Below are 288358 nucleotides of genomic sequence, written 5' to 3' on the forward strand. Positions count from 1 at the left end.
TGGACACATTTTCATATACTTGTTGGCCATTTTTATGTCAATACAATCCCCATCAAAATTCCAGTGGCATTTTCACAGAAGTAGAAAAAAAATGCATAAAATTTGTATGGAACCACAAAAGACCTCAAATATTCAAAGCAATCTTGAGAAAGAAACACAAAGTTGGATGCACTGTGCTCCCTTATTTCAAACAATATTTCAAAGCTGTAGTAATCAAAACAGCATAGTGTTGTCACTGAAACAGACACATAGACCAATGGGGGACAGAATAGAGTACAGGAAAAAAAAAAAAAAAAACTATGCATGTATGGTCAAGGAGTCTTTGACAAGAGCATTACAAATACACAATGAGAAAGGAAAATGTCTTTAATAAATAGTGTTAGGAAAACAATATCTCATGCTTTTGTACCTTTGTCTTACACCATATTCAAAAATTAACTCAACATAGATTAAAGAAAAACATAAGACCTGACATTGTAAAAGTTTCAGAAGAAAACCTAGGGAAAAAGCCCCTTGACATTGATCTTGGCAATTTTTTTTTTTTTTTTGGAATATTACATCAAAAGCACAGGCAACAGAAGTAAAATTGAGTAAGAGATACCTACATAAAACTGAAAAGCTTTTGCACAGCAAAGAAACAATCAATTACATGAAAAGGCAACCTGTGGAATAAGAGAAAATAATTGCAAACTATATATCTGTTAAGGGGTTACTATAGAAAATCTTTGAGGAACTTGCATAATTTAATGGCAAAAAAAATCTCAAATAGTAAAAAATGGTCAAAGGACCTGAATAGGCATTTTTCTAAAGAAAGCATACAAATAGCTGGTGGATTTACAAAAAGTTGCTTGTGTGTTTTTGTTTTTTTGTTTTCTTTTTTTGAGATGGAGTCTCGCTCTATAGCCCAGGCTGGAGTGCGGTGGCATGATTTTGGCTCACTGCAAGCTCTGCCTCCCGGGTTCATGCCATTCTCCTGCCTCACACTCCCAAGTAGTTGGGACTACAGGCACCCGCTACCACACCTGGCTGATTTTTTGTATTTTTACTAGAGACAGGGTTTCACTGTGTTATGCTTATGTGGATTCTTAAGACCCACTGCTGCCCTCCAGCAGGAGAGATTTCTCACTGACTATTTCTTGATGTAAGTGATGTTTTGACCTATGGTTCTCTTTTTTTTTTTTTTTTTTTTTTTTTTTTTTGTAGTCTCTAGAAATCCAGGGTGGCTTTTAACTTCTCTCTGCTGTAACCAGTTCACTCTTTAGGTAGCCTTCATGGGATGGACCCTAATATAACTAAACACACTGAGTCACCCCTACCTGTGGCCCACATCTGGTCCATAGAAACCTTTAAGTTTGTTTTGCTTTATTGAATTCTGGGAATACAGGCTCATTCCAACTCAGCTCCCGCCCTTTGCTTCACCATAAGAGCCATTCGCCTATTGTTTATTGTCTGAACACTTCCCAGATGTGAGGCATGGCAACTTCCAACTTTAAGGTGCACATACCAAGTTCTCTGAGGAGACTCCTTGAAGCTTCTGTAATTAAGTTTGAAGTTAGAGGCAGATACCCATCCTCAGCTATTTCCCCTGAAAAAGTAGAAGAATTCACAACCCACCAATTTTCTACTTCTGACCCCTTTCTGCTCTGGAAGGGAGGAATTTACTGGTTGTTTAGCTGGTTTTTATGTAAATCTCCTTTGAAAATACTTACTTTTGTCTAGCACCTCTCCTTGATTTCTGAATCTGCCATTTTAAGGTATTGGATAAAACTCCTACTTTATCATCTTTTTATATGTAGTCAGTTGTTTATTATTTGCTTCTTCCTTAGAAGAATAAAGGTACTTCCATGAAACCGAGATATTTTACTTCTAACAAATGGATTCCTGGTACCATCTTAAATGCCTAACTTATGGTAAGACAATAAAGTATGTATTCAATGAATGTGTAAATGAATGATAAAATTACAAAAGAAACACATTTCCTAGGTACTGAATTTTAAAAGAAAAATTCATGTGATGCTTGTATAGAAGTTTATGTAGAGATGAACAATGTTCTCAGCGTCAGTGTTATAGATGTACTAAAGTAATATGGCTTATATTATACTTTATCCCTAAAATCAAATTTTCCCAAGGGGTGTATTAATGGCATGCTCATTAAGTTACCTTTTCTAAGTAACTTGTATTCTAAGCTCACGTTAAAGAAAGCCATAAAACAGGTTTTTGTATTTATTTTATTTGATGAATATAAACATGTTAATATCTATGAGACTGATTTATGACAGGTTCATAATCTGTAGAAAGTGGATTATCAGGTGATATTGTTTAACATTTCATTATACATATTGAGATATTAATATTAATCATTTTTCTAAATCAAAGGATATCTTAGGTAAAGAAACTACTAGTGCTGTATAACAAATTACTCTCTGCTATGGTTTGAATGTGTTTATTGCCTCCAAAATTCATGTTGAAAACTTAATCTCCATTGTGGTGGTATAAAGACGTGGGGCCTTGGGAGAAGTGATGAGCTTATGAATGGATTAATGTCTTATAAAAGGGCCTGAGAGAACTAAGTTAGACCTTTTTTGCCCTTCTTTGTTCTGCCACGTGAGGAAATAATATGTCCCTTCTGCCATGTTAAGTACTCAGCAAGAAGGCCCTCACCAGACACAGACTGCTGGCATCTTGATCTTCAACTTCCCAGTTTCCAGAACTATAAGAAATAAATATCTGCTCTTTATAAATGACTCAATCTCAGGTGTTTTGTTATAGCAGCAAAATAGACTAAGGCATCCCTATACATAGAAGGTGAAAGCAATGAACATTTATCGTTTTACATTTTCTGTGCATTAAGAATCTGGTGACAACATAAATAGATACCTCTGGCTTAAGGTCTCTTTTGAGACTGTGGTTAAGTCGTTGAATGTAGCTGTGGTATCCTCTGATGGTTTCATGGGGGTGGGTGGGTGGAGGGATTTGCTTCCAAGTTTATTCATGTGGCTTTTGGCAGGCCTCAGATCTGCTTCAAAGCTCATGCATGTCATTGCTAGTAGGCCTTAGTTCCTCACCATGTGGGCCTCTTCAGAGGCTCTCTGAAAGTCTCCACCACAGGACAGCTGGTGATCCAAGAGACAGAAAACCTGAGAGCGAGAAAGAGGGGGCACTCAAGTTGGAAGTTAGTCATTTTATAATCTAATAGTAGAAGTAACATTCCATTACTTCTTATATATTGTATTCATTAGAAGCAGTCAATAAGTTCAGCCCACACTTCAGGGGAGGGGATTATACTAGGGCAGGAGGACCAGGGGCCATTTTAGAGGCTGCCATTGTCTGTATCAGTACCTAAACCAAAATATTTTCTTGAGGTATTCAGTTTTACACTAAAGAACATATGAATATTCTTGAACAGTTTTGAAGACATTCTTACTATTTGGCTACTGGCACCATGGAAACTTTTTTAATGATTGTTTCAAGCAATATTTGAGAGTATTAATAGTGGTGACTATTAGGATAGTTGTTATTGAAATATCTTTGTAAATATTACACTGAGAGAAAGACACCGTTTAAGAGAAACCTGCCATGTATTGAAAAGATAGATATCCAACTCTCATTTTTATATTTCTTTCTCTATCTTTTTGCAATACATATGGGTACATTTCCCAGATCTATCTTCATTAATTTTTTCCCTTCAGCTATGTGAAATCTGTTTGACCATATGTTGATTGATTTTTTAAAAAATTGGTGTTCATAGTTTTATTTCTATTAGATTTTTATTAGTTTTCAAACCCTCCTGTTCTTTTCTCAGTATCCTCCTTTAAAAACTTATGATTTCTGTTTCTTCTGTTGTGTCTTTACCATTCTAAGCATAGTTTTAAAAGTTTACTTTGGATGGTTTTTTTCCCTTCAGCTTGGGGATGTGCAATACTTCCTGCTGTCTTACGTGACAGCTTCTGCTCAGGTTAGATTGCTTCCTTATATGGTTTGTAGTTTTTGGTTTTAAACTTTTCTTTAATAAGTATTTTCTCCCTGTGCAGAATACTGTGGAATCTAGGTACTTAAAGTGAAGCTATTAATATGTATCTATGCTATGTTTGTTCTGTTGTTTTAAAACAAGTTTTTAATATTGAGGCTTGGGAATTCTACCACTATCCTTAAGGACAACATAGTGCCGTGAACTATTTTGTTTATTTTATTTATTTTATTTTAATTTTTTGAGACAGAGTCTTGCTGTGTCACCCAGGCTGGAATGCAGTGGCACAATCTCAGCTCACTGCAACCTCTGCCTCCTGGGTGCAAGCAATTCTCTGCCTCAGCCTCCTGAGTAATTGGGATTACAGGTGCCCGTCATCCCGCTCAGCTAATTTTTGTACGTTTAGTAGGGATGGTTTCACCGTCTTGTGTAGGCTGGTCTTGAACTCCTGACCTCATGATTCACCTGCCTCAGCCTCCCAAAGTGCTGGGATTACAGTTGTGAGCCACCACGCCCGGCCTTGTTTTAATTTTTAAAGGAGAATTTTATTTTATTTTTTCACTTAGATCCTTAGGCCAAATCAAATATCACTTCCCTAGGGGTTATTATTTTCTCTCTCTCTTCAATTGCTCAGAGGTCCCCCTTTTATTTTCCTAGCTGTCTATAAGGATCTCAGGTTCAGCATCTATCCTCATGTAAGTCCAAAGTAATATTCATGTCTCTATATGGACAGTTAATCTGCATGCCCTAGAAAAGTGGCTTTTCCTGAGCCTGATAAGCCCCCTTAAACATCTATTGAGCCATTTTGCAAATTATCTGGTTTTACATTTCTTCTTTGTTGTTGGTGCCTAGGAATTTCTCTTATTTTCCTTTAAGCTCATCTGTATATTTCACTTCATTATTTTGATTACATGTTATTTACTGTTTGCTTATGTAGCAAGAGGTGTGCTTTGTTGCTACAGTCGGGTTGTAAGAAATGTACTGAAAAACAATAATATAATTTGTTGTTGAACCAATTCCTTTATTTTCTGTATATTTCAATGTTTATCTTCCTTCCCATTCTTGATTTCCTTTATTTTGCATTGACCCCATATAGAGACAACCTCATAATTTCAGATCCTGTCCTAAGTGAAATCTATGTCTATGTAGAGTCTTTCATTTCTTTTCACCCACCAAATTAGTCTCTAGATGTGCCTAGGTACTTACTGTATAATTTGTTACCCTATAATTTAAAACTGTATACATAAAATACTTATGGGGTGAGAAGGTATAAATTCTTCTAGCTGAAAGAAATGTAATTAGTGTTTTGGCAAATTTGAGTGTGTCATTGCAAAATTCTGTTCTGTAGGTTAGTGGTGTGGTTTGGTATAAAGAGAAGTAGTAGAAATGTTCACAACAGAGACCCAGGATATAAAAGTCTCTTTGTGTTTTTCATTACAAGGTCATTACTTGCCATTCTTTAGAAAATAAACTTGAAGAATTGTTTCCAGGTTCTAAAGTTCAAGAGTTTTTGGACAAGCTTAGCAAAATGGTAAGTGAAATACTTAAAAAACCGGTAACTGAAAAGCAAAAATTTAAAGATGTATATTTTCATAGCAATAGAGATAGGATTATTATTTCTAAAAGCTTAAAATGTGTCTAAACATTTCTATTCAAAAAGGCTACATTAAATTTCTGCAACTTTACAATTTATATAACCAAGAGGTGGCAGTATTCCATTTAGTTTTCTTTGGAAACTCATTCTCTAGGGGTAAAATTTTCAGATATATTCTAATTAACTTTTAAAACAAGTATTAATAAATACTACTATTATCACATGTACTTAAAATAATTATAATTGAGTAGCACTTTTTGAGAATAAGAACATTAAACCATTACTGTATAGAATAGTTTGATCTGAACAGCCAAAAATTAGACATTTTAAACATCAGCATATGGGTGTTTTACATCTAAAATGCTTTGTTACCAGATTGTCTCTTTGGTGTTCTACTCTGTCTTAAATATTGATTAATTTATTTTATAACACTATGAAAACAGTGATTTATCTTCAGGCCTAACTAGTTAATAAGGGGAATAGTTTGGATTGAGAGTTCATAACAGACAATATAATTTCATCATTATCCTTCAACATTTTCTTCAAGAAAATAATAAACGTTTATGAACATTTTCATCTATTGAAAATACGTTCAAATACAATCTTCCGCTATTAGTATTACAATGAAAACAGCTAACATAAATAATTGAAACAGATTTCAATCCCAAATTCTAAATCTGTTCCAAAAAATCTTAAATGAAAGCTTACTGGAGGCACAAATTCTCTTTTACAAGTATATCCTGGCAAGAATTGACTTAACGGTCAATTATTACAAACAAAATCCAGGTTTCTTAATTAAAATACAAAATATTGGCTGTCCTACTTAGCCTGAAATAAGTGATGGAGGAGGCTGCAATTATGGTGGCGCCTTCTAATGCCACTGATGGTCAGAGCTTGTCACTGTTTGTATAAAAACCAGTTTCTTTAGAGCTTTGCAACAGTGCTATGGATTGTTACTTCCTTAGCAAAAGCTTGGCATCAAAATTCTAAAACAGAAGTTTAGGGATTTTTTTTGAGTTTGGTCTGAACACCAAAAGACTTTCATTTTTACTCTCATTAACGTGGAAAAAGTAAATTCTACCATTTATTATAATTAAGTTTTCGAACTTGATAATTTTATATTTAAATATGTATATAAAATTTATGAAATGGGTATATTTGGCAAATAATACTAAATATAGGTTAATGAACCACTCATAGCAATTTTGAAACAAGTTTTAAACAAAATCTTTATATACTTGAACGATAGTTATTTTTATTTGGTAAGCCCAAGTAAGTTTTTATAATTGATTTTATCAAAATGAATAAAATGCATTTATTTTTCAGTTATCAATGTTAGTGGCAAAGTATTTTTAAATGACTTATTTATTCATGTAAGGCTCCTTAACCAACCAACTTAAGAAAGACTTCTAGGACAGAATAGGTTACACTAGTTGTAATTTTATCTGTCTTCTACTCACTTGCTTCTCAATTGGAAGGAATGGAAATGACAGTCAAATTGTCTACGGCTGGTCAGTGAGACTTGGGAAGAGAGAGCAAAAACCATGAGCTGATTGTTATACCTTGGATTCATACTATGTTTGCTTACTTCTATGTAGTTTTTCTCAAGGAATTTAGTGTTGTTATAGGTCTTATTGGCATAAGAAAATATCCTTTAGGAGATAATCTTTTTGACTGCTATGTATTAAACTGGAGAATGCATTTTTTTGAGCTGCATTATCATATAAACTATGTAAAAGCTTATATGGACCATTCACAATTGTGACATACATTTCTTAAACTTTGATACAGTTATTAGGGAAGTAATAAACAACATGAATAATTATTAATGTTAATTTAATAGTTGTCATTGCTTATAGATGGTTTGTAAATCTTTTTAAGCAAATTTGTAAATTTCACTCTATGAATATTCATTCTATTGGACATCTATATGTCAAACACTGTTTCTACAACACTGAGCTACAATAATGCATAGGAAGAAATTTCTATCCTTCAAGAAGTAGTAAAATATTATAACACTTAACACTTATTATTTATTTTGTGTTAGGCCCCATGCCAAGTCTTTTTATGTTTATTAACTTATTTAAACTTCATAAAACCCTAAGTGATAGCACCTGCCATTATCTCCATTTGACAGATCAGGAAACTGAGGCAGAAAGTGGTTACACAATTATGAAATGGTAGAATCGGAATACAAATTTAGTCTAGTTCCTGAGCAGAGGCTTTTAATTGTTGTGTTATTTTGCTTCTCCTTTTATAACAAGACAGATGTACTCTTTTCCAGATGTTCTGGTTGAAAATCAGTCTTATGATATGTTTTGCATGATGGCAATCAGCTCCTTAGATAATCACCTTCTTAGCTCCTTAGATAATGTGATTCCATAGTAAAATTTGTTTGGAAAATGCTATATACTACACCTCCCTTTCACTACCATGTTTTTTAAAATCTAAATGTGCAAGTAGCATGCTATATGCTTTGGGCTATCTCTTCGTAAAGGTATGAAAATTATACACTTCTCCACTGTGATCTGAATAATACATGTGACAAATGCTATGATAATGATTACTTTACATTTATGAAAGAATATTCACATGCTGCATCCTTTGACGATTATAAAAATCTTCGGAAATATATATTATTAATATCCCTTTTTAAGGTGAAGAAACTGAGGCAGAGGTGTTAAGTGACATTTCTTACATGTAACAAAGCAGGCAGTAGCAAAGCCAGTGCTTGAAGGCCTATAGGCAATTATCTATATGTTTTAGATGATTCTTTTACCAAGCTATTAGTTCATTGTGTAGTGCTTACTTCAAAGATGAACAAGCTAACTTTTTCTCTTTTCACTCATCATATTGAGAAGTTGACAGCCTCCCTTAACACTAATGGAAAACCTCAGGGTAGATGTGCATTTTAATTTTATTTCCTTGTGCAGTGGAAGAACAGTTAGTAAATCAAGCCTATTTTTCTCTATTGCTGCTGCACTGGGATACCATAGGAAAAGATTTGAGATGTGCTGTTAAAACAATGAGGAAATATCACTAAGGAGAGATATTCTATATGTCCTCCAGGATATTAGGAGATTGTACAGAACGATAACAGCCTGAAATCCCTGGCTTTGTCTAACTTGATCTATCCATAGACACAACAATTTTATTTGGGGAAATGATCTTTTCATAGTAATTCTTAAGTCTTTTTCTCTTCATCAAGTGATGAAACAGAAATACAAACTTTGAGTCCCAGGTTGTCAGTGTGAAGTAACCAATGGAAAAGCTCACAAGAATCTCAGTTGTACTGGGTGAAGTGCCCATGATAATAAGTTATGAAACATGTTGACTTTTATGAAGCATTTTCTCATACATGTTCTCATTTAATGTGTTCAACAGCCTCATGATAAGGTGCTCTTTTTTTCTCCATTTCACAGATGAAGAAACTTAGATTCAGAAAAGTGACTCTTTGCTGTTACTCTGTAGTTGTGTGATTCCATTGTGACTTTTCCAAGGTCATTCAGGCAGTAAGTGACAAAACCAAGATATAAATCTTGTTTCCTGGCTTTAAGCCCTATGCACTTTCCTTAGCAAGCACCATGCTTCTTAAATATCCCTGGCATCAGTCATAGAAGTGGAAGAACTATAAGCAATGAGAACTGAAGAATTTTTACAACATTCTTTGATCACATGATAAGTGATAAGGAATAGAAACTTTCTACTAAAAGTTTCAAGCATCCAAATGACATTTGGATAGTTGCAAAGATAGAGTACTCGTATCATAGAATAATGAGTTGTAAGCTTATGCCCTGTAGTTATTGATTTTATCCTTCCAAGAGATTGTGATTTTATCATATATGGATGATTTATATTTCAATTTGGTAGGAAGATCATGCTAGCCTGTTCTTGGACTTGTAAATTGTAGAGGCAAGCACCCATTGAAATCTGTATATGTAGATTTATAGAGAAAGCTGAGAGTATTTGAACTGCTCTAGATTTCCATGGAAATAACTTTGGGCATCTAGAGAGCTCTTGAAAAGCTTGACTAGTTGTGAGTGTTGACACTTGTCTGACTCTGTTTAAGAGATGTTATTAGATTGATCTTTTTCTAATGTGCCTTTATCACTGATTTAAGAAGCATGCTTAAAATATATATATAGGTGTGTAGTATATTTACATATGTGGAGTGTCTGGATTATTGTAGAAATTGTAGACAATTTGGCTTAACTTTATTTCCCTAGAAGTGGTTGGAGGAAAACATACAAATCTTAGAAGACTTTTTAGAAGACACAGTATTAAGTGGGACTGCATATTGGATTAGAGCCTACTATTAAAAGAAAATATCTCATGCCAGAATATAAAATTATTGGATGGTAAGAAGGTAATTTCTTAGACTCAAAGATAATTATTCATTATAAGTGTGAACTGACAGGATATAATTTCAACAGCTACTTAGGTTATTTTCTTGTATTTTTACTATAAGGCTGCATATCTCATTAAAATTCAGAGTTATTGCTGGATTCAGTGGCACATGCTTATAAGTGTTAGCTACTCAAGAGGAAAAGGTAGGAGCATTGCCTGAGCCTAGGAGTTATAGTTTATAGTCTGCTGTGATCACGCCTGTGAATAACCGTTGCACTCCAGGATGGGACACATAGTGAGACACGTCTCTAAAAAACAAATTTGGAGTTATTATTACTGTTATTGTTATTATTATTATCATGGTTTTGGCCAGAAATAGTGAAAAAGTTGTGAATATTTCAAAAGAATTTCTATCTACATCTGAAAACACTGAGCTTCTCGGGTTGGGTAAATAGGGTACAATATATGCATCTGTTTCCACAAAAGCAGTTTAAAAGTAAAATGAAGTTGTAAGATGGGGAGAATATTATTATATTGCAGACTGATGTCATCACTGCCTTGCTGATGAATGTGCAGCTATAAAAATACAATTGTTCTAGAAGAAAGAAGAACTGGAGATTAGGAGAAGAGATGGTAGGATTAACTCCCTCTCTGTAGGAAGAAAGGGGTGGTGAAAGGTGAGAGATAAAGAAAACAGTTACACACTTGAAAGAGAGTTCTAGATAAGAAAACTAGGAGGGATAAGCCTTTTAAAAATGGAGACACAAGATAAAGAGTTTCTTGTAAAATAGAGAAACAAAAGATATAAACAGAATGCAAAGTATAAGAAAATAAAATCAATACATTTTAAATGTAGGAAGTAACTGGGAAATGAAGATGGAAAGGAGATCCAGTGTAAGAGGAAACTTCAGAAACAAACATTCGCCTCTGAGGAAGATGCATGTGCATGCATACGCATGCACGTGGCTCTCTCTAAAAACCAAGAAAATGGGAAAACTTCAGAACTGAACATATCCAGTATAGATAAGAAGGCTCTTTTTATGTGTGTTCAAATAATGACTGAATTTTTTAAAATTAGATTTTAAAGCTTTGTAGTGGAAGAGGCTTTATGATTCAAATTACATGATGTTATAATCTAAGAAAAAAACTGTAAATAAGAGCAGAGGACTATGTAACAATTAGATACCATTTTGAAAAATATATTCTTATTCCCTCTGTGAAACAGTAGCACTTTGTGTCTAAGAAACTGCATTTTAAGCTCAGTATTCGAAAGACAAACACTTAAGGAAGTTGTTCTAGAAACAGCTGACCTCTAATTTGGGGAAGAGTAGGAACTGTTTTAATTACTGCTATAGTAGGTACAGAATAGCCTAGTATTTAGTCTGTAAATGGATGGAAAAGGTTTTCTTGATGCAAGCAAGCATGTATCTGTTTAAAGAATAATTTATTACATATCATAGAAACTTAGCAGCAATCAGGGAAAAAATAAAAAATCTTTCTCTAATTTGAAGTTGTCATGTCACTGAAATATATAGCTTATTATATGTGATTTATATGTTGCCAAGATTATTTGTCAGGCGTTCTCAACTTTGGCTACATATTATTCAGTATTGGAAAATACTAATGCTTGGGATCATTCTCAAGAGTTGTGGTATAATTGGTCTTGGGTGTAGTCCCACCCTTAGTATTTCTTAAAATGTCCTCCTGTCCCCATTTGTGATTCTAATGTGCAGCCTGGTTTGAGAACCTTTGTGTTAGAGGGATATTTACACGTACAGCTTGGATATTAATAATTATTGTTATGTTCCCCACTATTATATTTCTTTAGTGTATTATATCTTAGGAAGCAGATAGTCCATATCCTCTCATATCACAGAATATTAATGGATCTTGGATGATGTACACACAAGTTCTTTATATTCCTGATGGACGATTTCTGTCATGTATCTTGGGCCAATTTGTTAGGCTGTAAATTTATCTTAAAGGTTTTGAAGAAGACCCTATAAAATATTGTCTGCTTCCTAGAAAAAAAGAATGCTATGGAATAGTAGGGCCATTTAATTAAAACATTACAGATAATAGTAAGTCTGCCATCAAGGCCGTCTTGCATTAGGTAATTTTTAAGTTTTCTTCAAATTGTCTCATTGTGAACATAACATGACTAGTGACATTTATAGATTTTACTTTCTACTCAGGATCAAGGTGCTGTTAATGGGAATTTTGGGGTAAATTGGCAGCTGTGTCTTTCATAAACTGTCACACTACTACAGGTTTTGAATTGGTCAATTTACTGGTAAGATACTTGTAGTTAGAGTCAGCCATCTAGAAAAGTATAAATAGTGTGGGCTTATAAGCAGTTACTTTGATACTCACAAACATGCCTTTAGTGCATTCTTCCGTGCTCCAGACCCCACTTCATCTCAGGTCTACTGTGTGTTTCATGTCTGCATGTATCTACTGAGCTTTAGCAGGTGTGCTCTTAATTGCTTATGTTCCTTAAACAAAAATGGTCATTTTCAGGGCTTCTTGCATTGTAATATGGGTCATAAAAACAGCACCAGCAAAACAAAACAAAACACATACAATAAGCAATTACAGTGCAAAGGAATGAGGTGTTAATTGACAGGAATAGAAGTTGCTCATTTGGGTCAAGGGCTACTTCAATTCAGTAGGCTGTCCTTGTGATGATAGACCAAGGTATTTTGCAAGTTCTAATGTAATTCTTTACATAATGCTTTCACTTCTGAGTTATTACAATTGCCTAGTATTGACAGAAGTTTGTAGTTAGATTCATAACTGGGGTAAGATGTGTAATTGGCAAGTTTCTTTATGAAAGGAAACTTCAGAATGTTAGGGGAGCCTACGTACTAAGTGATGCAGCAGTTCATCAACTCATCCGCTTAATGAATCTTCATAACTATTACTTCAGCGAGAACTGCCCTTAAAAAATTCCCTGGAATATTCATCTTTGTTAAGAAAATGGACTGTTACGCAAATATTAACTGAACCACTAATATGTACTGCTTTATACCAGTGACCAAAATAAACTCAGCCCTTCTTTTCATGCAGTTTGCTTTACAGTTAAAGTCTCAAGAAAAAACTAGAAATCTCCCTTGATTAATAACTACATTGAAATAATAATTTTATGTCCTTAAATATATTCGTAGGATAACATTTACTCTCAAGAAATAATATAAAATCAATCTTAGGAACATGTAATAATACAAAGCATACTGAAAAATCTTCTGTTCATTTAAAACTATTCAGTAATGTCACCATCCATGAAAAATAATACCCAACATTTCAAAAGTTTTTGGTGACTGTATTTTATTATGCATTTCCAAGTCTTCCTTAACAACTAGTAATCAAGATGGACAAAAAGCCTATGCTGCCCATGATTACAATCCCTTTCAGGTTATAACAAGCAAATCTAAGTCAGATGGTGGTGGTGTGGCACTGCTCTGCCTTCCTTTGGACCACACCATATTCTCTACTTATATGTTTTTCACTCAAAGAGAGTGAACTGAAGTAATTTAATACCATAGATGCTGCTTTGTTATGCATTTGTGCATGTAGTCACCAAAAAGAGTCTAGAAGGTGATACCTTCCCTAAATTCCCCCACTGCTTCCAACCTCTTCAACATTCTAAGTGGCCTTATCTCCACCCTTTCCCCTTACTCCCTCCAACACAATCTAAGATAGCTTTTGCTTAAGATTTTATAATCACATTCAAAGGATTTTGAATTTTGTTTTAATTTGAGAGACAATTTAGAAAGCAGATGACATTTACATTGGGTATTTGTCTTTCACTGCAGTCATATCTTTGTATTAAGAGGTTTTTCTCCTAATGGAGAGAAAGGAAAAATGTTTTCAAGGAGAAAACAACACAAAACAAAAAGCCAAAAGTGAAAAAGAAACGTCCTTCTAGAGCAACACAGACTTAAATGCTTCAAATTTTTTTTGGAACAAGTTTCTTTTAAAACTCTAAAAAAAAAAATTGGTTGATTGGACATAGTTGGTTTATATATCAATAGATGAAATGTGTCAGATTTTAATGAGAGAAAGTGAAAAATGAACAGAAAGAATGACAGTGGAGAAATACTTCTCACATGAATTCCATTGTCTCTGTTCCTCACCAGAAATTTCCTAACATTAGGATATATCTGGGAAAATACTACATTGTGAAAGGTAGATTTTTACAAGGCTCCTGTTTTTTTTTTTTTTTTTTTTTTTGAAATGTGCTTATCTTTAGACACCCTGGGTGTTTTTACTGTCCCCATGTCTTCTTTCTCAGCATATGCTTATTCCGTATGTTCAATGCCTTATACAACTTTAAATACATACTCTGAAATTTGGAATGTTTATACTTTGCAGTTGCAAAACACTTTATCCTTCAAATTGCTCTCACTACAAGTCTACCTGAGAATTCAAGTAATGGAGTAAAATACATGTACTTTTAATTGAAAATGAATCTGACTTTTTGTTTGGTGGTTACTATTTCCTCTTTATTCCTGGAAGGCTTTTTCTTTACTTTCTTTCCCTCACTGCACAAGTTGATCGTTTTGAAAAATAAGTGTTTGCCAAATCTAATCTGAGTTGGAAGGGAAGGTCGGCGGGGAGGGTGATTACTTAATATTCTGACTAAGAATACTAGCAACTGATTTCCAATATAGAGGTAGGCTATATGTCTGGTGAAACAATTAAATTATAATTACACTGATTGATATTATAAATCATGCTTTGGGAAAATGAGTTTTAAGACTTGTGATGCCTAGTCTCATTTTTGTTTTTTGCATGTATCTTAGAAAAAAATTCAGCACATATGGAAGATAATAAGAGTTGTTTCTTCCTCTAGTGTGGTAAATTTTTACTTTGTAATTCTGTGCTGTGCTCTAGAGACAAATGAAGCAAATTCATAACTTTGATGATTTATTTTAAAATATTGAGAACTGTAGCCTACTTTAGGATGTTTTATAAATGCAGAGAAACTTTTTGTCTTAAAGTAATTGATTTGACTTTGTTTCTTAGTTTGGTTTGGATATTAAATAAGCACTGTCAAGAATTTTAGCCATTTAAACTATTTCTTTTTGAAGTGGTGTTTCTTAACTTACTTTCAACCTGCTCTATTGGTATTCTTTGTGATACCTATTTTACAAGGGTGTTCCATGTATGTCAGTATTTGGGTGTGCTACTGTGTCATCCTACATGACTATTCATAATTAAATTTCAGTAAAGCAAATATTAAATAGCAACATCAAGTTTTCCTGCAACACCTTTGTATAAAAAAAAAGATGCATACAATAAGATTCTGCAAGCCCTTTCAGTATTCTGCATTCACCAATAACTGAAGACTTCTGAGAAATATGACTTTTCTTTATACACTCAAAGGAAATATGTAAAAAGAAATTAAACAAGAAACCAGGCGCCGGTAGGTAGAGTAAAGGAAAAACATTAAAATTTCATAACAGCTCTAGAATTTGCTCGATAAATTTACGTTGGTATCAGAATACTATCCCAGACAATGAAAGTACTGTGAGCCCTAAGGTTAAGTGAGAGCCTGTAAGGAAAATTAGAGCTGCACAAAAACATTGTAGACTTCCAAATTTTAAAGGCATTAAACATTAAGGATAAACACATACTTTGCTCATTTCCTTGGATTAAGTATGGTATTTTAGAAAGGTGTGCACTTTCCCCATTTTACCCATCAAATTTTAAAAACTCAAATTTCAGTCTGCATGTAGTCATGAAGATTTGATTTGTGTTTATTTGCATGGGTTAAAACAAATCAAAGTATTGAGTACAATTTATGGGAAATGTCTAGTTTGTAGGTCTGTGTATATTTCAACTGAAATAACTTAAAAGTTATGAATCATGACACTACATTGTAGGATATTTGTATTTCAACTTTCTGCTTAAAATTTTAATACTTAAAGACACTTAAAGCTAGGTTATCTAATCACTGTTATTGAATTATTACAACTACCATTTTGGCAGCTAGAATATATTTATTAGTGATTAATTCTCTGCTGTATTTTATTTTAAAAGGCTTTTCTGTCATTAAGAAAACAGTGAATTAACCTCAATTTACAACTCATCCTTTTATTTTTTAAGAAGTGCAATTTAATGACACACAAAAGCTAGAAATAATCTCAAATATAGAACTGAGATTCATCAAGCTAACTTAGGCACAACCTGAGACTTAATACAGAAGTGTATTAAGTACATGCCATTGAAAAAAAAGATCTAAAGAAGTACTACGTAAAATGGATGGCAAAATTTTCAGTGTACTACTTGAAAACTGCCTTTTATTTCCCCTAGAATTTGTATGCCCCATGCATCACCGTTCTATGTTAGATGCATGGTTATAAAATTGTGAAAATGGAGACTTTTCTGGTAGCAAAAGGGTTAAGTTCTTTTTGCTTTACCAGTTTCAAATTACAATGAGAAGCCTCTTCTTTCCCAGCAGGGTTGTGCTTACATTACTCTTTAGATCTCTCTTGAAGAGGGCTGGTATATTTGTGCCTGCTGGAGGTGGAATTAACAGTAAGAAGGAGAAAGGGATTGAATGGACTTACAGGAAGGATTTCAAGTAAATTCAGGGAAACACATTTACTTGAATAGTACAACCTAGAGTATTATTTTACACTAAGACGACACAAAAGATGTTAAAGTTATCACCAAGCTGCCGGACAGATATATATTCCAACACCAAGGTGCAGATCAGCATAGATCTGTGATTCAGAAATCAGGATTTGTTTTGGAAAGAGCTCAAGGGTTGAGAAGAACTCAAGAGCAAGTGAAGATTACTTTGGGAACTACAGTTTATCAGAAGATCAACTTTTGTTAATTCAAATACCAAAGGCCTGATTATCATAAATTCATATAGGAATGCATAGGTCATCTGATCAAATAATATTAGCCGTCTTCTGCTACATCAATGCAGCAAAAACTCTTAACAACTGTGGATAATTGGAAATCTGAGTTTCAGCTTTCTTAGAAATAACTACTCTTGACACTTTCCAAAATATTTAAAATAGGACAGGAAAATCAGTGAGGATGTTGTGCTCAGAAATGTCACTGTCATGAAAAATAGGTAAATTTGTTTTCAGCTACTGGGAAAGTGTACCTCCTAGAAACTTAGATTTTTTTTTTTTTTTTTAAGAGGACAAGAAGGACTAAAAATATCAACTTTTGCTTTTGGACAAAAATGCATCTGACTGTATTTTTACTTAAGGGTATTGTGGGTTTCCTCTGGAGCTGCTGGGTTCTAGTGGGTTATGCAAAAGGAGGTTTGGGAGACAATCATGTTCACTCCAGTTTTATTTATAGAAGACTACGGAACCACGAAAGACGGGAAATACAAAGGGAAATTCTCTCTATCTTGGGTTTGCCTCACAGACCCAGACCATTTTCTCCTGGAAAACAAGCGTCCTCTGCACCTCTCTTTATGCTGGACCTCTACAATGCCATGACCAATGAAGAAAATCCTGAAGAGTCGGAGTACTCAGTAAGGGCATCCTTGGCAGAAGAGACCAGAGGGGCAAGAAAGGGATACCCAGCCTCTCCCAATGGGTATCCTCGTCGCATACAGTTGTCTCGGACGACTCCTCTGACCACCCAGAGTCCTCCTCTAGCCAGCCTCCATGATACCAACTTTCTGAATGATGCTGACATGGTCATGAGCTTTGTCAACTTAGGTATGTTGTTCATTTGTTTGTTAATCTATGTTATTACAAAGTGGAAGTTTTTCCTAATAGTAAAGGAGCTGCTTGGTAGGTGGTCATGTTTATATAAAGTCATTTTCTCTAACTCTCCTCTTTAGCTTCTGTTTTGTTTCTTTCATTCATGCTATGTAAGATTTTGCCTTAGGCAAAAAGTCATATATATATATATATTTAATATGAATAGTTAAATTTAAACACTGATAGTGTGGGTCTTTTCAGATCTTGTTAAAATTTCAACCTCACTTAAATATATGAATGCAAAGGCAATAGTCTAAAAACAGGGACATTTATGAGGATAGCTATGCTATGGGCAAAAATAAAAAAAAGAAACGAGCACTTACAGATGGGAAAGTAAAAGTGACATTCTGAACCACTTTTTTTAAAGCGATTTAAAGCACATATAAGTATATATTCACATACTACTTAAAAATCTCTCATCTAGGGGAAGCAACTACTGTAAACATATAGATGTAAAATTAACCAAGATCGAATAGCACCATAAAAGATTACTATCAAGGAATCAAGGAAGGGATTCTGAAATTCTATAATAAATATTTCAGAAATAAAGTTTCAATCTAACAGTTCTTAACTGTAATGTGTAAAGTATGTTCTACCTACTTGATTTTTTTCACAGGCAAGAACAATGTAAAACATGATTTAGGGGTCTTTATCTATACAAAATTTTCCTTCTACATGACATAAAATATTTAATTGTAATTTTCTGTAAACCACAACAATATCAGTGAGAACATTTTAAAATTATGTCTTAGTCATAGCTGCTATTTCATGATGGTTTTTAAATACTGATAATGTCAAATGATAATTTAGTTCCCAGTATTCCCTCTCACAATAATATTATGGATTACCAATTTCAAATTATTTTATAAGGGCTGTTGTTTTCTTTAAATGTTTTAGTAAAAATTGAAGGTGAAATTTACTATCTTCTGGCAGGCAAAGGAAAATAACATCGAATGTGTTTTATTTTTGAAGATTAAAAATTCTATCAACAAACTTAATCCACTGGGAAGAATTGAGAACTTTATGATGTAATAGCTTTTAGAACTTTGTTTTACAAATGCAATCTGCTTTGACTTAAAATTAACATGTTTTATAAAACACTTAATTAAAAACTTCCTCATGTAACATCTCAAAGGAAATATTCTTTGAAAAGTCAGATTATCAACAAATCTTAATAACGTATGAATGCTTTTATAATATATGTTGCTTAATATACTCTGCTCATTTGCTCTTAGCAATCCTAGCATGAAGGATAAGGTACTTAATATATCATATGTTTTATGTTACTAGAGACAAAGCTCTCATTATTAAGTGAATAAGTCATCATTTGTTGCACTAATCAGGTGTCCTGGAGGCCTTTTCTTCTACATATAATTAACAGACTTCACATGGAACTTTTTAGCCTTTAAAATATAGCTTAATGTCAAATTAATTTGATTGCTTTTACCTAGTATAAGGGACATGCAAACGTAGCTTGTGGTACATTTTGCTTTGTAACATTTCTAAAGTATTATTCAAGAATTTAAAGTAGTATAAATATTTTAATAGAAAAATTTCGATCTAGCAAAATTTATATATTCATAAACCATTGAGAAAATCAGGTCATATCATCTAAAATCTGACAAAGAAGCATATATATGTTACATATTTTAATAAACAATAGCTTAGTCATGAATGTCATATTTTATTAGAATTGTTCTGATCATTTACAAGATAAGTGTAAGCATGATTTTTTAATTTATGTGTTTCTTTACGTAGAGTAAGAAAGTCAAAACAAGTAATAGTTTTATTCGTTGATTCCTAGAACATTTTTATTATTGAGAAACACATTTAAAAATAGATGACATTTTAGTTACACTGTTCAGATTATAATAACATAACAGTTTATTAGCTTATTGCCTATATGAAGAAATACAATTATTCATTAGACTCTAGAGAAACAATGTTAGTTATAAGCTTTAGAGAAATTGTGTATTTATTTTTATCATGCTTGAACTGCTGAGTAGTACTTTATACTCAATAACAAGCTGTGTTGTTTCTTCTTTATTTAATAATTCCAAACTGTCTTACATGAAATTACTGACAAACTCTGACACTAGGTGAGTTTTTCTTGGTAGACTTTAAGGAAAATTAAACCACAGTTTAATTATCCTTTGATCATGCCTTCTAATAAATCCAAAACTTATAGTTGATCACTACTTAGTAAAAAGCTTTAACTTTTGCATTTCTTTTATAATCAAATAAGTAAGCATACTCAGAAAAGGTGAAAGTGTAATAACATTATTAGCTGCAATAAGAGTGTCAGTGCTTTTTAAATGTAATATCCATTAGCAAATATTACCTGTAGTTTATTTCATGTTCTTATAAGACTAAAAAGGATTAGATTTTATTTTTTCACTATCTTAAAATATATGCATATAGCTGAGACTAAGTGCAAATGAGTCACGTTAGTAATAGTCAAGGGATTTGTATTGAGGAAGTCACCTGGATATTTAAATATGTGAAAAGAATCTGTTGACATTTCCCATAATTAGAAGAATTATATGAAAAGGATCTTGTAGCATCCTTTTCAAAAATGCTTGTGTGTTGTCCTTCTCAAGTCAAATAACGGATTTTCTACGGTTACCTTGTCATTCAGAAATTCTTTTTTCAACATAGTTTTGGTCATGAAGAACAATTAAACTTAACCCAAACTCAGAATCATGTTTAACAAAATACCCACTGTATAAAATTCAGATGAGATTAGCTTTATGTTCATAAGTAAAAAATAGATTTGAATTTACTAAAAGAAAAATAAAATGTAAATAAATTGCCTGGGGCATGCAAACATCTAAATGTGAAACCAAAAGCATCATTTTAACCTTTATTTTAGTGACTTGTTTATTTTGAAGAAATGAATATGAATTATTAATTATGTGAAGAGAAATATTCCTTCTATCATATTAATTATTCTTAGGCCACTTTTATCAGTCTCATAGTATTAAATTTTACAGGTTGAATTATTTGCTTTTTCCCTAAAACTGTTGAATATCAGTGGAATTTTTGCTTAGTCAATATAACATTATTTTGTTAATAATAATGTCTTTCTGTTTAGTTTTCTTTTTTAACCATCTCTTTGTCAAAAGTGCTAAGTGTTAGTATATGTATTAAATACCAATACAAGTTAAAGACATGATTAGATAATTTGCTTACAATATTTATCTCTTGTTTACACAAAGAAAACATGTAGTGTATTTCTAAGATCTTTTAGTTAGAAGCCAATTTTGATTACTTGATGACATTGTCCCCACAATGACATAACACTAGATATTTTAGAGGAAGTAAAAAACAGTAAAAACAGGAAAATTACTGTTATATTATTCTTTGTATCTACATATTCCTCTGGAAAAAGTTGAACTTTGAGTTTATTAATGGTTTTTCTCTTAGATATATTTCAAGAATATGTTTTAATTCCAAGCATAAAAGTATTTAAATGTGCTGTTAAATTTTTTAAATATGAGAACATACTTAGTATATTATCATGAAAGAAAAAATGCTTTCAAAAACTTTAAACCTTTTTTGCCTACTTACCCTAATCATTAAGTTCTCTTGGTACTGGAAGGAAAAAATGCTTATGTTCTCAGTTGACAGATTTGAAAGGCATCATTGATAATTTATTGTTGTTTTTGGCTGAATGAAGTGCCCAGTGGAAAGGAATTTATATACACATCTGCCTAAAGATGCCTATCGATGTAGTCTCTCCAATAGTTATTAACACTTGTGCAACATAAACACACCCATAAACACATGGAAGATTTTTTTTGAAGGCGGATGGGTTGGAAGGAAAGATAATCTAAAGCCATTATAGTACATATTCATAAATTATGCCTGGAGTAACTAATGCTAATAATGGGTAAAGCAACAATCATTCTGTAAAAGTTTTAACTTTTGAAGAGAAAAATATTGCTGAATGTGGAGACCTTTTTCTCTCTTCTTCAACAACCCTTCACATTCATAATCGTGACCAACAGGATTCTTTTTCTGCTTTAAAGATGATTGATTATCAAGTGACTGGCATGACAGACACACGCAGGGTTGCCAGAGATAGTTATAATCATAGTTTAATTAAATGCCTTTCTTTTTCTTGCAAATTTTAATGGTTACTTACAAATATCAAATTTTAAAGATTAATGAGACGTATTAGCTGGAACTAAGGAGGACTTGGGACTGCCTCAGCCGCCACCTCTGACTCCTTCCCTTTCATTCTTCCATTTTCTGTAATATCACCACTCTCCCTCCTCCCTTCTTACAGCAATTTTTGGCCTTTCCTCCTTGTTCTGTGTCTCTGTAGCCCCAGGCACTCTTGGCACCCCTCTCCTTACCACTCCCACCCTTCCTGGGGTCTGCCTTTGGTCCTGGTTTGCTAGAGGCTTAAATTAGTTGAAAATCAATTAGTTACAGTTTGAGAATTGAGGTACACTCTCCTGTTTTCTCTCCAGTTGAGGAGGAAAGGGTTATGACGTGCCAATTGCGGCCTCCACCCATTGGGAGAAAAGCTCCCCAGGGCACCAGAGCTGCCCTGGCTCTTGCCATCCCCTGTAATTGTTTCTCCATCATCCCATTCTTCTTTGCCTCCTCATCTCTCCCTAAGGATCCCATTGACAGAATTTAATTGTGTTTTGCCTTTATTTTATAAAATAACATTTAAAAGGGAAAATTTCAAGAAAAGTAAAAGAAGGAAAAAGAAATCAACATTGAACAAAAATAACACTCATCAAACATGCCAGTCCTATTTAGTTTATAAAAAACTTTTGCTTATATTATCCTTAATATTCTGTCACTTCCATGAAGGAATTAATTTTGTTTTGAGGAGAGATAATGAGAAAGAATAAAGACAAACAGTAGGATTTAGAGGCATACAGGAATAAGGATGAGACAGAGAAAGAAATAAAATATTTTGGAAAAAGAGCCTGAAAGAAAGAAAAGGAATGAAATGAGTCATTAAAGGCTGGTTTTTGAGTTGTACAGGTGGAGGAGTGCTGGGAAATCCTCAGTCTACCCCATACTGAACAGCAGCTAATTCAACATCCCTAACCACATCAGCTCGAGGGGAAAACCCTTTCATCCTTACACACTAAAATACCGAAGTGGGGAAGGAGGGGGGTTGTCTCACTATGTGTGTACAAGGAGCATACAGACAGGCTACTCACATTTACAGTCATAAATAATGTAGTAGCTCAGCTTTAAAAAACCACAGGTTAAAAGAAGAGGCTTCCCTGACGCACAGGAGAGGGGCTGAGATCAGAGGAACCACTGAAAGGGTTGGAGAGAAACAATGAATCCCTTGTTCTAAGTAATATTTATGAGTGCTTCTTTGCACCTTAAGTTCGTATTTTATTGGCTGGGCTGTGGGGTTTCCCATTTGCTCATCTCTTAAAATAATACCCTTGGCTAAGATATCCTTTAAAACACACTAGTCAGCCCTGACAAACAGCTCATTTATTTAGGGGGAAAAGGGATCTGTTTTGATTTTGATGTCAGATTGGGATGTTTAAGATTCAGCTCACAAAGTCTAAGAGTAAGATAAAAATAATGGTGGAGTATTCACCTGACTTTTTCAGAGATGTTTAAAACAATCTGCACAACCAAGTAGTAGTAACCCCTAGTTTGTATGAGTCTTGCCCAAGAAGTTGTGGATAAATGATAATTTTAAAAGGCGGAAACAAAATATATTAAAATATACAGTGTTTAAAAAGAGAAAAAAAAGACTATTTGTAGATTAGTAAGAAAGGTCTTTAGTGGTTTGGGGAGAAAAACAACAACAACAATAACAAAACAAAAACCCATAAATCAAAAAGAATGCATTAACCTCAGCTTGGAAGGCAGTGAATTAAATACATATTATATAACTCTTAGAAACCAAAACCTTGTATAATTCTGAATATTTGGATGTTGAAATTAAACTGGAGATTGTGCTGTTTTATGACTTCTAAGACAATGAAGATCCTTGTCTTCGATATTGTGTTTGTTCAATTTCTTTCTAGAAAATAATTTTAGCAACTTTTATTGTTCTTGTTAAACAGGTTTCCTGGAGTTGTTAGGAATAAAGAAAATAGTTTTAAAAAGTCAGGATCAACAGATGTAAATCCTGCTTAGATTTTATGCAGGACTATTAGACATGTCTAAACCAAGAAAAGATTTATTAACATGTACACAATCCTTCAGCTATTTTAATGCTCTAATGATATGAGAAGTTCCGTGTTATTTGTTGGGCAGATTTTCTGTCTCTGTTCTGACTCTGTGATTACCCTTTTTATATAGGAGACACAGCCATCTCCAGAATCTTAAGTTTATGGCATATTACTGCTCACATGACTTTAAAGTTTAATTATAAATTAAATTTAATTGCTTTCTTTTCTTTGATTCCATCGCAGAAGTAGAGTAGTATACAGGAAGCCAGAATGCTTGGATTGGAATTCCATATTACATGCTTACTAGCAGCATGAACTTGAGCAAGTTATTTAAATTATTTGTGCCTCTGGTTCCTTATCTAAAGATAAAGTGTAGATAATAAGATAATAAGTGCAAATCTCAATTCGGTGAATGTTGAGAGAATTTACAGGGGCAGCTGCATAATCTGTGGACCCTGATGAAAATGAAAATGCAAGCCCCTTGTTCAAAAATTATTAAGAATTTCAAGATGGTGGCAGCAGAGCATTATACCAAGAGCAGGGACCTTCTAAGCCCAGGGCCCTGTGCAGCTGCACCGGTCACTTGCCCGTGAGGCTAGTCCTACATGTTTGATTACATGTTGTGGCAACAGAAACCATGTCCCATTCATCACTCCCCGCCTGCCCCACCCACTGAGATGTATCAGCGTTCCCAGAAGAAAAGAGACAGAATGTGCAAACTGCATCATTTAGGAGAGTTTAAGTAATGTTATAATGTTTATAGTGTTGTGGGCAGAGGTTTTGTTTTGTTTTGTTGTGGCAAAACAAGGGATCATATAGTATCTTGGGATGGCAGGGTAGCCTTCACTACTCCTGGGTAGGGGGCATAGTTACCAGAAAGCTCAGAGGAGAGATATGTGGGGAAGGTGCCCTGATAGAAACTGTGGCATTGGGAGAAAGATGCCATACATCTAATCCCTAGATACTCAGCAGGGAGGGGTACAGATTCCAGGGGATAAATACCCAGACCATATGTTTTGGTCTTCCCTTGGTTCACCCTCACTGAAAGCCAGAGAGCCACAGAACCCATTGGTGCGGTTCCTAAAAGTTAGTCTCTTGGTGAGAATAGCAGAATAGGGAAATGTGAAGAGTGGATCTTGAAGTACAAATGGAAGATATTTAGCACAGGTAGATAAATAAACATTGGTTGTTTAGTCAGCAAAGGTTCTAGAATTACTTCAATTTCAGTGCAAGTTACTGATATATATATGTTAATCTTTGTCTTGGTTAATTTATAATAAAATTCAAGAGAATAATAATTTAGTGTGAGAGATAACTACTTCAGGAGTTGATGAAATAAAGTGGTAAATATAAGCATGGCATGCTGAAAAAAAATCCTTCAATTGTGTTTGGGTCAATAATTTCAGCTGATATATTAAAACCATTTTAGAGAAAATTGAAATTAAAAAACAAAAATTACCCAGAGAACAGAACCCCCTAAAACAAGGAAAAGTAGCGCTTTCAGATCACAATATGAACTGTGGACTGCAATTGCCAATGAAAAAATTCAGTAGGGGAACGAGCAGAATATATGCAAGTATGTAGAGCAAAATGAAGAGCAATATATTTTTCAAATCCCTGTTTATTCTCAATTGTATGTTATACCTCCTGAAATGATCCATGACTGTGTGTTAGAGCTTTTTTGAATTCTGAGTGGAATCATATGATATTCTCACATGCAGTGTTCGCATTCCATAGTTAATGTTGCAGGCAAAAATAATGTTAGAATGAGGTAGATAGGGATTATTGTCTTTCTTCTTTGCTACCTTTATTCTCCTCTGGCAGAGCTCCTGTAACTCAGAGAGGCAGAATTTAGTTAGTAGAGCAGGTATGTCAGCTATTTAGTTCTCATAGATAATCAAGCACTAAACCTTGAGGCCAGAGCCACTCCCTGCCCTTCAATCGCAGAGGAATACTGAATAGAACAACTCCTTTCCAGTGCCAGTTTGTGTTTTCCATCAAATTTGCTACAGTTGGCAATTTCACTTATGTAATTATTAAAAGAGGAAGAGAGGGTGCAGCTTGGAAATTGTGTGGCCTCTTCTGCAAATAACCTTGATGCAAACACAAAATACTTATCTAGTGGGGAAGAAATGAAGGTTATTAATTAAATATGCTTTATATCAAAATTTGTGTAGATGTATTCTTTGCTCTGGGTGAAGGAGGGTCACTTGGTTCTCCCTTAACTGTTTTAGTAGGATTTCAGTGTTAGGGCTTTGGAGCCAGACTGGTTTGAATTCCAGCTGTGTATCCTTGAGCAAACCATTTCATTTTGTTGAAACTATTTCTGCATCTAAGTGGAGCTCATAATACAGAATTGGAGTTAAGATTGTGTAAGGTGAGGTCCTAGACCTTTGAGTCTATATGAGACAAATAATTAATGGTCTCACCTGCTATTACAACTATTTCTACTAGGATATACTATGGAGATCTAATATTAGAGGAAATCTATATTCAGCCTACCAGACTTCATCAAATAAATGCCTTGCTGAAATTCTGAAACATTATGCACATAATTTTTCCTCTGTCTGAAAGAGAAACCTTGAATTTCATTGACTCTTTCTTCAAGTTGGACAGCTGATGGACTCTGTTCCCCCACCAGGGTGCTTTGGAAAAGGTCAGTCTGTGGCAGAGCCTTCATGAGACGGATTGTGGTGCTTTCCTCTGAGGACCCAAAAGCAACATTTTCTGTGATTAGCTGCTGAAAGGTGCTTTTCATATTACCTTTGGTCAGAGTCCTAGAACTACTCCATGGTTTTACTTTAATTTTAGATATTACCTGTTCCATTTCCTTGCTTGTTAAGGAGAAGGGGAAACTGATTAGAAGCCAAGGCAGTAATATACAATAAGAAGATATTTGGTTGTAAAGACATGGACACTCTACAAAGAACCCTTTGAAATAATGTTAAAAAAAATTTTTAATGCTTATTTTCATAAGTCAACTCATTTTGAGGGTTTTAATTTTTAAGAAGTTGATTCATGATGAAAATTTAGGTGTATAAACTTTTAAACTCTAAGCAGGAAGGTCACTCTGTTCAAATAATCTTTCAATCTTGGAGCTTTTAGTATTGTCTGTAACTCAAATCATGTCTGAATTTATGATTTATAACTTGCAGCTATTCTCATTACTATTTAAATCATTATTATAATTTTGTTTCTACTTAATAACATTCAGCCTTAAGTGTCGTGACTTTCCTCGACTATTTGGGTTTTTTTTTTTTTTTTTTTTTTTCAGATGAGGCTGTTAAATATTTTTGTTAATTTTCTTGAGTTATTATAATATAATAACTTACAATGTTTTAAACGTGATAAAAATGTATTTGTTTGGTCTCCAAAGTCACACAAAAGGCCATACATAAACTGTGGACATCTTCTATTACAGGATGCATATTGTAAAATCATCACATTGATTTTTGATATTTCATAATATATTGAGTGGGAAAACATAGGTTTATTGTTTTCTCATTATTTAATAAAATGCTGAAAGATAAGCCATTAATATGTCTCGGTCTGTTTGTGTTGATGTAACACAATACCTGAGACTGAGTAATTTATAAGGAAAAGTTTGTTTGGCTCATGATTCAGGAGGCTGAGGAATCTAAGATCAGGCAGCCCATCCAATGAGGGTCTCGTGCTGCTTCAACTCTTGGTGGAAAGTGGAAGGGAATGTGAGTATGTGCAGAGACACGCAGGAGAGGCTGGGCTTATAACAACCTGCTCTCAAGGGAACTAATCCATTCCCAGGTGAGCAAAAACTCACTCCCTCCCACAAGATGACATTTATCTATTCATAATGGCAGTGCCTTCATAATCCAAGCACCTTTCATGAGGTTCTAGTTTCCAACACTACCGTGTTGGGAATCAGCTTTCAACGTGAGCTTAGGAGAGGACATACTCAAATCGTACTGATAATTACTGCTAGATTTTTAATTGTGATGGGTAAAGTTATTAAAATAAGTACACATTCCAACTACGTATTTATTGATATATTCAAATCACCATTTAAGGTTTTTCTCTTTACACTTTACATTAAAAGTTATCATTCTTCAGTAATTTATGTTGAGGAATAATTTTATTTATCAGAATAAGAGAGCCTTTTTTTTGTATGTGTGATGCATTTACAGTTATGCATCATTTAAAAATGGGGATGTACATTCTGAGAAACGTTTCTTTAGATGATTTCATCACTGTACCAATATCACAGAGTGTACTTACACAGACCTAGATGGCATAGCCTACTACACACCCCAGCTAGATGGTAAAGCCTATTGCTCCTAGGCTACACACCTCTGTAGCATGTTACTGCACAGAATACTGTAGGACGTTATAACACCATGGTAAGCATTTATGGAAACATATCTGAAAAAACGTAATTGGTTGTGCTACATTATGATGGCTATGATGTCACTAGATGATAGGAATTTTTCAGCTCCATTATAATCTTATGAGACCAGTGTCGTATATACGATCTGTGTTGATCTAAACATTGTCATTATGTGGCTCCTTATAGTATATAAAATTTCGTAGTATAATTGTAGCAGTGATAATTAAAGGAACAATAACAACAATAAATGTAGTTCCCATGACAGAGACTGGACTCTGTGATTTTTATGCATTATTTCAGTGTATCCACATCTTAATTCCATGGGTAAATATTTTTCTGTCAATGTATTGATGTAAAAATTGAGGGTATTCAGAGGGTAAATAACTTACAAAAGTCACCCAGCTAGTGAATGGCGGAATCATTACTGGAGCCATGCTCTGGTGACAGATTTTATATTCTTTGCCATTATTCTTTGCTTTGTAACCAACTTTTGGAGAAATTAAAAAGTATACAATTTTTAACAACAATAGTAATAATGGCTTACATTTTTTAAAAGCGCCTTTATGTACATTATGTGGTTTGATCTAAATTACTGCAGTATATAGCACTCAAGGAAGTAGATATGATCCCACAACACACATCTATGGAAACTGGAGTTCTGAAAAGTCATTCATTCAGTCATTTAACAAATAAAAGCTGATTACCTACTATTGGGCGAGACACTGTGCGAAAGACTGTGCCTGTTTTACTGCCAAGATCACAGGGCAAAGGAGCCAGGTCCAGGCCCAAAATCCTTCATTCTTGTGCCAGGATTTTTTTTTTTTTCTTTGCTCAATGTCACATACTTTAAATAAATCACACCAAAAATCTAGCACCAAGTAAAATTAAAAACACTAACAAAAATCCCTTTAAAGAATTTTTTTTTTTTTTTAAAGCCTGTTACCAGCTGACAGAACCTATGGAAGCCTTTTAGTCCAAAAAGACTGGAGCAAAGGTAAAACCAAAAGTAAAACTTGTAGAGTCTGTTAAAAGCCTGTTTGTATAGCTCTGGGAAATTATTAGTATGGAGGCTGCAATGACTTTTAAGGAAATATCCAAAAAGAAGGTTTTATGTTTTACACTGGATGCTAATTGTATATTCCAAAATATAAGTGTGGCTCAAACATTCATTATTTGTGTTGTATTCAGGAAATAAGGATACAAGAGCATACAATTTTTCAAAATTAAGTTGTTGGAGCTGTCTGAATCTTGACCTCTAGCCCTATCTTACTTCTTCAATTGTGATGGATAAAGATTTTCCTCCAGGTTTTACTGCTAACAAGAGTGTATAAAGTGTTTAACTTTGTTACTTTATACATTGAACATAATGTAGTTTCAGGATATAGTGAGAGTCAATGGAGATACAATTATACATTGAAATAAAAGGGGATTCTGAGAATTGGTATAAGGACCACTTTCATCCATTTCCTTGAATCTGCTTACAGTATTGGGGATTGGGCAATGATTACTTCAAGTTGATTGTCGAGAAAAATTGACCAATATTCTATGACTTCCTTACTCTTTCCTGACAGTTTACTGTGATTGTGAAGTAAAAATTACATCAAAATATGGATGTAAGTGTACTGGTACACCATCACAGTTGTTAGTGTTCATCTATTAGTTCACATCAACAAAGCATTCTATCATAAAAGTGAAATAATAGAAGTGGAAGAAGTTAAGACTGTAATGATTTCTTCTAGTGGATATTCTGTTTGCTGCAGCTAGCATAGTGCTTATGATGTGCAAGAGAGCATGAAAATAGCATTTCAAGTGCTAACATTTTAAATTTTCATAAAGTCCCTCAATTTTATAGATGAGGAAATAGAGACCCTGAAGTCCTTTGTCCAAAGTCCTACTTCCTGTAAGAGGAGGAACTGGATTCAGAGCTCAAGCTATTCACTGATATGCTATGCTGCCTTTGTCAATGCTATTGAGAAGACTGCTGTTGTGGGGATATTGCTTGAATTCTTTGTAAAGTTCTATATATTTTCCAACATATTATATATTGAATTTGCACTGTTTTCACTTCATCAGTAATGGACATAAAATGTCACAAAATGAAATAAAAATATTTTAGAAAAAAGTCTCTAATAATGACTTTACCAAGAGTCTTCTCCCTAGAGTTCAACTGTTACGGGTTTTTGATAGATGAGTTGTGTTGCTGGCCTTCCACAGGAGGCAAATACTCATGAAACAGGAAAAGAAGCACTTTGCAGACACCAAGGATACTGACTTTTGTGACATGCAGTCTAACTGGTCAGTACTAAGGAGTGGAAAGGTTGATCTGTGTTATTGATTCCCACTTTTAAAAGACAGATTTGGCATAAACAAGATTAACATTTGGCAAAATAGAAAAGAGGTAAAATATCAAAGTTGCAAACAGTAATAGGCCTTAAAAGAAGTGGTTGGAGATTGGAATAAAGTAATAGTGAGTTTATTTGGATGCTGGATGATTTCCAACCTGCTGGCCAGTCTAGAACGCCATATAAGCAGGGCTGCCATGCCTCTAAGTATGCCTTGCCTCAGCTTCTCTGACCCCACTTGGGATTGACCAGCGAATTAGTAGAAATCTACTAAAGTGGAAGTTTGGGCTTCAGGAACATCTACAGCTTACAAATTAGGAATCTCCTACTGCTTGTTGCAACTAGAAACTGACAGATAACTTCTGCTTCATCCTGCTAGTCATGACTGAAACTCCTCTGTGTTATAGATAATATTTAATGACATCCCGTATTTAATACACATCCTTTGATTTGTAGCAGTTACAGCCCTAATCTCTTGCATGTGTGAAGTGAGTTTCTTTCCATAGCTCACTCATTGCCCCTGTATCACACAAAAGCTAAATATATTATTTCTGCTCCTTTTGTATCTTATGAATTAAAGGGTGAGGACTTGGGATTCTTTTTTTTTCAAAAGAAAATATTTCTGGAGCTACAAAATTTCTCAAAGCAAAATGCGAAGTACATGAGGACATTCAGACACGTCTATCCTCAGCTCTCAATACCAAACAGAGGGAACCACACAACAAATTATAAAAAGCAGCTACAGTTGTTAACATACTGATTTTTAGTTATAACACTGAAAACCTATCTCTGCTTTGAAAAGCAAGACAAGAGGTAGCTAAGAGTAAAAATGAGCATTTAAGACATCACCTGCTGCTTCTTAAAAATTCTATTTTATCTCTCTCTCTCTACCTTTAGCCACTCGTACCCAATCTACCAATGGCCCTATTGTAATGCTAGAAGTGTGAAGGATCTTAATATCTGATTTCTAATTATTTAGTCTGAGTCATACTTAGGAAGTCAGATGAACTTATGAATAGGTCAAACATTTTATTTAATTTATATTAGACTAATTTCATTGACATATGATAAAGCAGGTGCTTAACTATAATTATATTCCAATCTCTTGTCCACTTTCAATCATTTACTCTTTTTAATCGGAGTTCTTTGTCAGGGTTTCCTAAAATGAATTTCATTGAAAACATTACTTAAAATAATTTTTTTTTTTTTGAGATAGGATCTTCCTCTGTTACCCAGACTGGAGTTCAGTGGTGTGATCTTGGCTCACTGCAGCCTCCACCTCCTGGACTCAAGCAATCCTCCCACCTCATTCTCCCAAGCACCTGGGACTACAGGTCTATGCTACCACTCCTGGCTAATTTTTAAAATTTTTTTAGAGATGAAGTCTCCCTATATTGCCCAGACTGGTCTCAAATCCTGTGCTTATGTGATTTGCCTAACTCAGCTGCCCAAAGTGCTGGGATTATAGGCATGAGCCACCAAAACATTTCTCTGTCCTTTTAAGAGGGGTTGTCTGAAATTTTGTGGCCAAATAAATTTGAACTATGTAAAGAAACTAATTCAATAGGTTTTTATGTTTTCAGGACAGGATTCTTCAGTGTGTTTATTATGCTAATAAGCATTATGAATCTCTGCAAGGAGGATATAGGTTGTAGGGTTTCACATGATTGATCGTTGGTATTTGGGAGAAACATTTCTTTATGGAGAAACACTGTTTATAAAAGCTATTCTGGCAATAGAGCAAACAGAAAGTTATTATACTTTAATTTGTTGACATTGTAGTCACTTTTATGTCAAAAAGGATATCTAGGGCCAATTATTGTTGATGTTTTGTACATTTCCTTTTATACTTTAAAAATATACCTTTTTGTAAAGTTGACCTGTTTATGTAAGGTTGTACCCTTACTTAATTCTTGATTTTTAAGCTTTTGGGTTTTCTCATTTGTTCATTTTCTCCTTATGAATATATTTTTGATGACTGAATAACATCAGCCAGATAATTCATTGTCATTTGCATAAACAGTATTTTATTATTGGGCATGCAATCTTTTTAGCTTTTACTACTGTTTGCTGTGTTGCAATAGATATCTTTACTAATGTGTTTATAAACATTCCTGACCAGTTTTTTAGAGTCTGTTCTTAGAAAACAAATTATTAGAGCAAAAGGTGTGATTTTTTTAATGCAATTACACAGAATTACATTGAGGAGTTCCTGAGGAAAATGAACCCAGAAACACTGATTATTGAAACTAACCAATGTTTCAGTATCACTGCTAAATCACTTGCCATCCTATACCTTTAAATTTTTTTTTTTTTTAATTTTACTTTAAGTTGTGGGATACATGTGCAGAACGTGCAGGTTTGTTACGTAGATATACATGTGCCACGGTGGTTTGCTGCACCCATCAACTCATCATCTAGGTTTTAAGCCCCGCATGCATTAGGCATTTGTCCTAATGCTCTCCCTCCCTTTGCCCCCCACCCCCTGACAGGCCCCAGTGTGTGATGTGCCCCTCCCTGTGTCCATGTGTTCTCATTATTCAGTTCCTACTTATGAGTGAGAACATGCAGTGTTTAGTTTTCTATTCCTGTGTTAGTTTCCAGCTTCATCCATGTCCCTGCAAAGGACATGAACTCATTCTTTTTTATGGCTTTATAGTATTCCATGGTGTACATGTGCCACATTTTCTTTATCGAGTCCTTCAGTGATGGGCATTTGGGTTGGTTCCAAGTCTTTGCTATTGTAAATAGTGCTGCAATAAGTACACATTTAAGCCTCCTGAAAAATACACTAAATTGCTTTTCAGTAAATTTGTTTCAATTTCTATTTGTACCAGTGGAAACGTTAATACTATTTTACCAGAATGAAACCTGAATTAATATTATATATTTACGTTATTGATAGTCTAAAACACATCTCTTTTATTTGCATTTCTTCCGAGATTTGTTAATCTTTTATATTTTCTCTTTGGGGAGTTTTAAGTTTACAGCTTATGCTTAGAAATTCCTCCTGTTACTAGGTATTAATAATTATTTACTTTTATCCCTTTTTTTTTTTTGCCTTGATCTCTTTTCAGTCAACTCATTTTTTGTAAATAGCAATTATGTGAAGACATTTCCAGATATTTAAGAATTTTAAAAACATACCATCAACATTCTATTTTGAAAATAATTGCTCAAAGTCATCCTATAGGTAATTGCCGGAAAAAAAATGGAGAAGAATGAGGTGTTTATAATATTCAATGAGTTAGAATTTTAGAATTAAAATGAGGTAAGCAAATAGATTTGGTTTAAATAACTTTATGTTCAAATAACCTTCTATAATTATAAAATGCTCAAGTATACATGAGCAAAGAATAATTTGGATGGCAGAGATGTAATACCTCATTTATAACATTATTTAAAGGTATTGGCCAAGTGTGGTGGCTCAGGCCTGTAATCCCAGCACTTTGGGAGGCTGACGCAGGTGGATCACCTGAGGTCAGTAGTTCAAAACCAGCCTGGCCAACATGGTGAAACCCCGTCTCTACTGAAAATACAAAAATTAGCCAGGAGTGGTGGCACATGCCTGTAATCCCAGCTCTTGGGAAGCTGAGGCAGGAGAATCGCTTGAGCCTGGGAGGTGGAGGTTGCAGTGAGCCAAGATTGCACCACTGTACTCCAGCCTGGACAAGAAAAGTGAAACTCTGTCTCAAAATAAATAAATAAATAAATAAATAAATAAATAAATAAATAAAGTTGTCATTTTGGGATTGCAGAATACTACTAAATAAATGTATACATTATTTTTTAATTGAGTTGTAATTGCATGCATTTACCCACAAATTATATACTTTATAGTTTAGTATCAAGTTTGACTTTTGAGCCAAAGCATTTCTTTTCACAGAATCTCAAGGTGTTTTGAAATTTTTTGCCATCAGCAATTATTTAAATGATCACAGTGATATAGGATATTCATAACCCACTTTTAGCACCTTGACCTCTTTAGTATCTTCTAGATTGATAGTTACTTCTAAGGGATATGAAAGAGTGCCAAAGTATGGCTGCATTTTTGTTTTAGCTAAACCTGGTCTCTAAATGATAGGTTTTCATTATACATGTTTATCATCTTACCAACCTTTCTTAGCTTTAAGCATTTTATAATCATACATAATAACTTTTTGAGTCTCAATACTGTATAATAGCATAGTTTTTAAAATGTCATTTAAGCAACAATTAGTAATGTAAATTCAAATAACATACTGTGTTAACTGCAAAAATAATGCAACGTAAGCAGCAGTTGAGTGATTTGATAAACTGAATCAGAGAAGGTATATCAGAACTGCATGAGCAGAAGAAAACAGGGTTCAAAATTTTATATTAGTAAGTATAGGATTCAAAAATTGCATGACGTTGAACAAAACAAGTCACTATGATCATGAACTACATAAAACGTTACAAAGCTCCAGCAGTGCCAACTCTGTATATGGAAAGTAATAAATTAAAATATATAAGGCAAATATGGTTATAAATGTAAGTAAAAATTGGTAGAAGCAAAATTGTAGTATGAAATCTTTCCATAAAGTTAATACTGCATAATAGCGCGCACACACACACACACACAAATGTAAAAATGTAAAATAATGCTGTACTTAAATAATACAATTGATAAGATTAAATTAAATGGTACATAATGAGGATTATACTTTGAAGTATATTGATATGTATGAAATCATGTAGAGAATATGATTTTTGAGATTCCATGGAACAGTTAAATCATCACTAATCAGATGGTATATAAGCTTAAAAGTATAAAAAGTGTAGATAATAAACATGTAAGAAAATGTTCAACACTATCAATTATTAGATAATTGCTCATTAAAACTGAGATATACCACTACACATCATAAAAATAGCTAAAATAGAAAAAGAAATAAAAAACTCCGAACTCAGAAAACCAAGTGCGTCAATGATGCAGACCAACTAAAATGCATATAAATTGCTGGTAGGTATGCAAAATAATACAACCACGTAGTAACATCTTACAATTTTTTAAATAGTATTAAACATATGCTTGCCGTTATGACACAAATCTCACTTCTAGGTATTTACCTAGAGAAATGGAACCTTGGGTTCACACAAAAACCTGTACATAAATGTTTATAGTGATTGTATTAATAATTATCTCAAACTGGAAACAACTTAAACATCCTTCAGTGGCTGAATAAACAGTGACACATCCATTGAATTAGATTCTTGGCAACAATAAAAGGAGAGAACTATTGATAATGCTAAAACATAAACCTACAATACATCTAGCTAAGTGAAAAATACCAGGCCCAAAGGGCTACATATTGTATAATTTCATTTGTATGAAATTGTGGAATAAGCAAAATTGTAGATATAGGAACAGATCAGTTTTTGCCAGGGATTAAAAGTAGGGTTAAAGATTGACTATAAAAGAGCCATGAACAGGTAATAGAACTATTCTGTATCTTGACTGTGGTGGTGATCACCAATTCTGCATTTGTCAAAGGCATAGAGCTAATGGTAGATTTCACTGGTAAAAGCAAATTACAGAGGCAGATATATGCCATATTTACAATCAAATATTCATAAACTATATAAAATAGCTATTTAAAATAAATAGCTATATTAAGAGAGGAAATTAAATGTTTAAGGAATAACATTTTAAAAATACATAAAAATTTATCAAAACATAAAAGTAGCAGCCAGGGCAGAACTGTATGATAAATTAATGTGTTTGGAAGTTTGGCACCAAAAGAAAAAGATTAGAATAAATGTATATTGATCAATTAAGCATCTGATTAAACATACTCCATGAAATCCTAGAAGGACTACATGCAGGAGTGAAAGCAAAATGTATTGAGTTAGAAAACAAAAAGAATGGGATTAATTCGTCTAAGGGTTGTTAATTTGCAAGATCAAGTAATCAACAAACTTCTGGTAAGCTCAATAAAAATAGAAAAATCCCAAACAAATGAAAAGAGAAATAACATATTATAAATATTCTCTAGTACTTTAATGATTACTACATTAATGCTATGCTAATATTTAATATATTAAAAATCTGCCTTTTTTTTTTTTTTTCCTTTTGAGAGAGGGTCTCACTCTGACACCTAGGCTGGAATGCAGTGGCACCATCCTAGCTCACTGCAGCCTTGACTGCCTGGGCTCAAGTGATGCTTCTACCTTGACCTTCCACATTCTCACCCAAAATAAATAAATACAAACAAATAAATGAATACAAATAAAAATAATAAAAAGTGATGAAATTACAGGTATGAGCCAGCACGCCCCACCCAGCTTATTAAAAATCTTTTTGAGATGTCCCAGGTATGAGAAACATAAATAGGTACACAATATTGGTAGTTGCTGAAAATTTGATCAAAAGTTTTTTCTGTTTTCTAAAGGAGATGAGGAAATTTGTCATTTTAGGGGAGAGAGAATAAAAGAAACACATCAAATGCTACATCAATTGGTCCAGAATATTTTTAAAATATGAAAAATTGCATAGTAATTTTTAATAAATTAGCATAACATGCATACGAAAATATAAAAAAGAGTCTTTTTGCATGGCAGAAATCTTAAAATTATTTGCAAATCAAAAATCAAAAGTACCGTGGAAAAATCTTAATTAAAATACTTGCAAATTGAAATTGAGTGCTTTTAAAAGAGTCATTTACCTTTACCAATTGATTTTAATTCTAGAAATGAAAGGATGATTTAATTTTAAGGAATCTGTCAATTCAGTGAAGCATATAAGGTAAAATTAGGAAACTGGTCTGAATTTATGGCATACCTAAAACATTTGGCATTTAGAGCCAATCATTTCAACACCTTGTTCCTCTATGTGACAAAATTATCTTCAACAATAATTGTGAAATGAATTAGTAAAATAAGGCTAAATTAAATTATTTTTATTGAATGATAAATATATATGCATATATACACACATATACATATATGTGTACGAATGCCAATAAAATAAGAAAAAAATGCAGCATAAAAAAGAGACATTAGATTAACACTTAAATTGCATTAATTTTTTTGAAATGAAAAAATATTGATCAGTATCAACATCTTGGTCAATTATATAAGAAATAGTTTTCATTTCCAAGGTTTCTGCAAGTTTGTCAATGACTTTATCAAAATTATCTTTATATATTTGTGTTTAGTATCAGAATGTCCAGATTTGCCTAATCTGTCTTCATTCCTACTTGATAAAATAATAATTTATATAAATCTTATTTTTGAGGTTTTTCTCATGAATACAACAGCATATATAAAAGTAGAAAATGTCTTAAACAAAGAAATTTGTTAGAAATTCATAAAAACCTTTTTGTCCATCAATTTCAGAAATTATAATGCAATCTGTCATTGTTTCTTTGGATTTGTTATGGTTTTCTAGTTTTCACATTTGGAAATGTTTGCTAAAATTTCGTTACAAAAAATTAAAGGCATATTACATTTGGTAAAAACTTCTGAAGTATATAGTGGTTTTGAAATTGATTGAACTTACTTAGGGTGCTATTTGTGTCTCTGAGTCATGTGGTACTACATATTCCTGCAAGCAAACAGTAGATTTGATATAAACAGTGATAGCCCAGTGATCGTAAATAAAAAATATAACCATACTTCAATTCTTACCCCATGTGTATTAGGTTTGACTGTATAACCAACAGTTCTCTACATTAGCTTCCATAGAATACAGTGTTTATTAAAGGATAAATAATAAAAATGTGCTAATTGGAAACTTACATACATATTATGAAAATACAGCAGTTACAACAGCATTTTTTTACAACTTTGCTCAACACATATTTTTTTCTGGGAGGAGTATTTTGACACTCTTTAGAATTGCTGGAGGCATGGTGATAATAAAAAGCAGAATGACTAATAGTTGGTTATATTATTGTTTTCAAATCCTCTACAGAAAGTGAATCTTCTTCTTTCCTTAACCCAGAGTGGCTTGCTCTAACCACCTAATCTTGGTACACCAATGATGTTAATAGGAGATTAATGGCATATAATAAAACTTGATTCTGTTTCCCATTAAAGAAAGTCAGAGAGAGAGAGAGAGAAGGGGTCGGGTGAGAGAGAGAGAGAGAGCGCGCGCTAGGAATAGAAAGATAATTTACTCATAAATAATATCTATCACAAATTAACAACAAATTAATTTAATTTAATTTAATTTATTTATTTACTTATTTATTTAAGATGTAGTCTCCATCCGTAAGCCAGGCTGGAGTACAGTAGTGCGATCTTGGCTCACTGCAACCTCCACTTCCCAGGTTCAAGTGATTCTCCTGCCTCAGCCTCCTGAGTAGCTGGGACTACAGGCGGGCATCACCACGCCTCGCTAATTTTTGTATTTTTAGTAGAGACGGGGCTTCACCATGTAAGCCAGGATGGTCTCAATCTCTTGACCTCGTAATCCGCCTGCCTCGGCCTCCCAAAATGCTGGAATTCCGAGCCACCGCGCCTGGCCAGCAACACATATTTTAATAATAAAATTATGTCTAATGAAATTCCACATTAAGGCAAAACAAACTAGTGGCTGGTTATCACTATCAATAATTAACATAGGTCTGGAGGTTTGAAAAATGCTTCAAGTTTTCACAGTATACAGTTGATAATATTGCTTTCTTTAGGAATCAACTGAAAAGATACTAAAATTAATTGGTATGACTAAGAGAGCAGAAGTAAGACTAAAAATAAGCAGTGGATTTCTTCTATATAAAGACCACTCAGTTAGAGACTATGATGAAAATATTACATAACGATGACAGTAGAAGTAGAAAAAAACACCAAAATTATAATGTGAAAAGTTTAATTGGAACCCTTAACAAGAACATGTAAGATTGTCATGACTAAATTTTATATAAACAAAACAAAAAAAAATAGTGACACAATTTTCTGAATGAGAAAAGAGAGATGAAATATTGTCTATCTGCATATAGATTTACTGTCAATCTAAAACTCTTAACTGAATCTTTTCTGGATCTTGACAGAAATATACAAAAAAAAAAAAAAAACCCTCATCTTAAAATAAAAATCAACTAAGAACTAGTGGGACAGCAAGTTTAGTAATCTTTCTACCAAATTTTAATGTACATTGTAAAGCCCTACTAAATATTTTAATATCTTATATATTGCTGTAATAGAAGCAGTATAGTATTTGTATACAACAAATTATATGTAGCATGCTTCCTGAATTGAATGGATTTTAATATCATGAGAGTAGATAGATATATTAACAGAAATAAATTAAATTCATTTTACTAGTAAGTGCTTGGCATATAAAAATATTTCGGGGGGATAGAATGGGAGGCATGAAAATTTGAGCTAATACAATTTCCTTCTGAATTTACTGAAAAATTATTAGAATCTTCAACTTTCTTGCAGAGTCACTCACTCAAGATACCTTTGCAATAAAATAAACTTCCTAACATCTGACATGGCCCATACTTAAAAGGAGGCTTTTCATACCTTTTAAGTAATCTTTTCTGTGATTTACTAGAGGGAATGTAGATTTTTTTATTATCAGATGCTTTCTATGACATCTAATCATATTATTAACACTGTGTCCATGATAAGTGTTTAAAATTTAAAAGTACTTTTGTAATACTTAATCTTCTTAAGTTGATTTTTATGTTTACCAAAGTTATACTTGCACGTGGTCTAAATCATGCTATGAAGTTTTGTTAAGAAAACAGAAGTTCACTTTGTTTTCCAAGTCCACAGATTCCTTTGCAGTTGAGTGGTTCTACTGCCTATTCCTCTCTCCAGAAATGTTCTAGTAATATTCCCTGGGGTGGAAGCCAGCTTTCCACGCTTCTTCCAGAGGTGCTACCACCTGCCTCCATGGGAGAACTGGCTCTGGACACCCGCTCTAGTCCTGCTTTGTCTACTGCTCCTGCCTATCTCCCTTAAAAGCATTAGTGTCTCTCCCTTCTCCTGTGACATACATAACATATTCCTCACTCCATGACATTGTCATAGGACTGAAAGAAGCCAGTAAGGGCAGTTGTGTACAAGTAAGCTGTTTTTTGTTTTAAAGCACAATCATCCACTGTAAGAAAAAGTAGCACAGAGACCTGTCTAGCTGCTTAGAATGGGGAGAAGAGAATTAAGAGGAAAAAAAAAGATAAATAGCTTTTCTTTTCCTTATTCTATTAAAGTAACAACAACAACAAAAAAGCAAAAAACAAAAACAAAAAAAAAACAAAACAAAAAACAAAAAAAAACCCACAACACTAATGTTTTGTGCCACTATACTGTTTGCTCTAAGGAATATAAAGAAGGATACACAAAACTACTTTTAAGAAATTCAGTCTGTTAGATCAAAGCAATAACTTTGGTAATAGCTATCTTACCATTCAACTGCTATGCAGTGCAGAAAATGCTAGATAGTGTACAAACATTTCATCATTTAAAACATTCTACATCTTGTAAGATAAACTGTTTATTATCTCCTGTTTTCAATGAGGAAATTGAGGTTTGGAGAGGCCCACATTTACACAACTAATGAGTTAAGAAGATGGGACTGGAACCTACTTTCCTAATCACTATGCTAAACAGCCTCCAGATATACATTTACTGGATACTAAATAAATATTTGATGAAAGAATTTGTAATATAAGACACACATGGCTTATGATGAATGACAGTGCCTTTATCAAATAAGCATTACTGTGAATGCTTTGTCAGAAGAGGAAACGATTACTGTGAGGAGACATAAGGTAGAAAATGTGCACAAAATAAGGCTTACACTGGATAAAATTTGGGACAGAGAAACTTTGTGGGATAAAGTAATAACTTGAGCAGTGGTGTGAATATATATGAAGTCTGTATATGTCACTGGGGACCAGCATCACTGATTAGGGATATTAAATATATTCTGGGTAGGGATCTATCTACCTGTTTATCTATCTATCTATCTATCTGTCTATCTATCTATCAATCATCTACTTACCTATCTACCTACCTACTTACTTACCTAACTACATATCTATAAATACACACATAAGCTTTTCTATCAGGTAAATATTTACGTTCTACTTGACATTTGCCAGGTATGTCTAAGCAATTTATATGTATTAGCTCATAGAATCCTCAAGAACAAAATTATAATATAAATACTATGATTAATCCCCATTTTACAGATGAATAAAAGCTAAAAGTCAAGTAACTTGGTAAAGGTTGTGCAACTTGTAGATGACACCTGAGATTTGAATCCTGATTATTCAAGGAAAGGTTATGTATTAGAGATAAACTTGAAGTGCTGTTCTTGGTCAAAAACTAAAAATGTATGGCACTGACAGCCCTTGACAAATACTGTGTATGCAAAGGACTTCAAAATGTTGTTTAACGACAAGTTTCAGAGGAAACAAATTGATAGGTTCACCAGAAAATGTACTGTAAGTTTAGGTCTTATTAGTAGAATAGATGATCAAGGGTAGGATGGAAATAGTCTTTGTCTACATGTTGATCGGAGAAATCTAGGATGATTTTCATTCACTTGTGGTCTCTGTGATTTAATAAATATACAGAGAAAGTTTAACATGTTCATAGGAGATGAATGCAGGGTATGAGGGTGTTCTAAATCATATATTAGGAATGCTTGAAGGAAATCTTTTAAACGCTTTTCTTCTTACACAGGATAAAATTCAGACTCCTTATTCTGTTCTACATATCCCTAAATAATATCTATTTTGACTCTCCCTTTTGCATTTTTCCTAACTCTTCCTGCAGCTCACTCAGCTTTAGTCTTCTCCTCTTGCTCTTCCTTAAGTAAGACAGTGTCCTTCCACAGGGCCTTTGCAGCTGCCATTCACACTGCCTAAATATTCCTCTCCAATCTATGTATGTTGCTTATTCTTATGTTAGTAAATTTCCAGTTTTTCAGAGATTTCTTCCTCACTTATCTAAAATAGCATTCATATTAATCTCTATTCACTTATCCTGGTATATATGTGCACATGTCTGTGTATATGTATGTTCATGTGTAGGTATACACATAAGGCCTTTATCAGCACTTGATATTATTTATATATTCATCGATTCTTAGCTTTTGCTATTACAGTTTTCTCCAGTAGAATATGAACTCTATAAGGACATGGACTTTGCCACTTTTCTTCACTCCTGTAGCCCCAGACCCCAGCAGTGTGCCTGAAACACAGAAGTGTCACAACAAATATTGACTGAAAGAATAAATGATGGACCATGTAGCTTCAAGAAGAAAAAAATGCAATGAGGCTGATTGTTATCTTCAAATATTTGAATTGCTTTTGCATAGAAGTGTGATTACACATAATCTAAAATAGAGCTAAATTAATGGCAATCCCATTTTTTATAACAATCACAGTGATTCCAAAATGAAGTGTGTTTATTCTCTGTTACTGAAGATGTTCAAGCAATGATAGTCTAATTTCTTAGGTAAGATTTAGAGAGGATCATATTTGGACATAATGAATTGTAAGAGCTGGTCTAATCCTGCAGTCTTTGATTTTATGACTGGAGATAAAGGAGAAATGATTCCTGCTGCATCCTTTGTCCCACCTGATACCTGGCTCATATTTAGAATCGTAGCATTTTAGGGCTGACAGAGATTAAAGTCACATAGAGAAGGAAGTTAAAAACCAGGAGATGATATTAGCTTTCTTCAACAAAACCAACTATGATCATCCACGGACCACAGCATAAACTCCCAACTCCTCAGTCATCAATAAATATTTATTAACCTCTAACTACTTGCTAGGCAATGTTTTCAACCCTGAGGTTACTGCAACAAATGAGATAAACAACTTTATTTTCATTGTGATACCATTTATCATATTGTAGCTAGACTTACATGGATATGCATAAATGTATGTATATATTGAATATATGGACAATATGAATATATTGAATTATAAGTAATGTATCACTCATCTAAATTTTATGTGTTATTACTAAATGGAAAAGATAGAGAATCAAGTGTAGTGACTGAGATACAGTGTTCTCTTTGTTTACAAATTTGCATTCTTTTGGCTTTTGAATGATTATACCAAAGTGACAGCTGTTGGTCAACCAGAAACCAGGAGTCGACTGAATTTTTGCAGGATATTTATTCGTACATTAGGGTGGTCTTCCAGGAAACAGAACAACAAACAGAATATTTTACAAGCAGTGATATAGAAATATACACAAAGCGGCATTCTGGTTGAAAATAGAAACTTTTGACCTCACACAGGGAAGTCTAAATGTAAGTTAGGCTACACCAGCAGTTTTGACTAGGAAAGTAAATACAAGTTTTAAAAAAGTTGTTTTAAAATAATGGATTAAAAGATTAACTGTACAAATTAAAATCCAATTAATTATCCTTCTAAGGAAAATTAACAAGTAGAATTAAAAGCATCCTTAACAATATTGGTGATCTGTATGAAAAAGCTATAGGAGTAGATGTGATGCTATTTTCCCTGGGAGTCCTTTTAAAATTTTTAGAGTGCAATTTTTACTTTTACAATATTGAGATATATCACTGATATTTTGATGGCTGAGATATGCTACAGTAATGGATATTCTACACAGTGAAGAATTGACTGCATTTTATAAAATTTCTGATCTCCTTCTGGACATTCCTGTAGATTAAAAAATCAAAATCTAGATTCTAAACTCACTTAACATAAAAGTAAAAAATATTACTGCATTTTTGTATACATTGATTTTTTCCCATTAATATATTTGTCTTTGAAGTCAATGAATAATAGCATGTTTTTTGGGCCTAAGAATTTAATAAGCATCATTTTCAGTTTTGATAAATAATATGACTAATGGTAATGCAATGGTATAAGTCTGCTTTTAAGGCTGTTGCATTCCTGATGATGTAAACCTATCATCACTTCTGTTGTATGCCCACGTTACTTTGTAAGATTCATTTTGTATTGATGTTTTCAAGACAATGAGGGTAAATAGGACACATTATGTAAAAGTTTTGTCTCAGGATAGAAAAGGACACATTACAAACAGCATAAAATGAAGTACTGGGACAGCCCAGGTTGAGAATGACAGGACAAGATGAGAAGTCATGGATATTTATCCTGGGTCTGGCAAAGATGACCACAGGGGCTCTAATGTATTATGGAATGCAATTACTTTGAATTTCAGTTCCACCACTTTCTAAGCTGTGCTACGTTGGGCAAGCAAATCTTTTGGAATATTATATTTTACATTGATAAAATAGGAATTGCAATGTCTAGTCTATGAGATAATGGAATAGAGGGTAAACAATGTTTGGGACTGGTCTCAGCCCCTTGCGGGTTACCCTTGCTGGTTATTTTCTTTTTTAAAAAATTTTAGAGCACTAATTTCATATTGAAGTTACTTTTTAATTAGAAATATTTACTTCCCTGAAATGAAAATCATTGAAAAATATAATTTACCTACATATGATTATAAAATATCAGCTGAGGCATATACATAAAAATAAAAAGAATAAAAAATTATTAAATATTATATATTTGAATATATAAACACTTGGGTATTACTTTGGTAGATAAAACAATAAAAATGTCAGATGTTTGCACCTACCAGTAATGAAGATATTCAAATTTAAGAGACATGATGTTAGAACCCGTTCCATTCAAGAAATACATTAAAATGAAAGAGCAGATATTCAGTGAGATTTGAGCATATGAATTAGTGTCTGGATAAATAAGAAACTGGGTCTGTTGCACATGAAAGAGGATACTAATTTGTGTGTAAATATGAGTGCAAGTTTAATTGAAGAAGAAATACATGACAAGAGAAATGATCTACTATAGAAGTTGAGAAAATGAGAGACTATTATAGTTTTTCAAATGAGGGTATAAGTGATGTTACCATGAACACTTCAGGTTGCCATCTTTTCTAAACTACTTTGGGTGACATTTCTCTCTAATAATGTAAGTGAGAACCACTCTGAACAACTACCATGTGTCTTCAATAACACCAAATAAAATATTAACCAAATGAAAATTATCAAATCAATATATTTCCCTTTTTATTTTATTTCTTATCTGGATGTAGTATTTGAGTTGTACATTTCAAGGCAGTGTCTTGGCTCTACTTACGCTTTGCTCTCCAAGTTGAACATTCACTGAATTACTGGTATTTTCATGTACATTCTTGTAAAAACTCTTCATTATTAGCAACTAAAGAATGAACAATTTATATTCATGGGAGTTTAGTCTAGTGGGCCATTCAAAGACTGTGTGGGGTCCAAGAAAATAAATTTTTCCCTATGAGGAACTTGTGTTAGAAAATAGCACTTGCTCTTCCAGCTAAATTCCAAGTCTCTACATAGTTCCAAACTCTAGGAGACAGCATTGCTGCCTCCAAGATTTTTTGTGCCTTAGAGAAAGGAGCAGGGGTAGGAGTAGCATCAGGAGGGACCAGAAATTGGATTTGGTGTTCTTATTCCCAAATACCTCCTTCTATAAAAGTATGAGAATAACGAGTTAAGAATAGCTGCCTAATTGGCCAATGTATGTTTTTCAAGAAGACTGACATGAAGGAATTTGGTAAACTTGAGTCCAGGGGGTTCATGGTGTAACCTCTAAATCATAGAAGGGGAGAAGCATCACAACCTCTCTCCCTGTGTAAGAGGAACCAATTCTCGATTCACTGTGTTTTCCTTCAGAGGCTTCTTGCAGTGCTTTTATGGTGGTTCAACTTCATATTTTAATCAAGGTGCATATATTGGATATTAAAGTAATTTTAAAGTGTCAGTACAATATTGCTATCACCCAGAGATCTGCATGGTAATTAAGAAACATCTTAAGGTAGTAGGAGACACTTAAGTGAAGTGTTACATATTCACACAATCCATGGAAATCCCATCACCTTCTGGTTATGTCACTACATCAAAGCATCCAGATCATTTTTTTTTTTTTCAAGAGTTACTCCACAGACTCATTGTAGGTTCCAGGTGAATTTGCTGCAGAGTGATTTAGTTCCTTCAGGTGGCAAGTAATTTGTGTGGTAAAATCGTATCTCAGGATAATTCAGAATAAAGTTCCATGTTTATATTTCATTGTCTCAGCATAACTGATTAGTTGTGAAACTGAAACTTTTTGACAAAAAATATAAATCTCTTTATAAATGTCCATTGAAGTAAATATGACAGCTCTGTTTCTTATTATGCACATGTGCCACGTAAAGATACTAGCCATAAAATTTGCTGAATGCCCTTTAGGGGATTTCAAATTTTAATATGTTTCAAGTAACTTGAAGAACAGCATTTGTTTACGGTTCTTCATATTTATAGACAATAATAAATATAACTGATAAGTCATGTACATGAATTAAACTAAAACTATATGATATAAACAGGGTGTCTTGTTTTTAAAATGAACTTAAAATGAATTAAACATGTCAAAGTCAATATTTCAAAATATAAATTTTTAGCCAGACACTTAGGTCTTTTGGAAAACATTTTGGTTGGTTCTAAAAACCATTATTACTTTTTTTCTAGATGTTTTATTTATTGTATATTTCATTTATATGAAATTATAAGTGTTCCTTAGAATTTCAAAACTACTTATGGCAAGAGTTAAACTGTATACTTACTATATTTTAAAGGTCAAGAAAAAAATTTTCAGAAGATAATGTAATTTATAAAAATTTTAATAAAAAAGCATTGATATTCCTATTAATGAATTCACATTGAATTTTAACAATCAGCTGTGAACTATTTTGGCATCTCAAGTTTGGAAAAGAAAGTAATCCGTTAATTTGTAGAACTCATAAAATCACTCTCAAGAAAAAAATCCATTATAAAAAAGGAAATTACTTCTAAGTTAAATATATATCATTAAAAATGAGTTCACAAATATGCATAATCTGTTGTAGCTATAAAATTGTATAGCTTTATGATACTATATCTTCCCTATATTGATAGTTTTTGGTTTTAATTTTAAAAGCTTGCTATCTTTAGATCGATGTGTTAGGAAAGAGAATCTGCCAGTGTTTTTATTTGACTATCCAAATCAAAATTAGATTAATGAGGCATGATGACAGCCGCACAATTTAAATAATAGATAAATCATCAGTGGACCAGCTTCAGACTTTACTTGCTTTTGCTCTTCTGAATATGAAATCTTAGCAGGGAAAGTGGCTTAATCTAGAAGACAGAATAATCAACTCTTAGGCTCATGCTGTGTTAGGATAAATAATATCATAGTTTGTTGAAAGGGTGGGTGGAAAATTTATTAAACCGAAAACAACCCTTCCTGTATTATAAATACAGATTCATATTGAAGCTTCTCTCTAGTTCATTTACCCTTAGTGTACATGTTTATAGAGATGTGAATTGAGCTAAGTTTGACTTTTCATGAAAAACCATGACTGATACCTAGTAAAATTTCAGGACAATTTCTGTTTGAAAAAACAAGAAAGTCATAATTTGTATTTTAAAATTGTTTAGATAAATTGTCTTTCTTTCTTCAAGGCTGGATAATAAAAGTATGAATTTTGAAGTCAGGCAAACCTGCATTTAAATCTTGGCTCAGGCATTATTAAAAAACCTTGTTTACTTATTCAGCAGAAATTTATTAATTCAATACTGTGTGTCAAAGATTGCATTTGATATGATATTATACCGGATAAAAGTTTCTCCTATTTCAGATTAATTTTCCCCCTTAACCTCAGATTACTCCACTGTAAAACTGGAATAATAATAGATCTATAGTTGATTTTTTATATTCCTAAATGAATGTGCTTATAGAAAAACCATTTGGTTCTTTAGAGAGAAAGGCTGCTTAATCTATATGAAACACAGCCTCAATGTGTTACATTACAGCAGAAAACAACATAACTATGAATTTGAGAAAAAAGTACTACAATAAGTATGACCAAATGGCTAAGACAGTATGCAAGTATTTGAAAATTGAGACCCCAAATGACATTATGGAGATGTATTCTTAATCTTAAATTAGTTTTTATTGACTTCAGAAATGTCTTAATTATCTAGTTTATAAAATGCTTAAATATTTAAAGGAAACTTTAAAAATTGTATGCCTCTATGAAACAATTTAATGAAATAGCCAGGCTGCTTTAACAGCTAATTACTTATCAGTAAGTCTACAAATATATATATCCTAACTTATGATATTAGAGAAAAAGGTGTTTTACATGGTGTGATAATAGCCATGAAAATTACTGTTATAAAAAAATTAGGCAAACTAGAAAAAAATCTTAATGTTTTATTTTATTTACTTTTTTTTTGCTTTAAAGTTTTCATAAAAATCTGTTTCAATTATAAGGAGAAGATTTAATGATGTTTATACTTAGGAGGCTGCATCTGGTGTAAACAAGCAATCAGATTCTTTTCAGTCTCACGGCAAAGATGAAGCAATTAAATGGGTGAAGCGAAATAAGATTTTACAGTTGATATATGTAATTTTAGCTAAACTAAGAAATGTATAAATGTGATTTGCTCTTTTGCCTATGGTAGATTAATTTTAGACTTGTACCTTCAAAACTAAGAAATATAACACAACAAAACAAATAATTCCAGTGAAATTGTGAAAAAGAATATATAAGGCAACTTTTTTAGGTATCAGACAGCAGACAATGGAGGATTATAATCTTCAACAGAATGGGTACTCAGAAAAGAAGCCCCAAATTTGCTCAGGTTTTCTGTGTTGGGGCATTTTTTTTTTTGAGGGGCTGGTGTAATGCAAGAAGGTGAAACCTTAGCTGAGAGCAGCAGCCAGTGAATTGAGGAGGCAGTGATTGGAGTCTGGGGTTCCTGAGGCAGTTGGAATTTTCTAGGAAAGACACTATAAATAAAGGTATTATGTGGAGGCACTGAGCTTTCCTTGTACACCTGGGGAGAATGTTGCATTCTGCATGTGTAGGCTGAGACTCTGCAGGGCCTAGCAGAGAGTAGCTGCTACAGAGATGACTTGAACAGGCACACCAGAAGCCAAGTCACTTAAACATGGACGTTCTTGTCCAATCAGGGTGGAGAGAACTTGCTGACTTCTTGGACATTCGGTTAGGACCCCAGAAAGGCTACATCTTAGGAGTAAAGATACCAAGATAGGGTCATGCCATAGAACTAAGAACAAACTGAAATAGATCCACTCTAAGAAATCACAAAATGAATTTTGACAGGACCAAGAGGATTCACCGGACAACTAAATGTCTGGTGAATCCAGACAACAAACCTCAACAGACTAGAAAATGAAAACATACAAACTCTCTGCAACATATGATTCATAATGTCCAACTAAAATTTTAAAAAGTGTTGTAAACTCACGATCAGTAGCAGTTAATAGAAATGGAGTGCAAGATGATACAGATATTTGAATTGGCAGACAAGGATTTGGAAATGTATAAATATGCTTAAGTATGGAAAAATCTCTCTCTCTCTTTCTCTCTCTGTTTTTCTCTCTGTTATGGGCTGAACTTTGTTCTCTCCAAATTCATATATTGAAACTGTAACTCCCAGTACCTCAGGATGTGACTATATTTGGATATAAGGGCATTTAAGATGAGATTAAGTTAACACAAAGCCTTTAGGATGAAACATAATTCAACTGAGCTAATGTCAATATAGAAAGAGGACATTTGGACCCACAGAAAGACACCAGGGGGTGTGTGTGCACAGAGAGACAGCCATGTGAAGAGGCAGCCAAGAGGGTGACCATCTGCATGCTAAGAAAATGCCTGTAAACAAACAACACCGCCAGACTTGCAACAACTTGAGTTTGGTCTTGTAGCCTTCAGTACTATGAAAAAATACATTTTTGTGGTTTAAGCTAACCAGTCTATGGCACTTTGTTGTGGCAGCCTTAGCAAAGTAACACAATATATAGGGACTCTGGGCCATTATACTTGAAGACAAATCAATAGAAACAATTTAAACTGAAGAAAAGAGAATCTAAGTTTTTTGGAGAAAAACGTTGCTTCAGTGACCAGTGAGATTCTGTTGAGCATATTAAAATAACTTTTAAGAAGTTCTGGAAGGAGAGGAGAGAAAATAAATGAGTAGAAAAAAATAACTGAAAATTTGGTGAAAAACATCAACACCAACCTAATGATCTAAAACAGCATCCCCCAACCTTTTTGGCACCAGGGATTGGTTTTGAGGAAGATAATTTTTCCATGGATGCAGGGTGGGGGATGATTTCACAATGAAACTGTTGTTCCATCTCAGACCATCAGCCATTAGATTCTCATAAGGAACATGCAGCCAAGATCCCTTGCATGTGCAGTTGACAATAGAATTCACACTCATGTGATAATCTAATGGCTCTGCTGATCTGACAGGAGGCAGGACTCAGGCCATAATGCTCCCTCACCCACTACTTACCTCCTCCTGCTGTGCGGCCCGGTTCCTACAGACCACCAGCCAGTACAAGTCTGTGGCCTGGGGGTTGGATACCCCGATCTAAAAAGCTTTAGTGAAGCCTAAGGAGAACTATACTATGAAATGTACAGCTAGTTACATAATCTTTAAGCAGCTGAAAATCAGGAAAAAAAACTTAAATGCAGCCAGAGGAAGAAAGACACATTACAAGGAGTAAATCAATGATACAAATGATGTCTCATTTCTCATTTGAAACATTGGAAATCAGATGACAAAGCAATAATACTTTAAAAAGATAAAAATCCATACTTTTACAGGAAAACATGACCAAAGTAGGTAAAGATGTATTTTAAATGAATGAAAGTACAAATATTTCAAAGCAACACAATCTACATTATAACAAATGCTGGAAGAAAAATGTCAGAGTACCAGACAAATAGTATCAGTATCGTAAAGGAAATCTATACAAAATTTACAGCTAACATGATATTGCAAAGTAAAATACTGAGTGGATTCCCTCTCAGATAAAGAATAAAGTAAGATTATCTATGCTCACTATGTCTATTCAACATTGAATTGGAGGTCTTCACCAGGAAAATAAATCAGTAGAAATAGAAGGCATAAAGATTTAAAAAGAAGAAATAAAATCCTCTTTATTTATTGATAGTATATTTTTAAAGTCCTAAGAAAAACCTACACAGTTAATAAAATAAAAAAAACTTAGTGGATTCAGCAAGGTCACAGAATACAAAGTTAGTATAAAATATTATATTTCTGTATACTGACATCAAACAATTAGAAAATAAAATTAAGAAATATTTACTATAGCATCAAAATAAATTTAACAAAAGATGTGTAAGATTTCTATATTAAAAACTGTAAAACACAGCTGAAATAGACAAACTGATTTTATCAAAATAAAAAAATTTCTGTTTATAAGACACCATTAAGAAAAGGAAAGTCAGAGCTTCAGACAAAATATTATCAATATACATACTGAACCAAGGACATGTGTCTAAATTATATATTGATTTCTACAAATAAGTAATTACAAGATAAATAACCTAATAGTATATAGACAAAAAATTGAACAGACACTTAGCAGGAGGCAGACCTCCTGTTATAGGTATATGAATGGCAAAAAAAGTCTGAAAAGATATTTAATTATTCACTAGGGAAATGTAAGTTAAAATACTGTCTACAATAGCAAAATTTAAAAAGGATGACAGCAACAATATTGGTAAGGAAAATGTACATATAGCCTAGGGCACAACAATTGTGTTCATATGTATTAATGTATTCAAGAGACATTAAACACCTTTGTTCACAGACCAAGCATGGTGGCTCATGCCTATAATTCCAGCACTTTGGGAAGCCAAGGTGGGAGGATAGTTTCAGACCAGGAGTTCAAGACTAGCCTGGGCAACATATTGAGACCTTGTCTTTACAAAAAATTTAACAATTAGCCTGGTGGTGGTGCATGCCTATAGTCCTCCCTGCTTGGGAGGCTGAGGTGAGATTATTCCTTGAGCTCAGGAGGCTGCAGTGAGCTATGATTGTACCACTGTACTCCAGCCTGCGTGACAGAGTGAGAGCCTGCCTCAAAATAAAATAATAAATAAATGATGAATAAATAAAAACAAAAATCTTATAAATAAAAGTAAATAAATAAAACCTCTAAATAAATGAAAATGAAATAAATAAGTAGAATATTTATTGCAGATATATTCATATATAACTAAATTTGAAGTGACAAAATAATTCATCAATAGATTTATGCAATCTAGATATGTTATGGCATACTCACAAGATGATATAATATTAATACTTAACACTAAAAAGAAAATGAACATTGATAGATCTGAGAATATGAATGAATCTCCAAAATATTTTCTAGGGGGATGCAAATTATATCTTGATTATGAATTCAGTTAGGTCAATGTATTCATTTGTTCAAACTCATCAAATTATACAGTTGTACCCTTAAGATCTGTGCCTTTCACTATGTCTCAAGAAAGAGTTCTATTAAAAAACTTAGATATATGAATTTGAGCAATTACTTCACATTTTCTTTAACATGAATGTGAAAATAACTCTAATGCAAAAAGATTTAGCATAGACAAAATATGACAGAATACTTTGTGTGTATTGTGTGGGTGTTTGTATATATCATGTGCATGTATACATATATGAACATACACACACGAATGCATATATACAGGTAGTCTATGCTTTTTGGACCAATGCTTTGTTAAATTGGTCCATATCAGAATGATGTCCTTGCTTTGCATGGTCCATGGCAACTGCAATCACCACAGAGTAGTGCAAAAGGAGGACACAATTTCCTTATACAAAAGTTTAAGTTAACATTGTACCATGCAAAGTGAGCCTGCATGTTTGTGTGTGACTGTGCATGTGTGTGTGTGTGTGGAGATTTTGTGACTGTGAACGGCCTATAGTAGCTTCTGTTGGGTTGTCATTTTGCTATATTCTGATTTTTTTATTTCAAAAAGCCTAATATAACAGCGCTGTAATTGAAGTGAAGAATTTATTCAGTTGTTTAAAATATACGGTTAAAAGACTTGTTGTCTCTGCAATTTCTGTACAACTGTTTGTTCAAGCTGTTTTTGAGGTGGATTAAATCCCAAACCAGAATTAGAATGAAAAAAACATGTGGAACATGTTATTTACATTTATAATTGTTCTAGATAAGCATGGCAGCAAAAGCATCAAGAAAATAAATGATTATATAAATGATTCCAAGAGAGAATAATAGGATAGATTTTTTTAATGATAAAGATTTTTTTAAATGATGTGAATAACCTGGAGAAGGTCCAGATCTCAGAAACATCCCCAGGGGTTTGGGATCACATCAAATTAAAAAGCTTCTGCACAGTAAAGGAAAAAATCAACAAAGTGAAGAGACATCACTTGGAGTGGGAGAAAATATTTGCAAACTACCCACCTGGCAAGGGATTAAGGAGCTCAAACAACTCTACAGGAAAAAAAAATCTAATAATTTAATCAAAAAGTAGCCAAAAGATTTGGATAGATATTTCTCAAAAGAAGACATACAAATGGCAAACAGGCATATGAAAAGGTGCTCAACATCATTGATCATCAGAGAAGTGCAAATCAAAACTACGATGAGATATCAGCTCACCTCAGTTAATATGGCTAATATCCAAAAGACAGGCAATAACAAATGCTGGTGAGGATATGGAGAAAAGGGAACCCTTGTACACTGTTGCTGGAGATCTAAATTAGTATTGCAACTATGGAGAACAGTTTGGAGGTTCCTTGAAAAACTTCAAATTGAGCTACCCAGTGATTTGGCAATCCAATTGCTGGGTATATACAAAAAAAAAAAAAAAAAAAAGGAAATCAGTACGTCAAAGAGATATCTGCACTCCTGTGTTCGTTAAAGCACTGTTTACAATAGCTAAGATTTGGAAGCAGCCTAAGTGTCCACCATCAATAGATGAATGGATGAAGAAATTGTGAAACATGTACACAATGGAGTATTATATAGTCACGAAAAAGAATGAGACCCAGTCATTTGCAACAACATGAATGAAACTAGATATCATTAGGTTAAGTAAAATGAGCCAGGCACAGAAAGGCAAACAACTCATGTTTTCACATTTGTGGGATCTAAAATTCAGAACAATTGAGCTCATGGATATAGAGAGTTGAAAGATGGTTACCAGAGACTGGGAAGAGTAGTGGGAGGCTGGCAGGGAGATGGGGATGGTTTGGTTAATGGGTACAAAAAAAAAAAAAAATAGAATGAATAAAACCTACTCTTTGGTAGCACAACAAAATGACTATAGTCGATAATAATTGTACATTTTTAAATAACTGACAGAGTAAAATTGGACTACTTGTAACTCGGATAAATGCTTGAGGGGATGGATACCTTATTCTTCATGATGTACTTATTTCACATTGCCTGTCTGTATTGAAACATCTCATGTATCCCATAAGTATATACACCTACTATGTATCCACAAAACTTCAAACTAAAAATATTTAAAAAATAAAGGAGTACTTAATGAAACACATTTAAAACACTTGGCTGATTTAGCCCGAAGTAAACCAATGTAAATTCCTTCCATCCATCCATCTGTCTGTCTGTCTATCTATCTATCTATCTAAATTAGTTATATTTTATAAGGTTATAAAGAGTCATTTTAATTAGTAGTTCCAGCTACTCAGGAGGCTGAGCGGGAAGGATGGCTTGAACCCTTGAACCCAGGAGGCAGAAGTTGCAGTGGACAGTGATTGCGCCACTGCACTCCAGCCTAAAACACAGAAGCAGACTCTTTCTCAAAAAAAAAAAAAAAAAGTTATTTTGAAACTTTTTCTAGTTACGTAATTTTTAGCAATTCTTCCCATACTTTCAATACCAAAAAACACATTTGACAGCATTACTTCTTACAAATTTGAAGAGTTTTGCTTACAATTATTTAATTTTTCTACATATTTTGCCTGATTTTACATTTTTATATCCCTGTAGTTCAGTTTAAGAAGTGTTTTAGGTTTTAGTATGAAACAACATTTGAGATAGATTCAAGGAACTTCCTAACACTGATTCTTTGCACTGGAATAAAAAATCACAAAAGTACAGCTGTGTGAACATAGAGTTGACAGCACTTTCTGGATTATGTTAGTTGGCACCGGTCTAAAGGCTGGGAGGGTAAACAAGATAACCTGGGAGGTCTTCCAGTAATGCCTACGTGCGTGTGTGTGTTGGTAGGGTGAGGTTAGGCAGTTAAGATCTTTACAGCCTAGATATTGTCAACTGGTAATCTACAAAGTCAGTAGACAAAAATCTCATTCTGAGTACTGATGTATCACGTAACTCGGCTAACCAAGTCTTGTCGATTTAGATTTTTCATGCTAGACTTCTAGATTTAAACCTCTCTAGAGTAATAGAAAAAGGTTTCTGTTTGTTTTTACTTTTAAAATATGCTCTCTAGTCTTTGCAAAATAGTTACATACGTACATATTATATAATTTGGTTAATATTTGCTACTTAATGTTAACAGTTTTGTTGCAAAAATTCAATAATAATCACTTTCAAGATTAGTTTGAACTGTAGTTATTGATTTTTATATAGTACTTAATAAAACAATGTGTTTTTAGTCCTCAATTTATTTCATGAAATACTTTAAGCACTCAATAAACATCATCTATAATTGAAAGAATTGTTCATCCTCTGATATTTTGTGAGTCTTTTGGATATCTTAATCAACTTTACAAATTTGTTGTTTTGTTTTGGTTGGGAAAATTGAGCCAGACAGCCTACATTTACATAAAACTATAGATGATGTTATAATTTTATTTAATATTTAAGAAAGAGATAAAATACTGTATTGTGTTAAATCAAAATGTATTGCAAACATACCTTCAGTGGTATAGATTACATCCCTGTTCTTTAGTTCCAGTCTAATGCTGTTTAAATTCATCTCTTACTTTAGTTTCACGTTTAAATTGAAAACTGTTTGTAACTCTTTTCCCCAAATTGTTTCTGACAGAAAATTATTTTGTTAGTCTCTTGCCACTGAAGCGATTTTCAAGTGTTGCAAATTTGCTCTATTGTCTTTCCCTCTTGAACACAATGTAGGCTATAGTTGGCATTCTAGAAAGGAAAAATGGATTTCTAGAAATTGGACATAATCCAAGCCTCAGACAGAGGGCGAAGGAGAAGTAGGACCATATACTCCTGAGCAATGAACGACGTAGCGTTAAACACAAAAGTACTGTCTGTAATATGCTATAATATGCACTGTTAACAATGAAAGCTACTTTTCATTCACAGCTTCAAGCTGAGCAGCTTGTACCTAGTAGTTGCTCAGTAAATATGAATAGAGCTAGATTTGCAGTTTGAGTTGATTTGCAAGTTAGTATGTAATGCTAAATGTTAAACAGTATTGTTTAACCAACTCAGAGTTTTCCTGTACTTATGCATTTGAAATCCCAGAAATAATTTCTGCTCAGGAAGTTTTGCCCCACCCATGTTACACATTTGCATTTGTTTTCATATGCTTTTGATGTAATCTTGGGTTTTCTTATTTTTTCATTGTTGAGAATTTGGTGGGAAAAATTAGGGACAAGGTCTTGGTTCTCATGAAAGTATTTTTAGAAAGTATCTTGAAAAATAATGTAAATATTTTTCTGCTAATGAGGTTGTGTCAAAAGACCAATTAAGAGTTGCTATTCACAATGAATTTTTCTCAAACTGACTCCACATAGAATTTTTTTTTTTTAGATTGAGTTTCACTGTTGTTGCTCAGGCTGGAGTGTAATTTCACAACCTTGGCTCTCTTCAACTTCCGCCTCCTGGGTTCAGACGATTCTCCTGCCTCAGCCTCCCAACTAGGTGGGATTACAGGCACCCGCCACCAGGCCCAGCTAATTTTTTTTTTTTTTTTTAATTTTTAGTAGAGATATGGATTCGCCGTGTTGGCCAGGCTGGTCTCAAACCCCCGACCTCAGGGGTCTACCCGCCTCAGCTTCCCAAAGTGCTGGAATTACAGGTGTGAGCCACTACACCTGGCCTCCATATGGGATTTTATGTTGTTTGTTATGTAAACACATATAGAATCTGTTTCTGTCCATTTAAACATGTTATTTTATTTATTTTTATAAATAAGTCAATGAGGATTTGTAAATTATGAGTTTTACTTTTTTGGGGAAAAGGATGGTATGTATTCCCTTGACAGCCAGTATAGTATCTGCCATATGAAAAAGTTTAATAAAATGATAGTTAAATTTTTATAGCCATAATCTAAGTGAATGTATATTGGCCTGAAAAAAAACAAAACAAAACAAAACATGAAAGCAGCTGAGTGCAAGGTTCCCTTTGAGGCAGTTCAGAATTCTCAAAAACAATGAAGATGGCCTTCTGTGTCAGAGATAAGAAGCAAGGCACGTTACATACACGAATATCTAGTTTTACTTATCAATTGAATGCAGATAATATTAGTAATATTTACTTTTATTTTTGAATTCTTTTTTCAGAATATAACTAAGGATAATGAAAAGCAGGATTAAAGGAGCAAGGAAAGGAAGTTTCTGTTAGTAAAGTCTACCCTAAAGTGACTTCAATAGAACAAGACAATTTAACATTTCAGCAAGCAATACATTAATCACAGATGAAAAAAATGCTCAATTACCTAACGCTAATTCCATGACCTATATTTCATCTAGAATCAAGTCACCTCAGAGGATAATTAGATGATTGCTTGCAGGAAGATACCCTTTGTTCCCCAATCATGTGCCCAAAATAATAATCATTCAATAGATGAGAAAACTGTTTTCTTCTTTTTTCTTTTACGAAATCCATATTGTATTAAATGAAATTATAGATTTTTGCATAATGTCTCATAACTGTATTAAAATTTTCATAGTCGTCATCATTATTGTTAGTGGTTCTGTCTGGACGTTGTGGGAATTCTGAATATATACCAAAGCTTTATAAATTCATTAGGATTCCATGATTGAATATGGGATATCCTGCATGATTTTGGGTAAGAAGAACAGAGACACTATATCCTTTAGTTTCTGTGCCATTATTAACATAGTTAATGACACAGACTTTTATCCTTCAGAGATTGCTGTCCTGTTAACATATTGCTTGAATTTACTAGGTAATAAATATTAATGAACTTTTTTAGCCCCTCATTCTTTCAGATGCATTCAGTTTCTCTTTCAAATGAATTCACCTAATCCTTTCCATTACCCTTGTCAGGTCAGCTCTGTTCTGTGTAATGATTATTTACATGGCTTCCTGGAGTTATTTTAAGTTTTGCTGGTTTCCTTCAAAAGCAGAAAAAGAATAAAGCCTGTTATAACTGGAAATATGTAAAGCAAGACTTAGGTTAGAGATAATTTTTGTTTTCACTATGTATTAAAACCAATGTGGCATAGGCTGATTAGTGATGTTGATATGTTTTCAAAGTCATGCCTTATTTGAGGCTGTGAACACACATCAAGGGGCGAGAAAATGAAGCAGAACTTTCAGTACATTTGCCGTTTCTATACAAGAGCAATTTTTGTTGTACTTAGATGTGATTGTAGGAATGACACTTGCATTTTGCAGAGTCTAAACATCCTGTACTGTGGTCAATGCCATGCAGATTACTGAAAATGCTCCCTAGTGTTAGATATTCCTAATATCTCTGATTTATTTATTTTTTATTTCTTAGAGACAGGATCTTGCTCTGTTGCACAGGCTGGAGTGCAGTGGCTTGATCATAGCTCACTTTAACCTTGAACTCCTGGGCTCAAGTCATCTTCCTGCTTGAGTCTCCTGAGTAGCTAGAACTACAGGCATGTGCCACCATGCCCAACTAATTGTTTCTTTTAATTTTTGTAAAGACAGGGTCTTGCTGTGTTGCACAAGCTGGTCTCAAACTCCTGGCCTCAAGCGATCCTCTTGCCTTAGTCTCTGAAAGGCATGAACCACTGCACCTGGATTATGAATTATTTTTAAAGGAACAAAACCCAAATGAAAAGTGAGACACAGAATTTTGGAATTTGCATTAACATTGTGACAGAGCAAAAAGATAAAACTCAACAAGAAATTTAGTAACCTTCTGTAATGTTTCATAGGAGGCATTGGTGTGGTCAGGTACAGATTTGAATGCATGCTCCATAGATTACTACACATATGAACTTGGATAAGTTAATTTTTCTTCAATTAGATGTGTCATGTTTTATGAAATATATTTCACATATAAGTACATGTAAAACCAATTACTATTAAAACAGATGAGAAGCACAAAACTAGATATTTAAATAAAAGTGCTTAGTGAATTCTTTCAGAAGACGAGATAAACACAGCCTCTGAGTAAAATCCTGGCTTAATTTGCTTAACAGTTTTTAAAGACTCTTTTCTGGGGAGCTATTGTCCTTGGGATTTGGGGGATCTGCCACGTGGCAAGTCCAGATACAGTCCAGCCAACTGAAACATGGTGAGAGGAGGTGAGCTTTTCTGCATTCTCAGTTTCCAGGCTCATTGTGATCAACAGACAGATCTCAGTAGTAGGGAAAAAAAGAAAACAAAAATTCACTAGGGAGAAATGAGTGTTCTCAAATGACCCAAGAGGCAGCCTGTCTTTGAGGGGAGAGCAAGAACTTCATGAAGACATGTCAGGAGAACTACTTGTGGGTACAGTTCAAGTCTTGACTCACCTAGACTTTGTCAGGTCCAAAAGATGGTACAAATGGTTAATGGAATCTTTGTGATGTTAGCCCTTAATGTATCTTTCTGTTGAATCACACTATTCCAATATGGACTATTTGCCTCCTATACCTGGAGCACAGCTATTGTCCTGAGATCTCCCTTCATAAGCACTATTTTTGTCTCTCTCTGTGTTAGACCTTCTCTTTCCTGTAACCCATGTCGTCGTCTTTTTTCTTATATGCATGTGATTTGTATTTTGTTTCTGGAAGCCTGTAAAATCTTCTGTTTGCCTCCAGTGTTCTAGATGTTCACAATGATGTGCGTCCACTGAACTGGGAACACTGGTTTTAAATCTTGAAATTTTTTGTACTTCAGATAAGTGAATTGAACTATTTCTTTGATGATTTTCTTTTTCTTTTTTTTCTTCATCTCTCTTTCCAGAAACTATTAATTGGCTAATTCTTTACTTTTAAAAAAAATTTTTTAAGTCTTTTCTAATTTTCCACTTCTAATTGCTCTCTTTTTTTGAGAATTTCCTTGATTCAATCTTTCAAAGCAGAAAATAACTTTCTGCTTTACTTCCAAGAGATGTTTTAGTGTTGACTATTTCTATTTCTATGTTACAGGATTTATATTAATACTTGTTCCATGGATGCAACAGTTTCATTTTAGCCCTCAAAGGATAATATGGTAGTTTTTTAGTAGGTTCCTTCAAGTTCCTTTCCTTAAAAAAATCAGTTTTTACATTTATATCTCATGGTGGAGAATTTTCTCAGCTATCTGGTAATCATTGGTTGTCTGTGAGATATTAAAATGCTGATTGGAAACTTAGCATATGGGTAGAACCTGTCAGTATTATTTTCCCTTTAGGATACTGTTTCTTTGCTATTTTGTGGTAACTTAGTCTTTTCCCTTTGGATTCATCAGATTTCAAAAAGAGGATTCTCATTCTCTTGCCTGTAAGGTATAACCCTGGCTGTCGACATCCTGGCAACCAAGTGGGGAAAGAAGCCTGGGAATTTAGCATTCAGGGTGAATGTTCTTGTCTAGTTCCTCTGTCTTGAGTATGCTAACACACTCTAACTGTGCCTGGTGTTGCCAGTCAAGAACCCTCCGCTTTCCCCTCTTTAGGAAAAAGGAAATGTCTAAACTTCTCATGTAGGAAAGAACAGTCACTTAAAAGCACAGAATGTGAAGAGAGACCTGAGAATCTACCTGCTTTGTAAACATCTAATACTCAAACATGCTTATTTTAACCTCAAACTTAATATCTGCCTTACACGATCATTTCTGGAAGTAGTAGATATCATCAATTCCTGACCATTTTGGAGACTATGTGGCTTACATTGTTTTAGTTCAGCGTTTTCTATTGTAAATTTAGGTTTTATGTAACAGTACATATGAGTTAGTTAGATGGATTACTAAATAACATTAAGAACAAGTCAGACTTAAGAGCATCAGACCATCTGATAACTAACATAACACTGGATTGGAGACTCAGGAAATTATTAAATTTGAACCTAAAATAAGATGGTCTAACATAAATCTCAAAAGACTTATTGTTGTTTCCAGGTGTGCATCTTAAGAAACTTGAAGGGTTTGTATATTTGAACTCAAAACCAGATACTGCTCAAAGATATGTAGCTGAATTTTGTTCTGAGTTTTGTGGTTGACCTGAAATCCCAATACAAAAGTAAAGCCCAAGAGTGTGAAACCAGATCAACCCAAATATGAGACTGTTCATTTGAATACTCTGTGAACTGAGACCACTAAGGATCCCTTGACTCTAATTACAGTGTGGTCTCATTCAATAAAATGTAGGAAGATAATGTGATTTCTTTATTGATTCTGGCACCTGTTACATCTTTATTAAATACACATATGTTCTGAAGTAACTCTCCAATTATACAATACATCTTTAAATACAATAAATTGATTCATATAATTCACAATTTTAATAATGTGCTATAAAGAGATGTTAAGCAAGTCATGTATTATGTATTCCAGTTTCTAACTGTAAACGTAAAGACTGATAAAATAAAGTTTAATTTGTAAGGATGATGTTAGGTAAACTTAATGACATATAATAGCAGTTGTAACAACCAAATATAAAAGAAACGCACAAAACAACCATACTTTTGAAGGGACCAAATGTTCGTAATACCTTAAAAATAAGCTTAAAAATTATAAATATTTTACCAAAGATTTGATTATATTACATATACACAGTTTGGTGGAATATTTTTATATGCATAAGCAAAAAATCAATGAGAATATAAAAATTATGTTCAAAAACATCATATATTGTCTTTTGCAATGCATAATTCATTCTGTGGATTACTTTAATACAATTCTGATAATAACTGTAAGATAAATGTTTGTTTTGTTTGCACTGTTATGTATTTTTTGAATTACCTTTTTTCTTTCTCAAGAGTAATATATTCATTAAAGAATTATAGAGATTCTATTACATTAGCATATGTTTTTAAGTACCAACACAGGTAGCGTGAAACTGAAAATAAATGTGTGACATTAGGATTCTGTCTAGCTATCACTATTTTTTTTAATTTCTTTTGAAGAAGAAAGTAAAAAATATATATTATTAGAACTAGCATTAATACTATTTTGTGGCATGGCAGGGCTGTGCCACAGCAGATGATTGAGGGGTTCTGCTTTTGAATTCACTGGAATGGCAAAGTCTGGATTTAACCTCCTTTATGAAACAGTAAAACAAAAAACAAAACAAAAGCTGAAAAAAAAAACAAGAAAACCAGCATATATTCCTATATTTATTTATTATACATGTATGTGAATACCTACTGTGTGCTAGGGATTGAGATAAGGAAGAGTGTACTACCGTACACTCTTTTTTTGTTTGTAAGCCAAACAAAAGTGCTGCTGTTATCAAGCTTACAATCTACTGGGGGAGACAGAAAGCAAATAATCACTTCTTAGGAAGCAAACATGGGCCACTTGCAGTTCTTGCCTAAACAGATACATCAGCTACTCCTATATTAATTTTAGAGTGTATAGGTAATATATTCTTACAGTTTTATTCCTAATCTTAGAAACCTGTAAAATTAAATAATTTGTCTCTATTAATTTTATATTATTCAATATGATAATCACATTTCTTTGTGATTATACCTCCATGTACCAAACTTCACTGATGCAATCCATTTGGCAGAAAAATGTATAGTTTGTCTTTTTGCAAAATGACGGATTGAACCACAAATTGAACTTGAGTGAACTCTGTGAAAGTTATCATACCAATTTAAAATTTAAAGTGGTTGATTTGAGATATTTGTTCAGCTACAAAAATCCTCATATATCCTTTAAAGTATACAAACCATGTCTTAAACCCACTCCATTTCCCCGTAGAGAAGTATTTGAGCAAATGTAATATACTTGTCACCTTCTTTATTTTTTCAAGTATTCTTTTCATTGAGTATAATTATTTTTTTCTAAATAAAATGTTCCTAAAATATACCAAGATGAACATTGAATACACCAAAAATGTGATTTTTAAAAAAATCTTTCTTTATTATGTAAATAAAATATGCAAACTCCAACTATTGATATACTTAGGGTGAGTGGCTTCACTTTGACATCATATGTAAAATGACATGGAGATTACTTCTATATTAAAACCTAAGGAAGTGAGAATGGATTTCAGGCTAGGCTAAGAGCTACTAAAGGGGATAATAGACTTTTGATGTCTGTCTTTTCACAGTAGCACAATAGCTAATTCATGTGACTTCTGACCTTTTAGTGTCTTGTAACCAAGTATTGGCATTAATCTACTACTTATCTGTCACCCACCACATTTGATAGTCCCAATCTCTGTTTTCAATTATCAGTCATTAGAGAAGGCACTGAGCAATTTCAGAAGAAAACTCACAAAACCTTTGACCTGTTTTTGTCATGTAACCACAAATATTCACTGTAGATAAACTATCAACTCATTGATTTCAAGATGTAAAGAAAGTCTTTTCTGTACATGGACTTACTGTAACCTCTATCACCTAAAGGTGGTTAAAAACTGTTTTATTTTACTGATAGAGCAGAAGAATTCACAAGATCATTTAGTGAAATCTGGTGAGATTAGAATGGTTGACCTCTAGCTGCCAGACACTCTATAAAAGGAACAGATTTTTCCACTAAAGAAAATGTAAGAGCTAAATATTGACCAAAAGATGACTATCACACCGTTATGCCTTTATCTTAACTCCTTACAGGTAAACACAAAACATTCTCAAATATTTGTACACAGTGTCATTGAGATACATTATTTGTGTAGTAAATATACTCATTCATCATTAACCATTTTTCATTATACCAAATGAATCAGTCAAGTACCACCCTTTGTGGGTATTCTAATTTTTGACATTTAATATTAACGTTTCACCCACAAAAGATGCGTATTTGCTTCTAACGTTCAATTAATAATTTTTCCTTTCTAAAATGCTTAATAAAAAGCAATGGTAAACTGTGTGTGTACTTCGGAATGTATTGTTATTCTCAGTGATAAAAATAACTAAATGACTTTAAGACTTTAAAAAAACTGTAAGAACCAGTAAATTTGATTAGACTGATATTTCTTGGCAATTTGTGAATGTTCAAATATGTGTTATGTGTTCCACCAATATATAAACAAGATGTCAAGTAAATACAATTATTTTTATCTATCCACAGTTGTAGAAACCTAGCCTGCAGTTTTTTTTAACTCCACAATAACAAACTTTTTTTTTTTCAACCACAATGGCATCTACCTTCTAGAAAATTTTATTAAGATACCAAATGATTAATTTACCTCTGCTTCCTAAGAGCATTCCGGCCAGAGGAAAACCCTTCCTCTTAGAACTTTCTACTATATTACTTAACACAATTCTAATGAATCCTTTCTAACAGCCTTTTACTGAGATTTGCTGTGACATCCATCCCATAACACAAGTTGAAACAAGTCAATACACTCAGCTTTGTTCATCTGCAAGTGTGTTCCCAGTGTTCTGTTGTCTCCACAACACTGACTTAAGGTAGAGGAAAAAGGAAGAAACTATATGGACAGGAGGAGAGAGCATGCTAAGAATGAGCATAGCATAGGAGCTTGGGAGTAAGGCTCAAGCAGAAACATTGTTCTGGAATGGAATAGGAAAACTTCGCCCTGAGACAGAAGTGGCAGTTATTATTAGTTGAAACTTTCATGCAAAGAATATTAGGAGTAATAAGATCTAGATATTGTCTCTGGCTTTGTGATAACTAACTCTGTGACAGTGAGGAAGTTAATATTGTTTATCTGTACCATGAGGGAGATAATGGAAGCTCCACTTTGTTGGATCCAATTGGGGGAAGAAACAAAAAATTAAAATTTATTAATTTTATTAACTCCATAATTAATTTATTGCTACCATTGTTTATTTGTTATTAATTTAATTATTAAATATATAATTTTCATACCAATGCTTGGTATGTATAGCTTTTGTCATTATGGTATTCTAAATAATCACTGGAAGGTCATTGCTAGGCCTAATTTAAAGAAAACAGGAATACCTTGAGACCAACTTCATTCTAATTTTAGAACTTCCTTTATGTAAGACTTAATTCTTTCTGTTTCTAAACTATTATATTTTTAAAGTATAATATATAACTATTTCATCAACAATTAAATTTCTTAAATTTCAAAATATATGCATATTTTAAATTGATTTTGAAAATCAATTTAGAGTATTAAAATTATTTAACTATCTAATAATTCTTTGAGATTCTACTTCTTTATAAAACTGTATTCATGAAGTGTTTATGAGTATGAGGATCATAATCATAGAAAATTTGAAAGTCAATTGAAATTATTCTTTGAAACAAAACATTCGGGGGACAGTTTTCTTTCATTCAGGTCACATATTACTATGTATTAAGAGGCTCTTAAGACTTCTGGAATCTAGAGTTTGCCACACTCTCTGGAATGGTTATCCATTCATGGAAAATATGTACATATTCTTTCACTGACCAATAAATAAGTTGTTATAGAACCAGGTTTATGTTTTTTGATGGACTAGTTAGTGAAGGATATCGTGGAAAGTGATGCATCTTGGTAGTCACATGATATCTTTGCTTTTTTTTTTCACTTTTACAATGCAACACAGATTAGTAATAATTCTATGAGTAATCTCTTAATGATTTTTTGCACTCAGCAGCAAACAATGATCTGTATTCTTTCAACAGCTGGCTAGGCCCCTGGGAGAATGCTATCTTTGCCTTACAGCTACTGCTGCTATTTGTGTCTTCCAAGTTACAGCTCTTGTGTGGGAGATTAAGACTGATTGCCCATGAATGCATCTCCTTAAAACTGCAGATAAATCACTACAGAGATAAAACTGTAATCCTCTGTTAATTAATTCTACTCTTCAGATAATGTAGACATGAAAATATTTAGCCCAGGACAATTTCCTCCAGTTTCTATTAGTGATAAAGTCATTCAGAGAGATATCTGCTTGGGAGAAAGAAAAAAAACAACTTCTATCAGTCATTAACTTCTGTAAGTTATATCTCAACAATAAAAGTCTTCAGTGTGTTTCTTAAACAGAGTTTAACCTTTGCAGAACTTTGACAATTCAGAGCACTTAGGACATAGTTTGGTGCTTATATAAAGGCAATTCTGCTGCTTTTCACTATCAGTCCATTAATCATGGGATGTGAATGATTTGATTCATATTTTACATCTTGTATGCTTTGATGTTACCACTTTTTAAACCAAAATATAATAATAAATTATTTCTCTTCTTCTACTAGTGTAGTTGAGTTCTGTTTCTCTAGATAGCTCTGTAGTTTCACATAGTTTGGAGTAGACACCAAAAAACCTGCTTCCTAGAAGCAGAAGGAAGTGTATTCACCATCATTGTTGTGTTTGTGATTTGTGTGATAAAATGTATAAGTTTTGCTGAAGTTTTAATGGTTTATTTTCTGTGAGTTTGTGTGTGTGTATAGGAAAGCAACTTATTTTAATTTTTTTTAGAGAGGACTGTTGGCAACCATCAGCTCAAGTAAATACCCTGTGTTGATGGACTTATTTGAATGGAATAATTTTACATGATATTATTTGGGATGATCTACACCTCCATCCATAAAGTGTATCGTTGTAAAGTTTCCTTTTTTCATTTTTATGGTGATAGTAAATGGCTTACACCTGGAAATCTTCAAAACTTCTGTGTATCATAAATGACAATGAGAGAAGAGTCTGGGATTAGTGAAGTCTATGTACGGCTGTTTGGCAAAATGCACACCCTCTTGATCTTGTCAGCACATAGAAGAATTTGGACAGGCTGCTGTGGTCTTTTAAATACAATTATTAGAAGCAAATTCATTGACGAAAGTGTTTGTTGCTAAACACTCGTTCTATTCTCACATGAGACAAATGTCATTTTTCGTCTTGATAAGGGGAGGGTACTAGGGAAAAAAGCATTAACCCCTGATCTCAGTATGTCTTTACTCTGTTTCCTTCTATACCCTTTAACAAGTTTGGGTCTGGCTTAAATGAGCGAAACCTTCTGCTTTTTTGTCTTACTTGTTTTTATATGGTAATTAAGAGATGCTTTTTTCACCACCAAAGAGGGAATGTGTTTAGGGCTGTTATGGAGTCTTGCATGTCTATATCTGATAAAACAGATTTTGCTAGAAATACTGGTTCCAGAAAGATTCTGGAAATTCATGGTATTTGGTTGATGTAAAATGTACATTAAAGAGTGAATTAAAAGGGCCAAATACATTAATCTCAAAGGCAATAATAATATACACTTCTGTGCTGTTTTTCTTCTCATTTACTTGTGTATCTTTTAACCTTCCCAAGTCATTCACCACTGCAGTAGGTTATAGCATACTGTAATATACAGAAAAACAGAATGCTTAATATTTACCAAATTTGTCACAATGTGAATAAGACAACGATCTTTCCAATAAAAAGCTGACATTTAAGGAGTGTTAAATGTGTGTGTTTGTTCTTTTTCATCTACTTTGGGAGTTTTGATTTTGGTAGCAGCTCCAGTGAATAAAAGGTATGAAGGAATTCTGCCGGTGAATCACAATTATGTCAAAATTAAAAGCTATAATTACATTTCAACATATGGTTGTAGTAAAAGTATGTTGTTACATTAACATATATAGTATATAATATTCAAATTATATAATCCTTTATTTATAAAAAATCCTTAGATAAGAAATGTAATCAATATTAAATAAGTGAATAAAACACATTTGCTAAGATAAAGATAGGAGGAGGTGTGTTCTAAAAGAATGAACTCAGTCCAGAAAGAATGGCATGTCTATGTTAATAGGATCCATCGTAAAGGGAGGGGGAAGGGTTCCTTAAAGAGAGGATAATGAAAGCACTGAAACAAGGTCAACTTTCTCAAGAAATAATTAGATTGAAAACGTAACAAAACAATATTCAGAAAAACACACTCAGGCTGTGTTCATGAGGGCTTGGAAATTGAAATCCTGGGATGAAATCTGTTATCTTCCAATTACAAGTTTTGGGCTCTTTGACAAGTTATAAAACTGATAGACATAAGTAGGGTCACAGGGATTAAATGAAACATGTACCATGCAAATGATACTTAAATAAGTTACCATGGCTTCAGCCAAGGGGAATGCAGCAGGAGTTGCTGAGTGGAAAGAGATGACTAGATTTTGAGCCATTCATGCAATTTTTCATTCAATTAGTATTTATTAGAAGACTTACCTGGATTATGTATTGTGTTGTGTTAGATGCTACATACCTTTTGGTGATCAAATCCCTTCTTCTATAACCTGTTCTTCACTTTTTTTGTGAACTACTGAAAGACATTGTTTAAACAAACTAACAATGAACTAGCCTCTAAGTGCAGAACAGTAGGATGTCATTATGTAGGTGGTATAGGTATTGAACGAAGATTTATAATAAACTTTAGGAGACAGACATCTGTTACCATGTAGCTGTCATCACCCAATTTCTTATTCTTAAGTCAGGGATATTAATATTTGCCACCTTCCTAGCGTTACTGTTTGAGGTAACTGAGATTACCTTGTTGAATATTTGTGGGTATCATTAGGCTGTAAGTCTTATTCCATTACTCACTCCAACATGTCCCATGGAATTTATTGTTGCAATTATGATTCAAAGCAGTAGGATATAAGAATTTGAGTCAGCAGACAAGTCTGCAATGCAACTTCTTTCTGTGTGGTATATTTAATACAAAATTTTATTAAACTCTTTGAAAATGAGTCCCCTTAAGGGTTTAAGTTAAATAGCCTGGATTAGAAAACTGAAATTTTATAATAATGGCTGAAATTCTAGCTTTCTACTTTATTACACTAACATCTCCCAGGGGATTCCAGAACGGTAGATGACTTTACATAACATGAATTCAATACTCACCTGCATTAAGCAGGTGCACACTTTAGATTGGATCCTAACAAACTCATGTCTTAGCCTTTATTTTTAGGACTATACTTGTTGCTTTTTGGCTAAAATTTTAAATATACAACTTAGTGTTAATGAAAAAATGAATAATGGTTGTTATTTATCACTTAGAATTATGAATATTGTCTTTCAGAATGGAGAAAATATATTTTTACATGGCTGGTTGGTACATATATCATGAAATATAGTATTTGTCATGCAAGGTCTGGGACAGTGCCACCTAGGCAAACACATGACAATTTCGACAGCAAAGCAATAAATATAGAAACTGGGATAGGCCAGGCGCGGTGGCTCAAGCCTGTAATCCCAGCACTTTGGGAGGCCGAGACGGGCGGATCACGAGGTCAGGAGATCAAGACCATCCTGGCTAACATGGTGAAACCCCGTCTCTACTAAAAAATACAAAAAACTAGCCGGGCGAAGTGGCGGGCGCCTGTAGTCCCAGCTACTCGGGAGGCTGAGGCAGGAGAATGGCATAAACCCGGGAGGTAGAGCTTGCAGTGAGCTGAGATCCGGCCACTACACTCCAGCCTGGGCGACAGAGCGAGACTCTGTCTCAAAAAAAAAAAAAAAAAAAAAAAAAGAAAGAAAGAAACTGGGATAAGAAGAGACTTTAAATCACTTCATATCAGTTAACTTCTGGTTCTTCTGTCAAAGGAGCTTGAAAACAAACTCGTAGTTTTCAGAATGTTTTGGATTTGGGACTTGTAAATATGAAGTTTTAGATCCATGTTAATAAAATAGGACAAAGCAATAGTGTGTAAGCAGACACAGCATATCCTGACATTTAACAACCATGGATTGGAAAGAGATGACTAGATTTTGAGCCATTCATGCAATTTTTCATTCACCAAATGCCTGGGTTCAAAGATTTTGGTAAGGTATTTATTTCCTATGCTTCCACAGTTGCTTCATTTCTAAAATGAGGATAATAAGAGCACCTACCTTGTAGACTGTTATGAGGCAGAATATGTTAATGTTAATAAGACGATAAAATACTGAGAATATAGTCTGGCATATAAATGCTATTTAGATATGGTCACATGATGTCATCTACTTCATTTAAATTTAGGATAAGAAAATAATAATACAGTGAGTTAGATTTAGTTCTCTGAAAGCAAAAGTTGTTGCCAGTTTTAGCATTCTTACATGCACATCAGTTACTAGCTACTTAGTTAGTAGGCATTTCTCCCCCTAGACTTCCACTCTCACACAGCCCAGTCAAATGGACAAAAGGGAGAGGAAGGAGGTGTGTGCAGTCTGCACTATCATGGCTGTCTGCACTATCACCAGAGAAGAGATTTAAATTATGGACCAAAATAACATCTTACAAATGGGTTTTTTGTCCTTATTTAGGAAAAGTTGATTCATAATCTCTCTAGAAATGGACCTCTCTTAGGACCAAGATAATGATATTTTAAGAAAACAATTTTATGAATCATGTGAGGTGGTGTTAGTGTAGTCAGACAGCCAAAGAGCATCTTCCCTGCCAAGCTCCACAGGACAAAAATTCTTCCACCTGGGTGCGGTGGGGAACACCTATAGTAGTCCCAGTTACTCTGGAGGCTGAGGCAGGAGGATGGCTTGAGTCCAGGGTTTGAGTCTAGCCTAGCTAACATAGAAAGACCTCATCTGTAAAATAAAATTTAAAAAAATATGCCCCCAAATGTAGCTACATTTTTCTGTATGTCTGCTTTAGAGTCTGCGATGGAGGTGAGGATCAGCTTCTTGCTCTCTCCTGAACCACCTTCTACTCTTCTGGGGAAAATAAACCAGAGATTATTTTGGAGGATGAAGACAAAGAATTGTGGGTTCCCTTGTCAGGAGCTTCCGATGTGGCCACCCACCTGGCCTTGGAACATGATGGTCTAGTAGCCTGGGCTCCACAGTGTCGTTCCTGATGGTCATTATCATCTTCTCGCTTCCATAATCTTAATGCTTCTAACTTAGGATCCTAAGTTTCATATATGTATAGCAGTGTTGTAAATTTATTTAATCTTCTAAAGATTTCCAATTTTTGAGCTTTGTGAATCAATTTATACCACTTGTACAATACACTATCTTACACAGTCAGGTTATGTAATAATATGTCTGACACTGTCCTAAATTCTTCAGCATTTCTTAATATTCCCAAAAGGAACAGTTCTTTAACTTCATTTGTTTGGAAGGTTACTAAAGAGGGAAAATACGTTCCCGTCTCAATTCTGAATAATGACCTCTGTCATTATTCAGAATTTGGGAGACTTTATACTGTACCAGGGGTAAGAATTTATAAAAAATGCTTTAAAAACAGACAACACAAGGCAGGGTAGCTCATGCAAGTAATCCCAGCACTTTGGGATGCCAAATTGGGAGGATTGCTTGAGCCCAGGATTTTGAGACCAGTCTAGGTAACATAGTGAGACCCTGCCTCTACAAAAAATAAAAAAAAAAAAAGCTGGGTGTGGTGGTGCACACCTGTAGTCCTAGCTATTCTAGAGGCTGAGGTGGGAGGATCACTTGAGCCTGGGAGGGCAAGGCGTCAGTGAGCAATGATCACACCACTGCACTCCGGTTTGGGAACAGAATGAGACCTTTTCTCAAGGAAAAAAAAAAAGTTTTTAAGAAAAAGAATATTTTATTTACTGAAGAGAGAAAATCTTTTCCGGGGAAGACATTTTAGAAACAATTTTTCTTGTAAAAATTAGTTTGCTTTATTTACTTGAACTCTGAAAGGTCATGAACACAGTCCTTGTATACTTGGAACTCCTTAGTCCTCTTTCCCATTTCCCTCCCATGGCTGTGCTCTCTCCCCACTCATTTCACCTGGAACTCTAAAGGTTACCATAACATTCAGAATTTCTGTGTAAAATTTTCTGTGTTCTGATGCTTGATACATACTAGCAATCATTTTACAACCTTCACTTTTAAAAACATTTTTGGATAACCTTTCCATTTAGGACCCAGGAATTCATATAAAATCATAGAGATTATATTGCTTTGAACTAAAGGCTGTTGGTTTGTGGAATTTCCTTTAACTGGAAACACATTTCAGTTTGTGGTTTAGTGATTTTCCAGTTTTATACTATCCTGCTTATTTGTTTTCATTTTCAAAGCTGGAGAATTTATCATTAATTTCCATATTTTATAAAGGACTAACTTTTTTCCTCCCCCACCCCCCCCCCCCCCCTTTTTTTTTTTTTTTTAAAAAAGACTTATTTTTTTCCCCCCCCCCCCCCCCCCCTTTTTTTTTTCAGTTGAAAGAGACAAGGATTTTTCTCACCAGCGAAGACATTACAAAGAATTTCGATTTGATCTTACCCAAATTCCTCATGGAGAGGCAGTGACAGCAGCTGAATTCCGGATATACAAGGACCGGAGCAACAACCGATTTGAAAATGAAACAATTAAGATTAGCATATATCAAATCATCAAGGAATACACAAATAGGTATAATCTTTTTATTTAACTTATTATCCTGGCAAATATTTGTAAAATTTTAGTAAAAGCTATTGATAATTCATGTGATGTAGCAAACAAATTGTCTGTTTTTGTGCAGTTTATTAACGTTTATAGTAAGTGTAGTAACATTTAGAGCCAGGTAGAGATATTGAAAGGTAACAGTAATCGATCTGAAAATTTTATCCTACATTCCATAGCTGCTACCTATCCCTGATACCAATTCGTATACTAAATAGTCTCATGCTTCTCAAAATGTGCTTTCTAGGTCTGTTGTCTCATTTTGTAAAGTTGTCCTTCATCCCAGAAAACTTCCACTTTGTTCTACCCACATGAAATTTATAATTAAGATAATGAAATTACTTGGTGTTCTGGAAGTTAGAGAAGCACTGCTTTACTTTTTATTGACATGAGTGTAAAAATCGTATGTTCATTTTTACGTGTATTTTGATGTCCTCTGTCTGTAAGATAGTTAATTCAGAATGGTACAAAAATGGACAGATAGTCTGAAATACTAAATGCATAAAAACTTCAGTTGATAATGACTGCAAATGAACCATTGAAAATAAATGTTAAAAAGGGACCTTAGTCATTTTCTCTGATATTTAACACAATGCAGAAATCACTTGGATAACCCATTTTTTCGGGTGATGAATCACCTTTGTCGGACAGCTCAGATCTGTCTGTCTATCTATCTATCTATCTATCTATCTATCTATCTATCTATCTATCTATTTCAGACACACCCATCTGTCTATCAATTTCAAACAGATCCATCTGTCAGTCTATTTCAAAAAGATCCATCTATCTTTATCTATGTATCTATGTATCTATGTATCTATGTATCTATCTATCTATCTATCTATCTATCTATCAATCAATCAATCATGTATCTACATCTGTTTGAAATCCTATGTTGAGGTGATATATCTCTCTCAGTAGCTTTCATTCCTCAGATCTAGATCTTCCTTTTGATGAAATAATATGTCCTTTTTTGATGAGACAAATATTTAAAGATTGTTATCCTGTCCGCTGTAAGGCCTTGTTCTCTCCTTGTTGACTATTTGTAGTTCTTGATGTTTAGATTTGTCTTGGTCTTCCAGTTTGGCAGAAATTCGTAATAGTGCCTTGCAATACTCAATGAAGAAAAAAATCAAAAAGCTTCTGAGGTCACGTATATTGGTAAAGCCTTCCTGTTAGACTATTCTCTAGGAGATTCACATTGCATATCAGAATATTAAAGTCTTAAAAAGGCTTTACAGTGACAACACACACACACACACACACACACGTACACATGCCCTATCAATTTTATTTTAGCTAGTCTTCCTCAAAATTATCTGACTATGGATTCATTGAGTGTGTAGTACTTACTAATATCCTGTGGAACACTAGTTCAGCAGAACTCACTTTAATACATACCAACTGATATGTATTGTTATTTTTAACTGCCGTAATTTCAAGGCAGAAATACCTACATTTGTTTCTCAGCTTTAACACTGGCTAGCTATTTGTCTGTGGATAAGTTATGTTGTTAAAAAATCTCAATCCAATGGTTTCATTTATAAAATTAAGATACTAATATTATTTTCTCATAGGGCCAGGCATATATGGTGAATACTATAATAGGTTATTTTTATGTTAAATAATAATATCTTTCAAAATTAGTGAGAAGAGTTGAAAATAATATTCTGAATTTTAGTTAATAATATTGCCAAAACTAACAAATTGTTTTATTATAGTTATCTTTTTCTATGTGTGTTTTCACACTTGGATTATGAGTTTTTTAAAGAAGAGATAAGGATAAGTCATTTATTTTTATCCTCAGCACTACCATTTTCCTCACATGATTCAATGCTTTGACATCATTATTACTCAAAATTGGAATACTACTTCCATATACATATCCTAAAATGTTTGAATTATGTTTATTTTCGGTCAGTTATATATATTTTTATGTATGTTGAGTTTGTAGTTGGTTATTTATATCCTAAGTATTTTTTTCGGGAATGATTGGTATGCCAGTTTTCCATCCCCTAGAATATATTTATTAGTTGTATCTAATTGCAGAATTTTACATTGGTCACAATTAAAATTCCTGTCTTTTCTGTATACCCACTGTTCTGTCTGCTCAGTATATTTCTGAATGTCATGTAATGAAGCTCCCTTTGAGCTTACTTTTACCTTTCTATTTTCTAAGGATGTGATGGTATAATTTAACACACGACAAAAATGATAAAAATGAAGAACTAAGAGTATTAATAATTTATAGTTTATTTCTAGATAAACTCGAGCTTATTTTTATTAACAGTCCATTTTGGAATAGTTATGGATATTGATGCTTAGTTCACCTGACTTTATAATTTTGGAAAATTTTAATTCTCTTTTAAGAAATGAGAAGTTTGTTTATCTTGCACCTCTGGTATTTTTCTAATTATACCTAATTTTAAAAATATTACTCTTAATGTTTCTGCTACTATAGCTACATGTTCTTTCAATATTCTTTGGTATAATTTGGCTAAGACTTTATTGTAACGTGTTTAAATCTACTCTCAGACTTAGGATTTCACTGATATTTTTCCTAATTCCTTTGACTTAATTTGTAAAATCTAAAGTACATGTATATCTTTGCCTGGCATTCTCTTCCATCGCCATTTGAAACTCTGGAATGATATGGATTGGATAGGTTTCTATTTAATTTACCAAATAGTATTTTTAAAAATTCATTTCAATCTTAATTCCATTCTACCAAGTTCACATTTTTGAACATCTATTGAATAGTGTTACTGAATTATGATTGTTACTTTATCTTCTAGGGTTATGGTGTATTTATTGTCTTCTGTGATATTTGTTTTTGCTAATGTATTTGGAAATTTTTACTAATTATTTCAATCCTGAAATATTCACACTCAGAGACTCATACTTCATATTTCAATTTTTTTTTCTTTTGTTTTGAGATGGAGTTTCACTCTTGTTGCCAAACTGGAGGGCAATGGCACTATCTTGGCCCATTGCAACCTCTGCCTTCCGGGTTCAAGCAATTCTCCCGCCTCAGCTTCCCAAGTAGCTGGGACTGCCGGCACCCACCACCACGGCTGGCTAATTTTTGTGTTTTTAGTATAGAGGGGGTTTCACCATGTTGATCAGGCTGGTGGTCTTGAACTCCTGACCTCAGGTGATCCCCCCGCCTCAACCTCCCGAAGTGTTGAGATTACAGGTATGAGCCACTGCACCTGGCCATATTTCACTTTTATATACAGTTGATAAGGTAGGACAATCTCTAGCAAAACACTTTTTTTTTTTATTTTAAAACAAGCATTTGTTCACTGCCAGGAGTTCATTATTCTGCATTGTAAGAACATGCAATCCTGTGACTTGTTATTACCTATAGATGCAGGATTCACTTTTTGTACTCCCCCTTCTCTTCCAAAGAAAGATGTTTAAGGGAAAGAACATATAGAAATAGCAATATGTCTTATAGAATATTTCAGGTTTCTATGAAGGACTTCAAAGTCACCATAGAAAATAATAATATAGTGCCATAAGAGCATAGACTTTGAAATTCCCAAATAGGGAAATGTCTGTATTTCTTGGAGTCTCAGTTTACAAATCTGAAAAGATAAAAAACAAATGAAAAAGTATTTCAGATCAAGAAAAATAATTTCAGATGATATGGGAAGGGCTAATGCATATCCCAAAGCAAAGACCATAGTTGATAATAAATACATTGGTCAGTATATTTTCATATAACTTCATGTGAGTGTCTATTTTAGTTTACAGAACTATATACATAATGGGAAAAAATTGGTTTTTATTATAATAACAGTTGGTACTGTTTTCTGACACCTACCTTTATGTAAAGATAAGGTAAGTAAAAAAAAGTTCTAGGTGTCTTTAATAAATAATTGGTGTTATTACATAATTTAATATATGCAAAATAAATAGGTAGGTTTTGCAGTGTAATAATAAATGCCACCCACTTTAATAGCACTATCATTGAATCCTTCTGTGAACTTAATAGCTAAAAACGCAAGTTTTAGATAAATAGTAAAACTCTTTGAAATACATTTGAAGAAGAATGGGGATAGGGTAGTGTGGGATGAGAGAGCTCTTATTTATGAATTTATCTTACAGGAACATTGCAGATATAGACAGATGTAGATAGGGATTCATTTAAAAGTGTTTATCGCTGTATTATTGTTTACAATTCACAAATTGAACATAATTAAAAAAGAAAAATGTTAAGGTATAATTTTTGGAAGAATAGTACAGAGCAAATACAAATTACATTTTTGAAAACTATTTACTAATGCTGAAAAATACTCAAATAATAATGTTAATTGACCAAAATCAAGAAACATTATTATATACTTTATTATACTATTTTAAATACATTTATATACAAAACAGATTGAAGGAACCCATCAAATATTCATTGCAAGATGTGGATAATTTACATTTTAATTCTTCATCACTTTCAGTGTTTTTTTAAATTTTTATGATGAACATTATTTGTATAAACAGAAATGTGAATAATTATAGTTGAGAGAAAAAAGGTAATGAAACAATTTTATACTACACACATCTTTACAAAATAGCATTCCCAACTTCTGTCAGGTAGAGAGTAAAAAATCAAAACAAAAAACACTTTTATGATTTAAAAATTAGTTGCTCTCATTTTTCTTAAGCTATGGAAGGTATTGTTTTCCCATAGGACATGAAGATAAATAGTATCTTTTTTATTTTTTGAAAAAATTTACCACTACTTTGGAACTTTGACTTTAATTCTCTGAGGATTCTCTGAGAAGAGTTAATATTTTGTGAAAAAATTTACTACTCCTTTGGAATTTTGACTTTAATTCTCTAAAAAAAAAAATTGTATTAAAAATACTTTATTTACATATCATGTGATCACAGTTAAAATGTAAAGAATTTCAATTTGAAAAGTAATTTTAAAATCCTATTAATTTTTTGAAGTATTGACTGTTTGTGGCTTCATATACTTCTTAAAGAACTAAAATAGAAGTAGAAAAAGGAACTAGTACTTCTGGCTATTTTTAAAGCACAGTCACCTCTCAAAACTTCTATGTCAAAGTTGTGGATTTTATCTACTTCATATTTTCAGTTAAATTCAGAAACAATTGAAAAGTCAGGGCAGACGGTACTCTTTAATGTAATTTATTTGACAATGCATATGTTTTCAGGTACGTAAAGTTTCCTTTCCCTAAGGTACTGCCTAGGAGTGGCTGGGTGAGGGAAATCTGTACAGTAATTTTGACTGATGTTTTATGGATATGTTTTATATTCAAGACACAGTCTGACCTATTAACCATCTAGTCTGTGAATTACTTGACAGTGTTATGCATTCAAATTTAAAATATGGCAGATCCATTATGTCACCTCTTATTTATTTTAGTGAGACGTATAGCTCTTAAAATTATATATTTTATTCCTACCATTTCTCCCACCTTCCCAGTTTATCCCTACTCATATTTAAATGTGTGTAATTTAAAGGAGTGTTCTGATATTTATCCAAATCTATATTTTACTTGGTTAAAAAGTTAACACACTTTGCATCATTTCATTTATTTAATCTTTTCATATAAGGCTGACAGCCCCAAATTCTATATAGAAGGCATTGCTCTTCGGTCACACCTCATATATCTGGCATTATTGGGAAAAGAGGTTTCCACATGATTGAATTTTCCAGATAATTCAGCTGAGTTTGGCATGCTTTTGTTGAGCGCCTACCATGTGGCAAGCACAGAGGACATAAAGCCGAGTAAATAAGTCCTCAAAAGCTCATAGCCTGGAGGCCAGGGACTGTGGTGGGGCTGCCACACACAGATTTTAATAACTATAATACAATGTGCTAAGAACGATGATGTAAATATGCACTAAGTGTTGTGGAAATAGAAATGAAGAGAAAGTTAATTTTTTACTTGGAAGAGTAAGGGACCTTAGGGAAAGCCTCTGAGAGAAGTTCACTTTTGAGTTGAACTTTTCAAAAAGAGTAGGAATTTTCTACAGGCAAAACAACAAATAGGGAAAGAACAGGGAGAGAGAGAGAGAAAGAGGGAGACAGAGAGGGAGGGAGGGAGAGAGGGACGGAGGGAGGGGAAAGAGAGAGAGAACGAACAGAGGTGTATCCCAAAAGAAATGTTCCTAAGCACTAAAATGTTTAAGTGTATAATGAATTAAATTAATACAATAAAATGATCAATGCCAGTGTTACTACTAATAAGAATAGCAGCCAGCACTTATGCATTTAATGGACACTCACCATGTGTCTGGCACTGTGCTAAGTGCTTTACTTGAATTAATTTTTTCACAGATATATATATTTATGTACTCCCTAAAGAAAATGTGCTATGTAGAATCAACCTTTTTCTAACGCTCTGCTGTGAATATAAATTTCTGTACTCCATTGTGAAAACATTTTAAGCTAGCCTGCTCGATGTCATTAGCCACCTTCAGTACTTGGATATATTTAGTTAAGCTGTCATCATTCCAGTTCACAGTCAGCTTCATATTTACATCATCTCCCCCCGCCTCCTTCTTCTCTAAGATTTGTGATTCTTCTGTGGACATACTTCAGAAGGTACTCTGGCATTTTCCACTCAGGAAGATTTGCTGGGTTCTTGAGAGCAGGGTGCCAGAGCAGGACACTCAGATGGGAGATGATGTTGTCTCTAAAGTGTCTAGAACGGTACACAAGCATAGCTTGAGTATCTTCAGTGTGCAGGGATTATGCTCTATTTTACAGGTTCTTACCTGGGGTGATTTTGGTCCCTAGGAGACATTTAGCAATGTATGGAAACACTTTTTTTGTCATCCACAATTTATAGGGGACAGGTATGTGTGTGTATTATTACTAGCATTTAGTGAGTAGATATGCTGGGGTAGTAATGTGGATAGGAATGCTGCTAAACCTTCTAAAATGGACAGGACAGCTCCTCTACCTCACAAAGAGTGGTTCAATCCAAAATGTCCTCAGTACCAAGGTTGAGAAATCTTGCTCCATTTGGAGATTTAAGATATAAACCTACAGTGGAAATAGTTTGTGCCATAAACTAATATATCAGTGAATTTTGCTTTGACTATGTAATATTTTGGATCATAAGATTCATAAGATGAAAGAGCTCTTAGGAGTTTGTACTGGGTACATTGCTCATTCACTGCATGAAAAACGGTTGGACTGTCTGTGTAATAGTCTCTTGTCTTTTTTGCTTGTTGAATGAGGAGACCTCCTGGGTGTATACCTGGTAACACGTGTTTAAATTTCTCTGCAGGGGAAAATCAGGGGATGATGTAATGCCAGGAAATCTGCTAAATATTAAAAATGTCTTGGTAATTTAAAAAATTCTGCTCAGTGAAAAGTGATTGAATTTTCTTAGTGACAATCCAACTTGTTTTTTTCATTTCTGCCATGCTTTTCATTCAGTCGCATCTAATATTACTATTTTACCAGTTTTCATCTGTACCTTTTAAATGCAGCATGGAATCGGATATTCTGAAAAGTAATGATTAGCAGCATGGAATCAGATATTCTGAAAATTAATGATTAGTAAGATTTATATAATTGTATAATTCCACATTTATTTTGGGGGAAACAAATGATTTACCATTTGAAAACATCAGACCCAATTCAAATTCTAGTCCATATAAGCTAAAAGCTGCTCATGAGAGAACCTTTGAACCTTTATATAAACTCTAGAATTTACCATTAATTTGTAGTCTCTTGAATAATATGATGGTATTTATGACAAATACCCAGAGAGAGATGTATGCTTTCTCTTTGGGTGGCCATCATTATATTTTTACTGGACTTAATAAGCTATTCAAGGAAAAAAGGAGGTGGAAGCAAGTGAAATAGTTATAATAACAGAAGCTTTGGGAAAAGTGGAGATGTCATTGTGATTACAAGGTTCATACTTTATGAAAATAAAGTAGTGTGGCATCCTTTCCTCTAAAATGTGTCTGTGTAGCTTCTAGATAATTTCTTAAAGCTTTTCTGGACCAGGTATAATGGCTTCATGATTAGATAGTAGAGTGGCTATCCTATTGGTTTCTCCTTTTTTTTCCTCTTTGTGTATAAAAAAAAATGTGGCTATCCTCTTGGTTAAGGATAACCTTAACCTTTTTCTTTCTCTCTCTCCATATATATATGGATATAATATATGCATGCATACACACATCTACATGTATTCAAATAATTGAAACCACAACCAGGGTTAATATTTCGTTTCTTATCTCTTCTTCTTGATTATATAAATGATTTTCCTTCTTTTTGATAAGTTTTGAACGCATTTTTTCTCAAGTAGAACTGAGGGGTGAAGTTTTTTTTTATGGATTATGTATTAAAAATGTTCCTAAAGTTACAGAAAATGAATAAATTTCTACTTCCAAAGTTTACAAGTACAGGTTGTTAAATAACTTTTACATTGGTAATTGTACAAATCACTTCTGACTATAACGAATTGGATGCAGATATTTTGTTAAGAAAGTAGCAATTATAGTAATTTGTATATCATTTTTATTTGTGTATTCTTTTATCCTTGCAATAGATTTATGAGGTAGAAATTAATTTTCATTTAGAGAATATTCATTTAATCTTCTTTTAATCTTCATTTAAAGAAGAAGAAAGATAACTTTAGAAAGGTAACTTTAAGAACATAATTATTTTTTTCTAATATTAAGCAAAGCCTGAGTATAGCAAGTCAGTGTTGAAATTAAGCAGGCACCAATTCCATCTATGATCGCGGTTCCTGGATTCATGAAGGTACATGGATAGTGTGGCTCTTTAAAGTATCTGTGGGGCGGGTCAAGATGGTTGACTAGAAGCAGTAGCGATAGGAGGCTCCCACTGAGAAGAATGATAACAGCGTGCGAATCCTACACCAGCAACTGAGGTATCCAGGTTCTGTCATCAGAACCAACTGCGCAGCTGGCATGACCCATGGAGAGGAAGGAAGAGAAATGTGGTGCAGTGGTCCACCTGAGGGCCTCATGGGGCAGAGGGGCTGCCACCCCCCAGCCAAGCGAGGCGATGAGTGAGCGTGCTATCCAGCCTGGGAAAACATGCTTTTTCCACGGAACTGTGCAACCCACAGATTGGAAGATCCCACGTGTGAACCCATGCCACCAGTGCCTAGGGTCCCAACCATGGAACTGCACAGGTTGTCAACAGCCAGTAAGCTAGAATCCACTTAAGCCTGCTGAGCTCACAGAGGGAAGAGCTGTGAACCAAAGCTGTGGCTGATTGCTGTCTAAGCCATTTGAACTCCTTGGAGAGCCAACACCAGGACGGATAACTGCCTAACACATTAACCTCCCAGGGCAGGAGAAGGGCAGCAGCCGTCTCTATAGCTCCAGGTTGTGTTTTTCCTTGGCTGGACCCAGGGAGGCTGGATGGCTTGATCCCAAGAAGTATCCCTCATAGCCCAACACATCGGCTGTGACATACTGCGGACAGAGTGCCTCTTCAGGCCTGACCTTGACCCATCCCTCCTCACTGGGCAGGGCCTTCCTGCAGGAGTTTCTAAAACTCCAATCAGGTGCTCAGGGACAGAACTCTGATCTCCCTGGGCCTGAGCCCCTAGTGGGAGGAGTTGTCACAGTCTCCGAAGACCAGCAGACTTAGTCTTTCCTCCTGCTAGTTCTGAGGAAGCCAGGCAGCCCAGATGAGTGGGTCCCCTGCAGCGAAGTACACCTCCTCCATCAAGGGACAGTCAAAGTGCTTTGTTAAACTGGTCCTGCTCCCTGTTCCACCCAACTGGGTGAAACCCTCCAACAGGGATCGTCAGACACCCTATATAGGAGTATTCCTACTGGCATCATATCGGTGCCCCTTGAGGTCAGAAGTTCCAGAAGAAGGAGCAGGCACCCATCTTTGCTATTCTCCAGCCTCTTTGAGTGGCATCTCCAGTGGGTGATGGAGAGAACCAGATAAATAGGGCCTGAAGTGAACTCCCAGCAAACCACAGCAGCCCCACAGAAGAGGGACCTGACCATTGCAAGAAAAACAAATGAACAGAAAGCTACAATAGCATCAACAACAAAAAAAGTCCCCACAAGAACCCCATCAGAAGGTCAGAAGCCTCAAATATCGATACTAGACAAATTCATGAAGATGAGAAATAAACAACCAAAAATCACTGAAAACCCAAAAGGCCAGAGTGCCTCTTCACCTCCAAATGATTGCAGTGCCTTTCCAGCAAGGGTGCAGAACTGGACGGAGGATGAGATGGACAAATTGACGGAAGTAGGCTTCAGAAGAAGGTGGCTAGTAACAAACACCACTGAGCTAAAGGAGCATGTTGTAACCCAATGCAAAGAGGTTAAGAACCTTGATAAAAGGTTACAGGAGCTGCTAACTAGAATAACCAGTTTAGAGAGAAACATAAAGGACCTGATGGAACTAAAAGCACAGCACAAGAACTTCATGAAGCACATACAAGTATCGATAGGCAAATTAACCAAGCGAAAGGAAGGATATCAGAGTTCAAAGACCATCTTGCTGAAATAAGGCATGCAAACAAGATTAGAGAAAAAAGAATGAAAATGAATGAACACAACCTCTGAGAAATAGGGGACTATGTAAAAAGACTAAACCTAGGACTGATTGGAGTACCTAAAAGAGATGGGGAGAACGGAACCAAGTTGGAAAACATGCTTCAGGATATTATCCAGAACTTCCTCAACCTAGCAAGACAGACCAACATTCAAATTTAGGAAATACAGAGACCACCACTAAGATACACCATGAAAAGGTCGACCCCAAGACATAATAATCAGAATAGCCAAGGTTGAAATGGAGGAATAAATGATAAGGACAGCCAGAGAAAGGCCAGGTAACCTACAAAGGGAAGCCCATCAGACTAACAGTGAACCTCTCAGTAGAAACCTTACAAGCTAGAAGAGAGTAGGGGCCAATATTCAACATTCTTAAAGAAAAGAATTTTCAACCCAGAATTTCATGTCAAATCAAACTAAGCTTCATAAGTCAGGGGAAATAAAATCTTTTCCAGACAAGCAAATGCTGAGGCATTTCATCATCACCAGGCCTATCTCATGAAGGAAGCACTAAATATGGAAAGGAGAAACCGGTACTGGCTACCGCAAAAACAATCCAAAATATAAAGACCAATGACACTATGAAGAAACTGCATCAACTAGTGTGCAAAATAACCAGATAGCATCATGATGACAGTATCAAATTCACACATAACAATATTGACCTTTAAATGTAAATGGGTTAAATGCCCCAATTAAAAGACACAGACTGGCAAATTGGATAAAGAGTCAAGACCCATTGGTGTGCTATATTCAGGAGACCCATCTTATGTGCAAAGACACATAGGCTCAAAATAAAGGGATGGAGGAAAATTTACCAAGCAAATGGAAAAAAAAAAAAAAATGCAAGGGTTGCAATCCTAGTCTCTGACAAAACAGATTTTGAACCAACAAAGATAAAAAAAGACAAAGGATGGTATTACATAATGATAAAGGAATCAATTCAACAAGAAGAGTTAACTATCCTAAATATATATACACCCAATACAGGAGCATTCCAATTTATAAAACAAGTTCTTAGACACCTACAAAGAGACTTAGACTCCCACACAATAATAGTGACCCCACTGTCAATATTAGGCAGATCAGCAAGTCAGAAAATTAACAAGGATATTCAGAACTTAAACTCAGCTCTGGATCAAGTGGACCAAATAGACATTTACAGAACTCTCCACACCAAATCAACAGAATATACATTCTTCTCAGTGCCACATGGCACTTATTCTAAAATCAACCACATAATTGGAAGTAAAACACTCCTCAGCAGCAAATGCAAAAAAAAAAAAACTGAAATCATAATAAACAGTCTCTCAGAACACAGTGCAATCAAATTAGAACTCAGGATTAAGAAACTCACTCAAAACCACACAACTACATGGAAATTGAACAACCTTCTCCTGAATGTCTCCTAGGTAAATAATGAAATTAAGGCAGAATTCAAGAAATTCCTTGAAATCATTGAGAAAATATTAGACAATGTACCAGAATCTTGGGGAACACAGCTGAAGCAGTGTTGAGAGAAATTTATAGCACTGAATGCCTATGTCAGAAAGCTAGAAAGATCTCACATTGACACCCTAATACCAAATTTAAAAGCTAGAGAAGCAAGAGCAAACAACCAAAAAACTAGCAGAATACAAAAAATAACTAAGATCAGAGCAGAAATGAAGGAGATGGAGACACGAAAAACCTTTCAAAAAATCAATCCAGGATCTGGTTTATTGAAAAAATTAACAAACCAGATAGACAATTAGCTAGACAAAGAAGAAAAAAGAAGACTCAAATAGACACAATAAAAAATGATAAAGAGGATATCACCACTGGACCACAGAAATACAAACCACCATCAGAAAATACTATAAACACTTCTATGCAAATAAACTGTAAAATCTAGAAGAAATGGATAAATTCCTAGACACATACACCCTCCCAAGACTTAATCAGGAAGAAGTCGAATCCTTGAATAGACCAATAACAAGTTCTGAAATTGAGCCAGTGATAAATAGCCTACCAACCAAAAAATAAATAAATAAATAAATAAATAGATAAATAAATAAATAAATAAATAAATAAATAAATAAATAAATAAAAATAAACAGGACCTGATGCATTCACAGCCAAATTCTACCAGAGGTACAAAGAGGAGCTGGTACCATTCCTTTAGATAACTATTTCAAACAATTAATAAGGAAGGACTCCTCCCTAACTCATTTTATGAGGCCAGCATCATCCTGATACCAAAACCTGCCAGAGACACAACAAAAAAGAAAACTTCAGGCCAGTATCCCTGATGAACATCGATGTGAAAATCCTCAATAAAATACTGGCAAACCGAATCCAGCAGCACATCAAAAAGCTTATCCACTACGATCAAGTTGGCTTCATCCCTGGGATGCAAGGCTGGTTCACCATACACAAATCAGTAAATGTAATCCATCACATAAACAGAACCAATGACAAAAATCACATGGGCATCTCAATAGATGGAGGCCTTTGATAAAGTTCAACATCCCTTCATGTTAAAAACTCTCAATAAACTAGGTATTGATGAAAAATATCTGTAAATAATAAGAACTATTTATGACAGACCCACAGACAATATCATACTGAATGGGCAAAAGCTAGAAGCATTCCCTTTAAAACCCGACACAAGACAAGGATGCCCCCTATCACCACTCCTATTCAACATAGTATTGGAAGTTCTGGCCAGGGCAATCAGAGAAAGAAATAAAGGGTATTCAAATAGGAAGAGAGGAAGTCAAATTGTCTCTGTTTGCAGATGGCATGATTCTACATTTAAAAAACCCATCGTCTCAGCCCCCAAACTCCTTAAGCTGATAAGCAGCTTCCACAAAGTCTCAGAATAGAAAATCAATGTGCAAAAATCAAATCACAAGCATTTCTATACGCCAACAATAGACAAGCAGAGAGCCAAATCATGAATGAACTCCCATTCACAATTGCTACAAATAGAGTAAAATACCTAGGAATAAAACTAACAAGGGATGTGAAGGACCTCTTCAAGCAAAACTACAAATCACTACTCAAGGAAATACGACAGAACACAAACAAATGGAAAAACATTCTATTCTTGTGGATAGGAAGAATCAGTATCATGAAAATGGCCATACTGCCCAAAGTAACTTATAGATTCGGTGCTATTCCCATCAAACTACCATTGACATTCTTCACAGAACTAGAAAAAACTACTTTAAATTTCATATGGAATCAAAAAGGAGCCTGTATAGCCAAGACATTCCTAAGCAAAAAGAATAAAGCTGGATGCATCATGCTACCTAACTTCAAACTATACATCAAGGATACAGTAACCAAAACAGCATGGTACTGGTACCAAAACAGACAGATAGACCAATGAAACAGAACAGAGACCTCAGAAATGACACCACACATTTACAACCATCTGATCATCAACAAACTGTACAAAAACAAGCAATGGGGAAAGGATTCCCTATTTAATAAATAGTGTTGGGAAAACTGGCTAGCCATACACAGAAAGCTGAAACTGGACCCCTTCCTTACACCTTATACAAACATTAACTCAAGATGGACTAAAGACTTAAATGTAAAACCCTAAAAACCTAGGCATCGTAAAAATCGTAAAAACCCTAGAAGAAAACCTAGGCAACACCATTCAGGACATAGGCATGGGCAAATTGTGATGAAAATGCCAAAAGCAATTGCAACAGAAGCCAGAATTAATAAATGGGATCTAATTAAACTAAAGAACTTCTGCACAGCAAAAGAAACTACCATCAGAGTTAACAGACAACCTACAGAAAGGGGGAAATGTTTGTATTCTACTCATCTGATGACGGTCTGATACCCAGAATCTACAAGGAACTTAAACAAGTTTATAAGAAAAAAAAAAAAAAAAAACATCAAAAAGTGGGCAAAGGATATGAGTAGACACTTCTCAAAAGAAGATATTTATGCAGCCAACAAACATATGAAAAAAAGCTCAACATCACTGATGGTTAGAGAAATGCAAATCAAAACCACGATGAGCTACCATCTCACACCAGTCAGAATGGCGATTATTAAAAAGTCAAGAAACAATAGATGCTGGCAAGGATGTGGAGAAATAGGAACACTTTTGCACTGTTGGTGGGAATGTAAATTAGTTCAACCATTGTGGAAGACAATGTGGCGATTCCTCAAGGATCTAGAACCAGGTATACCACCTGACCCTGCAATCCCATTACTGGACATATACCCAAGGGACTATAAGTCATTCTACTATAAAGCAAAGACATGGAACTAACCCAAATGCCCATCAATGATAGACTGGTTAAATAAAATGTGCTACATACACACCATGGAATACTATACAGTCATGAAAAGGAATGAGATCATGTCCTTTGCAGGGACATGGATGGATCTGGTCAAGGGAAGGGAGAGCATAAGAACAAATAGCTAATCATGTGGGACTTAAAACTATGATGACGGGTTGATAGGTGCAGCAAACTACCATGCCACATGTATACCTATGTAACAAACCTATATGTTATGCACTTGTATCCCAGAACATAAAGTAAAATAAATAAATAAATAAAATCAAGTATCTGTGAGTCTTACAGCTTATTGGCACATGATACCAATGAGAAATGTTCAATTATATTTTTAAAACAAACAAATATTTTTGTCATGTGTCTATAATATAGTACTCTTGATAAAAGAGATTTCAGCAAAAGATGAATGGGCATCCCGCCCCAGTGCATATTAGTTTACCCAATGACTCTTGCTAAGAGGCGATTTCATTTATAATGAAAATTTGCATTTGAACTCTAAGGATAGTGTTGTAGAAAGGTAAATAAGCATTTGCTGATTCCAGAAGATTTTCTGCACTGTCTACATACATCTCTTCTTACATTGAAATAGTGCGAGATGTTCTATCTTCCACATACAAACTTAAATGCATCCTATAAGTAGCCTCATGATTCTCACATTAAAAATTCCTTTACATGACTATTTGCACCTATTCCCCCAAATTCCACGCTAATTGTCCTATCCACATCATAACCATATTCACAGATATAAAACTTTACTTTCAATTCCTTCTCATTCTTGTATTTAATTGACCCCTCAATGCACTGTAATTTGATTTTCATAACTCCACTCAACTAGTCATCTACCAACAGCCTCTCCTTTACCAGATCTTATGGATACTTTGTCTTTCTTCTTATTCTCCTCAGTATTTGATATTGTTGATCATTCCCTATTTAATATGTGAAATATCCTAACCAGGGGAATATATTAGTTTCCTAGAATTGCCATAACAGATGACTGAAAATTCTGATGGCTTAATACAACAGGAAGTTGTTTTCTTACAGTTCTGAAGTCTAGGTTTCTCAAATTAAGGTATTGGTAAGGCCATGCACCCTTCAAAACCTCTAGAGGATGATGCTTCCTTGCCTTTTTCAGCTTCTGGTAGCCCCAGAAGTTCCTTGGCTGTGTGAAGATACTGTAAATCCAATCTCCTCCTCTATCTTCATATGGCCCTCTTCCTTCTGTGTGTCTCTATCTTTGTGTTTCTCCTCTTCTTATAAGGAGATTGTATTGTAATATGGCTTACCTCATATTAACTTTGATTACATTTGTAAGAGATATTTCCAAATAAGATAACATTTACAAGTACGAGGGACTAGTACTTCAACATATGTTTTTGAAAGACACAATGTAACCCATAACAGGGAATAAGCTAGATAGTGATTGATAAGATAAATAAAATCATTGTGAGTCATAAGGAATAAGAGATTTATTGTAGGGATTTGACTTTCTGCAATCATGGGACCTGGTTAAATAGTTCATGTAAGGCTGTTGCTTCTCCATCTTGTGATGGGTCTAAAGTTTGCTTCCCATAGGCAGCTGGGAAGAAAAACAGATACAGAATTAGAGAGAACAAGGAGAACTAGAACTTTCCAGGATATGCTGGAGTCCCAGGGACAAATTGGAACCCATGTCTTTCTCATGCCTTTGGAGTTCTAACTTTAATGATGTGCGTGGCCTGCAGGGGAGATTGGTATGCTTCACCATGAATTCCACAAACTCCTTTGCTTAGGATGTAGAGAAGCTGAAGGAGGTGATCTTGCAGAAGGAATTGTGGGCCAGAATTTGGAGAAGCTGATGGAGCTGTTATTCAGTGGAAGCTAAAAGAGCCCAGGTGCTCCCATCAGTAAGGTGAGCTAGCAGATCAGCGACAATGTATGCGAGCAGCAGAAAAGCCTGGCAGTTTACCAATTATCCAATCATAAACTTGGGTGCTGCTTCCGTTCCACTACCCAACTCTTGTTCAGATTTCTCTGACGGCTACCTTCAAAGCAGCCCCAAGCAAATTCCTGAGGGAATTCTGGGATTTGTCACCTCTGTTTAGGTAATATGACAATGTACATAGCCACAACAGTCCATCCTTGTCAATTTGGCACTAATATGCATCTTTTATAACCATTCATAACTTCCTTTTTTTTTTTTTTTGAGGCGGAGATTCGCTCTTGTCACATAGGCTGGATTGCAACGGCGCGATCTCAGTTCACTGCAACCTCTGCCTCCTGGGTTCAAGTGATTCTCCTGCCTCAGCCTCCCAAGTAGCTGGGATTACAGGTGCCTGCCACCATCCCCAGCTAATTTTTGCATTTTTAGTGGAGACAGGGTTTTGCCATGTTAGCCAGGCTGGTCTCGAACTCCTGACCTCGGGTAATCGACTCACCTCGGCCTCCCAAAGTGCTGGGATTACAGGCGTGAGCCACTGCACCGAGCACCATTCATAACTTATAAAAAATGTAATAGCAAAGTAATTCTGCCTTTTAATCCATCTTTGGATGTTGTTCGTTCCTTTTTTAGCTGAGCCATGCTCCCCCTTTGAAGTATTGTAACTTTAATACTAAAATATGTGATTAGCTACTATCAACACTACTTAGATGGGAGATAGATATTAAAAAGAATTGTTTAATATATATTAGGTAGGTGCAAAAGTACTTGTGGTTTTTGCTGTTAAAAGTACTGGCAAAGATACACATATATTTAATACAAAAAACAAATACATTAATTTCAAAATAAGGAAGAAATACCATAATATTACAATACTCATTTCTGCAGCTCGTCACATGGTTGCAGTTGGTATTTATAATTTCCTTCTTTTACTATGCAATCAATTTTCTGTTTATTTTGACAAGCACCATGACTGGTCACTTTTCCTTACCTAGTAGGTAAATCACACATTTATTGTTGAAGTGTCTGGGCCATTAGCAATAATGCCTGCAATGAACCGTGATTTTCCATTGACTTTTGTCATATGACAAGGGAGTACTAAGTGGTGTTCCAGGTGATCTCTTGTACTCAATGCATACTCCTTATTACCCATATTGTGGTAGTAGTAGTCCAATTTCCCTTTGATATTTAGAATAATTAATTCACATGATATAGTAACCTCTTACTGGCTTCTTGATTCACTGGCATGAGGAGTCAAAGTGGCCAGGTAGCTGTTTCAAGTTCCAGTTTAATAGAACCATTGCTACAGACACTAGTTAGCATTGTACCATTGGGAATTAAGAACTCTGGACCAGCATAGCCCAATGTCTTGGGAGTCAGAAGCACAGATTTTGCTAGTTGAATCATGTATAGTGAGTTGAGAGGAACCACTTCCATTTCCACCCATGAGACATCCAGCTATGAGAGAAACAGTCATCCTAGCTATATTAGTTACTGATTTAGATCATATAAAATTTCCCTGAAGGATATCAGTTCATTCTTGTAAAATATTGGTACTCAACTGGTGGCATAACTGAGTCTTCAAAAGACCATCCTTTTGATGGGCAGCATGGGAAGACTGGTGACTTCCATAAGCATGAGCCCATTTTTTTTTTTTTTTTTTATCAGAAGCGATGCAATATGGAATTCCATGAATAAGTGAATAAGGCATTCTGGAAGTTCATGTGTGTTAATTTTGGGGAGAAGCATCATGGACAAAGAAAGCAGATTCATGTCCAGAGCACCCTTTCCAGAGACAACAAAGTAGTGCCCTTCCAGTACTGAAGTAAGTGTTCCAGTATAATTAGCCAAGCGCAAAGTGGAGATTTATCCCCCTGGGAAATGCTTCTGCAAGGATTTATGGTAGAGATTTGATCTTATGCATTCCTAGAGCTAACCAGTCTATTTAAGTCTGTTGCTCTGCCTCGGAAGCTGGGCTTCAGGTTCACAGATCAGAGAGTCAGAAAGGAAAGATGCACTGTGGGAAACAAGGACAAAACAGAACCTGTGAAAATAATCTGGAACCCATGAGGACAAGGTGGAACCTACCTCCAGGTCTCCAACTTCAATGATGCAGTTGACTCTCTAGCCACCAAGTCCTTCCTTTTAGAAGTGGATGCCTTGCCCTAGATTCAGAGAAACTAAATATGGAGAATTACTGGGATCTAAGGGAGCTGCACACCCAACACCAATAAGATGAACCAGCAGATCTCCACAATATGTCTAAGTTGCAGTAACACTTGATCACACGGTAGTCTTCTAAGTATAAATACGGCTATTACTTCACTGCCACCTTCTGAATGTTACCCAAATTTCCTTTGTAGCCAACCCTAATCCCAAACCATACACTGTAGTTCCAGCTTAGTTGAATTGATATAATATAAAACCACCATGGAGTGTGAAAATATGTTAAATTGAAAAAGTGAATAAATGAATTAATAGATAGATGGATTTGTGAAATGACAGCCAAAGTCACTTCTTAGCTGTTTCTACCCATCTTATTTTAGACTTGGCTCAGATCAATCTTTTAGTGGTCCAGCCCATATATCAGTGCTTTTCTTCAAGATAAGGAAAGCAAGTGAGTTATGGTTTGGGAGTAAAGGGAGCTAATATTTTGTAAGAGAAAGTGTTCTGAAAGTGGAAAACCAGGTTCTGGTCCCCCTATTGGCTAAGTGAACATGGAAAATTATTTGATTTCTCTTTAAATTTCATTATGAAAAAATAGTTTGGCTAAGTAATTTCTATCTCACTCAGTTCTAATATTCTGTGATTTATTTTGGTTACTTTCAGAGTTAAAATCCCAGATGCACTGATTTCACATCAAACATTCTTGGTCAATTTTTTTTTTCTGTCTTATAATGAGAATGCTCCATTTATTCAGCTGACTAGAAAATAGAGGACGTTAACATTTCCAATACTACATGCCTGGTGTGCTACTAGGCCTAATTATATGTCTAATTATAAGGAGAACACATTATCATGATATAATGATATAAAATGATATTCCCTTTACTCAAGTAAAATCAAACAAATTAGAGGAAGAAGTAGAATGTTTATACACTTGAATTTTTGTGTAAACATAGGTAGATAATGAATACACTTAGACAAAACTATAATAGTTTAATATTTTGCATACATATTTTAATTCACGTTATAGGAAATTATTAATATAGTATTCCTTATTTCTCTCTCAAAACATGTATGACTTTTTCTTCAAACTTATCTCATGTGTCTTTGACATTATGTCTTTATCACTAGAATCACATTTTTAATCATATATCAGTGTTAATAAGTATGTCATCTGCAGCTCTATGTTGTTTGAAAAGTAGAATATTTTTGTGTATTTGTATATGATAATGTCATTGGAAATACTACGCTATCAAAAGTGCAGGAATCTACAGGTTGTGTGTGTGTGTGTGTGTGTGTGTGTGTGTATGTGTATGTGTGTGTGTGGTGTTCTTTGCTTTTTAGCATTTATTTAACTGGATAAATGTTACATCCACAATGCAGCCTCTGACTCTATTCTTATGTAAGGAAAGGGTACTTTGCTTTGTAAAGTGCTTTCTAAAGTGCTTTTTAAAAAGGTGATGTTTCACTGTGGGGAGGTGTGTGCAAACCTACCCCAAAGTCCCAGGAATCTGACAGGCTGAAGAGAGAGGCTGACAAAACTAGTTTCCTTGGAAGAAATATTTAATAGGAACAGAAGCCATGTCTGTGTCTTGGGCAGCAGCAAGTTGAGATGGTGGATTCCCACACCATTACCCCCAGAACTTGGGCTTATATATCACAGGGGAGAAGGGATGGTTCAGAAGTGAACTGTAGGACAACTGAAGCATGATATCATAAAGGTTGTTTGACCTAAAGGCAGAATTTGTGGTAAGTACCTGCTCTTACAAAAGGAAAATAGATAAACAGAAAATATTAGAGGCCTTCCCAGAACAGAAGTTAATCAGAAGCCAATAGAGTGGATTAGCTTTCAAGATGGAGTTGCTTTGGCCTCCACAGGTAAACTTGTCAAGACAGTCAATAGTTGAATTTTTGAAACAACACTCCCAGAAATACTTTCTGATTTTTTTTTATGCCTTCTTTTCTCTACCTCCTCCGTCTCCTTTTCTCCTCCTTCTTCTCCTCTCTTTTTCTTCTCCCCGCTTCTTGTAAATACCAAATTAACACTGATTGAGGTCATTTGAAGGTAATGTGCTTCCCTAAATAATACTTTCCCAAACCTCACAGGTCAAAATGCAGCAATTTAGAGACATTTGTATTATGGCAGACCCTATAAAAGATTGCAGATTTAAGTGTAAGAGATTTAAGATTATGGCAGACCCTATAAAAGATACAGATTTAAGTGTAATTTACCTCTTAACCAGATAGATATTCAAAGTATTGCACTTTGTCTTGATCAAACCTTTTAAGGCAGGGATTATCATACCATTTTTGATATATAGGGAAACTGAGGCTGAGGAATTCCTTAATTGTTCAAGATCTGTCTGATCTCCAAATCTTTATAGCACTACATTGATATTGATAAAAAGATGATAAATGTTAATTTCTTAGCCACATAGCTTCAATTTTCTCATTCTACTAATTAGCATTTTCGGTTGAGTTATGCTAATGGTAGTAACTTAAATTCTGCTGAATTTTGGTTCCTGCTGCTTAGTCTTTAGTGTAGTGTCCTTCCGGTATTTTAAGATTCTCAAGGTATGTTTGCAAAACTCTTCTTTCACTAAAAGGCACCCAGGCAAGTAAATATACACAAACACACCAATAGCCCATGTTTAACTAGACATGTTTAAACTTCTGGTCATGATGAGTCAGACCTGCTCAAATGTATTTGTATTGACTATAAATGTATGTATATATTATATATTATTCATCTTTGAGTAGCTAAACTTAATATTCCTAAATATTTCATATCTGATAAGTTTATCTGATACTACAAATCTAACTTTATCTGTTAAACATGACTTTGTGTTTAACAATGACATGACTTTATTAACTATATAGGAAGTTATTATACTGATCTATATCATACTCAAGATGAACAATGAAATTTTACCTGAAAAAGAAAAATGCAAATTTTAGTCATGATGATTTCTATTAATATAAATTTACTTTCACATATTTGTTTTTGAAAACCTCTCAATCTTGATAAGTGCTATGTTGTCAATACAGACAGACTATTCACCTCCAGGAATATTTACATCCCTGCCTTAAAACCCACTTTATTCGTGTTATGTATTAGTATTAGTGTTATGGGTTGAATTGTGCCCTCTCCCCCATATGCTGAAGTCCTAGCCTCCAGTAACTCAGATTGTGACCTTATTTGGACATAGGGTCTTTGCAAAGGCAGTTGACCTGAAGTGAGGTCAGTAGAATGAATCCTAACCCAATATGACTTGTGTCCTTATGAAAAGAGGAAATTTAGACACAAAGTCATGCATAGGAGGAAAGATGATGAGAAGGGATACAATCAAGGGATACAAGGGATGATGAGAAGACAACAATCTACGAGCCAAGGAGAGGGCCTGGAACAGATCTTTTCCTCCGGTTTCAGAAAGAACCGACCCTGCTGACACCTTGATTTTGGAATTCTAGCCTCCAGAAATGGGAGAAAATCAATTGCAAACTCTAGCCTGTTATTTTGTTATAACAGCCTTAGAAAACAATCACAAACACCATTCTGAAGTATTTGCTTATGTACATTCATGTAAATGGGCTTTTTCTTTGCTACAATGTAGGCTTTAATTTTAAGTATCGTAACTGCACCTTAAAGGATTTATGGAATTATTTTTGCTACAAATAAATATGTTTTTTCTATATACATGTATTCTGTCTATTGCACCGTTCTTAAATGCATTACTATTTAAAATGTTCTTTTATTGGGTATTGTAAGAATCTCTTTTAAAAAGTCAAGTAAAACTGGTGAGGCAGGCAACTTTAACAAGTTTATTTTATACTGTTCATGGGAAATACTTAGGATATTTTACTATTCCCAGCAGTATAAGTGCCATATTTTAGTGGAGAAATTTTGTACTTCAAAAGAAATCCCCTCTAACATTCTACAGAATGGGGTTAGGGGGAACTTGTTTTTAAGAAACTACTATGAAAGGGGCTGTATGAGTAAAACTTACAGAATTATTACTGCTGTGTTTATTAGTCATAGTCTTGATTCTCGTCAAGCATATTCTGTTGTCTATAGGTAATGCAGAAGAGCTTCGTATATGTAAAGGAGAAATTAAATTGTCGGTCACAAGTAAAATAGTTTTGACCATTAATAGAAAACTGTGCACTTATGAAATCAATTGAACTTTCATAACTTTTCAGAGGTGAACTAGAAATATGTGGCTCTTTTTAGACCATACCACTTCATCTTGCTAGATTTACTTTCCAATTAATTTGCAATTTGCATCCCTGAAATTTAGATATTTAGGCCATATGTGATGCTTTTTCTAAATATATACATTAAAACTGGAACTGTTTCCTTCATAGACATGCTGGAAAGTTTTGGGATTTGAACATGGAGAGTTTGGGGAATTTTTTCTTTTCCTGAAGAGATAGCACAATTTAAAAATAATAGAAAATATCATTGAAATGACTACCAAAAGAAATTTTTTAATTTTGTTTCTGAAAATTTACCTCCTTGTTCTTTTTTGTTTTCAATGTCTTTATTAATATCATGCCAAAGGATGACATTATGAGCCCTGCAGAATTGATTAGAACATGTTTGCCATACTTCAAATGAAAGCAGACCTGAAATCAGTGTAGCACTCAAGTATTTCCCAAGGTACAGGGTGACTGCTCCTGTTTAAGAAGTGAGCAGTGTAAATGAGTTAATTCCAAGATTAAGGTCTCAGAGATATTTACCAAATATCTCAAAACTTTAAGACAATTCTTACTTTCTTATCTGCTTATTTGGAGGATTTTTCAATTTAGGAGGAAGAGGAAGAATTTAACTGACATGTTATCACACTGGAACTATAAAGGGTTGTACACATTCTAGTGAGAACTAAAGGAATCATTTTATTGCTTTGTACGACATGCTTGTCATATATCTGCAGTATCTAAAACTGAATCCTATATAAAAAAGTGTTTCAAACCTTAACACTATGACTGTAATTGTGAAAAGATGATAAAACATTAGATTATTTAGATGATTTCATTATCATATTACATTTACTTGAATTTCTCTAGATTAATAGAAAAAAAGTACAAATCTAGTTAGGAAACAAAGATGTAGTTTCTAAGATACTGACACATTTTTTAACTTCATTTTTGTTAAAACAGTTCAATTTTAATTTTAGAATATTTTTCTTTAAAAAGTATGATTTATTAAAAATGTGTTTTCACATTTTGTAAGCCACCCTTAAAGTGACTTCTATGATGTATGTGTTTTCACGTTTTGTAAGCCACCCTTAAAGTGACTTCTATGATGTATACAGACAGAAAATGCAGTAAAATAGTATTTAACGTAGCTTATTATGAATAGCTCTGTTGTTTTCTATATAAATAATATGCTCTTAAATAGATTCAATACAATATCAAAGGTCATAAAATGCATAAGGGTGTTATTTCTTCTCTACCTTGAGGGAGATACAGTGTTTTACAGTTAACCTATTTGAGCCTGAATTTTATCAATACGAAGGAGCTCTTTTAAAGATTAAATGTCACAAATAGGTAATTTTAGCTCAGAGACTGGCTGTAGTAAGAGAATAATAAATTATTCATTATAATTCAACAAATGTTTATACATTTGTAAATATAGTGCTAAAATTAAGATTCAAAAATACAAGTATAAATGTTAATAACAGTAACACTGTTCAGATTATTCTAAAATACATAAGTTCATATTCATAGCCATTACTGTCCCAAGGGAACTTAAGCTTGCAAAAGATATTAACAAAAGTTCTCGTAGATTGTACCATTCAACTCATGGGATTTATCCCTTAAATCAGTGGTGTACTCTGTAATCCTATCTTGGTGTTTGGTATCCATAAAATAATTATATAATAAAAATAGAAAAACTATTAGAAAACTCTTTCTAAAACAGATGATTACATTACATCCTGCCTGTGTTCCATTCATTTGAGAATTCACATTCATCCAAACTGGAACAGCTACTTTCATTTGTCTCTATTCAGTTTAATCCTTTGTTTTGAGGACTACTTATAGATGGTGGTTACCAGGAATGCTGATGAGCAGAGATCAAATTAAGAGCACTAAGTCAATTTATACAGGCCAGTGAAAAGCAGGAAAATGGAAATTACTTTCAGATAGAGATTACTAATCTGTACCAGGTTTGGTTGGGAGCCTAGTAACAAAGGGTTTTGTGTCTTATTACTCATCATTTGAGTCACTTGTTCTCCTTGTTCTTTAACTCGTGTTATTTTACAGACTGCTTTTGTAATGTTTTCACTTAAGTCTAGGAAATAATGATCTTCATTTAAACCTTTAACTTTTTTTGTTGTTCTTTTTCTTTTTAGGGATGCAGATCTGTTCTTGTTAGACACAAGAAAGGCCCAAGCTTTAGATGTGGGTTGGCTTGTCTTTGATATCACTGTGACCAGCAATCATTGGGTGATTAATCCACAGAACAATTTGGGCTTACAGCTCTGTGCAGAAACAGGGGATGGTAAGCACTGAATTTTATATATTTTTTGTGAAGCTTGTTTGACACATTGAGAGTTACTGTTTTTTATGTGATGTAACCAATATATTTTATATTTATGGTGTCCAAGACAGCACATTCCATAGCGTAGTGCAAAGCTATAATAGTTAGTTAATCAACTTAGAAACACATTTATCCAATACATTTATTGTCAGGCTCTGGGGTGGGAGGTAAAGAAGATGTAGGTGCTGCTACTGCTCTCCAGGGATTTTTAGTCTAGTGTTGAAGACCTATGTATGTAAGTTAAGTAGCACTACTCTAATACAACAATACCAAAAGAAAGATATATATAAAGTGGTATCGATCTTTATCTTGATTGTAGTGGTGGTTACAGAACTATATAATTTGTAAAAATTTATAGAACTGTACATCAAATAAGAATAAATATTACTATATGCAAATTGTGTCTTAAAGCTTGACTAAAACAAGGATAAACATGCATCAAAAGAGACACTAGGGAGGTAAAGGAGCTACCAATAATACGAAGTGGGAGAGAGAATGGGGATGGAATGAGTCACACAAAACTGCAGAAAAATAATACCAAGTTAGTTCCTTACCTATTGCAATGTTTGATCAAAGACTACTGCTCCAGAATTACCTGTGGAAGGGTCTGTAGGAAATCTTTACTTTTGAGAAGGTCCAGAAGTAATTCTTGTGCTCACAAGTGTTTATTGGGCACCTACTATATGCTATGCACTTGTCGAGATTCTGGAGATATAAAAGTGAGCCAATGCAGATGGCTTTATGAGACTTGCATTTGAGTGATATACTAGTTAGTAATAACACAGTAGTATTACTGAATGCATATCACAGCACACTGAGGAGTTCAATGGATCTGTGAACATAGGATGGTGACTAGATTTGAACTATAATCTGAAATACAAAGATGTGATTGGGGAAGAAGATGGGGGGCAGGCAATTCAGACACATGGAACAGAATTTGCAGACTGTGGCGATGGTGACACTGGCATATTTGCTCAGAAGACTCAGAAAGCCTAGGCCAATATATTCAGAACTTTGTTGCCCTTTGATCATGCAAAGTTCAAACACTCTAAACTCAAATCTAGCCTTGCAGGTAATTTAAAATTATATTTGTCATGATAGGCGGATAATACATAATTTAATGGTGTCCTATCTTTAAATACTTAATGTTTAATTTTAAATATTTATTTAAAAAATCATGGAGATCTGCATACATTGAGCTGTTATTTTCTCCCCAAAAATGTTACCAACAGGGACAGGGAGGATAATTTTTAAAAAGATCATTAATAAGAGAACGTATCATATTTAAGGTTCACTGCTTCTAGTTGTCACAGAATCAGGCAAGAAAAACATTAGGCCTATAGTCTGCCTCCCTCATTTTTCCTTGCTGTGTTACACAAAAGCTTTGTTTAATAAACCACTGAGGTAAGTAAAAGTTGTGCCTGGCTTGGACCTTTTTCAAGGAGATTTATTGCTATAAATACTTAAGACTTCATTATGGCGTTGTTTTACCTGCAGCCAGTTTCACACCTATGGGTAATACAATGGCCGATGCTGTGATTGCAAAGATTATGTATATGGAATGAAGTTCATACACAAATTGAATATATTAAAGGGTTAGTCTAGTGAATGTGTTATGGGTCTCAAATCTTGATCTAGAAAAAGAAAGTTCTTACTGAAAGTGTCATAGGCAAAGTTTCAGACCTTTCCTCTGCTGTCAAATCCAGATTTTTCCGTAGCTTTTAATTACAATGGCTGAATTTTCATAAACAATTAAAATATTCTGGATTATAGGTTAGAGTCTAATTATGGCTTTAAGATTATCATTAAAGGATCCTCAGATTTCAAGCATTATAAATGTAGACTGAGTAAAGCACAAATTTAAATAATCTTCTAAGAATTCTTACAGTGTTAAGCTGCTGTACATTTTTGGTCAGAAATGTGACTGGGAAATTGGCAGTGGGGAGGTAAGCTAATCGTTCCTTCCCTGGTATGTGGCCCTAACAAGAAAAATGAAATTAGTGGTATGTGCGTCTCCCACTCTCCTCTTTGAAGTTATGCTTGAAATGTGTAACTAAACAATCAAGAAATCTATGAAATATGATCAGCCTGTTTCCTTTTAATTTCCATCTTCCCTCATGCTCCACATGGATTTTCTAAAGTTTCTCTTTTTTTTTTTTTTTTGTTACCCCCACTGTTACATTGTATTGGTCCTCTCTTACACTATTTCCATTATTTAATGTTGTGTTCAGTTTATCTTTTTCTCTTTGAGAACTAGTCTGTATTTTGACTTTCCCTTTCTCTCTGATTAATTTTCTCTTATATTGCATGGGTAATTTGACTTTAAATTACTAGTGTGTTAGTTTTTAGCCTAGAGTAAACTAATGTTTTACTCCTTTAAAAGGTTTCCAAATTCTATATTTAAGAGTTAGATTTGAGATATGCAGCCTTTTGTTGCTTTTCTTTATCTCTCTGATATTGTGTAACTTGAAGAATTTTCAGATGGTTAAACATGCTAGGCTAGCTGGCTTTTTGCTTTTAGGCAATACTTAACACAGATTTTAACCAGAAGTGGAGCAGATAGGGCCTTGGGAAAGCAACTGATTCTCCTGGCCCCTTAGTTTTATTAACTGCAACCTCATGGAGAATATACATGTGACATTTCCTTGTAAATATGAATAACCAGATGCTTCAGCTTATTACAGCTTCACTCATTACCACTGCTGATGTTCTCAATGTTACGTTGCTTCAGAGCAGACAGACCATCTTTTATTTTCAATAATATATTCCGAATGTTTTCTTCTAATCAAAAGGAGTTGAAAATCATGAAAGGATGATACTCAGGATAGTCTGCTTTCAAATTCATTTGTAAACTGTTATTTATTTATCCATTTGTCCAACATACAATTATTGAGTATCTGTGCATGCAAGGCAGCAGGTTACAAAAGCATATCACCTAAGAGAAAGATATAGGTAGCTAATTTTAGAAAGAACAAAGTGCCCTAATACTGAAAAATAGTGATACAACAAAGACACCATGGGAAAGCAGAACATACATGGCTAAAGACACCTGGGATGGAGCCGGGTAGAGGTGGCCTTGAAACTGGGTCAGCAGTTAGGATCCTAAGAAATACAGATGAAGAGGAAGGGAAGTCATGGAAGTATGGGAAGTGATGGTGAGGACAGGATAATTCACTCCTGGATGAAGAAACAGTAAGTAGATGCACACCATGTCAAAATGGCATGGTATATTCTGGAAAAATTTAACAGTCTAGGATTGGCTAGAACAACTTTCATGTATAAAATGTAATTGCAGATGCTATTAGGCAAGTGATCTGTAAACAAATCATGTAAGGAATATGAAATCTAAATTAAATGTAATATCCTCTTGTAGCTTGATCATGAGCCATAAAAAAGAACTAAACTTATTACTTTAATCAATCACAGTAATACCACCGTGATTACAGGTTTGAATGAATGTCAGTTTCATGAGGTCATGGGACATGTATCACTCATTCGCACTTGTGCTCTCAGTGCGTGGCACAAGAGTGGCAGGTCGTATGTATTGAAGATGCCTTGAATGGTAATTGTGTGAGTTTGTAATTAAAAGGCTCTTGTAGTTCACTTGCCACTGAACATGTTCCTTTTAAGAAAACATTCCAAACTGAGTTTTGGATTATTAGTAACTAAACCAGTTTAATGCAACATAGGAGCAGAATTTTGTAGAGCAAACCACAGTACAGAAGTTAAATAGTTTAAATCATAAGGAAAGGAAAGTCAGTGATGTGTATTATTAAATTTTGTTTAGCCTGTCCCTGTGAAAAAAATACCAAAAAAGTCTAAATATATTTTGGGAATCAAAAGGCTGCTGAAATCAAAAGTAGCATTTTGATTCCTCAGAGAGCCTGTGGAAATTATGTCAGTTTATGAAATACTCTTTTTAGAAATTTGACAAATGAACTGCAGTGGATTTGGCAAGAGCGTTCAAGAATATTTTATTATTTTTCATACTGATAATTATCAGAGCTCCATATGTTTGTTTCAGCAAAATAATACAAACATACAAGTAAGCAAATGAAAAGAATATATTGCTGCTTCTTAATGGCAAAATTTAGAGATTCCAGACAAGATGTTATATCCAGTTTTACAAAATTGGTTTTAAAGTTCTCAAGCACTTTCTCACGGTGGTTAATAAACCTCTATGATAAAATAAATTCTATTTTTGTTTTTAATAGCAAATGAGTAGACTTAAATCTGTCCTAAATTATTGTAAGATTTCCAGTTCTCTACATTATAATGATACCTTAATTAACTGACATACTAGGTCTTTATTGACATTGCTAATAAATCTACAGTAATGATTTTTCCTACACACATATGCACATAGTTTATTACACAGATAGCAATTCAGTCTAACTTTAAAGACTTGAGTTTTCCCCCCAAACACTGTAATTTTCCATTGTTTGATGCTTTATATAGTTTAAGCCTTCCAAGTAGATTAATTCTTTTTTTCAAATTTGGGTTTATAGAATAATTTAGAGATGGAAAAACAAAGACAGTATTTTTGGGTTCATTAGAATGTCTTTTAAAAAGCCCTATGTTTTCAGACATTTTCAGTTTGGCAATACTCAGAATGAATTTTGCCAGTGACTTTTTTCTTTCTATTCAAACTTGCTTATATATCAAGAAAAATTCAATCCATATGTTTCTGATTCATTTGTATTCAAGTCATCAAAATGTTGTTTTGTCAGAGAGTTGTTTAATATCCAAGAAACATTATAAGGTTATTTTTTAGAAGTAGGACTCTAAAAGCCATTTTGAAAACAAAGTCATAGCGTAATTTTCAACCACATCAAGGTAAAACTTTAGGTTTAAAGTCAGAAAGTTTAAAGTTTCACTAAATTCTGTACCCAAATAAAAAAAAAAAAGATTTCAGAGGTATTAAACTGTCAAATTATATTATAACTGATACTTAAATGTAAAATAAAGAAACTTACTGCTTACAGTAACTTAGAATTTAAAGTTTTGATATTTAATTTAAATGAGGATAAATGAACAGATAACTACATTCTGGAAATAATCATTTTAAAAAGAAATCATTATGAAAACTAGATTAAAATCTGGGCTCTGACAAAATATTTACCATTTTAGCTATTGCATCAATAAAATGAGTGTGATAGTAATTACCTTACAAGGAATGTGAAGTTGTATTAGATGATAGTAGCTGGCACATGATAGGGCACAAATAAAGGTCTGTATGATAAATTGGACTAGAGATTGTACAGACTTTTCACTTACATTAGCTCTGGTTATCATTCCTGTAACTTGGGACTAGTTCTTTTATTGTGGAGGTTTTACAGATGATTTAAATAAATTTTAGATAAATTCACAAGTGATAGTCCGCAGGAAAAAGGTCAGATTGATATATATTCTGAAACTTTGAGTTGACAGCAGAGTATATAGGCAGTAATGTTATTAAGCTCATGTTTAATAATATTGGTTGAAAAAATAATTACTGGTAAGAAACTTTTAATCTGTTTCAATCTAGAGTATGAAGTCAATAGAAATGAACACTCAGACATATGTATCATGATCAATTGATGCTTATATTAGTTGGCATCAACCAATGATTGATGCTTATATTCACAGACATCACAGAATATTAAGTTATTAGTATTTAATATGGTAGTTTTTTGAGACTCATTTTGTTCTTAGAAAAATAACATATTTTTGGAGATTACTAATTTCATCAATGAAAATAAGGGAAACAAGCTTCTTTTAACCCAATAGGATTATGTATGGGGCTAATTTATTAAAGGCTAGCCAACAGTAGCATAAAAAACTCCTGTTTAAAAATGCCTCAGGACAAATTACTAGTAATTGAGTTAGTAAACCTATTAGTAAGCATTAAACAGTAGAATGGATTCTAACAACGATAATTGAATTTATAAGCAGGATTTTAATGTTCATAAAACACAAGATCAAATAAATATTAGTAGTCTTTGATAAAGAGTAGAGTCCAATGGTCCCTAATACCTGTTGTGCTGATGTTTATAGCAAACCACATAAAATCTCTACCATATAAATGGTATTTCCCAGAAAATGATCGGAGAGCTGAGATTTGAGATTTTGAGATTTAGACTTTAGAAAATCAGAGATTTTCTAAAAGTACCAACAGTTTAATCCTCTTTCATTTTCACCAATATTATTCTGCTAACTTCAAATGAAGTATTTTGTTATCAGGACAATTAACTTGAAAGTGGGCAATTTTACATTTCATTATGCAGGATGTTGGTGTGTTCTCTCCTTTTCAACCTGTGATAATTTTGGTTGTAGTTGTTCATTCCCAGTAATTGACAACTGTTACAGCTATGTTAACAAAAGAACAGGATTCATCTTTTTCTACAACCTTGGGTTGTTTTTCATTCCTACCTGCATAGTAATTTAACATACTGATAACATTTCTTTTCCAAATTAAAATATCCAGTAATATCGCCTAAATGTATTCTGTTAAAATAAGTTTTTCCAAAATTGCCACGTCTTTTGAATTGCAGTATATTCCTAATTAGAAACATATATTCCAGTATCTAAAGTCCACATATGATTATATATTAAACAAAGGTATAATTTGCAACTGAATATTCTTTTATGTTTATAAAATTTAAGTGTATTTGTGTGAGAAATGCAGAGTTCTTAATATAATATCTACTTAAATTTAATAAGTCCTAGAATCTGCTATTTTTAAGTGGAAGTATCTGGCTAAGTTTGTTGTGTTATTCTTCGTATCCCTAAGAGAGTTGTTTTTACCTCAGGGAAAGAACTCAAAATTAAGCCTCTGTGTTGTCAGAGGTTTAATTTATCTGTGTCAAAGGTTAGATGATCTATATGGCTGGATAATCTGAATATCAGCTGACAGTGCTAATAAGTAGCAGAAGAAATTCTGAGATCAAGGGTGATATTTTTCTTTTTCTCCTGCTGTTTTGACTACAGTTTCTCATTATTATTTATCTAAGTTCAAAAAGTTGAATTATGTCCACTTATCTGAGGATCTTTTAAACATTCTAAGATTTGATAATATTTCCTTCTCTTATCTGAATCTTATCTTTTGAAGTAATTAAGTCATTTTTGTTCATAAAACCATATGGCTCCCCTTTTGCTGACTTTATGGTGATGACAGTTGGTTTTAAATAAATAAATGAGAGAGTATCTATATCCAAGACACTGAATCACAAATCTTGCTAGAGGTTCTGAAAGGAAAAAAGAACATATACACTTATGATTTGCTCTAGATAAATATTGTTATAAATAAGTAGTTCTTTGTATATTGTCTAATGTTTAAGGATAATTAGATATTGACTTCTGGATTAATATTTAAGAATAAATTAGGAGGACAGCAGAAGAATAGTTATCTTCCAGTGCCTGAAAAAATGAAATTAATAAATAAAATTGAACTTTTACTCTACAGTCCACAAGTTAAATCAATGTGCATAAAAGGCAAACTGAGGGCTCTTCACAAAAGACAAAAAACCCTGAATAATGGAAGCCAATGGCCATAGAATTGTTCGTTCCATGAGGAATAAGCTCTATGTGACTTGAAGAATTCACTATTTAGTTGACTTCTTGTCTAGGAATTATACTGCATAATATACATTTTTAGGTAATTTCTACAGTCACTTACAACCTTGCTGCATCATATAATGGTAAACCAATTGTAATATTTAAGCATATATTTATACTTTAAGCATTATATTTATGTATATAAAAATATGTAGAGAGGGTACAGTGAATGGAAATGCATTGTCTTAGATGAGGCTGGTATTAAATAATTATATTCAAACCCCAACTTAAGATATTGTATAAAACCAGTGATGGAGAAACTGGTAAAGAGAAGCGAGAAAGCTAGGCGTGTTTTTCTGTGTGCATGCATGTGTGTGTAGACATGGAATACCCAGGCATATACGCAATCTCAAGTAATTGTGTTAGGGATCAAATATAAATTCATAGTTGAAAGTCTATAATTATTAAGATTTCTAGATAGTTCTTCTTACAGCATTTAGCAGGATTGTATTTTCTTTTTAAGTGCCATACTAAATGTTTTAGTATCATAGCAAAACATAAAACTCAATCTAAAGTTTTCTATAACATTTTAGAGTGGCTTCTACTTCTATCAAATTTTTTCATGAAATTTCAAAAACATCAAAACATAAATTATCTATGGCCATGTATTACTTTCTGAAAATCTTTTTTTTTTTTTATAAGAAATCAAGCCTTGGAGAAATATTTAAAATATGTGGCTAAGAGAAACAACTATGTTGATCATTTTAATCTGAATGTTTAGCAGAAGTGTCCATTGAGAATTCCTGTACATTTATGGTAAAAATGACTAGATTCCTACTGAAAATAAATATGACATAGATATCCCTTGGGGTTTGAAATCAGTATTTGTTAATTTTCCAAACCCATGTAAGCTGTGACCCATGGGTTTTCTAACTCGCGTAATGTCTTAAAGCACATCGGAGAACATAAATCTTCCCTGTATGCTTTAGTTTTTGTCATTTGCCCACTGCATACAAATGAGCAAAATCTTTAATATGCCTTTCATGGCAGGAGAAACTGAACGTAAATAATGGATCACTGTTAAATTTCTACTTGCTTCAACCAAATATCTCGTTAAATCTCTTATTAGCCATATAGCATTTTCATAAAATGTACTCCATGTATTTCAAACTCATTCTTATCAACTTATTTTCTGTCTACACAGATATCCTCTTTTTTATACGCTGATTTCAGCAATACCTTTTACCAATATCAATTTGTTCTTTTATGCTAATATTTAGTATTTTTGAATTCTACATGGTTAATCCAGGCTTAACTTTCTAGGTATATCTTTAATTTATTTTCAGTAAGAATTTAAACCATGCATTTCCTGTAATGGACAACTGAAATCAAATAAATACCATTAGTGGAAACTAACATTGCTGAGAGCTTACTCAGTGTTAAGCATTTTGCTAAGCTCTTTAAGTGAAATATCTACTTCGTCTTCACCCATTTTGTACATCAGTAAATGTAGCTTAAGAGTAAATCTGAAAGTGATTTGATTTCAGGGCCAGCCTCTTACAAGTTATATTATTCTTTTATAAATTCTGAACTGAAAAATTATTGTTATAATTTCCAAATAAAACAATGTCATTAAAAATGATTATTATGGGACAGAATTGAATTTTATGCTGTATCTGTTGGGAATTATTTTTGGGTTTTTATATTTTCTCTCTGGAGTTTAATTGTGATGTGGCCGACAATATGTAACAGAAATTCCGTCGTATTTTTTATTTTCTAAATCAATCTCTTAAATTTTTTTGTCTCTTTATGTAATTATAGTTAATTTGATAAATTAATAAATCGGAAAGGAGAAAAAGAAACTTTTCTTCTGCCGATGATTCACTTCAACATGTAATTTAGTCAAATTTAATCTATTTATTTAGAACTTGATAATGAACCCTCTGTTCTTAATTTAGTCTTGTATGATGATTTGTAGGCAGAAAATAATTTTTCTTTATAGATATTGATTATAGAATATATTCAATAATAAATTGAAAGACCAAATTTTGCTGTTTAATCATGTCCATTATATAAACAATATTTTAAAACTAGTCTTTTTTTCTCTTGAAGACTTGCATCTCTTTATTATGTCCTCTTAGGATAATTACATAGTAGTAAACATTTTAAAAAGAATAATATATGAAACATTTGACATAGTCTAGTTAGTTCTCTTCTTCAAGTCCCAAAGAAGGTAACATTTGTAAATTGAGACTTGCAGCTTTGATCATACTTAAGAATATCTTAACATAATTGGCAGATCACAATAACTTAATTCAGAAGTATTAGCTTTTAGTTTAGTTTATATATATTTGAATGAGAGCCACATGGTTAACATAGTTTGCTTATCCAAAGTTTAGCATCACAACTAAAAAACATACATGAAAAAAGGTTTTAAAATTATTGACTTAAAGTAAGCAGTGACAAACAGGGAGTTAGTTGTGGTTCACTATCTGGCAAAATATATATTTTACTAATTTTTAAGATTTCTTTTAATGAAAAGGGGTTCAGAAGTGCTTGGCTACGTCTGTATTTCTGTTTTTGATTTTTCCCTAATTCAGAACAGTAACTATGGAGTACCAGTCTTACCAAACAAATGCCAAAGTCAGAAACATATTCCAGTTTTTGTTGTTTGTTACATTTTCTCTTCTAGACTCTGTAGCTAAACTAATCATCTGTGGGGTATTTTCATGTTAATATCAATTTAGGGTCATGAAAAATATAAAATATTACTTATTGTCATCATACACTGGAGTTGACCCTTTCTCTTCTTTTCTTTCTACTTAAGTTTTACTTATTGTGGACACATCTCTCTCAAAGATATATTGCAAAACTAGCAGTAGTGCTGGTATTTGTATCCTGAGCAGAGAGCACAAGTGGGAAGAAGAGAGAATCTTTAATCATTATAAGGCATGAGCAACCACTGTGGCTCTATGCTGCTGAGAGTTAAAGATTGGCATGCCGGTAATAAGATTATAAGAGAGAGAGGAAAACCAAAACAGAAACAGACAAAAAACAAAGGCTTCTAACCATCAAATCCAGTAGTATATGTTGGATGTGGCAATCAAAATTTGGATTAGACTAAGAATACTTTGATAATTAAATTATATATCACCACTCCTTAAAAATGTATGCTAATGGTCGGGCACGGTGGCTCAAGCCTGTAATCCCAGCACTTTGGGAGGCCGAGACGAGCAGATCACGAGGTCAAGAGATCGAGACCATCCTGGCTAACATGGTGAAACCTCGTCTCTGCTATAAAATACAAAAAAAACTAGCTGGGCGAGGTGGCGGGCGCCTGTAGTCCCAGCTACACGGGAGGCTGAATGGCGTAAACCCGGGATGCAGAGCTTGCAGTGAGCTGAGATCCGGCCACTGCACTCCAGCCTGGGCAACAGAGCGAGACACTGTCTCAAAAAAAAAAAAAAAAAAAAAAAATGTATGCTAATTTCTCTTTTTGGGGCATGTAATTGAATCTAATCTTTTTGTGACAGTAATTGAATCTAAGTTTCAGTTAGAGTAGAATAGCAACTGGGGAAGCCACCTGCCTTCTTATGGCTGGTAAGAAGTACCGGGTCTTCATCTTCCTACTTACTTACTAAGGAAAGTCTGATCCTGAACTTAACGAAAGCAGCAGCTATAACATTGTTCTTGAAAACTATGATATGTATGCCACTGACAGGCTGTCTTTCTTCCATTCTTCTCAAGGTGAAAATATACAGAAACCCAAGATGAAAGTATCCACCAATCTCTAAAAAGTGGACTACCGTGTACTTAGAGGGAAAAGCACACTACATTAGTAGTGTGACAAGGCTGAGTTAAAAATCTGACTTTTTTTAGTCTTATTTTAAGAGTATAACAGTTGCTATGCTGTGAGGAGTAAATAAGATGTATACAAATCAACTGGTAAAATACTTGTCTTCAATAGATGGCAGCTGTTGCTTCTCTCTTAATTTCAGAAATGTTGAATTGGCTTTTTCAATTTCCAATGTCCCTGATTCTTTGAGACATGCTTCTTATTACTCTCAGGTACCAGTTATGTTTATATGTAGAAGTGTTCTTCACATTATTTTTCTCTGAAGTAACACAACTGATAGAAATATGAAAGTTCTACTAATGCTATCAGGTCAGATGATACTGCTGACCTAGATTGAGCACAAGGAAAACACTCTTGGAAACAAGCTATTATTTTGCATGCCAATGGTTCAGTATGCTTTTGCTCTGGGGGCCAGCAAGGAATCATGGTGGTGTGAGATTTCACCTTTTAACTGGTCCCTTATGTCGGGCAAGCTAGATGGCATTCTGGCCATAGCCAGATATGTGAAAAAATAGTGAAGAAAAATTCTGCTTCTTTTTACTCAGGAAAACGCTTTATAATCAGCCTTCATATGTGAAGAAAATAAGCCCCAAATACTAAAACTCCACATTTTAAAATTTATTATTTATAATTGAAACAATAATTGCACATATTTACGCGGTACAATGTGGTGTTTCAATGCATGTGTACAAAGTATAATGATCAAATCAAAGTGATTATCACATCTATCATTTTAAACATTTATTATTTCTTTGGCAGCATTCAAAATGTGTTCCTGCAGAAGTAGTTATTATGGCATATTACATTAGGTATCTCAGTATCAGTTCTCTACCGCATATTTTAGAAAATATATTTTACTTTTTTTTTCACTTTCTTTTTTCTAGGGTACAGAATAATTTATTTTTCTTCTATTTTGCTGGTACTAGACTGATCCAAAGATCCTGGAAGTAGCCTATGATCATTTGATAGGTTCATGTACAAATCAAAAGGGAAGGTCAAATATTTAACAAATACAATTTTCTGTATGATAGGTCGAGGTGGGAGAATCACCTGTGGTCAGGAGTTTGAGACCAGCCTGGCCAACATGGTGAAACCCTGTCTCTACTAAAAAAATACAAAAACTTCACCAGGCATGGTGGCACATGCCTCTTGTCCTATCTACTCGGGAGACTGAAGGAGGAGAATCACTTGCACCTGGGAGGCTGAAGTTGCAGTGAGCCAAAATCACATCACTGCACTCCAGCCTGGGCGACAGAACAAGACTCCACCTCAAAAAAAAAAAAAAAAAAAAATTGGAATAATATAGTAGCTGGTAAAAGAGTATCTCCTTTAGATACTCATAAATTTCCCAAGTAACTACTCTAAGTTTCAAAGACCTCTTTAATCACTATAGGTAAAATGCAGAATACTAAAATTTCACTGCTGTGAAACAAACTAAAATGCGTTTGACATCTAAAAGCTTTTTTGTCATCGATGTTGTAACACAAAGAGTTTTTATAGTTTTTGGTTGATTTCTGCTGAAATTCTGCTTCATTATAGTCTTATTAAAATCCCCCAGGCTTCTGAAGGAAAAGATTCTTTCATTTAAGATATGTACAATTTTTATTTTAAAAAGTCACATAATAACTGGAGAACAAAACAAAAAATAATTCACTGTTCTCATGGTTTTGTGAAAAGAATGTTTCTGCTGTCTTAAAATAAACGAGGGGTATAAGACCAACTGCTAACCAGTCTTTTTGGGGCATGTGACAGATGATGTCTGTAAAGTTCATGGGACCTCAGGGGAAAGGTGCTATATATAAAGACAAGAGCTATTAAAAAGTAAGTGCTTTTGTGGAGGTAAACTACAGTTCCTAGCGTGAGATTCATATTTCCAGCAGCTGAAAATAGGGACCAAGTAAAACACATTTGTTGGGCTTGTCATGCCCGAGACAGTAAGCCCCTCATTTCAGAGTGATGTCCCATGGAAGGAAACTAATCATTTTCCATCACCTCAGTCCTGCCCTCCATGCAATAAAACATTTCAGCATACTGGACAGCTTCCACAACTGGGCACAGATCTCTGGCCATGCTGCTTTATGGTTCTCGGCTTCTTTGTCCTCGGGCCCTACTTTCTGGAGCCTTGTGAGCTTGGGTTCTCAAGGGTTTGTGTTTCTCCGCCTGCATGACTTTAGTTACCATGCCAGTGTTTCTGACCAAATATCCTGTTTCTTTTCTAAGCCCCATCACTTTATCAAACTATGGAGCATGACAGTGTTTTCTGCAAAGCTTTTAGAATGTCAACACTTTAAAAAATCTCTATCTCCTTTAAACTTCTTTATCCCTAACACACCCCAATCATATAGAAAAATGGATTTCTTCTACTGTTATATGTTACCAGGAGTTGTAACCATATTTTATTTATTTTTTATTTTGAGATGGATTCTTGCTCTGTTGCCCAGGCTGGAGTGCAGTGGCACGATATCTCGGCTCACTGCAAGCTCTGCCTCCCGGGTTCACACCATTCTCCTGCCTCAGCCTCCCAAGCAGCTGGGACTACATGTGCCTGCCACCATGCCGGGCTAATTTTTTTTTTTAGTAGAGACAGGGTTTCGCCATGTTAGCCAGAATGGTCTCGATCCCCTGACCTTGTGATTGGCCTGCCTCAGCCTCCCAAAGTGCTGGGATTACAGGCGTCATCCACCATGCCTGGCTGTAACCACATTTCTTATCCACAGAAAACTCTCAACTCATAGTTCATATCAACGTGTCAGGGTACTGCTGCTAATAGCCCTTCCTGGATTTTATTTTTCCAGCATGTCTTTTTTCCCCCCTTTACTTAACGAGCCACAGAATCCTATGCTTGTTTGTACATACTATTACATTTGTCCCTTCCTTTGATTTTCACACATTACCAATAATATATAATTATCAATATATAATATTGGCAAAGTGGCTTTTTTTAAAGATTGCTCTTTTAAATGTCAGTAAAAAGAAGAGATGAGAAAAGTCCTGCAAAGGTATCGTACACCAAACAATATTCCGGGGTTAAACAGAACCCCAGAATTACTGTGAAAAATCACCCAAAAATCTTATCCTGTTCTCTACAAAGAAAATTTTAATACTTAAAAAAGTTTAAAATCCCAACTTTTCCTCATTTTTGTTTGAATTTATAAAGCAATGTAAACCATTTGAAACCATTTGAAAAACAAGAATGTAATAAGGAGGAACACTGAATTTCCATTTGTGATACTTCAAGTCTGTGTACTTAAGTCTGGCAACAGGTCTGCGCTTTTACAATGAAACTAAAAAAGACACAAAATTTTCATCAAAGTATAACAAAATTGAAATTTGTAGCTAGATTACAATATACTTCAGATTATAGAAAATTTAAGTACATATTGAATTTAAGTAGACAAGATTCTATCTTCCCCACGTTCCTTAAATCTGATATAAAAATGATCTATTCTGTATTCTGGGTGGTGAATTCTATACTTTTCAAATGATCAGTGTGTAAAAAGGGTACAATTCTAGTATAATGTAGAGTCATAGAATCCATAATTTCACAGTACCAGAATCAAATTTAATCACAGGTTGAAAATAAGTGAAGATCAGATAGATGTGTAGATGTGAGACAACGCACTGATTTGACTACTGCTAAGGAGTCCATAATGGATACTGCAAGAGGCTTTTTTGAAATGAAGAAAAGATAATTTGTGCACCAGTTCTATCACAGGTGTTTTGGGTTAAGCAGTCAATTACTGTGGGTTTAGAGGAGAAAAAAACAAACTGGAATGTATGCTAACATCTCAAAATGATATCAACGTTTAGACTCTGATAAATCCTCAAATGAATGTTTTTCAAACTGTGTATCCTAGAGGAAAACTCAATGATCATATTTGGAACCACTTATCCTTATAACATCAACATGTGTCTGAAGAGCTGTTTTATGTCAGAATCTCCTTTAATAACTGTGTTTAAATAAATAAACATTTTGAAAGTCACATTTTCCAAAAGGAGTGGTCTGAAATACAAAACCAGTGAGTTTGGGATAGAGCTTTGCTTTGCCAACCTACCTTCCCTGTGACTATAAATGTGAAATAGTTTCAGTTGTGTTCTTAGGCAAATGTGACCACAATAGCCTGACCTCAGTACTTATTTGAAGTCATTTGGGTTAGAGTAGCAGATCTAGAAGGACTGAATCTCCAGCCTCAGTTATGACAAAATTTAGTAGTTCAGAGCTCCAGCCTCATCTACATCCTTCTTGATCTCTGCATGAATATAATAATAATTTCTTAGAAGATATAAGTCCAATCCTATCTTTGTTCACTGAGTTAATAAAACTGTAAAATAATATACCCACATATTTGCTGCTTAAATTGTTTCTCACTGAGATTTCTGTACAATAATTGTGAGGAGAAAATAAGATGAACAAAGTATAAATAGTTCTTTAAAAAACTTTTCATGAGCAAAGATTTAATTTTTTTGTTTTTGTTTTGTTTTTGTAAATCAGAAAAGATGATATCTATGCCAATAACAAACTCTGGATGCCTACAATTATATCATTACCACTTTCATTTCATAATCCAAGTATTATATGACACCCAAACCTGAAATAATTGGGAATAAACAATGTTTCTTTGGGTCTAACTGCCACCAGCAAGATGACTGAAATGTTGGTACATCCTTCAAGAGCCTTTTCAGTCGCCTCTCTGCTGTCTCTTCTTCCCTCCCATTTGTGTGTTTAAGCTTGAACAGCTCTCAGTAACCAAGCTTTGTACCTCCTATTACCACCCCATCCATTTGGCAGATCACATCCCTACCCTCTTTCCAGTGTCCACATCAAGACATGGATATCATACAAGGGAATTTTTCTCTTGCAGTTGGAGCCACTTTATCCCATCACTGGCATTTTCTCTTGCTTTGGTATAGTTATTGATGCACATTGGAACTCCTAGTGTTGTCAGATTGCTGCTCCACTCAGCTTTGAGCTGGTACTACTTTCTGAAGTCAAAGCTGATGACTAATATGGAAGATCGTTTTGGAGCTCATTCTGTTGCTGCCATCCTGACCCAATGTGGAACTGCTCAGAAGCCATTCTTATATAGAAAGAATCTTTGTTCACCACTTGTGTCACAGTCTGTTAATGAAGTTCCAAAGTAGTGCTACCTTGTCTTCCCAGTATTTTAGAGACTTTGGGTACAAAGGATATATTAGATTTTCTTTGATTCCCTTTCTTTCTAGGAGTTAAACATGCATCTATTGGAGCTGTGCCAAAAGTAACTCTGAGATACAGACTTAAAAAAATCACTGTGGCTCATCTTTTTCTTAAGATGACTTCTTGCCCACGAAATTGCTCAATATTCTTTAAATTATATGCTTGGTGAATCAAATCTATCACCATTCTAGCTATGCCTGACTGTGTCTGAATCCTAAGGTGATTAAGCTTGGGCTCAAGCTGGTATCCTTACCATCCTTTATTTTAATGTTCTTTTTGTTACCTCACCCCCATTTTCATTTCCACTGTATATTCAATGCTTAATCTTTATGTATATTTTTAAAGTAGAAACTACCCTAAAACAAGAATCAGCTTTGAAAATTAAATCCATGGTGATACACACACGTAAAGGTAATGTGTTTCTAAATCAAAATGCTTTAGGTAGGCTTTTTCAGTTATATATTTGCAATATCTAAAGCATACCATATGTTTAATCATACCATTTAAAAAGTTCAAATAAAGTTTTATAAAGAATTTACTATGTTTTAATACATGCAGTGTAGTCTAGGTTTCTATCAGTACTTCTACTAAAACAACTATTCAGTCTTTGAAAAGGTTTAGTCAGCATAATCAATATTAAGTGTATTCTGTCTGAAAGACTAGGTCAAATAGTTAATGCTCTATGGTATAGCTCAAGACCAAGGGTAACTGAGCAAGCATTAACTTATGGAATCTTAATAGTCACCCCATTGCTGAAGTAAAAAGGAAACCAAGAGGAAACTTAATAATATTAAAAGTTATTTTAAAGGGAGTTCACATTGGTTTGAAGGGTACTTTGCTTCACATACAATATCCACCTTTGTAAAACCTAAGAAACCCGTATTTGTAACATACAGACATCTTTACAGTTTTTAGAACATAAATCTTCAGAGCAGTATTATTTCTCCACAGATAAAAATTAAAATATTGAAAGTCTTTGGAATAATAACAAAAGAAACCCCTTTGCAACCCAAAGGAAACTTGGAACTTCTTGTTAAGTGCTTATTTAACTATAAAAGAGTCAGTGTGTGTTGTAATGAATGGAAAATTGATTTTATTGTATTCCATTTATGAACATCTCACAGCAACCTATTTCAGTATTAGAAAGATCATATATTAAAAATAATTTCTGCAGTCATCAATGTATACAAGTTAAAATTTAGTTCCTGTTAAATTAACACTTCATTAAAATATCAAAATAAAAGCTTCGACAAATACTTTATGTTGTACTCCAAGACAGAAAAAAAAAATTAAAAATTTAAAGAACAGATTGCCAGTTATTCTATTCTGTAACAGTTAAGTTTCTCAGTTCTTTTTTTTTTTTTTTCTTTTGCTGAGCTCTCTGTCACTGGAAACATCTTAAACCAATTTCAAGTGCTACACCTGAATAAACATGTTGTAAAAGTGTTTATGTATTGAAGTGGGTCAGTTCAAGGTATGGTATTTGGCTGGAACTTCTAATTTCTCTTTTTACAGTGAAAGGGCTGCCAGAAGGAGGAAGTCTGAGCTGAATTAATACATTTGTTACAGTGGAAGTAGAATGGAAACTGCTCTGACCACAAATCAAACTGCCTCTTTCATTTATGCCAGTGATAGAGTTTTTCTAAGAAATATAGACTCTGGCATAGAGCCACTGTAAGTTTGCATTTAAAAGAGAAATCTATATGCTTTGTTTAAGGTTTACTGCTTTGATTATTTGTAAGTCCCTTCTCTGGTAGGACTGAGTATAGTGGCATTTGTGAGGCAGATGGCCATTTTAATACTTGTAGGAATTGAACAAGTTTTCCCAGTAGGTCTTAGGACAATGGTGGAGGATACCTATGCTGTCTGAATTGATGCAGCCTTTTTTTTTTAACCAATACCTCCACATTTAAAGGACCCCTGTGTCCCTCTCGACAGCTGCACAGCCTCATGCGACACGGTCTCATTTTCTGACAGTAGAAGGTCTCTGCACAATAGAAGTACACACAAAAGTTTTTATGCTGCCAAAATAAATTTCGTTAAGAGTGAGGGCTTATTTGCTAAAATGCCATTGACGCCATTTCGGGGACTTGCTTTCCTTTTCTTTCTTCTAAGGTGGGTCAGGTTTTATAACGGAGTGAGTGAGGTTGCTCCACAGTCTTTACTGAATAAATATTTTAAGAAAACATGCACATCTCTCATGGGACAAACCAGAGTCAATCATGCACATATTTCAAACCACATTATATAGTATTCTTAAAAGATTGCTAACTTCTGTATCTAGAGTAGCAACTTTGCATAAGATACAAGTAATTCTTAACTAAATTTACAATTTAAGGTTCAATAGTTTATCATCTTTGAATGATTTTCATTGAACCAGATATCAATGGTTTTCTTTTCCACATATATAGAAAATATAATTTTCAGTGATTATTTTAAATTAGAAGAGCCTAATAAAAACTATTAAAAGAGGATACTGTTAATACCTAACTCTAGGGCATTTGTGGAATCAAATTAAATAATGCATGGAAACTACTTAGAAAAATGCCTAGCACAGCAACCACTCCAAAGTGATTTGACATAGTTGTAAGTATTATTATTATTACTAACCACATGGGAGAGGTACTTTATCAACTTTATCTCTAGGGCACCTTGACTTTTAACTCACTCCTATATAGGTGCTGGTTGTGTCCCTTTTCAATGATACATAAACACATCATCAAAGAACTCATAAGGATCTGAGGCACAGGCTAGTTTATAGGTAAATTTGAGTCTCGAAGCTCATTTGTATTGTTTTTTCTTCTTTCTGAGAGTCTCCAGGCTTGGTTTGCCTCTTCTGAATTCCTTTCGGTAAACATTTAGGTGTGTCAAAACTCAGAAGGGGAGGAATTCCAAAGTTTCTGTGTTTATTTCACAATACTTCATATTGATAATTATCAGGTTGGTGCAAAGTTAATTGCAGTTTTTGCCACTACTTTTAATAGTTGCGGGTTAAAGCAGACCTCCATCCCCAGACTAGGCTTCCAGAATGACTTGTGAAGAGCTTTAAGTATAGTGCAGCTTAGTAAATGTTGCTGGGCACTGGCCAGAGGTGAAGGTGGAAAGGCTATCAGCACTAATTAACACTTGAAAGGTTTCGAATAGGCTGGAGAAAGTAGAAACACCCTGCCAAGTATTCGGCTTTTATAACTTGAAGGAAAATTATAGGGCATTTAGTGCAGAAGAGCCCATAGCTAATATTTTTTAAGTTGCTATTTAATGTGGACATTTCCAGGTGAATGAGTAGTCAAATCTTCCAATTTATAATATTCCTAACTTCAAGGTCTCAGAAGCTATCAGTGAGTGAAAGCAGCTGGAGGGTGTTCTGTGGTGGAAGAATGATGCGAGATGAAAAACCATGCGTGGATAATGGTCTGTAATAGTAACCCTCAATATTTATAAGAATCTTGGCCTGTAAGGAAGGCATTCTGATACAGTTTTAAAACTTTTCCCCTTTTCAAAGTACCCTCAGAATTCGTTCATATCAGGTAATTGTTCTTTCTTTTTCATGAACCAAGTGCTTTTGTATTACGTTCTAGGACGCAGTATCAACGTAAAATCTGCTGGACTTGTGGGAAGACAGGGACCTCAGTCAAAACAACCTTTCATGGTGGCCTTCTTCAAGGCGAGTGAGGTACTTCTTCGATCTGTGAGAGCAGCCAACAAACGAAAAAATCAAAACCGTAATAAATCCAGCTCTCATCAGGACTCCTCCAGAATGTCCAGTGTTGGAGGTAAGAATAAACCCAAGCAGCAGTTATGCACAGAGAGTTATGGGGTCGTATGTTGCAAATCAAGTAGCCACAATAAATTTACCCTCTGTATATACCTTCAGATGGTATATTAAATCTTCCAGTGATGTTTCTAGCATCCCAGAATGTTTCATCAGTGAATCACTCAGTAATTCATTTTAAAATACGTATGAGTTGCTTTCATATGTTGAAAGATTCAGTTCAAATTCAAATCAAGATGGCAGTAATAGAAATATGAAATGGCTAGATCAACAAAATCTCACCAGAACTGAGCTACACAACTTGCTGAGCTAACTTCCTCAGGGCCTCTCAAAAATGAATGGGCAACCAGGTAAATTAAACATAAAATCCTTTCTTTAGTACTTCAGGCAATACATTTGAATTATGCCACTCAGTTTTATTTTTCTGAAATTAGCAGTATAATGACATGGAGAAGACACTGATTAAAACAATATTTATCTTTTTATTTAGAGGACTGTTATCTAGATAATTTTCTTCAGGTGTGTCTACACACACATACACAATCTTTCAACAAAATATTGCAAATGCACAACTGATGTCAAAGTCTTGCAAATTAATCTGTTAATTATAGGGGGATCAAATTTCAATTGATCAGAAAGCATCTAACTGCCAAAATTTGCAGTGGCTTAATCGTATTATTAATACGAAGAAGTACCTTGTTTAGTCTAGGATACAAACAGTAAGCTATTAGATGAAAATGGTGGCTATTTTAGTCCAAAAAATTGATTTTGTTTATAAAAATAAATTTGAAGGGGGAACTCATCCTGGAACATCTCCATTTAGCACCACATACTTATCCATTTGTCAAATATGCATTATTCTGTGTTAATGGCCAATTTATGCATAGTACTCTGCCAGGAACGATGGATGAACTGATAAACAAAAGAGTCATGATTCCAATATATATTATTTTAGCAAATTGAAATTCTAACTTCAAACAGTCTTTGCCATTATTCCTAAAATCTTCATTTTTTCCAGGTTACTTGAAAATGACAGATCATATAGCAGCTATTTATTACTCAAACATGCATGAGTTTTTAGATGAGAAATAGATAAAGACTTTTGTTTGTTTTTATTTGCTAGAGATGTTCCATAAAATTACTAAGTGGAATTCACTGTACTCTTCCTAAAGGGAAGGCACCAGGAGAATCATGTTAGAAAGAAGTCCTATTTGTGTGTTAAGCAACAGAAGCAGGAGGGAAGATTTCTGTATGGAATTGTATTATACTGAATTAAATGCTACTTATAAAGTGATGTTTAAAAATAATTTTCCAACAAAGAAATTTAACCACTTTTAGTAAAGCATGACACTAGTGCCTTATTACAAAGCTATTTTTTAAAGATCTTCACAAGATATTTAGTTTGGCAAAAAGTTGTAATTACTTAATATGAAAGGTGGAGAAAAATAACTTTCTAAGACCTTTTCTTCCTGGTAAATACTAGGCTGTCAAACTTGTATATTTTTCTTTTCATGTAGAATGGTTCTAAGTTCGGTTGAAATGTTTTTAATTTAATGTAGCAGCCTGTATTAAAAAAGTTTTGCTAAACCTTGAATAGAATAGTAAATAATTTTGGAGGAAATTATAAAGGGAAAAGTAGAAGTCACATACTTATTATTAGAGCTCATAATGACTCTGGCAGAGGTGTTCCAGTGACTGAAATCATCAAAGTCCTTTTCCCTATTGGTTAACTCTATTTGTCTTCTCTTCCTGACCACAAGAAACAAATGTACGTCTATAACCAGAGATGAATAAAACACATGGAGCAGAAATCATGTAACTTTTCACCAGTTTCCTAACACCATTTAGAGTACAAAATGATTCTAATATAGACCAATATTTTCTTTCTGAAATTTTGTCATTGGCAACCATTTCTGTGAAATATGTGGTAGATGGTTTTGGAGTGTGTTCATATTTTGATAATAAGAAGAAAGAAAGTAGCTGGTTTGTGTCTGTAAGACTTAACCTTTCAATAGGTAGTAATCAAGCAGTCTGGGAAAATCCTCATAGGATTTGGCCTAAAAGACAGGGCTTTAAGGAAAGGGAATGCTAATATAAACAGAACATTTGACACTTTGGAGACTTGAAATGCCAGTGAAATTTAAAAATTATCCAAATATAAATAACAAAGTTGTAATAGTAACAAGATTTTACAATAAAATATTGTGCAAAGGCTCTATGGATAAGAAGGGGTGGGGTGGGGATGGAGTTAGGGAGAAAAGTTGTATTGCACGTTTGCTTGATTGCAAGTTTTTTTGCAAAGCATATTGTCAAATGTTGAAAATCTCCATTAGTAGAGAAGAATTAAAACTCAAGTCATATCTGCTATCTTTATCCCATTTCTTCTCTACTTCAACGATTCTTGCCTTCTGACTTCCCAATGTTCTTTTTTTCTTCCATATTCCTGTGGGAGAGCATAGAACAGTAACCAGCACAAAATAGGGGTCCCCAACATACTTGTTGAGTAAATTAATGTGTTGACAGCATAGGAAAAACTAACTTCCTTTTTCAGGTAAAGGTATATAGAACCATTACTTCCAGGTTTCCTGCAGAAACTGCCCGGCACTGCTTGTTCCTCTTCAGGTTTTGGCAAGATGGTTGAGCAGACACATTGTGGAAGATATTTCCTGTTTCATGTTGAGGCAGCACAAGGGGTATTTCTTTGAATTTGTGTATGAGAGGAAGAAAAATGGAGCCAATAGCTAAATTCTAAGCTAGCTATTCTTGAAGATATAAAGGCACTAGGTTGATAGGATTTTTTAAAAGACCTCCAGAACATGATGCTGTTTGAAGGAGTATATTCAGTGTTGAAAAGAATAGAGTACAGGCATATGATGTTTTATTGCATTTTGCTTTGTTGTGTTTCAAAGATAATGTGTTTTTTTACAAACAAGTTTTGTGACAGTCCTGTGTTAAGCAAGTCTATTGGTGACATTTTTTCCAACAGCATTTGCTCTCTCAATTTCTCTGTGTCATATTTTGGTAATACTTGCAATATTTCAAAATTTTATTATTATTATATTTGTTATGGTTTATGTTATCAGTGATCTTTGATATTTATTGGTAATTGTTTTGTGGCATCACAAACTTTACCCATATAAGATGGGAAGTAAACGTTACATGTGTTCTGATTCCTCCAACAATTGGTCATTACCCCATCTGTCTCCCTTTTCTTGAGTTCCCTATTCCCTGAGACACAGACACAACAATATTGAAATAAGTTCAGTTAGTACCCCACAATGGCCTAAAGGTGTTCAAATGAAAGGAAGATTTGCATATCTCTCACTTTAAATCAAAAGCTAGTAATGATTATGCTTATTGATGAACACATGTTGAAAGTCCAGATAGACTGAAAGCTAGGCCTCTTGTGCCAAGCAGTTAGTCAAGCTGTGACTGCAAAGGAAAAGTACTTGAAGAAAATTAAAAGTGTGACTTCGTCAACACAATGATGATAAGAAAGTGAAATCGTTTTCTTGCTGATGTGGAGAAAGTTTGAGTGGCCTGGATGGAAGATCCAACCAGCCACAACATTCCCTTATACCTAAGCCTAATACAGAGCAAAGCCTTGACTCGCCTCAATTCTGTGAAGGCTGAGAGAGGTAAGGAAAAAGTCTGAAAGTGGCAGATGTTGGTTCATGAGGTTTAAGGAAAGAAGCTATCTCCATAGCAAGAAAAGTGCAAGGTGAAACAGCAAGCATTGATGAAGAAGCTCTATCAAGTTATCCAGGAGCTATATCTAAGTAATCACTGATGAAGATAGCTACACTGAACCACAGATTTTTAATGTAGATTAAGAAGCCTTATTGGAAGAAGATGTTATGTAGAACTTTCACAGCTAGAGAGGACTCTATGGCTGGCTTCAAAGCTTCTGACAATCTGACTCTCTTGGTATGGGCTAATATACCTGATGAGATTAAGTTGAAGACAGTGCTTATTTACCATTCTGAAAATCCGTGGACTCCTAAGTATCATGCTTAATCTACTCTTCCTGGGCTCTGCAAATGAAACAACAAAACCTGGATGAACAGTGCATCTGTTGATAAGCATGGTTACTAAATATTTTAGGCACACCGTTGAAACCTATTGTCCAGAAAAAAGATTCCTCTCAAAATATTACTGCCCATTGACAATGTGCTTGATCACCCAAGAGCTCTGATGGAGATACACGAGTAGATTAATGGTTTTTATCATGCTTGCTAGCACAACATCCATTCTGCTGCACATGGATGAAGGAGTAGTTTTGACCTTCAAGTTTTATTATTTTAAAAATTTATTGTGTAATACTATAGCTTCCATAAATAGTGATTCCCCTGCAGGATCTAGGCAACCTTCTGGAAAGGATTCACCATTCTAGATGCCATTAAGAACATCCGTGATTTCTGAGGGGTTGAAATATCAACATTAACAAGGGTTTGGAAGAAGTTGATTCCTACCTCTTGGATGAGTTTGAGGGGTTCAAGACTTCAGTGGAGGAAGTCATTGCAGATGTGGTAGAAATGGCAAGAGAACTTGAATTACAAGTGGAACCTGAAGATGTGACTGGATTGCTGCAATCTCATAATAAAACTTGAATGAATGAGGAATTGCTTCTTATGGTTGAACAAAAAAAAAGTGGTTTCTGGAGATAGAATCTTCTCCTGGTGAAGACACTGTGAATACAGTTGTAATGACAACAAAGGAATTAGCATTTTAAATAAGTTTATTTACTAGAGTAGAGGCAGCATTTGAGAGGATAGACTCCAATTTTAAAAGAAGACCTACACAAAGTAAAGTGCTATCAAACAGCCTTGCACACTACACAGAATCTTTTGTAAAAGGAAGAGTCAATCAATGTGACAAATTTTATTGTTGTTTTTTAAGAAATTGCCACAGCCACATCAACCTTCAGCAATCACCAACCTCATCAGTCAGCAGGTGTCAACATTGAGGCAATACCCTTTATTAGCAAAAAGATTACAACTTGCTGAAGACTCTGATGATCATCAGCATTTTTCAATCAATAGATTATTTTTAACTAAGGTATGTACACTTTTAAACATATAATCCAATTGCACACTTAATAGACTGCAGTATAATGTAGCCATAACTTTTATATGCTCTGAGAAACCAAAAAAAAATTGTGATACTCACTTTATTGTGATGTTCACTTCATTGCAGTGGTCTGGAACTAAATTCACAGTATCTCCCCAGTAAATGTCTCTGACATATGCCTGTATGAAGAATCCAAAAGAAGTAACAGAGCAAATGGCAAGTTCTGGATCATTACAGAACTGCTAAGAAAGGTTGCTTATTGTATGCTGGATACTGAGAATCTTTGAAAAAGAATCCAATCATGTAGTGGCCCTGCTTACATCTATGGTGATTTCGCAGGGCAAGGCTTTGGCATGCAGGTGCTCTTCAACTTACAATGGGGTTATATCCCAACAAACCCAACAAAAGTTTACAGTACCATAAGCTCAAATAGCATAGCTTAGCCTAGCCTCCCTTACACATATCCAGAACATTTACATTAGCCTACAGTTGGGGAAACTCATCTAACAACAGGCCTATTTTACAATTAAGTTTTGAATGTCTTATGTAATTTATTGGACACTCTACTGAAAGTGAAAAACAGAATGGTTATATGGGTGCTTTCAGTATGATTTCTACTGAATGTGTATTGCTTTCAAACCCTTATCAATTAAAAAAATCGTAAGTCAAAGCATTGCGAATCAGATACAATGCATAGTTACTAAAATGGAAACATTCTGCTCTCATTCTCAACTTTGATAGGCACTATCTCTTGCCTAATGAATACAATGTAAATTTATGCCTCTTGGAACAACAGATATTAGTCAAAACAAGAAGAGAATTAATTGAAGTTATTTCCATAGAATATTTTATATAATATACATTTTTAGTATTTAGAAATAATAAAATGGAAAAGCTAAACTTCTCCCTTGTTTACCTAATCCATACATAATAGATTCCCTTAGTATGCTGATATCAACATGGTACAAACCTCTCTCTCATCTGAGAGAATACATTTTTGTTATATGCTTTTAATTACATGAGTTATATATTTTAAAGGTTTAATAAACAATGATTAGCTATATTTCAAATAATGTGAGCTATATTCAAACAATGATTAGCTATATTTCAAATTGTTTTTAACTGTTGTCACATAGTATTAGCATCAGTTTATTTAATCATGTCAATCCAAAAAGACATTTTGCTTTTTTCCAAGTTGGGACTCTCAAAATAAATTCTGTACTGAAAATCCTGCAATGCTGCACAAATGAGAATATTTCTAATCCACATAATTGTGACAGTAACTAATATTAAAAATTGTTATCTGTGACCTGAATCATGAAAAATTTTGGAAACCCCTCCTGAAACAAGTATTTTGATGCATATAATATGTTGTTAGCTAGCTCTGTCTATAAATTTATCTGTCATCTATCCATCATTTAATATGACTTCACTACTTACTAGTTGTATACTCTTGCACAAGATACGTTACCTCTCTGTGACTGTTTCTTCATGTTTAAAGTGGGAATGTTAATCATACCTGCCTTGCAGAGCAGGATTACGTGAGTTGTGAGGATTACATGAGTTATTATATATAACTAATATAAAATAGTGGTACATGGTAAATGCTCATTAAGAGTTGAACATTATAATGGCTTTTATAGAACTGGTATGCAAAGAGTTCACTCTTACATCAGAGAAAACTACAAGTTCACACTCTCTCTCTTATAAGTACTCATACCTGTGGTCACAGGATTTCTTATCTTTTGATACTCTAGAAACAAGAGAAATTTTAGAATATTTAACCTAATTTGGCTAATCTATATTAGCAATTAACTACACACCTTAAAAAAGACTTGCCAATAGACATTAAGGCATTGTGTCTGTTGTCAAGTTTCTCTCTAGGAAAAATTCACAGGGAGAATATATCTGGGCATAATTTTTTATAAGTAATATTTATTCAGTATCAAATAAACTCCCCTTATATGCCAGGCACAGCATTATAAAACTATATGCTGTGTACTATATTAACTATATGGCCCAAAATACTACACAAGGGACTTATTTGAGAACAAACAGACATTTTCCAGAAATACAGACATGGATGAAACCACTTCAGATTGTAGAAAGGAAAGGGCTCTACAGTTGTAGAGCCACGAACCCTTTTCAGATGGCTGGGGTATGCATGTATTTTTATGTGAGAGGACTGTGATATCAGCTAGGAAATTATTCAGGAGCCAAATCATAAAGAGTAGGGTATGTGATGATAAGGAGCAGTGATGTCTTTGCATAGGCAATTGGACAAAGAAGAGCCGTAATCAGATATGCATTTTAAAAAGTTAATTTTGGCCACAGAGTGCAGAGTGAAATGCCAAGGGTGGAGACAGAAAACTCAAATAATGATTGGAGTCTAGTATAATACCTAAGCAATAAAGATCATAGATTGGAGAGAGAGATGTAGGAACCAAAACACACGGGATAGGGCCAGCAGGGGTTTGAAGAGGATGGATAACCCAGCACTCTGGAGAGGGGAGTGTTGAGAATAAGTGGAATGTGTAGGGAAAAGATGTAGCTATAAGCCAAATTGTTAGATGTAGGATGAAGCTGACCAAATGCCACAGGAAACAAAGCAAAAATAATAAAATGGAGCCTCCTTGGGGAACATCAATACTGTAAGTATAGGCAAAGGAGGAAAAGCAATTCCATAAAATAAGCCAAAAGAATATCATCAGAGACGTCAAAGAGGAGCAGGGGTAAAGTGTTATTTTAGAATCTAAGGATACCAGAAGAAGACATTGAGGAAAGATGAGGCAAGCAAGAGTGCAAAGGGCTTCCAACAGGATACCTAGATTAAATAGTGAAATTGATCAACTAATGGGGCTTTGTGGATCCATTTAATACAGGATCTGAGGGGGAAAAAATGAAAATTAAGAAGCTTACTAAATTTTCTGTCCTGGCCACTAGGTGAATGATGGTCCTGTTAACTTGAGTGTGAGGTCAGAAGTAGAAATAGTGAGCAGGAGGCATCAGGGAACTGTCCTTTAGAGGTGTCTGGCAAATTCAGGTTTGTGGATAGATTTTTATATGAAGGAGCTCTAAAGTGAGGACGTTAATTACGTGATCAACATGGATACTTTGCTGAGCAGAGTTATGCAAACACATTAGAGAGTTATTTTGTGGTGTTTTGTGTCACACGTTGGTACCTACACAAACACAAAATTGTATTAATATATCTACAAAATAAACAACAGTAATTACTACTGGCTTCTGTGTAAATTCAAGTGAATAATTCACTGGGTATAGAAGATAATGATTAAGCTAGAGCAACAATAGCATTTTAAAGCCCCTTATCTTTGGGTAGGATTGTTATTTATTTCTGGGTTTATCATGAAATTTTCTACCCCCAAGGTCATATAAAAGTTCGTATTATGATAGTACCATTCTTGCTTTTTTCAACTCTTGTACTTCATTCATCATTTTAAATTTTTATAAATAAATTAAGGTCTTCTGTCCTGATGCTTTAGGTATCAACTTCCTTTTTCCCTTTTTCTCTTTGGGAAATAAGAGTGAAAAAATAACATCTCCTCTTTTGCTTTGAAGCAGCAGCGTATCATATTTGACTCATTTAAGCTGTTGTCATGGTTAAATATTAAATTTTATTTCTAATTTTTATTTGCTTTTATAGCTATATCTGTGTTTCATCCCCTTAAGAAACTAATACTATGTTCTGAAGAAAAAAAATGGTATATGAAGGTTTTTGGACTTGATTTTCTCTTGTCCAGTTCACAGCAAGTCTATCCCATGTTTATTTGTTTTTTTCAGGAACTAGTATGCAGAGCTTTGAAAGTCCATGCCGATTTCAGGAATTTGTTTTCATTGATACATAATAATTATACATATTCATGGGGTACATGCGATATTTTGATAGATGTATACAATGTGTAATGATCAAATCAAGGTAATTAAGACATCCATCACATCAAATATTTATCATTTCTCTGCATTGGTAACATTTCTAATCTTCTAGTTATTTTGAAATGTATAATTAATTATTGTTAACCATTGTCACCATACTGTGCTATTGAACACCACAACTGATTTCTTCTCTACGTTTTTTAAAAAGCTGTATTTTTTTATCCATTAGCCAGTTCTTGTTCCCCTCTTTCTGCTACCATTCCTAGCTTTTGATAACCACCATTCTACTCTCTTATCTTCATGAGATCAATTTTTTTTTTAACTTACACATATGACTAAGAACATGGGATATTTGTCTCTCTGTGCCTGGCTCACCTCACTTAACATCTTCCAGTTTCATCCATGTTGCTCTAATTGACAGAATTTCATTCTTTTTATGGCCGAATAATAAGCCATTGTGTATATGTACCACATTTTCTTTATCCATTCATCCATTGATGGACATTTATGTTGCTTCTGTATCTTGTGAACAGTGCTGCAATCAATACGGGAGTGCAGATATATCTTCAACATACTGATTTCCTTTGTTTTGGATATATACCCAGCGGTGAGATTGCTTGATTATATGGTAGCTCTACTTTCACTTTTGGGAGGAACCTCAAAAAAATGGTTGTATTAATTTACATTTCCACCAACAGTGTACTAGTGTTTTTCTTATCACATTCAGGATTTTTTTTGTGTGTTTTACCAACTTTTACCTCTACATATTTATTTTGTTTTTCATGATTTTATTGTAAGACAAAAAAATTAAAGAAAATCAAACTAAAGATTAAATTTATACACTATCTAGAAATTGACCATAAAGAAATTTGCATAAAGTATTTAATGATATTTTTACTATTTTGGCAGTGGCTTCCTGACATTTTTACCATTAAGAGACAAAACAGAGAAGTATTATTGATAACACCTGCACTATGGATAAGACATGTTGGTTTACTTTTTCTAGTGTTGATTGTAGAACATTTTAATAATTTATGCCATGACTTTTCATTTGTAGGCAGGTTCATTATATCCATTTCATATTAATCTCCTAAAGGCTGCCCATCAGTATTTTAAAAGACATAAATCTAATTTCCTTGCCCTTCCGCCCACAGCTTGTTCTGCCAAGCATTTAGAGTAAACCTAACTGCAGGCTTTTCTAGTTTGGGTACAACATTTACTTCACTCACTATCCATTAATTTTTATTTCTGACAGAATAAGCATATGGTCCTAATGCTCTATGAAATCAGACTCTTGGAACCAGATTCTGTTATAAATTTCATTGCTTGTTACATTTATGTGATGTTATGTTATATACATCACTTAGCCTGCATAAAAAGACATATATATGGGACAGATACATTTTGACTTTTAAGTTTTATTTTATTTTTTCTAAACATCAAATTCAAATAACTATATTTGTAGTTTATGGCTTTTCATATAAACATGTATGTGTTATTGGCTACAATGTTGTTATTCATATTTAATATTTTCAATTAAGACAAAGATGAATAAATATTCCCATTATTATCTAAAGCAGAGTTGGAAAAAGGCCCAATAACCAAATTAAGCCTATCATTTGTTTTTGTATGACCTACTAAGAGTGGTCTTTCCATTTTAAATGCTTGGAAAAGAAGGACAATATTTTGTAGCATGTGGAAATCATATGAAATTCAAATTTTAGTATCCATACATAAATTTTTACTGGAATATAGCCACACCCATTCATTTTACATATTGTCTATGGTTGCTTTTATACTACAGCAGCAAAATTGAATAGTTGCAAGGGGGACCACTTAGCCTAAAATATTTGCTATCTGTCTTTTTTTTTTTTTTTTTTAATACTTTAAGTTCTAGGGTACATGTGCACAGCATGCAGGCTTGTTACATATGTATACATATGCCACGTTGGTGTGCTGCACCCATTAACTCGTCATTTACATTAGGTATATCTCCTAATGCTATCCCTCCCTCATTCCCCCTCCCCACAATAGGACCCAGTGTGTGATGTTCCCCTTCCTGTGTCCAAGTGATCTCATTGTTCAGTTCCCACCTGTGAGTGAGAACATGCAGTATTTGGTTTTCTGTTCTTGCAATAGTTTGCTGAGAATGATGGTTTCCAGCTGCATCCATGTCCCTACAAAGGACACGAGCTCATCCTTTTCTATGACTGCATAGTATTCCATGGTGTATATGTGCCACATTTTCTTAATCCAGTCTGTCACTGATGGACATTTGGGTTGATTCCAAGTCTTTGCTATTGTGAATAGTGCCGCAATAAACATGTGTGCATGTGTCTTTATAGCAACATGACTTGTAATCCTTTGGGTATATCCCCAGTAATGCGGTGGCTGGGTCAATCTGTCTCTTTAAAGAAAAAGTTTGCTGACCCCTTTGGTCCAAGGCATAGCTAACATTTTTTTTCCTATTTTGTATACCAAGGAGTTTATGAAATCAAACCAATAGTAGAATCAATTATTTCTTTTCTCTAAAAAGGATCGAGGAAATTTATCCATGTCATGTTTAGTGCTAAAGTGCATCCGTCCGTTACCTGAACAAAGTTAGCTCCAAGGGAGACATTTCCCTAAAGAACCGGAATGTAGAGGCTGAAATAAATCCTGTCTCCTCCATTTCCCATTATCTACTTATTTAATCTGTTTTAATGAAGTTAATTGCATAGTAGGAATAAATAACCTAGAAGTAAGAAAAATACCTTGATTTCAAAATTTAATCATTAGCTTGTTTTCTAGATTAACAGTAAACAAATAATTACTTGAAGTAACCATGAGAAGTAAGGCCCTCTGTGGTGGGCTCCTTTGATCTCTAATGTGCCTACACTTCTGTTAGAGGTTGAGCGTAATTCAACTGGAAGGTGACACTTTAACAAAAACTGTGAAACAAATTATTTTTTAATTTTATTTCTTTAATATTTTATATTACAAATAAAGTGGACTAGTTTTTCGAATGTTTGTACAAATGTGAGCAAACCTCAGGTAAGACGACAATGAAAAATGTTCCATAAATCTGTGTTTCTTCAGTATTTTACTTTATTCCAGGTGCAAGATTGAAATTCTGCATTTATATTTAATCATTTAAAACAATTCTAAAAAGTTATGGATATTTCAGATTACATTCCAAAATATGTAATGATAGTATTTCACTCGCCTCAAATCCCTTGTGGAACACTGAGAAATTTGTCCATTAACTCCTCAGATACTTTTTTGAATGTTTGTTGTATGCCAGGCACTGTTCCTGGCACTAGGGATACATCAATGAGCAAAACAGAGCTAAACAAGATTCTTGCCCTTATGAAGCTTATATTTTAGTGGGAGGAAACAGACAAGAAGCCATGCAGAAATTAATGAGGAAATGGCATAGTGAAAAATGAGATGAGAAAACATCAGAACAAAGTGAGAGAAATCAGGTGTATCAGGGTGAGAGTTGTAATATTAAAAGGATAGTGAAGGCCTTGTTGAGATGTTGCTTAAGCAAGGACATGAAAATGCAGGAATTAGCCATGTAGCTATCCAGGGAGAGGGACTAGTAAGAGAAAAGCCTCTAAAGTGGGAGTAAGGCTGACTGTGAGTGAAATAGCAAGGAGGTAGGTGTGGTGGCTGGAGCAAGGTGAAGGAGAAGAAGAGTGACAGGAAATGAGTCAGAGGGATAATGGAGCCAAAATGTAGACAGCCTTGTAACCACTCTGAGAGTATTTCACTCTTAGTGGTATGAGGGCCATAGAGGGGCTGGCAGGGAAGTGATGTAATTAGGTTTACTTGTTAAAAGGTCCACTTGACTAGTTTGCTGTAGAGGAGCAAGAGCAGAAGCCGGGAGACTAGCAGTGAGGATATTGCAGTAATTCATGCTGGAGATGATGGTGGCTTGGACCAAGACCAATTATGAAGAGTGTGAGAGCAGGTGCATTTTGGACTTAGTGAAGATAGTGTGTGAGATTTCCTGATGGATTGGATGTGTAAATGAAAGAAAAAAGTTTTGATTCTTGTTTTGGTTTTTATGTTTTAGCCCAGGCAACTACCATCAGTCAAGAATGAAGTCTATAGGTGGACAGGATTTTGGGGGATGATTAGAAGCTCAACTTGTGGTATCCTGAGGTTAAGATATTTATTAAAATAAAATCAGCTAAGATCCCAGTATCTGCCTCATAGAAGATGTTAAAAATTATTGCACAAATATATATGTGTGTGTGTGTATATATATGTGTGTGTATATATATATGAATATATTAAGTACCCCTAGAGTATGAATGAATTAATAAGTATTCGTTGAGCAGATGGTACTCAGTGAACAACAGACACCACACTCTGCCCTGTGAAGTAGATGGCCTAACAGAATCCTTGTTAGAGCTTCATAAGGTAAATGGCATTGTCTACATCTCACAGAAGAAACCCAGGACAAGTAACTTGACTGAAGTTCACATTGTTAGTAAGTAGTTCTAGCTTTAAGATTGAAATTCATGTTCCACAACTTCAAATAAAACCCCTTTAAAAAATCCTACCAGTGATCTCACAAAAGAAATATTAGTATATCTTTAAGCAACCATTTATTAAAAATGTGGTTTTTATCTTCAGATTATAACACAAGTGAGCAAAAACAAGCCTGTAAGAAGCACGAACTCTATGTGAGCTTCCGGGATCTGGGATGGCAGGTAAGAATTTTCAGTCAACTTAGGTCCTTTTTTTCTGAATTGTCATAAGTCTTTAGTAAGTCATAGTCTTTGGCAGTAATTTTCCAATATAATACCCAATGATTTTTGACATGACCATTTAGAATATTGCTTATTCACTTTATTTTCATTTCTCAATTAACCTTTTGCCATTGAAACATGATTAGTAGGTTTCACAGTCAAACAAAAAACTATGTTGAATAAAACATAGAACACTAAGATATTTAGGAAGAAAAAAAAGAGTGCTGTTGTTTAAGTATTCCAAACTTTTAATTTTAATGATAAATAGAAGATTTGTTCATATTAGTATAAGTAACTCCACTAAGCCTCTGAGGGTCTCCAACTATTGGGCTAGGAAATAGAGCCCTCAACTATAATGTCCCTGTCATGGGGAAGATGACTTTTTTTTTCTTGCACTTAAAAATGTATTGCTATCTTTAGATGGCATTTTGAAACAGGATGAGGAGGAAAATTTCACCAAAGTTTTGAATGGCTCTATGTGGTGACAGTTTAAAAAAAAAATTTAAGATTTCTCCTAATATTTTATTACAATGGATTCTCATATATGAGTTCCTGTATTGATAAATACTATTAAAATGTAAATATATTCAAAATTTATGATAAACTTTCAACGTGAATAACTCAAGAATTCTTGCTTTGTGCCAAATTTTATTTCTCTGTGGGAAAAATATCAAGGCAACTATACATGTAGCAATTATTTAGCTTCCCGAAATTTGTCATGTTCAGTTTTTAGGAATTTGCTCCAATTCATTTTTTCTAAAGAGACTATAAAGTTAATGCATGAATGGAAAGAAAAACAGCATGCAGAAAAGATATTAAGGCTTTAGGATGTTGTCAGACTTATAAAACTAAGAATGAATCCTTAAGAAGTAATGAGAATAATCTCAATTAACTTGATTCTCCTTTTTCTTTTGGGTTCACTTGAACTTTCCAGAGTTCATCATTTCCTGTTTAAACAATATTTAGAATGCTATTTTCTTATAATAGTTTTATTCATGCATACATGTTTAATACATACTATGAATATCTTACATAACTACCTCTTGGGAGTAATTAGAGAAGACAATTTCTTGTGAAAATATTTATACTTTTGTCCTAAACTTCAGCTTAAAATTAAATTAAAGGGTGTGGGGAAAGTTATTCCATTAGAATAATTGTTGGACCAGGAATGTAAACCTATTCAGATACAGTATATTTCAATAATTTTTAAGAATTTTTTTAAAATTTTTACTTTGGTGATACTATTTTTTCTTGTTTTGTGTGTGTGTCAGGACTGGATTATAGCACCAGAAGGATACGCTGCATTTTATTGTGATGGAGAATGTTCTTTTCCACTTAACGCTCATATGAATGCCACAAATCATGCTATAGTTCAGACTCTGGTAAGCTTTGTTTTGAAGGATTAAAAGTAGCTTAGAATGCAAGCATATTAAAAAGTTGTTTTAGAGGAAAGCATCTATTTACAATTTTTAATGCATTATTTTATCTTCTCAAACTCATTTGTTTCTTTTTAGAGCTGAAGTAACAACTGTGGGTATAGTCAGGAAACTCAGGCTGGTTTAGAGTAATCCCAATTACACAATGGAGAAGGATTCAGCTAGGAAAACTGGAGTAATAACATGAAATGGTCATCTTGAACTGTTTCTTCATTAACTGTATGACTAAGCACACAGGTTCCCCGGGGCTGTTTCTAACCTAGCAATTCATTAGTAATCATTGCAAAAACACTGAGTAATAACTGTACTAAATTTCATCTGAGGGTTTTTAATTATTTAAGAATGTTCTATAACATACTTTGGTATTATAAAAGTTCTTCAGTGTAGCACACAAAGGGGAAACTAATTGACATTTTTTACTGTTCTTCTCCTCCTTCTCCTGTAATCTTTAAAGTAGAAATTATGCTTCCTTTTCTTTATTCCTTACTCTCAGAAACTTAACAGTGATTAAATCTCTAATAATCTAGGCTTGCTTTTATGAATAAGGTTCTGAAGGGTTGACTTGATTAACTGATTGCATTCTACCTAATGAGCTCATGAAACCTTTTGAGAGTCTGATGTACCTCATAGTATCTGACCTATTGATTTGGCAGAGGAACACTCTCCAGAAGACTAAATGGGAGGCTCCTAGAAGACATACCACACTATGTGATATAATCTTAAATCAATGTTTGGGCTAATATAAACATTTTTAATTTTGTATTTAAGAAGAATGGGAGAGAACATATTATTTTAGAATCAAGGCTTGATGGGAGTGGAATTAATTGGTGGATGCCAGTAAGAGAAAAGTAGATAGTAGAAAAACCTATCTTTGTGGCTGAGGCATATTTATGGAAAAGAAAGAATTACTCTTAGGATTTGTGAAGATTTAACTCTCTATAAGCTTGCTAATTTCCCCCACAATTAAATTAAAATTTAAAGCTGAATTAAGGAGTAGCCTAGTTTCCTTCTTAATAAACAATCATCTATATGAACTGGCAAAATCAAATGCTTGAATGACTTGATATTTACTGGCATCTTTATTGACTTCATAAAATACTACAGAATAGTTAGACACCAAAAAATGTAATCTATAACAACTAGAGCATGAACATTATCAAAGACTGGAAATAACCTTGAGCTAGAGAGCAACAGAAAGATAAAGCAAATATTTATTAAGTGATTTATAAAAATTCTTCTTTTTATTGATTCATGACCAGTGAGAATGCCTACTTTAGTGCCATATACAAGGTATAGAGTAAATTTCTGGAAGGATTTTAAAGTCTGATATGACTTCACCTTTGCTATCTGTAAATATAAGCTCTCTTTATATGGAATACTGTTTCCGGGAGTATGGAGAGTAGTTAGGCTTTGCAGGGATGGATGTTTTGCATTCAAACTTCTACCACTAAAATGATTTCTAAGAAGTTAACTTTTCTCTTTGTATATGAGAATTCATGTTGACATGAAAGCATATCAGATAAAGAATGCTGTTGTTTCATCCTGTGAAGAGAACTTCATGATCACTGTCTTTCTGTAAGATCGTAGAATAACTCCTATCAGTTGAAGTAATGCTACTTAATTTCTCAGAAAGTTCTTTGCCTCTTTTTATCATCATTTCGATGATTATGAAAGTAGACTTATATGGATCTAATGTATCAAAGATTCACTCAGGCTAAGCAGTGCCTACTTACTGAAAAGTACCCTTTGTCAAATACCCCCCCTTCTCTCATTTTTTTCTTTTTTAAAATAAATAAATACATATTTTCAGCTCTTATGGCTGTAGTAAAGTATCGAAAAACAAACATAAAAAAAAGTGACACAAACTTGGAACAAGAGTCTGCTCTGTATCTCCACCCTGGGATGTAGGACATAAGTCATAGCAAAACTGGAGCATACCGGGAAGTCTGATTTTTTTTTTTCTCCTGGTGTTGTGCACACTTTGTTCTGTGAAGGACATGAAACAAAAAGACAGAGGAAAGTATGTTTGTGACTAATATATTGAGAAACCATTCAAGAACAATCCATTTTTTTTTTTTCCCTGTAGACTGCCAAGGCCATTGAAACAGCAGAATTATCAATCATGTATGTGTGGGTTATGGGAGATAAAGCTGATGAAGGACATAAGCTGCATCAGAAATTTGTAGAAGATATCCAACTTTTAGTTTTGTGAGGTCTTAGGAAATTTCAATGTCAGGTCACCTCATTTTTCCTGCTGTTTCTGTCCACATGCAAGGCTCCTATATCATTTCAGCCAGGACATTGTACAGCCAAAACCGTAAGAGGCTGTATTTGCTTTTTGTGGATCCCATAAGACTCATCAGTGGGATTTCCCATAAACTCCTCTGGGGGAAGGGCCAGAATAGGTGGGTGGGAAAGCGGGGAACTGTGTTCTGGCTCTTTACTTAATTATTTCAAATCATAGGCAGACTGCCAGTCTGATCAAAATTATTATCAACCCTTAAGCGTTTCACTTTCCGTGTACAGACACCTTTTTAGGCTTCTGGGGAGGTGGATGTTCATTTGTAAAGCATCTAGGCCCTTTGCTTCTGATTTAGCTTAGCCTGCTTTTTGGCAGTTGTCTAGGGGGCAGGCAAGGGAGAAAAAAAGTAAATGGATATTAAACTCCAGCCAATGTGATAAAAAAAAATTCTACAAAGAGCTGAAATCATTGCAAGTATTAGATTATATGTGGATTTTATTTTATTATGATTTTTATGCTGCTTTTACCATGGAAAACTAAGAGTTGGCATAAAATGTATGATTTATTGTTTAATTTTCCTTTTCAAAGATAATTCTTAAATCCAAATCTTTCTGCAACTATGTGTTTTCATTGATTTGTTCTTATAACTTCCATATTCCTCATGATAAGTATAGAAATAGTCATTTCAACTAAAAGCAACAGAGTGCTAGCTGCTGTGTTCTTTCCCTAGGAAAACTTCCACTGAATATTCTATAGAGGAAGTTTTCTTTATTTGGTGAGATATTTTTCAAGGTTCAAACACATAATTGAAATGGGTGGGTTGATTCCAGGTGTTAATGCTTAAGAATACATCTTTCAGTCCCTCACCCCAATCATGGAACATAAATGGGAGAAGGGCAGTGAGCTTAACGGTGTGCCTGATTTTGAGTGATAAAAAAGCATATCATTTTAAAACTGTAAGAAAATGTGTATTTTATTTATTAATAAAACAAAACTTTTTTTCCTTTCCCAGGTTCATCTGATGTTTCCTGATCACGTACCAAAGCCTTGTTGTGCTCCAACCAAATTAAACGCCATCTCTGTTCTGTACTTTGATGACAGCTCCAATGTCATTTTGAAAAAATATAGAAATATGGTAGTACGCTCATGTGGCTGCCACTAATATTAAATATTGATAATAACAAAAGATCTGTATTAAGATTTATGGCTGCAATAAAAAGCATACTTTCAGACAAATGGGGAATTTCCTAAAATTAGTCTGGCTCATTTTGACTCTTTTCCTATGTACAATATCATGTATATAGTCATTTTTATTTATTTAAAGGTATATATTCTCTTTTGTGGATGCTTTATCAGTAAAATTTATAGGCCACTACATTATACAATAGATCATCTAGTCTAATTTTCAATGGGTTATGCTGAGTCCATTCAATTCCATTTCAACATTTTTTTCGAATACAATTTTATATAATTTTCTGAGATTAGACAGAACTCCTTTGACTGTTTAATATTGTGGAAGGAAATTGAATAATTTATTTATATTGTGCCAATGAAAACCACGATAGGATATTTATTTAGAAATAAGACTTAAAAAAATAACAACCCAAACAAAAATGCTTGGATAAACACAATTTCTCTTTTAGAGTTCCTGCTTCATTAGATAAAGTGAAATGTTGAACTGGATTTGAATAAATAAACAGTAGGCAGAACATAGAAGCTGAAAGATTGCACATAATTGTTTTAACTGTTTGCTTTAATAAAACTGGTGTAACTGTAGGAGCATGTTCCTTTTTGGCTTGTGGATCGTAGATTTTGCAAAGAGCTCAAAGCTTCAGAAGACAGGCTTGAGCCTGTGTCCATAGCTTTCCAAGTTAACACTAACTGTAGTACAACCTTCTTACCTCAAATAAATCATATCTGCCTATTATCTAGAACACTACTGCTGCAGAATTTTTTTTTTTTTTTTTTTTTTTAGATTTAAAAACCTAGTCCAAAATAAATAAACATTTACATGTGCTCCACTTTCCTCCCCACAGGCAGGAGTCACTGCATGCATAAAACGTACAAGAGCAGAAGATGCCGACAGAACCATTTTCTTTAACTCTCCTTTATAACTGAGTTTGCTGATTGATGTGATGCAAGGGATTTTATTTAGAAGTAAAAGCACTGAAACTAAACTGGAGGAAATTATCAAAAGTCCCAGAATGGCTTTGACAGAATTGCCATTTCTGAAGAACAGCTGAAATTCATTTTTTCATATCTTTGAGAGTGAGCTCAATGAAAACCTTATTTTGTAAAGGGATTCTGTAAACCTTCTTCCAAGCACAAGTAATTCCAAACAGGAAGGTTCTGGGGCGGGGGTGTGTGGGTGTGTGCATGTGTGTTCTTCCCTCTAAAATTAATTTATTTTCTCTATCTATTGGAATGCCCTGTAAGGCCTTTCTTTAATACACACTGACTTTTTGAAGAATGATCTTCAGAATGATAACTTGCTATTTTATGGTGACTCTGTGGTTAGGCTTATTTACAGTTAATCTAAAATATTCATAAAGCACCATTTATTAATCATCCTTTTGGATCTTTCAAACAAAATTTAAAAGTGTCTTCAAAAATGTTATGGCTTTGTAATTCAGGTATATTAAAATGTTTTGAAATACAGTTTATCTTAAAGAAAATTTGACAGTAACTATATTAACGGGGATGTTAAGTAATATATTTTTGATTAATGGTGTACCATTGAGAGAATAAGAAAGGGAAGTCTATTATTTTATTCTTTAAATGTGCTGTTTAAATATATTTCCATATTTTAAAATAAAACAGATGCTAATTTCTGCTGTTCTTGATTTGGTTCTTTATTTAAAAGGAATACAAAATGTAAGTATGTCATAAATTGAGACTATAAAAATATTTATCAAATACAAAGTGTGGATCACATGATTCTTTATGTTGTTCTTAATTGCTAAAATTGTTTTTTGTGTTGTTAATAATTATCTCACTATTAAATGTGCAAAGCAACAATCCACGAATTAAAGATTTTCTTAATCTGTTCAAACAACAAGTTTTAAAAATAGCAAAAAAAAAAAAAAATTAGGATGGGGAAATACTTCATTTGTTCTTTTTCATATGAGAAGGGAGATAATGGGCATCAGTGTTTTTGCATTTTCTAGAGTTACCTATGTGTATAATATGCACATATACTCAGTCACATTATTTTCTAATAACTATTACAGTAAACTCTTAGTATTACCTTGGTGATACCCAAGCTATTACCAGAAACCAGAATAATTTGGCCTGTTTTAACAGGTCTTCATTCAGATCTTTTTAGTTTGTTAATGATGTACTTGTTTTTTTGATTGTTTATTTTTAATTTTTCTGCTTTATACTTGTTTTTATTCTGTAAAGTGGCCATAATCCTTTTTGGAAATAGAATGGCATAAATCATAAATATTCAAATTCTTTAAAACTAAGGCAAAAATAGTCTACATTAAACTAAAGAAATTAAGAAAACACAGGCGGAAAATCCGAAATTATTTTTTTCTCAACTAAGGACTGTCATTTTAGAATCCTTGTATCATCGTCATCAAACCTGAGCCAGAGTCTACTGGGTACTTCACAAGCTGGCAGATACCATCTCCCAAGACATTTACAATGAATAATTAGCTTATGTTGCAGTTCCATTCAAGTCAGAAGAAATCCTCATTCCCAAACACAAGTAACTATCTCATAACTGTTCAGTCCAGTGCTCACTATTATCTAATTTCCATCTCGGATTACCTATTTTTACTTTCACAATTTTGTTTTTGGTCTGGAAGTTTTTAAAGTTAGAAGTGAAGATGCCTTTGCTGATAAACCATAAAAATTGTTGGTATACAGGTATACATCTGTGTTTTATCAAGTTTCTTTAAGATCATAATTGAAGAGAAAGTACAAAAAGTAACAATGTCAATGCTTATTTAACTAGAAAATGATGCTATAACCAAGTTAGCAACTTTAAATAGCAAAGGCTCTGCCAAATTTTAAAAGTCTATTGCGATATTTGTTAAAGGCTGTTTTACAGACAAAGATTTCAAAGGCAGGAAAAGTCACATCAGATATAGCCTTTAAAAATTACAAAGAAATTTCAAAAATCAACAGCATGTATGTTAACTTTTGCATCCTTGTTTCAGCTTCACTAAGTCAGCTAGCCTAAAATCAATTCTGGTCCAGGCGTGGTAGCTCACATTTGTAATCCCAGCACTTTGGGAGGCCGAGGTGTGTGGATCACCTGAGGTCAGGAGTTTGAGTCCAGCCTGACCAACATGGTGAAACTCCATCTCTACTAAAAATACAAAATTAGCTGAGTGTAGTGGCACATGCCTGTAACCCCAGCTAGCTGGGAAGTTGACGCAGGAGAATTGCTTGAACCTGGGAGGCAGAGGTTGCAGTGAGCTGAGATCGTGCCATTGCACTCCAACCTGGGCAACAAGAGCGAAACTCCGTCTCAAAAATCAAATCAAATCAAATCTGAAAGGTCAAGGTAGGGGATGGGTAGATACAGTAGATCCTCAACTTCTGCAAATTATAGAGAAGAAAATAAGGTAGATAATACTGCATAAAGAGCCTCAAGAATCAGTAAGTCTGGAAACAGGACCTAACCCAAGAGTTTAGTGAGACATAAGATATATATATATGTATATTTCAGTTCATTGTGGATAATACTATATAGTTAAATATAGAACTTACTTAAAAAGCTGGACTATATTTTCTTTCAGGTATCTGCAGAAAAAAGTAGGAGAAAAATTCTCAAACTTGAGCGTAAGCCCAATAAGAGAACTTAGACTACGTATCACTTTCTCCAGCAACACACACACACACACACGTTCAGGGGAGAAATGAGTACCGCATTAGTAGCATTTTCTGATTTCTATTTGCCCGGAGCTTTGGTTTCAATGACCTTTCCATGGGGCAAGAGACAAAACCTTAGGTCTGTGCAGGGCAGGAGCTCAGATCAGAGCTCAGATTTCAGACTAGAAGTCACACTATGTATGGCATCTACACATACACGTAAACTCGTGTGCAGTTATGGCATAAATGTAAGTCTTAACAGTCTCTGATCTGATTAGTGAAGCTGAAAAAGCATTTGAGAGAAGCAAATGCAAAATTTCTCTTTTGGAACTTGACATTTAACCTAGGACCCAAGGAACTCCCACTGAAAATACACTAAGGAATATAAGCTCACACCAAAACAACCAAAGGAACAAACAAACAAAACAAAAAGTATCACAATAAATGTACAAACAAGGCACCATAAGAGGTATAAGAAAAAATGCTAACACCAAACTCATAACTGTCCTGTTGACTGAATTACTGGATATAGAATATAAGTAAGTATATTTTATGTGATTTTTTCAAAAAGAATAAAAACATAAGTATAAAAAGGTTTTAAATGAATAAATAGAACATCTAAGAAGAAAAATCTTTAAGCTTTATTGGATGTGATAGTGGTTTTGATATCAAGTACAAAAGAGATAGTGAGCTAGCTGACAGACGTGAAGAAACTATCCAGAAGGCAGCATTGAGCCAGATAAAGAGATGGAAAATCTAACAGAGAACTAAAAGTACATGGGGACTAAAGGGAGATCTAACATCCGTCTAATCAGTCTTCCAGAAAATTGGGGACAATTTTTGGGCTAACGTCTTCTCAATCAAACTCTTCTCAACTTCAAAGTCAGTCAACTTGTAATTACTGTCTTTAAATTGATAAGGAAAAATAACTTATTTAGAATTCTGTGTCCCGCAAAACTATCTTCAATAGTTAGGGCAAATTAAAACATTTTTGAGACAATAAAATGGAAACTGAAAAAGAATTTATCATTAATAGCAAAGCCACTGCTAATGGCTATACCTCAGGAAGAAAGAAAATAAAGTTCAAAAGGAAATATATGCAAAAATGATAAGTAAAAAATAGTAAACATGGGGGATAGATTAAAATAAATATCGTTTAACAACCATGGTTTAAAAAGCAGAGTAGAGTTAGAATAGTGTTAAAAGAGTTAACATAGAGTTTAAAATACAGTGAAATTATGGACTGTATGCTAGAAGGTAGATGGCTAAAAATACATGTTTTGCATTTTACTCGATGATGATTAAATTTGATTTGGCCTCAGAATTCATGGTAAAGTTTTAAGTGCAGAGATAAAAGACCAGAAAAACAACATGTATCTTCTAAATAAGGGTCAGCACGCTTTTTCTGTAGAGACCTGACTGTAAATAGTTTAGGCTTTGTAGTTTTGTTTCAACTACTCTACTCCGCATCTGTAGTGTGAAAGCAACATAAATAATACCTAAACGAGCCAGTGTAGGTATATCACAATAAAACTTTATTTACAAAGATGTGTTGGATTGGATTTGAGTCCTTGAATCGTAGATTTTTGACCCCTGTTCTAAACCAGTCATTGCAATGTGATAAAATGCAATTATTTCAACAAAATAAAAAAAGGAGGAAAAGATAACAAGAGACACATTAAAAGGGAGAAATGTTGCATAAAGTAATATGATAGAAAGAAATCCAGGCCTAGTGTGGTGGCTCACATCTGTAATTCCAGCATTTGGGAGACCAAAGAGAGGATGATTTGGGCTCAGGAGTTTGGCCAGCCTGGGCAACATAGTGAGATCTCATCTCTAATTAAAAAATGTAAAATTGGCCTGGCATTGTGGCATGTGCCTGTAGTCCCAGATACATGGGAGGCTAAGGTGGGAGAATGTCATGGGCCTAGAGGATGGAGACTGCAGTGCACTCTGATCATGCCACTCCTCCCTGGGTGACAGAGTAAGACCCTGACCCCACCACCGCCCCCGCCTCCCCTGCCCTGCTGCCCGAAACACATCCAGATAATCTCATAAAATGTTAAATGTAAGTGGATTGAAAAGTCACTATTACCGTATTAGATTTAAAAGTAGTAACTTCAACCAGTAGCTACATGTTATTTAAAGACCCAAAACCACAGAAAAGTTTAAAGTAAAACGAAGGGAAATACATATCAGGACAGCAATAGTCAACAACAAACAAAAACTCTGACTTAATCATATGTATAAAGTGTGTTTACACTTTAACACAAAACAATCATTACTAGAGACAATGAAGATCAACACATATTGATAAGGTTTTCAATCATTCTTATTTTAAGCTTAATAAGCTTAAGTGTACCTAATATTATGTTTTAGAAGTGAATAAATTATAAATTGTTAGAACTATAAGGATAAATCAAAAGTGTACAATTTTAGTGAAGGATGTTTAGCAAACTTATTGATAGATTAACAGGAAAAAAGAGCTTTACTGAGAATACAGCAGATGCCTTATTAACGAATATGACTTAATGGACACATATAGAACACTGCAGAATATACATTATTTTCAAGCAAATATGACAGGTGTATTAGTCCGTTCTCACTTTGCTGTAAGCACATACCCAGGAGTGGGTAATTTATAAGTGGGTAATTTATAAAGGAAAGAAGTTTAAGGGACTCACACTTCTACATGGCTGGGGAGGTTTTCACTATCATGGAGGAAGACGGAGGAGCAAAGACACGTGTTACATAGTGGCTGGTTATTTGACCATTACTTGTTTTAAAGGTGAAAGTCAACAATATTGTGCCAAACAATACATCTTGAGGTCAATAAGCCTTTCTAAGGTGTTCTACTTAGGACTTTAAATAGTTTGAGATGGCAAACATTTCTCCAAGGATGTCATGATAGAAAGAGGAAATATTTGAAAAATATTGACTATTGAACATAGGGGCCCAATGGATCTGTTCTCACACTAACCTTCTATTATTGAGGGCTGTTACTAAGTGAGAATAAGTTTAACTACTCTGTATCCCCCAACGCACCTTGAAAACATTTTTTTTTTTTTTTTTTTTTTTTTTTTTTTTTTTTTTTGAGACGGAGCCTTGCTCTGCCGCCCGGGCTGGAGTGCAGTGGCCGGATCTCAGCTCACTGCAAGCTACGCCTCCCGGGTTTCCGCCATTCTCCTGCCTCAGCCTCCAGAGTAGCTGGGACTACAGGCGCCCGCCACCTCGCCCAGCTAGTTTTTTTGTATTTTTAGTAGAGACGGGGTTTCACCGTGTTAGCCAGGATGGTCTCGATCTCCTGACCTTGTGATCCGCCCGTCTCGGCCTCCCAAAGTGCTGGGATTACAGGCTTGAGCCACCGCGCCGGGCCCGAAAACATTTTTTTTTAATTCACCAGTAATGTCCTCTCTAAGTTTTGCCTGCTGATATTCTGTTGATTCCTAGAGACTTTTCTCATTTGTGAATTCCTTCAAAATGACCAAATATACCAAACCATGTGTATTTACTCCCTCTAATAAATAACTATAGCACTCTTATTTTTATACATGCTTCACATCATCCCATTATGTCAGCTACTACAGTTATTTGGAAATATACTCCATCTACATTGAAAGATAAGGAAATCTTAGCATGTTCATTAATTTATCAGTTCCTCAACAGTTATCACAAAGATATTCTCAGAGTTGATGCTCAATAAGTGGTTTAGAAATAATTGGAAAATGGCCTAATTTATGGTTTAATGGGAAATAAATAGCACATCTAAAAGAAACATCACCAAAATTGAGAAAGTGAGGGGACTTAATTTCCTTATTTTCAAACCAATAGACCCCAAGCATCTCTCAATTTTAGAGTATGCTAATCTAGATAAAACGAGAAACACAATATGAAACCCACAGGATGATTTCGTTTTTCTAAATTATAAGACGGAATAAAAGCCTCCCATCAAGGTAGAAAGTGTTGCCTAATTCACATAGTGGTGATACAGAATTACGCATAGAGACAAAATGAATGATTTATGTAGATATCCATGAGAAGGGCATTTCAGGCAAAGATAGCAATGATTGCAGAAATATGGTTGGCATATTAGAAACACAGCAAGGAGACCATTGTGGTCATGCAGAGTGATTGATGGGAAAAGAGGAAGAACACAAGTGTGGGCTGATAGCAGGAAGCCAGGTTGTATAGGATCTTGAAGGCCACTGGAAGGACTTTGAATTTTTACTCAGAGATGCATAGCCATTTGGAGGTTTTGAGCAGAAGAGGCTATGACTTGTATTTTAAAAGGAATCTGGCCCCGTGAGGAGAGTACTGGGTGTTACAGTAAAGGCAGAAAGAAAGGAGGGCAGGTTAGAAGACACTGAAATAAGCCGGGCCTAGAAAATAGGATAACTTGGACTAGCATGGTAATGGCAGAGGTGATGAGAGGTGATTGGAATCTGGAAATATTTCACAGGCAGAGTTGATAAGGTATGTTAATGGAATGTGAGAAGAGAGTGAATGTATTATTCCACTCTGCATTGCTCTAAAGAAGTACCTGGAGACTGGGTGAATTCTAAAGAAAACAGGTTTATTTGGCTCATGGTTATTTAGGCTATACAAACACGGCACCATCTGCTTGGCTTATGGAGAAGGCTTGGGAAGCTTTACTTTTGGCAGAAGGCAAAAAGGGGAGCCAGTGTGTTACATGGCAAGAGAGGGAGCAGGAGAGAGGAGAGAGGTCTCAGACTATTTCATACAACCAGATCTTGCTTGAACTCAGGACCACCTGGAGGACATCATGCCATTCATGAGGCATCTGCCCTCATGACACAAACACCTCCCCCTAGGCCCCACCTCTAACCCTGGGGATCACATTTCCACATGAGATTTGGGGGGACAAACATCCAAAGTGAGTTAAGAACTCCTGCTAAAACGGCTCAAGTAACTGGAAAGAAGGAGGAATCATTTATTAGGTTCAGCCTAGGACAGAAAGGAATTGTTCCAAAGAGTTGAGACCTTGGTTATAGGCATGTTAATGTCAGAGTGAGATGCCCAGAAAGCAGTTAGAAATATAAGTCCTGATGTTGCAGGAGACATACTGGCCAGAGATATAAATCTGTAAGTCATCAGCATGTAATGGCATTTAAAACCATATAATCAGCGAGATTACTACTGTAGGTGCGAAGTACTGGAAGTACATAAGAACCCTGCTCCAACTTTTACTGCTCAGCTAAATCACACCAGGGTCTACCTGTAGAAAACAGGTATTGAGGTGAAGTCCATCAGCATAGTGCTGGGGATGTTTCTTATGCCGCAGGACTTTAGGAATGAAGTTATCTCTGTTTAATGAGAAGGGTCATTTGGAAATCTCTGTATGTTTTTCAGAAAATAAAATCTAGGTACTAGTTACTAAATGTCTTCACTTGCTGAAATTTTCAGATAGTCCAAGGAGCTTTGGGGAAAATGAATACAGCAGTGAGGGGAAAAAAATGTAAAAGAATGAAGCTAAACATCTGGGAACATTCGTATAACATTTCATCAATGTAAACGCTACATGAATATGAATTTTTAATGAAAAACAAACAAAAAAAGTAGTACATATTTTTCACCAATACTGTATATGTGGTGAGAAAAAAGAGCTTAAATTGTAGCATAAAAGGTTTAGGAGAGACATAAAGAAGGTGTCTCTGATTTAAAATACCACTGAACATTAAGATAGCTCTCCAAGAAAAGACTTTGAAAAACCCTTTGCAGAAGCGATATTAGTATTTGATCATCCTCATCTCTCACTATTGACAAGATAGTTCTGCCTTACTTTTGATTAAGGTCCTTTATATATTCTTAAGATTTACTTGGTTTACACAACTTTATTTTGTGCTAAAATTACATCTACTTTCTTTTTGTAAACTTGCTATATGTTTTGCATTAAGATCTAGTTATCAAGAAAGTTTGTTTTCCAAAGAATACTAAGTACTAGTCCAGAAGAATTTGTGTCATGGGGAAACAATGTTAATATTAATCCAAACACTTCTACATGTTGCAGTATTAGTGTGATCATTCTGTAAGTGGAACATATTATTGGGATAAGATATGTTATTATTAGACATAATAATGTATTCTGTGACAATACTAATAAAATATGTAGAATTTTTGGATGCATTTTTAGAATCTGTACTGGTTTCTCTTATTTCGGCTTTACTAGCTTTAAACATCAGTACCTCAAGCCTTGTCTCTAGAGCCTGAAGAAGTCTTCTAAAATGCTTCATATTTTATCTGTTTTATTATTCAAGGTTTCTAACAGCTCTCATAGGAAATGCTACATCCTAGATAATGTTGTAGGAGTTGATTTGAAAGGGCTTATCCAAGTTGGCTGTGTTTTAAACTAGAATGAACACATTGAAGAAGTCTGTTTTCTTACTTTTTCTTTCAAGCATCTCCTCATAAGGATATAAAGAGTGCCAAACAATCAATTAGAAAGAAAAATACTTTATCTGTTTCGAAATAATTGTTATCAAGCCAGTTATGGCCAAGGAATATATAAAACAATGTTCAATTCCACTAACACTAATGAAAAGACAAAGACCAAAGTAATGTCACAATATACACTGGATTGGCAAATAATTTTTAAAGAATGTTTTAACATGGTTGAAGAGAATATTATTGTGCATTATGTTGCTGATGGGAATATAAATTGGTAAAATAATTTTGGAAGCCATAAATATAAAAATGTTAAGAAGAACATTCACATACCTACCACCTAAGGATTCTTCTCCTAAATTTTTACCTTGGAACACTTCTGGAGATCTGAATCTGGAAATTGTGCAAGAATGTTTATGGCAAAACTCTTTATCATGGAGAATAAAAAATATATGTGCATATGTTATAACTAAAAATATGGATGTCACACAGATATTTATCTGTAGAAAATGGAAAAATATATCACATTATATAGCAGTGAAAATAAATTCATCACAATTCTATCGATGAATCCCACAAACATAATGTTTTAGAAATAAAGTATATCATAGAAGATTACGTATAGTATGATGTAATTTTTATAAATCTCAAAATAAAGCAAAACTCAATACTTTAGGCAAATATGTATGTACATTAAGGAATAGCAAGGAAATGATTTTAAAATATTAAAATTCATGATAATGGCTATCCCAAAATTATGCACAGTATTTAATAGGTGAGGGAAATGTTTATAATGCTACTTCTTAGTATAAATGATAGTTAAAAATCTAATCTTATAAGTTTTTAAAAGTGTATATGTGATTTTTACCTCAGAGGGAGATAATTACACAGAAACACAGCTACCAGAGGCACAAACAAATTGAGGGTTATTACTGCAACAATCTATCACATTTATTTTTTTCACATTTATTTTTATATATTACTTTGCATATGTGCAATATTCAATAATAAAAGTGCTTAAATTTTTTAAAAATCAAATGATTAACACCTATGAAGTGATACATGTCAAGATCTCAAGATGCTCAATGGAAGAAGAGTTATTCTCGTTGGTGGAATCAAGTCAGACTCTGTAGCAGAGGAAACATTAAATATGGGACTAGAAGATATGCAGGCTTAGGGTTTTTGGAGGTCAGAATGCATTGCAATCTAGCAGAAAATATAAGCATAAAGCAAAAAAGAGAAAGGAGGAAGGGGAGATTTGTTTATTTATTTATATATATATATTTACTAAAACAATAAGGTTTAAATGACAGCAACAGGAAATGATATCTTGTATGTAGGAAAGAGTCAGATAAAACAGGACTTGAATAGGAGAAAGGGTTTAAAGTTTATTTGGGTGGCAATTAAAGTAATTGAAGAATTGTATTTATGAGAATGATATAGAAAAGCGTAAGGAAGACTTTTGTTATACAATTTCAGTTGCCATTTCAAATCCCTTTTTTCTCTTCTTTATAGACATGTAACTGCCCTATTGGAAACTAGCTACTTACCTTGCGGCTAGTTCTGGTGCCACGACTAAGTTCTCACTAAAGAATGGGAGTGGAAGTGTTGTGTGCCATATTTTTTTTTTTATTCATTTGGATAAAACAAGTTGATTGTTTCTCTTTCCCTACCCTCCTACTGAAATGTGGGATATTTCAGTCAGTGGAGAGAGAGAAAGAGAGAAACAGAGAGGGAGGGGGGGAGAGGGGGAGATGGGGAGGGGGAGATGGGGAGGGGGAGAGAGAGAGGGAGGGAGAGGGAGGGAAGGAGGGAGGGAAGGAGGGAGGGAGGGGGAGAGAGAGAAATACATAGAGTGAGAGAGATTTTTTCTGACTTTGGCTTCTCTTCATTAGGGCATTAGCCATTATAGTAGCTAATACAAGCAATCACACTGCAGTGTGAAAACATGTGTGTATAGTAGAGAACCACAAATCTTGGCAAGAATAAGAAAAATGATTTATATGCATGTCAATTATATATTTGTAAAGGCTGCATGAAAGACTGTTGAGAAAGGTCTTACGGTAAGTTTACACATTAAAAAAATTTAAAAAGCTGAAGTTCATTAACAATGTCACTACCTTAATTCTAACCTGCATTGTTTCTTCTCATCACCCTTACTACAGTATGATGACCTCCTAACAAGCATCCATTTTCACTCTTGCCTGTGGCAGATCACCCAAGGATTAGGTAAGTTCTGCCACCAGAATAATGTATCCAAAATGTAACTCTGATTATGTCATTCTCTTGCTTAAAATTCTTCAGTTACTTCCTATCTCCTATTAAAAAAAAAAAAAAAAATCCTAGATCTCTAACATACCATGCAAAACTCAGTGTCTTGGAGTGTGTTTTCTCATTTTTAACTAAGAATAAAAACAAAAAACTACCTGATTGTTCCTGTGAATATTTGTAATAACATTTTCAAATATAGTTCTTGGCACAAAGAGGAAAATTACTGAGTGGTAGCTATAATTCTTAGGGCATGAGAATCTTGAGCAAACTCCATTAAAATTTAGCATGGGGTATGACTATAGGAAGCAAGAAGTTATTAAGGCAAACATTGGCTAACAGAGTTCACTGCATACAAACCAGCCTTGAAGAAAGCCATTTTAATAATGGAATTAATAGTATAATATCTTTGAGATGATTTTTTGAATAACTAATCAAATTTCCTGATTTTCTGAATTTATCAGGGTATAATGATATTCTGAAGATAAGTCTTTCTGTAGCATCCTGAACATGTTTGTACAACTTTCCTCCTGAATTCCTGACAGCTCAAGTTCATATTAATGAGGCCTGTGAAAAGAACATGAACATGGTCCTTTATTACCTTCAAATGAAGCTACTTGATTCTTGAAAAATATAGATTACTTATTTTAAAGAAACTGAACATTTTCTTAGCCAAACATTAGTTATTTGCTATTTGGTAATGGACAAGATGGGAAGTCAGAAAGCCTAATACTGTAAGATTATTCTTGATTCTTATTAGGATCCTTGTGAAAGTAATAAGCTCGTTATGGAAACTCTGGAATTGAAATCTAAACAATTTCAGGGAGGTGAGATAGTTTAGATAATTGTGGATAAACATCTAAATTTGTTCAAAGTAATTGCTAAAACTATTGCGATTTGTTCAGCTTCATTGTTTACCTTCTGTCACATTGCGTGTATATAACCTGTAAGGAAGAATTTTAAACAATGAAGTGATGTAATAAAGCCGAAAATGTAGAAAGAAAGAAAGAATGTAAATGTTATCCTAGCTTTAATTAGAGAATGGATGGGAGACAGGAGGCCAAGGTAGGAGAATATCCATTCCCCACACACTTTGTTATTCTTTGCTATTTGGTGATTGCCTTCATACTGTTGTGCATTGGTGTCTACAGTGCCCCCATTAAAAGGTGATGCTCTAGTGGTGGCCTGCAATACCCAACCCACCACATTCCTACAAAGAATGAGCCTCAAACATCACATTCTCCTAAATCACTTCCCCAAACAGGCAGATTGATAGAGGTATTTTCTGAATGAGGCCTTATGAATCGAGAGTTTGGTTATATTAAAATTAATTGTGAATGTTTGTGTAAGATTAAGTGAGAAATGATACTATATGTGTTCAAAAGCAAATAAAAATTAACAATGGGAAATATGATGTCTCTTGTGGCCCATAGAGTTAGAGAAGGCAGCCAGAGATAAAGCCAGAGGAGACTCCTATGTGCTCCAGGGAGGCCAATGGTAGACTGTATTAATAGACCCAGTTGTTTATCATTCCCTGCATCGATACCCTTTGCTATCGAACTTTGAAGTTTCTCTCAATAAAAAGGTGAAGTGTGTTTTTCCACTCCTCGCCTTTGAACTGGACCACATGACTTACTTTATCCAATGGAAGTTTGAAGGGTGTTACATGAATAAAGCCTTGAAAAACACTTGTGTGATTGGACTTTCTTTATTGTGACTCTGTTAATGCCATGAGAAGGATGTGTTTAGGTTAGCCTGCTGTTCCAGGAAAAAGAAGAGAAACTCTTATGGCTAAAAACCTAAGGTCACATGAAAGAGCACACGCAAAACCAACAGAGCTGCTAAGCTTTGCCCAGATTAGATTAGCTGATCAGTAGGTAACTTGAAGACTTGTGAGTAATAAGTGCTTATTTGTGTATTCTGCTGTGATTTTTGTGGTTCGTTGTTACACAGCATTATTGTGGCCTTAGCTTACTGTTACAGAGCTATAAAAATAAGTTATTATTTTGCTTCATGAGCTTTATTTTCCTTGTCAATGGTGAAAGACACTTCGTTGATATAAGAAAGGCTCTCAATGTAAATATTACTGTGCTCTCATTTCTCAGCAATGTTAGCTCTAGACAAGCACATAGATCAAATGTATTTTACAGCTTATTTCTAGAATAAATATATGTTTATTTTTTCATAGGAATGAAACTCAAGATCTACTCTTAGATCACAGCCCCTATTACATTATAATAAAAAAGGAAGAAACTAAAGTTAATTTTGCTGTTCATATCAAGTAAATTTCATTATTGTTGTCAAATCACAAAAGTGATTATTATTATATTCTTTAAACAAACAACATTTACTTACAGTTGAAACTACTTTTACATTATCTCTTATTCTTTAATTTTGCAGAAAGTAAACATATAGTTCTATATCACTTACTTTGTCTTCCATGAGTACTCATGGCAATTAAGAACAACTACTGTGTTTCTGTTGAAAGTTCTCAAATTGTCACTTTGGAGGGCCTAAAGATTAGGTTATTTCCAAGAATATTTTTAAAATTTAATTTTAAGTAAAACTTAGTAAAGATCTTGGGGGGAAAAAAAGAGTTTATAATTTCATTACGTGGTAGAAAAATCCTGAGACTTAGATATTGTCTCTTACTAGCTAATATATTTTGTTTTATAATTTGTACAGCTGTATACAACTATTATTCATATATACAGATACCTGTATCTTACCTGTATAGTTGTATTATATGGTTATTTGGCTGTCTGTTGGCTCTTTATGTTTTAAATAACATAAGGTTATTTTTGACATGACTGATTATTTTTTGGGTGCGATATACAAGATTAAAACTTCATTTATAATCTCAAAACACTTATAACTGGAATTTTTTTCTGGAAGAGTATACTATAGTGAAATAAATCCATTGGAAAATATTCACTATGTGATATCCTTCAAGGGCTGGTCTGGGAAAATATGTAGAATAGAAAGACTACGTTCCTCTTTGACCCTAGCCCTCTTGCTAAGAGAATATTTTTTTTCTTAGAACAGCATACCAATTCAGATTCCTTCCCTCTCAGGTATTTGGAAGGCTCATATTTCTTACTAGTCCAGTTTAGGAATGTCTGCACGGGCCTCTGAGACCAGAAATTCCTTTTGTCTCTTCTCTGTTCTCCTTAAGAAACCAAATACCATGTATCACTAGGTCTCATTCTTGATTGGTTCTGCTCTCAGTATGTTTATGCCTGGGAAATTGAAAGGGTGAGATCATTAGTTCAATGTTTCATCTTACCTCAAGTAATAGATTTCAGTGTCAATAAAATGAAGACTCAATATGAAGATACAAACTTCAGATACAATTTGAAAATGGTTCATTTGATAACAGGAAATTTGAAAACTATTCAGTGGAGAAGAGGCTTTTGTACAGTTGGGTCATATGGAGAACAAATGGGGTCAGTTCCTGGACTTTTCTTGGCCAAGACTTGATCCTGAAAAATTTACTTTCTGTAATATTGGGTTTGAACCCCTAGCTATGTTCTTCCTTATAAAAGTCCAACCAATGGCATTGTGTATCTCCATGCAAAAACATTAGCTGCTACAAAAACAAAACAAAACAAAACAAAAACCTCCAAAACAGGAGCGGCAATGATAAACTATTGATAATTGTCTAAAAGTTCTATATGTCACATAAAACCAACGAAAAGTGAGTTTAATACAAACAAATGCCATAGGTCTGGCGTGATGGCTCATGTCTGTAATACCAGCACTTTGGGAGGCCTAGGCAGGTGGATCACCTGAGGTCAGAAGTTCGAGACCAGCTTGGCCAATGTGGTGAACCCTATCTCTACTAAAAAATACAAAAATTAGCTGGACATGGTGGCATACATCTGTAATCCTAGCTACTTGGGAGGTCGAGGCAGGAGAATTGCTTGAACCTGGGAGGCGGAGGTTGCAGTGAGCCGAGATTGCACCACTGCACTTCACCCTGGGTGACAGAGTAAGACTCCATTTGAAAACAAAAACAAAAACAAATACATGCCATAGCAGGTTTTTTGTTAGCAGAGGAAGAATACTATAAATGCTTAAGACAAGTATTTCAAAAGCAGTAGAGAAGGACCTATAAAATATTGGTAATTGGATCATATCAATCATTTCAATTAGTCTTGAATGTTGATGAGGGTCTTTTAAAAATCATATGTTAACATTTTAAAATTTTGACTGAAGCATTTTTGGCTTATGGAAAGGGTCAATCTAGTTGAATCATAATTGTTCTCTTCTAGATTTCAGCATACCCAACTAAAATGACAAACCAGAGATTATGGAGCCAATTTATAAGCATTCTGTTAGGCTGCTAAAACTTCCATTTTACCACAAAATCTGTGGATACAATTTCAAACCTAGGACAATTAAAGATAAATATCTTAAAGATTTAAATTTGAATATCTTCTGGGAAAATTCTTACAATCAAAGAAATGTAACTTAATTACTCAATTACCATAAATAGACACAACTTGATTGTGTTATTTAGTTGGAATATAAGTGAGTATAATTTCTAGGATAGCGAAATAGTTTTGTCAATGAAATCTTATTTTCAAATCAACAATTCTAAATCTAAGTTTGTATAAAGTGTCAATATAAAAATTAAATTTCAAGCTCATTTCTTATACCAATGAGAGTCTTGAATTATCATTACACAATTGTCTGAGTTTTCTATTAATATGAGTAAAATAAAAGATGGATGAAATAATAAACAGCTGGTTAAATGTTTATGTATTTAAGTGCCACATTGAACTGATGAAATAGGCAATTACTTTTTTGTATGGCTGAAGGAAATGTTTTTGTGAAATTAGGAAGAGTGTGTTTGTGGGAAGAAATTTGTGAATTAGATTGGGCATTTTATCTGTCCTAAATTTTCAAGATAACTATTTAATCAACCATAGCACCTGTTGAAACTGTTTATCGCTAATAATCTAATTGTCAGAATTACATTATTATCAGACTTACCATAATGAAGTCAAAGAACTCAAATAATATATTTAATATCTTACATTTACTAAGATATGTGTATATTTTATATTCAGGTTCCTGTAAGTGTGCTACACTATGAGACTATAAGCTATCTGAAGGAAAAGATTGTGAATATATATGGTACCTTTTTTTTTATTTCTAGCATCTAGACGGGTGCCAACATTTTATAGACATAATCCAATTATAAATGCATTAGTAGGCAAAATGATGCATTCGTTAAATAACTTTATTTAGGTTGTTTCATTTATTAGATAAAGGGCAGAGATTCAGATATCAAAATGGATGTTATTGGAATTTTGTCTTGAGCTTAATACTTAGTATTTAAATGAGTATTTATTTTGTCGTTAACTTTTCAAATCCAGAATTAATTACCCATCTCTTAACCTTTGATTTTTTAATACCATTTATACCGTTTTCTAGCACCAGACCCACAATACCCCAGATATTTGCCTCTCTAGGACACTCTATTACTCGTGATCTTCAATTATATCTTTAATTAGGTGTCATCACTTAATGGTATAAGCTGTTTGATTCCCACCTTGGAAAAACACTTTTGCTGCCTTCTACTTCATCTCATTTCTCTGAAGAATAATTTCCCACTTCACATTTTCTTTTTATTATTTTATGGTGCAAGAAATAGAAATGGATTGTATTTTAGTCTGTGATTCTGAATATATAATAGCTGAGTATCTAAAAGGAAGATTAGGTGAAGAGAGGCCTAGTGAATAATGTCAGTGCTCATTCCAAAACTCTGAATCCCTTTTGACAATCGTGTGCTCTCCCAATTTCAGGTGGAGAGTCAGAAATACCTGGGAATTTGGCTATAAATAACCAGAAAATTTATAGGTGTGTTAGTATTAAAGTCTCAAACCCCTTGTCATCAGTGGGGCAGCTCTGAGGCAGTGCTTACACCCTAGGACTCTTGTGTGGGATCAGGTCAAAGATGTTCTTTGACGGACTTTGCCTGAGAAGTCCAAAATTAGTTCCTTTGGGCTAAAATCAAAGTGTTGACAGTGCTAGGTTCCTTTTGAAGATTCTCAGCAAGAATCACATCCTTGCCATCTTTGCCTTCCATCTTCTAGAAGCCATATACTTTCTGTGTTGTGGCTCTATGCTTCACCTTCAAGGCCAGCAACATAGTATCTTCAACTCTTTCTCAGTCTCTGATACTCCTGATTCCTTCTTTCACTTTTAAGGGCCCTTGTGACTATATTTGGGCTACTTGGCTAATCCAGGATTATCTCACTATCTCAAGATCCTTAATGTATTCACAGCTGTAAAGTTCCTTTCACCAGGTAAGGTAATGTATTTACAGGTTCCAGAGATTAGGACTTCGAAGTCTTTGGGTGTGGCAGTTTTCTGCCTATCAGACTTGGCATTTTTCCTCCGCCTCCCCCATCCTGCTCCACGTATTCCCATACCATTTCCCTAGGAGCATTTGTCAATAAATCACTTGCACAAGATATTCTCAAGATGTGCTACCAGGGAACATGATCTAATACAGGGGGACTAACAGCGAAAAAGTGACAAACATCTATGAAAGTTGGGATCGATAATTGATTCAGGGTAGCTTTTGGTTTCCATGTTATTTCTCCTCTTGCACACTGTTTCATCAAAGTGGTTAGGAATCAGCATTTTAAAATACAATAATGGTGTTGGGAAACAGAAAAAAGTTCTACCAGTAGACCAGAAAGTTTAAACAAACCCTGGAAACTAAAAAGTAGGGGGAATGGGATTAATGGAGAAAACAGAGCAGAAGAATTCAAGCCAAGATTCCAGAAGTGAGAGCAATCAATCCTGATGGAGCCCACGAGAAATTCTAAACTCAATGACATCAACACTAAGAGTAGGAGAGGGTCCTGGGAATCATCATGGAAATTAATTAATTAAACAACTGCTTTATTAATAGCTGGGCCTAGAGATACCTTTTTCTTCCCCCTCCTCTGGAATATATGCAGATAATATGGCTAACAGCAGTAATACTTGCCTCCAAGCTAGAACCCAATGCTTGTCTGGGGAGGTATTCTAGAATGAGTCTTGGCCTGAGAGAGAAGTAGAGAAGGATTTAAAGTAGCTCCAGACATTTACCTCAGACACCAAGAAAATATCAAGTAAAAGAAGAAAACAAAAAGTTTCATCTAGTAGTGAAATACAGTAAAATACTTTACCTCCAGAGTAAAACTCTTCTTAATTTGACAATTGAAGGGATCTCTAGCCTGCCTGCTCCATATCTAAGCACCCTACAGTGGTACTGATTTGTTGACATGACCCTGCTCTCTAAGAGAAATCAGTGGTTGGCCCTGTCATTTAAAGGAGAAGCTCTTGGGAAAATAGGTAAACACAACCAGAGAGAAAATTCTATGACTCAACTTTGTACATTTTGAGAACTAGGAGCTAAGATCAACACATACTTGGGGGAAGAAAAACCACAAAATAAAAAGAAAGAAGAAAATATATCCATCAAATCCAGAGGAATTGAAAGCGATATTTGGAATAAAGAGAATTTTTCATATTTCTAATAGTTATATTCCAGGGCTTCCCAACCTCGCCACTACTGACTTTAAGGGCCAGATAATTCTTTTTTGTAGGGGGCTGTCTTAGGAATTAATTAATGGCTATTTAGTAGCTTTCGTGGCCTCAACCCACTAGATACCAGTAGCAACCCTCACGATTGTGACAAGCAAAAATGTCTCCAGATGTTGCCAAATATCTTGGGATTGGGGGAATTCTCTTAAGAAACACAGGGTATATTTACAGAGATTTGAGATATTATATCAATAAATTAAAAACAGCTTCTTACTAAAAATAAACAATTAGATATCAAGACAAAAATGACAAATATTATCTCCAAAAATGAGACAAAACAAATGAATAAACTAAATAATACAATAGGTTAGGCTAAAAAACCAAACCAGTGATCTACAACATAAACACAAAGAACTCCCCAAATGCAAAGCTGAAGACAGATATTAAAGCATGAGAGAAAGTAGGAGAGAAATGATAGCTCTTAGAGGTCATTTTATAAGATATCCAGAAGCAGAGAAAAGAGATAGTAGAAACCAGTCAAGTATGTGTGTGCCAAGCTGCCATAAGACATAGTTCTTCAAACTGAAAGGACTCCCAATTGCCAAAAGGGATAGACTAAGAGATACCTACATCTGAATGTTTTTAGGTGAAAAATTAAAATCTACCAAAAAGAAAATTCCAACATCCATTAGAGATCAAGAAATAGCTTATATACAAAGAAATTAAGATCAATTAATCACTAATAGTGGACATAAGAAAAAATACAATGACTTCAATTAAAAACAGACACTTCTCAAAAGAAGACATTCATACAGCCAACAGACACATGAAAAAATGCTCATCATCACTTGCCATCAGAGAAATGCAAATCAAAACAACAATGAGATACCATCTCACACCAGTTAGAATGGCGATCATTAAAAAGTCAGGAAACAACAGGTGCTGGAGAGGTAGTGGAGAAAGAGGAACACTTTTACACTGTTGGTGGGACTGCAAACTAGTTCAACCATTGTGAAAGACAGTGTGGCGAATCCTCAAGGATCTAGAACTAGAAATACCATTTGACCCAGCCATCCTGTTACCGGGTATATAACCAAAGGATTATAAGTCATGCTGCTATAAAAACACATGCACATGTATTTTATTGCGGCACTATTCACAATAGCAAAGACTTGGAATCAACCCAAATGTCCATCAGTGACAGACTGGATTAAGAAAATGTGGCACATATACACCATGGAATACTATGCAGCCATAAAAAAGGATGAGTTCGTGTCATTTGTAGAGACATGGATGCAGCTGGAAACCATCATTCTCGGCAAACTATCACAAGAACAGAAAACCAAATACCGCATGTTCTCACTCATAGGTGGGAATTGAACAATGAGATCACTTGTACACAGGAAGGGGAACATCACATACCAGGTCCTATTGTGGGGAGGGGAGAGGGGAGAGGGATAGCATTAGGAGATATACCTAATGTAAATGACGATTTGGGTGCAGCACACCAACATGGCACATGTGTACATATGTAACAAACCTGCACATTGTGCACATGTACCCTAGAACTTAAAGTACTATTTAAAAAAAAGATAAATACCGAGAAAATAATGAATAACTGTATTTTGCCTTGTGATTTTTATTTATACCAGAATAATATGATATGGAAATATAATGCAGTGTTGACTAAAATATAATAAAAATAGATAGACAAAAATGAAAAAAAAATGAAAGAAACATTTTAAACTTAAATTTTCATATCAAGCCACACACAAGAAAGCAAGAGTACAAAATAAAAACATTTAAAAGTATATAACCCAGAATATTTCCCACTCATTTATTCCTAATAAAAATGTTACATGAGAAAAGTAAGTTCCTTAAGTAATTTAATTTTAAAAAAAATTACTTAAGAAAAGTAAGGACAGTAAGGAAGAAAAATGGAAAAAGAAAAAGTGCCATAAAAAGAAGATGTCTTCAGGTACAAGAAGAATGATAGCCAATTATAACTATAAAAACATTAGAGAATTTACTGGACCTCTGTGTTTGAGACATTGTTTTTTGGGTTTCAGGGACTTAGTGACAAGTATGCATTTCCTCGTCTAGGTACTTAGTCTCATTTCTTTATTAAATTGCATTTATTAATATATAACCATAATACACTAAATTCTGTTTTTATTATAAAATATTTCACATCACTCAACAAATTAAAATTGAACTCCTGACAGAATGCTGAGTCAATAAAACTTAAGAATATAAAATATAGATGTAGCTGTTCCAGTTACCTATTGTTGACCCAGAGCCTGATAGCTTAAAACAACAAAAATCGTGTTATTATCTCTTGTGGTTCTGGGTTGACCAGGTTCTGCTAGGTGTTCTCAAGCTGGGTGTCTCATGTGGTTACAGCCAGATGATGATGGGGACAATAGTCATTTCCAAGGCTTTCTTGTGAGTCTGGTGCTGGATCTGGCTGTCAGCTGGAGCCTCAACTAGGTCTATTGGCTAGAATACCTAAACATAGCCTGTACTTGTGATCTGGGTTTCCTCAGAGCATGCTAGTTGTATTCCAAGAATAAGCATCCCCACAGAACCAGGAGAAAGCTGGTTGTCTTATATGACCTAACCTTGGAAGTCAAGTAGCAACACTTCTACTGTTTCCACAGTCTGTGAGAATCAAAGGGAGGGAAAAAACATCCCATATCTTGGTGAGTGGAAAGTCAGCATCATGCTGTAAGATGAGAGGTGGGAGATCTTAATGAGGTTATCTTGGAAAATACAATCTGCCACAATCACCAATATGAGGGATGTGAGTAAGTGGAGAAATGGAGTTTTGGTAAATTTCTCATCTTTTATAGTAGCTAAGCAATAGGTACATTCTACATCAAAATAGAGAAGTAAAAGCATATTATTGGAAGTCATAAGTCTAGCATTGGAAGATGTAATAAGCAAGATTTGTCAGTCCTGAAGTTAGAGAATTTGGTAGTGGAATTATTTTTTTTAAAAAAACTCTGATCTAGTATTAATCTGTAAGAATGTTATACAAACTTTTACTTAAATATATAATAGAATATATTAATAACAAATTATGTGAACTTTTATTAGTATAACACAATTTTGCAAAACAAAGCCAAAAAGTATAAGTTCAAATATTCAACAATTAAGTTTCTTTATTTCATCTCAAAAATAAATAGTCACTGGGCAGTAACTGATTACATGGCATTATATTAAAGTCAAGTGATTTTAGGTATAGGCAGCTGGAAGTGAAAGTTAACATTTATTTGGCCTAATTTCTGAGTTTTTCAATGGGAGACTATCTAAGAGGAGATACAAAGCATATGCCTGCTTTGCCAGCTTCACACAATTTTTTTCGGTTGTAAAACAAGTGTAGGCAGAATTCTAAAGATGTCCCCACAAGAGTCCCATCCTGGGTTAATCATACACTAATGTAGATATTGTCATTAAGATGGAATTCTGCTTGCTAGTCAGGTGACTTTAAAATAGAGAGATTATCCTGAGTGCACCCAATGCAATCACATCGATATGGTTTGGCTGTGTTCCCACCCAAATCTCATCTTGAATTGTAGATCCCATAGTTTCTACATATAGTGGGAGATACCCAGTGGGAGGTAGTTGAATCATGGGGGTAGGTCTGTCCCATACTGTTCTCACGATAGTGAATAAGTCTCAAAAGATCTGATGATTTTTATAAAGAGGAGTTCTGTTGCACAAGCTCTCTTGTCTGTCACCGTGTAAGACGTGCCTTCCTCTTTCACCTTCTGCCATGATTGTGAGGCCTCCCCAGCCATGTGAAACTGTGAGTCCATTAAACCTCCTTTTCTTTATAAATTACCCAGGCTCAAGTATGTCTTTATTAGTATCATGAGAACAGACTAATACACACATGAACTCTTAGAAGCAGGAAATGAAAATAGCAGAGCCAGACAGAGATGCAGCAGAAAAGGAAGGCTGGAGAGGTGAGGCAGGAGGGGAGACTGAACTGTGAAAAATGGAGGAAGACGGGCACGAGCCAGAAAATGTGGGCAGCCACTAGTAACTGAGAATAATTGTCAGCCAACAACCAGCAAGACATTGGAACCTCTGTCCTACAACCACAAGGAAATGTATTCTGCCAGCAACCTGAATGAACCTGGAAGCACATTATTTCCTAGAGCCTCCTGGTAAAAGCCTATCCTGCTGACACTTTGACTGCAGCCTTGTAAAACTCAGAGAAATCAGTTGGGCCAACTTAGATTTCTGGTTTATGAACTTAGAGATAAGTATCTTGTGTTGTTTTAAGCCAGAGTTTCTGGTAGTTTGTTATGGCAACAACAGAAAACTCATACAAACACTAGAAGAAACATCAAGGTCTTCTGACACCTTGTTTTGTTCTCCTTTAAATGGACAAAAGCTAAAAGAGACTGTCTCTTCTCTCAAATTGTTTATAATTTAATTTGCTTGGGGAAAAAATGTGCACTGAAAAGAAAATATCTGAGGCAGTCCAAACTGGCGGTCCTTTATATGACAGAAGTTCTATAGGCCACCCCTCAATAAGTTTCTTAACACCAGCCTGGGACAATAGCTTGCATATTAGATCACTGTTCCAAAGCCTTCCCTGTTTTGCTTCTCTCTAATTTTCCCTGCCAGTCTCTATGCCTCTACTTTCTGATATGTTTTCTGGACTCCTGATTTGGACTAACCCTAAAGCTCACTAAACTCTGTTTCTAGCACAATTCTTGATTCCTTAAACTTCTGTTATTTCAGTAGCCCCCATAGCTTTTGGTAAACACTTGTTCTCTCTGCCTATCCTCTGGAATTCACTGAATGACCCACTCCCTTTCCTAAGTGTGACTATTTGGCCCAAGCACCAAATTTGATTAAAACTTCATTTTTAACAATTATGGCTGATATTCTCAAAAGCAAGAAAGGCTAGCTTACATAACTAAATTTTACGTTAATAGAATATTTCTCAGACAAGTTAACATTTTCCTTTGTGAAACTGGCATTTTTAAACCAGGGTCACACTATATAGACTGCAGACACTGCAGTATATATGCTTCAGCGCATTCTATTTTTGCATGATTTATAGTCATGTCTACATATTAGTACTGTGACTGTGTACGTAAATGTGTAGAAATGAATGTGTGATTTCAAGTCATCAGTCTTTTAAATTTAAAAATATGAAACTGTTTGCCTTAAGCAAAAATATGTAAATTGTTGAAAATTCACACAATGAGAGTGCTGTATATATAGAAATAGGAAGCAGCTATGGATTTTATTGAAAACCAGAGTAAGCACCATTAATAAATACTTGAAAAAAGCTAACAAACTCAAGTATTAAAATAAACATGCAAGACTCCACTATGTATGGAAAGAACATTGCATCTCCCAGCTTTTATAAACAACTTCATCCCTTCCTCTCACTACTCATAAGCTTTTCTTTGTTAAATATCCTTCTCAGTCCCACTCTATATTTATATTAATAATATGTATGTGTTATTAATAACATTTGCACAGGAAAGAGAACTCCATGCAAAGAAGTTTCTAAAAAGCAAAAGTACGTGTTCCAAAAGTCTGTACAAAGTTAGTTTTCTCTTTGTCTCATCTTTCTTTTTTTCTCCTTCTTTTTCTTCTATGACAGAGAATCCCTTAGAGATATTTGGTTCAAGAGTAAAAAATAGCCCAGAACTTTCTCCTAAATCTTGGTGACTTCATAGTCCTTCATATGGTACACCGTACTGACTTTAGGCAATTTAATAATATAAAAGGGTAGAAAATGTTATGCTTCCTCATTATTAAGAGACATTCCCCTTAATTCTGATGCTTCTTTGGAAGAAAGTAGACTTCTATCCTTTGACTTCTTCTCCCAAAAAACACAATAATATATATAGGACATTGAAAATTACTTCCTTCTTTCATTAATATTGAAGATTTCTGTAAATGTAAAGAATTTGCAGAATGCGTATTAATCCACTAGGACTGAATCCCAATCAGTAGTATAAAGAGCTTCAAAGCCTTATGGGTCAGATTCTTATGTTTTTATGTTTATTCCAGCCCTTTTGCCTTGTAAATCACATGTTTGAGATTGAATAAAACAACTCATCATTTTTCCATGTGAAAAAACATCCATCAATTAACATTTTCTGGTACTAAAAAAAAGTCAAACATTATGCTGGTTTGCTATCCACACAGATATTCTAAAATTAATCTTTCAATGGTATTAACTCATTTTAGTTATATAGATAACTAATACTTTTTAAAGGATGAATAAAGATGCTAAATTTCTTTTTTTTTTTGAGATGGAGTCTCACTCTGTTGTCCAGGCTAGAGTGCAGGGGCGCCATCTGGGCTCAAGGCAAGCTCCGCCTCCCGAGTTCATGCCATTCTCCCGTCTCAGCCTCCTGAGTAGGCGCCCGCCACCACGCCTGGCTAATTTTTTTTTTTTTTTTTGTATTTGTAGTAGAGCCGGGTTTCACCGTGTTAGCCAGTATGGTCTCCATCTCCTGACCTCGTGATCTGCCCTACTTGGCCTCCCAAAATGTTGGGATTACAGGGGTGAGCCACCGCGCCAGCCTGTATTTGCAATTTTTAGCATTTCAATTGTCTACAAGATGTTTCCTTTAAATAGTGTCTTGGTTAATAAAATATGTAATCCTAAGAATATCTCAAATTGTTTAACATGTTCATTACTAAATTCATATGGAAACACTCCTACCATGGCAGCTATTTGAAGGAATGAAACTGATATTTAAATGTCAATTTTTATTTTGGAATCAATCTTATCAACTAAAATTACTTTCATATGCTCAATAAAGCCCTTTTAAGAAACTTCAGGAGTAACAATTTACACAGTTTAAGAATTTCTTTAAGAAAAATAGGCTAAGAATTAAAATCTAAATTTGAAGAATAAAGTTGGTAATCAAATTCATAATGCTCTTTGATGTCAAAAATTAAGATGAGAATGATTTTCTTTTGTGATTGGTGAACTTTCCTCAGAGATATTTAACATCATGGTTTTAAATATGGCAATTCTGATGGCTAACACTATGGAGGGCAGCATAAATTTGTTGTGCCGATTTTATGAGTTCTGTTGGTTTAATTTAAAGCTTAATTTTTTCATTTTCATATGATAGTAATTCTTAGACAAAGTCAAATCTTTCTCCCTTAAAAATGTACACGGAATAAAATTTATCTCTCAATTTACAACATATGTTTTTAATATAAACAATGACATAGTTCTACATGGATACATAATTTAACTATTTAGAATTCATTTCCTTTCCTTTAGCTGCAGCATGGCCCCCTGAATAATATAATTATAGTTCTTCCCTTTAATTACTTTCTCTGCATGCACATTTAACAATATAAATGTTGAAATGTAGCATTTGTGCGTTTCCTAGAGTATTACTACGTAGAAAACCACTTCCACAGGACATTAATGTGTGTTCCAGGAAAAAAAAAAGGAGATTTGCAATATATATTTGAAAAATACTGAATTAACAAATTTAAACAGGTTTGTTTATGGTAGGAATTCTGACTAATGTACATTTTTGATTTTCAGAAGGGAAGTGTAATATTTATTATGTGCCAAACAAAATTATTTGACAATGGAACTCTTTAACTAGAGACTACCAAGATAGCACTGTTCTTCTGAATCTTTTTTTATGAAACACTGATTTAAGGAATACTGAATGTATGCCTATTTTACTTATTCAGAAATAATTCTTGAATCATCTTTTACAAATTTAATAAGATAAAGTCTGTCCTCAAAGAATTTACAATTCATAAATGAACCAAACACACACAAATGACAACAACTGGTTAGATACAATTATAATTCATTATGGTAAAATGATAAGAATAATTAAAAATCTGATGAAACATACAAGGAGGAGGGAAAAAAGGGAAGAAAAAAGGACTGAATCTGGCTGAGGAAAACGGGAAATTTCCTCCATTCGTTGGTGCATCTGCCTTCTGTTTTTTTTGTTTGTTTGTTTGTTTTGTTTTTTTTGTTTTTGTTTTTTTTTTTTTTTTTGAGATGGAGCCTCAATCTGTTGCCCAGGCTGGAGTGCAGTGGCACGATCATGGCTCACGGCAACCTCCGCCTCCCGGGTTCAGGTGATAATCCTGCCTCAGCCTCCCGAGCAGCTGGGATCACAGACGTGCATCACCACATTCAGCTAATTTTTGGATTTTTAGTAGAGATGGGGTTTCACCATGTTGGCCAGGCTGGTCTCAAACTCCTGACCTCAGGTGATCCACCTGACTCGGCCTCCTAAAGTACTGGGATTACAGGCGTGAGCCACTGCTGCTGACTTTCAAAGTGTTTTCCAGAAGAAATAGAGAAGACATTTCACATGGGGGAATATAAAATGTTTTTGTAAGGTTTGGAACTACAAAGACCTAAAACCATAGTTACACAGTTCATGTGTTAGAAATTATTCATCCTTTGAATTCATGTCCTGTTTGTTTAGAAATTCAATCACTCATATAGTCTATGTAACATACTATTTAACTACTGGTATGTTGAATATAGAAAAACCAGAAAATATTTGCAAACTCTATGCAACTCATTAGTAACTCATGCTAAAGAATGAAACAAACTATATGAATATTTAAAACAATTACCTTGCAAAGTTGATACCTGTACAAGAATACAGATTTATATGGCAAAGGATTTGGAATTTTAATACTTGTTTAATCTGATGGCTAATCCTGGTCCTCTGGCCACATGTCTATGGTGAAGGGCAAGAAACCCAAATTTAATATTTCATTTGCTGAAAGATTTTTAGACCATTGGTCTCCAGACATTTTAGAATGATGCATTCTTATCACTATAGTTTTGTAGCATGAACATACAATATGTGTATATTTATATATATATAAATTACATGCATAAACCAATGGAATGGCAGAAAATTATTGTTCATTATGCTATACCCTAAATATACACTTAAAAGGTGAGCTAAATTGTTAAATTTAAAATAAGATTTTGAAATAAATTGATAAAATTGAAATAAGCATATTTGAAATATAATATTTAAGGAATTTTTAATTTATTTTTTAATGGTAGAAACCATTTTAAATACCAATATTGTAGTAAGTGCAACATAACTAAATTTGCCTTGTGAATTTTAGAATATTTGTTTAGTAATGTATGATACATCAATTTAAACATATCTTATGATTTTATTTTTTTTCTACTTCAGTGGGAGTATTTTATGATTTTAAGGGTTTTTTTTTTTTTTTTTCTTTTTGGCTTTCAAGCTTGGTTTTGATGTCATCATAACTAGGCAACTCACAATGATACATAGACCTAAAATTTTTGCAATTTGGCTAGTAAATTTTCATCTTCCTTGATTTCAATTGATTTTTCCTGAATATTCTTTTGAAGTTGCACTGTTTTATTTTTATTTATTTTTATTTTCTATATCCATAGGTTTTTGGGTTACATGAGTAATTTCTTTAGTAGTGATTTGTGAGATTTTGGTGCACCTATCACCTGGAAGTTGTACTATTTTAATAATATTAATAAACTTGTTTAAAACCCATTGAAATTTTTCATTTGGAATGTTTGAAAAGTAGTTAACAACTTTTCTCAAATTAATTTTATGTATACACATATAATTTTCATAGGTGAGACACATTTTTTACCACAAATCTTGTAACACAAATTTTCTAAAATAATTTGAAAAATTCTCTCATGTCCTTTTTACAAACACTATTTTTATTTTGAAGGTTGCACAAAATGTGTTTCTCACTCCCTATCCCCAAATACGGCTTTGGCAACATATAAATATTGGACAGTTATCTTTTGCAGAAAAGGGCAGCACATATGAAACACTTGTTTTTTGTAAAAGAAATATCCGTAACTCATATTCTTTCCCTCCCTCTTTGAGGGCAATAATAATTTTTGGAATTGTAAGATAAACCACATATGCAAAAGTGAATGAAAATTTGCATGTATAATTTTAAAACAATAAAAAATGTGTATATCCATATGGCCACTACCAAGTGAATAAATAGAACCTTGTACTCTAAAAGCTCCTTATCTATGACTTTACTTGCCCACTTCCAGTGCCGCCTCCTGCAACCAGTTAACCATAATATGAATTTACTGGCTTTCCACAGATTTTATACATACATATATGTAGAAAATCATAAACAGTAGCTTATTTGGCTTTGAACTTTATATAAATAGAATCATACCATATATTTATTCATGACTTCTTTTGCCCAGTAGTACATCTCTGTGATTTTAATGTACTGATGCCTATGAGTCTAATGAACCCATTTTCACTACCAAATCATATTCCAGTGTATGAATACACCACCACTTGTCTATTTCCACTGCTGATGGACTTTAGGATTGTTCAAAGGCATTTTGTTTGTTTGACTGGCCGGATGTTGTTTGTTTTGCTATTATTAACAAGGTAGTTATGAACATTATTATGCATACCTTTGGGAAAACATATGTAAAAGCTTCTAGCACCTAAAATAACTCTTGAGAAGTAGGCTTTCTTGGATACATGATACATGCATGTTCACCCTTACTATGTGATACATATCATATTCCAAATATATTGCCCACTTTTTTACTTATACCAGCAATAGTAACATGATTCTTGTTGTTTCACATTCTCATGGGCACATAGTACTGACAAACTGTGGATATTAAAGGGTATTTCATTTTGGTTTTAATTCTCATTTTCCTAATTACTACTACGATTGGACATCTTTTAAGATTACAGCCATTTTGTATCCTACTCTGTGAAATTCCTATTAATTCCTTTTATGTAAAATGGTGGTAGTAGAGTATTTTATGCTTTCTTACTGATTTGTAGAAGTTAAATGTGCATTCAGAATATGCAATAGTTTGAAATGTCCGTTCTTGAATTGTTGCTTGCTTTTATACACTTTTTATGGCATTTTTTAATGAGTATACCTTCTTAATTTTTCACATAGTAAAATGTATTATAGTATTTTATGCTTCTTAAATTCTTTTTTGGGTCAAGTTTTATATTCAACAACTTCTTTAAATATTTTGTCATGCAGTAACAGGTGAGTCTATGTGGGATACAGAAAACTTTTCATGATCATTTTCCATTTCGTATCAGAGTTATAAAGATTCTGTTATTTATAATGATAAAAGCCCAAAATTCACATAGGCAAACAATGGCATTCAATCTGTGGCAATATGCTGAAAAGAAATGAGTGATCATGTGATACTCATTCTCCCCAGGACTTACTGTAATGCTAGATACAAGGGATATCAGTGTGAATGCATCTATTTTATAATGTAAAAAAATTATTTTTTAAAAAATTGGGTCAAAATATAAATATCACACTGGTTTATTCCTGTGCATTGTTGTGGATGGTCTTATACATCCTTTTGGATTCATGCACCTCATTTGGAGACAACCATTCAAGACAAGCTGTCTTAAAACTGAGGCACTCAGAACTTTGGGTCTGGAATTAAGCAGACCCAGAATTTTTAAAGGAATCAGTATCCATATCCTGAACTTCCATCTCTACTATTGTAAAACTGATCTACCTGGAGAACATAGTTTGCTGTTATTCCTTTCCAAATACCCCTTTCACTATTGCCCTTTCTTTATCCAAGTTGTAAAATAAACACATCTCACTCATCCATCATGATTCTTACTAGGGCATATTGCTTTTAAGGGTAAAAATCTCCCTCCAGGCACAAAACAGAGGGACACTTGTTCTTGGGGTAACTAAAAAGATCATTACTCTTATGACTATATAATAAAACTTTTTGCAATTCACACAACTTGTTTTCATGCAACAAAATTAGAAATAATTTAAATAAGATATAATCTGGTATATTATTTAAAATATTTTTGGCCAGGTGCAGTGACTCACACTTGTCATCTCAGCCCTTTGGGAGGCCAACGTGCAAGGATCACTTGAGCTCAGGAGTGCAAGATAAGCTGGTCAACAAAGTGAGACCTCATTTCTTAAAAAAAAAAAAAAAAAAGGAAAAAGAAAAAATAGAAAAATTATCTGCGCATGATGGCATGGGCATGTGCCTGTGATTTCAGCTATGTGGGAAGCTGAAGCAGGAGGACCGCTTGAGCCCAAGAGGTCAAGGCTGCAGTGAGTCATAATTGCACCACTGCACTCCAGTCTGGGTGACACACATGTTCTCTCTCTCTCCCTCGCTCTCGCTCTCACACACACACATATATATATAATGTGAGTTTCATTTTAACTTTAATATAAAACTTTGAAGGAGTATTTAAAAAATTAAGTGATAAATCTAGAATTAGACTTCTTTTTTCCTTTGTAACTATTTATAGGTAACTGAAGTGGTTACATACAGTTTATTTCCCCAAATGTGAAAACTAACTATAAAATTTATGTTGAGTCCTGTCTCATTCCAGCAATAGAAATATTCATCTACGTATACACCAACTAATTTTAGAATCACACCTATTTTATTAAGCCACTTTCAAAGAAATTTTTTTATGTTTAACATATTAAACATATTTATTCAATAATCTGAATAAGTGAATCTTGAAAAATTTTACAGTTAGAGTTACAGAAAATGATGTTAATTCCAATTATATATATATACACTATTGTTATAGTTATGACAAGATGTTCCATATGTAACCTATTTAGGTAAGATTATAATATATTAATAATATTTTTGGGTAGAATTAGATTGGAAGTATAATTTCAAAAATAAAATAGGTAATGCAAAATTTCTGATTATCTTCCTATATTTTTAAAATTTATGATATGTACCAAATAGCTATGATATTTACATTTGAATAGTTTTAATTGAACAAATGATTTAACAATTTAGTTCTATAATGTCAGTATTTGCAAGCACCAATTATAACCTCCTTTGCAACCAAAAAACTATGGATAAAAAGATGTTAATTTTATAATATGCAATGGTCTTTTCAAATATTTTATAGGCTATGCAGAAAAAATTCTGCAACACAATATTTAAGTGAATCAACCATCTATGCTATAAATTGATCAATATTTAATAGTGATGGTAGCATAGGGTGTTTAAAAACACTTTTGTTTTTAGGATGCTTATAGTAAATAAGGACCTGAGTTATTGAAATAAAATAAAAAGCTGCCTTAACCAATATTTAATATATTCTTTCTTTTGATTCAAAGAAAATTAGAAATTTTGACTCTATCTCACAAAACTCTACATTTTCCTAAACAGTTACAAGTTGTTACCAGTACTCATTAAAGGAAAATGTTTATAATCAAAACCCTGGCAAGTGTTTTTTTTTTTTTTTTTTTACTATCCTTCCACAATTTCTTTTTATTATCTAAGCTTTTCTTGGATATGCCAGTTAACAAAGTTTTATACTGGTATGTATTTAAGTTTTTAATATATGTTTTCTTATTCACTAGTTTGACAGATACGTATTATACTAAGCACATTATTTCATCTACTCACCAACTATCCCCAAATAGTCTGAAATATGTACCTCCCAGATCCAATTCCACCTCTGTTTCACAAGGCTTCCTCAAATCAGACATGTTTATAACCTGGTGTTTTTCTTCTCTGGTTACAGTTGGTTGGTACCAAGGAAGAACCCAAAGTAGGCTACTTGCACATTAGTCTCAATGGATTAATCTAAACATGAGGCTTATCAAGGTTTATCCATCCTGAGCTCTTCTCTCTGCATTTGGATCCCAGAGAGTATAACCATTCTCTTCATTGCGTGAATCTGTAAGAAGTTAAATTTTGGATGTATTGTCTGCCGTGTTTTCCTTTATGTGGACCATTGCAGCTAAGGCCTTCCATTGACAGAGAAAAGAATAATGAAGCAGAGATTAAAGAAACAAAGTTATGATACATGGTAAATATGGATGAACCTTGAATACTTTAGGTTAAGTGAGTAAAGTCAGATACAAATTGCTATGTATTATATGATTCCATTTATATGAAATGCCCAGAATAGGTAAATCCAAAGAGACAGAAAGTAGATTAGCAGATGCCTAGTGCTGGAGGGAGGGAGAATGGGGAGGGATTGCTAATAGGTATGAAGTTTTTTGAGGGGTGATGAAAATGTTCTGAAATTATTGGTGATGGTTGCACAAGTTTGAGAATATGCTCAAAATCACTGAATTAAACACTTTAAAAGGGTCAACTTTATGATATATAATTGTATCTCAAGAAAATTCTTATTTTAAAAATTGAATGGAAGACGTTCTGGAGCAGGAGGGAAGAAGAAAGAGTGAGAGGTCTGATAAACACGTGGCTTGTTTTAGATGTACTTACAGCTTAGCTCTCTTCTTTTTCGGGACAGATCAGGATTGTACCATAAATTGTTCATAAAAGAGTTGATTTCCTTTCTTTCGTATGATAGGGTCAGACTCGTATCGCTTTTATTACCTTAGTTTTACATATGAGAAAATGCAGGCTCAGGCAATTTAGTCAACTGGTCTAAAATAAAAGGGAATGTATTTCACTTCAGGGGTTACCAATCTTTTGGCTGCTTTGGGCCACATGGGAAGAAGAATTGCCATGGGCCACACATAAAGTACACTAACACTAACCATTGCTGATGAACTAAAAAAATAAAAATAAAAAAATGAAAGTCTCATAATGTTTTAAGAAAGTTTACAAATTGGTGTCGGGCCACATTCAAAGACGTGCTGGTTTGCACGTGGCCCACGGGCCATAGGTTGAACAAGTTTGCTCTATATCTTTATTTCAATGTATTTCTACTCTCTTCTATACAAGTTAAATCTATAGTAAGCCCACCTTTTATGTCTGTAATATCGCCATTTAATTGTTCTTCCCACTTTCCAATGTTGGTTATGTTGTTCTTGGGGTAGGATTTTTCCTTCTCACATTTTTTTTTTTTTTCTGTTTGTGCATTCATCAGTAATCCTGTATTTATGTTCTACTTAAACACTGCATTTTCTTGGAAACACTTCTTAAAGCACAGATCCAAAGCAGGAGCAAGTAACAAGTAAATAAGGACCTGAGCTATTGAAATAAAATAAATATTTAAAACTATCTTAACCAACATTTAATACTCCTTTACTTCTGATGCAAAGAAAATTAGAAAATTTGACTCCATCTCAAGAAACTCTGCATCATCCTAGATAATTCCCAGATTCCGAGTCTTTTTTTTTTTTTAAAGCTAATCAGCTATTGCTAGTGTTAGTGTACTTTATGTGTGGCCTATGACAATTCTTCTTCCCATGTGGTCCAGAAAAGCCAAAAGATTGGACACCCCTGAAGTGAAGTATATTCCCCTGATTTTATTCCTAGATAATATACTAGATAACTAGTATATTAATTCCTAATTAGGAATTAAGAATACTATGGAACTCCTCATAAACCAGCGGTAAGATTGCGGCCATTCCATCAAGATACAGGGACCCAGGACTGGGGAAGCTATTAGCTTTCCGGGCTGTACTTCTCTTGGGAAACTGTTTATTTCTTCTCTTTCTCTGTGAACCAACTACCCCTGCTCTCCAGTCCACAGTACAGAACACAGGTCTCATTCCAGTTCCAAAGGTTAGACATTTCTCACTTTAAACCAGGGTTTTCGACCTTAGTCCTATCAGCATTTTGGATGGGGTAATTCTTTGTTGTGGGCACTGTCTTGGGCATGATCACATGTTTAGTGACATCTCCGGCCTATACCCTCTAAATGACAATACCCACTTCCTCCACGTAGTGACAATCAAAAATATCTCTAGACTGTCACATTCCCCTATTGGGGGCAAAATTACTCCTGGCTGAGAAACACTGCCTTAAAGAAATTCATGCAGAAAGAAACAAGAATTCCAAATTCCTGGAGAAGGAAAACTTACTGGCGCAGCTTGGGGTCAAATGCAAAATAAGAATAAACTCTGGCTATAAAAAGGGAAGCTCCACTGTAAGAATTCATCTTTTGGAACCCAGCTCTGTGCTCTGTGGTCATATAGAGGGAAGCTCCATGAGAAAGATAGAAGCAGAAAACTGAAGAATTGTCCAATGTAGGATTTGCTAATACTTTCCAATAGAGGAGGACCACTGACTAATTGATCTTGACAGTAGTTGAAAAAACTTTTTAATCTGAAAGAGTGTCTAATTGGTCAGATTTTCCCTCATATTACTTTCTGCTAGCTGGGCTTATTAAAATGAAATTATCTTAAGGTGTTTAAATAGCCTTCTTAGTTTTCCTGGCAGATAAAGTTTCAGGGAAATAATAAAAAAAGGTATATCTAGATCCACTTAAAAACAAAACAAAAACAACTAATGGCTAATAACTGAACTTAAGTTTGCTTTATGTTCTTGGAACTAAGAAAAGAATCGGCGAGCATTGTGTATGCCCATGCAGCTATGAAATTTGACATCCTGAGGAGCTATTACACTTGGCGATCCACACAATTATCTCCAGTGAAAATTGAATGTATAATGTGTGCCCTGTCCATGGGGGTGCTACTCAGATTTCCCAAAGGTGAGGAGGTTACCATAATCCCTGTTTTAAAGTTACTCCAACACTTATTAAACCTAAGTGCTCTTATGTTTACACAGTTAATTTGGCCAGGGAGAAGAAAAAGGTGAAAAGGGTTCCAACTCTATGACCCTGTTATTTAACAAAAATGCAAATGACCATTAACACTAGTAGACTTCTTTAGCTCCTGTTAAGCTAGGCATTTTTTTTTTTTTCATTTAAAGCCCTGCTTAAGTTGTGCCTAATGTACCCCAACATATATGTACCAAGAGGTTTGCAAAACCATTCAAAAAAAGAAAAAATGCCGAACAATTTTAAGGTCTGGTAGTAGGATATTAGTTACATAAATTCTGGTTCAATAGGTTATAATTCCATGTCTTAGAAGAATACAAAACTTTGTACACAGTAAATTAAGTTCTCAAAAAAGCAAATAGGTAATAAAATAGTAGGTAGGCTGATTCTACAAAGGCTTATTGTAATAGTTGGAAGGGGGAACCAAAATATTAACTGTGACTATCTCTAGGTGGTAGGATTCATGTGAGATTTTTCTAGTTATTTCTCAAATCATGCATCTGATTTTAATCAGAATAAAATTATTGACTTTAGGAAGAGAAATTAAAATACTATTTAGTTAATGATCCTTTAGTTAAAGTGCCATTAATTTCTTTGGGAACTTATTGCTTAGCTTTGAGAATGTCAATCATGAGCTAATTTCTAGTGCGGTAAGGCCTCTGAATGGTGATTTCTCAAGTGAGCAAGAAAGGGGCTCAACTCTGGTGAACAACTAGAATAAAAACAATGGATTTCCTGAAAGGCTGCAAATTTATTTAGTCTGTGTCTATGTGATACCCGAGTAAAATCAGCTCTTTCAAATCATATGATCCAGGAGCCAAACTCAATAAAATGTAAAAATCAGCCCCCAGGGGTGTGAAATCTAACCCGAAATTTCCCTTTTCGTCATGGTTTTAACAATAGCCTAAAGAGATGAGCAGAAAACAATTTGGCTGGATTATATATATATTTTTTCAAAACAAGAGGAGTCTATGATTTTTTAAATGTTAGAATAGGTCTGATTGTATCTATTTTTCTTTCCTATTCACTAACTTATTAAAGGAGTTCTAGCTTTTCCATGCTGTCAATGCTCTTTAGGGGAAAAGATTCAAAATATGCTTAGAAACACCAAATCATCTTTAAAATAAAATTGGTGCTGCTAACCATAGCCTACAAGGCCCAGTGAAAATCATTGCCTGCCAAATTTTCCTGAGCTAATTTGCTCGTTATGCTGGTTTTCTCTTTCTTCCTTGAGTACATCCAGCTCATTCCCATCCAGGACCCTTGCACTTGCTGCTCAATCTGCCTAGACAGTTTTTAATATTAGGCCTTCCCATGATTGATTCTTTCATATCATTAAGTCATAGCTAAAGACACTAATCTCAGAGAGGTTTTCTCCAATCCCACCAGTCAGGTACCTTATCTCAAACAGGCGGCTGCCCCCCCTCATCTCTCTCAGTGGTCACATGACTCTGTTTCATTGTCTTTCTAGCATCAATTACAATTTGAAATTAACTTTATTTACTTGTTGAGTGTCTGTTTTATTCTCAGCTGAATTTGAGAGTCCACATCTGATCCTGTAAATCATAGTCTGTCTTGTGACCATGATATCCCCAATGCCAAGAACATAATACTAGTCTTGTGCCTGGGACTTATTCTAAACAATATTTATTGAAAGAACAAATGAATAATCTTCCTTCAACAGATGACATTTAAATGTATCAGTCACAAATATGAAATTTCACATAAGGAATGGGATTTATTGTTCCTAAAAATATTAATAACATTGACAGGTAAGAAGTGAAAGAAGAAAAATAAATTTAATAACAAAAATTAACTTCATGAATTCACGTTTTAAAATCTATTTTCATTTTCCATAGTAACAGTCTTTGTTTTCTTCTTAAACTTTTCTCATGTTCTCTGTATATTACCCTTATCCTAGACCAATTACTGAAAAATCTATATTAAAATAATATGTATGTCTGTGTATGTGCACAGTTTTTAGCCCTCAGTTTCTAATAATACAACTCTTTGATTTGGACAGATGGGAGATTTCCTTTTTGCATGTTGGCCACATTCAGCCCTGATTTGTTATTGTTTAAAATTCTGAGAATGTTTTACACACGTTTACAAAGAAAAACATTTGGCCTCTGATAAACGAATGACAAGCATGATATAAACGCTTGGAGATGATCCTTTCGGATCTGTGCAAAGAGACCTGCACATGTGTCTCCAGCTGTGCAGCTACTCAGCACAGAAATGACTAATCCTGGTTTGGCCAATGCCAGTAATTATTTTTACTGTTGATCTGAAGATCAAAGGTTGTTTCCAGGAAGTAAGAACAGGGCAATGGACTTTACTATCTGAATACAGTGGAGATTTATGCAAACCATTATTTGGTTCATGGTTATCACATTAACCTGGTGCTAATGCATATGGATGACAGCAGAAATGTAAACAGTCTTGAAGTGATATTAATTATAATTAGTTAAAAGTAAATTAATCTAGTGGTTTTGAATCATCTTTACTCTTTCGTCTAGCCTCAAATTCTGACCCTAAATGTGAGGAAAATCCACAAAAACTATAGCACACTTTTAAAACAGTGTGCTGTTTTGAAGGATTCTATGAATCCTTTGCTATTATTTTAACATTTTGATTAAATCATGCTACATTGAAATTCTTATTTTAAAGATGAGTTTTTTCATAGGTGATATTAGTCTAATTCTCCAGGTTGTAACAATTTTAAATTCATGCAAAATCTTAAACATGTAAATTTTCTATATTTTTTTCTTCCTACCCAGGGAAAATAAATCTCAGGTCAGGAAACACGCTACTCAGAAATGTTGCCCATTCCTATCCCCGCAACAATCCATCCCTGCTTCCTTATCATTTCTGGCATATCTATCCCTAATCCTGCATTCAATAATGTGCTACATTGCTTATTCTCATGACTCCATATTTGAGATAGAGAAGGTATTGGTCTCAAATGCAGATTTAGTTTGGGATCTGCCTGTCAGTGTGTTAATTATGGTTAATTCATTTTATGTGTTAGGCACCAAGCTAGACATTTAGCACACGTTATTTCCTCCACTCCCCACAATTCCAAGTGAATATGCTTATTCTCATTTACAGATAAGTAAATTAAGACCCCTTAAGTAATAAGGATGGCATTGCAGTTTACATTTGCTACAATTCAAAATAAGTCCTTTATATGCTACATAACATGGTCTCTAGTAAGACAAAATGTTGCTTTTAATTTTAAGTTAATATTAACTTCTGTAGTCATTCTAGGTTAGAAAATCTAGTTTGTTCTTCCTTGAATCTTTAGTTTTTACTTATTGTGATGGAATTGTTGCTTTGCAAATGGTAAAATCCATGAAGGGTAGGACTTCTAGAGGTGGCTATATGTTTTCCTGGAGTCATTATAATACATAATTTATTTAAATAAACTTTCAAATGAATTGCATCTTCTCAAAAAGAATCTTTTTAAAAAAAAAAAAACTTAGTTTTTATAGTGTCACTTATAGAAATTTACACCAAACAGGCACTTCATAAATTCAATAAATTGTTATACAACAAGTAAAAATACCTGTTGACTTTAAAAATAGGCCAAGTAGGTAGAAAGCCATTTGACTTCTTTCACCAAATGTTTGTAATTGTTTGCATGGAATGAGTACATACAGACACAGGATTTTTCTCTATGGTTCATTCTATAATTAATAATTTTAAATCTCTCTTTTAAAGACTTTTATGAGAATTTTTTATTTTATTAAGTCCAATGAAATATGAAGTCTTTTGTAAAAATGTGCAAGTATATTGCTTAAGAGAATGTAGGGGTGATGACAATTGGAGATAATTGATTTAGATAGAAATGATGCTGCCATTAAAAAAAATCAATGTTTACCACGAAATTCATTTCCTAGTGTAGTAATTCATTAGGTAGTGTGAAGCAGATCACCAAAGCACCTTATCTCCTGCAGCACCTTTCTAGACCCAGATCGTATTTCTTTAGACTAGACATTGCAAAAATAAACAAAAAACCCCAAACCCTAACTTGTTTGATTGCCACTTTTGCTCTTAATTCTGATTTCCACACTGCAGTCAAATAATAATCTGGCATATTTGTTCATGTACCTTATTGCATAAAAATCTCTCAGTGACTTCCCAGTGTCCTCAGGCCCCTGTGATCTGGTACCTTGATACCTCTCCAGCCTCATCTGCTTCTTCACTTTCTAAAGTTGAGATCATCTGCCTTTTCAACCTATTGCTTTTAGTAATAATTCCTCTGGCCTCAGGGCCTAGCACATGTAGTTTCTGCCTGTCTCCCCACTGCAGACAGTTGAATACTTCATAGCCCAAGGCCACTGGGTCATTCCAGGATCTTTCTATGTGCCTCTTCTTTTCTCCGTTGAGAAGAGGGAGTAAAAAAAAATAGAGCAGAAAGAACAGAAAAACTCCTATGACTGCTACAACAGCAACCATTTACTGAGTGTGTATTTTCTACTCGGCATTTTATGTGCATTAATAACTAATTTAATCCTTGTAATGATACTTACATGTAAGTGGTTTCAAATGTGAGTAAACAAATCTCATATTGATGCAATAACTTAAACTAGTAAATAGAAAAGTCAGGATTCAAACCTAAGTGTCAAACTTCAAAGGTACTATACCATATAGCTTTTTAAAATGTAAGTCAAACAAGGAAAATTATATATGCTTATATGGCATATCTTGATTTTATGCATCTCCACTTTTTCTTTACTTCATTTGTCACTATAATGAATATTTAAGGAATTTTCCACTGTAAGCAACTGAATTAATGACAACAATTACAACAGCAGTGTAATTCAGTGGTGAAAAGCCTGGACTCTGGAGCCAGACTCCCAGATTAAAAAGCCCCTTTATTATTTGTCACCTCTTTGTCCTTAGGAAAGCTGCCTAACTTCAGTTTCCTAGCTGGGAAATGGGAATAATGATAGCCTAAGTTTTCTCACAGTGTGAGGGTTATATAGTACGAGTAAATAGGCACAGAGTCGTTGGCAAGGATAGGCAGTGTTTTAAACTCTTGAGAGCCTAGTGAGTGTTTTAAACTTATTGAGAGTCTATGGTATGTATGGACTGTGTTAGAAATTTTGCATATTCTACAAATTGTTACATTTACTCTTGATCCAATTTTTCCATCCTCTAGTAGCTCTATGGCAAAATCGCCTATAGGTTTCTCTCTCCAAATAAAACAAAACAAAACAAAGATTGGTTGTACCGTGTTTTTTTTTAAAATCAAATTTTCAGGTATTAAAATAGTTGACTTTTTTATTATCTGATTTTTTAAATGACATATTTTAAAGGTCTATAACATCTAAAATTTTTAATATCATGGGCTTATAGACCCGGAAGAGACATCAGAACAAGATCAGCGATGGTGCCAGGCAATTGAAAAATGGCTCTCAAATAACTGCCAGCATTTCTTTCCAGAAATGTGTTATGTGCTTTTCAAATGAATAACCCACTATTATCTCCAAACTTTATATAACAAAATGTATTTCTAACTTTCTGGACTAATGTTTACCTACACATATGTAAAGGATGTACAGTTAAGTATCAGGGGATCTAAAAGATACTATCTCATTTTAATTAAAAAGGAAGGAATCTACCTACTTAAGAATATCCTGAAGCCTGTGTGCACGCATGAGTTTAAGTTGAATACTTCTTAAAGAAAGGCACTTGTACCTGGGATAAAGCATAAAGGCACAGTTCAAAATAAGCAATAGCAAAGCATCCTTAGAATGGGCCATTATCAAAACTAATGTTTCATACGTTGGCATCGATTTAAAGCTAATTTCAAAGGCGACAAGACCATCCTTAAGAAACCTTACTAATTAGCAGGTAAGTGAACTGACCATCATACGATGATTGTACGTGTGTGTTTGTGTAAGAAGTGAGCTTGACAAGGATCTACAAAATTCTAGACAATAAACATACACTTGTGTGTCTTTGTATCTCTGACTGTTTTATCTTAACTGAACCTAACAGTGCATGCGTTTCCACATATTCCTCACCCTCTAGTAGAAGTCTGTAAATGCTGGGAGCTCTTTCTCACTTGTTTCCCCCATTTGGACATCTTTCCACTTTCTTGGCCTGGCTTTACCTCATTCCTTTAACTGGCTTCAGTAAAATACTCCTTGCTTACTTAATGGGTAGAAGACATGGATCCTACACTTAAGAAACACAGGACTTTCAAAATAAGAGGCATGAATTTGGCTCTGTCATTGCAGTTGAACAGAACTGTAGTGTATGAGGTTCTACATTAGGGTAACACTATGGGAATATGGAAAAGTCCAGTGGAATGAGTCATGAATGTAGACCTATATCTAAATTTCAGAAAGGTCTTACCACAAGCACTTTAATCATGACACTTTTTAAAGGAATTAATGTATGTTTCTTCTCTCTAAAAAGAAGGTGGGCAATTCACAAATGTTATTTTTTCCAACTCCTTTGAACATAGTAGTGAATGATCTTTTCAATGCTTTGCATTTTGTGGTAAAACTTCATAAATTCTATAAAAATCACAGTAAACAGACCTTTAAAATAACTTGGAAAAAGTTTAGAGAAAAATTCCTTTCTATTACTATATTTATAACATGAAAAATCTTGTCTCTTCTGTGAACTTTTTACTACCATATTACTCAGGTAACCATTTCAAAGCTTTAAAGCTGTAATACACACTTATTTCAAATTTCTCAAAGATTCCAAAAAAAGTATGTTTTCCAGCCAACTTAAAATGATAGGCCCAAAATTGTGTTTAACTTAGAAATATTTGTATTTTGAGGGAGAGAAAAATGTTTTCAATTATGTTTATGTTGAATGCCAGCTCCTCATATATCACCAACTGTGGATAAGACAAAGTTAAGTTTATTGCTCACTACAGTGTGGGAGAACACCACTTGAACAGAGCTTTGGGAATGTCTCAGACCAGGAAGGGCAAGACTGAATTTTATTGGGATTCTGAAACTTGGTTTAAGAAAGCAATGGAGCAGGAAGAAGGGGCTGCAGGAGGAAGCTTGATTAGCTTTGGGAAATTCTTATAACATAAGAGGCTATAATTGGTGCAAGCAGTAATGCCAAGATTTTTAGGCAAGGGGTTCAAAGAATCTTGTTAGGTTAACTGTCTGTATGTCTTCTACAGAAAAGTTGATAAGTCTTTTCAAAAGTTCCTGTAGTAAACAAAAAAGACAATTCCATAAAGACCACTGAAGCCAGGTTAATGTAGACATTAAGATATATAGGAATAGGTTCCTTTTTCAATTTGTCAAATAACATAATTAAAAACATACTTAAAGATTACTGGTCAGGTGCAGTGGCTCACGCCTGTAATCCCAGCACTTTGGGAGGCCGATCGGGCAGATCATGAGGTCAGGAGTTTGAGACCAGCCTGACCAATATGGTAAAACCCCCTCTCTACTAAAATTACAAAAAATAGCTAGACATGGTGGTGGGTGCCTGTAATCCCAGCTACTCAGGAGGCTGAGGCTGAAGAATCACTTGAACCCGGGAGGTGGAGGTTGCAGTGAGCTGAGATTGTTGCAGTGAGCTGAGATTGCACAACTGTACTCCAGCCAGGGCGACAGCCAAGACTTTGTCTCAAAAACAACAACAACAACAACAAAACCACTTAGAGATTACTATAAAGATAAATGTTTCCTCCAAATAAGTGAAATTTTTATTGGAACTTTATATAGGCCCATAGAGAACACATATATTTACCAAAGTAGTTTGGTAAATAATCATTATACATGAATATTTGTGGTTACAGACTTGCTAGAGTCATAAAAGAGAAATATAGCACTTATTTTCTTATCTTTTTTAATATTTTTAAAAGCTAAAAAGCCTTATTCAGGAACACATTGAAAACATTTGAAATAATAAAAACAAAATAACACTGTTAAATTGAACTTTATGTACTATGTAGAAATAAATTGCACAGAAATGTGCTATGAACACACTTAGAAATATTTAGTTTAAAAAATAAGAGATTTAATAGATCAAAAAGTTTAGTAATTCACCAGGAATTGTTGAAATGAATAGAAAATATTAGGTCACTATTAAAAGACTTTTGAATTTATTGAAGCTAACCCAGGTCAAGTGCTGTAATAAAAAAGACTGAGAATTTTGAAAGTAGTGTTTACGACTACTTCGGTCTCTGAGATTTGTATTTTCTCAGTAAGAATGCCTACTGTCTTCTAATATAATTTCACAAGGTTACTTAGGTTTATGAATACTACAAGAAATAACTTAAAAATTAGAAGTTTAGGATAAAGTACTAAAATCAGGATAGAATTGCAGAGAAAGGAATATATCAAGAGCAAGAGAGACAGATAATAGATAAGCTGAATAAGGAAATAATTTAAATGTTCTAGCTTTAGAAAGAGGCTTGCATAAGAATGAGTACCATCTACCAAAAGACAGCATTTTTTAATCAAAATATTTCTGGGTTAAATGATCAATCCTAAGCATTCTTAAATCATTGGCTTCACTATTATAAAGACTGTTTTCCCCACCACTATACAGGGGCTGAAAGAGCCTAATGTGGAAGCTGACCAAGCAGTATGAAATACTTGAAATATGTCTAACATAATTTATATCTTTTTGTTAAGCATTGCCCTCTTCAGAAACTGCCCTTTAAGACATTAAAAGTCTCAAAAGAGCCCTTGGTAAGGAGGGGATCATAGAACAGAAGGGATTCTGAAGCTGTGAAGTGCTATGAAAAGTACCTTAAGGGTTACAAGAAGACATTTCATTTGCCTTGAAGTTTTGCCTAGGATCTCTCCTGCTTGTAGGCATGAGGTGTCAGGACTTATTTGTGAGTCCAGTTGGGTGTTACACATTATAAGTTTTATGCCTGCTGAGCAGGAGAAGGTCATCCATCCACGTATATCTTGAGTTTAAAAAACAAAAGCCAATGTCTGCTAAAGTATGATTACCGATTTATTGTTTCCAAATTGAAAATAAGAAATTAAACAGTTCAGAATTCATTTTTCGGATTAGAAAAACTTTGGACATATCCAGGCTAAAGAAAGTTTTAGTTCTTTTAGGAAGTAACACATTTTTATAATGGAAATGTTCAGAGCTTCATAGCTTTTAACTTGTGTACTAACAGTTGTGATGGTTTGCTACTAATTCAATAGTTGAAATGGAAAACAAGAAAAATAGCTCAGATTCCAAAGTTTGGGTGTTTCAGTTTGTAAAATGGCCTAATAACATGTAGGTATGAAACCAGTGTTCTCATTATAACTTATATGAAAATGAAGGTTTTCAAAGTACCAATTTTACTCAATATCAACAGCACAGTTTTACAGTGATTTTCATCAACCATCTAATCATTTTTTTTCTTTCACTACCTGAGATTTACAGATAGCGGATATAATTGTAGTACGTTGTTTTCTAGCAGTTTTATGCTTAGACCTTTTAACATAATAGCACTTCTTTTTCTTTTGAAATCAGTGAGATCTCCCTACTGTGTCTTGCAAGACAAAGGTAATGTGTTATGTGGACTTAACTCCTTTGCGCTGTTTTAATACTTTGCAAAGCGTCCTCTTTGCCACAAAATCAGCTTGAAATAATTTCAGTGCTGCTTTATGCATATGTGATTCAAGAAATAAAGAAATAGAGATTGAATGCTTTTTATTTTACACATTTGAAGATTCAAGGATAAGCATATTTTTAGCTGTATTTTTACATTCTTAGTCTTAACGCTTTAGGAAATGAAAAAGAAACTTGCATTGGCCTTCTGCATGGTGTAATTTGGATCCTTGGTTTTCTGGCTTCAGTTCACATGCTAAGGATTTGGTGTAGTGAGGGCGGCTGAGACCATTATAAATAGACTCCTGGTTTCTGTAATACTGGGAGCATTATGTTCATAATGCAAGAAAGCTTAAAAACATTGCTTTCATTATAATTGGAGCTGCTATAACAATTCTGTAGACATACTGTTTATATCTGAATTTATTTTACCCAATATTTCTTTGTAAAAGCTTTACATTTGTATTTTGTAGTGGCTGAAAAAAATGGTTAGATGAAGTCAAGATGCACTGATGCCAGAAAATTGTGTAAGTAATGAAATATGACTTAAAAAGTAGTTCTTGTTCCGACATCATCCAGGCTTACCACTTACACTATTCACAACCATTGGATACTTGCCATTTTCCTTTTTTCAGTAGGAAGAACTGGCCCACAAGTTTCCTCTTTATGGTTTTATGTGGGTAGAAAAGGAAACCCTCTGGAAAAGTTGCTTCAGTAAAGGTTATTGTAATTTATATGCAATAGATCTCAATACTCATAGAATAGTTTACTTTGTTTTGTGGCTTAACTGAATGGAGCAGATAATCGAGTATCACATGGACAGACTCAGTAAGAAATCCAGTCACTCCTTATGTGTTTATTAAATATAATACTTCAACATAATACTTTCTCATTATTGCTGACTTAATATTCTACACTGCCCAGTATCTACATATGTTCTAAAACCAATTCTCTGACAACTAGATGCCCTTTAATTCAATTTAATTCTGACACTAACTACCTAGAGTTAACACAGACCCCACAAGTTTGTACAAACAGTTGTGAATACGAGACTACACTCACTTTGGGTATCAACTGCAAATCTCAGGGTCACAGGCACACCTGACTGACCAGTTATAAAGTCAGGAGTTCTCACCACTCCTCTTAGGCTTAATAAGTCGATAGAATGACTGAAAATTCACCAAAATCACCGTAGTTACAATTATAGTTTTGTTACGAAGGATACATACCAGGAACAGTCAAATGGAAGAGGCATATGGGCAAGGTCTGAGATTGGGTTGGGGTAGGGACACAGAGCTTCCATGCTCTTTCTATAGAATCTGGCCTATTGCCCTCCTAGCAAATCAATGTGTTCACCAACCCAAAAGCTGCACTGAATCCCAGTTTTAGAGTTTTTATTGGGTTTTCATTATGTAGACATAATTTATTAAATCAACGGCCATGTGATTGAGCTCAAATTCCAGTACCCCTGGTTCTTGCCAGAGATTGAGCTGTCCCAAAGTTTCAATCCTTTAGTCACAATCATGCGGTGGGTGTTTTCAGTGACCAACTCCCATTCCGAATCTGCATAAGGTCCCATAATGAGTCACCTAATTAACCTAACAAATACTCCGACTCAGAAAATTTCCACTCAGTAAATTCCAAGTTTTTTTGAAACTCTAGGACAGAAATGGATAACAAAGAGTAGAAATTCTTTATTATACCACACATATAAATTTAAGTGGAGTTATTTAATTGATCTTTAAGATAATGGAGACCAATTTTTTCTCAAGTGCTATTTTTTTATAGAGAATAGTGTTATAGTCTGTTCGAAGTATTATGGTTTGAATTATCATGATAATAAAATAGAAGATTTGAATATAAACTTGATAATAAAAAATACAACATTTCAATGTCATAAAGTATTTTTGAAGAATGGTTGTTACTAACATATGTTTATTATGTTTAACATAACTTTTCATTTCTTATGAAGAAGCTAAATACATGTGGATTAATGAAAAATAATAATTTCCTCTTTTCATGTTATTTATTACTCCCCAGTTTTCAGATTTTTCTTCTGTTATATGACAGATACTGGGTATAAATATTTACAGAAGAAAATTTGGAATAAGCAAAAAAGAATACTGAGTGTCTCCAGTGAAAAACTGCATTACTTACAATCTCCTCCCCTGGCTTATCTGATTCTAATTCTGTGAGGCTCTGTGCCCTTCACTATCTTGGAGTTATTTTACAATTCCCTAAATTGCACTTACTAATAATTTTTTCCAAAAAATTTTGGAACAGTGATCCAAAATAATTTTTCTCTATAGACACGCAAATAAATTCTGTCAAGTAGAGACTTCCCTGCTCCACTATGTAAAAAGCCAGTTTTGTGTCTATTTGTAAATTCATTTTAATATTCCTCATCTATAAATGTGTCTGTTCTTTGGCTTCTCCTTTGAGCAGGTTTAACGCTTGCCCACTTATTTCATTCATAATGAATTACATAAGACATCTTACAGATTCCAATTTTGTATCTGTATGAGAGTAATGATTTTACTTTTTTTGGGAAAATCATCCTTAAACAAAAATTATTAAGATATTGATTATAGGATCTGAAAGAAAGAGGGGAGAAAAGAAAATAAATAATTGTTGTTGGTTAAGTTAACTTCAAACGGACCAGTTAGTCAAACCTCTTCAGAAAATCTGTACGTAGACATATAATTAATACTTCGTATTAGTTCAGTCATTCATCAATTATTGCTTTATTAGCGTTATTTATAATAATTATTTGCCTAATTAAATGCTTAAGTGTTTATAGATTTAACATAAGATGTACGTAAGAAGTACATTTGTATTGAAGAGCACCTTACAGAAACAAAAAGATACTTTATATGACTATTCAGTTAAATACCAGCCAAAACATTTTTAGGGAATTTTTTGAAAATAAAATATGTGCTGATAATTCTAAAATTTATATTTGTAGCTCAGTTTTCAAATCCTAATTTCAGAACCCAAGGTTTCTAGCCTAAGCACCTAGAAGAATGAACCTGGCATGACTGAGGTGAATAAGGTTGCAGATAGAGAAGGAGTAGGGATGAACATCAGGATTTTGGTTAGGTAGAGTGATTTTGACATGTTTAATATACAGCTAGGTGGAGAGCTTATTCAGATAATTAGATATATGAGGTTATAACTCAATAGAAAAGTCTCTGTAAAAATAGATCTTGGGAACTGCTATCATTTACAAGACATTTAAAGCCAGGAGACTGGATGAGATCATTCAGGGAGTCAGTGTAGTTGGAGATGAGAAAACAAAAAATGAACTCTTGGATTCTGTACATTAAGAATCTGGGGACATGAGGTGAAACCAGCAAAGAAAACTGAGAAGGAAGAGCCAGTAAGTTAGGAGATAAAAGGAGAGATTATGCTATCCTGGAAGCCAAGTGAGAAAGTATATCACGGCCAAAGTGCTAATGGTCTATGAAGATAAACTAGAATGGACAACCGAATTTACCAAGGTGGAGATTATTACTGCCCTTAATAGGAAAATGAGTCATAGCAAATACCCCGTTGGAGTGCATTAAAAAGAGAAAGGGTGGGTGGGCACAGTGGTTGGTTCATACCTGTAATCCCAGCACTTTGGGAGGACAAGGCAGGTGGATCACTTGAGGTCAAGGGTTCAAGACCAGCCTGGCCAATATGGTGAAATCCTGTTTCAATAAAATGATTGATAGATAGATAGATAGATAGATAGATAGATAGATAGATAGATAGATAGATAGACAGATAGATAAAGGATAGAAAAAAAGTGAAGGCAACATCTTTTTATTGATCTTGCTTTTGCCCTTGCCTCCTGGAAGACTTTCTGGTGAAAGAAGTTCTAGTGATCCAATTAAAATCTAAATCAGATATTGTTACTGCATACTATAAACCCTCCAGTGCTTTCCCATATTTTTCAGGGTATAAGCTAAAAATCTGTATCTGGCTCTTGCATGATCTTTCTGATCTTATCTCCCATTCTTCTCTCTCTAGTTCTCCTATCTCTAGCTATCCAAGCATCACGCCTAAAGCCTCATATTTCAGGGGCTTTGTTCTTTGCCTTTTAGGTGAAATGTCCTTTCTCCTTATGTCCACAGTTCTCTGTCTTCCCCCCGATATCACTTCAGCGAGTCTTTTCTGGCAATTCCATTGAAAATCACACTTCCTTCACTTATGCTCCGGGTAGATACTCCATTTTTGGATTTACTAATACTATACTAGCTGACATTTTATATATTTATCTTGTTTATTGTTTGTCTCCCTCTCCATTAGGTTAGATCCCTATGAGCAGGAATTAAATTTGTTTTGTATCCTGGTGTATTTCCTATACTTAAAACACTATTTGGCACCCAGAGTAGATGCAATAAATATTTTTTGAGCCAGCAAATGAGAGAGGTGCCATGCAGTTCTGTATAAAATAAAATAAACCTCTGTTAAAGTGAACAACAGTAAATTACATCATGTTCTTTTTAAAAATCATTAGGTGAAACATTTATGACCACCTTAAGTGGCATAAATATAAGTAATAATTGATAAACTTATCACAAAAGATCTGTGATTTGCAAGGAAATAAAAGGAAAAAAAAAAGAACTCATTAAAGTTCCATGAAGTATAAATATATAAAAATAGAAGATTGTATTACAATTGGAACATATTCGTTCAAAGTGAAAAACTTATTCAAACATAGTACCTGATGATTATCCCTGCTTCTATGAAATTAGTAAACTAGTAGGGAGTAGTATTCTTTTGAAGATAACACTCAGGCATATATTTTCCTAGACTAAAAATGAAGATAATCTGAAATACCTTTTCAATCCCAAGGATTGCAATAATAAAGAAACACTACTGTCTGGGTGTGGTGGTTTATGCCTATAATCCCAGCACTTTGGCTGGCCAAGGCAGGCAGATTGCTTGAGTCCAGGAGTTCGAGACCAGTCTGGCCAACATAGTGAAACCCCATCTCTACTAAAAATACAAAAAGTTAGCTGAACATGGTTTGTATGCCTGTAGTCCCAGCTACTCACAAGGTCGAGATGGGAGAATCACCTGAGCCCACAATGTCTAGGATGCAGTAAGCCAAGATCGCGCCACTGCACTCCAGCTTGGACAACCCAGGTGAGATTCTGTCTCAAAAAACAAACAAAAAACAACCAACCAACAAAAAAAAACACCAAAATAAATAAATAAACATTACTAAATTGTATTGCAATATGTTAAACATAAAAATTAGGCACCAGGAAATTATAAAGATTTCTATAAAGTTATAAGAAACATTAAAAAACTAAAAAAGATGAATATACAGATAAATTTTAATAAAAGAAACCAGAATGGTTATAATACTATTGCTAAGATTCTCAACTGACCTAGAATTCAGAAAAAAATACTTATTAAAATAATGATAAAATACAACTTTATATCCGGATTGACAAATATTTGAAGTCCGGAACTGCCAGCTATTGGTTAGTTTATGGAGTACAAATCTGTTAGAAAAGTGTTAACTGACACAAACTTGACTATTTCTGGAAAAACTGAAATATGCATATACTATGATAAAGTTTGTCCTTGTGAATAAAGCACTGCAATCAAGTTGACTTGGTTGTAATTCTAAAGAGGCAGAGGTGGAATGTGTTTGCAACTAAGAAATTTGTAATGTAATCAACTGTTGTACCCTTACTGGAGGCATTTGTATTAGGAAATGATCAATGGAACCTAGAAATAGGGATCATAATGGTCAAAAAAGTATTAATTTGTGTCTAGTATTTCCCATATATAAAAATGATCAGTTGGGATAAACAATCACTTGTCAAGCACATGTCTCTATTGCAGGCTTTTCAATCTTGGCTCTATGGACATTTAGGGTTTGATAATTCTTTGTCATGGCAACCGTGTTTTGTGCCTTGTAGGATGTTTTGCAGCATCTTAGCCTCTGCTGGTTAGATGTTAGTGGCAATCCTCAGTTGTGACAACAAAACATGTCTTCAGATATTGCCACCAGAGTGAGTGGGGGGAATTTTACTTCCCTGTATAAAGAGTCGCACTGATCAAATGCCACAGGTATTTTACTTGGCATAATGGTAATAGTTCTGACTCCATAATTTAGCACTTCTATTAGGGTTGACACTGTTATCTCTGAGACTTGTTTTCACTAATGAAAATTCAGTTTCTTAACTTTCAAAATTAGAAATGGTGGATACATTCGGCCAGGCACCGCGCCTCACGCCTGTAATCCCAGCTCTTTGGGAGGCCAAGGCGGGTGGATCACAAGGTCAGCATGTCGAGACTATCCTGGCTAACATGGTGAAACCCCATCTCTACTAAAAATACAACAAAGTAGCTGGGCGTGGTGTCAGGTGCCTGCAGTCCCATCTACTCTGGAGGCTGAGGCAGGATAATGGCGTGAATCTGAGAGGCGGAGCTTGCAGTAAGCCAAGATCAGGCACTGTACTCCAGCCTGGGCAACAGAGCGAGATGAAAGAGAAGGGAGGGGAGGGGAGGAGAGGGGAGGGGAGGGGAGGGGAGAGGAGGGGAGGGAGAGAAAGAGAGAGAGAGAAAGAAAGGAAGAAAGGAAGAAAAGAGGAAAGGAAGAAAGAAGGAAAGAAAGAAAAGAAAGAAAGAAGGAAGGAAGGAAAGGAAGGAAAGAAGGAAAGAAAGAAAGAAAAAGAAAGAAAGAAAGAAGAAAGGAAGGAAGGAAGGGAAGAAAAGAAAGAAAAAGAAAAGAAAAATAAATGAATGAATGAATGAATGAATGAATGAATGAATGAATGGTGGACACATTATTCACTTATGGTCATGGTTTGAACACCTGCCTACATGGCTGGCTGGCCCTGGGATGACATCTCTATGCTATAGTTCTTTTAACTGCCACAGCAGCCAGTAAGATTTTCATACATTCGGCCCCTTCTAGGAATCTAAGAAAATGGGTAAAAATTGGACAAAGATATATGTGCCAATAATTTATTGTTATGTAATTCATAACAGTGATATTAATCTTGTCTACCACTCTTTGATTCAAGTGGGAGAAACCCAGTTGAAACCTATATAAGGGAAAATCCAAATACAACAAAACAGTGGGAGCAACATATTTGTATATTGAATAAAATCATGGGAAGGATAATAGGGAACTATTTCTGCAAGACTGGATTCAGAAACCCAAATGATGTCAAGACTTCCTTTTTCTAACTTTGTATCTCACCCCTCCTCCTACTTGACTTTTCTCAGGCTGTAGCTGGGTGTTCACATATGGTATTGGACATGAATACTACTAAAATTATTTTCCTAATTTTTATTTATTTTTCTTTTTGTGTAGAGATGAAGTTTTGCTATGTTTGAGACCAGCTTGAAAGTATTTTTTAAGTCATCCAGCATCCAGATATAAGGACAACTGAGGTTGTCTTCCAGGCTTTATGCATGCTACTGTACACACACGTAACACCCTGAACATACACATGTGCACAGGAACACATAATTATTCAGAGAACAATCTCTGTGCACATTTTGTAACCTGCTTTTGCTTCCTAGTACATTCTAAATAATTTTGATTATTAAATTTTATTTGAAAGTGATATTCACAGATTGCCCAATATTTCATTCTATCATTAATCATTTCCTGTAAGATGTTTCAACTTTCAGATATTTCCAATGTTTCACTGTTTCACTAATATAATGCTATATAAATGCTTAACTAATCAGAAGCACACTTCTTATTGTGTCCTAGAACAAATTCCTAGATACAGAATTAGTGAGTCAAAGGCTATTCACATTTTTAGATTCTTAAAATAATGGCCAGTGACTTTGAGAAAGTTTTTCTGATTTACCCTTTACACCAGATTGTATGAGAGTGATTTTATAACTATCGATCTGCTAACATTGGATACAATTTGCAAATATTGTTGCCAGTTTGACAGGTGCTTTAATTTGCTTGGATAGTTCTTCATATGTTTATTATTAATTTGTATTTCTATTTCGAGAATTGCCTAAGCCTGTATTTGCCAATTTTATTGGGATTTTTTTCATTTCCTTATTGATTCGAAAAAGATATTTAGTACATTAGCCCTTTATTATATATGCTGCAATTTTTTATATTTGTTTTGATATGTAACTCCAGATTCATATGTAGTCAAATTATCAATTACCAAAGTCACCAACATCCATTGTCATATTTAGATATTATTATAACTGTAGTACCTGTATAAATCTAATTTCAGTCATGCCTCCTTTCCACTTTCCAGCTTACACTGCAATTCTAGTAATGCTTCCCTATTCATCAACCCCACTACATTTTACTCTTCTATGTCTCCTTCAAGTCTTGATCTCTCCCCTTACCCAGCAAAGACTCCATCAAGACAATAACTCCTTGGACTGAGACTCTCTTGACCTGCTATTCTACCTTTAACTAGCTTAGCAAAAATCCAACCGTGCTTGGATTCAACTCTATGCTGTTTGCTCCAGAATCAATGGGAGGAAAAATGTGGCTATGTTCGCTAGTTTCTCAATAAATTAATGATCACCATCCTCAAATGGGTCTTCTTTCTGAAGTCACGTTGCATTTCCTTAAACTGTGAACACTTCCCCTTCAAACGATTCCCCTTTGCTCTTCCCTGACAATTACTTTATTCCAATACAATTTGCCTCTATTTACTGTATCATAATTGTATCCAAATGGACAATGAGCAGGGGCTGGATCAGACCTGTGACTGCAGCAGAAACCAGCATGGATTCAGAAGCTAACTTATGGCCATAAGGCTCACTTCTCCACCATGTTGAAATGGCCCAAGCCCCTCAGTCCTTCTACAGACTCAGATAAAAACTAGAGAAAAGCCAGGATGGGAGTGTTGGAAAGATTGTTTTTCCCCACAAAGAGTGAGAAAAGGTATACAAATTAGAAGACACCATTTCACCTTTACTACACATCTTAAATCAGGTATTTTTTTCTACTCTCTTCAATTTAAGTTGGTAGAGGCATCTTTTATTAACACTTTGAATCATAATACATTTTTAAAAACATACAAAATAAATTCCTAATTAAAGATAGAGTTGAGTACCAACCTTCTTATTTGATCTGAAAAGTGTTAATATAAATGGGTAAATAAAATGATATAGGTTTCAATTTGCAGTGAATAAGGTGAAGAAATTCAATTAGTCAACTAGAAAATATTTCTGAAGAAATACTTGAATTCTGGAGCAAAAACCTTATTTTTATAATAGTAAATTTGAGGATATTTATTGCTATATTTAGAAAAAAATCTATTATACATATTCTTTAATATCCTTAATAATAGCCTCTTCCAGAAGTCCGTATGACCTACCAACCATGGCTAATTAGGAGTTAAACAGATATGGAATCTTCTGTAACAATACATATGAAAGACAAGCAGAGATGTAATATTAGAAGTTAAGTTTAACATAGTTTTAATATAATATTTTTAAAAGCATACAGATTTGAGATTCAGAACACTTTTTTGGTGAAAACAATTTCAAATATGCTCATCTCTCTACAGCATTTTTGGCAGGATTCCATAAATTTTCTTTCTAGTTATTTATTAATAATCACAGCAACATATATGAAATTCTTAACAGGCCAACACATTCTTATTAAGTTGATTTAGGATCCACTTGAACTTTACAATTTAAAACTTGATCCTAATCTTTGGTATGCATCATGAGAATAATCTAGCATATGTACAGTGATAAAGTCTTTTTTAATGGTCTTTGTAGAACTTTTCTACTTCTTTTACTGATTTCTTCTCCACATCAGTCCACTGAAGCTGACAAAGTATCATCATGTTTCTAATTAGAAAACAGAGAGAAGTCTGAATTTTGCTTAAAGTTAATTAGAATAATTAATCATCTGCTTCCCTCTCCTTTCTTCAAGGAAATACTAGGGGAAGAGAGGAGGCTATTTCATTTCTCCGCTGAGTTGTGTACTGTAAAAACATACCTCAGTCTCCAGGCCTTCCACGGTGCTTACAGCTTCATTATGGGAAAACTTTCACTGCATTACTGGTCGCAGCTTCAAGTTTCCAGACCCAATTTTCTAAAGAGATATTTCTGTCCTACAGGAGAAGCAGCAACGAGTATTTTGTGGGGCATGGCCCTTCAGTCTGCTACCTTGTCTCTTTCCTCAAACCACCACCATTCAACATGGTATGGTTTTGTAAAACTTTTCTCAAAGTTTGGTACTAATTATAGGGAATTGAAAATTTCATTGTTAAATTGTGCTTCTCTGTAAACCCATGAGTCTATTTTGGGGAACACCTTTTTTTTTTTGAGGTGGAATCTTGTTCTGTCGCCCAGGCTGGTATGCAGCGGCGCAATGTCGGCTCACTGCAACCTCCGCCACACCAGGTTCAAGTGATTCTCCTGCTTCAGCGTTCTGAGTAGCTGAGACTACGGGCACCTGCCACCACGCTCGGCTAATTTGTTGTATTTTTAGTAGAGACAGGGTTTCACCGTGTTAGCCAGGATGGTCTCAATCTCCTCACCTCGTGATCCGCCCGCCTCGGTCTCCCAAAGCACTGGATTTACAGGCATGAGCCACCGTGCCTGGCCTGGGAACATCCATTTTTTAAAGTCAGCTTTCTCCATTGCCAACCAAGTAGTACCTGCTCGACTTTACTTAATCTTGCTTTTCTTCTAATCTGTACTGTGCAAAAATATTCACCACCTTTTAGGACACCTCACCTTGCACAGTATTGATTTGCCCCAGGATTCAACATCCTCTCTCCATCAGACCTTAATCTAGAGATGAAGGACCCCCGGTCTTAAGAATCCAAGTCTTTCTGAATGGTGCTGTGTCTTTCTAATTCTTAGCAAGAGACTTGAACATAATTCTGATGCCGTTGACATTTTTCATCAGTGTGATTTTTATATGATTTATTTCTCCCATAGTCCAGATAATAGCAGTAGACCCCCACAGTATTCCCCTTTCTGAAGATAAATATTTCTCAAAGCAGTATAATATTATAGTAGAGAAAGAATTATCTTTCCATTTCATAAATTTTAAAAGTAATGCCTTCACAATGGAGGCCTATCAACCTTGAAAAATGAGTGATGACATTTATAATGTATTTTTAAATTTTTTTCTAAAATTATTCAGTTAATAAACATTAATCACCAATTATCTGCAGGCCCTATGTTCTAAAGGTGAAAACGTTGGTTAGACAGCCCTTCTCATGTACCCCCATAGCCTCCTATACTTTTCAAGTATACATCACAGGATGCTATATTGTAATTGCCTGTTTACTTGCTTGAGTTGTTCACCAGATTATATGCATCATGAGGTGGGGATTGGTAACTTCTATTTTCCCTCTTATCTCCAGCATTTAGCACAGTGCTCATAACCAAGCAGTTTAGTATATAACTGAAGATGAATGAATTACAAATCTCAAAAAAGATCACTGACATGGTAAATAAACATCTATGAACGGGTTAAAAATTGTGTAGTGGGGTAATATAGAGAGGTTAGTTTGTGGTTCATCTTTGTTGTCGCAGGGACAGCAAAAAATGGCAGGTACATTTGCCTTCTTAAAGAAGTTTAAAGTATAGATCTGTGTTCAGAATTCTAGATGCCCTTTCAGTGGATTGGAAAATAAGAACTCCTAGGTATTTCTGGGAATGTCTCAATAATAATCCCTATACAGATTATATCATAGAAGTTGAAGTCCACTGGGAAACTCACTCTACGAACTGAATTAGTAAAAAGTACTTAAGCCAAACCTGGGTTCCTCCCTCCCAGGATTATAAGAGGGCTAGCTGTGTCCTGTGCCTAAGGAGCCTGGACACTCAGCCATGATTAGAGAGCTTGAGACTTTTTTACTTTGAATGGATAGAGAGTCATTTGAATGAGCCTGAGGGCCTTGGTATTCTCAACGAAGGCAAGGTGACCCTTGTCTACCCAGTCTAAATACTTACAAATCCTTAGTGACTGCAGCAGTTCTCTAATAATGGCTTTTACTGGGATCTCCTGACATTGAGGGTGTGGAATCAAATTTAATGTGCTGCAAAATATTCTCGAGTAACCAACCTTATTAACTACAAGTGAAATGATTTAGGAGAGGTCAGAGAACAATTATTTTTCTGCGGGCCTTTGTTTTGGATGAAGGGTTATGGAACTTAGCAGAAATCCTTAAGCTTTGATTAGAAATAGGAGAAAAGAGCACTTGAGGATGAGGGAAGAGTATAAGTAAAAATAGAGAGGTTAAAAGAAATATGTTGAAAGAAAAATATTTAGTTTGGTGCTACTAAAGCAGTGGTTACTGGTATTTGTTGGGCATAAGAGCAATCCGGCATGTTTCCATAGATAGTATGTATATCAGGCTCCTAAACAGGATATTCTGAATTAAGTATGTCTGCAATAGGACTCTATGATGTAGATCTTGAAGAAGTTTTACAGGTGTGTCTGCATTCAAAAAGGTGAAAAACATAAGGATAGAAGGTTAAATTAGCAGAAAAGAATAATACTTCAGTCAAAATTCAGATAAAATTGGATTTTCAAGACTGTTGAACAATCTGCTCAAAAGTTAGGACTTTGAATGAAGAAAGTTTTATCTTTCTATTTTATGAATATGTATCATTTTTGTATTTTATATTGTCACTCATCTTTAACACTTAGAACCACCCCCACTTCCTTCCTTTCTTCCTTTATTTCTTAACACATATTGAATACCTATTATATATTAGACAAAAGTGTAAGGATGTGGATATAAAGACGTGATTTATGATTTCAAGAATTTTCTAGGCTCTGTAAAAATTATGCCATGGTTAGCAATGTAGAATTTATAACAACTGGTTATGTGTATGGGAAAGTTTAACCTATTTCCAACAGAAAATAGTATTTTCCCACGAAGACATGGAACACTTTTACCTCTGAAAGCAAAATTTCGCCTTTCAAAGACATCTAAAGGAGGAAAATACTAACCTAATTAAATTATAAGATCTTTGTTATGAAATTCTAAATGAACCTTCTAAATACTTTGTACCTTGGCTGGCCTTTCAAATTTAAATATTTACTATACATGATGAGTATCTTAAGAAATTTCACACTTAAAAGGCTCTTAAAGTGTAGTGGTTTAAATAGTTTTTGACAGTGACTTGTTTTACATGACTTGAAATATTCAATATGCATGTGGGTGCATGTATTATGCACTTACAGACAGAATTACACTTACAAATGGCTTTGGCTTCAGATTCAGACCTCAGAAAATGACTTAATTCCATAACCTGACACTTTCCACTGCTATAGGTTAATCTTCTATAAACTCATTTTGAAATGATATGTTATGGTTATCCCAAAACTCCTTAAAGTAGAAATATTTCAAAAGTCTGAAATGTTAATCATAAGAGAACTAAAAGAACTCATTTTTTCCCAAAAGAAAATTTGATCTGTCACTAAAAGCCAAATAAATATTTTCTATAAAATGCTGAAATAATGTATGGAAAAATCTGTGAAACTAAAACCTCCATACAATCTATGTTAAATGCCCATATTTATTTATATAAGGAGAGTGACCCTCAGTATATAGAAGATACCTCTTTTTGTGACTTGGTTTTTTTTTTTTTTTTTTTTTTTTTTTTTTTTAATGAAGGGAACACTGCACGGCCTATATTCTACTTAATTAAAAGCAATAGTGGGCCTTCCCAGATGTTAAAGGGGCCTGAGCTGAATAAAGTGTTGACATCAGATGAATGGGCGAGGCCACCTGCTAGCTCCACTCTTGGCTTTGTGGATGATTTGCATTCCTGTGGCCTGTTGCTCGGCATGACCACTCTCAGCACTTCACAGCACCATGGCCTGTTTAATATCATGGATGCCTTCCAGTCATGAAGTCTCTCTTCTATATTAACATCAGCACACAATAGCAAGGGGCCCATTCCATGGTTTCTTTGCTCAGAGTATGATGTTTTTACTTAATTTAGACCACATAAAAGAAAAGGAAATGCCTTTCTACAGGCTGCATTAAGATAAAATAAACTTTTCCTTGCCTAAAATCATTAACAGATCAATTGTTCTTTCATGAAGACAATGCTCCTTATTTTAATTGGCAAATAGTATAAATTAGATAAAAAATATAACTTGACCTTAGTGTGCATAGAATGTTTAAATTTTGTTTCTTTGTCAATTTAAGATAAGTCACCCAAGTGTGTTTAGACTAGACTGCAAAGGATGGGATGGTAATAGTCTATAAACCTAAGAAATTCCATGTTTCATAGAGGAGAAATCAATTCTGTAGGCTGTAACAGAAGAGAAAGGGATAAATCATAACATTACAATCTAGAGTATATTAAGAACAAAAGGAGAAAGAGAAAGGTATTATGGGAGGAACTTGCAAACAATTGATTTTAAATTATTTTTCCACCCTATTTAATGTTCAATTATTTTAATTTTGGTAAAGTATACAAACATAAAATGTAGATAAAACGTACCATTTTAACCACTTTTACATGTACAGAAAGTCATTTTGTACAAAGTGGTCAATTCATCAGAAGGACATAACAATCCTAAAGTTTACGTTCCTAATAGCAGAGTTTCAGAATACATAAAGCAAGAACTAGTAGAAGTATAATGAGTAAGAGACAAATTTATAATTGCAGCTGGAGATTTTAATATCCCTCACTCAATAATTGATAGAAACAATAGGCAGAAAATCAGCACGGACACAGAAAACTGAGTAATATTAACAAACAACTTGACTTAATTAACATTTCTAAAACATTTTATCTAATAGCATAATCCGTATTATTTTATATGAGCATGAAATAGTTACTAAGATAAATCAGGAGATAGATTTGGTGTGTGAAACAACTCTCAATGAATACAAAATCATTAAGGGAATACACAATGTATTCTCTAACCATGGTGGAACTAAATTAGCAATAAATAGCGGACATTCATCTATAAAATCCCCAAGTATGAGGAAATTAACAGACTCCTAAATAACTGATGTCTCAAAAAATATATAGAAGTTTTTTGTTTGTTTGTTTTTTGTTTTCAAGATACGGGATCTTGTTGCTTTGCCCAGACTGGACTTGGAACTCCCAAGCTCAAACTATCCTCTGGGCTCAGTCTCCCAGGTATCTGGGACTATGTGTGTGTGCTGCCACACTGGGGTCAGAAATTATTTTTAACTGAAAAAAAAAAAAAAGCAAATAAAAACACAAAATAGCAACATTTGTGGGATACTGAAAAAGCACTACAAAGAGAAAAATTGACTGCACTAAAGAGCTCAAATCAGTGATTTCAGTTTCCACCTTAAGCAACAAACATGCACAAAAAATAAGAAAATAATGACCCAGTCAACGTTAATGAAAGAGAAAACAAAATGAAGAGAGTAAACCAATGAAACCCAAAACTGTCTCTTTGAAGATGTTTTTAAAATGTAAAAACTTTTTACCAGACTAATCTGAAAAAAGATGGAAAGTAGGAAGACACACATTACCAATATCTGGAATGCAAAGATGGCACACTAGAGATCTACAGATATTGAAACAACAGTAAGAGAATAAAATAGACGCTTTTTTTTTTTTTTTTTTAAGGGAGTTTTGCTCTTGTTACACAGGTTGGAGTGCAATGGCGTGATCTCGGCTCACCGCAACCTCTGGGTCCTGGGTTCCGGGGATTCCCCTGCCTCAGCCTCCAGAGTAGCTCCATGCCTGGGATTACAGGCATGTACCACCATGTCCAGTTAATTTTGTATTTTTAGTAGAGATAGGGTTTCTCCATGTTGGTCCTGACCTCAGGTGATCCACCCACCTCAGCCTCCCAAAGTGCTAGGATTACAGGTGTGAGCCACCATGCCCAGCCAAAATAGACACTTGTTTGAATAACACAAACTACAAAAGTGTATTCAAGAAAAGATAGCCTGAATGGTACTATGTGTATAAATTAAAATCATAGTAAAACAAATTTCTACAAGAAAACTTCAAGTTCAGATAACTTCAGAGCTGTGTTCTAAATATTTAAGGATAAAATACTAATTCAACACAGATTTTTTGAAATTCGTGGTAAATTCAATAAGACTGGTGTTGCATTAATATCAAAACCAAACAAAAACAGTTAAAGAAAGCAAAATTACAGATCACTCTTCCTCAGAATCATTGAATCTCAAATTCTGAACAAAATTTTAGTAAATTGAATAAAAAGAGATAGAAGGATAATACATTTTCAGACAAATAAATTTTATACCAGGAATGATAGTTTAATATTGCAAAAAATCAATATAATTCACCATGTAAGTAAAAAAAAGAAAAACCATATGAATAGATTCATCAAATAGATTCATCAAAAATATTTGACAAAAATCAAGCTTCCATTCCTGATTTTAAAATAAATTTTAAAATCTGTCAGTGAAATAAGAAAAAAAAAAAGGAAAACATCTTAAAAGTGACAAAGAGGACCAACTAAAATCCAGAAAGTTAACATTATACTTAATAGTGTTAAATACTTTCCCACCAAGATCAAGAACAAGACATGCATATCAGATCTCACTACTTCTGGTCATTATACTAAAGATTGGAACTAGTACCATGCGGCAAAAAGAGATTAGAAGGAAAATTACATGTATTTAAGATGACATGTTCATCTACACAGAATTTTCACAAAATCTACCAAAAAATTACCAGAACTGTTAAGGTATTTCATCAATATTATAGCATACAAGATCAATATGCAAAAGTCAAGCACAGTTCTATCTATTACTAATGAACAAAGGGATGTTGAAATTAAAAGTAAACCATATATTGAAAATATTAGTGCAAGGGAGAAATCTGACAAAAGATGTAAAAAACCTTTATACTGAAAACTACAAAACATTACTGAGAGACAGTTAAAAAAATATAAATGAGGAGATAACCCTTGGGAGAGTCAATATTGTTAATTCTTTCCAAATTGATATATTCTGAAATTTGTATGGACATACAAATGAGAAAAATAACCAAAACAACTTCAAGAATGATTTTAAAAGTTCAAGAATTCATATTTGATAATTTCAAAAAGCATAAAGTTATAGTAATCAAGACATGATACTGGCATCAAGATTTTCTATTTCAAAAAGAATTTGAAGTCAAACAATTAAGAATTCAGAAACAGATCCACCTATGTATAGACGACTAATTTTTCACAATGCAAAGTAAATTCAGAGAACAATGATAGTCTTTTCAACAAATTGTGGGGGAACAACTAAATATCCATTTCAGAAAATTAATTCATTACATTATAAATGAAACACCTAAAATTTTTAAAAAGTGTATAAGACAAAAATATTTGTGACCTTGGGTTAGGCAAATATTTCTTAGATATGACACCAACAGTGTGATACATAAAAGAAAAATATTGACAAGTTGTACTTTTAAAAAATCTTAACAGCTTTTCCTTTTCTAGTGATACTGTTAGATTAGGAGAATAAAATGACTACTTCGTTAAGCTATCATTCAAGTTTGAGTGTAGAGACATATTCCAGAGAAAGTAAAAATTCAAACGGTTACCATTCCCAGACAATCACTGAGAATGACCAAAGCAGTAATTTGAGGAAGGAAATTGCACCCAAAATGAAGCAATAGAAGAATATGAGAAGTAACAAGTTGTAAACATAAAAGTAACATTGACTATGTAAATTAAAAATAATAATTGCCTAAGTATATATAGAAAGTAAATATAAAATATTAAATAATAGCAATTGGGTTAGGATATAAAGTTACTTCTTTTTAAAGTTATGTTAGTCTATTTTCATACTGCCATGAAGAAATACCCGAAACTGTGTAATTTATAAAGAAAAGGAAGTTTAATAGACTCACAATTTCTCATGGCTGGGGAGGTCTCAAAATCATGGTGGAAGGTGAAGGAGGAGAAAAGGCTCGTCCTACACGGCAGCAGGCAAACGAGTATATGCAGGGAAACTGCCCTTTATGAAACCATCAGATCTCGTGAGACTTATTCACTGCCACAAGAACACTGCAGGGAAAACCCATTCCCGTGATTAAACTACCTGCCACCAGGTGCCTCCCTCCACAGGTGGGGATTATGGGAGCTATAATTCAAGATGAGATTTGTGTGGGGACACAGCCAAACCATATCAAAGGTATTCGGTAGCAGAAAGCACATATTGATCAATATTAGGCTTTGTTAATTTAAAAACTGATAATTTTTGGAGCAGTTACTGAAGGAATAGAAATATAATCTATGATAAATGAAAGATGAAAAGGAACTTAAAATTTTGATTCAATAAAAGACCGAAAAGAAAAACTGGAAAAAAAGTCTTAGAAATAGTTTCCATATTTATCAATTGCAAAAAATGTTAAAGTTCAAGGGTATATGTTAAAAGATACTGTCTCAAGAAAATAGTGTGTTGGGATATACATTGAAAAAATTGAATTAATTGTTGATACTAGTTGGAGTTGGGTGATAGATAAATGAAAGTTTGTTATATAATTTGCTTTATTTTTGTATGTTTTCAAAATTTCCCAAAATAAAAAAATTTTTAATTTGAGTTTTATCATTGTAATATTTTGCTATTAGCTTCTAAAGTGTGAAAACAGAAAGTAGATTGGCCTATAAAAAATCATGTTATATTCTTTCTACAGAAGTCACCTCCAGAAGTCACTTTACAGATTGTTTGAAGGTAAGAGAAAGAAAAATACTAACCAAAGGAAAATGGCTGTGGCAAAATTAATCTTTGACAGATTATAAATTTTAAAAAATGTGTAAAGCAGCAGTCCCCAAACCTTTTGGCACAAGGGGTGGCTTTTGTGGAAGATAATTTTTCCGTGGATGAAGTCGCAGGGATGGTTTTGGGATGAAACTGTTCCACCTCAGATCATCCGGCATCAGATTCTCATTCGGGGCGTACAACCTAGATCGCGCAGGTGAGCCATTCACAATTGGGTTCTCACTCCTATGAGAATCTAATGCAGCTGCTGATCTGACTGGAGGCGGAGCTTAGTTGGTAATGCTTGCTCACAGGCTGCTTACCTCCTGCTCTGCAGCCGGGGTTCCTGTACTGGTTTGTGGCTTGGGGGTTGGGGACCCAAGGTTTAAAGTCAACGACTACTTAATGATTAACAAGAAATTCAATAGAAAAAGAAATTTTATTAACAAGAAATTACTTTAAATATCTATTAATAAGTTACTTTTTGTTTGCAATGTCTTTGCTTAAAAGAAAATAAAATGATCGAAGAGATGAAAAAAGGCTTGGTCTGCAGTTTGTGATGTTTCAAAACAACATAACAGTAACAGGTAATTTGATCATTTTCTCCATCTTTGGCAATTTGAATATTTACTGAACACATAAAGCATGAGCCCATAGTGCAGAAATTTAGAATATGGGGAGAGGTAAATTAAAAACAGACTTAAAGATAACAGTCCAGCTGGGCGAGGTGGCTCACTGCTGTAATCCAGCACGTGGGGAGGCTGAGGTGGGCGGATCACGAGGTCAGGAGTTGGAGACCAGCCTGGCCAACATGATGAAACGCCATCTCTACTAAAAATGCGGGAAAAAAAAAAAAAAAAAAAAAAATTAGCTGAGCGTGGCATGCACCTGTAACCCCAGCTACTCCTGAGGCAGAGGTAGGAGAATCGCTTAAACCCAGGAAGGGGAGGTTGCAGTCAGCCAAGATCGCGACACTGCACTCCAGCCTGGGTGGCAGATCAAGACTCAGTCTCAAAACGAAAACGAAAACAAAAACAAAACAAAACAAAAAACAAAAATAAAACCCAGAAAACTAAGTCTATACAGATGATAGGTTTTCTTAGGTATTGGGAGGATACAGACTTTATTTTAGTAGGGGCACACAAGAATTGGGGGTTCCAAAGGGAGGGTGCAGAGTGCCAGTTTGCTAATGTTTGCCGTTTCTGTTATTTGAAGAGACTCTAGTGGGGTGAGAAGCAATTTGACGAACTGATGGTGAAAAGTTGGGTAGCAAGACAAACCTGGCTTGCATTCTAAATGTGTTGCACAGTAGCTCTGTGACCTTAGACATGCTACTTAACCCCACTGACCTATAGTATCCTCTTATGTGAAATGGGGATGATGTATCTGCTTTATAGAGTTATTGTGGAAACTAAATGCTCTCACACATCCACACACAGAAGGTGTTTAGCAGAGTCTGATAGTAAAGCTGCAATATTGTACTAGACAAAAAGAAGCTAAGGTAGAGATGTGAACATTTACCCAAGAACTGCTAAACTGTAAAATAAAGTTTTGTTCTTGTTCTCATTGATTATTTGAAATCATTTTTAGGCAATTATTCTTATCCTGAGCTCTTCGTGGTAGTTAAAAGGTTTTAAAATCTGAATTTTAAACATAAATGATTAAATACATTATGACATAACAATGCAGTGGACTAATTTGTAACTTCTCTAAACCTCACTTTATATAAAAAGTAATGGGAATAATATCTACCCCTCAAAGTTGTTATGAGGATTATATGAGGTTATATAAGAACAGTGTTTAGCTCAATGCCTGGGACAAAGCAAGCCTCCATTCTGTAAATTCATGTATATGTGCATAGAAATATATTTGGAAGTATATAAAATTGTGCAGATTATATTTGATTTTTATGAACAATTTTATACATTTTTAATACTCTTCTTGTATTTGCTATTTTTCTTATGTGTGTGATAGGATCATAATTTTTATTTTATTTTACATTTTTGTAATTCCAACAACAGTAACTGAATGGAGTCATCAAACCAAATAATATAATTTAAACATTTCTTATTTGGAAGGATTGTCCTATTCAAACCCTCCTTCTTCTGTCTTCCACAGTTTTTTTCATCCCATTGTATCTCTTCTAATAATATGTTAACATTTTAAAAAGTTAAAAATTTTCATTTGATTTTATTTCCATTAAGTTCATCTTCTATGATTCTTTCATGGAACACACATACTGGTTTAGAAACTAACCTAATATGACTAATATAGATAGGGAAAGGCAATAATATTTGAAAGAAAATAAAATAGAAAAACATCAAACAAGTATAAAACCCTTCAAAACCAACAAAAATATTAAACAAAAGGTCAAATGAAGATTGTTGATTTCTATGAAAAGCCTACAAATGTGGGGTCCCATGATAAGACATTTAAAAATATTGGAATTGGATTGGTGTGGGCTTCAGTATGAGGTGATGAAATACAGATTCACGTGGACAAAAAGGGGAAGATTGTGGATATGAGGTTTAAAGCATCTGGCTGCAGTTCTACAGTTGCCTCCAGCCCATTAGCCACTGACTGGGTGAAAAAGAATATGATAGAGGAAGCCTATACCATCAAAAACACAGACATCACCAAGGAGCCCTGCCTTCCTCCTGTGAAACTGCCTGCTCCCTGCTGGCTAAAGATACAACCAAGGCCACCTGGCTGGTTACAAACTAAAATAAGGACCCAGGAAAGGAGAGGTGGAGAAGAAATGTACCCTCAGAGAAGCCTTAAGCAGGCCACACCAGCTGTTTGCCCACCTGCTGTATAATCACCTTAGGTGTTCAGAAACTGCTCACGCTGCACAAAACAGCCGTGAGATACACACAATATTTACTCTTCACATTGTGACTCTAATGCAAGCAAAACATACAGTTTAATTGTTCTGAAACCTGTGGTTTCTTTTAACCCACTTGTATTGCCTTAACTCAGTTAATGTATATTTTGAACTGTGTGTATGGTCTCAGAACTGAAATTGATCATGAATTCTCAAATTTTAATATTCTGTTAAGTACACTAATATCTAATTTTACCTGAATTGATTTGGGGAGAAATTACCAGTAGAATACCTTCATCTGATTATTTGGTAGGATCAATTGTTGTATGTAAAACAGACCTGCATATGTGTATATATGTATGTGTGTGTGTGTGTGTGTGTATCTGCGTATATATATTATAATAAACAAATGAAAGACTTCCCCCAAAAATCAAAAGATTATAAAACTTCTCAAAGATGCTTCAAAGTAACTAGCTTGTTGTGGCAACGGGAAGTGGGGGAGTGACTATTTTGATTCATTTCTTACCAAATAATCATTTTGACCAAAAGCTCTTTTAGTTTTTTCTGAATTTCTTTCAACCCAATGGTATGTCCTTATTTTGTAGTTGGAGAAAATAAGACAGTACTTAAGGGACTTGTGTCACAGAGTAAATTAGAACTCATGCTTAATTCTAAATCTTGAACGTTGTGCTAGTAAATGTGTTGTTTTCTAAAGAGATAGAAATCACTGAAGGTTTTATTGGACAGGAGAGTAACATCAGAAGTATGATATTTAGGCAAAATTACTTTTGGCAGTGTGGTAAATGGACTGAAAGGGACAGAGTTAATTGAGCTGAAAACTAGTATTGACGACTAAAGAGAGCAAAGACTCATTCTGTGGTTTACTTTATGTGTGAGGCCTTAGTCTCAGGTTTGGTTTAAGGTGAAAGGACTTTTCCTCTGGAAAAGTCGTTTTCCTACCCAAGGGCTTTCTCAGAGGTATTAAGAAGTTTCCCCGCATCATTACACACAGGCAGTGTCGGAGGAAAGATACTCTCTTTCTCATTTATCTGTTTCACATATTCACATATTGAATATAGAGAGGCATGAGGGGTTTCATGTGAAAAACAAGACATCTGTTGTTAAAACCCATTTTTTAAAAATCATGTTTATAGAGCTCCAGTGTGTAGATAGATAACTTTAAATTCTATAACTTCATCATCTTTGTTTGAGAATTCTATTATGAAACAATCTGTTATAGCACAAACTATTATAGCACAGTTTCTTTATGGCATAAGTCACATTGATAATATTGTCTGCTTACAATGGAGATCTTATTATTTGAGAATTAGAAACACAATTAGAGAAAATATTTAATCTCTTCATAACAATCCATTGTGGGACGGGAAGAAAGTTGTTATGAAGACCTTCAGTTTGGCTAATATGGATTGCCTGGAGCAGTGCTAGTCAGAGTGTGGTCCCTGGATCTGCAGCATCTCCTAGCAGCCCAGACCTTCTAAATCAGAGCTTGCATGTTAACACCATGCCCATATAATCGCATGCCCATTACAATATGATAATTTACTGCTCTAGAGTACACCATGGACATGAGTCCAGTAAGTCTGATTCATAGACAAGCACTGACTAAGTTAATGTTAACAGGAGTAAGTATACTCAACAAAACACCAATAATATTTAATAATGCTTATATGTTGGGAATCTGTCTGTGCCCTTTTGTTTCTCCTTACTCCTCCACCTCCCACTTCCATCTGTTTTCTAACTGGTTAAAAAAGATAATTCTGTTAAAATTCTGTTACAACCTTGTTTTTTTCCTTGGACTATGCCTAATGATAGCATCTAACTGGAAAGTCAATGGGATTATTGGTTTTCTGAATGATATAAAACTAGCTTTTCTGTTTGTTTGTTTTTGTTTTTAACTAACTGAGCTAATGCAGTGACATCACATGGAAAAATAGTGCCCTTCTCTTGATGGTTCCTCTTTTATCTTGCTCAATATCAGTGAGCTTATCAGATTTCATAGGCACTGTACTTGACAGCTTAGATGCAATTTTACTATTACATCACTTCCAGTCATTACACGTAGGTTGGCCCCCTTAAGACCATAAACCAGGCTTATCAGTAGCTTATTGTTTATTCGTTCCCTGTATTTCATTTTATTTCTTGATTATGTTGTGTTTAAATAATGTTCATGGAAACTAAAGTTTGTGCTAATGATCTTTCCCTGGTAGTAAATTAGTAAATTAAAATTAGTAAATTAGTAATTTACTAATTTTACTACTTTTATTAGTAAAATAGTAATTTATTAGTAAAATTAGTAAATAAATCCTTAGCAAATTAAAAAATCTGTGTAGCTGTATCTCTGCTAAAGAATTTGGAGGAGAAAGGCAAAGATAGCCCTGAATGATCTTTCCAGATATTGGAAGTGCTGAATATTTATATTCCTACTTAATATGACCTCACCCATAGCTCTGGTTCTCAAAATGCCAGCCATAAGAGCCAACACCTTGATCTAGAGTGGTTAATAATTCTTCATAAATGGTAGCCTCCTGACTATTAACAATCTTATAGTTGATTTCAGCATAGCATTATGAGAAGAGTCTGTAGGCTAGAGTATGTCCATGAATCTAGTTTGTACAATGACACAGTCTCACTGAGTGCCTGGGGTTGAGTAATCAACGTCAACCTCATGCATTATTGTCAGACACTAATAGTAAGTTCTTACGCGTTACAGATAGACATTGAGGCAGCCAAGATGCATAAAATACAATGTCTTCCACAGTTACTTTATTGGATAAATGTGAAAATTAGGTGAAATAAATATGAATGGCTTTTGAAGCAAATGTTACTGTGATATTATCACTATTTATAGGTTGTGTTTTATTTCACACTTACTCTCAATGAACTGTAAAATTGAGCTGTAAGTAGATTGAATTAAGGTTTTTGGCAAAATAAATTCCTCCCTGTATAGTCATTTGATAACAGGTATCACCCTAATGTAAGAATTATAGTCTTCTCTGACAAATTAAAGATACACACACTGTAATTGAAGAATTACTTTAGTGGAATCCCCAAACCAAGGAATCTTAAAAAAATACTTTACTGTCCTAAAATAGTGACCCATATGTATAAATCAGTTTTTAATATCATAAGAAAAACAAACTTGGATATTAAAAGTGTGAATTTTAACAGAGTAAATTTCTCCTCACAATTTCTCTCAGGCTTTAAAGATTATTATTGTAGGAAATATTTTGTGTATGTGTTGGGGGGTTGTTTTGTTTTGAGATAGGGTCTCGCTCTGTCACCCAGGCTCACTGCAGCCTTGAACTCCTGGGCTCAAGCAATCTTCCCACCTCAGCTTCCCAAGTAGTGAGACCACAGGTACACAGCATCATGACTGGATAATTTTTAATTGTTTTGTATAGTTGGAGTCTCACCTTATTGCCCAAGCTGGTCTCAAATTCCTGAGTTCAAGTGATCCTCCCACCTTAGCCTCCCAAAGTGCTAGGATTACAGGGATGAGCCACTGTGCCCAGCCGGAAGTATCTTGTAAAGTCATATTTTTAAACTTTCCTGTTATCTGGGCTTGAAAAAGCCTAGAAATAACAATTATGTGACATTTGCTAACACTCAGAGTATATCTACCACAATACCACCCCTTTCCACAACTATAACTATGTGCTAGCTGTTGTTGCGTCCAAGTATATGAAGTAATAAATAGGCCCCAAGTGCCAAGCAAATGCAAAAGCAAGTAAAGCATTTTTCCCTGCATATGGGAACCATCTCTTATGAACTTAACTTTGGTCAAGAGAGACAGTTTGAACTGTTTCTACACTGCGTTTATTAAGACACTGTTTTTATTCTTAAAACCAAGCTATTACTTTGGTTCTTTTATGGAAACTGCGGACAATCAAAACATTTGCATACTGAAGAGTTTTAGTGCAGTGTTTGTTTCAAGCATGCTTGAAATAAAGTGTATGAAGACTATTACAACTTTGGAGATTTCAGATACTGTAAATAATATGCTCAGCATTAGATGCCATGCTGTCCCTCCACTGACATTATTAAGTGTAGGCAAATGTGTAATAAGTGGGAGGAATGCTTGGTAAAGGGCCATGGAGAAGTGGTGAGGAAAAGGGAAAAATTTAGGCCATACTGCTGCTATCATTACTTCCTCAGTGCAAGGCTATTTAATGAGCTTAGCATCCAAAGGTTTTTTTTAATAAGGTAATATAGTGTTAAAATTTTGGAAGACATTGGTCTGAATATTGACCTATTTTGGTATGCCATTTCTCATAAGATGGTAGAGGGAGGAAGATAAATGAAGGAAAATTTGCTATACCTGTCTCTAGTGTCAGCAGTTTATAGTAGCTAAGACATACAGCCCCTTGTTTTTTTGTTTATCTTTGCTTGTTTTTATGTTGTCCGTTGAGCATAACAGTGTCTGTTCTGTGATGTGCAGGATTTTACTTTAATGGTTATTAGAAGTTTGAAAATGAGTGGTGTTTGGTATTAACCAGCTGTGGCCTTGAGTGATGAAATTCTAAAAATATGTAGTGTGCTTTCTCAAAAAGCATATGCCTTAACTATTTGGAAATAATCAAACACATAAGGCCAATCTTCAGGCAAAATTGGCTGTAGGTGGCCAGATAAGCATCCAATTCTTGATTCCAAGCATTGCAGCTCAGAGCTTTGATATGCAAATGGGAAATGATTGTATTACCAACAATTCTTAAATGAGTAATAAAAAACATTCCTATTTTATTTTGTGTTAAAATGTAATAAGAAATAGCACACACACAAACACAAAGAATGATGTAATTAAAGTTACAGTATTAAAATGAGCAATAACATAAAACATTCCCATTTCATTTTGCATTCAGATGGAATAAAAATAAGCACACATACACAGTGATGTAATTAAGGTTACACGGATTGAAGGAATTTTAAGGTTTTCAAAGAGTAGCGCATGACAGAAGAGAGAGGCAGTGATCATCACCATAAATGTTTCCTGCCTAAATTCATTTATTACTTGTTATTTCACATTGTTGCTCTCTCAAATGCCTTAGGAACCTGAAACCTAGAATTTCAAGAATCACAGTAAGATATCTAGGCATTACATCCTTTAGAAAAGAATCAATCATTGACATTTCAGTCAGTTTGAATAAGGCCACTGACACCTGAGAAGACATAATTTATTCCAAAAATGGAAAACTTTTTATTGTTACTGGCAGTGTTAATACCAGTATACTCAGAAAGGATAAGAATAAATTGGATAAAAATATGTGTGTTCTCTAGTACTTTTTCTTTTGCCTGTATACAAAGATAAAATTTACTATTGAAACTTCTGGTGAATAGGATTTTCAGCACACCCTGTACAACTTCCAGTGATTGCATTCTACCTTATGCCCATGTTTACATGAAATTTTTGATTTAATTCCTTTGATCAAAAATATTTATTTAGAACATTATTGGATGATGCAACAAAATACTTCTTAGGCACAAGTAAATGTTTTTGTTTTCTTCTTCCAGCGTGTATCAGTGTGACTGGATTTTTGTCTTTTATGAAATTGTTTAAATAATATTTTCAAACATTAAACTCATGGATTTCTTCATTTCTTTCCACTTCCAAAAGAATATGGAATCATTATGCCAACTCAGCAGATGTCTAATTTAAATTTCTCTTGCCTTAATTGAAGCCTGTCTCCTCTTCCTCTTGGTTTGCTGAAAAAAGAGAACAGCTGTTGGATATCATGCTCTTACAATAAGTCTCTCTTTAACATTTTGTTTTTCAGTTCCTCTAAAAGCCCCAAGCCCTGAATTTTTCCTCACAGGTCCTATTACTCTTGCTAACTTTGTTGGATGCAATCCTATAGTAACATTATCATTGCCCCACATATGTGGAGCCCCAAATCAGGAAGAGTAGTCTCATAAAGACAGAAATTACAGCAAAAGTATGGTTATCTAGCTCATTTGCATAACCTTGTAGGTAGTTATGATAATAACATGGAGTAAAGGTAAATTTACAGATTCCTTGTGATCTTTTAATTGCTTTTCACAATTTAGTACTTTTGTGTTGCGTATTTTAAAATTAGTTATTCCCCTTACCAATGACCTAAATTAAGTTTAACATTTTTCAGATTTTTTTTTTTCTTCAAGAGACAGATTCTTGCTTTATTGCCCAGGCTGGAGTGCAATGGCTATTCACAGGCACGATCATATCACCAATAACCTCCAACACCATGCTCAGCAAAACGTTTATTCTCCTTTAAATTAGGTATCACTTTTGTCAATAAAGGCCAGCTTTATTTTTCCTTTATGTGACAGCTTACTTTTCCTTTATATAACTTGACATCATATTCTATTGATTCCCTGAAGTCCTGTGGGGGTCAGAAATATAAAAAGATAATGGCATCTAGAGAATAATTTGATAATGGTAACGTGTATCAACATCATTTTCAACTGGAAACATTACGACACGCTAGTACTTTGGAAGCAATCCCTTTTGTCCTTCTTTACTCTCAGCCTACCAATTATCAGTCTTAGTCAATTTGTATTCATTGATATCAACACTTTTTTATAGTACAATAGTTAAGATAATAAGTTTTAGTTTTACTTCTGGCATTTTGTTTATCTGTCTGATGTCTTTGAAAGTTCTGAATGTTCTTAAACCTAAGTTTCTCAATCTATAAAACGGTAAACAACAAAATTGACCGTAACATTAGGGTCAAAACAAAATGGACCATTTAACATCATATTAAATGTGATAATATATTTGAAATACTTTGTAAAGTATTTGACACACAATGAGCAGGCAAAAGTATTAATACTAGTGTTGCAATTATATTATTTTTGTTATTATCATCATCCCTTAAGGGTCATCACTACCAAAATAGTTTGCTGTTATGCATTATTTGTATCTAATTTGTAGCAAATTATTAATCTTAGTAATATTTTAACGTGACTGCTTTTTAATCCCATCTTGTCTTTATTTGCTTGCTTAATTCTGTTAATGGGTGTTTGCTATTTTCTCCAAAGCATGTTCGTTTGCCCTTGTGTAGGTTTAAAACATTATCTCCAGCTTGTTTTTACATTTTATTTTATGTCACGTTGCATCATTTACCTTTATGTAAATAGTTTGGGTCTTTATTTCATTTTTTTGGAATAGTGATAATCGTTGGACACAGGGAGAGCATGGTCACCATATAAAATACACAGTACAGGCTCAGTAATGCTTGCAAACTAAGGCTGATAAGTGCACATGGCTTTTTATGCTGTGCTTACTTTGCTTCTAGACAATACCAATAGGCTAGGTATAGCTGGATTCTCCACTAAGAGAGGAGCCAGTTTCCTGACTCCTTGCATATTTACACAGGAGCTATGAGGAGGCACACCTAACCTACAGAGTTGGAAATCTCTGAGCTTTAAAATTAGGTTTAAAGTCTTGCTGCTATGAGAAATGTTTTATATTTGGACACAGATTCCATAGGAAGTTTGTGTAGGTATCACGAGCTGAAGGTCTCTGCTAAGGCACCTCTTTTTATTTCTCTTTAGAAAGAGCTGTAAGGAGTATCCAGTATATACACTGAGTTGTTAATAATGATTGTCAAATGGGAACATGAGAAATCTTAGTCCTGACATACTTAGGAAAAATTTCCAATATTAGTGTGCCTAAAGGCTCTCCTTGTGAACGCTTTGTTCTCCTTGTGAACATGCACTTAACTTGTGATCAGTTTTTATAGCTAAATCAACCATTTTACTTTACATATGCAGAAGTCTAATTACTAATAACACACAATGGAAAACTCAAGTAGAATATAGTCTCTTATCAAGAGTTGACTCTATATATTATTATAGTATTTTGCAATTACATGTAATAGTAATTTTAGTGTGTGGTACATGCATGTTTGAATAGTACTTCTTATGTTCAAGGCTAATGTTCAGTAACAAGCCAATTAGGCGAAAGTGATTTGCAAAGTATTCCAATTTGCCTTTGTTGCTCTTTCTGTGTTATTACATACCCTTGAACTAGAAACAAACATGATTCTTCCTGTCTTCAAGGAAAGAGAATGCTGTTCAATTTGATTATATTATATTTGATTATTATAAAGGAAAATAGTATAGGTTAGGAAAGCAGGTTAGATATAAATGGTGAAGGATGTGATGCCATAAAAAGGGATTAAAAGTTTACTCTTTAAGAGGATTTGAGCTTAATAAGCAAATTTTCATTTTATAAAACTTAAATTCGTTTGAGTTCTTTGTAGATTCCGGATAATAGCCCGTTGTCAGATGAGTAGATTGCAAAAATTTTCTCCCATTCTGTAGGTTGCCTGTTCACTCTGATGGTAGTTTCATTTGCTGTGCAGAAGCTCTTTAGTTTAATTAGATCCCATTTGTCAATTTTGGCTTTTTCTGCCATTGCTTTTGGTGTTTTAGACATGAAGTCCTTGCCCATGCCTATGTCCTGAATGGTATTACCTAGGTTTTCTTCTAGGGTTTTTATGGCATTAGGTCTAACACTTAAGTCTCTAATCCATCTTGAATTAATCTTCGTATAAGGAGTAAGGAAAGGATCCAGTTTCAGCTTTCTACTTATGGCTAGCCAATTTTCCCAGCACCATTTATTAAATAGGGAATCCTTTCCCCATTTCTTGTTTTTGTCGGGTTTGTCAAAGATCAGATGGCTGTAGATGTGTGGTATTATTTCTGAGGGCTCTGTTCTGTTCCATTGGTCTATATCTCTGTTTTGGTACCAGTACCATGCTGTTTTGGTTACTGTAGCCTTGTAGTATAGTTTGAAGTCAGGTAGCATGATGCCTCCAGCTTTGTCCTTTTGACTTAGGATTGTCTTGGCAATGCGGGCTCTTTTTTGGTTCCATATGAACTTTAAAGCAGTTTTTTCCAATTCTGTGAAGAAACTCATTGGTAGCTTGATGGGGATGGCATTGAATCTATAAATAACCTTGGGCAGTATGGCCATTTTCACGATATTGATTCTTCCTATCCATGAGCATGGTATGTTCTTCCATTTGTTAGTGTCCTCTTTTATTTCACTGAGCAGTGGTTTGTAGTTCTCCTTGAAGAGGTCCTTTACATCCCTTGTAAGTTGGATTCCTAGGTATTTTATTCTCTTTGAAGCAATTGTGAATGGAAGTTCATTCCTGATTTGGCTCTCTGTTTGTCTGTTACTGGTGTATAAGAATGCTTGTGATTTTTGCACATTAATTTTGTATCCTGAGACTTTGCTGAAGTTGCTTATCAGCTTAAGGAGATTTTGGGCTGAGACAATGGGGTTTTCTAAATATACAATCATGTCATCTGCAAACAGGGACAATTTGACTTCTTCTTTTCCTAACTGAATACCCTTGATTTCTTTCTCTTGCCTGATTGCCCTAGCCAGAACTTCCAACACTATGTTGAATAGGAGTGGTGAGAGAGGGCATCCCTGTCTTGTGCCAGTTTTCAAAGGGAATTTTTCCAGTTTTTGCCCATTCAGTATGATATTAGCTGTGGGTTTGTCATAAATAGCTCTTATTATTTTGAGGTACGTTCCATCAATACCGAATTTATTGAGCGTTTTTAACATGAAGGGCTGTTGAATTTTGTCAAAAGCCTTTTCTGTGTCTATTGAGATAATCATATGGTTCTTGTCTTTGGTTCTGTTTATATGCTCGATTACGTTTATTGATTTGCGAATGTTGAACCAGCCTTGCATCCCAGGGATGAAGCCCGCTTGATCATGGTGGATAAGCTTTTTGATGTGCTGCTGAATCCGGTTTGCCAGTATTTTATTGAGGATTTTTGCATCAATGTTCATCAGGGATATTGGTCTCAAACAAATATACAAGAAAAAAACAAACAACCCCATCAAAAAGTGGGCAAAGGATATGAACAGACATTTCTCAAAAGAAGACATTCATACAGCCAGCGGACACATGAAAAAAATGCTCATCATCACTGGCCATCAGAGAAATGCAAATCAAAACCACAATGAGATACCATCTCACACCAGTTAGAATGGCAATCATTAAAAAGTCAGGAAACAACAGGTGTTGGAGAGGATGTGGAGATACAGGAACACTTTTACACTGTTGGTGGGAATGTAAACTAGTTCAACCATTATGGAAAACAGTATGGCAATTCCTCAAGGATCTAGAACTAGATGTACCATATGACCCAGCCATCCCACTACTGGGTATATACCCAAAGGATATTTTAAATCATGCTGCTATTTAAAATATCCAAATATTTAAATCATATTATAAATCATGCTGCTATAAAGACACATGCACACGTATGTTTATTGCGGCACTATTCACAAAAGCAAAGACTTGGAATCAACCCAAATGTCCATCTGTGATAGACTGGATTAAGAAAATGTGGCACATATACACCATGGAATACTATGCAGCCATAAAAAAGGATGAGTTTGCGTTCTTTGTAGGGACATGGATGCAGCTGGAAACCATCATTCTTAGCAAACTATCACAAGAACAGAAAACCAAACACCACATGTTCTCACTCATAGGTGGGAACTGAACAATGAGATCACTTGGACTCGGGAAGGGGAACATCACACACCGGGACCTATCATGGGGAGGGGGGAGGGGGGAGGGATTGCATTGGGAGTTATACCTGATATAAATGATGAATTGATGGGTGCTGACGAGTTGATGGGTGCAGCACACCAACATGGCACAAGTATACATATGTAACAAACCTGCACGTTATGCACATGTACCCTAGAACTTAAAGTATAATAAAAAAAAAAAACTTAAATTCACAAAATTAATTTATATTTATTCTAGAAAATATAGATAACAGATAAAAGTTTGCAGACAAAATTTTAAGCAGTCATTAATTTTAAAGGGTAATGGAGATTAGTTTATTTCTTTTTGTCTTTTCTGTAAATTCATTTTTAAACATAATTGAATGTATGCAGATTAAAAAATTTAAAAAATTGAATGTATGCAGATAAAAAAATTAAGATCAGTTATTGATATTTGAAAAAATAATGCATTCTCAAGAATTAAAATTTAAAAGGTACAAAAGGATAGACACTGAAAATCTTCCTCTGTCCCCTGGTTCCCTGTTCCTCTTCCCAGACGTAATCAGTATTATCAGTTTACGCACCCTTCTGGGCTAATCAGGAGCATATGAACACACAAACACATATCCACTAAAAACACATACCATACCCTCTAGGCTAGCATATTCTTCACTTTCTTTTGTATTATATCTTTTTCAACCAACAATGTATCTAAAAATTATATTAGTTATGTAATATTCATAATATATTTCATTATACTATGTTTTGTAATTATTTAAGCAATATCCTAATAATGGACTGTATCAACCAGAAGAAGAAGATATGGCTGCCGTCAAAAAAAAAAAAAAAAAAAAATCCTCAAGTTTCAGCAGATTATACAATAAAAGTTTAATTTTCATCCATGCTGCATGTCCATTGTTGGTTTCCTAGGCACCTAACCACATAGTTCTTTCTCAACGGATCAAGCTGATAGAACCTCCAACATTTAAATATGAATAAACAAAAAATCTCAAGTTTAAGTTTTTATATGTCTTTGCTGGTTTTCTACCAGTTGTATCTACTACTAGGAGAGGAGTGAGGAGTGTTGAAGTCTCCAACTAAAATCTCATATTGTCCTTTCAGTTCTGTTAGTTTCGCTTCATGTAAAAACTCTTGTTAGAGGTTGTATTAGTTTTTTTTTTTTTTTTTTTTTTTTGCAGAGTAACAAATTATCACGACCTCAATGGCCTTAAATGACTTCCATTTATTACCTCACAGTTCTGTAAATCAGATGTCCGGGTGGTTTTTATTGGGTCCCAGAGAGCAATGGCATGTAAAGTCCTTTCCATGCTTCAAATCTCTCTGACTAATCCCACCAGTCAGAGAAAACTTTCTGCTTTAAACTCAACACAATTGAAACATTTCTTTTACCAAGGAACATAACATATTCATAGGAGTGGTATTTCATCCTATTCACAGCTTCAGCCCATACTCAAAGGAAGGCAGATTATACAAAGGCAAAAGGTCAAGGATCGTTCTTCGAATTTCACTTATCAGAAGTGAATATACATTTGAAATGGGTCCTTTTATCATTGTGTAATTTTCCTTTTTATTCCTGGTAATTTTCTTTTCTCTAAGGCCTATATTGTCTGGTATTAATATAGCTACTATAGCTTTTTTTGATTTCCTTTACTTTTAATCTGTTCTTATCATTATATTTGAAGTGAGTTTTTGGGTGACAACACCTGGTTGGGTCATGCTTTTTATTCACCAATAATCTCTGTTGCAATTTATTTGTTTAGATTATTTACATATAATGCAATTACTGATGTTGCAATTACATAAAATGCAATTATTTATTAGCAAACCATTGTATTATTTACTTTCTGTTGGTTCCTACTTTTTTATGTTTCCCCTTTTCTGCCTTCTTTTGCCTTATTCCATTTTAATTTATCTATTGTAATTTTCACAATGTATCTTTTAACAATGTTTTGTAGTGGTTGCCCTAGGGATTATAAATACATACTAAACTAGTCACGGTCTATTAAGAATTTGTATTTTAGCTCTTCCTAAGCCGGCGCTCGGCAAGTTCTCCCAGGAGAAGGCCATGTTCAGTTCGAGCGCCAAGATCGTGAAGTACAGTGGGGAGAAGCCAGACGAGTTCGATCTGGCATCTCCCAGGCTCTTCTGGAGCTGGAGATGAACTCGGAACTCAAGGCTCAGCTCAGGGAGCTGAATATTACCGCAGCTAAGGAAATTGAAGTTGCTGGTGGTCGGAAAGCTATCATTATCTTTGTTCCTGTTCCTCAACTGAAATCTTTCCAGAAAATCCAAGTCCGGCTAGTACGCGAATTGGAGAAAAAGTTCAGTGGGAAGCATGTTGTCTTTATCGCTCAGAGGAGAATTCTGCCTAAGCCAACTCGACAAAGCCGTACAAAAAAAATAAACAAAAGCGTCCTAGGAGCCGTACTCTGACAGCTGTGCACGATGTCATCCTTGAGGACTTGGTCTTCCCAAGCGAAATTGTGGGCAAGAGAATCCGCGTGAAACTAGATGGCAGCTGGCTCATAAAGGTCCATTTGGACAAAGCACAGCAGAACAATGTGGAACACAAGGTTGAAACTTCTTCTGGTGTCTATAAGAAGCTCACGGGCAAGGATGTTAATTTTGAATTCCCAGAGTTTCAATTGTAAACAAAAGTGACTAAATAAAATATATATTCACAGTAAAAAAAAAAAAAAAAAAAAAAAGAATTTTTATTTTACCACTTCAGTAGGAATATGGAAACATAACTATATAAATTCCTTTACATTCCCCCTTTGTGATGTAGGTGTCTTGTTCATTACATCTACATATATTGAAAATCCTAACAATGTTATGTTCTTTGTTTTCAAGCATGGAATATACTTAATAGACCTCAAATGTAACATAATTCAGATGTTGACCATTTTGTTGTTATTTGTTTATTCATGGTATTTTCTTCTGGTATAATTTCTGTTCTGTCTGAAGTACTTTTTTAACATTTTTTTATTAAATAGCAGGCCTGCTGGCATTGAATTATTTTAGTTTTCCTTCATCTGAAAATATCTTTATTTCTCTTTCATTATGGAAGGATATTTTTGTTGGAGATAGAATTCTGGAATGACGGTTCTCTTTCCACACTGAAGAAAAATATGTTGTGACACCTGTCTGATCTCCATGGCTTATAATAAGAAATCCATAGTCATTCTCATATTTCTGCTCCTGTAGGTAATGTGTCTTTTTTAGTGTGTGACCATTTTCAAGAATTTTTCTTTGTATATAGTTTTCAGTACTGCCATTATGATGAATCTGAATATGAATTTCTTAGGATTGATTCTATTTGTAATTTACTTAACTTCCTAAATCTATGGTCTTATGTTTTCCACCAAATTTAGAACGTTTTTAGCTGTTACTTTTTCACATTTTTAAACCTCTAGATTCTGATCTCTCCTGGGACTTCAACAACATCATTGTTAAATATTTACTGTTGCTCCACATTTCCTTGAAGCTCTGTTCACTTTTTTTAAATATTTTTTCTACCTTTTAAGATTAGTCAATGTCTATTGATCTACCTTCAAGTTGTTTGGCTCTTTCCTCTGTCATTTTCATTCTGCTTCTTAATCTATCCAGTGAGCTTTTAATCTGGGTTACTGAATTTTTCAGCTCAGAAACTTCCATTTAATTCTTCTTTGTCTCTTTTTTTTATTTGTGGATACTTCCTATCTTAGTATTTGTTTCAAGACTTTGTGATGGCTTTTTTGAACATTCTTGTAAAAGGTATTTTAAAGCCTTTTGCATCTGTGTTGGTGTCTTTGCTGTCTATTGATTGTATTTTACCATGTCATTTTAGATTATTTTTTCTTCATAATCCAAGTAATTTTGGATTATATACTGGGCATTTTGAATATTGTGGGACTGACTCTTGTTTAAATCTCATAGAGAAAGTTGATGTTTTTTGGTTCAGTAGGCAATTGACTGGTTTGGCTCAGACTACATGTATCAACCCATCTTTTGTAAGCTATTTCCAAAGTCAGTTTAATTTCCAAAGTTGTTGCAATGTTACTCAAATTTGTTTTATGTGTACATCATTCACTGTTCCATGTGGGACCTGAAAGGAAATTGATCCATTAACTCAGTTGGCAAACCTTTTGTATACTACTAATGATAGATCCAGGCATGCTCAGGTTGACAGTGACTCCAGGAGTTAATGAAACATTTCACTTTTTTTTTTTCCTTCCTTCTCTACTGTTTTCTTGGAACTTTCTGGTTTCCACAGGCTCTAGTTTTTGGTTCTTTGGCCAGAAATTGTCCACTTCTATTATTGTGCGAAGTCTGAGGCCATGTGGTAGGAGGACAGGGAGAAGAGGAAAAAAGCAATGGATTTGTCCTCACCCTTTTGAAGACACAGCTCTACCAAATGGAGAGGAAGGTTTCCCTCCCTGGAGTTGTATACCCCACTGATTCCTGTTGCTGGCCACTACTGCTACTGCTGCTGTGGTACCAATGAATTGCCTGGGGGATAAGTCATGAGCAAATACAGGAAAAATGAAAGAAAAATAACCACTTGGCTGATTTCCTCTACTTTCTCTGAGATCTGGCAGTTTCCTTCCCTGTTCCCTGAGCCAGGTTTCTCTTAAAGCTCACTCTTTACCACAATGTTCACTTTTGGGTTTTTGGCTGCCTTGAGTTCAGGTCAAGGATACTAAAGGGAAAAAACGTAAACTCGCACAGGCTTAGTGATGATTAGAATTTTGGTATCTTTTCTTTATCCACATATTGCTATTTTCTTTTCAGACTCCTCATAGTCCAGTACATTCAATCTGCCTAGGTTTTATAGTTACGTAAAGTGAGAAAGACGGGATGGGATGGGATGTGTTTACTTTATTTTACCCAGAACCAGAGCCCCTAACTTAGAATTCTTAAACATAAGCAACAGAAGCTGACGCTGGTTGCTAAAGAAGAAAAGCTTTTAAAAGGTTATTGGGTAATTTCCAGAAGTTTTGAGAGTGTTAAGAACTAGCCAGAAAGCTATATTTTAGGGACAATTCTGTTAACCCTGTTACAGATCCTGCTGGATCAGGGAACACCTGCTACAAGAACAAAGCTGGCATTTACCAGAAACTCAGCTTTCTCACAACAGCCACACCATCAGCAGTGAGTCTATCTCCGAAGCCAGAACTCAAACAAACATTCATTTTAGCCTGAAATGCCTTCTTACTGAAGTCACTCACATCTAAATCAAAGTCTCTCATAGGTGAGTTTAATTTGTGCAATCCAAGTCATATACTTACATTTTTAACAGTGAAAGTGTGCCATAGAAGTGAGTTCTATGGGTTCTACCTCATGGAGGAAAATTCCCCAAGCATAGTCAGGGTATTCAAAAGGTATTGGGCAACCAAGAAACAAAAAACATAAAACAACATAAAAAACAAAAAACATTAAAAAAATCTGTTGCATTTAGAGTATATTGCATAAGAAATGTCAGTCCTGATTTATTTACTAATAATATGTGATCTATTATGCTAGGAAAAGCATTCATTTGTTCGTATGCATAGAAAGTTCAGTAAAATTTACCGGTATATTTACGTGTTTTTATTGTGGCATTGAACATTGGTAGATAAGGAAAATATTTTATAGATAATGTTCTCTCTAGTTGTGCTTAGAATTTATAATGTTATATACATTTCCTTTCTATGATTCTGTGCTATAAACAAAGAACTACCAGCAAAAACAAAGCATAAACTGGCTTATTTATGTCTTAATGTGTAGAGTACAGAACACAGAGTACAGAAAAAGCCTCCTTTGTATTGTTTCTTGTCACTTACTAGCTGAGTAGGCTTGGATAAATTACTTAGCTTCTCTGCAATCAGGATTCTTATCTTTGAAATGAGGGTGATAATATCTCTTCCAATCCTATAGAATTACTGAGAGGATTAAATGAGGTAAATGTAAACACTGGTACATAGTAAACACTTGGTAACTTCAGCTATGCTTAGTATTATTAATTTTTTAATATGTCAATAAAATAAAGTCATTTATTTTTGCCCTCTAAGATAATCAAAAGTATCTTCAATGTGGAGTAGAATGAAAATTAGTTGTTACAACTAGTGAATATTTTGTGATTTGTGATGCAATCTTTGCAAGAGATTTGTAAATTAAAGGACTTCTCAATGCTAAATATTGTCTACCTTCTTGTATGTGATGGACTTAGAAGGTAATTAGAATCTGGGATATCTCTACTGGAAACCCACTTACGCTTCTTTTCAAACATAAGATACAATGCTCTTCAAAGTTAAGAAGGCCGGGCAAAGGTCAATGGAAACTCATGACTTTTATAACCTAGTCTGTTTAAGAACATGATGTGCAGGAGCCCAAACTTTTGAAAAAAAAAAATAAAAGACTGTGAATGTTTCTTGGCTTCTACATATGATGTTGTAAAAGAGACTCAATTGCAATGTCTTTCGGTACTCTCCTCCCATGTCTGGTTAAGGGATGTTCCATGCAGTTTTGGCAGATGATGTGTCCAAAAATTTTGAAATGTTTAACTGGCACAGCTTTCTAAACTGGCTGCTACCCATGCAGTAGGATTTGTTTCCTTTTGGTATAAATCAAACATTTAAGATGATAGCTCAGAGAAAATAATTTGAGTTTTATTGCTTTGGAAAGAATATTTGTGTGAGTCCTTCATGCTCTGTTAGCTAGAAAATATTAGAGTAAAATAAATGAGTCCTGCTATGAATCTATGATAATTTGTGGCCTGGTCTCTCATAATAAAAAAATAAAAACTCTAATCTTTACAAGGCTTTAACATGTAATATTAGATGCAATAACATGTAATTTTTTTTTTCTTTGACATGGCAAGGAGTGGGAAAGAAAATATAACTGCTTTTGCTTAAGGTCATTGCCTACCCTGACTTTAACTCGGGCACTTCACAAAGTACAGTAACTGATTTCTGAAACTTGAGTGGATAAAAATGTGGTTTTCCTTGAAGAGGGTTAACTGATTACTGAGTACCCTGTGGGTTAATTCTTGAAATGGGAGACTGTTTCTGGCATATAGTCCTGTTTAGTTAATGCTGTTTCTAAGCTCTATTTATAAAATTATTTGCATGGCTGGATCATGCTGGTTCCATTACTTTTTAGCATACAATTGGGACTTTAGTGTCCACGCTTGATTCAGAACCAAAAAAAAAAAGAGGGTTTATAGAAGTACATTCCTGTAGGGGAAAAGCTTGTGAGCTGAAAAGTTATGAGCATAGGGATTCCTCTCCTCTGCCTCTCTCTGTCACTTCATTCTCAGAAGCTTATGTTCTAGTCAAGGGAACCATAGTTTTTTTTAATGGTTATTGTGAGACAATATGTGGCCCTTCCTGTAGGTTTCAGTTGTATAACTAATAATTCATCAATTTGTCCAACTTTATAGTAGGTATATCATTTTATCTTTATTATATAACATAACTTAGAGTTCAGAAAAATAAATGTTTCATTGAGACGTTTCATCTACTTATCTTGAGAAATTTTAGAATAGACTGTATTAAGGACTTTCAGCAATAATTTAAATAATTTCCTCATGTAACTAGCTCAGTTAACATAAAGGTATGTATTTTGTACCATAGCAGAGATTTGAGACAGATGACTTTGCAGTAATGTTTTAATTCCAGTTAAAAGCCTAAGAGAATTTTCCAAAAAGAATAAAAAGAAAGGCTTGGGCTGGCCTTGGGTGAAGAAGCAATTTCAACAGCTGGACAGTTGTGGGGTGGGGAAGGAGGCAGATAAGGTACTTAGTGAAACTACCAAGAGAGGGAGTACCACTTGTTTCAGCATTGGAATATCTTCCTACTCTTATATTCCCCAATCAACTGTAATCCTACTAACATGTCCCTTTAAAACATAAAAGAACAGCCTAATTAAGAAAATGTGTGCACTTAAATTACCTTGTGGCTTCCCTGATGAATGAAAACTTATAAATGACTCAACAAGGGAGTGTATTCCTACTTTATAGTCACACCCTTATTTGGGATAAAATAACATTATGTAACTTGATTATCTATTGTAGTCTTCAGAATCTACTTTAAAATATACTTGCCTGCCCACCAATGACAACGAAAAGTTTGCCCATGAAGATAATTTCAAAATTTTCTTGCTTTATTGAGATACATGTCTATCCTGTTAACATTAACATATAAAAATACGTAGGTTGTAGGCATATTCTAAGCAGGGAGGGGAAATAATTCCTATTCCTTAGTAATTGTACTCTTGTATAAACTCCTTCTCCTTGAATATGTGCTGAACCTGTTGACTCACTTCTAATAAATTGTACAGGGTAGAAGTGATGGTATACTGCTTCCGAGTTTGGCTCATAAAGAGATCATGAATTTTCCTGGTCTCTCCCTTTCTTTTTCTTTCTCTCTCTCCCTACCTCACTCTCACTCTATGTCTGATCCCTCATTCTAGGAGAGGCCAGCTGCCATGTAGTGAGGATTTGCCATATGTGTGAAGAGGCCAAAGGAGCAAAGGACTGAGGGCTGCCAACGATTGTGTGAGTGAGCTTGGAAGTGTATCTTTTAGCCCTAGCAAAGTTTCAAGATGACTGCAGCCTGACTAACAAATTGAATGCATCTCATGAGAGACCTTGAGCCAAAGGCATTCAGCTAAGCCTTGTCCAGATTCCTGACCCATAGAAATTGTTAAATAATAACTGTTTGTTGTTTTAAGGCCCTAAGTGTTGAGAAAGTTGGCTACAAAGTAATAGATAGCTAAATCAAAATACTTAACTTTGACTTTAAAAATATGAATAGGATTTTACTTTATAGACATAGTTTTAATAGCATTTTTACTAAGGCATACATATATTATTAATCTCTGTATACATATGAAAATTGTACAGGGTAGAATTTCATATCCAGTCAAACTAAGCTTTCTCAACAAGGGAGAACTAAGATATTTTTCAGATAAGCAAATAGTAAGGCAGTTTATTACTACCAGACCTGCCTTACAAGTGATCTTGCAAGGAGCACTAAATATGGAAAGACCATTACCAGCCAATACAGTAACATACTTAAATACACAGAACACTGACACTATGAAGCACCCACACAAACAAGCTCGCATAGTAACCAGTTAGTAAAACAACAGAGTCAAACCCATACATATCAATACTAACCTTGAATGTGAATAGGCTACATGCCCCATTTAAAAGGCACAGAATGACAGGCTGCATAAAAAAGCAAGACCCAATGGTATGCTGTCTTCAAGAGACCCATCTCACATGCAATGACATGCATAGGCTCAAAATAAAGAAATAAAGAATAACCTACCAAGCAAATAGAAATCAGAAAAATAGCAGAGATTGCAGTCGTAATTTAAGATAAAGCAGACTTTAAACCAACAAAGATCTAAACAGACAAAGAAGGGCATTATATAATGGTAAAGGGTTCAATTCAGCAAGAAGACCTAACTATCCTAAATATATATACCCAACACAGGAGCACCTAGATTCATAAAGCAAGTTCTCAGAGCTCTACAAAGAGACTTAGACTCCTACACAATAATAGTGAGAGACATCAACACTCCACTGACAGCAGTAGATCTCACTGAGGTAGAAAATTCACAAAAATATTCAGGACCTGAACCCAACATTGAACCAAATGGATCTGATAGAACTCTATAGAACTCTCCACCTAAAACAATAGAATATGCATTCCTCTGATCACCACATGGCACATACTCTAAAATCAACCACACATTGGATGTAAAGCAATCATCATCAAATGCAAAAGAACTATAATTGTACCAAACACCACAGAGCAAAAAAAATGTAAATCAATACTAAAAGAATTTTCTCAAAAATATGCAATTACATGGAAATTAAACAATGTGCTCCTGATTGACTTTTGGGTAAATAATGGAATTAAGGTAGAAATTAAAAGGCCTTTGAAACTAATGAGAACAAAGATATAATATACCAGAATCTCTGGGTTGCCCCTAAGACAGTGTTAAGAGGGAAATTCATAGCACTATATACCCACATCAAAAAGTTAGAAATATCTCAAATTGACAACCGAACATTGCAACTAAAATAATTAGAGAAGCAAAAGCAAATCAACCCCAAAACTAGCAGAGGACAAAAAATAACCAAAATCAGAGCTGAACTGAAGGAGACTGAGAAACAAAAAAACCATTAAAATGATTAATGAGTTCAGGAGTATGAGTTTTTTTTTTTTTTAAATTAATAAGATAAATCCCTAGCTAGTTTAACAAAAAAGAAAAGAGGGAAGAGGCAAAAAACACAACCAGAAACAACAAAGAGTTTATTACCACTGATTCCACAGAAATACAACCATCAGAGACTACTGTGAACATCTCTATGTACACAAACTAGAAAACCTAAATAAATTCATGGACACCTACACCTTCCTAAGATTGTACAGAAAAAAACTGATTCCCTGAATAGACCAATAATTAGCTCTGAAATTTAATCAATAATAAATAGCCTAACAACAACAACAACAACAAAATCCAGGATCAGATGGATTCACAGCCAAATTCTACCAGATGTACAAAGAAAAGTTGGTACCATTCCTACTGAAACTATCACAAAACAACCGAGGAGGAGAGACTCCTCCCTAACTCATTCTATGAGGCCATCATCATCCTGATACCAAAACCTGGCAATGACACAACAATACAAGAAATTTTCAAGTCAATATCCTTGATGAACATTGATGTAAAAAATTTCAACCACAATTTTTGCAAACTAAATTCAGCAGCACATCAAAAAGCTACTCTACCATGATCAAATAGACTTTATCCCTGGGATGCAAGGTCAGTTCAACATACACAAATCAATAAATGCGATCCTTCACATAAACAGAACTAAAAACAAGAAACACATGATAATCTCAATGGACTCAGAAAAGACTTTCAATGAAATTCAACAGTCCTCATATTAAAAACTTGCAGTAAACTAGCGTTGAAGGATTATACCTTAAAATAATGAGTCATCAATGAAAAACCCACAACCAATATCAAACTGAATGGGCAAAAGCTGGAAGAATTTCCTTGAAAACCAGCACAAGACAAGGATGCCCTTTCTTACTACACCAATTTAGCATAATATTTGGAATCCCAGCCAGAGTAATCAGCTAAGAAAAAAAAATGAAGGCATCCAAATGGGAAGAAAGGAAGCCAAACTATCCCTGTTTCAAGACAATATGATTCTATATCTGGAAAACCTCATGGTCTCAACCCCAAAGCTCCTTCAGCTGATAAACAACTTCAGCAAAGTTTCAGGATGCAAAATCAACATATGAAAATCATTAGCATTTTTATATACCAACAACAGCCAAGAGACATTCACAATTGCCACAAAAAGAATAAAATACCTAGGAATGCAGCTAATCAGGGAGGTGAGAGATCTCTACAAGAAGAACTACAAACCACTGCTCAAAGAAATCAGAGATTACACAAACAAATGGAAAAACAATTCATGCTCATGGATAGAAAGAATCAGTATTACTAAAATGGCAATACTGCCCAAAGCAATTTACAGATTCAATGCTATTCCTATCAAACTAGCAATGATATTCTTCACAGAACTAGAATAAAAAACTTCTTAAAAATTCATGTGAAACCCAAGAGTTCAAATAGCCAAGGCAATCCTAAGCAAATAGAATAAGGCTGGAGGCATCGCACTATATGACTTTAAACTATACTACAGGGTTACAGTAACCAAAACAGCATGGTACTGATACAAAAACAGATACGTATACCAATTAAACAGAATAGAGAGCCCAGACATAAGGCCCCACACCTACAATCATCTGAACTTCAACAAAGCTGACAAAAACAAACACTGGGAAAAGAATTCCCTATTCAATGAATGATGCTGGGATACTTGGCTAGCCGTATGCAGAAGACTGAAACTGTACCCCTTCTTTACACCATATACAAAATTAAACTTAAGATGGATTGAAGACTTAAATGTAAAACCCAAAACTATAAAAACTCTGAAGGACAACCTGGGCAATAGACTTCTAGAAATAGGAACTAGCAACAATTTCATGATGAAGATGCAAAAAGCAATCACAAAAAAAGTGAAAGTTAACAAATAGGATCCAATTAAACTTAAGAGAATCTGCACAGCAAAAGAAACTATCAACAGAGTAAATAGACAACCTACAGAGTGAGCAAAAATATTTGCAAACTATGCATCTGACTAAGGTTTACTATCCAGCATCTATAGGGAACTTAAATATACAAGAATAAAAACAACCTCATTAAAAAGTGGGCAAAAGACACAAACAGACCCTTTTCAAAAGAAGAGATTCATGAGGTCAACAAGCAAATGAAAAATAGCTCAATATCACTGATCATTAGGGAAAATCAAAATCGCAATGAGATATCTCACACCAGTCAGAATGACTATTATTAAAAACTCAAAAAATAACAGATGCTGGCAAGGTCGAGGAGAAAAATGAATGCTTATACTCCCTTGGTGGTAGTGTAAATTAGTTCAATCATTGTGGAAAGCAATGTGGCAATTCTTCAAAGGGCTAAAAACAAAACCATCATTTACCCACCAATCCCATTACTGGGTATATACCCATAGGAATGTAAATCATTCTACCACAAGGACACATGGACATGTTTGTTCATTGCAACATTATTTACAATAGCAAAGACATGGAATCAACCTAAATGTCCATCAGTGATAGACTGAATAAAGGAAATACGGTACATATACACTATGGAATACTTCATAGACATGAAAAAGAATGAGATCATGCCCTTCACAGGTACGTGGATGGAGTTGTAGGCCATCATTCTTAGCCAACAAACACAGGAACAGAAAACCACATACGACATGTTTTCATTTATAAGTGGAAGCTAAATGATGAGAACACACAGAAATAAAGTGGGGAGAAACAGACACTAGGGCTAATTGAGAGTGGAAGGTGGGAGGAGGGAGAAGAACAGAAAAAATAATTATTGGGTACTAGGCTTAGTACCCAGGTGACAAAATACTCTGCACAAAAAAACCCTGTGACGTGAGTTTACTTGTATAACAAACCTGCATATTTACCCATGAAAGTAAAATAAAAGTTACATAAAATGATTGTACCTGGCTTTTCCCTGTCTTTCTGAAACCATAGACAGAGTCTGGAAAACACTAAATATTAGCCAGTAAGGCAGGGGTGTGAGGTGCATAAATTAGATAATTCAGCTCACAAACCAAATTATTGAGTTGACTCCCTCCCGAATTTGAAGACAATCTAGCCAGGATAAAAACACTGAAGGAGGTATTTATTTTAGTAGTATAATTATCCCTCTATCCCATTGGAAACCTCTCTCTCATTGGACACCTCTATCTCATTGGACTTCCACTCTGTGGAAGTAGTGAATTCAATGAATCCCAAACTTCTGTAGTTTTCTGGTATGTGTTCAGAGTGTTGATATGTCCAAAATACAAGAAGATTTATAACTGATCTTGCAGCTACAATGTAGACTGACATTTCAAGGGGGAAATACTTTGGTAAATTTTTTTTTAGAGGATATGATAGGGTAATTTCCTCTCGGTTGTATTCAGGAAGGAATAACTTAGTGCTGAATACAGCATAAAGTGAAGAACAAAGATACATGTCTGTAGAACTTCAGGATAAATAGAAATAAATGAACACATCAGAAAACATGAGAATTTTAAACATATAATTAAGCCAGTGAAAAAGTATACTTTACATACACCTCTTGAACAGTAAAAGGAAAAGTATGATAGATATGAGAAGTCTAGAAAAATCACCTTATTCTAATTTCATTTCCTTCCTTCAGTTGCGTGACAGCTAGCAATTAAGCAATTATACCAGTTATTTTCTTTTGACATTCATTTTGACATTTAAGACACATGTTTCTGATTCTATCTCTGCAGGGCAATTTGTCCTTCAGGGAGACAAAGAGTGAGAAGGGTGAAATAAATTTTAATTTTCAACCCAGAGAATCTTTGAGACTATACCCAATGGAGTCATAAACGATTTTAGTTAGGGCCCATGTTATATATTCTACTGAATTATGCATCTAACAAAAAATTATTGCTCTTTCCAGCCCTAATTTTCTGTGGTTTTTTGCTTGTATTCTCTCTCTCAGGGAATGACATCTCTGTCCACTCAATTGCATAAGCTAAAAACCTAGGAGTAACCCTTGATCTTTCTCTGTCTCTTGTTACCTATATCCACCCATATATGATATGGTATTTCTCATAAATATCCATTGCCTGTGTCTCCTTCTCTTCATTTTGTGCTAACATTATGCTAAATCAACCATTAACTTCTACTTAGATTGCTAACATGGCCTTTTAACTTGTCTACATATACAGACTCTGCCCCCTCTTTCAGTTCATTCTCCACACTGAAGTCAGAATGATCTTTACATATTTCATAGAGGATCCTCTGATGCCCCAGTCTGGGTCACTGTGCTTTGATATTCTATCCTAGAATATGCTTGTTTCTTCATAGTACCTACAAAGTTTATAATTATACTTTGCTTAGTGAGTTATTTGTTCAAGTCTCTCTTCTTCATTGAATTATTCAACTCTATGAAAACACAGAACATCTATTTTTGCTTATCATTTATTACCAGAAAATATCCCAATACCTAACAAAAGTGTTTGTTGAATGAAGAAATGATTTTGCTATATACCATGTTCACTCCCTATGGTAGATTATTGAAATAAAGAGGTTTTATATATTTTTGTTGTCATTATTGTTGGGTTCCCCATATCCATTAACCTTCTTTAGATATATGTATCCCACATATCCATAATACTATAACGCTTCTCAAATCTCAGCCCATGGGGTTTGCAGAGGAATGACTCTATTTCTGTGCCCATGTGACAGAAGCCCAAGCCCCACAACACATTCCCATCTCACTCCCAGTGGTATTTGCATTGGGTTGGGGGTAGAGGATGTTGTTTCAGGTTTGGGCACATTATTCAATTTAGGATCAGAGATGATATTTTTGTTGGGAGTATTAGCAAAAGAGAGCAACCATTTTATGTAGAATTTAACCTAAGACATTGAAACAGAATTTGCCTGGGGTTCTATTTGGAAGTGAGAATAGACTGTCAAGGTGGAAGGCCGACAAAGAGAGAAGATTAAGTCCAGATGGAATTTTGATCCATAAAAATCTCATCTATTATCAAGTCCTGTCAATCCTCTCTCAAATCAATCTTTTATCCTCAGCTCTGTAAATGACAGCTCAAGAATTTTAGAATTTTAATTAATTCCCCTCTTGTCACAAATCCTACACTTTTTAAAAAAACTTTTATTTAAGTTCATGGTATAAATGCAGACTTGTTACATAAGAAAACTTGTGTCATGGGGGTTTGTTGTTCAGATTATTTCATCATACAGGTATTAAGCCCATTAGTTATTTTTCCTTATCCTCCCCCTCCTCCCACCCTCCACTCTCCAAAAGGCCCCAGTGTGTGTTGTTCCTCTTTATGTGTCCATGTGTTCTCATCATTGGTTCCCACTTATAGGTTAGAACATGTAGTATCTGGTTTTCTATTCCTGTATGAGTTTGCTAAGGATAATGGTATCCAGCTCCACCCATGTTTCTGGAAATGATATGATCTTGGTTTTTTTTAATGGTTGCATAGTATTCCATGGTGTATATGCACCTCATTTTCTTTAACCAGTCTATCATTGATGGGCATTTAGGTTGATTCCATATTTTGCTATTGTGAATAGTGCTACAATGGACATGACTTCAAACTATACTATAGAGCTACAGTAACCAAAACAGCATGGTACTGGTACAAAAACAGACATGTAGACCAATGGAACAAAATAGAGAATTCAGAAATAAAACCACACACTTAAAAACTCTCTGATATTCGACAAACCTGACAAAAACAAGCAATGGAAAAAGGATTCCCTAGTCAATAAATGGTGCTGGGCTAACTGGCTAGCCATATGTGGAAGATTGAAACTGGACCCTTTCCTTATACAATACACAAAAAATAAGGCAGATTAAACACTTAAATGTAAAATCCAAAATTATATAAACCCTAGAAGACAACCTAGGTAATACCATTTAGGACATAGGCACAGGCAAAGCTTTCATCATGAAAACACCAAAAGCAATTGCAACAAAAGCAAAAATTGACAAAATGGGATCTCGTTAAATTAAAGTGCTTCTGCACAGCAAAAGCAAACTATGAACAGACTGAAAAGACAACCTACAGAATGAGAGAAAAGTTTTGCAAACTATGCATCTGACAAAGGTCTAATATCCAGCATCTATAAGGAACTTAAACAAATTTATAGAAAAAAACCAACAAACAACCCATAAAAAGTGGGCAAAGTACATCCTACACTTCTATATCTATTTCATCAGCAAATTCTGTGGTCTCTTCTTTCACAATACATTCAGAATCTGATCACTTCTCACCACTGCCACAAGTAATACAGTGTCAAATTAGCCATTTTTCTTTACCCAGATTTTTGCAATAAAAATTTAACTGGTGTCCCTTCATCAACGTTTACCCATTGCCCTCTAGTCCTTTTCTCAACACAGAAAAGTCAGCAGTCTTTGAAATCATATTGTGTTATTACTATGTTTAGAAACTTTCAATGGATAAACTGCTTGTTTTAGGGGAAAAAGGAAACCTTCAATAGTTTAACACAACAATAGTTTATTTCTTAGTGTATCACAATTGATACACAGTGTATCACTGTGGTGTTTCAGAGACTCAGTTTCCTTCTTTGTTGTGGCTCCACTACCCCACAGAGACTCCAAGTCTTTCCACTGGGTCTTCTGGATCTGGCTGGCAGATGGATAAAAAGAGAGATATCAAGGAGTGGAGGGAAGTACACAAGATGTTTATGTGGCCAGGCCTGTGAATGGTGCCTATAATTTCCACCTGGTAAGTTAGTTATATGCTTAGCTGTGTGATCAGGAAGAAAAATAAAAAGATAGATATTGATGAACACATTGTCTTTTTACAATTGTTTCCTATAATTCTGAGAGTGCAGTCTAAAATTTTCACCATAATCCATGAAGTCAGACCTGGAGAAACTTAGGGTTATGTTAAGAGGAGGGTATGGTAAAACATATCTAGATTTCTGACTTGTGAAATGAGTTAAGTAATGATGTTATTCAGTGAGGTAGGAGGCACATCTTTGGAAATGAAACTTTTTGAATATATTAAAGTTGAGATTCTAATGAGATATTGAAAAAAATTCCCAGTAGGAAGTTGGGTTTCTAAATGGTAAGTTCAGTAGAGAGATCTTGGATAGATATATTATTTTGGAATTATCAATATGTGCATATGAATGGAAATCAAGAGAATATATGAGACTACCTTGGGAGATTAAGAAGAAATGATCTCTAGAAATGAACTCAGCAAATATCAAGGGATGATCAATGTGTAACCAGGAGAGAGTTAAAATAGAAATTAAATTAGGAGAGGGTAATATATAGGAGTAGATGTTTCTGATAAGAAGAAATTGTTAAATATTTCAAATGTTCTCACCTAATGAGGTCACCTAAGGTAACAATTAAAAGTAATTCAATAATTTAGCAAAGATAAGCTGTAGAAAACTTTGCCAAGACCATAGTATAAAGAAGTGTTGGTAAGTATGAAGGTGTTTGACAGATTTAGTGAACTGAGGAATAAATATGGGTAATTAAGTGGAGAACGAGTCAATACATATTTCATTTGATATGTTAGGGTGGTATTTGTAATGAAATTTGAGATGGAGGCAGGATATCTATCTATCTATCTATCTATCTATCTATCTATCTATCTATCTATCTATCTATCTATCTGCCAACCAATCCACCTACCTACCTATCCATCTATCTCTCTATCATCTATTTATCATTGTAAAGAAATACTGCAACATATTTAAATGTTGATGGGAAGAATCCAGTAGAAATGTAAATTATAAAAGAGAGGACACAGAGCCATAGTATACGTGAGAGGATTTACTTTAAAATAAGGAGTTCTGGATGCATCCATGTCCCTACAAAGGACGCAAACTCATCCTTTTTTATGACTGCATAGTATTCCATGGTGTATATGTGCCACATTTTCTTAATCCAGTCTGTCACTGATGGACATTTGGGTTGATTCCAAGTCTTTGCTATTGTGAATAGTGCCGCAATAAACATACGTGTGCATGTGTCTTTTTATAGCAGCATAATTTATAATCCTTTGGATATATCCCCAGTAATGGGATGGTTGGGTCAAATGGTATTTCTAGTTCTAGATCCTTGAGGAATCACCACACTGTTTTCCACAATGGTTGAACTAGTTTACAGTCCCACCAACAGTGTAAAAGTGTTCCTATTTCTCCACATCCTCTCCAACACCTGTTGTTTCCTGATTTTTTAATGATTGCCATTCTAACTGGTGTGAGATGGTATCTCATTGTGGTTTTGATTTGCATTTCTCTGATGGCGAGTGATGATGAGCATTTTTTCATGTGTCTGTTGGCTGTATGAATGTCTTCTTTTGAGAAATGTCTGTTCATATCCTTTCCCCACTTTTGGATGGGGTTGTTTGTTTTTTTCCTGTATATTTGTTTGAATTCTTTGTAGATTCTGGAAATTAGCCCTTTGTCAGATGAGTAGATTGCAAAAATTTTCTCCCATTCTGTAGGTTGCCTGTTCACTCTGATGGTAGTTTCTTTTGCTGTGCAGAAGCTCTTTAGTTTAATTAGATCCCATTTGTCAATTTTGGCTTTTGCTGCCGTTGCTTTTGGTGTTTTAGACATGAAGTCCTTGCCCATGCCTATGTCCTGAATGGTACTACCTAGATTTTCTTCTAGGGTTTAGCAAACTATCACAAGAAGAGAAAACCAAACACCGCATGTTCTCACTCATAGGTGGGAACTAAACAATGAGTTCACTTGGACTTGGGAAGGGGAACATCACACAATGGGGCCTATCATGGGGAGGGGGGAGGGGGGAGGGGGGAGGGATTGCATTGGGGAGTTATACCTGATATAAATGATGAATTGATGGGTGCTGACGAGTTGATGGGTGCAGCACACCAACATGGCACATGTATACATATGTAACAAACCTGCACGTTATGCACATGTACCCTAGAACTTAAAGTATAATAAAAAAAAAAAAAGAAAAAAAAATAAGGAGTTCTATCTAATTGTAACAGGAGGGGGAAGGAGGTTGGGGGAAATAATACATATGTATTAAGGTAAGTGAATAGGTTTGGTGAGTAAATTGATGTAACTTTTCACTGGTAGAATATATTTTCTCTAGTAAGTAGAAGAAAAGTCTATCTACTAAAGTAAAATAAGTAGAAAGATCAGAGATTTGATAAAAGTAGAGTAGGTTGAAAATACATTGTAGAGAATTGTGAATATAGCTTATTTGGGAAATCGAGAAATACTAATCAGCAGAATTGAGGACTCAATTTAGGCTGAAGAAAAGAAATTAATAATATAGCTAATCTATGTGGTTTAAAATTTTCTCCAACAATGCTCAGTGCCTGTATGTGTAGGTGCAAGGGAAATTCACCACTTGAATCATGACTGGGTTTTTTGAATGGATCATTGCAAGGCCACAGAACACCTCGTTTAAGGTTATGAGGAGGAGAGTTGATTACATGATTTAATTACAGAGTCTAAAGTGAATATTGTAAGAAATGAATCCTGGAAAGGGTTGACAGAGAAGAAGAAATTTGATAAAGTGATATGTGCAAGCTGAAGGATGAGAAGTTGTGATGACCAATATAATGTTTCAATGTAATATTTCAGAGATGAGCTATCCTGCTGTTTTCCAGGTACCAGTTTGGACAGTAACTGCTGATTAAGCACTTACTAGAAGTCAAACAACTGATAAGCTATGCTATTGCATATATCATCTTCAATGGCGTTTAAATCACCTAGGAGATGGCGGAACTTTTAGTTGCCAGGAAGATAGTACTCCGTGCTAGTCTTCAATGAACCAGAGTTAGTCGATAGATGACGTTATGGTGGATATATGCTCATAAGCAACTTATTCTGTTGTGCAAAATATAACGTTCTTCATTTTCATGAATAACTTCAAATTTTGACTTTAAGTCCTTATTGAGTCAGCAACAGAAAGTTTAATCTAATAATAAATTATATAATACATATTTATATAATATATAATTATTATAAGACAAACATAGTTAAATTGGTGAGTGTTCAAAAAATTTCATTATTAATTCAGTCAAATTCAGTCAGTTCAGTCTCCTCCTCCATCCCTTTCATAGGATTATATATATTTACTATCTGGGGAAGACATTTTTAGTTCACAATTATCAGTACTTTCTTATGTAGGCTTTTGCTGAAATGAAGGATTAGGTGGTTGGCCTTATGTTGTTGGCATTTACCCTCTTTAGCTGATACTCAAATGATGATCCCAAGCTGATAATTAGATGATGATTCCCATCTTGCCATGCTCATCATTAAGATACTGCCCTTTTTCCCAACATAAGAAATCTCCACGGGTGCTTCATCTCAATATCAAACCCAACATAATTATATTGGGATATGAAACATTCTCAAGTCTTTCTTCATGCTGTTTTTAAGTCCCCAGGGGAATGGGAGGGTTAACACAGGTCTTCTCTTTACTTAGACAGACTGTGCCCCATTTGTAATCAGGTACTTTGGTGCTATGCTGGAAGTGGAACTTCTCTAGGGTGTTAGCTCTTCCTAAGGGGCTTCCCAGAACACATACTAGGAAGTGTTGCTCTGCTCTGGGTTCCCATTGACCTGGTCCAGGGTTCCTACTGGTAATACCTCAACGGCTCTGCCTGTTGCTGAGATGTGGAGCAAAGTATCTTCTTAGAGATTCCCGAAAAGGTTTACTTAATTTTATCGCTCATCATTTTAATATTTTCTGTTTCCTCAAACTGGATTGACTTTGTCTATTTTAGATATCGTACATTTTTCCTGGTCCTGTTTTTATGATATAAATTCTACCTATAGGGTAGTTTGAAGTTTTCATTATTATTTGAAGGCGGGTCATTTGGTAATAAAAAATATTTTTTTTTCTCAAATATCTGCCTCTTGAAAATCCAAACTGTTTTGTATTTAAATTTTTTTCCTGTTCTAGGTTTCATAAAATCTACTTTAAAATTTAACTGACTTCTTAAAATTATTTCATTTTTGTGTTTGCTCTTGTCCTGGAGTGTTGAAGACCTTTGTCTCACAGGAAGATTGTTGCTATACAACAAGAAGAATACTGGGGAGGAACTTTTTTTATTAGTAGCTAAGAAATTTTTTCTTGCCATAAAACAAACAAAGAAGCTGAATGGTATGAACTTTTGGAAAGCTACTTTTTTGTTTTTTTAATATGGCGATGAAAAGTTAATGATATAATATGGACTTTAGAAATCAAGTTGGATATGGATTTCATTATTTCCCTATAAACATGAGTTTTTCCTTTACAATCACCATTTTGGGAAAGAATGGTGATTTTAGAATCAAGCCATAATTATTTAAAGCAAGTAGGTAAAGAAATAAGGAATGTACTAGTTGTTTCTTCAGGTGAGCAAATAATAACAACACATTTGCAAACAGATAAATAAGAAGCTATTTAAGACATGTGTGTTAAAATCTGTCCTGGAAAGTAACAATCCAAGATCCACTGTTAATTTGACAATTTTTTCATGGATGTTTTCTTCTTTTTATGATAGAGAATTTCTAGAAAGAAAGACAAAGGCAGCCCTTGTTTTCCCAAGTAGACAAGATTTACAGAAAAGATTGATTTGCATATGACTTGGGAAGGTCATGAAATTTCCCTGGCCATGAGCTGTATGAGTTTCAAGTTCTGTGAAAGAGGAACAATGTTAGACAAACTGCAGAACATGGACATCACTGACAAGCCAAATTATCTGAAGAACCACCTGCAGAACCACAGAATCATTCAGGAGTTCTTCAGCACAGACACTGATACCTGTTTTCTATCTCATGGAGAACATTGTATTCTTTATCCTCACAGCAGTTTATTCTCTTAGGGTTTATTTTTTTCCTTAAAATGTTGTCTGCATAATGAACTAAAGTGTCTAAATTTTGTGTAAATGCAGAGTTCTCAATATCCAGACATTATACGTTCAAAATCAGTTTTTATTTACCTACAAATGTCTACCAGATTTTTCATGAGTGTTGATATTGATGAACGGATAGTGGTATGACAACATTGAAGTCCTCTTGGCTAAAAAAAAGATTTTATAAGAGATAGATGGAAGAAAGTCACAAAAATGGATCTCTTATTAGAAGCATAAGAAACCTGACTGATCAAAAATTCATTCAGAGGATGGAGTAAAATGGTGGAATAAAAGTGCACACCACTTATCTCCCCTCCCCGTCACTACGGAACTCCAAATTTTAACAACTATCTGCAGATAGAGAAGGAATACCATAAGAACCAAAAATCAGGTGGGCAATCACAGTACTTGGTTTTAACTTCATATCACTGAAAGAGTCATTGAGGAGGGTAGGAGAGACAGCCTTGAATCAACAACATCACCCCTTCTTCATCTCCCCTGCAGTCACATGGCCCAGAGAGAGAAGCTGTGCACATTGGGAAGGGAGAGTGGAGTGACTCAGAGACTTTACATTGAACTCAGTGCTGCTCTCTCACAGCAGAAAGTAGAGCTCTGCTAGGCTCAGCCAGCGCCTGTACATGGAGGCAACATTCGACCAGACCTAGTCAGAAGAACATCACCTATCCCAGTAGTCATAACTTGAGTTTCTTGGCAAACCTTGCCACCACGGGTTGAAGTGCTTTGGGTTCCCAAGTAAACTTGAAGGACAGTCTAGGTCATAAGGACTACAATTCCTAGGCAGCTCCTAGTCCTAGCTTGGGCTTAGAGCCAGTGAACTAGGGTGGCCCATGACCCAGGGAGAAACCAACTGGCACAGCTAAGGAAATGCTTGTGCCATTCCTCCCCCACCCCCAGGCAGTGCAGCTCTTAGCAAGGGAAGTTGCTCCTTTCTTCTGCTTAAGAAGAGGAGAATGAAGAGTAAAGAAGATTTTTGTTTGTATCTTAGATATCAGCTCAGTGACAGTAGGATAAGATATTGGGCAGAGTTGTGAGGTCCCATTTTGGGCCATAGCTTAAAAGTAACATTTCTAGACACAGCCTCAGCCAAAATGGAAACCCACTGCCTTAAAGAAAGAAACCCTGTGGCCACCACTACTGGAGTTGCACTTCATCTGACATGAAGCTGTTGCAGTCTTGGCAAGATTTATCACGTGCCGACTACAGAGCTGAGCTCTGAATTACCATCAGTGATACTGAAGGAGTATGCTGCAGGAACTGGGCTCTTAGACTTGCTGGCTTTAGGGGAGACCCAGCACATTTGCAGTTGTTGTGGCTATAGTGAAATACTCTTTCTATTTGAGAAAAGCAGAGTGAAAAGTAAAGGTGACTTTTCCTTACACCCTAGGTTCCAGCTTGGCCACAGTAGGGTAGAGCAACAAGCAGGCTGTGAGGGTCCCCAAGTCCAGGACAAAGCTCTTGGACAGCATTTCTGGGCCTACCCTGGGCCAGCAGGGAGCCTACTTCCCTTAAATGTGAGTCCCAGGCCTGGTAGTATTCACCACAAGCTGACAGAAGAGCCTTTGGGCTTTAAGTAAAAATTGGTGGTGGCCAGGCAGAACACCCTCTGGACAGGTTGTGGTGGTAGCCACAGGGAGAGGATCCTCTGCCTGTGGAAATGGGAGTGAAGGGCAAAGAAGACTTTGTATAGTGGTTTGGGAACCAGCTTAACTACAGTATAATAGAACATCAGACAAATTGCCAAGATTGTTTTCTCTAATCCTTGGCTTCCAGACTACATCTCTGGACATACCCAGGACCTAGGGGAACTTGCCATGCTGAAGGGAAGGACCTTGGCAAGGCAAGGTAGCTTGGTGCTGTGCCAGCTTCATGTTAGATGAAGTGCAGCTCCAGTAGTGGCGGCCACAGGGTTGCTTGCATCATCACACCCCGAGTTCTAGGTGGCTCAGCACAGACAGAGAGAGAGAGAAAGAGAGAGAGAGACTTCATATATTTGGGAGAAAGTAAGGGAAAAGATAAAGAGTCTCTGCCTAGTAATTCAGAGAATTATTCCAGATCTTACCCAAGACCACCAACCACAGTGTTAGGCTTGGGGACCAAGTCCCTTTGAATACCTGGAAAGCCTTCTCAAGAAAGACAGGCACAAACAAGCCCAGACTATGAAGACTATGCCATAGGTACCTAACTCTTCAATGCCTAAACACTGAAGAACATTTACAAGCATCAACTTAATCCAGGGAAACATGACCTCAACAAATGAACTAAATAAGGCACCAGGAATAAATCCTGGAGAAAGATACACACACACACACACACACACACACACACACACACACACACACATATATATATATATAAAACCTTTCAGACAGAGAATTAAAAATAGCTGTTTTGAGGAAACTCAAATTCAAGATAACACAGAGAAGGAATTCCGAATTCTATTAGATAAATTTAATAAAGAGATTGAAGTAATTAAAAACAATCAAGCAGAAATTCTAAAGGAGAAAAATGTAACTGAAAAATTCATCAGTATCTCTGAAGAGCAGAATAGTTCAAGCAAAAGAAAGAATTAGTGAGCTTGAAGAGAGGTTATCTGAAAATACATAGAGGAGATTAAAGAGAAAAGAATAAAAACAAATGAAGCACACCTAGAAGATCTAGAAAATAGTCTCAGAAGGGCAAATTGAAGAGGCTTTGGCCTTAAAGAGGAGGTAGAGAGAGATGGGGATAGAAAGTATATTCAAAAAGATAATATCAGACAACTTTCCAGGTCTTGAGAAAGGTATCACATTCAAGTACAAGAAGGTTATAGAACAGCCAGAAGATTTAACCCAAAGGAGACTACCTCAAGGCATTTAATAATCAAATTCCTGACAGCCAAGAATGATAAAAAAAGGATCCCAACAGCAGAAAGAAAAAAGAAAGAAATAATATACAGAGATCTCCAATATAGCTGGCAGCAGACTTTTCAGTGGAACTCTTAGAGGACAGAAGAGAGTGGCATGCCATATTTAAAGCAGAGAAAGGGGAAAAAAAAAAAAAAAAAAAAAAAACTTTTACCCTATATCTGAGTATTTGTGATGCAAGTGACCTTTAAGCATGAAGAAGAAATAAAGACCTTCTGAGATGAACAAAAGCTGAAGAATTCATTAACACCAGATCTGTCCTACAAGAAATGCTAAGGGAAACTCTTCAATCTGAAAGAAAAGAATGTTAATGAGTGAGATGAAATTGCCTGAAGGTACAAAACTCACTGGTAATAGTAAGCACACAGAAAAACACAGAATGTCATAACGCTGTAATTGTAGTGTGTAAACTTCTCTTGACTTAAGTACAAGGACTAAATGATGAACCAATAAAAAATAATAACTATAGCAACTATTCAAGGCATATATAGTACAATAAGACATGAAGAGAAACTACAAAAAGTTAAAATGGGGGAATAAAGTTAAAGGGTAGAGTTTTTATTAGTTTTATTTTTGCATGTTTGTTTATGCAGTCAGTGTTATCATCAGTTTAAAATAATGGGTAATAAGACAGTGTTTGCAAGCCTCATGGTAACCTCAAATCAAAAAACATGCAATTGATAAGCAAATCTAAAAAGCAATAAATTAAAGCATACCACCAGAGAAAATTATCTTCACTAAAAGGAAGACAGGAAAGAAGGAAGAGAAGAGTGTAAAATGATCAGAAAACAAATAGCAAATTTGTAAGAGTAAGTCCCTACTTATCAATAATAACATTAAATTTAAATGGACTAAACTCTCCAATCAAGACATAGAGTGGCTGAATGGATGGAAAATAAGACCCAATGATCTGTTACCTACAAGAAACACACATCACCTACAGAGATACATATAGGCTGAAAATAAGGGATTAAAAAAAGGCATTCTGTGCAAATGGAAACCAAAAAGGGCAGGATTAAGTACATGTATACCTCATAAAATAGATTTCAAGAAAAAAGCTCTAAAAAGAAAGAAAGAAGGTCATTACATAATGATAAAGTTCATAATTTAATGATAGTCTCAATTCAGCAAGAGAATACACTGATTGTAAATATATATGAACCCAACACTAGAGAACCCAGATATATAAAGCAAATATTAATAGAGATAAAAAGAGACATAGACCTCACTGCAAGAATAGCTGGAGACTTCAGCACCGTACTTTCAGCATTGCATAGATCTTCTAGACAGAAAATTAACAAGGAAATATTATACCTAATCTACACTATAGAACAAATGGAACTAATGAATATTATCAGAACATTTAAATACACAAGTTTCTCCTCTTAACATGGATCATTTTCAAGAATATGTTAGATCACAAAACAAGTCTTAAAATATTCAACAAAATGAAATAATATCAAGTATCTTCTTCATCCAGAATGGAATAAATCTACAAATCAATAACAAGAAGAATTTTGGAAACTATACAAACACATGGAAATTAAACAATATAATTCTGAATGACCAGTGGGCCAATGAAAGAAGTAAGAAGGAAATTGAAAAATGTCTTGAAACAAATGATGATGGAAACACAAAATGCCTCAACCTATGGGATGGAGCAAAAGCAGTACTAAGAGGGAAATTTATAGTTGTAAGTGCTTGCATCAAAAAAGAAGAAAAATGTCCACTAAAGAAGAACCTAAGTATGCATCCTGAAGAGCTAGAAAAGCAAGAGAAAACCAAACCCAAAATTAATAGAAGAAATAATAAAGAACAGATAAGAAATAAATAAATCTGAAATTAAGAAAATGATCTAAAAGATCAATGAAATAAAGTTTGTTGAAAAGATAAATGAAATTGACAAAACTTTAGCCAGAGTAACTAACAAAGAAAAAAGAAGACCCAAATAAATAAAATTTGAGATGAAAAAGGAGACATTACACCTAATACTGCAGAAATTAAAAATATCATTAATGGCTACTATGAGTAACTATATGCCAATAATTTGGAATATCTAGAATAAATTAATAAGTTCCTAGATACATATAACCTACCAAGATTTAACCATAAAGAAATCCAATACCTGAACAGACCAATAACAAATAATGAGATCAAAGCCACAGTAAAACTCTTCCAGGGAAGAAAAGTCCAGGAATCAATGGCTTCACTGCTGATTTCTACCAAACATTTAAAGAATAATTAATGCCAATTGTACTCAAATTATTCCAAAACATAGAAGAAGAGAGAATACTTTCAAACTCATTCTATATGAGACCAGTACTACCTTGATACCGAAACCAGACAAAGATACATAAAAAAAAAACTATAAGCCAATATCTCTATAAATATTGATGCAAAAATCCTAAACAAAATACTAGCAAACTGAGTTCAACACTGCACTAAAAAGATCTTTTTCATTACCAAGTGGGATTTATCCCAGGGATGCAAGGATGGTTCAATATATGCAAATCAATCAATGGGATAAGAGATATAAAGAGATAGGCAATAGTAAGCACTGGTGAGGATGTGGAGAAAAGAGCTACCATATGATCCAGCAGTCCCACTGCTGGGTTTACACCCAAATGAAAGGAAATCAGTATATTGAAGAGATGTCTGCACTCTCATGTTTGTTGTAGCACTGTTCACAGTAACCAAGATTTGGAAGCAATCTAAGTGTCATTCAACTGTAAGAAAGAAGCAGATTCTGTCATTTGCAACAATGTTGATGGAACTGGAGGTCATTATTTTAAATGAAGTAAGTCAGGCCCAGAAAGACAAACATTGCATGTTCTCACTTATTTGTGGGATCTAAAAATCAAAACACTTGAATTCTTGGAAACAGAAAGATGGTCACCACAGGTTGGGAATGGTAATGTGTGGTGGGGAGTGGCGGAAGGTGAGGATGGTCAATGGGTACAAAAACACTAGAAAGAATAAATAGTATGTAGTATTTGATAGCACAAGGGGACTATAGTCAATAATAATTTAATGAATAGGAAGAATCAATTTCATTAAAATGGACACACTACCCAAAGCAATTTACAAATCCAATGCTATGTCTATCAAACTACCAATGACATTACTCACAGAACTAGAAAACAACTAGAAAGCAATGCAAATCAAAACCACAGTGAGATACTATCTATACCAGTCAGAATAGCTATTACTGAAAAGTCAAAAAATAACATATTGGCAAGGTTGTGGAGAAAAGGGGACAGTTATACACTGTTGGTGGAAGTGTAAATTAGTTCAGTCGTTGTGGAAAGCAGTGTGGCAATTCATCAAAGAGCTAAAAACAGTACTACCATTCACCCCAGCAATCCCTTTACCGTGTATATACCTAACAGAATATAAATCATTCTTTCATAAAGACACATGTATGTGTATGTTCATTGCTATACTATTCACAATAGTAAAGAAATGGAATCAACCTAACTGCCCATCAATGATAGATTGGGTAAAGAAAATGTGGTACATATACACCATGGAATAATATGGAGCCATACAAAAGAATAAGATCATGTTATTTGCAGGAACATGGATGGAGCTGGAGGCCATTATCCTTAGCAAACTAACACAGAAACAGAAAATCAAATGCTGCATATTTTCACTTTTAAGTGGGAGCTAAATGATGAGTACATATTAACACAAAGAGGGGAATAATAAACAGTGAGCCCTATTTGAGAGTGGAGGGTGAGAAGGGGAAGAGGATCAGAAAAAATAATTATTGGATACTAAGCTTAATACTTAGTTCTTGGGTGACAAAACAATCTGTACAACAAACCACTATGACACAAGTTTACCTCTATAACAAACCTGCACATGTACCCTTGAACCTAAAACAGAAGTTTTAAAAAACAAAATAACTAAAAGGTATAATTGGATTGTTTGTAACACCAAGGATAAATGCTTGTGGGGGATGATTAACCAGTTTCCCATGATGTGATTATTAAGCATTGCATGCTGGTATCAAAATATTTTATGTATCTCATAAATATATATGCCTATATGGACCCAGAAGTATTTTTTTAAAAGCAGCCATAAAAATTCATTCAGATTGACTCATAATTTTACATTACTTATTGTTAATCAGTCCATTAAAAGAGCTATATCTTTTTCTCATTCTGATTAAGTTATTTTCTTAAGAAAATTATAGAAGAATGTGAAATACCTTTATAAATTTAAAATTACAAGGACCGTTTAGCCATCACAACAGAAATACAATTGCTAGGAAACAGATTTTATTTTCTTCCTTCTTACAAAACGATATTTTTGCATTTGACGTTTTCTAGTTATATAATACATATTTATTATAATGGCTGAAATAATTGGAAGACATACAAAAAAAAAAATTTATTCATTTCCCTACTCCCTATTCCAGTTGTGTTTTCCCTACTGTTTTCCTACTCCCTTCTCCAATTCCATTTTCCTAGGCTAACTACAGAGTATATCCTATTACTTATTTCTCCTTGATCAGAAAAGCACATCTATTTATGCATGTGTGTGAATACACACACACACACACGCACACACACGCATATATAACATTTTTATCATTTGTTGTTATTTATAGATAGTCTTTAATATATCTATTACTATGCAACTTGCTTTTTCACTTGGAATGGGCCCACATTTTTGGTCAGTAGATCAAATTTTAACCTATTGCTGCTCTAATTCATTAATGCATATAAATACAAAATTAATTATACATAAGAAATTATGCAATACTTGCTAGCTTTAAAATTTTTTTCATTCTTTTTCTTTATTATTCGCTTCCCCCTCCTTCCTGTCTTTTACAATAGCTTATAATATATACAATTAAAAATACCTAGTTTTTGTTACTTTTTTTTCCACCAATAATTTATCTGGTTTCGTATTTATCATATTTGTATGTTTTAATAATTGCTCAATAATATCTTGTGAAAATCTCTCCAAATAAAGTGACATCATTCTAATTTATTTCTTAATGGCTTTATATTATGATTTAGACATTTTTTGATTCTTTCACTCATTCTTTCATCAATGTGAATGTATTTGTTATTAAGTTTTGATTTATAAACAAAATATAAGGATACAGTGGACATATTTGAACATATGAAAACTGTGTCTTTCCAAAAATATTTTGAGTCAGTCATGAGTTTGGAGAATTCCATTCAAACAAGAAAGATAAACTTTAGTTCATAGAAGTAAAATTTTAAAATATTATACTAAATAGTATATGTAATACACAGAATATAAATTTTATAATATATAATGTTACAAAATATATAACATATAATACATATAAGGATGTGATAATGTATTAAAGAATATTGTAGCATGTGCCTACCATGGTGATACAATATCACTAATGCATTTGAAGGGCCTTCTCTCTCTCTTCTCAAATATAACTCTCTCCTTTCTTTCTTACACCTCATTATAGTGCTAGTGATAGACACAATCTTGAATGTGAGGTTTTAAATTTTTATGTTTTTATTAATTTAAATTAATTAACTAATTTATTTCTTTATACAGCACAAGTTGTATAGCTTTATAAAAGAATGATGCTGTATGTACTCTTCTATGTCTTCTTTTTTGTATATATTTATGTGATTCATTCTTGTAGTAGGCAAGTGTCTAGTTATTGTTATTAGCTTTTATTTTTTGGCATAGTTTTCAACGAATAAATAAAATTATTGTTCTTCTGTTAATGCACATTTAGTTTGTTCATTACTTTATGTATTGAGAAGTTAAATTGCTGGAGTATTACGTGAACATCTTCAACTTTTGGAGACACTGCAAAATTCCTCCTCCCATTATTTGTCCTCCCTTTACCTCCCTCCTGCTCCTCCTTCTCCTCCTCTTCTTATCTACTTTCTCTTCTTCTTTTTTATTTCCCTTTTTCTTTCTTATTTTTCGAGATGGAGTTTCATTCTTATTGCCCAGGTTGGGGTGCAATGGCACGGTCTGGGCTCACTGCAACCTCCACCTCCCAAGTTCAAGCAATTATCCTGTCTCAGCCTCCCAAGTAGCTGGGATTATAGGCGCACACCATGCCTGGCTAATTTTTTACTTTTTCTAGTAGAGAGGGGGTTTCACCATGTTGGCTAGGCTGGTCTTGAACTCCTGACCTCAGGTGATCTGCCTGCCTCGGCCTCCTAAAGTGCTAGGATTACAGGCATGAGCTGCTGCGCCTGATCCACGTTTCTCTTTTTCTTTTCTTTCTCCTTCATCATTTTCATTGTCATTATCCTTCCTTTTCCTGGTTTATGCGACTAGTGAAAGAAAACTGGAATAAAACTGAGAATAGAGAACAATTATGTGATTATTAGGAGATTATAGCCTTAAAACACTTAAACAAATTAGAGTGTATGGTGCTTATGTGTGGAGAGCAGCAACTTAAGTTCTAGTTCCAGCACTGCCTGTCTTTATGATATGCTCTTGCATAGACTATTCATCTCTATTTCCTTATCAATAAACAAAAATAAATATGCCTGTCTTCTCCAGTGGAGTTTTAGCTCCAGAAGGACCAGAAATATGAGTATTTGGTTCAGAAACATGGTGTTTGGAAAGCATTTCCTGTGTCTAGAATAGTGCTGCCATCTAGTAGATGTTCAATAAATATTCACAGAATAAAGAATTTATGAAATAACTATTTTAGCAAGGTGTTGGTACATAACAAATGCTCACTAAATGTTTGCTAATAAAGTACTGTCCTGCTAGTAGCAGCAAAAATGTTATCAGTAATGGTAGTGGTTATGCTGTTATTGTTATTAGGAATAATAATAGTAGCTAACATTTATTGAGATTGTACTATATGTCAGTCACATGAATTACTTAGTTTAATAGTTCAACAATTCTTTGCAGCAAGTATAAATACCATCATTTCATGAATAAGAAAACCAAAGCAAATAAAGTTTAAGTAATTACTACTAATTATAACTAGAGTTTACAGAATGATACCATAGTAACTAAATACTTAGTCTGTTTATCTGTCAGATGTGTAAATATTGTCATTTTCCTGTGTTTGCCTGGGCTGCTAGGACACACAGATTTCAATCTGCAAGTTATTCTTAGCAATATTTAGAACCATATGGTATAAATTTAGTGTTTATTATACTCTTGGCTTTATTCCCCTGTTTCCACTTTTTATTTATCTTAATTCCCTAAACCATTTAATTTATCTCTTTTATTGTATATATTTTTTAAAGCTACCTTAAACAAAACAAGGTTAGGAATATATCAAAACAGATTTCTTCACTTGACATATCTCCTGTCATTTGTCTGAGAATCCTGTGGATTAGGCAGCCTTATCTACATTATACAAATGAGTAAATGAAGTTTTCAAGTTAACGTGACTTTGAAAACATAACAAAGGTCCTGGCTAACACAGTGAAACCCCGTCTCTACTAAAAAATACAAAAAACTAGCCGGGCGTGGCGGCAGGCGCCTGTAGTCCCAGCTACTCGGGAAGCTGAGGCAGGAGAATGGCGTGAACCCGGGAGGCGGAGCTTGCAGTGAGCTGAGATCCGGCCACTGCACTCCAGCCTGGGCGACAGAGCGAGACTCCGTCTCAAAAAAAAAAAAAAAAAAAAAAAAAAAAAAAAAAAAAAAAAAAAAACAAAGAAAAAGAAAACATAACAAAGGTTGAAAATAAAAGAATCCAGGACTAATTTCAGACTGAACGTGTTTTTTGTTTGTTTTGCTTTTGTTTTTTAGGTTTACCTAGCTTCTGTCTATACTAAGCTTTTGTCATTTGAGGTAGTTTTGAAAGCTGCATATTAAACTCTTTCTTAATGGGGAAAATATGTTTCTAAATAACTTTTTATTTCCTTTTCTTTTTTTGGCAGAGTTTCGCTCTTGTTGCCCAGGCTGGAATGCAATTGCACCATCTCGGCTCACTGCAACCTCTGCCTCCCGGGTTCAAATGATTCTCCTGCCTCAGCCTCCCTAGTAGCTGGGATTACAAGCGCCGGCCACCACACCCAGCTAGTTTTTTGTATTTTTAGTAGAGACAGGGTTTCATTATGTTGGCCAGGCTGGTCTCGAACTCCTGACCTCAGGCGATCCACCTGCCTCAGCCTCCCAAAATGCTGGGATTACACCATGCCCAGCTATAACTTTTTATTTCTAATATCTAATATCACCTTGTCCCTATCCTATTCTGCCATTTTGGTTTATTATCACAATTGCAATGGAGACTTAATTTTATCATTTTAAAAGCATCAAATTCTAGGGTCACAGCTATTTCGATCATGTTCAAAGTGAGTTTTGTAGTTTCAACACTTGACAGTAATATGGATAAAATAAATTATGCATTGGGCATCCATTGTGGATCTTCTCTTATATATATTCTCAGTGCCCTTCCTCTTAGATTCACAAAGTCACTGTTGTGACGATTTAGTCTTCATACTCTAATGAATAATTCCATCAAATATGCTGTACATACATGTATCTATGGTATCAATTTAATGCTGATGGGAAAACACACACACACACACACATCAAATTACAGCAGGAAGACCAGGGTAATGTATATCATTTTGATGTTCATACTGAGCATTCACTATCTAGGAAGAATACAAGAGGCCTATGACTAGATATGATCTCTAATCAGGAGAGTGTATTAAATGAAATTATGGAAGACCATTGTTTTGGATTGAGCTTATACACCAGGGCCTAACAAATCAAGCCAAGTCAAACGGAGTTACTGATGTGGAAATGCCACATAATCAAACTGAAACATTAAGAAAACAGATAAATCCCAGAACAGATCAATTTTTCCTGAACATGAGATTCTAGTCTACCACAGGATAATATGCTATTCCCCTCAGCTTTAATTCTTACAAAAAGTAACCTGAAGTAACCTGATGTTCACCAATGTCGGTTTTTGTTTTTGTTTTCTATATTCTGCTTCCTTATCACCACTTTAGAAACCCTATGTCCTACCATTGCCCAGAGGAAGCTCTCATTTTGTTCTGTAGAATGGAGACTGTGCCGATTTATGAATCTCAAATAAAAGCTCATTAAGTCTATAGCTATACTGTTGTTATTTTGTCTTTGACAGATGTATGCTAGTTCCTTGGCTGAAACATCTTAAATGGGAATAAGGTATTTTGAAAATAGAAGGAATTCCTTGAATATGTATGTCAAAAATAATGATCCATTTGTTTTTATTTTTTAGCTGGCTCTTTGAAAGGCAATCTTCAAATGTATTATGTGGAGGAAGTAACTTTATTATCACACTTATTTCGGCTTGGAGGGACAACTAAATCAAGGTTTTAAAAGTTTATATCACTGCAGGAAGCTCTTTGTACCGTCCTGTACTCCAGGTGGGTCTGTCAGAAGTGAATAATGATACCAGGAACTCTCTCTTCAATCCACCTTTTTCACAGAGCTTGTTTCATTTTATTAAATTTGTTAAACAGTTCATCACCTTGACCCTAAACTTTTTCCTTTATTATTGTTTAGATTTAAAAGTGATACCATTTTGCCTGTAATTGCAATGAGAAAAATACATGGGGGACCTGGTGTGAATGCAAGACGCCTCCTTTGTTTGAACTCTCCAGAGGCATATTACTCATATGTTAGTTTAACACATCCCCACAGGCAACAGCTTATTGCTTAGAGTTAAGAAATATGAATCCTCACACTAAGCCATAAGTTATTTAGCTTACTAGCAATTGAATTTAAGATTTAGGTTGTGAATCCAGCTGTAACACTGGAAACAAAGCATGTATAGTAATAAGGACATATGGAAATTTGAGTGAGTTGCCACTGGTATAGCCAGGAAACTTAGACCCTTTGTTCTTAGTGAGAACAAGTTACTGTACATTTTACTCATTTTTCATATTAACCTTCAAAGTTCCATTGATGTTCCATCATGATCTTTATCTGAATGTTTATATATACCCTCCATAATACTTGCAGGATATTTTGAATACATCAGCATTCAAAATATGCTTTAAAATGTTGACTTTTTTTTCTAGTTTAAAGTGCCTTAATTATACTCCCTTTTGATGTGGCCTCCACTTTATTAATATGCATGTAGGAATGGGTTCTGTGTGATGTTCTAAGTCGTATCAATCAGTTGTAAAAATGAAACAAGTACCCTAAAGTCTAGTGCTATACTTGATCACGAGATTGACATTTTCAGTATTTGAGTGGAAACACAAGAGGTTCATTATGCCGCTGGACGACTTCCAGTTACTTCTTATCAGGCTAATATCTGGGTCAGAAGGTGGATGATGCTGGAAGACAAGACTGGGTTCCCAGAGCAGCCTCTGTGTTCAATTCTAATGGCCGCTACCAAGTGCCCAGAACTTTAACTCTACTTTTCTGGTCACATTTCTTATTAAACGTCACTATTCTTTGTGTGCAGCAGTGGCCAGCATCAATAGGGCTGGAACAATAAATTTCTCTTTGATGCCCTCTGTCCTGCCAATTGAGCTCTCTTTACTCTTTCTTTCTTGTCCCATTCACCTAGTGATGTCATAAAGGAGAAATCCTGCTGAAGATGTCTGGCAGATGATTCAAAATAATGCAGTACCTTCTCCACGGACTTAAGCAAAAGCAAAAATCAACTGTCAGTAAAAATGGCATCTAAATCATGACTAGCTCTCACCTTGGAAAGAAAGTACATAGTCTTTATTAATTTGTAAGATAATCTGTTCAACTACAGAATATTGCATATAATACATATGAAATTTAATTCTTTGTAGGTGGTATATTCCATTAAAATGAAGGAATTGTTTATCTAGAATTCTTGGCTGGACCCTCAAAACAGTCAGGTCTTGGTCATAACTAATTTTTCACAGTCCCTAGTTCTGCAATGTTTCATACTAAGAGTTAGGGCTTGACCCAATGGGTGTCTCTCTTAGTGACATAAGTGTATATAATTCAAAGCTAAGTTTCAGTCATCTATTTACCCTACTATTAGATACGGACAGAGAGATAAGCTTTACTTTAAATAAATTCCACATATACTTGATTTTTTCTATTTTTGCTGTCATGGGCATATGATTTTTTTGCTCTAAGTTACTCAGAGCTCTTGAGAATGACATGAAAAACATCTATTTGAATCAGGTCATTTTGTCTATCCAGACAATATAGTTCTAAGTGCTTTGTCTAGGTCACTTTATTTGCAGTTTATAGGCACATCCAACTCTTCTTTAGGGAGATTTTTTTGAGTTTTTATATTAAGGGATTTATTTACTTGAAAAATCAACGTAAGTGTCCCTTAAACAATAATAAGCGGCTCAGTTGCTTTCAGAGTATTTAGAAATCCTTTTCTTTAAATATCTTTTATAGAGTACGATTAAGCAGTGTTGATTTTATTCACAAAAGGCCCAATTAAATGGTGAGCAAAAGAAGTAAAACATTTTCTAGGGCCTAAAATACTCCTCTGAGGAATCTTCCATTTCCAAGATTGGAATAACGGACCACATATGGGTGAATAATTTACTCAGTGTGCCACAGGGTTCTTATTATTTCAATCAAGCAAGGTCCTAAGAATTTGGGAAACATATTAACAGACTGATTTATGTGGGAAAGAGATTTGATGTGTACACATTCATTATCATGGACAACTCAACTGCAGGAATGTTGGGAAGAAACACTTCAGTCATTTTAGAAATGTCATTTATCATTTCTGGTTACCAGGTTAAGACCTTTCAAGTCATCTCTCCAATTCCTCTTTGTCTTAAATTCCTGCTGGGTTCACAGTAGCTGTCTTGAAGAAAGAGTGCTAAAGTCAAGTAGCAAAAGCTTACTCAGGGATTCTGAGGTTTCAGACATACAGTGTGCATGCTTTTTCAGATCTCTCTTTCCTGTTCATTTCTTATTACTCTTGCTGGATGTTGTGGCTGAGCAGATGTTTCAGCAAACATTCTTCCCCATTCCCCTCCACACACATTTTCAGCAAAGACCTAAATCTATCAATTTTATGAATATGTGTCATCTGGCTAATGACCTCCCTGCTCTCCACTGCTGGTTGACACTTTGAATAAAGAACACCATTTTGCATTACATTAACTTAATACATATTAACATTGCTTTCTATCACTGAGGATGGGGCTTGTGTTATTAAAAAAAAAAAAAAAACTGCCTTCCTTCAGTTAAAAAAAAAGTGATGTCAAATTATAGACCAATAAAAAGAAGGGTTGAAAGTAATATGATATAAGAATACAAAATCGATTTGAGTGAAATTTTTGCAAATATAAATAAAATGTGTTTATATTTACAAATTTATTCAGAAGAATATTTCTGATACTTGAGGAATTTGACTTAAAAACAATTGCTCGGCACTTTTGCCTCTACTTTATCATATCTATTGTTTAGTTGTGGCAACACATCATTTAAATGTCTTTTAGACTTGTACATGTCTCTTCATTTCCCATTGCCCACAGTTTAATGTCACTATAGAGCTTCCTAATGATTATTCCTGCTGTAAAATTTTAATCTTTTTAGACTGTTCTGCTCATCAACATTGGTTTACTCTTTCTAAAACACTATTTGCTTATATTACTTTTCCTTGCCAAAAACTAACAGTGGTTCCCTGATGTCTGAATTTCCCAAATTAACATTAATGTTTATTTGTTTGCTTTTGCATAAAATGGCTTTACAGAAATTTTTTTTTTCTGATCATATTTTCCATTTTTTCCTATGTCTACCTTGTGCTTGAATTAGATTGGTTTATTTATTATTCTGTGAGCACACTATTCTCATTTCAATCTTTAATCCTATGTTATGCTAACTCATCTATACGAAATTCTCTCTTTGCCTATTTCTCCTGAGGCTACTCTATACTTCCTTTTTCCATGAACAATTAATAACCAGCCCAACCATATTTGACTACCCCTTCTTTTGATTCCTGTAACTAAAGGGCATGCTTGACCATATATTAACCACAGGTATTCTCTTATTTACATCACCAGTTTTGACCTTCTTCAAGAATATAAAAGTTCATGTAAGTTCCCTTGTAATTTTGTGAAACATAAACTTGAATGACATATGCTTTGAGGCTGGTGTGGGCTAGTGAGTGAATTGGCCAGCACTGTACTTCTCTACTTATGTTCACATTTACAGTCTTTTTAAAAGTAATAAAATTTGTATCCCATGTAAAAAATAACATCTGCTGTAAATGTAAATTCTTGCTAGTCTGGAGGGTCAAACAGAACTCAAGACAGTTCTCTCAGAGATGTCAAGAGTCTATATGTAGCCTTATATGTGGTTTTCTCATTGCTTCACGTAAAGGTATCTAGTATCCCCAGCTAGTCAATAAAATTCACGGGAGAATCAACTATACACTGACATTTTCTATCCTCCAAATCTAGCAGAGTCCAAGGAAGAATATAATTATGCTTTTACTAAACCAAAATGTATTGCTTACTTACCAGGCATGGTACCCTTTAATGCTAGTATTTTACTCAACTTCAGGAGCTCAACATCCATTATAATATGACATGTGCTATAATATAAGCATATATAAAATTCACTTTTCTCTCAATTAATATAATGAGTAGGCCCCTAAAAACATGAATACTTCAAAAATATTAAACTGATATAAGTTGTATTATAAAATCTAAAACATAACAGATCTGTTCTAGTAGGTTGAATCAAAATACCAGGCTTGCTATTTGTTGATATTTAACAGATAAGAGTAGTACATTCTGGCCTAATGATAAACTGTTAATCATAAATTATATATATAACTTTATACAAAACATTTATAATGATTATTAATTAATAATAAATTATATATAAAATATGTATTAAAATATGTTCATTCAATTAGATGTCATGACCATAGCAGATTATTTTAGCTTATTATGAATAGCTATATTATTCTCCATTTCCTCTCTTTATAAGAATCCTTAGATGTAATTGAGTACAAGTTTCTTTAATATGTTTTAAATTATCAATATTATTGTATGCTTTTACTAAGGTGAAATGTGAGGCAAGTAAAAATGGTTCTGAAGCTGTTTTACTTTTAAGTACAAATTATAACCTTCATCTTGGCTCAAGTGTTGTTAGCTTTTCACTGGTTCTTCATCTAGGTATCTCCTTAAAGTATTAACTAATCCATTTCACTCATGACTTCACTTAAAAATGTTAAAAACAAAGTGAAACAAACAAAAAAAACTCAATATTTTGCAAACACAGGAGTTCACAGAAACTAATCTTTGAAAAGCTTTCCAGAAAAATGAGAAAATAGGTAAGGCCCATAGAATACACTTCCTTAAAATGCTGTGCCTTTTACCTTTGCTGCTCTGCAGAGGTTTGAGACTACACTATCAGAGTCAGACCTACCTGACATCCAAGAGGGAAGAGTATCAACTTTATTAAATCAAACCTTGCATATCTTTTAAAATGTGTTCATTAATTTATCATGCTGTCTTTAGAATACATATATCAATTCCACAGTAAATTGTGGAGAAGGTGCCCAGTAATGTTACGGAGAAATGATATAATTAATTGATTATGTAGTAATCAATGAATTATTGCATAGTTAAATTTCTAAGACAATTGTTCTAGAAACAGTGTGCTCTAGTTCTAGTTTAGGATCATGAGGCTTGATGAAAAATGCACATATTGCTGTGAGTTGTAGACACCAAAGCAGGGCACTGTCTTTTCCTGGCACTGCATTGTTTCTGAAAGTCTGTCTCAGCATCCTGATGTTGGCAGACAACCATGATCTTCGTGTCTTTTTGGCATTATTTTTCATTCTGGGGAAAATGTTCTTGGGTTATAATGATACAAATAATTCCTTATAGAAGATGGCTGAACAGAACATTCAAGTTATTGCCTACCATCCACCCTTCAGGAATACCAAACTGAACAACTATGCATATAAAAAAATCTTCATAAAGAATGAGGAATGCCTAAAAATCTAGAAAATAGTCTCAAAAGGGCAAATCAAAGAGTTCTTGGCCTTAAAGAGAAGGTGGAAAGAAATCAGCATAGAAAGTTTATTCAAATAGATAATAACAGAGAACGTTCCAAACTTAGAGAGAGGTGTTAATATTAGAGAGAGGTGTTAATATTCAAGTCCAAGAACTTAGAGAGAGATATTAATGATTCAAGTCCAAGAAGATTATAGAATGCTAAGTAGATTTAAACCAAAGAAGATGACTTCCAGATATTTAATAATCAAACACTCAAAGGTCAAGTGTAAAGAAAGGATTCTAAAAGCAGCAAGAAAAAAGAAAGAAGTTAACATGTAAAGGAGCTCTGATTTACTCTGTTCTCATGCTGCTGACAAAAAAAAAAAAAAAAAAAAATACCCAAGACTGGGCAATTAACAACAACAAAAAAAGAGGTTTAATGGACTTACAGTTCCACATGGCTAGAGAGGCCTCATAATCATGGCAGAAGGCAAGGAGGAACAAGTCATATCTCGCATGGAGGGGAGCAGGCAAAGACAGCCTGTGCAAGGAAGTCCCCCTTATAAAACCATCGGATCTCTTGAGACTTATTCACTATCAGGAGAATAGTGAATAAGCATGGAAAGACCTGCCCCCATGATTCAATTACCTCCTACCGGGTCCCTCCCACAACACATGGGAATTTACATGTCCCCTCATTTGGGTGGGGACAGAGCCAAATTATATCATTTCACCCCTGGCTCCTCCCAAATCTCATGTCCTCACATTTTAAAACCAATCATGCCTTCCCAACAGTCCCCCGAAATCTTAACTCATTTCAGCATTAACACAAAAGTCCACAGTCTCAAGTCTCATCTGAGACAAGGCAAATCTCTTCTGCCTATGAGCCTATAAAATCAAAGGCAAGTTAGTTACTTCCTAGATACAATGAGGGTAAATATACTCATTATAAATGGGAGAAATAGGCCAGAACAAAGGGGCTACCAGCCCCGTTCTTGTCCAAAATCCAGCAGGGCAATCAAATCTTAAAGTTCCAAAAATGATCTCCTTTGACTCCGTGTCTCACACCCAGGTCATGCTGATGCAAGAGGTAGGCTCCCATAGCCTTAGGCAGCTCCACCACTGTGGGTTTGCAGGGTATACCCCTCCTCCTGGCTGCTTTCACAGGCTGGTGTGAGTGTCTGCAGCTTTTCCAGGTGCATGGGGCAAACTGTCTGTGGATCTGCTATTCTGTGGTCAAGAGGATGGTTGCCCTCTTCTCACAGCTCCACTATGTGGTGCCCCAGTAAGCACACTGTGTGGGGATTCTGACCCACATTTCCTTCCATACTGCCCTAGCAGAGGTTCTCTATGAGAGCACCACTCCTACCGTAAACTTCTGCCTCTACATCCAGGCATTTCCATACATCCTCTGAAAACTAAGCAGAGGTTCCCAAACTCCAATTCTTGACATCTGTGCACTCACAGGCTCAACACCATGTGTAAGCAGCCAAAGCTTGAGGCTTGGACCCTCTGAAGACATGGCCCAAGCTCTATGTTGGCACCTTTCAGCCATGTCTGGAGTGGCTGGGACACAGGGCACTAAATCCCTAGGATGCTCACAGCACAGGGACCCTGGGCCTGGCCCAAGAAACCACTTTTTCTTCCTAGGCCTCCAAGCCTGTGATGGGAGGGTCTGCTGTGAAAACCTCTGAAATGCCCTGGAGACATTTTCCCCATTGTCTAGGAGATTAACATTTGGCTCTTCCTTACTTAGGCAAATTTCACCAGCCAGCTTGAATTTCTCCTCAGAAAATGAAATGTTCTTTTCTATCACATTGTCAGGCTGCAAATGTTCTGAACTTTCATGCTCTGCTTCGCTTATAAAACGGAATGCCTTTAACAGCACCCAGGTCATCTCTTGAATGCTTTGCTGCTTAGAAATTTCTTCTTCCAGATACACTAAATCATCTCTCCCAAGTTTAAAATTCATAAATCTTTAGGACCGGGGCAAAATGCTGCCAGTCTCTTTGCTAGAACACAAAAAGAATCACCTTTGCTTCAGTTCCCAACAAGTTTCTCATCTTCATCTGAGACAACCTCAGCCTGGACTTTATTGTCCATATTACTATCAGCATTTTGGCCAGAGCCATTCAACAGTTGCTAGGAAGTTTCAAACTTTCCCATATTTTCCTGTCTTCTTCTGAGCCCTCCAAACTGTTCCAATCCCTGCCTGTTACCCAGTTCCAAAGTCGCCTCCACGTTTTTGGGTGTCTACAGCAGTGCCCCACTATACTGATACCAATTTACTGTATTAGTCTGTTTTCACACTGCTCATAAAGGTATACCTAAGACTGAACACTTTACAAAAGAAAGAGGTTTAATGGACTCACAGTTCCACATGGCTGAGGAGGCCTCACAATCATGGTGAAAGGCAAGAGGAACAAGTCAAGTCTTACTTGGATGGCAGCAGGCAAAGGAAGTTTGTGCATGGAAACTCCTTCTTATAAAACCATCAGGTCTCATGAGACTTATTCACTATCACGAGAACAGCATGGGAAAGACCTGCCCCTATGATTCAATTACCTCCTACTGGGGTCCTCCCACAACACGTGGGAATTCAAGATGAGATTTGAGTGGGGACACTGCCAAACCATATCAAGCTCCAATAAGTCTGGAATCAGACTTTTCAGTGGAAACCTTGCAGGCCAGGAGTGACATAACATATTTAACACGCTGAAGGAGGCCAAGGCAGCCTCCAAGACCAGCCTGGCCAACATGGTGAAACCCTATCTCTACTAAAAAATACAAAAATTAGCCAGGTGTGGTGATGTGTGCCTGTAATCCCAGCTACTCATGAGGCTAAGGCAGGGAGAATTGTTTCAACCTGGGAGACTGAGGTTGCAGTGAGCCCAAGTTGTGCCACGGCACTCCAACCTAGGTGACAGAGCAAGACCCTGTCTCAAAAAAAAAAATTCATTGAATTAAATTTAAAATAAGAATAAAGTGCTGAAGGAGAAAAAAAAATGTTATCCTAGTGCTTAGTCAGGGTTCTCTTAGAGGGACAGAACTATATATATATATATATATATATATATATGAGGGAGTTTATTAAGTATTAACTTACAAGATCACAAAGTCCCACAATAAGCTTTCTGCAATCTGAGGAGCAAGGAGAGCCAGTACGTGGCCCAAAACTGAAGAACCTGGAGTCCAGTGTTCAAGGGCAGGAAGCATCCAACACAAAAGAAAGATGTAGGCTGGGAGGCTAGGCCCGTGTCTCCTTTTCTGGATTCTCTGCCTGCTTTATATTCCCTGGAGGCTGATTAGATTGTGCCTACCAGATTAAGGGAAGGCAGCTCCAGTCTTCCCCAGCCCACTGACTCAAATGTTAATCTCTTTTGTCACCACCCACACAGACACACTCAGGATTAATACTTTGTATCTTTCAATCTAATGAAGTTGACACTCAGTATTAACCATCACAAGTCCATCCCTTGTCAATGTGAACCCATATACATCTCCTGAGATCATACATAATCTTCAAATAAAGACAATAATGAGGTTATAATTACGTCTAACATAATACAACTATCCTCTGTACAACCAGAAATGCACCAATCTCCAAACCAAATACTATTACATAAAGTTAACAATACTTAAATGCTGATATGAAGTCAATAAATCTTATGTCACATGAAAGAGGAAAAATAAATAAAATAGAGATATTTTCTTAATACAAGTGTATAAATGCATAAACATGTTTCTAACAAAAGAAGGAGGAAATACTCATGACAGTTACAATCTTCATTTCTGTAGCTGGCCACATGGTCATAGCTGGTATGGATGACTACCTTCTTCTACTACCCATTCTGTATTCCCTTTGCCTTCAGCAAGCACTTCAGCAGGCGTTTTTTTTTTTTTCCTGGTGGAGTGATCCAAACCTTCATTCCTGAAGGGTCTGAGTCATCTGTAGTCCTGACTGGATTGGGCTTTTATAGTTTCCCATTGACCTTAATCACACGGCATAGTGATACTAAGAGACACCCTAATGAATCTCCTGTATTCCATACATACTCTTCCTTACCTACATTATGGAGCAGTGGACTGATTTCATCTGATTTCATCTTGATAGTCCAGGTCAATCACCCCAGCCAACACTGTAACTCCCTTCTTAACATCTTGACTTAAAGGTAGGAGGACCCCAAAGTCCACGTGGCAATCTTAACTTCCACTTTAATGGAATCATTGTTGTGTCTCCTCGTGGCAGTGTTCCTCTCTCTGGAACTAAGACCTCTAGGCCAGCAGAACATAATGTCATGGGAACAGGAAGCAAAAATCTTGCTAATGGATCACTACAGGTGATGGTGAGTGGTGCCACTTCTACCCCTTGATTCCTGGACCCATGAATCCTGGCTATGGGAGAAACAGTACCATACATTGTATGCTGAATCAAAGCATACATGGCCTTCTGGAGAACTTTGCCCCAGCCCTGTAAAGTATTGTCATCTAGTTGGTGTTGTAATTGTGACTTCAAAAAACTATTTCACAGTTCTATCAAGCCAGCTAATTCAGGATAATGGGGAGCATGGTAACATCAGTAAATTCCATGAGCATAAGCCCACTGTTGTACTTCTTTAGTCATAAAGTGAGTGCCTTGGTCAGAGGCAATGCTGTGAGGAATACCATGACAGTGGATAAGGCATTCCATGATCCACTGATGGTAGCGTTGGCAGAAGCATTGTGTGCAGGATGGGGAAACTCATATCTGTAGTATCTATTCCTGTGAGGACAAACCACTGCCCTTTCCATGATGGAAGAGATCCAATATAATCAACATGCCATCGGGTAGCTGGCTGATCACCCCGAGGAATGGTGCCATATCAAGGGCTCAGTGTTGGTCTCTGCTGCTGGCAAATTAGGCACTCAGCAGCGGCCATAGCCAGGTCAACCTTGGTGAGTGGAAGCCCACATTGCTGAGCCCATGCATAACCTCCATCTCCTTGCACCATGACGACTTTGTTCATGGGTCCATGGGGCAATGACAGGGGTGGCTGGGGAAAGAGGCTGAATGGTGTCCACAGAATGGGTCATCCTATCTACTTGATTATTAAACTCCTCCTTCACTGAGGTCACCCATTGGTGAGCACTCACATGAGATAAAATTATCTTCAGTTTTTGACCACTCATCCACATACTCCTTCCCCAAATTTCTTTCTCACCAATTTTCCAATCAGGCTTCTTCCAAGTCCCAGACCATCCAGCCAAACCACTGGCTACAGCCCATGAATCAGTATATAATTGCAAATCTGACCATTTCTCCTTCCATGCAAATTGCACAACCAGATGCACTGCTCGAAGTTCGGCCCACTGGGAAGATTTCCCCTCATCACTGTTCTTCAGGGATGTCCTAGAAAGGGGCTGTAGTGCTGCAGCTGTCCACTTTCGGGTGGTGCCTGCATATTGTGCAGAACCATCTGTGAGCCAGGCCCGAGTCTTCTCTTCCTCTGTCAACTGATCATAGGGAACTCCCCATGCAGCCATTGGTGCAGGCTGGGGGAGAGAAGGCAGGGTGGCAAAAGTGGAGACCATGGGTATTTGAGCCACTTCCTCAGGTAACTTACTTTCGCCTTCAGGACCTTCTTGAGCCCCGTCACTTATATACCACTTCCATTTGATGATGGAATGCTGCTGTGCACAACCCACTTCATTGCTAGATGGTACCAAAAGCACCCAGTTCATAATAGGCATTCAGGTTGCATGGTGACTTGATGACCCATAGTCAAACATCCAGTTTCTACAAAGGCCCAGTAACAGGCCAGGAGCTGTCTCTCAAAACGAGAGTAGTTATCTGTAGAAGATGGCTGGGCCTTGTTCCAAAATCCTAGAGGCCTCCGCAGTGATTCACCTATGGGAGCCTGCCAAAAGCTCCAAACAGCATCCCTATCTGACACTGAAACCTCAAGCACCATTGGATCTGCTGGGTCATATGGCTCAAGTGTCAGAGCAGCTTTCACAACAGCCTGGATCTGTTGCAAAGCTTTCTCCTATTCTGGACCACATTAAAAATTGGCAGCCTTTTGGGTCACTCAATAAATGGGCTGGAATAACTACCCAAATCAGGAATGTGTTGCCTCCAAAAGCCAAATAAGCCCACAAGGCATTGTGCCTCTCTTTCTTGGTTGTAGGAGGGGCCAAATACAGCAACTTATCCATCATCTTAGTAGGACTATCTCAATATCACTGGACCCCTCAAAATTTTACTGAGGTGGAAAGTCCCTGAATTTTAGTTATATTTATTTCCCATCCCCTGGCATGCAAATATCTCACCAATAAGTCCAGTGTGTTTGCTACTTCTTGCTCACTGGATCCAATTTGCATAATGTCATCAATGTAATGGACCAGTGTGACATCTTGCAAGAGTGAAAAGCGATCAAGTTCCCTCTGAATAAGATTATGACACAAAGCCAAAGAGATGATATACCCCTGTGGCAGGACAGTAAAGGTATATTGCTGGCCTTGCCAGCTAAAGTCAGATTGCTTCTGGTGGGCCTTATGGACAGGAATGGAGGAAAAGATATGCGTCAAGTCAATGGCTGCATACAATGTACTGGGAGATGTGTTTATTTGCTCAAGCAATGAAACCGCATCTGGTACAGCAGCTGCAATCGGAGTCACCACTTGTAAACTCATGATAATCCAGTGTCTTTCTCCAAGATCCATCTGTCTTCTGAACAGGTCAAATGGGAGAGTTGAATGGGGATGTGGTTGGAATCACCACCCCTGCATCTTTCAAGTCTTTGATGGTGGCACTCATTTCCACAATCCCTATAAGGATGCAATATTGCTTTCGATTTACTACTTTTCTAGGTAGAGGCAGCTCTGATGGCTTCCATTTGGCCTTTCCCACCATCATAGCCCTCACCCTACCAGTCAGGGAATTCTCCAGCTGCTAAGTATGTCTATGCCAATTATGCATTCTGGTACTTGGGAAATGACAACAGGATGAGTCCAGGGACCCACTGTAAGTCAGACCTGAACTAAAACTTTATTAATTACCTACCTCCATAAGCCCCTACTTTACCTGGAGGACCACAATGACATTTTGGGTCCACTGCAATCAACGTCAGCTCAGAGCCAGTGTCCAGTAGTCCTCGAAATGTCTGATTATGTCCTTTTCCCCATTGCGCAGTTACCCTGGTAAAAGGCCGGAGGTCTCCTTGGGGAAGAATGGGAGATAGATTTACTACATAAGTTGTGGATAATGTAGCAGGGTTTTTCCTCAAGAGGACCTGGACTCCCCTTCATTCAAGGGGTCCTGGGTCTGTAAACTGGCTCAAATCCGGAAATTGATTGAGAGGACATGATTCTCTGTTTTTATAATGTAAATTAGTCTTTTGTCCATTTGACCTAGAAGTTTTCTGTTTGTATAAATTAAGTAGGAATGCAGTAGGCTTCCTATCAAATTCACTTCTAGGAACACCATGATTAATTAGCCAATGTCACAGCTTTACAAATCAGCCAATGTCACAGCTTTACAGAAGTCAAACTATTGTGATTGCCACTTTGCCTCTGCTGTCCATTACAGTAGCTATGCCCTCCTTACCTTTGACAGTTGAGTGACACCACTTGGCCCCTGCCACTTCGGAATCAAATTATTCCAACTGTATTTAAATTTTGTGATTGAGTGACTGTGGTTCCCACCTTTAGATCTGACATATAGAGAATAGCAATTACAGGGCTCTTCAAAGATGCAGGTGCTGCCTCACAAATCTATTTTGCAAGACATTGGTCAGGGTATATCTTCTGGACCCTCTCAGCTGGGATGAGTAGGTCTAAAGTGACTAATCCACTCCACCATCCCAGTCTCCCTAAGCCTTTGGATCCCTTCCTCTTCATTAAACTAAGGGAGATTAGCCTTTTCCAGCTCACTTACAGTGGGCCATCTTTTAATCCACATTTCAGCTAACCAAGCAAATAAACTATTAGAACTTTTTTTATTATTACACTTTAAGTTCTAGAGTACATGTTCACAATGTGCAGATTTGTTACATATGTATACATGTGCCATGTTGGTGTGCTGCACCCATTAACTCATCATTTACATTAGGTATATCTCCTAATGCTATCTCTCCCCCTCCTCCCCACAATAAGCCCAAGTGTGTGATGTCCCCCACCCTGTGTCCAAGTGTTCTCATTGTTCAATTCCTACCTATGAGTGAGAACATGTGGTGTTAAGTTTTCTGTCCTTGTGATAGTTTGCTCAGAATGATGGTTTCCAGCTTCATCCACGTCCCTACAAAGGACATGAACTCATCCCTTTTTATGGTTGCAGAGTATTCCATGGTGTATATGTGCCACATTTTCTTAATCCAGTCTATCATTGATGGACATTTGGGTTGGTTCCAAGTCTTTGCTATTGTGAATAGTGCCTCAATAAACGTACCTGTGCATGTGTCTTTATAACAGCATGATGTATAACCCTTTGGGTATATATCCAGTAATGGGATGGCTGAGTCAAATGGTATTTCTAGTTCTAGATCCTTCAGGAATCGCCACACTGTCTTCCACAATGGTTGAACTAGTTTACAGTCCCACCAACGGTGTAAAAGTGTTCCTATTTCTCTACATCCTCTCCAGCATCTGTTGTTTCCTGACTTTTTAATGATCACCATTCTAACTGGTGTGAGATGGTATCTCATTGTGGTTTTGATTTACATTTCTCTGATGGCCAGTGATGACGAGCATTTCTTCATGTGTCTGTTGGCGGCATAAATGTCTTCTTTTGAGAAGTGTCTGTTCATATCCTTTGCCCGTTTTTTGATGGGGTTGTTTGATTTTTTCTTGTACATTTGTTTAAGTTCTTTGTGGATTCTGAATATTAGCTCCTTGTCAGATGGTTAGATTGCAAAAATTTTCTCCCATTCTGTTGGTTGCCTGTTCACTCTGATGGTAGTTTATTAGAACCTTTTTTAACTCCTTGATATGCAACATTAAATGCAGAATCCCTACTTATTGGGCCCAAATCAAAAAATTCAGCCTGATCCAGCTCTATGTGCCTTCCACCATTATCCCATACCCTTAATATCCATTCCCATGCCTCTTCTCCAGATTGCTGTTTATATAAATTAGAGAACTCAAACAGTTCTTTTCAAGTGTAGTGCACCTCCTCATGGGTCACACTCTCAACCTCATCTCTAGGGGCCTGCCAGCAATTTAGTCTAGTTGTAGGTCTTGAAGCAAAGGTGTTGGGGTGGCTTCTGAGGAGAATCCACATTATCTTGCCTGGCAACTGCCTCAGAGAAGGCCATAACTTTTGCCTTAGGCAGGGCAGGGTTTATCTTAGAGAAAGGTGGAAAAGCTGATGACAGCATGAGTTGGTGAGGGGTCGTTGCCATTACTGGGGATGGGGAAGCTGTTCCTTCTGGCAAAGAAAGCTCATCAGAGTTTACAAACTCAGCGTCCCCAGCTTCATCAGGGTCCTTCCAGATGTCCCCGTTCCAAGGTGCAGGTCCCATTATTTTCCAATCAATGCCCTCACTTTAACAGTAGACATCTGGCAAGGCTGTACATGCATCTTTTGTTGCAGGCCAGCCACTCACATGAGAAGAGCTTGTGTCTGTTTTTTCCACAATTTCAGCTCTTTCTTTACAAGAGATAAGTCTGTCCCTCACAGTAGTCTTAGCAGATTTGAGGCTCAGTATCTGCTTCTGAAGACAGAAAACAGAATCCCTGAGTTATTTATTTTCTTTCATCACTTTATCTACTGAACTTAGGAGCAACCAACTAGGTTCATTATGTTCCGTGGTTCTCCACATATGGACATATGGTCAAAGGTATTATGTATAGAGTCACTAAACTGCTTGCCTCTTATGAGTGTCAAATGCATTTGTTTTGCATACCTCTCTAAACAGCTCGTGCCAAGGACTTTCAGTGTTCTCCATACTATTAGAAGTAGGGTCCTTAGCATTTTGGGGTCTAATCATATTAAGCAGCCAACTCCAAAAACCCAAAAACCAATGAAAGAATTCCATCCTTAATATTCTGTTCCTCTAATACCACTCTTGGGACCAAAATCTGTATCAGTCAGGGTTCTCTGAGAGGGACAGAACTAATAGGACATATATATACATGAGTTTATTAAGTATTAAATTACATGACCACAGGATTCCACAATAAGCTGTCTGCAAGCTGAGGAGCAAGAAGAGCTAGTCTGATTCCCAAAACTGATTAGCTTGGAGTTCAATGTTCGAGGGCAGGAAGCATCCAGCATGGAAGAAAGATGTAGGCTGGCAGGCTAGGCCAGTGTCTCCATTTCCTGTTTTTCTGCCTGCTTTACATTCACTCGAAGCTGAGTAGATGGTGCCCATCAGATTAAGGGTGGATCTGCCTTCCTCAGCCCACTGACTCAAAGGTTAATCTATTTTGGCAACACCCACGCAGACACACCCAAGATTAATACTTCGTATCTTTCAATCCAATGAAGTTAACACTCAATATTAACCATCACACCTAGAATAGTATATCCAGTCACAATATCCTTCAAACATGGAGGAGAAATAAAGATTTTTCCAGACAAACAAAAACCGAGAGATTTCATGAATACCAGATGTATCCTACAAGAAATGCTAAAGGTAGTTATTCAATCTGAAATAAATGGATGTTAATGAGCAATAAGAAATCATCTGAAGGTAAAAAAAAAAAAAAAAAGCTTACTGGAAATGGTAAGTACACAGACAGATACAGAATATTATAACACTATAATTGTGGGGTGTAAACTACTCATATCTTGAGGAGGAGGACTCAAAGATGAATGTATCAAAAATAATAACAACTACAATAAATGTTTAAGACAGATACTATAAGATCTAAATAGAAACAAGAAAAAGTTGAAAAGTGAGGGGATGAATTAAAGTGTAGAGTTTTTATTAGTTTTTCATTTGCTTCTTTGTTTGTTTATACAATCAGAATTGTCATCACCTGTTTAAAGTAATGGGTTATAAGATGATATTTGCAATCCTCGTATTAACATCAATTCAAAAAGACCTACAACAGATACAAAAAAAAATACAAAGCAAGAAATTAAAACATATTACCAGATAAAATGACTTTCACAGAAAGGAAGACAGGAAGAAAGGAAGAGAAGACCCACGAAACTACCAGAAAACAAATAATAAAATGAGAGGAGTAAGTCATTACTTGTCAATCATAACATTCAATGTAAGTTGACTAAACTCTCCAATCAAAAGATACAGAGAGATGAATGAATTAAAAAACAGAATCCAACTTTCTTTTGCCTACATGAAACATACTTCACCTACAAAGACACACATAGACTGAAAAGAAAGGGATGAAAAAATATATTTCATGCCAATGGCAACTATAAAAGAGCAGGAATAGCTATGCTTATATCAGAAAAAATAGATTTTAAGATAAAAAGTATAAAAAGAGACAAAGAAGGTCATTATATAATACAAAGAGGCCAATTTAGCAAGTGGACATAACAAATGTAAATACACACACACACACACACACACACACACACACACACACACACACCACAGTGGAGCACCCAGATATACAGAGCAAATACTATTAGAGCCAAAGAGAGAGATCAACCTTAATACACTAGTAGCTGAGAATTACAACATCACATTTTCAGCATTGGACTTATCATCTAGACAGAAAATCAACAGAGAAATATTGGACTTAATCACCACTATAAACCAGGCACACCTAATAGATATTTACAGAACATTTCATCAAATGGCCACTAAATACAGACTGTTCTCTTCAGCACACAGATCACTTTCAGGAGTAGACCATACTTTAGGCCACAAAATAAGTCTTAAAAAAACTCAAAAATTTGAAATCATATCAAGTATCTTCTTTGACCACAATGGAATAACACTAGAAACCAATAATAAGAGGAACTTTGGAAACTATACAAACACATGAACACCAAACAGTATGCTCCTGCAAGACTGATAAGTCAATGAAGAAGTTCAGAAAGAAATTTTAAAATTTCTTGAAAGAAATGAAAATGGAAATACAGCACACCAAAATCTATGGCATACAGCAAAAGTGGTACCAAGAGGAAAGTTTAGAGCAATAAGTGCCAAATCAAAAAGTAGAAAAACTTCAAGTAAACAACCTAACCAATATATCTTAAAGAACTGAAAAAGTAAGAGCAAATCAAACCCCAAATTAGAAAAGGAAAAGCAATAACAATGATCAGAGCAGAAATAAATGAAATTGAAGTGAAGAAAACAGAAAAAAAAATCACCAAAATTAAATGTTGCTTTTTTGGAAAAGATAAAGGAAATTGACAAATTTTAGTTTAGCCAGGCTAAGAAAAAAAAAAAAAAAAAAAAAAAACAGAGGAATCAAACAAAGTCAGAGATGAAAAAGGATATATTATAACTGATACTGTAGAAATTCAAAGAATCATTAGAAACTATTATGAGCAACGATATACCAATAAATTGGAAATCCTAGAAGAAGTATACAAATTCCTAGACATATACAACCTACCAAGATTGAACCAGGAAAAAATCCAAAACCTGAGTGAACCAATATAAAGTAATGAGATCAAAGTCATAATAAAAAGTACACCAGCAAAGAAAAGCCCAGGACCCAATGCCTTCACTACTGAATGTTATTAAACATTTAAAGAAGAACTAACACCTATCCCACTGAACCTACACTGCAAAAAACAGGGGAAGAAAAAAGCTTGTTCCAAACTCACTCTGTGAGGCAAGTATTACCCTGATATCAAAGCCAGACCAAAACACATCAAAAAAAGAAAACTATGGTCCAATTTATCTGATGAATATTGATGCAAAAATCCTCAACAAAATAGTAGCAAACGAATTTAAGAACACATTAAAAAGACCACTTATCATGACTTAATGGGATTTATTCCTGGGATGCAAAGATGGTTCAACATGCAAAAGGCAATCAATGTGATACATGAATGAAGGACAAAAGCTATATGATCATCTCAACTGATACTAAAAAAGCATTTGATAACATTCAACATACTTCATAATAAAAACCATCAAAACACTAGGTTTAGAAGGAACATAGCTCAACATAATAAATGCCATATATGACATACTGACAGCTAGTATAATACTGAATGAGTAAAAACTGAAAAGCCTTTTCTCTAAGATATGGAACAAAACAAGGATGCCAACTTCCATCAATTATTCAACATAGTGTTAGAAATTTTAGCTAGTCATCAGACAAGAGAAAGAAATAAAGGGCATCCAAATTGGAAAGGAAGAAGTTGAATTATCCTTGTTTGCAGATGACATCATTATATATTTGGAAAAACAATGACTCTACCAAAAAAGTATTAGAACTTATAAACAAATTCAGTAAAGTAAGATGCAAAATCAACATACAAAAATCAGTAGCATTTCTATATGCCAACAATGAACAATCTGAAAAAGAAATCAAGAAGGTAATACCATTTTAATAGCTACAAATAAAATTAAATACCTAGGAATAAAATTAACCAAAGAAGAGAAAGTTCTCTACAATGAAAAGTTAACTGATGCTAAAAAAGCATGTGATAAAATTTAACACACTTCATGATAAAACCCATCAGAAAACTGGGTCTAGAAGGAACATACCTCAACAACATAAAGCCATATATGACAGATGGACAGCCGGTATCATCCTGAATAGGTACAAACTGAAAGCCTTTGCTCTAAGATCTGGAACACAATGATGATGGACTGGTGTGAGGGGGATGGTTTTGGGATGATTCAAGAACATTACATTTATTGTGCACTTTACTTCTGTTATTATTATATTGTAATATATAATGAAAAAATTATATAACTCACCATAATGTAGAACCAGTGGGAGCCCTGAGGTTGTTTTCCTGCAACTATATGGTCCCATCTGGAGGTGATGGGAGACAGCGACAGATCATCAAGCATTAGAGTCTCATAAGAAGCATGCAACCTAGATCCCTCACATGGGCAGGTCACGATAAGGTTCGTGGTACTATAAGAATCTAATGCTGCTGCTGATCTGACAGGAGTCGGGGCTCAGGTGGTAATGTGAGTAATGGGGAGCAGCTATAAATACAGATGAATCTTTGCTCACTCACCCACCACTCACCACCTGTTTTATTGCCCAGTTCCTAACAGGCCATGGCTCCCATCTCTGGCCCAGGGGTTGGGGAGCCCCTACTATAAAACATTCATTCAAGAAACTGAAGAGAATACCAAAAATGAAAACATTTTCAAGTTAATGTATTGGAATAATCAATGTTGTTAAAATGTCCATGATACCCAATGCAATCTACAGATTCAACATAATCTCTACCAAAGACCAATGACATTCTTTCACAGAAATGGAAACAAAATTCTACAATTTATGTGGAACAACGGAAGACCCAGAATAGCAAAACCCATCCTGAGCAAAAAGAATAAAACTGGAAGAATCACATTACCTGACTTCAAATTATGCTACAGAGTTCCAGTAACCAAAACAGCATGGTACTGGCATAAAAACAGACCTATAGACAAATGTAAAAGTACATGGAACCCAGAGATAAATTTATACATCTATAGTGAACTCATTTTCAACAAAGGTACCAAGAACAAACAGTGGAGAAAGGACAGCTTCTTCAATAAATGATGCTGGGAAAGCTGGATATTCATATGGAGAAGAATAAAACTAGACCTCTTTATATATATAAAAATCAAATCAAAATAAAACAAAAATCAAATGAAAATGGCTTAAAAATTTGAGACCTGAAACCATAAAACTACTAAAAGAAAACATTGGAGAAACTTTCCAGTATATTTGTCTGGGAAATTTGTTTGTGAGTATGTGTAACACTCCAAAAGCACAGGTAATCAAAATGAAAACGGACAAATCAGATATTTTAAGTTAAAAGGCTTCTGTACAGCAATGAAAATCATAATAATCAAAGTAAAATGTGCAAAATACTCAAATAGGCATTTCTCAAAAGAATATATACAAGGTAAACATATAGGAAGAAGTGCCCAACATTACTGATTATCAGAGAAATGCAAATGAAAACTACAATGAAATATAATCTCATCCTAGTTAAAATGGCTTATATCCAAAAGACAGGCAATAATAAATGCTGGCAAATATGTGGAGGAAAGGGAACCCTGGTACACTGTTGGTGGGAATGTAAATTAGCACAACCACTATGGAGAACAGTAGGGAGGTTCCTCAAAAAACTAAAAGTAGAACCACCATATGATTCAGCAATTCCACTGATAGGTATACTCCCAAAAGAGAAAAAAAAAAAAAAAATCAGTGTATCAAACATGGGAGTATCTGTACTACTATGTTTACTGCAGCACTATTCACAATGCTCAAGATTTGGAAGCAACCTAAGTGTCCATCTACAAATGAATGGATAATTAAAAAAGGGGTACTTATACCCAATGGAGTACTATCAGAAAAAAGAATAAGACACTGTTATTTACAACAACATGGACGGAACTGGAAGTCATTATGTTAAGTGATAGAAGCCAGGCACAGAAAGACAAACCTCACCTGTTCTCAATATTTGTGGGAACTAAAAATTAAGGCAATTGAACTCATGGACATAGAGAGTAGAATGGAGGCTGGGGTGGGTAGTGGTAGGGGGACGGTGTGGGGATGGTTAAGGGGTACCTAATATAGTTAAATAGAATGAGTAAGATCTACTATTTGGTAGCACAACAGAGTGACTGGAGACAACAATAATTTATAGTTCATTTAAAAATGACTTAAAGAGTATAATCGGAATGTTCATAATAGAAAGAAGTGATAAATGTTTGGGATAAATACCCTATTTTCCCTGATGTGATTATTATACACAGTACGCCAGTATAAAAATATCTCACATACCCCATAAATATATATACCTAACACATACAAATAACAATTAAATTTTTTTGAATAATAAATACTTATTTTTCAATAAATATTTAAGTTAATAAATACTTAAATATAATAAGTATTTATTAACTTCTTGGTTTGTTGAAGAATCAAATAAATACAATTGACTAATTTTAAATGTAAGTAGTCAAGAGAATCCGCCTCCCCTGTGCCACTATTGTTGTTGCATCATGAATTTGAAATATGTGAAAAGGCATTAGAATTAGTAGTCTTATTAACTCTGCAGAAAGTTTATGGTAAAAACAAATTCATATTTTGATGCCATTTTATAAGCAATGTGCATTTAATGTTTTTACAACCTAGTTTTTTGATATAAATTTTTTCTCAACAATATCACATGTATTCAACTTCATAACACATGAGTACACAGACAAAATATGAAAGTTCTTTTTCATGCCCCTGCACGTGTTCCAAATTCATCCATCTGATAGCTTACCAACTTCATCTTCTTTTTGATTCCTGTCTTTGACCTCTCCCTCCTCCTACCCCAGTTTTGCCTGCTTGCTCTGGAAGCCTGCTGACAATTTCTATCATCCTGAGATGGGTCCATTGTTTCCTGAAATCCATGTTTCTCCTCCTTTTGTTTTTTCTTGTGTTTGGAGGAAACACCTCCTCTAGTAACTTCCTAAGAAAAGTTGCATGAACAGTAAACACTTTAAAATCTCACATGCCTGAAAATGTCATTAGTCTCCTCTCACACTTGATAACCAAGTTTACTAGGTGTCAAATTCTAGTTGAGAATCATTTCCTTTTAGAATGTTTAAGGTGTTTAGCATTTGGTTCTTTTTAACTTTGAATGATTTTTTTGCTTTTAAATTTCAGTAAACACCCTTAGTTAACAAAATTGCTAAAAATGTAACTAAAAAGTTACTTTTAACAATCTTGTAACATCCTTACTCCAGATACTTTGCATATAAACTCTTTTCCTTTTCTCTCTGTAAGCTCTTAGGATATTGTCTTTGTTTCTAGAACTGTAAGTTTACAAATCGTAGTACCTGTGTTGGCCTTTTTAAAACTATTGTACCGTAATATGGAAATTTATGTTCCTAACTTCTAAAAACATAATGAATTATTTCTTTGATAATTTCTTCTCTATTTGTTCTCTCTGAAATGTTTATTATTCATATTGAAATACACTGATTCTCACATTTTCTTTCATTTTCTCTTTTTTCTTTCTTACTAGTAGTCCAGTAGTACATTAGAGAATAATTTTATTAATGATTTGCTCTATAGGCCACCATTTGTTCAAAGGGTCAAATTTTTTTTTTTTTTTTTTTTTTTTACTTTTTTTAGTGAACTATAACATGCATACAGAAAATTAAACAAAATATAAATGTACAATTAACAACTAATTATAATACAAATGCCCACATAATATCTCCCAGATCAAGCAATAGAACGTTACCAGACCCCAGAAGTTTCCAGGATGTCTCTTACCAATTATAACATCCTCCCTTCCCACTATCCTGACTTTTATTATAATTACTTCCTTGTTTTTCACTATATTATAGTTTCACCACCTACATGCATTCCTAAAAATCATGATTTCACTTGACTAAATTTTGATCTTTATATAAATGCAATCATACTATATGCATTATTTCAAACTTGCTTCATGTGTACATTATAGTTATAAAATCCACATTCCCTATAACTATATATTTTTTTCCTATTGCTGTATAACATTCCATTATATGAACATAGCATAATTTATTTATCCATTCTACCTATGGTGGATATTTGGGTTGGTTCAGACATCGAACAATTATGAGCCATGCTGCTGTGAACATTTTGTACATATATTCTTGGGCATATGTGTATTTGTCTCCCTAGGGCGTGGAGTTCTCTTGAAGGGGAATTGCAAGGATGGACAGAGGGTATCATCACCTTTACCAGACAATTCACTTTCCAAAGTGGTAGTACCAGTTTACAATTCCACCAGCAGTGGATGAAAATGCCGTGGTTCTACATTCTTTCCAACCAATGGTGTTTAATAAGACTTCTGAATTTCACATTTGATTTTTGTAAAAGCTTCCACTTCAACTTTTAATAAAACACAATTATGAAGCTTAGTATGATATCTTCAGTGTATGCCCTCTCCTCACAACGTAGCAAAGCTGGCAACTCCATTAATACTGCTGCCCCTCCTGTACAAGTGACAAAGTGGTCTATAGGTTGGTTTCATTTAGCATGGTTCCCAGCCTCTCCACAGTCTAAGTCCTTCTTCTGTGCATATGCTTCACTTTGTCCATGTCTCTTTTAGCATGTGGTTTCCAAGACTAAATATTGTCTTCTCCAAATGAGCTGGTGGGTGTGGAGAATCAGGCTCAATGAGAAGTTATTCTGAAGCATCACAAAGATATGTCCAGGTGCAGGCTACTTGCCAAGAAAACAAGCAAGACAGGGCATCATGAGTCTGTCTGCAAGATGAGTGTGGTCTAAGTCCTTAACTATTAAGACATTTTAGGGTTTTTTTGTGACAGGATGATTTGTGCAGCAAACCACCATGGCACACATTTACCTATGTAACAAACATGCACATCCTGCACACATGCCCGTGAAAGTAAAATTGGAAAGAAAAATTTTTTTAAATCTTATCTTTTATTCTATTTTTTCTCTTTTTTCTCTGTCTTCTTATTTTTAGCTGGCAGATGTTTTGAATTGTATCTTCCAAATTTCTACCTAGTTTTTCATTTATGCAGTCGTATTTTAAATTTCCAATAGACTCTTTTTTGTTCTTGAAGGCTCCATTTTTATAATCTAATATTTTGTTATATAGTAAAATCTCTCTCACCTCTCTAAGGACATAACTAAGTTTCATAATGTTGTATTCATCTTTCTTTACTGATTTTCTTTTTTACTTCTAGTTTGTTTAATTTTTGAATTGTTTTGTTCTCAGTCTTATTATTTTTCTTGTATATGAGTTAAGACTGTACTTAACTTTAATTTTCTAGTTAATAATAAGATTCTGGAAGGTCAGTGGGAAACTTTGTGTTCAATAATGGTAGGTATTACAGTAGATTGGTCAGTTGGTTTATCAGTTCATTGTTACTGTATCACAACTCAACTTCAAAATGACTAGCTTAAAACAGTATCCATTTATTTAGCTCCTGATGGTTCAGGTGGAGTCTGAACTGGCCCAGCTGATCTCTCTGGATTAGCTCATGCTTCTGTGATCAACTGTCATGTTGGCTGGTAGCTGGACAATATAGGTTCTTATGTGTGGTTGTTGGCAGGTTGTTAGCTAATGAATCTTTGTTTTTCTCCTCTCCTTGTCCAGCAGGTTAGATTGGACTTGTTTACATGATGGCCTTAGGATTCCAAGTGCAGTGAGAGATCAAGTCCCAGTATGCAAGGGTTTATGAAGCATCAATTTTGTATCAGGTTTGTGAATTTTCTTTGGCCAAAGCAAATCCCATAGCAAACATAGATTCAAAGGCTGGGGAAATTGTTCCCAAGTCTTGATGGGAAGATCTGCAATGTCACACTGCAAGATGCAGGGAGGAGAAGACTATATGGCTATTTTTATAATCTACTGCAGAATGGCTCCCGGCTGTTGCTTTACTGGGTATTTCCAAATGTCATATTATATAAATATTTTCTCTTAAGAAATTTTACCCAGAAATAAAATTTTAAGAGAATGTAAGTTTGGCTACAACTGTTTCAAGTGGGGGATAGGGCAGGAAGGGTCTTTTCAGCATTATGCCAACTTTCTATTAAACTTTCTGTATTCACTTTGGTACTCTACACTCATCTTTGCCTATTGACATAAATCAATAGACCCTCTGGCTTAACTTTCCCAAAGAATAAGCTTTTAGTCTTCTGTTAGTTGGTAGAGAGGAAGTTGTCTCGTTATGTGGACAGCAGATAAAGCCTTAAACAAATGCACCTATGATGTTTGTAGTTGCAGTTAACAATGGAGTGGCTTTTAAGCAGGGCTTACCAGATACTATTATTCAGAAATAGTCTATGGGTAAATCTTTTCATGATGTACAAATTTCAAATGCTCTGTATTTTATTTATCAAACATTTAATATGTCTTAAACCAAAGACATTTCACAAAAGTCTTACCAGCCATCCTAAGTACATTGGATTAGCTAATTGAGCTGGGAACTCTTCATATAAGAACTTCTTTCAAGGCTTTCCCTTTTCACTCCACCTGCAAGTACATTTTATAGAGGCACCAGTTATAGTGCCTGCAAATCTTTGAGCCTTGAAATCTTCTGCAGTATTTTCCCAACTGCTAACTTTAGATTTACCTTTGTCTTTTCTGCTGGGGCAGTTATTCCTCATGTGTATGCTTTCTAGATTTCAACATTTTGTTGCTATCATTTCCTCTCTTTTTTTTCCTATGATTTTTGGGGTTTTAATCGTAGCATAATTTTATATGAGGGAGTGGTGGAAGTAGACATGCTACCCTCTTTTTTCTTTTCTTTTTACTTTTGCAAACAATGCTGAAATTATCATTCATTTATATATAATCTGGTGTTAGAAAACGTCTATGTTGTTTACACTAAGTGCCAATCCAAATAAAATGTGTCTGGTAAATGGCAACAAAATACAGTTTATAATTACTATTTCTATTTATAAAATAATTCGTGAGACAAGAGTTAATATATTTTCATATAACTTTTTTAAAGAGATGGCATCTTGTTATCCTGCTCAGGCTGCTTTCAAACTTTTGGCCTCAAAAATCCTCCCTCCTAGGCCTCCCAAAGTACTATGAGCCTCTACACCCAGCCTTACATACAAGATTTAATAGAAAAACTGACCATATGTTGGATATTGTTGCTGTTGCTTAAACCGAATGACAGATTTTTATTGTAAGAATTCTTGAAGTTTTATAACTTTAAGATTAAATGCTAGAAAGTTATATACTAAGTGATCTATAAAAGTTGAAAATAATAAAACCTAAACTTTCTATAGATCATACTTTAAGTTATGGGATACATGTGTAGAATGTGCAAATTTGTTCCATAGGTAAAGGTATGCCATGGTGGTTTGCTGCATCTATCAACCCATCACCTTGGCATTAAGTCCTGCATGCATTAGCTATTTGACCCAATGCTCTCCCTCCCCTTGTCCCACTGAGAGGCCCTGGTGTGTGTTATTACCTTCCCTGTATCCATGGGTTCTCATTGTTCCATTCCCACTTGTCAGTGAGAAAATGTGGTGTTTGGTTTTCTGTGCCTGTGTTAGTTTGCTGAAAAATGTTATCTTCCAGCTCAATCCATATCCCTGCAAAGGACATGATCTTATTCCTTTTTATGGCTGCATAGTATTCCATTTTCTTTATCCAGTCTATCATTGATGGTCCTTTGAGTTGGTTCCATGTCTTTGCTATTGAGACTAGTGCTGCAATAAACATACATGTGCATGTATCTTTATAATAGAATGATTTATACTCCTTTGGGTATATACCCATTATTGGGATTGCTGGGTCATATGGTATTTCTGGTTCCAGATCCTTGAGGAATCGCCACACTGTCTTCCACAATGGTTGAACTTTACATTCCTACCAACCATTTTAAAATGCTCCTAGTTCTCCACAGCCTCACAAGCATCTGTTGTTTTTGACTTTGTAATAATCACCATTCTGACTGGCGTGAGATGGTATCTCATTGCGGTTTCAATTTGCATTTCTCTAATGATAGTGATGTTGAGCTTTTTTTCATATGTTTATTGGCTGCATACATGTCTTCTTTTGAGAAGTGTCTGTTCATGTCATTCGCCCACTTTATGATGGGGTTGTTTTTGTTCTTGTGAATTTGTTTATGTTTCTTGTAAATTCTGGATGTCAGACCTTTGTCACATGGGTAGATTGTAAAAATTTTCTTCCATTCTCTAGGTTGTCTGTTCAATGTGATGATAGTTTATTTTGCTGTGCAGAAGCTCTTAGTTTAATTAGATCCCACTTGTTAATTTTAACTTTTGTTGCAAATGCTTTTGGTGATTTTATCATAAAATCTTTGCCCATGCCCATGACCCTGAATGGTATTGCATAGATTTTCATCTAGAGCTTTTATGGTTTTAGATTTTACATTTAAGTCTTTAATCCATTTTGAGTTAATTTTTATAAGGTGTAAGGAAGGGATCCCATTTTAGTTTTCTGCATATGTCTAGCCAGTTTTCCCAGTACCATTTATTAAATAGGGAATCCTTTCCCAATTGCTTGTTTTTGTCAGGTTTGTTGAAGATCAGGTAGTTGTACATGTGTGGTCTTATTTCTGAGGTCTCTATTCTGCTCCATTGATCTATGTGTCTGTTTTGGTACCAGTACCATGTTGTTTTGGTTACTGTAGCCTTGTAGTATAGTTTGAAGTCAGGTAGCATGATGCCTCCAGCTTTGTTTCTTTTGCTTAGGATTGTTTGTCTATACAGGCTCTTTTCTGGTTCCATATGGATTTTAAAGTAGTATTTTTCTAATTCTGTGAAGAATGCCTTTGGAAGTTTGATAGAAATAGCATTGAATCTATAAATTATTTTGGACAGTATGGCCATTTTCATGTTATTGATTCTTCCTATCCACAAGGATAGAATGTTTTTCCATTTGTTTGTGTCCTCTCTTATTTCCTTGAGCAGCGGTTTGTAGTTCTCCTTGAAAAGGTCCTTCACATCTCTTGTTAGCTGTATCTAGGTATTTTATTATCTTTGTAACAATTGTGAATGGGAGTTTATTCATGATATGGCTGTGTGCCTGCCTGTTGTTGGTGTATAGGAATTCTTGTGATTTTTGTACATTGATTTCTTATCCTAAGACTTTGCTGAAGTTGCTTATCATCTTAAGGAGTTTTTGGGCTGAGACGATGGGGTTTTCTAGATATAGTATCATGTCATCTGCAAACAAAGACAATTTTACTTCCTCTCTTCCCATTTGAATACATTTATTTATTTCTCTGGCCTGGTTGCCCTGGCCAGGACTTCCAATACTATGTTGAATAAGAGTGGTGAGAGGGAGTATCCTTGTCTTGTGCTGATTTTCAAGAGGAATTCTTTCAGCTTTTGCCCACTCAGTATGATATTGGTTGTGGGGTTGTCTTAAATAGCTCTTATGAGTTTGAGATATGTTCAATCAATACCTAGTTTATTGAGAGTTTTTAACATAAAGGAATGTTGCATTTTATCAAAGGCCTTTTGCATCTATTGAGATAAGCATGTGGTTTTTGTCATTTTTAAGTGACGGATTATATTTATTGATTTGCATATGTTGAACCAGCCTTGCATCCAGGGATTAACCTGACTATATCATGGTAGATAAGCTTTTTGAGGTACTCTTGGATTTGGTTTGCCAGTGTTTTATTGATGATTTTGCATCAATGTTCACCAGGGATATCGGCCTGATGTTTTCTTTTTTTGTTGTGTCTCTTTCAGGTTTTGGTATCAAGATAATGCTGGCCTCATAAAATGAGTTAGGGAAGAGTCCTTCCTTTTAAATTGTTTGGAATAGTTTCAGAAGGAATAGTACCAGCTCTTCTTTTTACCTCTGGTAAACTTTGGATGTGATTTAGTCTGGTCCTATTAGTTGTGATGTTAGGGTGTCTATTTGAGATCTTTCTCCCTTTCTAATATGAGCATTTAGTGCTATAAATTTTCCTCTTAACACTGTTCTAACTGCATCCCAGAGATTCTGGTATGTTGTATCTTTGTTCTCATTGTTTTCTAAGAACTTCTTGATTTGTGCCTTAATTTCATTATTTACACAGGAGTCACTCAAAAGCAGGTTGTTCAATTTCCATGTAGTTTTGTGGTTTTGAGTGAGTTTCTTAATGTTGAGTTTTAATTTGATCATACTGTGGTCTAAGAGACTGTTATGATTTCAGTTATTTTGCACTTGCTGAGGAGTGTTTTACTTCCAATTAAGTGACAGATTTTTGAGTAATGCCATGTGAAAAATAGTTGATTTCTCCCTCATTTATGAAGCTTAGTTTGGCTGGATATGAAATTCTGGGTTGAAAAATTCTTTTTTTTAAGAGTGTTGAATATTGGCCCGCACTCTCTTCTGGACTGTAGAGTTTCTGCTGAGAGATCCACTATTAATCTGATGGGCTTACCTTTGTAGGTGAATGGGCCTTTCTCTTTGGCTGCCCTTAACATTTTTTCCTTCATTTCATCCTTATGTAATCTGATGATTATGTGTCTTAGTGTTGATCTTCTCATAGACTGTCTTACTTGCATTCTCTGGATTTCCTGAATTTGAATGTTGTCCTTTCTTGCTAGGTTGGGGAAATTCTCCTGAATGATATCCTGAAGTGTGTTTTCTATCTTGGTTCCATTCTCCTCATTTCTTTCAAGTGCTCCATTCAGTCATAGGTTCAGTCTTTATACATAGTCCCATAGTTCTCAAAGGCTTCATTCATTCCTTTTCATTCTTTTTTCTCTAATCTTGTCTGCCTGTCTTATTTCAGCAAGATAGCCTTCAAGCTCTGATATTCTTTCTTCTGCTTGATTGATTTAGCTATTGATATTTGTATATGCTTCATGAAATTCTCATGCTGTGTCTTTCATCTCCATCAGGTCATTTATGTTCCTCTCTAAAGTGGTTATTCTAGATAACACTTCCTGTAACCTTTTGTCATGGTACTTAGATCCTTTGCATTGGGTTAGGACATGCTCCTTTACCTAAGCAAAGTTTATTGTTACTCACCTTCTGAAGACTACTTCTGTCAATTCATCTAACTTATCCTACATTCAGTTCTGTACCTTAGCTAGGAGGCATTGCAATCATTTGGAGGATAAGAGGCATTCTGACATTTTGGGTTTTCAGTATTTTTTCACTGATTTTTTCTCATCTTCATGAGTTTGTCTAGTTTTGATCTTTGAGGCTGCTGATCCTTGGATGAGCCTTTTGTGAAGACCTTTTTTTGTTGATGCTGTTGTTGTTTCCTGTTTGTTTTTCTTTCAATAGTCAGGTTCCTCTTCTGTAGGGTTTGCTGGGGGTTCACTTCAGGCCCTATTCATCTGGGTCACTCTCACACCTAGAGACGCCACTTAAAGAGGCTAGAGAGCAGCAAAGATGGGTGCTTGCTCCTTCCCCTGGGACTCTGACCTCGAGGGGCACCGACATGATGCCAGTAGGAATGCTCCTGTATAAGGTGTTGGGCAGCCCCTGCTGGGGGTTCTTATGCAGTTGAAGAGCATGGGAACCAGGAAACCAGGACCCATTTAGAAGAACTTTGGCTGTCCCTTGGTGGACAGGGTGTGCTGCCCGGGGGGGAAAACCAGTCATCAGGATTGCCCGGCTTCCTCAGAGCTTATAGGAGGAAAGACTAAGTCTGCTGGTCCATGGAGACTATGGTCACCCCTTCTCCTAGGGACTCAGGCTCACAGAGATCAGAGTTCTGTCCCTGAGCCCTTGGCTGGAGTTGGAGTTCCTGCCTTCCCACCCAGTGAGAAGGGATGGGTCAGGGTCTGGCTTAAAAGGCTGTGTGGCCATGGGGTGCCACAGTCAGTATGCTGTGCTGTGGGGGAATACCTCTTGGGACCAAGCTATCCAGTCTTCCCGGCTCCAGCAGAGGAGAAGTGCATCCTTCAGATACAGTGATGGCTGCTGCCCTTCCCCTGGGAACTTAGTGTCTTAGGAAGCTAACATTCACAGTGATGGCTGCCACCCCTCCTCCAGGGAGCTCAGATGACTTAGCAGGCAGCAGCAGTGGTGATGGCTGCCGCTCCCTCAGGGAGCTCTGTTGTCTTAGGTAGATTCCAGCTGAGTGGAGACTGAGAATTTGTGAGGCTCTGTGATTGGGACCCAAGGCCCCGTTGGTGTGGGCTCACGAGTGGAATCTTTTGATCCGTGGGTTGCACAGTTCTGAGGAAAAAGCATGGTTTCCCTGGCTAGGTAGCACGCTCACTCACCACTTCACTTGGCTGGGGTAGGGGCTCCCCTGCCCTGTGTGGCTCATGCACTACCCTGCTCTTCTCTCCTCTCCGTGGGTCACACTAACTATCCAGTCAGTCCTGATGACAGAACCTGGATGCCTCGGTTGCCGGTGCAGAATTCGCGCACTGTTTTGGTTCTTCTTGGTGGATGTCTCCCATGAAGCTGCTTCTAGTTGGCTATCTTGGCCCCACCCAGCATTAGTGCTTTTCAATGTGCTTAAATTGTTGTTCAAGCAGATTTATAATGCCCTAGGTTTTACACAGTTTTAGTCTTATAAATTATTTTAGGTGAGACTGGAAAAGAGTTCTATTTTTAAATTTCCATACACTCATTGGATTAAATGGATAAGAAAGGAGGAGTTATCAAAATGAGTCAGGCTTTTTTTCTTTATTTTGCTGCTATTTGTAACTGGTCTTCTTCTCTGCCCTAAAATTAATTTTGGGGGAATCCGATGAGCCTGGTGTTTTCTCCTAAATTCTTTTTAATTCTCAGGAACTGTATCTGAAAAATGCCTGATTCCCCTAACTAAGAAACATAAACTTTCATTCAGTCTGGACCAAGGCAAGGGAGAAACTAAACATCCAAAAACCTCTCTGGAGTCACTGACTTATTCATCCTGTAAACTCAGAATTTGTCTCTAGCAGCGTCAAGTGCAAGAGTGCTGACATTTTTTAAAGATTTATACATGTAGCTGTATAAATACTGGTGTCCCACCGAGTACATATTAAAGAACACATCATGAGACTTTTGAAGGAAGATCAGAAAAAGTAGTAGCAACAGGTTCTAGTTGGCTAAGGAAGCAGTGTAGAGTGGGATAAACTATATAAGAAGTGAGAATGCCAAGATGTATATCCTATATGTTTACTAATATAAGAAGCAAATTAATGTGTATTAAGAAGAGAGAAAATGGTCTTGGTCTAGCAGAAAAAAGGACTGGAATTAGCTACATTAAAAGAACAGAAGTATTTTTAAATTTTTTTTTCTTGTGAGATTAGAATGAGAGAAGAATCTGAGGGTTTTAGTGGGTTTTGTTTCTTTCATCTTACAGATATGTCATCTGAGTGACCAAAGGATGACTTGTTCTTCAACTCACAAATATTTAGTGGCACAGGTGGAACTAGGTTTCAAAGAATCTTGTCTCTTCTAGTCTGGACTCTAGGAGAAGTAGATTTTTGAGGAGGAGTTTAGTTTGCACAATGTTTATTAAGGAAGGCTCTTGGGATCAACACCTGGGAAAGGGAAGAGAAGAAAGCAAGAGTGAGCAGAGAGAAAAGTCAAGCCTAGTGACAGTCACAGCTGATCCCAGTGGGAGCTTTAGGTGTTAGTATGATCTTTGGCATTGTCTCCATTTGGGCTGAGATGCTGGTCCTTTATTTCCTTACAGGGACAAGTATTTGTGTGTGGGGTGCCGTGAGAAAGGGCATGACCTTGGTTAAAGGGGCCTGCAGCTCTGGCAGTCCCTGAAGAGACTGACAGCTGAAGACTTTCTGTTGCCAGCATCCCCAGAAGCTAGTGCAGCAACTCTTTCTCAGAAGGAGAATCTGGAGGCACATTATAGCATTCACCACATTACCTGCTCATCCAAATGTCTTTTGCACTTTAAATGATGGAAGCATTGTCCTATAAATATAGGTAATTGGTTTTCCAAACTGTGGTAAGTAAATGTAGTTGAGAGCTACTTATGCTCATGAAAAATCTCAGAGTAATTTTTGTTAGAAATGCAAAATTTGCTGTCTCAAACTTTTTTTTAACAGGAAAAATTAGCTCCAAATTTTGTGGAGTTGTGACAAGTACTTATCTCCACTCAAAGCATAACAACAAAAGTGAGCTATTCTAGTGCTACTCATCTCATGCACCTGCATAATATATGAGAGAGACAGGCAGAGAGTGTTAGCTTCCTCTTGCTGATTAACTAATTTACAAAAACTTAATTGCTTAAAAATAATAAAAAAGGTTTATTACCTTATGGTTCTAGAGGTTAGATATTGAAAATGCATCTCAATGGGTTAAAATCAAGCAAACATAGCATCTTCAAATCTCTCTCTTCTCTCCTCTCTCTTGTTCTCTCTCCCTTTCACTGATATCTCCTTATCTTTTTCTTTGACTTTAAACTTTCTGCCTTTTCTAAGGTGCTGTGTGATTACAATGGGCCCTGGGAATCCAGGATAATCCCCTCACTCAAAATCCTTATCTTAATCACATGTGTAAAGTCCCTTTTGCCATGTAAGATAACATATTCACAGGTTTTGGGGATTTGGACAAATTTTATATATATATTTATATATGTAGCAGAAAAAAGGACTGGAATTAGCTGCATTAAAAGAGCAGAAGAATTTAAAAAGTTTGTTTTCATGTGAGATTAGAATGAGAGAAGAGTCTGAGGATTTTAGGGGTTTTGTTTCTTTCATCTTATAGATGTGTCATCTGAGTGACCGAAAGGACAAATATATATATATAGTATGTATATATTTATATATAAATGTAAATATATAGATAAATATATAGTTTTATAAATAAATATATGTATACATGTATAAATTTACACATGTATAAATATATTTACATATGTATATATACATGTATAAATATATATTTACACATGTATATATACATGTATAAATATATATTTACATATGCATAAATTTATATATATTTATACATGTATAAATATACATATGAGAATTGTGTCTACAACACGGAATAAAACTAATTTTAGCATGAGTTACATTTGTGGTGACATCTTTGATGTAGAAACGTAGATCATCCCATATAAGAATACCTGCCTAAATATTTTTACAATTTCTTTAAAAACTATTAGTTTATACTGTATAGATGATCAAATGAAAAATTATGTCTAGGTAGCTCGAGCAACATTGATTGGCTAATGGTACAACACTGGGCTAGGAACCCAGATACTTCCATTCAAATCTTATCTCTGCCACTAACTGATTATGGAAACTCACAGTTCTCAGTATTTTTTTCTAAAAGTATGATTGTCTGTCCAAGATATAAAATATAAAAATATTTCTTATTTTAACCTTAAATGGGATATTTGTCCCAATAATTGATATATGTCATGTCCATAAAAACTCATTGAGAAATCTCAAATATTAGTTTGTAACTTATTGTTTGGATTTTGTTGTTTCCTTCCATCAAATTTTTTAATCGGAAAAGTGAACTTCTGCCTGTAGCTTGAATTCTTGTTTCCTGTTTCCCTTACTCCTTTCTTAGCTCACAATGAAGTACAGGATTTACAGAGCAATGAAACATTTAAAAAGTAGTAATAGAAGTACACAGGAGAATGATCCTTGTACTGAATGACTAGCTCTTCAATAACCTGAACATCTTCAATTCATCAAATAGGAAAATGATAAAGAGAGTATCTTACACTATTTCATCTATTTCAAAAAAGTAAGCAGGAAAAATTGTACTACATTTTTATTTTGCTGGAGGGAAATTGCAAAGCACCCATATCATTGATGGAAAATTAAAATGACCCCAATATCTACATAAGAGTTAGAAATGATTTATGAAAATAAATATTGCAACATTTGGAGTGGATTTCTAACTCAAGAGTTTGGGAAGGTGATTTAGAGAGTTGATGCAGTGGTAATACTGGTTACTCACTATTATCGGAGGATGTGACAATATAGAAAATAGAAAACCATCAATCTTAGAATATTTGCTGTTAGACTTGGTAGGAATACATAATTAGAGAGCTGTTGTGAATCAAGATATGTAAATCAATATATAAAAATGAGTTTTTAGGATAAGAAGTATAATCCTAAACTCAAGCAAAATTAGGCATCAAATAAAAAATATCAGACATGTTTGAACAGGAATTTTTCACCAATATCTATAAATATATTACAAGGATGTTTATTACAATATTATGTAGAGTAATTAGAAATGTGTAACATAGACACAAATGTATTTAATTATTATGCAGAAATATTCTAGGTTGAGTTATCTGGGAAGCAGGTACTGTGATGCAGTTTAGTGTGCAAGATATTTATTAGGAAATATTCTTGGAATTAATACCTGTGAAAGGGAGGGAAGGGAAGCAGGATGGAATAAAAGGAGTAATCAGAGTGTAACGTAAGCCTGACAATAGCCTCTGGAGCTAATACAGCCAGTCAGAGTTAGCCCATCTTAGATGGAATGACCAGTCTTTTTACCCTTGCCTTCGTTACTCATTGGACATAGGCCACCAGGGGAAGGTGCTGCTTTCTGCCCTGAGGCAATCTTTGTAAGTACTGCCAGCTGAAGGCTGTCTGCCTTCCCAGTGCTTTTCTGGTAGCTGTGTCTACTACTTCTTTTTAGTGGAATCTGGACAGCAGATCTCCACGTTTGCTGTGCATAGCACATTATGACTCTAAATAGCAACAAATAAAATAATGTAAACTACACCCACATCATCTTCAGCTAATTAACTTCCATGCACTTTAATTTACTCATTTAAAAAATAGTCACTTATACATAGGATTGTGGAAAATTAATACATGTAAAAATGCTTACAATATTCCCTGTAATGTAGTGCCCACTGTGTGATTGTTAGGGATTAGGAAGTACTAATATAGCTTCCTCTATTCAGAGAGAGTAAAATACTCATAGCTGGTATCATAATAATGAGAGTTGTTCTGTAGATTTGGGTTTTCTGCCAATAGGAATATTTTCAAGAAAAATATTTCATTTGTTATTAACGCAAAAACTTTTTAAAAAGCTTAAGAAAAACTTAAAACTACAAGCTTTATTTGTCAATAGCCCTTGAAAATTCCAGTTTTTTCATTCTATTTTTAATATGTTCCTCTAGTATAATATACTAACTTTCAAAAATTTCTTTTGTCTTGATCAAAACCTTCTAGAAATAAATGTAGCATTTAAAATGTATTTCTAAAGTTACAATATATAAAGCTAGAAAACTTGAGAGGCACAAAGTTAATTCAATCTAATCTAGAAATATAAATTCAATATTAAGACCTAAAATGTACTAATTATGTGTGCTTGCTACATAATTTGGCAAAAGGTTTGTTTTGTTTCAAAATAACTATGGAAGTTAAAGAATGTATATGATTTTCTTTTCCTCAAACTAATTTATATGTAATATTTGTTTTCTGACGAATTGACTTAAAGGTTCATATTTCAGGGCTTCTTTGTCAGTAGGAAACTTGGCAAGAGCTCTGTAGATAAAACATTCACTAGTGGTGAAGCCTGCAGCAACTGGGCCAACTCCCTTGCTGCACTTACTTTTCTCTAAATGCTTTCCTTTAAAAGAAAAAAAAAAGGGAAGGAAAATTTTGGATGAAACAATTTTATGAATAACTTTTCTCCCCACCAGACTCTCCAGACACCCAACAAACTACTTCTCTATGGGAATAGATATTAAATCAATATAACTTTTGTATGTACTTACGGAATGAAATCAAGTTACATTTCTTTATGAACTATTTTTGCTGAGAAAACAGTCTAACTTCAAAATGTGAGAGAACCACTGCTTTTTAATTTCTCCCCATAAGGAAAAGTAAAACATTCTTGTGGCAGAAATCTAAGCTACAAAAAGAGTTATGGATTTTTCATATATACATTTTATAGAAACATAAACATGCTTATATAACTTTTGTTTTTTCAGTCAACTACGCTCAGTGTCCTAATAACTTTCAGACTGGTGAGATGTAATAAAAGACCAAAGTTAATGGTGGGCCATAGGAAAGATACTACCAACTTTCCCCAAGAAGACCTTCTGTGGTGACATAAAATTGAGTAGGCATGGATATTTTCTGTTTCTCAAATCATCAAGTGAAAAAATCCAATGCTAAGATGACTGAGAAGAATTCAGTGTCCATAATAGGTACATTCCTGTGTTGAGTGTACACAAGAGATGGCAAAACTATTCTCTGAGCAATGAGAACAACTGATAATGAATAGATATTTGTGTGTAGCAAGAGTGCTCACAAATACCTCCCTATCCTTTAAAAAATAATGGAATTTGTTAATTAGAGATAATACTGAAATTAAATTATAACCTAAATAAAGAAGTTCAAAAGAGTGCCAAATATCTGAAATTATCAAGTAAGAATGAGTTAGGGATAGCATAACAACCTACTACAAGGAAAAGGTTAAAACATTCTCTTAGGTTATGTAATATTTAATAGTAGTGTCTATTTTCAGAGTGGTACTGATAGTTTTATTAAGTTGTCTAGAAACTAGAATAATTTTATTAAGTTGCCTAGAAACTAGAATAATTTATCTGAAGAGATGGTAGACTTAATACTCAAAAATAACAGGTGATATCATTTTTATACTATTTCCCCAGTCTCTCTTAAATCAGGAATTCTCAGTTTGGTCTCTGGAACAGCAGCAGCATCATTACATGGGAACTTGCTAAAAATTCAAATTCTCAAGCCCCACTGCAGACCTACCAAATCAAAATTTCTGGAGTAAGGTCCATCAACCTTCTCAAGACAATAACCATTGTTTTAGAAAAAATTACGTGCCTTTAAACAAGAAATGTTATTTTATTAAATAATACACATCTCAACTTTCATATGTATTGATTTTAAATCACATGTGGTTTAGACATTAGCTGATGCATTTCCAATTGGTTTCAATATATGGTGATGGCAATTGTTCATTCCTCAAGATCATCTTGTGAACTGTATTTAAGTATCTGCTTGGTCAATTGTTGAATGTAACATTTTTTACATCTTATTTGTTTTGTTATCCAAAGAGTATAACACAGAAAAAATACCAAAGTGCCAATGCTACTTATTTAAATAGAATTCTCACAGATTCTATGTAAAATAATACTTGATGATTAATACCTAATTGTTAATTACTAAGTGCACCAGAAGTTAAAAATTTTTAGTCCCACCTAGATACTTACAGAACTTAATCCTGTTGATTTTGTGTTTAATCATAGAAGAAAATACAAACAATCAAGAGAATGTATAAATTCTGGAAACACCATTTAAGATTGTGACTTAAAGGAAAATGTGATTTTAGGTTGTATTATATTTTTTGTCTTACCAGGAATGGAAACATTTTTATTTTCCCTTATAGTTTTGAACATTCATTTTTTTTGTGGGTATGTAAATAACATTCAATAAAAAGTCTTCAAGCTACAAGATCTATGAGGTATCTCCTGGAGCCAGAGAGGCAAATATAGAATGCCACCTCTACTCCCCACTACGCTCTTCGTACATTCTGCTGATTAGGTTATTTGGCCAAATATTTTTATTTATCATAATCTTTCTATATTTTATTATATACATCTAAGAGATGAAGAGCCGAAGAAAAAAATCTGAGAGATAACAGGGGCATTTAATCAAAAAGG

At 34.7% G+C, this 288358-nt stretch overlaps 1 protein-coding gene and 1 pseudogene across 4 annotated transcripts; both read left to right on the forward strand.

Annotated features, from left to right (window-relative positions):
- The first annotated feature begins 16389 nt into the window (after nt 1-16389).
- BMP5 (bone morphogenetic protein 5) lies at nt 16390-139224 on the forward strand. Of its 3 annotated transcripts, XM_023222975.2 has the most exons (7): nt 16390-17605; nt 72750-72942; nt 98274-98422; nt 118629-118823; nt 132413-132489; nt 133800-133910; nt 137219-137459. In XM_023222975.2, exons 1-7 carry the CDS (start codon nt 17116-17118, stop codon nt 137366-137368), a joined length of 1365 nt encoding a protein of 454 aa, XP_023078743.1. In that variant the 5' UTR covers nt 16390-17115; the 3' UTR covers nt 137369-137459. The 3 variants fall into 3 exon arrangements, with proteins under 3 accessions (XP_023078743.1, XP_023078744.1, XP_023078745.1); XM_023222976.1 differs by lacking the exon at nt 133800-133910 and having other exon boundaries at nt 137219-139224; XM_023222977.1 differs by lacking the exons at nt 132413-132489; nt 133800-133910 and having other exon boundaries at nt 137219-139224.
- Nucleotides 139225-217403: 78179 nt separating this feature from the next.
- On the forward strand, nt 217404-218084 carry LOC111549751 (annotated as a pseudogene). The gene has a single exon (XR_002733821.1). The product of XR_002733821.1 is annotated as a 40S ribosomal protein S7 pseudogene (transcript).
- The last annotated feature ends 70274 nt before the right edge of the window (nt 218085-288358 follow it).

The sequence above is a fragment of the Piliocolobus tephrosceles genome, chromosome 5 (assembly GCF_002776525.5).
Source record: "Piliocolobus tephrosceles isolate RC106 chromosome 5, ASM277652v3, whole genome shotgun sequence".
Classification (NCBI taxonomy): Eukaryota; Metazoa; Chordata; class Mammalia; order Primates; family Cercopithecidae; genus Piliocolobus; species Piliocolobus tephrosceles.

What these genes read in the sequence shown, in the direction of transcription:
- BMP5 (XM_023222975.2), top strand. Translation starts at nt 17,116, where the DNA reads ATGCATCTGACTGTATTTTTACTTAAGGGTATTGTGGGTTTCCTCTGG. An exon ending in CAGAATGTCCAGTGTTGGAG is followed by an intron (nt 118,824 to 132,412) that starts GTAAGAATAAAC and finishes TTTTATCTTCAG; the next exon opens with ATTATAACACAAGTGAGCAA. An exon ending in TCCGGGATCTGGGATGGCAG is followed by an intron (nt 132,490 to 133,799) that starts GTAAGAATTTTC and finishes TGTGTGTGTCAG; the next exon opens with GACTGGATTATAGCACCAGA.